Source organism: Diabrotica undecimpunctata, chromosome 9 (genome assembly GCF_040954645.1).
Source record: "Diabrotica undecimpunctata isolate CICGRU chromosome 9, icDiaUnde3, whole genome shotgun sequence".
Taxonomy (NCBI): domain Eukaryota; kingdom Metazoa; phylum Arthropoda; class Insecta; order Coleoptera; family Chrysomelidae; genus Diabrotica; species Diabrotica undecimpunctata.
Genome location: NC_092811.1, coordinates 93649863 through 93926483, shown reverse-complemented (window position 1 = coordinate 93926483; position 276621 = coordinate 93649863). Strand labels below are relative to the sequence as shown.

Genomic DNA, 276621 nt, shown 5'->3' with positions numbered 1-276621 from the left:
ACGTTTCAATTTCCACTTCGGAAATCGTTCTCTTTCATTTTTTTTTAAATTTGAAAGAAACAGACAGTAAAAAGATAAAAAGCAAAAAAGCAGCTGTCATCTTACGTGATGAAAAAAATGTGTAGCAGCAATAGAACTTAGCAGGCTCTGGTTACCAATACTAATAGAAGAAGTCAGCTATGAGAATATGTCAACATTATTGCATTAATAGACACATCGTCTGCAATTAGCTATATAAACTCAAAAAAATCCGAATTTTATGTCAATCTGAGGGTACAAAATCATCTTCAGACTTTCAACCCAAAACATATCTATTTGCCAGTAAAATCGATGCTAAGTAAGTCAACTGTCAAATTGGTTGACACAAAGTGCCATTTTATCAACATCTATAGCTTAACCTAATTTTTTTAAATTTATATGTAATATTTAATTTATAATATTTTTGAAAACGATTTCCAGATTGGCAATCTAAATGTTAAAAACAGGTATTGTAAAATGTAATTTGAAAACATATTACAATTAATGTGACATGGTTTCTCGTCAAATTCAATTCAATTTCTAAAAAATATTTCGTAAACATTTTTAAAACACACACTCCATTTTTATGTGAGTAGTAGTCACGTCCAATTTTTGGTCGATATAAATTGATAAACATTCTGATTTTAAAGTCTTTACTCTAATTTAGGTTTTTAGTTCTTTTGTTGACAGCGCTCTGGGGATGGAATGTTTGTGTTATCTTCCTCTGACTGGTTCTATATTGATTCCAAAAATAACCAATGTTAAGTTATCATTGTGTATCGATAAATATTATTATTATTATATTTATTATTTTTAATTTATAAACATTGACCAGAAAACGGGGAAGGAGAAACGTTATTGAAATGTTTATCAACTGTATCTGACAAAAAATCCATAATTTGTTCTATTGCACTCTTGTCTACATCCGATGGCAGGGGAGATTCTGGAAAAAGAAAATGAAATTAGTTAAATGTAAAGATTTTTTGACACGTATAATGTTGTAACTTAAATAACTAAACGAAGTAATTTATGGCAAGTAGTAGATACGATAAAAAACAATATGAACCACCAACGTAAAACGTCTTATCATATACATACGACATAATTTTTATTTATTTTCTGGTGTAAAATGTTTTATTTAACACAAACGATAATTTTTTAATACCACAAACAACGTAAAGTAAAGTAAATATAACTTACGATATTTTTCGTCGGTAAAGATAATAGTATATTACTTTATGAGGCGGAGAAGCATGACTTTTCTTGACGCGCCCGATATTACGCGCCGAACGAAGTGAGGCGCGTAATAGAGGGCAAGTCAAGAAAAGTCGCTTCTTTGCCGAATAAAGTATACTATTTTTTCTTCAAACGTAGCAAATTTCAACCATAAATAGTACAATTCATACGCTATTTTTACTCGAAATTAACAACTATCAAAGTCGTCTAGATGTTAGAAATTAAAATAATTAAGTCGTCGGTGGGATTTGCGTCTCCCTGGTTACAGTTGTTTGACAGTTGTTTGCAATTATTAAAGACAGCTTATTGTTGTTGCAACCGCAAGCGCAAATTTAGTGCGAAAATGGAAAACCTAAACGAAATTGAGTCCGCGGCAATGATGCAGTAGCACGTTTGGGGCCCTCGAAGTCCGAAATAAAGTATCGGTTAGCGTACAAGCACTTCCAAGAGTGGTGCGATACAAGAGGAGTACGGCAAGTTACCGAAGGCGTTTTACTGGCATATTTTAATATACTGGAAAATGAAAATAAATGGAAATCTTCTACAATGTGGTCACCATACTCTATGATAAAATCCGAGTTAGTTATTAGAAAAAATGTGGATATAAGCAAATTTTTAAAGTTACGTGCCTTTCTGAAAAAAACAAGCGAAGGATATACTGCACAGAAATATACTGCACAGAAGTCTAAAGTTTTCACTAAAGACGAGTTTGATAAATTTTTGTTTGAAGCGCCAGATAAGTTGTATTTAGGATTAAAGGTAAAAAAAATTATATTGCAAACCATGTAGTATACTCTACTAAATGATAAAAATATTTCAGATTGTTTTGTTAATTGCGGTTACCGGAGCCTGTCGATGCGACGAAATGGTAAAAATGAAGACTGTGGACATTGAGGATAAAGAAAATGTAATAATTATCAAAATCCCAGACAGTAAAACACGACAAATTAGATCTTTTACGATAATTGGTCAAAACTACATTAAACTGTATAAAAAGTATGCATCACTGCGGCCTGAAAATTTCACAGAAAACCGATTTTTTATCAAGTACCAAAATGGAAAGTGTTACCGAAGCGTCATGGGAATACATTCGATCAGCGCAGTAGCCCAAAAAGTAGCTAGTTATTTAAATTTAAACGATGCAAGCGCATACACGGGTCACTTTTTACGACGAACTTCAGCAACACTTTTAATTGATGGAGGCGAAAATCTAGAATGCCTCAAACGACATGGGGTCTGGAAATCGAGCACGGTTGCCGAAGGATATATAGAGGATTCAATAAGAAATAAGAACGATAATGCTAAAAAAATTTTAAACCCTCATGATTCGCCAACATCGGGAATGATTGCTGAAAGTTGTTCTCGACCATCAGTATCATCAACAATTACCAATGCGTATCAAGAGTCGGGAACATTTTTGCACGGTTTCAATTTTGAAAATGCCTCATTAACTAATTGTACTTTTATTATTACTATAAATAAAAATGATGTCTAATTGTTGTTAATGACATTTGTATTGTTGCTTTGTGACATGTTTCATATTGTTGCCATGACAACATTTTTCCCTCCGCCGTAAAGAAATGGGAAAAAAAACTGCTGCCGGCGGAGACATCAAACTTTGACAGGATCAAGTAAGATAAGTAATTTCATCATTATTTGACATTTGAAGAAAATAGTATGTTACTTTATGAGGCGGAGAAGCATGACTTTTCATGACGCGCCCGATATTACGCGCCGAACGAAGTGATATAACTTACGATATTTTTCGTCGGTAAAGATAATAGTATATTACTTTGTGAGGCGGAGAAGCATGACTTTTCTTGACGCGCCCGATATTACGTGCCGAACGAAGTGAGGCGCGTAATAGAGGGCAAGTCAAGAAAAGTCGCTTCTTTGCCGAATAAAGTATACTATTTTTTCTTCAAACGTAGCAATTTTCAACCATAAATAGTACAATTTATACGCTATTTTTACTCGAAATTAACTGTTACAACTATCAAAGTCGTCTAGATGTTAGAAATTAAAATAATTAAGTCGTCGGTGGGATTTGCGTCTCCCTGGTTACAGTTGTTTGACAGTTGATTGCAATTATTAAAGACAGCTTATTGTTGTTGCAACCGCAAGCCCAAATTTAGTGCGAAAATGGAAAACCTAAACAAAATTGAGTCCGCGGCTAATGATGCAGTAGCACGTTTGGGGCCCTCCAAGTCCGGAATAAAGTATCGGTTAGCGTACAAGCACTTCCAAGAGTGGTGCGATACAAGAGGAGTACGGCAAGTTACCGAAGACGTTTTACTGGCATATTTTAATATAATCGAAAATGAAAATAAATGGAAATCTTCTACAATGTGGTCACGATACTCTATGATAAAATCCGAGTTAGTTATTAGAAAAAATGTGGATATAAGCAAATGTTTAAAGTTACGTGCTTTTCTGAAAAAAACAAGCGAAGGATATACTGCAAAGAAGTCTAAAGTTTTCACTAAAGACGAGTTTGATAAATTTTTGTTTGAAGCGCCAGATAAGTTGCATTTAGGATTAAAGGTAAAAAAAAATATATTGCAAAGCATGTAGTATACTCTACTAAATTATACAAATATTTCAGATTGTTTTGTTAATTGGGGTTACCGGCGCCTGTCGATGCGACGAAATGGTAAAAATGAAGACTGTGGACATTGAGGATAAAGAAAATGTAATAATTATCAAAATCCCAGACAGTAAAACACGACAAATTAGATCTTTTACGATAATTGGTCAAAACTACATTAAACTGTATAAAAAGTATGCATCACTGCGGCCTGAAAATTTCACAGAAAACCAATTTTTTATCAAGTACCAAAATGGAAAGTGTTACCGAAGCGTCATGGGAATACATTCGATCAGCGCAGTAGCCCAAAAAGTAGCTAGTTGTTTAAATTTAAACGATGCAAGCGCATACACGGGTCACTCTTTACGACGAACTTCAGCAACACTTTTAATTGATGGAGGCGGAAATCTAGAATGCCTCAAACGACATGGGGGCTGGAAATCAAGCACGGTTGCCGAAGGATATATAGAGGATTCAATAAGAAATAAGAACGATAATGCTCAAAAAATTTTAAACCCTCATGATTCGCCAACATCGGGAATGATTGCTGAAAGTTGTTGTCGACCATCAGTATCATCAACAATTACCAATGCGTATCAAGAGTCGGGAACATTTTTGCACGGTTTCAATTTTGAAAATGCCTCATTAACTAATTGTACTTTTAATATTACTATAAAAAAATGATGTTTAATTGTTGTTAATGACATTTGTATTGTTGCTTTGTGACATGTTTCATATTGTTGTCATGACAACATTTTTCCCTCCGCCGTAAAGAAATGGGAAAAAAACTGCTGCCGGCGGAGACATCAAACTTTGACAGGATCAAGTAAGATAAGTAATTTCATCATTATTTGACATTTGAAGAAAATAGTATGTTACTTTATGAGGCGGAGAAGCATGACTTTTCATGACGCGCCCGATATTACGCGCCGAACAAAGTGATATAACTTACGATATTTTTCGTCGGTAAAGATAATAGTATATTACTTTGTGAGGCGGAGAAGCATGACTTTTCTTGATGCGCCCGATATTACGTGCCGAACGAAGTGAGGCGCGTAATAGAGGGCAAGTCAAGAAAAGTCGCTTCTTTGCCGAATAAAGTATACTATTTTTTCTTCAAACGTAGCAATTTTCAACCATAAATATTCATACGCTATTTTTACTCGATATTAACTGTTACAACTATCAAAGTCGTCTAGATGTTAGAAATTAAAATAATTAAGTCGTCGGTGGGATTTGCGTCTCCCTGGTTACAGTTGTTTGACAGTTGATTGCAATTATTAAAGACAGCTTATTGTTGTTGCAACCGCAAGCCCAAATTTAGTACGAAAATGGAAAACCTAAACAAAATTGAGTCCGCGGTTAATGATGCAGTAGCACGTTTGGGGCCCTCCAAGTCCGGAATAAAGTATCGGTTAGCGTACAAGCACTTCCAAGAGTGGTGCGATACAAGAGGAGTACGGCAAGTTACCGAAGACGTTTTACTGGCATATTTTAATATAATCGAAAATGAAAATAAATGGAAATCTTCTACAATGTGGTCACGATACTCTATGATAAAAGCCGAGTTAGTTATTAGAAAAAATGTGGATATAAGCAAATTTTTAAAGTTACGTGCCTTTCTGAAAAAAACAAGCGAAGGATATACTGCAAAGAAGTCTAAAGTTTTCACTAAAGACGAGTTTGATAAATTTTTGTTTGAAGCGCCAGGTAAGTTGTATTTAGGATTAAAGGTAAAAAAAATTATATTGCAAAGCATGTAGTATACTCTACTAAATTATAAAAATATTTCAGATTGTTTTGTTAATTGGGGTTACCGGCGCCTGTCGATGCGACGAAATGGTAAAAATGAAGACTGTGGACATTGAGGATAAAGAAAATGTAATAATTATCAAAATCCCAGACAGTAAAACACGACAAATTAGATCTTTTACGATAATTGGTCAAAACTACATTCAACTGTATAAAAAGTATGCATCACTGCGACCTGAAAATTTCACAGAAAACCAATTTTTTATCAAGTACCAAAATGGAAAGTGTTACCGAAGCGTCATGGGAATACATTCGATTAGCGCAGTAGCCCAAAAAGTAGGTAGTTATTTAAATTTAAACGATGCAAGCGCATACACGGGTCACTCTTTAAGACAAACTTCAGCAACACTTTTAATTGATGAAGGCGGAAATCTAGAATGCCTCAAACGATATGGGGGCTGGAAATCAAGCACGGTTGCCGAAGTATATATAGAGGATTCAATAAGAAGTAAGAACGATAATGCTCAAAAAATTTTAAACCCTCATGATTCGCCAACATCGGGAATGATTGCTGAAAGTTGTTCTCGACCATCAGTATCATCAACAATTACCAATGCGTATCAAGAGTCGGTAACATTTTTGCACGGTTTCAATTTTGAAAATGCCTCATTAACTAATTGTACTTTTAATATTACTATAAATAAAAATTATGTTTAATTGTTGTTAATGACATTTGTATTGTTGCTTTGTGACATGTTTCATATTGTTGCCATGACAACATTTTTCCCTCCGCCGTAAAGAAATGGGAAAAACAAACTGCTGCCGGCGGAGACATCAAACTTTGACAGGATCAAGTTAGATAAGTAATGTCATCATTATTTGACTTTTGAAGAAAAAAATTATTACGTTTATATTAAAATACTCATTTTACTACAAAATATCAATATCAACATACGATTGTATACTTGGACAAAAGTAAACATATGACATTTTACGTTTTAATTTTGGAGGCCTTTCATTAGAAAGATTGAAATTTTAATTATTACAGACGTTAGTTTACATCATCGAGCAAAAAGACAAAAGAGGGAATCTAATTGTTATGAAAAGGCGACCAAAAAAGTGGCCTCTGATGGCGGACATATCCGGAAATGCGAATGCGCCAAATTTAAATTTTCCGACACTTATTAACAGTAGCTATAAAATAGTTTTCAGAATGTGTCTTAGACGAGAAAATTTTAATTAAATATTAACGATAACAGTCTAAAATGTGAAACAATTGTTAAAAAACTTCAATATAAATAAGATTTCATGTGACAGTTGGGACACATAATAACATAACCCAACTAAATTTGATTTCTTAAACAAGGAAAGACTCCTTTCCTTGTTTAATTTGGCCTCTCAAGATGGCATTTCCTGTCTAACAATATTTTTGCCCCCACTACCTTTACATTCCCTCTTTTGTCTTTTTGCTCGATGGTTTACATACATAGAAGTAAGAAAATGAAAAAAAGGGAAAAACCCAAATTTGTTGGTTACGACACTATACGTAGGAGGTATCGATTTAAAGAAAAAAATCATGCTAGATGCTTAGACAAAATTTATGTTAAAATTTTATTTTCTCATGAGATATTCTATAACATAAAATTAAATTTGACGTAATACACTGATTAGTTTTTTTGAAGGGTATTGTATTATATTACTGACATAATATTTAGTTTACCCCAGGATGTATTTTGTTCAAGGGAGATTCATGAACCATAAATATTTTTTTTATTAAAAAGAAACGTTGGCGCATCTACCAACAGGTTATTAGCGGCGTTACTCAGTAAACAAAACTTTAAATCTGATACAAAATATTAATTGACCTGATGGGGACGTTCACTGGCCAAAAGTAAATACGAGTGCGTGATCTTAGTGTATCCTATACGTAGGCGCGTTAGAACTGTTTGAATAAACCGTGTACTGGCACTAGTTTTCCACTGTCGTGTATATGGTTTAGCGATCTTAATTTAGATTACAATAGAAACCATTCGCGCTGCCACTGACCAATCACTTTTTGTTTAAAAAACGTTTTGAGATCTTTACATACACTCCCATGCACTTATTCAGATTCGGCACTTGTAGCTGCAATCACGAGCAGTACTGTCTGCCTCTTCAGTGCCGATAATTCCTATATGCGATGGGATCCAGATAAATTTAGGAGTAATGTGGTTCTCTTGGGCGATTTGTAATGTCAGTTTTTATTAGTTGCTCCAATGGCTGTTTAGCATACAGATGCTGTATTGCAAGAAGAGAGCTGAGCAAGTTGGTTACAAACAGAGGTTTTAAAATTCTTGAGAGGTTTGCATGTTTTAGGGCACAGTACAAAGCAAACAGTTCAGCGGTGAAAATACTTGAGCTGGGCGGTAGTTTAAATTTAACCGTTATGTCAATACCCAAGTACCTGATACGGGAGTCTGTACCCGTGCTACCCAGGTACCCGGCATTGTTTGGGTAAACCTCGCTTGTACATTCCGAAAATAACAGACAATTGGGATTTTTCTTTGTTTGCTATCAGTGTTTATTTAACTGTGCTTACAAGTTGTTAATATTTTTGTGACTATATGCGTGTTTTATGTTGTAATTACTTGTAATAATGGCAAGAAGAGAAGTGAGTGCTAGCGAATTTAGAAGGTAAGTTATTACTGTTTATTTTTACAATGTTTTATACATAGATCATTTAATTTTAGAATGATGTATGAAAAGCAACAGAAGTACTTGCAACAATTTATAGACGATATAGATGAGGAAGTAGACAAAAATATCGAAAACCAGGAATCAGATAAGGATTATGTTTCTCAAAGCAAACCGGATGGAGATGAAGCTTCTGACGTAGAGGACGTTTTTACTGATATCAATAATAAGATTGAAATCGATACCGACGGCGACGATAGTAGTGATGAAGAATTTGACGATTTTCAAGAAAGTTCTTCCCAAAGTGATGTTCTGGTTGCAAAAGATAAAACGATTTGGCAACGAAAACCGTTTACTGCAAGTCGAACACTGAAACGTAACCTTTTGCGTGAAAAAACGGGCCCAGTACGTTCTACTAAAACTCTTTCGACTAGAGATACATTCAAATGTATTTTCAGTGACGTAATGTGTGACATAATTATACGCGAAACCAATCGAAAAGCTAATAGCGTTTGTGAAAAGTATAATGTTGAAAACCCCGACAAACCTCGAAATGTTTGGAAGTCACTCACAACAGAAGAATTTGATGCATACTTAGGTATTCTTATTACAGCAGGAGTACGGCATTCAAATTCAGAGCACTCGAAAGATTTATGGAAAACAGACTCCCATCCTTTGTACCGAGCAAGTATGGGCATAAATCGCTTTTGGAGCATCAGCCGATTCTTACGGTTTGACAATGACAAAACACGTGCAGAACGTTTGCAAAATGATAAAGCTGCAGCTATTACATATATATTCCATCTTCTCAATAATAATTTACGTCGTAACTATGTACCGTCGGATTCTCTTACTGTGGATGAACAGTTATTTCCTTTTAGAGGTAGGACACGTTTTACGCAATATATGCCAGCAAAACCGGCCAAGTATGGCATCAAGGTTTGGTGGGTTTGTGACGCCAATAATTTGTATCCACTAACTGGACAAATTTATACTGGAAAAAATTCGACTGGACGTGAAACTAATCAAGGTGAACGCGTAGTAAAAGATTTGTGTTACCGATACAAAAATTCTGGACGAAACATAACAATGGATAATTTTTTCACAACTCTTCCACTAGCCCGTCTCCTGTTGTCTTGGAATTTATCATTAGTTGGTACTTTGAAAAGAAATAAAACATATATTCCACAAGAAATGCTGCCTTCGCCAGAGCGTGAGCCTGAGTCGTCATTACACGGATTCAGTGCAGATCGTGTTACTATTTGTTCATATGTACCAAAAAAGAAAAAAAGCGTTATCTTGCTGTCAACAATGCATGACAACGATAATGTAAGTGGACCAAAAAATAAACCTGAAATAATTCAGTTCTATAATACAACTAAAGGAGGCGTAGACAACATGGACAAAATGGTTTCTCATTATTCCACTAAACGCAGAACTTTGCGTTGGCCAGTAGCCTTCTTTTACAATATCCTAGACGTAGCTTGCCTAGCAACCTATATAATTTATACAGAGAATAATCCACAGAGTTCTACTGAGACCAGTAAGCGTAGAATTTTTCTACAAGACTTAGGGAAACAACTAGTGATGCCTGCAATTTCTGCTAGATCTAAAGTACCAAATGTATACCGAAATTTTTCATCAAGGTCAGGAATTGAGTGTATGTTAGGAAAAACTCTACCTACAGATTCAAGTAATACTGCAGAGTCATTACCACTTCGAGATTCCACTGGACGCCTCAAAATTGTTGGAAACTGCTACATTTGTATGTCTTTAGCGAAAAAGCGGCTAAGAAAGACACGAAAATCATGTAATGTTTGTAATCGTCCACTATGTAACGAACACTCAGTAAAAGTAAGTGTGGACAATGTGTTTAAAATGTAACTTTTATTTACGTTTCCATATCACTTTTATTATAAAAAAAAACTTCATAATTTACTAAACATTAGTGTTACCCGGCTGCCACGGGTGTGGACGTAATGGTGTAAAAACTTTGACAGGTAATTTTAATATATTATATGCATTTTTTTCTTTGGTTTTTATTATAAATCTCTTCGTTCTAAATAATTTTAGGAATAACTAGAAGCTCGAATAAAAATATTTATACTATCGTCAATGATTCAGATAAAACAATTACCAAGGATACCCAGGTACCTGGGTATAGACACAAAGGTTAAAAGTAGACATTGGAGTGACATTTGCACAACCAATGCCATCATTAGATTTAGAGGCATCTGTAAAGATATTTGTGCAATAAGGTAGTCTCGTTCAAGAATCTCATTTAGTTTGTTTTTGATTAGTATGTTCTTATTTTTGGAGAACTCTATTAGAAAGGTGGTGCAATTTGGGATGCCTATTAACCATGGAGTCGGATGTTAGATGTTACAGTGAAGTACATCTGGGATTGTTGTGTCAAAATTATTCAGAATTGATCTTACTCGTGTGTAATAAGGTTTTCCAGTACGAGGTTTATTAAAGAGAGTCAAGATTATTTTTAGAAAAAGTATTTTCGAAAAGTGGATGATCCTTATTAGCAGCTACAGAAGAAGCGTGTGAAAGTGTTAAAAGTGCCCGCCTATAATGCAATGATGGTTCTCCAGTTTCGGAAGATAAGCTTTCTATGGGTGAAGTGTGAAAAGCTCCGAGAACGATCCGAAGTGCAGTATTGTGGATTGTATCTAACAGTTTTAGGGTACTCTTGGTTGCAGAGGCATAAACAATTGAACCGAAATCGAGTTTGGATCTAATTAGTGTTTTATACAGAAGGAGTAGTGTAGAGAAGTCGGAACTTTAGAAACGAGTTGATACGGTTTTAAGCAAATTGAGTCTTTTGTTGCATGTTAGCTCCAAGTAGTATTGTATGTGCTTTTTCCAGGAAAGTTTTTGATCCAGCCACATACTAAGGAATTTCACGGAGTTTTGGATGGGAATGATGCTGTTGTGAAGATAAAGGACTGGTGTATTGGATCATTTTTTCGTAAACACCATACCAGTTGTCTTTGTAACGGAGAATTCGAAGCCTGTAATAGCTGTCCATTTATCTAGTTGGGTTAAAATGTCTATACTATTCTGCACATAGATTCTTTTTGTGCTCCTTTAATGTACACCACTAAATCGGCGCCCTTAGGGCGAGCTTTGAGAGGTTTATGTAATTTGTTTATTATGTTGTTTATGGCAAATAGGAATAGGGTAGGACTAAGTACTGAGCCTTGCGAGGTACCGTTTTCTGCAGTATAAAAATCAGTTGGAAAGAAAAGTTTTTAACAAATTTTCGATATAGGCTAAGCAGTGTCCTCTAATATTAGATGCGTACAATGTTTTAATGATGTTGAATCTCCAACACGTATTAAAGGCTTTCTTTATATCGAAGAAAATAGCTATGCACATTTGATTCATTGCTAACGCTTCTTGGACATCACTTTGTAAGTTTACGATATTGTCAATTGCTGACCGGTTACGTCTGAAGCCGTTTTGCTGGTAAGAAGAAATTTTTCCAGTGTCCACATAAGCCGGGCATTGACTATTTTCTCCATTAATTTAGCCATGGCACATGTTAGAAAGATGGGTCTGTATGATTCTGGATCAAGTCGAGGCTTTCTGGATTTTAAAAACAGCAAAATTGTGGCTTTTGCCCATATAGACAGATATTGTCGTTGTTGCCAAATTTGATTGAAAATTTTCAGTAGATGTGGTTTTGCTAAGATTGATTAATGCTTTAGAAATACAACAGGAATATTGTCGGGTCCTGGACTTAAGTTTTTCATATCTTGTAAGGAGTTATTTAGTTCTATAATAGTAAGAGGTTGAGATAGGGGGTTTTCGTGGGATTCTTCTAGAGACAAGATGGTGCGTTTTTTTTAAGCTTATAAGCTTAAGGTGAAAACAAGAGTTTTAGCAATGTCTTGTGAAGAAGAGACTGTGGTGTTGTTTATTTTAAGAATGTTAATTGATGAAAAATACTTTAAACCGGAAATTTTGTTCACCCTTTTTCAAACTTCGCTCATTGGAGTACAACTGTACTAAGACGTATTTTGACTATGAGGATTTTTTTGGAATTTTTTATTGACTTAGGTCAATTGCCGATAATTCTAATGATGCTGAGTTGAACCTCGTAGGGGTTCCATCATTAAGAAAATTTAAACTAACGTTATGTATTAGGTTTTCTATTATTCTTCCCATCTTATTTGTGTTAGAAGATCCCCATATTATATTGTGTCCATTCAAGTCACCGACGACTATACGTGGTGTTGGAATTTGGTGTATAAGGTGCGGTATATCCGCATAATTTACCTGTGAGTTGGGAGGAATGCAGATATTACATAGATAAAATGACATTAAGGAATCAATTTTGATGACTATAGCTTCTAAATTGCTTACTACGAGAAATAAATTTGCATCGAAAGATTTTCTTTACTAATATCATAACACTACCACTAGCATGGTATCCTGTCTTTACGGAAGCATATGTATTGTTTAGGACTGTATTTCTGTTGGGGTTTTAAATGGGTCTCTTGTAGACAGACTATGTCTGGACAGTTTTCTGCAATGATAATATGTAGCATAGCCAAGCGATGGAAGAATCCATCGATATTCCATTGTATGATCGAGTTGAATGTAAGAAATAAAAAATTTAAATAAAAAATAAAAACTAAACGATGGCTGCTAATAAATGCTGGTTTGTGATACATCACTTTCTAATTCAGAGCCCACCTCTCCAAGATAAGCAAATATTTTTTAAGTTAGTCTTGATTTTATGGACCTTTCTTTTAAATAGGGGCGGATTTGTCTTAACATGTTAGAGACCTATCAAATCAGAAGTGAAATCCTTGATCGAAATTATGGGATTAGATAAGCCGGCAGTGTTGTCTAGTGGGAGGGCTAATTGTTCACTGTTCAGTGGAAATGTTGGTTCGTGATTATTGATAAAGATTTTGGCTGGTTGTATCATGGATGAAAAGGTTAAATCCGAATGCATTTCTACAAGTTTAGTTTTCTTTGGCTTTTTTCGAGTTCCTGTGGATTTTGGTGCTACAATTGGGCTTTCTTGAGGTGCAGTGTCAGTTTCTGGAGAGATGACTTCATTTATAGAGCGTTTTGAATGCGTTTCTTTATTTTCCTTTTTTTTTTGTGTATTTACATTGGGTAATTCTGACTCGATGTGTTGTAGAAGGGTGCTTTAGTGTGATAATGGAGATAGATTAATTAGGCGGCGACATTGAAGGTTGGCTAGTTTCACGGGCAAAGGAACAGAATTGTGTAGAAAGTGTTTCTGTTACAGTTTGTGCAGTCAAATCAGCTACAGTTGTAATATTAGAAGTTGTAGAACTTAGTGCAGTTTGTTGTATTTCATATTTATATTTGTAGATTCGGTGCAGGCTGCTGCAACGTGTCCTGGTTTTTTACATGTAAAGCAGACGTTCCTATCTTGTGAAAAGAATACTGTGTAGTTTGTCTTTTTGAATGTTATTGTTATGGTGCTTGAGATGATTAAATTATGAGGGCTAACATATACTTGCCGTCTAACGCTTAGGATATGGCTATAATCGGGAAGATTTGCACCGATTTTTAGGAATATTATGGGACAAATAAGATTTAGACCGATTTTTTCAAGAATATTATATGGAATAGTTGGGCATACGTTTGACATACCAATTCTTTCAGCAGGTGTTATAAGCCATCTAGCTCTTAAAACTTCTTCTCGGATAGTGATTTGACCATGGTTATCTAAGAACTCTATACTCATCTAGGATATTTTTGTTGGCAAGGTACGTCTAGATTCGGTTGTTGGAAAGGCGGGAGGCGAAAATGATATTTTTCGGTTGAATTATATTACCAAGAGGAATTAGGTAGTCTTGAAGCGGAGTATTTTTAATTGCACTAAACACTAGTGCTTGTTCTTTGGAAGGAAATTTAAATTGATTGGTCACTGCTGAGTAGCTTTTTGGTACATTTATTTTATATTGAGATAGTTTGAAATCAAGTTGTTGTGCATTACTTATATCCATACTTGCTTCGGTAAAATTATTTTAAAATAACAGGTGTTATCCGCAAGAGTGAGTGCGGCCTGTCCCCTGATGGTAACCCAACCAGTTTTTATCAATTTAAACCTCGATTGAAAATTTCTTGGTTCAGTTCCATTTTGTTAGCAGAAGCAAACAGATCAGACGCATATTAATTACACTGGTGTAGGACTTATTAATCCGGTTCCATTACAATGGAATTAAAATCAAAAGTTTATCGTAAAGTTTTGAGTGGTCAATCTCATGAAATTATAGCAAATGTGATATATTTTATGAAACGAGAAGCGGAGGCTAAACATTCCATAATAGAACTAACGAAAATTCAAGAACGTGTTTCGCGCGCAACTGGTGTTAGTGTTGGATCTGTAAAGCAAATTTCAAAGGAAATGAGATTAGTTGACGATGGTGAAAGTGATTCGTTCCATACACCCAATATTAAAAGTAAAAAAAGTGCGACCAAAACTAAGTTGGATAATATGTGAAATAAGTTTTCACGTCCACGAAAAAAAGTTCCTACATTGAGAGGCATACACAGGAAATTTGTCAATGAAATTCATTACACAGGATCGTACGAAAAGTATTACATAAAATTAGTTTCCGTTGGCGAAAAACTCAGACAAAGGAAACATTGCGTAGAAAGTAATAATTATATAATAGAAAGTAAGAATACGGACTACGGAATAGAGCAAAAAAAGAATCGTTAAACAATTTATTTTTTCTTCAAACGTCAAATAATGATGACATTACTTATCTAACTTAATCCTGTCAAAGTTTGATGTCTCCGCCGGCAGCAGTTTTTTCCCATTTCTTTACGGCGGAGGGAAAAATGTTGTCATGGCAACAATATGAAACATGTCACAAAGCAACAATACAAATGTCATTAACAACAATTAAACATCATTTTTATTTATAGTAATATTAAAAGAACAAATAGTTAATAAGGCATTTTCAGAATTGAAACCGTGCAAAAATGTTCCCGACTCTTGATACGCATTGGTAATTGTTGATGATACTTACTAATGGTCGAGAACAACTTTCAGCAATCATTCCCGATTCCCGGCGGCTTGCGAACAACAATAAGCTGTCTTTATAATAATTGCAAACAACTGTCAAACAACTGTAACCAGGGAGACGCAAATCCCACCGACGACTTAATTATTTTAATTTCTAACATCTAGACGACTTTGATAGTTGTCACAGTTAATTTCGAGTAAAAATAGCGTATGAATTGTACTATTTATGGTTGAAAATTGCTACGTTTGAAGAAAAAATTTTATGCTCTATTTTATACTCTATTATCGGGCGCGTCAAGAAAAGTCATGCTTCTCCATCTCATAAAGTAATATACTATTATTTTTATATTTCAATATGATCTATACAATGCTAAAATGATCATATTAAGAAAAAATGATGGTCGACTTTTTTAATTAAAAATGAACTAGTTATGTTATTAATAAAATTCTGGTTTTGGAAGATAAACTTGATTATAAAATTAAATGACCATTTATATATTATAAATCTTTAAAGTTTGTGACTATTCTAACAGCCACTTTACTACTTTTCAAATTTCGAAGTTTTGTTTTGTTAAGGCCATACCTTGAATTCCCAAATTGCCTATTATATTTCTACTTATTTCTTGTTCTCTTCAAAACTATTTTTTATACTTTTTCAATTTACAATGAAATTTTTAACGATTGTCACTTTTCTAACAGGCAGTTTACTTTCGCTTGTTTTGTTAAGGACATACCTAAAATTACTTAGCTATGTATTTCCTTGCAATTTTGTGCAATATCTGTATGTGAACTTTTTTATTGCTTTTAGTTTTCAAACATGTTAAATTATGTTTATATATATATATATATATATATATATATATATATATATATGTATATTTATGTTTTATACTACTTATGACTTGCTACAAACGTGTATTATATATGTATAACGTAATGAAATAAAATAAATCTAAATCTATTCTACTGTAGAAGCAAACAAAATTTGAAATGATTTTAATAATAATTTGATTTCTAAATATCAATTTTTTACAATATATTTCATCTTTCAAAACAATAAAAATCGATAATTTTCATCACATAATATTACGTGGAATAATTGTTCCCAATTATTTAAATTTCAATACCTATTGAGTTCAATTGACCCTCCCCCAGTCGTAGTTTCATAATAAAATAATTTTAAAATCCGAACGCATTTGCTATCTTCTTTACTCCGAATGCGTTCTCTGTTTATTTTTCGCATCGCTAGAGTTTAAACTGAAAGACAGAGCTAACTTTGACGAACTTGTACATAATATTATTGGTATATACAAAAAAATGTTTGTTATTTGGAATAATTAAGTGAGAAATAATATCTCGTTGGTCACTTACTGCCTTTTTTTATTGATATGCACAACATTCACAAAATAGATCAGACTTTTACTTGCACTTTTTGTCTAAATTACGATCATAACTAAAACACAGGTTAACTTGTGCTCAGTCAGGACCGGTATTTCCATCCATAAATATTCTTTAATTTGTTTCTGAATATTGATTACTTATTCAAATACCTGGAGGTATTCACAGGGTGATAAACAAATATCTGGCGCCCATAAAAAATATTTATGGGTTAGTGGACAATTTTTTTAACCTCTGAAGGGAAAAAGCAATTTCCCTAAGATAATACTCCCCCTTTAGATTATAGGTTCTTAGTAAAGTTCAATAATATTAACCGGAGTGTTGTTTTAGTAGAGCTTTGATTTTTATCCCAACAATTAGAGTTAAAGTATTTTTTAAAATAAAAAATAATTAGTCGTGGTTTAATTTTATCTAAATATAATATTTTTTAAAAATCATGAATGTGTTGCTTGTGTGAGTCCATTTCAAAAGGTAAAAGAAATAATAAATTAGACTTACTCACAATCAATTTAATTTAACTAATCAGACGACCGGTTTTGCCTTCTACAATATGCAAAGCATCTTCAGGTCACGATACAAAGTTAAATAAATGCTGAAAATAATAAACCCATATTAGGGTGTCTAATAAAGATAAAATAAAGATAGATGATATAAATTATATAAATTACAGTAATTATGCCAATATTACATGTCTGTGGTTTTTCAAAATGAATAAGATGTTTAAGCAGACAAGGTAAGACCCACAAATTGGTAAAATAGTCTATTAAACTGTAATGAATTAATAAATAAACAAATAAATAAAACATTACTTACATGCCGGTACTCTATTAATTGATGGTTGAAAGACCATGTTTCAAACTATCTTGTATTGTTGATTGGAGAACTCAAGTCAACTATTGTAATTGTTTAACAGTAAACAGGGAAGTTCTTGAGGAGACAGATTTTATCCAATGAAGTAGAGATAGGTGAAATGTAAGTGTTTGTTTGATGAAAGTAATGTTCTATACCATTAAGTTCTTTAAAGTTATTTATATTTATTCTGGAGATATATTTATGAAATGTGTGTTATTTATTGAGATTTTCATTTTTGTTTTGGGAGGTGACAGTTGTAAGACAATGAATAAGAATAGATGTACAAATTGTGTGGGTGTGCAATTAGATTAGCTTGTAATTATCAAATTTCTTTGATAGAGTTATCTTGTAATATGTGGCAAATGGATGTAAAGTTCACTATATAAAGTTAAAAATTAAAATTGAGACACTTTAAAACACAGAAAACACACAAAAAACACTTAAAAAACGGGGGGACGAAACAGACATTAAATTTAAAAAAGGGGGAGGATTTGGAAGAACTACATCTCTTACTTTGAGACAATGAGTTTTTTATGTTATATATATATATATATATATATATATATATATATATATATATATATATATATCAGATTTTAGAGGTAAACTTGACAAATGTAGGTTAAAGTGTGACAGTTCTTCTTCTATTTTAAATGCTGTAAGTTAAGCTGTAAGTTATCTAGTTTTATGAAATAAGCTGATATTAATAAATGTATAAAAATGTTTTAATTTTAATTTTAGATATCAAAGTTATTTGATGTGTTAATATTGGCATACTTTAACAAACTTTAAATAATTAAATTTCAATGTAACAATATAAATAATTGTAGTTGTAATACATCTTCTATGATAACTAACTCAGCTTAGTCAAAGTTACAGAACAAACTTAAGTGATTATTTGGTAATTAAATTAAATATAAATATGTACATTTGTAATCAAAATGTATAACAAAATTATAAACTTTCTTTGAAATAATTGTTGGTGTGAGTTTCTGTCATGGTGTGTATAAATATTTTCAAATATTTATTCCAGTTGATATGTTAATATGGAATTTAAATAATAAGCAATTAAACTATTGATGATAAAGTAATTGATAAATTAAAGAAAAGCAAATTGACTGAATTATTAAGCATTCAATAGTTAGTTGGTAATTTTAATATCTGACAGTTGGGACCGGAAATTGGTTATACCAACAGGTAAAAGGTTCTCTATTTAAACCGGTGTAAAGTAAAATTATTCTTATTTCAATTTTCTGTACCATGAGCAGAAATATCACCGACATGAATAATGGTGAGTTTGTATAATAATTTCTGTAACACTTTAACAATTTCAAATTTATAGCAGTTTATAGTTAAAATATAATATTTTTATTTGAAAATGTAGATTTGCATGTTATTAGGAATAACAAAGATCTATTTAATTAATACTGCTAGTCTGAACGAATTTACAATGTTATTTTGGGAACAATCCACCACGTGTTGAATTTAAAATCAAATATTTTGTAAAATGAGTGTATTTCGAAACCAGATGGGATGTAATACTAATTTTGGGTTAAATAAGTTGAGGTACCATACCAGTTCAATACTGATGTTTAATATAGTTTTAGGAAAATGTAGTTTCTAGTAATATATTAATGAAATTCTGTGAACAAAAAACTTAGAACCATGGGGGACCATATTTTAAACTTTATGTAGAAAATTTAAATAATCCAAGAGGTATATCAAATGTATCTGAATGTATATGGGATTCTGGAATAAAATATTGCTTGTGGATCAAAAACCACAGCTTTGATCCACAAACAGATATCACAATCCTTCATACTTGTAATAAAGGCTCCTTACTAAATAACCTGGAACATTTAGAAATATTAAAATCCCTAAAAAATCACACATCAGATACATTAAATGCACAGTTAGAACTAGAATACACACCGGTATACTCAGTATTGATATAAAATTTAACCCTTAACCACTGACATGCGGTATGCCATACCGAGCCGAAAATATATTTTGTTGTAAAACGTGTTTTATAAAAGATTCTTAGAACACCATCTGTGTACCTTCAAGTGGGGTTTAATTGTACCTGCTCTCAACTGCTGCAGTTTTAGTACACATTTAGTCTTTGAGCTACGTTGACATAAAGTTTTTTTGCGGTATCAAGTACCGCATGTCAGTATTTACGTTTCTATAGTTAAAAGCAGTGTAGTGTATTCTTTTGCTGTTAATTAACCGCAAAACTGTAAAGCTTTCAGATGATGATTTTGAGGCTGTTTTATCTCAATGGGCTGACGAAGTACCTAGTGATTTAGAATATTTTAGTGATAGTGATGTTGACAATGCAAGCGAAGAAGTATGTATTGAAAGTTCACACGACACCGGAAGTGAGCAGTCGGAAAGTTCTGAAGACGAATATCATTTAAATGATAATGGTAAGTCATATTTTTATGGCAAAAATCGTTTTAAGTGGTCTACTACAGTACCCTCGAAAAATGTAAGAACTCCGTTACACAACCTTGTAACAAAAGTACCAGCTGTGCGGTCCAGAGATGTAAGAAACGAAACTTCATCATTTTTTTAAACTTTTCTTATTTCTGAGGACATAATACAAGAAATACGTAAATGGGCAAATAATAAATTACGTGCACTTCGTGAAAACTATAAAAGAATGAATAGACCAGAACTAAATGAAATTGATGAAATAGAACTAAAAGCCTTTTTGGGATTGCTTTTATACTCATCAGCTTTCAAATCCAATGACGAAGATATAAATTCTATATTTGCTACAGATGGCACTGGTAGAGATATATTCAGATGTGTTATGTCAAAAGAAAGATTTGCAATATTTCTCAAATGTTTACGTTTTGATTACCCTCTGGATAGAGAAGAAAGAAAAAAGATAGATCCAACAGCAGCCATTAGTAACATGTTTAATATATTCATATTAAATTGTCAAAAACTGTATTCCGTAGGCACATGTGTTTGTATTGATGAAATGTTGGTTGGCTTTAGGGGAAGGTGTAGGTTTAAAATGTTTATGCCTAATAAGCCTGTGAAATATGGCATTAAAATAATGTGCCTGGCTGATGCACGAACAAGTTACTTATACAATGCCTATATATATGGAGGCAAGGACACTGACGGAACTGGGTTATCTGAGGAAGAAAAGAAGGTGAATAAACCAACTCAATCTGTTCTTCGGCTTGCTAAACCTATTTATGGAAATAATCGTAATATCACAGCTGATAATTGGTTTAGTTCTATAGAATTAGTAAAGCAGTTAGAAGTAAAGAAGTTAACGTATGTGGGAACCCTCAAGAAAAATAAACGGGAAATCCCTCCGGAATTCCAGCCACACCGATGTGGGCAAGTAAATTCAGCTGCTTACTTATTTACGAAAAGTTTATCCCTAATTTCCCATGTGCCAAAAAAAAATCGAGGGCTGTTTTAGTTATTTCTTCAATGCTCCATTCAATAGGCACGGATCAGATTACTGGAAAATCAGAAATTGTAGCTCATTAGAATCGTACGAAAGGAGGTGTCGATACTTTAGATGCCAAGTGTGCCAAATATTCTGTAAAACGTCGTTCTCGCCGATGGCCACTTACTATTTTTTACCGCATCATTGATATAGATACTGTTAATTCGCATGTTGTGTACCAATCACTACAAGAAGATAATATGGAAAGGCTAAACTACACAAAGAAGTTGGCAAAACAATTAGTTTTACCTCATCTACAAAGAAGATTCGAAAATCCCAGAATCCCGAGAGAATTATTATGTGGTATTGAACGAATACTAGGACAAAAACGCCAAAAAGAAGCAGATTTTGAAGAGAGGCTTGAGAAAACGAAGACGTGTTACTTATGCCCAAGTGCATTAAAGCGAAAGACTTTTTATGTGTGCTTTTTATGTGGAAAACCAGTGTGCTTACAGTGTACAAAGAAAAATTACGGACCTTGCGCGCAAAATGACTAGTTATTTTATTGTAATTTTTGGTTATTGTCAGAATTTTGTATTTTAGTTTCTCATTAAATTTAAATCATTAGTCTGTTTCTTTTAACATTATTTTACCATTTGTTAGTCACAAGTAATCAATTTTTCTTGTAATTTAGTTTATAAACGATTTTGTAGTAACGTCCACCATTTTTTTAAATATTGTTCATGCATTCATAATATTCTTGAAAAAGTAAAGTTTATTTTACTTGTAGGAGTATATTATGCTACAGCAATGTGAAGAATTATTCCGTAGTTGATATAAAAAAACAAATACAGTGATATAAGATAAATTCATATTAAAAACAAAGGAGAATAGGCAACGGTATGACATACCGCATATCAGAGTCTACGTCCTGAAACATCCACGTCAGTAGTTAAGGGTTAATATAAATAATATTACCTGATCCCACGCCATTTCTGGTTTCCACACCAAAGCCCATATACTTATAGTATTGATTCCCCAAAATCAACTTTCATGTGAGGTTTCCATATAGTATCCATTATCTTCATGCAATTTGGAATTAACTTCAATATCATGGTCAAACAATATTTTATTTGTTTATTTATTTATTTATTACAGTTTAATAGACTATTTTACCAATTTGTGGGTCTTACCTTGTCTGCTTAAACATCTCATTCATTTTGAAAAACCACAGACATGTAATATTGGCATAATTACTGTAATTTATATAATTTATATCATCTATCTTTATTTTATCTTTATTAGACAACACCCTAATATGGGTTTATTATTTTCAGCATTTATTTAACTTTGTATCGTGACCTGAAGATGCTTTGCATATTGTAGAAAGCGAAACCGGTCGTCTGATTAGTTTAATAATATTTTTTGTAAACTTTGTTAACTTATTTAGCGGAGTCATAGACTGTAATTTAGTGTCATATTGTAAGCAGTCCTGGATGATAAAGCTACTACACATTTATTTTATTAATACAAAAATCGTTCTAGGAGGATCCCGTCGATAAAGTAATAGAAGATTAATAGTTATCTGGTAGACCGTTACGCCACTGCATAATAGCATTGTTCAATTGGCCAGAGTTTAATATTCGCAGTTCCAAAACCATAATGCCAAATTGTTTGTAAATTTCACATATTGCTTTAATTTAATTCTGTACTTACACAGGAATGAAACATAGTAATAAGAAAAAATATGTCGATACAGAAATATCTATGTAAACGATAAAACGATAGTAATTCGTTGGCTACCTAATTGGCAATCGGATATAAATATTTTGATTTTATAATGTTAATATAATTTACATTGTTAAACCGTATAAAGAGAGCATAATAAAGTTCTTTCACAGAACCTACAGAACAGATATATAATCCGCAGCTCCAAAAGGAGTCAGGTGAATACACTCAAAATTGTCGACACTGAAAGAACTTTTCAGAGTAAACTTCCGAGTAAAGTTTAAACCAAAACTGATACCAGCAAAAACAATGCAGAAGATTGGAATGATAACCATGGAAAGAATGGTTGTTCCAGATTACAACTTGCGTTGCCACACATTTGCCACCCAAGTGGCAAAAAAGTTGTAAACCAGGACAAAATCAAATAAGCAATAACAGCAAATAATAGCAATAATTTAAGACATGGAAATCATTAGTCTAGATCGGATTTATCCAATATTTCGACAGAATAGGCATGCCTTTCTGTACAAAAATTATGTATAATACTAACAGTACTGTAAATGATATGTAACAGTACTGTAAATGATATGGTGTTGATTGCGAATTCCGACTTGGGATTACAACGACTCATGGACAGGTGCGAGCAATTTGTTATGATAATAAACATTAGAAAAGGAAATGTGATATTAATCCAAAAAAACCAACATATACCTCAACTTTGCACCATACCTAAACAAGCTAATTTAAAAACAGGTCAACAAGTTTAGGTACCTGGAAAAACTGCTATGTGATTCTCGAATAAAACTTAAAATTTGACTTTGTTTATCAAAATGCTACGTCTGGCTAACTCTTTTCCCTGCAGTTAGGACGTGAACCCTTAAAATATCTACCTTAAATAAATTAGAGACCTTTAAAATGTAGATCTACAGGAGAATCCTCAAGTAGATACTATTTGATTGGAAATAAGCCACAATTAAAATGAAATAAAAAAAGTTTATTGACTTTTCAATTTCTTCTTCGGAATTCGTTCTCAAAATACAAACATTATTAAATTTATTAAAACAGACAAAAGTTTGCAATTGTAGTAGCCAACCCCCATCAAGGATAGGACACTTTAAGAAGAAAAAGTACTGGGGATACATACCAAAGGCATGGAGGCTCACAAGAGTGGCTTTTATATCAAAACCTAGTAAAACCATATAGGAAAAAGCTAAGATTCTGAGACCTTTACATCTGAATAAGTTTTTTCTATATTCAAGAAAATTTATTCAAGAAAAATAAACTTAATCAAGAAAAATAAATGGATGACAGACGACATCTTAAAATTAATATAACAACGTCGACTGATAAAATCTAACGAAACAGAATATAGACACCTACAAAGAAGAATAAAAAAAGAGATCAAATTAGATAAAGAAAAATGGATGCGAGAAAGGTGTGACGAAATGGGGGATGTAATATCTAAACACGACTTATTTAATATGCGCAAAAAACTAAGAGAAATGAGTAACATATTTAAAAAACGAGTTCCCTCTGTACTCGTTGACAATAATTACAAAATTATTGTAAATGAGCACGAAATAAGAAAAGTATGGCAGCTGTATATATCAGAGTTGTTTATAGATGACAGGAATAATATTGCCGAATTCTACCAAAACTGCACTGACGGCCCAGAAATTATGAAATGTGAGGTAGAACACGCTATAAATAATGCTAAAAGTAGAAAAGCTTGTGGTTAAGATGATACACCAACTGAGTTGCTGAAACTAATAGAGGATGATAACATAAAAGTAGTAGTAAGACTTTTTAATTCAATATATACCACCAGAATGATTCCCACAGATTGGCTCAAATCCATCTTTGTCGCCATACCTACAAAACACAATCCAAGAAAATGCTCAGAATATCGAATAATTAGCCTAATGAGCCACACGCTTAAAATTTTCCTAAAAATACTTCACAACAGAATTAGACGCAAATGCGAAGAAGATCTCGAAGATACCCAATTTGGTTTTAGAAATGGTATGGGAACCAGGGAGGCACTTTTTGCGCTTAACATCCTATTACAAAAATGCCGTGACCAAAGAACATATGTATTTGCATGTTTCGTGGACTTCGAAAAGGCATTCGATAAATGCGTGGAGTCAGACAAGGTTGCATTTTTGTCGCCAACATTGTTATATGTTTACTCGGACCAGTTATTTAAAAAGGCACTTGAGAGACAACTGTATGGAATAAAAATCAACGGGGAAATACTTAATGTGATTAGATATGCAGGCGATACAGTAATTCTGTCAGATAATATTAAAGGTCTCCAAATTCTGCTCGATCATATTCACGAGGTAGGAGAGGAAATGGGCATTAAAATTAACTCAAACAAAACCAAATTTTTAGTGTTTTAGTCGTGACCCACATCTCGATGCAAAGCTTCATTTAAACGGAGTCCAAGTTGAGAAAGTTCACAAAATGACATATTTGGGAACTGTGATAACGGACCAACTAGATCCCGATATAGAAATAAAACGTAGAAAAGCAATAACTAAAACTACTTTTATTAAAATAAAGTCATTTCTTTGCAATAATTATCTCAGTTTAGAACTAAGACAAAGAATGGTTAAGTGCTATGTTTGGTTCGTACTTTTGTATAGTGCAGAACTGTGGACGCTAAAAGTATCGATCATGAACAAAATTGAAGCATTGGAAATGTGGGTTCATAGACGAATGCTATAGATACCTTGGACAGCAAGGAAAACTAATAAAGAAGTACTAAGGAGCGTCAAAAAAGATAGAGAACTGCTAAAGACTGTTGAACATCGAAAAATATCTTATCTGGGACATATAGTAACGGAAAGTCGATATAAAATATTACAACTGATCCTTAAAGGAAAAATAGAGGGCCGTAGAGGTGTAAGAAGAAAACAAGTTTCTTGGTTAAAAAACATTCGTGAATGGACACAGATATCAAACGCAGGACAATTATTCCATATTGCAGAAGATCGAGCAGCCTTCGCAATGGTGATCGCCACGTCGGATAAGTCTGACATGGCATGCAAAGATGAAGATAAATCTGATGTACCTAATTCGTACTGAAAAGTAAACTAAAAAATCTGAAGAAAAACTGCTCGATAGGCATATTAGAGATGATGTATTGGTTGAAAGTCCGATACATCAAAGACATTAAGCGTATCGATTAGGACTCTCTATCGTAATGACACTAAACTTTATCTCATCTAGAGACTGCAGTGCATTTTGGAAAGCTAAGACGTAATTTATATCTTGATATAGAGGGAGCATTCGGCAACACACCCTACAAAGTAATAACAAAGGCGATTTGTCTGAAAGGGATAGGTGAAACAAGTTGCAGATGGATAGACTGCGTGCTGAGGAGTCCATATGAGAAGAAGTTTCCATAGGCGGTCCACAGATAGAGTTTTATCTCTTAACAGGTTCTAACTTTAGTTACAGAATGAACTTTAAAAGTAGGACTTATTACAAGCTCTTAGAAGTCCAAACTCATGGACTCCTTCAAAGAACGAGAAATTTGGAGGAATTTGGTCCTCTAAACTGAAATCGTTCACATCTAAATGTGATGAGCGAACTGAATTATCTTGGGATAATATTACACTAGAGGCTTGCTTAAAATCAGCAGATAGAACAAATAACCAGAAAGCTGTATCTACGGTACTAAAGTTGGGAGCGCATAAAAATCTTAGTTTAGTGGTGGTATCGAGGTACTGAAAGCTTAAGAAATTTTAAAAATTAAGCAGTTAATTATTCTTAACCCATTAACCCGTTAATCCATTATTCTTTTACTTTAAAAATTTTACTTATACATAATTAGAGTCCGGATTCCTAAGCATAATACTTATGGTAAATAATTAAAGCAGGAATATTTTATTTTTAAATATATGAACGAAATCTGCAAAAAGAAGGACACCAATTTTTTGCGTTTTTTAAAACCTGTATGTTTTATTTTTTAATTTTTGTGCTTTTTTTTAAATAAATTCTTATTATTTTTGAATTTGATATAATTTTTACATGATTATATAATTCAAAACATATTTCATAAAAGCCTGTAAAGATATTAATTATATCGACATGCTTGCTAATCTTTCTTTGTCAATATTTTTCCTCATATCTATGTATAGTTTATTTCACGAAAAATGGTTGAGTGCTTAATGATTGCAATAAAGCCCGACAACTAGTCAACATTAGTTGAGCAGGTAAATATTCAGGTAAAATTGAAGCTACTGTGGAGTGTCGTTATCTTGTTTGTATAATAAATTCCTGGTAATATAAAAACGATTAAAAAATCGTATAAAATTATAAAAACAATTAGAATACATTTTATTTCATAAAGTTGTAAACATTTTAACAGTGAGTTTCACTATCAATGGTTGATCTTTTAATGACCACAATAAATTTGTTGATCGTTAAGTATTTCCTGGAATAATTATACAGGTTCCCTCTATTCTGTATAATTTGTAAAAGTATATAAAACTGATGATAAATTTTTAAATATACATTTTGTTTCATTTAGTTGAACGTGTTACAAGTGTTACCAGTGTTATACCTATTTATACCTATAAAACAGCATTATGTGGCGTCCTTGGAAAAACATTGATGGTGCTTCTTCCAGTGTTCCACCAAAGAAAAAGCATTTATTTGCTGACGTTAGAGAAATTGTAAAAACAATATATAGTTCTTTACTTACAAGAGGACTTACTGCTAATACTGCTGCCAGTAAAATATCTGATTTAACGAAAATACCTCTAACCACAGGAAAAAGAATTACATTAAATCCCATTAAGTCAAGAGGGAAGCGTAAGGATGCCGGTTCTACCAAATGTATTGACGAAAGTGATAAGGACTTAATAAGACGAAAAATGTACACAATGTACGAAGAGCAACGGATACCTACATTAGATGCTTTAAAACAACGGCTTACTAATGATGATACACAAATAAACTGTGGCCGCATTAGTCTTTGAAGGATTTTGTCTAAAATGGGCTTCAGATATCGTACAATTGACAAAAGGCAAGTACTTATGGAGTCCCATCGTTTACAAAAGTGGCGTACTGAATATATAACTTCCATAAGAAAGTAACGTACAGAAGATCGACCAATAATTTATCTGGAAGAGACATAGTTTGACACTCATGAAACACCATCCAAAGGATGGTCCGATTTTTCCAACAGGTATCAAACAAAAGCTCCATCAAACAAAGGGAAAAGAATAACAATTTTATATGCAGGATCAGAAAAGGGTTGGGTCCCAAATGCCTTATGGCTTTCTGCAAAGAACATTAAGGACTCCTGCGTGGACTACCATGAGGATACAACGGTAGAGCTTTTTGAGCAATGGTTTAAGAATTGTCTTACACCTAATCTTCCTCAAAATAGTGTGATAGTAATGGACAATGCAAGTTACCACAGTCGTCAATTACATAAGTCTCCAAGTGCAAATAATACGAAAATTGAAATTCAAAACTATCTGTTAGAAAACGATATATATTTTGAAGAAAGTTATTTAAAAAATGAACTGTTAGAAGTGTTAAAATCATTTTCTATTAAAAAACTATATGTTTGTGACGCATTGGCCGAGGACATGGGACATACAGTGTTACGGCTTCCGCTCTACTATTGTTCGTTTAGTCCCATAGAGCATATTGTGGCACCAACTAAAGTCAAATGTTAGGTCACAAAATGTTTCTCCGACTTTAAGTGGTAGTGTAGTCGAATTAATAAGGAAATTTGTTGATGATATCTCCCTAGAAAGTTGGAAAAATTCAGTACGCCATGTAATGAACGCAGAAAATTCATATGTTACTTTAAATCACATAATTAAACCAATTGTTATTAATCTTGAAGAGGATAGCGACAGCGAAACAGAATTAGATATTTAGGAATTCATAAATATATTTTGGTTATTTTGGGTATTTTTTTTTGTATTAACTTGTATATATTTTTTTTCAATTCATCAATTTTTTTACATTATGTATTCGTTTGTATGTATATACTGTAAATAGAACTATTATTACTGTACATTTTTAACGATATCCGATTAGGAACATCAAAAACTTTTAAACACGCCAGTTTTTTGCTGACAGTCCTAAGCCTGTAAAAAGTGTGAAGGAAAGTACCTTTCTGAATGTAGATCCATATACTACAATTATTCACGTAGAACAAAAAAACTACTTTGTTCATGTTAAAAATTGTTCAATTATCAAGTATATTTACTTGAACAACCTGAAAATACTATATGAAATAATTTAATAAATTTTTATAATCGTGTATTACACAGCTACCAATGAAATATATTAAATAACAAACTTTCTGAAGTGCGACCCTGTGTACTTTGGTAGTTTATTGAGAGACTCTTGTATACACAATAGAATCAACTCAGGTAACCATTAAGCACTCAACCATTTTTCGTGAAACAAACTTTACCTATATATTTCCGAGACTTCCCCGTATGCGTTATTTTGTTTATAGGTAAAACCCCGTTGAGACTGTATATGACTTAATATTCATAATTTTTTTAGGTTTTTTCAATTTTAAGATATATTATTTTTATTATTTTTTCAATAAAGAACAAAATTTGGTATTGTTCTAATCGAAAATGTCGAACTCTCGCACTTACTCTCCATCTTAAACAATCTGGTCCCAATTCAGTCAATCTCAACTATAAAGAGGAGAATTACGAGCGATTCGGACCGCCAATAAAACAAAAAATATTTCTCGCAATAGTATAGAAAAAGAGGCCAATCCAAAAGATATTAAAAGCCGACCATCGATTTAACAATAACCGTTAGCAATTTGGCTGTAGGGCAACTGAAAAAGGACTCCATCTATTATTTTTAGTGTTGGAACATTGCGACCGGAGACGTACATAAGTAAAATTGTTGGGTTACTTTATATTTTTTTTAATTTTATTACAAAGACTACAAGTAGAAGATAACAAGTATTCTAACTTTATAAAAAAATATTGGAGAGTTTTTACGACAAGTAATTTGCAATAAACTCTATTCGTCCATCTCTCAATCTAGCAAAAGTAGTAATCTCAACCTGGAGAGACTTGCATACCTGTATGGATATTAAGTAATGCGCGACAATGTGAGGCGCAATATACATCGTGGTGCTGTACTTGCAGGAAGTAGTGGTCGCGCTCTGGACCTGTCACAGTTCGGCGACTTGGCGACCGAGTTGCTATGTTTATTTTTAGTAGCATTTTGTTGTTGATATGTTTGTTTTCTTAAAGGGAAGTACATAAAGAGAAAAAAGACGTCGACGACCTGAAATTGACTAAAGGGTATTCTTCTGACCATCTAAACGTCTTAGTATCTTTGCATAGAGCTACGTGATTATCTAGACTTTTTGTTGTTTTTTTAATGTTTGCTTACATTTGTTGCTTAGGATTTCTATTCTGCTTCCTTCTTCTTCTTAAAATGCCATACACCAAAGTGCGTAGGCGACTATCTCATTACTAGAATTCTGTTCTTGGCGGCTTGACACAGCTCACCTGTATTGTGTATTCCTGTCCATTCTTTAATATTCCTTAACCAGGATAATTGTTTGCGGCCGGCTCCTCTCCTACCTTCGATCTTCCCTTGTAGCATTAACTGTGGTATTTCATATTTTGTTCCTCTCAATATGTGCCCAAGGTAACCAATCTTGCGTTTTTTAATTAATTTAAAAAGTTGTCTGTCCACGCCGGCTCTCTTAAGGACGTCATCGTTTCGTACTCTATCCACCCAAGGTATGCGCATCATTCTTCTCAATGACCACATTTCAAATGCTTCAAGTTTGTTGATACATGTTTTTTTCAAAGTCCACGTTTCCATGCCATAAAGCAAGATGAACCATATGGAGCACTTAACCATTCTGTAGCGTATTTCGAAATTTAGGTTTTGATTACATAGGAGCGGTCTGAATTTCACAAAAGCTTGTCTTGCCATTTGTATTTGGGTTTTTATCTCTTGTTGTGGATCCGATTGGTCATTGATTGTGGTGCCAAGGAATTTAAAAGTTTTCACGCGTTTTATGCGATCGTCACCTATGCATATTATCGGGTTTTCTGGAGGGTTTCTGCTAATGACCATATATTTCGTTTTCAAAATGTTGATTTTGAGGCCATATTTTTTACCTTATTCCATCTGCCTGCTTTCATTCTGCTTCCATCTATAAAAAATATCATAACCCAATATCTCTTGCAGAAAATGGTTTGAAGGATCTTCTAGTTTAACAAATTTTATTCTGGCTTATTTTCCAAAATCTTCAGTACTCTAACTTGCTACATGTTTCTGAACAGGAAGCGCTCAGCTTTGTGTCTGGGTACATTCTAAGGTAAGGTATTTTAAGCATCTGTTATGTGCTATCTTTAAATTTCTGATGGGCAAATACGAAATCTTACTTTCATTAACTTTGATGCGCTATTTCTTTAGCCACTGCTGGATATCATTTAGCATTTTCTAGAGTTGATGTGAAGCGATAATTGGATTGGAGTGTGTGAGAATGGTGGTATCATCAGCATATGTGGCTATGGTGAAGTTAACTGTTGTTGGTAAGTCGGCAGTGTGTAAAAGGTACAGGATGAGTTTAAGGAAACTGCTCTAAGGAACTCCAGCCTGAACTTGATGAACGCTAGAGTATTCTTCATACTGAGTCACAAAGGATTGTCGGTTTTGTAGTTAGTGTTGGAGAATTAGGAAATAATTAACAGGTAAAAGTTTTCTAAATTTATAGGAGATGCTAGTAGGTATTCCAAACCTTATCATCATCATCTTGGTGCTACAGCCCTTAGAGGGCCTCGACCTTCTCAACCTTTCTACGCTATTCTGTTCTGTGCCTTGCTTGCATTTTCCAGTTGCCGACTCCGATTTTCTCGGTATCTTGTATTACCCCGTCCATCCACCTCAGCTTTGGTCTACCCCGTCTTCTCATTCCCACGGGTTGAGCTGATAGAATCTTTTTTATCATGTTCGATTTAGGGGCCCGGGCTACACTGCAGGCGGTTTCGCTTAATTATTAGTGTAATATCTTTACCACCAAACGTATGCTTGTAGATATTCTGCAGTTCAAAGTTATATACACACCTCCATATTCCGTTCTTACAGATGGCTCCGAATATCTTGCGTAGCACCTTTCTTTCAAAAATCGATAGAGCGGATTCATCTGTTTTAGTTAGCGTTCATGCCTCTGATCCATATATGAGAACGAGGACTTTGAGTGTTCTATACAGCCTTATTGTTCTTATTATTCGTCTTATCAAGTGCCTGGAAAATATCTAAAAATTCCGCAGAACCATACAGTGTGTCTTCAATGTCTTGAATTATCTTTTAAGCTACTCGATGTATTTTTTCGATGGTTGCGGTCTGAACCCGAATTGATGATTTGGATTATCTGGAAATTTTTCAATAAGGGTTCTAATTTTAGGAGCAAAATATTTTTAGTAGTTTTTCTGGAACTGACAGTAGACGGATTTTTACGGTGCAAAAAAAATATGGCGCTTCATAAGAGGTCAAAGAACGGAGGTACAGGAACTAATATAAACAAAACACATAGAAAACGATACGTGGATTAACTACTTAAAAAATCTCTATGCAGAGGAAGAACAATTGACGCTTGAACCGGAAATATCAGAAATTACCACAAATAAAGTATTTAATATGAATGTACAGGAAGTTCGTAAAATACTTGAAAACCTGAAGAACAGAAAAGCAGTATATAAAGACGGGATATCAAACGAATTACTAAAATCTTGTGGAGCAGTAATGACAGAACAATTAACAATATTAATTAATAAAATAAAACACAATAAAATACCGAAAGAATGGAGAACTAGCGAACTAATTCTACTATTCAAAAAAAAAGATAAAAAACAGCCAGAAAATTACAGGGATATAAACTTATTAAATACTACCCTAAAACTTACAGCTAGAATTTTACAAGTACTAGTAAATTAGAGGATAAGTTTAGCAGATGAACAACAGGGTTTTCGTAGTGGAAGATCGTGTACAGATGCAATATTGGTTATAAAGCATATTACTTAAAAATCACTATAATAAACCAGCATTTCTGTGTCTGATTGACATACAGAAATTGTTTGACAGAGTAAAAGCCAAAAATGCAATCCATCTTCTACATAATGGAGAAGGCTCCCTAACTATTCTAAAAACTATCAAAATCATCTACCAAAACAACTAAATTAAAGTCAGAATGAATGGACAACTTACAGAACCTATAGGAATAGCCAGAGGAATAAGACAAGGGGACTCATTGAGCCCCATGCTCTCCAATTTAATTATGGATGAAATCATCAAAAGTGTAAACAAAGGAAGAGGATACAGAATAGGAAACAAAGAAATAAAAATACTCTGTTACGCAGACGACGCAATATTGATAGCCCAATATGAAGATAGTCTGCAAAGACTGGTCTACAGATTTAACATAAGAGGAAAAGAATTTAATATGACCATCTCATCTCTAAACTGTAGAGAAAACTAAAACAACAGTAGTCAGCAAAAAACCAACCAGATGTAAATATAAATCGATGGCATCAGTATTATACAAGTAATGAAAATCTAATTTCTGGGAATTACACTGTCCAGCTATGGGGACTGGGGAATAGACAGACAGGATGCCTTATAACACTATATGGTGAAATAGATACATTAACACTGAGATGAAGTCAAGAATTTATAAAGCCAGTCTAAGACCAATAATGACATACGCCTCAGAAACAATACCCGACACAGCCACAACACAAAGGCTACTGGAGACTATAGAGATGAGAGTACAGGGAAGATTTACAGAAAATACGTACAAGAAAGCAAATATAACGTACAGTGTATAAATAAATTAACACAAAGTAGAAAAAAGAATGGCAAGACAAGCTTTTGTGAAATTCAGACCGCTCCTATGTAATCAAAACCTAAATTTCGAAATACGCTACAGAATGGTCAAGTGCTACATATGGTCCATCTTGCTTTATGGCATAGAAACGTGGACTTTGAAAAAGACATCTATCAACAAACTTGAAGCATTTGAAATGTGGTCATTGAGAAGAATGATGCGGATAGAGTTCGAAACGATGACATCCTTAAGAGAGCCGGCGTGGAAAGAGAACTCTTTGAATTAATTAAAAAACGCAAGATTGGTTACCTTGGGCACATATTGAGAGGAGCAAAATATGAAATACCACAGTTAATCCTACAAGGGAAGATCGAAGGTAGGAGAGGAGCCGGCCGCAAACAATTATCCTGGTTAAGAAATATTAAAGAATGGACAGGAATACACAATACAGGCGAGCTGTGTCACGCCGCCAAGAACAGAATTCTAGTAATGAGATAGTCGCCTACGCACTTTGGTGTATGGCATGTTAAGAAGAAGAAGAAAACAGAATGGAATAACCACATAAGCAAAATGAAGGAGACCCGTTTCGTCAAAATAGCAAAAGATAAGTCACCAATCGGCAAAAACAAGTAGCTGAAGACCGCGCAAAAGACGAAGTGACAAACTTTCATAGAGGTCTTAACCCGCCAATGAACAAGCAGAATTGCTTATGAAGAGAAATAAAAATAAGAAGAAGTGGAAAATTTCGAACTTGGATTTGAGGTTCGAATCGGTTTGTAAATGCCCCTTTTTTCGCTTCTTGTCGATCGACGATGATAGGTATAATAAAAGTTGAAGTTGTGAAGTATAAGTGTTGATTTATTGACAGCTACTGATAATTACACAATATGATGTTCGTTAGGTAACTACTTATGATTAACTGTATTTGTCCAGGTTTTATAATATCTATGAAGTGTCCATGATTGTAATGAAGATTTAATATTTTTTCGTATGTGTTCGAATATTCTTTTGCATATTCCATTGCACGATTATAAGTCGTTTCCACTTTAAGTCGTATGTTCTCTTTCTCTAATGTGTCAGCTCTATATGAGACATCGCTTAGCCCCGTAGACATTTCCTTAGTTCTGTTTATCAGTGCTTCTCGGAACCAATTTAGATGTCCGTTTATTCTTTCTTCTGTAGAGTCAATCATTTCAAATGCTACAAGGTTCCTTCCACAAGGAGTAGATATAAGAAGGCAGCCAATAATAGATACGGTCGTACAAAATGAAGAAGGAGACGTCGTCGTTATTGGCTATTTCCTAATAATTGACAACACTAGATACAACCTACAGAGAGTCACAGCTCTTCCATTGTCGGTGAGAGGTGGTGTTGTGCGCTCGTTGTTGGTCCCAAGGAATCTACTTGCAGTAGATTACAATAACTTACATTATTTTGAAGTGACATATGAATATAAAGGAATGTGTATAGAATTAAACAAAGGAGAGGTGGCATGTTCACCAATGGGAATCATTAATATGGATACTCAGCCAAACTGTATCTTAAATGAATTATATGATAGAACTACCAATACCACTTGCAATATAATAGAATACACGATAAAGGAAGCCAGTTGGTTGAAAATGAGTACACTGAACCTGTGGTTAGTCATTCCACCATACGCTATAAATTTAGCTATAATGTGCGATGGTTCCCGATCTGAACATATAATCGATCAAACGAGTTTTATAAAACTGTCCCCAAAATGCGTTGCTCAGACTCGAAACATAACGTTTCCAATCCAGTAACGGATTGGAAACAGCAATTGGAAGCTATTTAAAGACTCCCATCAGTCCCATTGAAGAGCTTATGCAGAGGCCAATCATAAGGCAGAACAACATTCCCAGACATAATATAGATATTCGGGGAGATGAGTTGCCAAATATTGTACTTGAGGCAGAGCAGTTTGACCAAGATATATCCGAACACACGTGAAAAACCATTGCTAACCATCAGTGGATTCCTCATTTAACCACGGGACTAGTCACTTCATTCATTGTTATGTTGATTGTCATTACATGGAAGGTAGTCAAATATTTTCGAAACTCCAAGAGAGCCAGAAAACAAAGGCATCAAGGTTCTTGCATCCAACCTCATCCAGCGCCTCGAAGACATACTTTATCACAACCAAATTTAAGTAGTACTTTAAAGAAAGCCCCTCCTAGATCAGTTTCACTTAATGAGCTTAGATTTGAATTAGATAGTTTAGCTGAAACATAAATTCTAAATAATCAAATTATAGGTAGCACTGCTCGGGTGAGATAATAATTCAAAACCGAGTGAATTAGTGTTATGATTATTGTTATATTATTATTTTATATTTTATATGTTTTAAATATTTCTATTGGTCGTCTGTTTGTTTTTTATATAGTGGCCAATATGTTAATCACAAATTAACCCCTTAATGTGTAATCTCACATTATTCTTAACTTCTTAATCTATTATAGTTTCACCGTGTATAAGTGACGTTTTAAAAACCATATCGTATAATATTTTAATAAATAGTTCATTTACCTATAACTAAATAAATTGCCGAATAATATATTTCCTAATTGAACTTCCTAAGTGTCGCAATTAAGGCGTAGATTAAATTGTAGTGTAAGCAAAGTTTGTTGGTATGGTATGATAGGAAGCATTAACCTCGGTGCTTAGGTATGAAATATTTGTGAGATTATAAATTGGGACTTTGAGTTCATTTGAGTACAGTCAATCATAAGTAGTTACCTAACGAACATCATATTGTGTAATTACCAGTAGCTGTAAATAAATCAACACTTTTACTCCACAACTTCAACTTTTATTATACCTATCATCGTCGATCGACAAGAAGCGCACAAAGGGGCATTTACAAACCGATTCGATTTACAAACCGATTCGAACCTCAAATCCAAGTTCGAAACTTTCCAAGAAAATATCAGACTAATTGGTCAATAGGAGGTGTCAATATTTCGAGTTTTCCCAGGCTTGGAGATAAGATATCATTTATTGTGCGCGTTGGCTCAAAACGTAAACAATGATAAATTCACTTTCCATGTTGAAGAAACAAGGGCAAATAAACAGAAATTATTTTTTTCGCATAATTGAAGGTTCTTATCAATAGGATTCAGTGGAATATCTAAATACCAGCCGACTTTTGCAATTAATACATCCGGATTATGATTATTTTTTCAAACTAGCAAATCTTAGCGGTTGGCAGGCATTTTATGGTCTTTACCAGCCACTGAGTAAAAGTAGGCCAGTGATCAGTTTACAAATCTCCCCAGGGCTTTTCTCCATTTCATTCTCATCTGACCTCTACAAGGCCTCATTTTCAAATCCCTGGCTTTATTGCGGTGATATTAAATACTATTTACGGGTGAATTTATACTAATTGGTGATGAGTACGTGTACGCGTAAAATCTGTCGGTTTGATCATATCTCTCGTAAATTTTAATGATATATTTGAATTTGTCGTAATTTTTCGTATTGCAGTTTTATCTGCACTAATCGAGCTTTTTTAACGTGTTTTGTTTTAAATTACTTATAAAAAGTTAAATGCTCTTTTAATTAAAAAAATTTATAACTACTTTGCATCTAAAATTGGTCAATTAAGCAAGTCATTATAATTGTTGGTTTGTGCTTAACGAGATATTTAAGAAAAATGATAAAATTTACTTTGTGGTGTAATGATCAGGTGTTTTACTTGTATTGATAAATATAATATTTTGTTTTGCCCCTTCAATACGCCATTGGACAGGAGAGTAGGAAAACGGGAGAGAACAGAAAACTCGTGTAGATTGTAGCAGATTTATTGAAATTAGCTGGCCAGCTGACGGCACGGTGATAATGGCCCGTAACAGGCTAGGGAGGGGGTATTTCATTAAAACTTTACTAACCTAAGCTCCAAAAACATGAGCCGATAAACGGCCAGCGGATTATTTTATTACGTGTTTTATGGCTTTTTTCTTTTATATAAGTCCCTAAGTGATTTTTTTTATATAAATATCATGGGCTGGCTGTAAAAATGTATGTTATTAAAATTTATGTATATTTTAACCAGTATCCACTAACAATCTATTTAAATTGTTTAAGAATATTTCGTCCGTTCGGATGAAAACTGTACAATCTCAAAATTTACAAACTTTTCAGGAGAGCATTTTTAAGATTTATCGCTAAATAAAATTTTCCACAAAAAACATTAGCAGGTTTTTGTTTTAGTTTGTATTAGTTGTATCTTTTCTATGTCGAAAAAACATGAAAATATTTGAACCATATAAATAGTAACAATAAAAATTTTTTTTTTAAAATAAGATGTTTTGAATTTTGCTACTTTTTCAGAGAAAAAAATTATTAATTTTCATTATTATATAGATGTTTAAAAAGTACTATTATGATAAAATAGGGTTTGTAGAATGAAAAATTAGGATTATAAGCAAATTGTTATTCTCAAAAATATTATAACAAAGAGTAATATGGCACAAACGTAAGAATTTACAACGTACAAAAAAAATTTAACTTTACAATGAAACTTAGTCTTAGAAATGAGTGTACCGAAGGCAAAACTCTTTATTTAACAAAATAACATTTACTATTAAATACAAACAATTAATTAAAATAAAAACAAATTAAAAGGAACGGGAAAGTTTTTCATAGAATCCAAGAAAATAACCAGGAATGGTTTTCTTTTGCAGTAAACCCAATAAACCAATTTTCCTCTTCTGTGAAATTTTAATAGGTACGTGGTATATTGATTTAAATAAATAGTTTTCTCTTAGAGCTTTTGAATTACCAGATGCACCATTTACCATTTTCAAATGTTCTTGACTGTCTGAAGTCTTATAAAAAAAACTGCAACGATTAGCTTTTGTAACTTGTAAAATTTTTATATCATTCATTTTAACAGTTTCATTTTCCGTGTTTTTAGAAAAGTTACGCCCTAGATCATTAGCAAGAGTCTTAAAATCTTTAAATTGATCGTATGTAAATTCATTGACTTTGTAAGGATTACCGGATTTCTTGGCTGTTCTTATTAAAGAAACGTATTGGTCCAGATTTAAGGGCTTTTTTGATGTTTCTCTCAATTACGGAATGAGTAGAATCATTTTTATTTTGCGTATGCCCTTTAACGAGAAATTTGTGAGTAATTAAATTAAGGGTAGGAATTACTGCCACAGCCTGAATGTACATATTTATTAAAAACTTGTTTTTTTGCTGACCTGTGCAGTTATCACTATAAAAAATGATGTCTATATCTTCATTTGCACTTGCATATAACTCATGGATATGCTTAAATCGCATGTGGCTATCTCGTTAGCTCCTCTGTTGCCTTGCCCCTCATGCCAGAAAAATACTCAACATCTTTTGTTTTTAAATCGAAGATGGTAAAAGTGTAAGCATTTAATTTCAAGACGTAATAAGAAGTTGAAATTTCGCCTTTTGGGCATGGCAATGATGCTTTAAGATCATAAACAGCAATAATTAGCGACGATCTACATTGAGCTTCGTTTTTGTCTTTTTCTAACCATGATAATTCTTTATTATTTATGTGGTCTTCGTATACCTTTCTCATTCCTTCTTTTTCATTTCCAACAGCATTACTGTAGGCAGTAAAATCTTTACACGCGTCTTTCTTTGGAATGAAAAAACTAATATTAAATTCCGTGTTAAAGATTTTATGAAACATAACATAGTTAATATACTTTTCTTTTTTGTCAGTACACATTTTAACATAATCCCTATAAATATCACTAAGATTTCTACCTCGTGAGATGTATTCTCTGTTAGAATTAGCTCGAATATAATGGCTCTCGACACGAGGAATCGATTGAATAAACTTTCTAGCAATATTTTTTAATGACTCGTCAACAGAGTGATGATATTCATGTTTACCTCTCCTATCTTCGAGTAAAGACATCGGATTATTCATATCAAATACCTTATTTTGCACTGTTCGTATTATTGAGAGAGATACATCAAGAGTATTTAGGAAAAATTTTTGACATACGCGAACTTTTTGGTTATTGCAATCTTTAAAATTTCAAATTGTTTTTTCTTGGTCTGTTGCTAGATTTGTATACATATTTTGGCTTTATTTCCTGGATGCTATAACCAATGAAGGTACGCTTATGCAATGCATCAGGTAAAGCATAGTATGCATCAAAAATTTGTGTCCGTTGCTCTTCCGTAAATTTAGTTGTGCATTTTTGTCTACATTTATCTCCACAAGTAGGCTTAACAGATTTAGAATTCACGACTTTAGTTTTTGTAGCATAATTTTTATCTGAATGTTGCAACCGTTTTAAGACATTTGTTTTCCATGTATTTGGGTTAGCTTTGCGTTTATGTGTCTTTTTGGGTGGTGAATTTGTTTGCGTTGTTTAAGACTGCAACGGTAGTGATTGCTCTTTTGCAATAGGCTGCGAATCCCAATGGTTTGAAGCTTTTTCTGTCGTTGGATTAAAATCTGGATCTGCTACACTACCTATTATCTGAGTCATAATCTGTTGAAGAATTAGTTGAGTCAGAATCACTATAGGTTGACGATGAATCTAAAAAATAAAAATATTTATTAACGAATATCGGCATTAACGGAAAACATAACAGAAAACTAACGTTAAATGATACGTCGAAAAGAATATAATATCATAATTAAACACAGTCCGATGTAAAGTTTGTGATTAAAACAATACAATTACGAATTTAAATCACTTTTTTGTTCAACTTTATCTAAAACAGTATACAATTACGGAAATATAGTATTACACTGATAATGATTGCATCATATACCAGTAAATTTTTTCAAACTATACAAAACTATACAATTTCAAAATTACATGATTTTAAAGAGAAGAATGTTTGAAAATATTATGAGCAAAGGTAAATAAATTCGAAATTATACAATTTTAATGAAAAACAAAGCTTACCTTCAAGTTGATATTTTGGTTTTGTATACTCTTTAAGCGAAACAGCGTGCGCACTTCCTCGATTCGTGAACATAACTAAAGATTGTACCGTTTTAGGGAGAAAGAGATGCACGATCCTTCCAATTTAAAACTAACCAATGCGCTCCCTAGCGGATATTTCTTGAATTACGATTGATTATCACTGTTCCAGAGAAAATATTGATGATACTGAGCGTTTCTATATACTTAACTCAATTTCGTAAAAATTTGGAGATTGTATACTTTTCATGCGAAGAGACGATTTGTTTTTATCTACTGGTTACGAAATGGTATTTTGAAAAAGTACTTAGCATTTTTAAAGAAATGGCAAATTTACAGCACGGGTCGGGCTTTCACCGGTGACAACATTGTATACACTTAAATTGATACAATACGTTATACATAAAAAGATACAATATGACTTTATGCGAATATTAAAAGTCAAAATACACTGCGCGTCACGAAAAAGAGGCCACCTAGAATTTTGTAAGAATTTTTAATAACTTTAAATTTATACAATTTATTCTATTGTATCTAAATTCCCACAATGCAAAAACAATTTTAGCGTCTTTTAGGCACCACAAACGGTACCGACAGATCAATTAAGGGAAACAAGTTTGCAGAATTGATATCAGTTTTACGACTTCGGATAATGCACGTGTTGTTTGTACCTTATTTTTCTTGGAATATGGCTATTCTGTTTTTCAAAAACCTTTCACTAGTGACCAGTTGTTCGAAGAGATTTGTTAGATCTGTTTAAATTGTTACTTTGATTAAAAATGGAATGAGTCAAAGAGAAGTGGCCAGACAGCTTGGAGTCAGTCATTAAATGGTCAAAAAAATTTACCAACGATTCGTAGAGACTGGATCTCACAAACGACAAGCAGGATCAGAGCCGAGAAGAATCACGACGGCCAGAGAAGACCGTTCTTTACAACGCACTTTTTTGCAAAATCGGTTCTTTACGGCTAGATCAATCCAAAATCATTTTCAAAATGCTCTCGGTTGAACTTCTGCCATGAGAAGAAGATTGAGGAAATTTGGTCTAAGGGCTCGCTGTCCAGCAACAGGACTTTTGTTAACAGCAGCACATCGACAACGCCGACTACAGTGGCCTCTTTTTCGTGACGCGCAGTGTATGTCTGAATATTTTAATTAAAAATTTGACACTTCTCGATTTCAAAGTATTTGTTTTTAATTTAAATACATTTAAAGCTACCCTGCGCAGTGTGTACATTCTGCTACAACCTTATCTATAATGATAATCAAGTCGGATTTAGACTAAAGCTACAATCTATTTCTATAGCCTCTATCTATTTCTATTTTCAATGAAATATCGGTCAATATTGTTCGCATTGGTATTATACGATTAGCATGTGCGGAAGCTTGAACAAATAATTTAGTTTCGTAGGTTTTTTTTTATTAACAAAATCGTATCAGCCAAGTTGGCTATTGGCAAAAATTTGTATTACATTTATAATGTTAGTTTAGATAGCATTAAAAACGTTAATTGAGGTTAAGAAACTTATGTTTGAAATATTGCATTGTAGACCTAAAATATCGCTAAGTTTGTTTGGTATATTGTACATCATGCTATGGCGTTAATGCTGGACAATTTTTCATCACAGTTGTCCCATCTTGGTTCTTGTTTGCTGGAGAACACGTACCTATTAGTTAATCACGTATGACCCAGTTGGAGTCGCGTTAATATTACCTGGTCTCTCCGACTTGTTTGTAATGTGGGCCACGGTTTTATCGATTTTTTAACATCGCGAAGCTTGGCCGATGACACTTTCCACATTTCTTCCCACATATATCTCACTTTAAATTTAACCGCCGCTTTCACGTCCGCACTCGTAAATGTTTTAGTACACTCCGCACTATCACTACTTGCAGCTTCTTTTGCAGCATTGTCTGCCTCTTCATTTCCTGGAATTCAAATATGGGATGGTATCCAGAATAATATAATATTTTTTCCATTCAATTGAGCGGTTTGGATTTCTTCTTTTATCTTGATGACCAAATGATTAGTTGGGTAGACAAATTGTATTGACTGTACGGAACTTAGAGAGTCTGTGAGTATAATATAATTGGTATTATTGGATGAGTTGACAGCAAGGGTGGCCTGGTATAGAGCATATAGTTCAGCAGAGTAAATGGAGTACTCTGAAGGGAGTTTATATTTATTTGTCGATGTTGGGGTTATGATTGCAGCACCAGTACCTTCATTTGATTTAGATGCGTCTGTGTATATATGTGTATCATCCTTGTAGTTGTGAAATATATCGATGAAGGCGGATTTGATTAACTGTTGGTTTGTTGAATGTTTGTCGAAAGAAATAAGGCGGGTTAGGCACTGAGGGTTCTTTATTTGCCATGGAGGAATTGAGGACGATTGAGAGAAAAAGAATTCTGGAAACATGTAGTTTAATTGATTTAAATAGCTTCTAATCTTTGCATAGAAAGGTTTGGCAGTTCTTGGCTTATTTATGAAGAGATTTGGGAACTTTTCTGTAAAACAATTGTGAATAGTAGGGTTTTTTGGGTAAGACTTGATTTCTACGCCGTATGCTACACTTGATTTGGCGATCTGCACCCCATTCTTTATTGGCCTGAGTTTTTAGAAGATTTAATCGCTTGTGACAAGATAAGATCAATGACCAAGTTTTAGAAGGCACAGTGGTAAAAATTTGAATTCGGTTTCGCCAGGTAGAAATCGTTTGGTTTCTCTTTTTGTTTTTAGATGGCGTAGTTACGTCCGTATATAGCTATTTTGATTACTATTGTCTAGGACGGGAAAGATTTTTGTTTTGGATCAGAATAGTGGCTATACCGCTCTGAGGAGGCCTAAAGAGGTCGAAATACGTATAAGCGGCTTGTCGCTGCCCTGTTTCAAAACAAAAATCTAATACCTTCATTAGGTTTTATAACTTTACTCCGTTTGGAGTACCAGAAACTGAATTCACTACGAATTTTGACCATGATGAACGGCATGTGGAACGCAATTTTAGATTTCTTTGCCGAGTAATTTATCAATCTGTTTGCTTTGCAAGTTTTAGAAGGCACAGTGGTAAAAATTTGAATTCGGTTTCGGCAGGTAGAAATCGTTTGATTTCTCTTTTTGTTTTTAGATGGCGTAGTTACGTCCGTATATAGTTATTTTGATAACCATTGTCTAGGACGGGAAAGATTTTTGTTTTGGTTCAGAGCAGTGGCTATACCGCTCTGAGGAGACCTAAAGAGGTCGAAATACATATAAGCGGCTTGTCGATGCCCTGTATCGAAACAAAAATCTAATACCTTCATTATGTTTTGGTAAAATTATTTGTTTTAAAGTCAATAGCATACAAAATTTCAATTCACAAAGAATGATGTTTAAATTGTTTTTATTTATTTATGTTTTTTTTTAGTAGTTGGTGTTACTAACCCTAGGCCTTATGCAAGCTCCAATTGGCGTAGGCATGCTCCTAAACAGATTGTCAAAATTCTATTGTGGTTAGTTGTTTCCTTTCTTTATCAGCTTGTACTAGCTCTACAGTGTTTTGAAAATTGTGCCGGCCTGCGAGGTCTAATTGTTTTTGCAGCATATTCCACAAATGCTCTATGGAGTTGAGGTCAGGTGAGAAAGCAGGCCTCTACAGAGTAGTGATATCGTCTGCTTCAAGAAAATCTGTAGTGACTCTGCTGATATGTGGAGGGGCAATATTATGCATGAAAATTATTTTTTTTTCCATTGCACTTTTTCAGAGTCTAACTGCAGGTTCTAGAACCAAATTAACATTCTTGCGAGCTATTAAAGCTGGCTAAATCTAAATTAAAGGAGTTTTTTCGTCGACCATGTTGCTTTCTTAGAACGTAATAGTTCCTTCTTTATGTCTGTGAACAGATATGGCTGTTTCCGTTCTTACTTGTCCGCCTTGCCCTCTAAGTACTCGAATTCATCGGTTATATGATTTTACACAAATCCTGGTTTCGTCTGAAAATAGCACATTTTGCCAATTTCCATTGTTCCAGTTTTGGTATTGAAGACACCAATTAAGGCGAACAATCTTGTGCTGCCTGGTAAATTCGGGAACCCATAGCTGTCCACTGCTCTATAGTCTTTCAGCACGAAGTCTCCTTCTTAATGTTTCAACTGACAAACTTACAACTGTACCTTCTAAAAGCTGCTTGTGGAGTTACGGGTAAGAAAGTGTTGGGTCTCTTTTAGTTACTTGTACTTGTCCCTCTGAGATATTCCTTGCTCCACAGTACCAACAATCTTTCCCCTTTGCATATACGTTACCTTACATAAGGCACATTTTCGTTTCTGAAAGCGAAAGTTAGTATATTTATTTTCGTTCAATTCACAACTAAATAAATAATCTATACAGTACTGGACTGTGTTATCTGATTGTTTTATTGTTTTGTTTATTTTTAATAAAAACCTTTATTCTTCGCAACAATAAGTTTTTCAAAAGAAATAAATATTGGTTTGAAAAACATGGTGATTCCATTTTGGAATCACTATGTTTTGTTATGTGTAATATACTTTATCACTCTCAGAACCGTACTCTCATAAAGCGTCCTTGTTCTTTGTACGACAGTGTATAACCAATATCTAGTTACAACAAACTACAGTTGTGCCTTACCGCTGTCGCATCCCCAGAAGGCGGGAAATTTACGTTAATTTAGATGCTAAGTAAATCTTGTTCTATTTTTAATTATACCTTCCCGAAAATTATACTCGCAGACTTTGTATATGTGCACACCACAACGCCATCGTATAAATAACGTGGCTTAATACAATTAGCATCATAAATTTTCAGCAAAACAACCACATGTATGAGAATGGCCTCATACCCCAAGGAGACAGAGCAACAGGAGCGAAGAAATTACTACAGGGGTGTATTTATACAATAGTGAGACTGGAGTCATTAAAAAAAATTTCGCCAATTGGAAAATGTTTGCCTGTAATATCAACAACATTTTTCATAATATATTCTGAAATGCGCTTTCTCTTACTGATAACGAACAAAAGTTTTATTAACTTCTCGTTAATGTAATTATGTAGAAATTTAGATTTTTATCTTGTTCTTACTATAGTGCTAATGCACAAATGTAGTCATAGTCTACCGTATTTTTTTCATAGTGGTCATAGCTTTTAATTGTAGTATAGCTTATGTGTTTATAGTAACTAGCGCATAGAAAATAATAAAATTTTGTACCCTGTGCTTTGCATATGTTTATTATTCTTTATTGTATTGGAACATCTAGAAGTATAGCAACACATTTTAATTGTTGAACAAAAGAGAAAATAAAAACACTTTTTGTGGTGTGCCACTTAACCATACACAAAATCGTACACAAATAGTAAAATGGTAGTAAAAGTTTCCGATATAGGCCGCCAGACGGCAGAGGCATCGCCGCGCTCGATGTCTATAACATAAAATGTTTTTCATACAGTTTTCGGGTCAGATTTTTCCAAAACATCAAATTACATTTTCTTTTTGCCTTTCTTTATTTAGGCTAACCGCTACTGTTTTTTTCTTCAGCGTTTCTTCTTAATCTACATTAGTGTCATATTTACAATTCTTTCTGAAATGTGTTATAATTTTTCTCAAATAACTATTTTGTGTGATTTAGTCGCCTTAAGGTTTAGCATACTTTGTCAGATGCTCTTTAAAGTCCCTTTTAATATTATTATCGTTTGAGAAATTTTTCCCAGATACTTATATTTCGTTTTGATTTTCAATCTTCTTATAATGGTAGTTTAAATGGTCCAGTAGTGTGTTCGTACAGTTCAGTTATAAGCAAAATTAGGTGTTGTTGTACACCTAATTCTTTTAGTATCAGTCATAAGTGTATCCATTTGACTCTGTGGAACGCGTTACGATAATCTATAAAACAAATCCATAGTGGGATATTGAATTCCCTAGACTTTTATACTTTTTTTGGACTTTTATAATAATAGTTTTACAGGCCTTTGATATTGAAAATGGAGTTAGACAAGGGGATGCCTTATCAGCAACACTTTTTAATCTAACTTTAGAAGCTGTTGTTAGAAAACTGGATATAAACGGCTGTATTAATACAAGATCTATGCAAATATGCGCATATGCGGATGATGTTGCCATAATAAGCCGCAACAAAAGGGTATTAAGCGAAAAAGTTATAGAACTGAAACGAGAAGCTGCTACATTTGGTCTATATATAAATGAAAGCAAAACAAAATATATGGAGTGCACAAAATCGAATGAACATGAGAATCTGAAGGTACACAACCATACCTACAAATATGCCTCCACTTTTCCCTACCTAGGCTCAATAATAAATGACAACAACAACATCAGTCAAGAAATACAAGCACGGATTCTTAGTGGTAATAAGTGCTTTTATGCATACAAAGACTTAATGAAAAGTAAGTTACTGAATCGTGAGTCTAAGCTGAGAATCTACAAAACAGTAATTAGACCAGTGGTCACATATGGATGTGAAACATGGACCCTCTCAACCACTGATGAGAATCAACTGAGAATATTTGAGCGCAAAATACTAAGGAAGATATTTGGACCAACCCAATGCAGCGATAGTTCGTGGAGAATTAAAATGAACCACGAGCTGGATGAACTAATGCAGAGCGCAGATATTGTCAGATTTGTAAAGTCACAAAGACTAAACTGGCTTGATCATCTAGAAAGAATGCCAGATAATCGAGCTGTAAAAGTAGTCCAGAGATGGAAGCCCCAAGAAAACAGAACAAGAGGAAGGCCCCGTAAAAGATGGATAGACGACGTAGAGAGGGATCTTAAAACCATGAACATCAGGCAGTGGCGAAGGAAAGTATTCGACAGGGCAGAATGGAAGAACATTGTTAAGCAGGCCAAGACTCACAAAGGGTTGTAGCGCCATTAGAAGAAAAAGAAGATAGTTTTAAAATTAAATGTTTAGTGAAAATCTCTACGCGAATTTAATGCATTAAATATTTTAATTAAAAATCGTCATATCTATTGAAATTAGACAGTAAGAGAGTATGTTATTAAAGATTGATTTATAAATTATTGTAGTTTAAATTCAACTACGCTATGAAAGAAATATTGCATGTCATAAACTGCAGTAATCCAAAAATTACAAAGATCTCCCTGTTGTTTGAGTTTTCTTTAATTAATAGAAAGAGAGAAAAAACAAAAGGAAATTTCGATGCCGAATCTATGAAAGAATGAGTAGCAACTATCCTAGATGGTGAATCGATAAGAAATTCTGCTAAAAGATTTGAATTAAAATATCAAACTGTTGGTATGTACGTTAAGAAATTGAGGAATAACCCAGATGGCGAACATGATATGAAATTAAGAAACGATACGAGAAAGGTTTTTATGGACAAACAGAAAGACGACCTTAAGGCATATTTAATTAAGTGTTCAAAAATATTTTATGGTCTTAACAATCTAGACTCGAAAACTAGCACATGAAATGGCCAAAATGAACAATATTGACTGTCCTAAAAACTGGAAAACTCCAAGAATGGCAGGAAAGGACTGGCTATACGGTGTTATGAAACGCAATTGCAAACATATTGCAAACGTGCAATTTCCTTTAACAAACATAATGTGAATGCTTTTTTTAATAATTATGAAAAATTAATCAAAAGATACCCAAAACTCTGTGACTTCTCCAGTATTTGGAATATGGATGAAACAAAAACTAAAACTAACCAAGAACCTCCTCGTGTGATTTCACAAATGGCCAAAAACAAGTAGCAGCTGCTGTAAGTGGTGAGAGAGGAACTCTGATTACTACAGTTTTGTTTATAAATGCAGCTGGAAATACAATACCTCCTGCTCTAGTATTTCCGAGAGTGCACTTCAAGAGCCATATGATAAATGAAGCACCAAACGGAACCTTGGATTAGGCTTATCAGTCAGGTTGGATGACCATTTCCAATTTCGTTCATGTGATGCAGCACTTTATAAAATGTTCAGGTTCCTGTAAAAAGAAAAGAATGCTTCTAATTTGCGACAATCATGAAAGCCACTTGTCAACTCAGGCAATATTGGCTCATGGCGTCTTAGAATGTATTTTTAGAATTAGTTTTAGTATGTATTTTGTCCATTATTTTATATTTTATATGTGTTATTAATGTTGAGTGTCAATGCTTTTACAAGTAATCGCAACGACTATAGATAAATTCACATTCAGATGGCAGCGTTCCAGAGATAGGCCTGTACTTTCTATATGCCAGAAATAACTACATTGTTGTCAGTTTTTAATCGTACCTACAATCGTACGTTATGGGCCGGCTCCTATAAAAGAATTATAATTTCGGAAATATTTATGAATGTGAAACGGAAAAATACTACATTTTTTTAATTATATAATTTTTCTGTTGGTATTTTAAAAATTATATTTCGGAAATCTGGTCTTTTCGGAATTATATCTTCTGTTCAAAATTGTTTACAATTCGTGGAAATGAAATAATTATTTGGATAATCCGTTTTTGATCGTAATGTCCTTTTAAAGACACACTTTCTCTACCTGCATTTACAGTTACAGACATTAAAAAATAATTTAGAATTAAAAAAATATACCTATTTATAAATTCAAAATTATTGTCTAATGCCAGCAATTATAAATTCAGGTAAATACTTGAGAGTCATTAAAAGAATTTTCAGTTGATATCAGACGTTTGTTTCGTGTCAGTGTCAAAATGGCCGCGAGTGTAATAAAATTCAAAAACGGTAATTTGTTAAATAGTGAATGCAAAAAAATAGTGTTAAATGTTTTTAACTATTTATCAAACAGTAATAATGATAAAAGTGTATCAACAATAGTGCGGGAAGTTTCTGCTATGACTGGAGTCTCTGAGCGAACGATATTCCGATATAGAAGTGAAAGTAAAAATGGTCCACTCGTAACTCCTATAAGAAAAAAAAAAGAACCGGTTATTTGAATAGTCGTGAGAATAGATATGATGAAGCAACTCGGTCTAGAATAAGACAAGTAGTGCACGGTTTTTTTATGGACAATATTCCTCCAACCCTTGACGTAGTACTAGAAAAAATTAAGCAAATGGAGCATCTTCCGAATTTTTCCAAGAGTACGTTGAGAAGACTATTGCACGACATGGGTTTTATATATGACAAACAAGGTAGAAATTCAATATTAATAGAAAAACAAGAAATAGTCGCTTGGAGGCGTCACTATCTCCGGGAAATAAAGAAACTGAGGAACGAAGGAGCCAATATCATTTATATGGACGAATCATGGGTTTATACTGGAATAACCAATGGGCAAGTATGGCAAGATACAACAATAAAAAATAGTTACAGGCTTTCGTAAATGGACTTACCACAGGTTTAAAAACTCCGACCGGAAAATAATAAACTGTGTTGTTTGTATATATATATATATATATATATATATATATATATATATATATATATATATATATATATATATATATATATATATATATATATATATAGTAAACTCTTAAATATTGGGGAAATCTGCAAGAAAGACTCTAATGAGTATCAATTGTTTCGCCGAACGTTTTCGCCAAAGAGAATTAATTTGGCTTCTTCAGGGCTGAAAGAGAATAAATTATAATTAGCTACCATATATTATCTATTAAAACATTATTGATCTTACCGTAACTTAGAATTGTAGAGTTAGAATATTAAAAAACTTTGCTAGTAACATAGTGGTGTTTTTTTGTTACTATGTGCAAAAAAAAAATTTTTTTAAGGTTTGAAATGTATGGTAGCTTTGAACTTAACACGCAAAGGTTTACCTAAAGTTAATCGAAAAACCCAATGTAACTACATTTAAAAGGAGGTAATTCTTTGAATTGTAGGCAATAACTAAATTTTTGATTTTTAGAAAGTTTAAAAGTGAGGTTCTGTTTTAGCCAGAACGCAAGCGCTGACAAATTCAGTAGTTCTTATGAATCTTTATGTCGTTAAGGTTCATTGGTAAAGAAACGAATGAAATTAAATCTCAGTATAGGGAAATATTATTTTGATTGTCTTTATTTAATTATATTCTATTGTTCATGTATTATTATATCTTATTGAGATGTATCTAAGAAAAGCAAGGGAATGTTATCTTTTTTAGTTAATGAAAATTAATTATAAAGGTAGGTTAGTTGTTAATGGATATATCAGTCAAGTTAGTTATCTGTGATGTTGTATTGTTCTTAGTATCTGATTTAAGTAAGAAGTGGTATATATCGCTTAGATTCTTAATGTCACTCTTAACATTAATGGAGAAATCGTTAAGGAAAATATAAGACATTTCGATGAACTCTCTTTTAGATTTATTGTTCTCACGGTGGAGAATTGTAGTGTTCGTATAGTCCATGAGATGACCAGTGGAATGGACATGTTTGGCTAATGCACAACGGTCAGGATGAAGTCGAGAATCACTTTTGTGTAGTGTAATACGTGATTTCAATAATTGAGATGTTTGACCGATGTAGGAATTCTATATATATATATATATATATATATATATATATATATATATATATATATACATTTCAAAGGTATCATATATGTTAAAAAGGGATAATTCCCAGGAGTTGGCTGTATACCGCATAATTAAAAAACTTAAACATCGAAGTAAAAAACTTCTGTTGTGATTGGTATATTCCATTCATTGCTATATAAATCTACGTATTAAAACATAAGTGTTTCACTTCGATATTCATATTTCATTTCACAATATATACATAATTCTTTGAAAAGCTTTATTCTCAGCCTTGGATTTCTGACCTGAGCTGAAGCGATAATCAGAAATTTGCACATCAATTAGGAACGTTTTACCTTTCTATTAGATATACAATATCATATTGCTTTAATCGTTTTAACATAAACAGTAAAATAAATAATCAACACATTCAGAACAATTTAGCCATTTTCATGTGATAAAGGACGATGTAAACTCCAATTCAATAGATTCAAATAAATTTCATCCATTAAAATGGTTGCTTTATGAACGCATATAAAGCAAACCCTATTATCATAAACAAATAAGGCTTTGTTTATTATTTGAGCATTAGAGAAATGCCATTAAAGTTTACAGCACCATACAGAGCTATTTTCTAGTATCCATTAATGATGCTGAAATTGCTATTACCGAATGATTCGTTTTGTATTTTGCATTATGCTGGGATTACTTAAACGGGGATGCAGGAAAAAGGAAAACAATGCTTTGAATTAAACGGATATGCCGTTGTATCTAATCGCAATAAAATAAGACGCCACATCAAACTGAATTTGCAAACTGTTGGTCTTGACGATATATATTATTCGTAGATAATTAGATAGGGAAATACTTAAAATAAACACATTATTCATTGGTGTGGAAGACAGGTACCTACATAGTTTAAAAAATGTTTAAAATTTTATATTTTTATATTGTAACTTGTGTCAACTATTGGCACGGTCTTTGGTTCATTATTCTAAGACATTTTTTTCTTTTTTGAAATTCGTAGTAAACTTTCCAAATATGAAAAAATAATTTTCTTGTAGGTAATAGGTAAAAACTTATTCTAATTGTTTATAAGCAAAAAATCGACGTGTTTTGCAAAATAATTTTGCAATATTTAAAATCTTCTTTTTAATTTTTTTAATAATAGTTGTAGAATAAAACTTTTTCTCTCATAAGCTATCCGTAAAATTAGTGTAACTTTATAATTTTCTGAATTATATTGTTGCAAGAAATTTTAATTTGGGCAAATCAAATGAAATAAGTTTTAAACGATTTGACTTATCGCTTTCAAATTATAATTATGTTTTAAGCATCACAATAACCAACATTCTGTGTAATACTAAGGTTTTCTGTTCATATTCAAAAACCTTATTAATATTTATAAAACACCGAAATTGCTGACTTATTTTACTATTTTCTAAGCATCAAAATAAAGATAACAACATTTAAAAAACGCCATTTCTTATCACTTATAAGACTATTTCCTTTAAAGTCTATAGCGGGATAAGATGGTCAAAATTGCACCATGCTTGATTTAGTTTTGGGTCTAGCCATTCGAAAGGACATAATTAAAAACTTACTCAGTTAAATTTTCAACTTCCTAAAAGCCTCTGGGGGTTCGCTATGGGAAAAAACGTATTTAAAAAAAATAATTTTTTTTAGACGCTGGATTACTGCAAAAAATTTAAAAAAATTCATAAAAGCGTATTTTAATAATGCAAAACTGCCTGATTTTTTCAGATTTTTAGCTTGAAAATTGAGCCCAGGAAAAATATTTGAAATTTTCAGTAATATTTTAGGTTATGTTGGAAATTTTTGGCCAACTTTAAAACAATGTTTTTTATGGGTTTTTTTCCCGGTCTTTATGAATGATATAGGTATTATTATCATTTTCAACGTGGAAAATGCCTAAAAATCGAAAAAACTGCCTTTTTTGGCATTTTTCTGAAGTTTTTGACTCATAACCTCAAAAACATACACATAAATTATTGATAATTCATATTTTTATATGTATTCTTATCTTTATAATCGAAATAAGCTATTAAAACTATTATTTTTTTCCTACAGCATGCTCTAAAACCGAAAAACCCCGTTTTTTCGGCGTTGTTTTTAACCTTTTGCTATATAACCTCTAAATTCAGTGTCTAAATGAATGATAATTTACACTTTCACATGCATCTTTCCCTCTTCAATCATAATCAGCTATTCAAAGCATTAGTTGTATCTCACAACATTCTCAAAAACCAAAAAACCCCATTTTCTCCATGTTTTTACTACATAACCTCAAAAGACCATATTTTTGATATCTTTTAAATAATTATTACAGCTGATCGTACGCAGGAAAACAAAATATTTTTTTTAGAGGTAAATAAAATTCATATATTTACTAATTAACAATCTATATTTACAATATTCTATTTAATCTAGATACATTGAATGACAGAATAATTACATTTTATTAATCTTCCTCACTATCCTCGCCGATTACCGGATCAATCTCCGTTTCGCCAAATATTTCTGAAAGAAATTTAGCTGGTCTAATAATGTCCGATTTGTACCTAGCATTGCTTAAATAATATATAATAGCAGCAACATGTGAGCAGGATCCAACAGTTCTCAATCCATTAGCACAATCACACGAGTAAAATTGCATTGTAGCCAATAGATTTTGGCTTATACTCAATGTAACATTTATAAATTTTTTTTGATATATCTGGATTTTATCAAAACCTTGATAATATTTGGTTTCATTCGGATGCATTCTTAATTAATTTCGTTTCTATCGTTCAATAACTTAACAATAACAATAACGTAGCTAGGTACCATACAGCTTGACCTAACTGGTACGGACCCGAAAAGAATATTTTGAGATCTCTCTCGGTCATCTCTGGAAAATCAAGAATTTCTCGCAATGTGGTTGTCTCGCTTGGTTGTCGTCGTACTTCGTCTAGACCACCTTGCTGTTTCAGCTTCTTTAGCCAATGTGTTATCCACTTTACTCTAATTCAACATTCTCTGTATTATTAATTTTTTTAATTCTTCATCTTCTTCTTCATCGCTCTTCTTCTTCTTCTTCTTAGCCTTCTGTCATCTATGTTTGGATATAGGCCTCTCCCAACTAATTCCATCGGTCTCTATCCTGAGCAACATATTTCCAATTTGTTCCGGATATTCTTTTAATGTCATCAACCCATTTCATCTGTGGTCTTTCTCTGGGTCGTTTACTTTCGTAAGGTCTCCTTTTTCATCGCTATATAATCTTTTTCCATAACGGTTATTAACAAAACATGCAATTCTGCAATATGCTCCAGCTTTTGGTAACAATTTATTATCCAATTGTTGATGGAGCAGCTTATATTTTTTTCCAAGAATGCCGTGGGCAGCTTCTACTGCCCATCTTAGTTTCGTAACATAACGAGATTCATTAGCTTTAGCTGTGGATAAACTTGGTCTTTTTCCTTTTAATGCAGGCATCAGAACCTTGAAGCCAAGATCTTCTAAATAGGATACGGCGTCTCTAAATCCCCTATATACAATACAAACATCACCTTTTTTCATAAGTGACCTTGTTCCATTTGGATCTTCCAGAACCTATATGAATTATCATTAATTTATGTGTATGTTGTTGAGGTTATGAGTTAAAAACTTCAGAAAAATGCCAAAAAAGCAGTTTTTTCGATTTTTAGGCATTTTCCACGTTGAAAATGATAAAAATACTTATGCCATTCGAAAGAACGGGAAAAAACCCATAAAAAAACATTGTTTTAAAGTTGGCCTAAAATTTCCGACATAACCTAAAATATAACTGAAAATTTCAAATCTTTTTCCTGGGCTCAATTTTCAAGCTAAAAATCTGAAAAAAATCAGGCAGTTTTGTATTATTAAAATACACTTTCACGAATTTTTTCAAATTTTCTGCAGTGATACAGCGTCTAAAAAAAATTATTTTTTTTAAATACCTTTTCGCCCATAGCGAACCTCCAGAGGTACTTAGGAACTTGAAAATTTAACTGAGTGAGTTTTTAATTATGTCCTTTCGAATGGCCAGACCCAAAACTGAATCGAGCATGGTGCATTTTTGACTATCTTATCCCGCTATAGCTTTTGTTTCAAATGCTTCAATTTTTGCTGATAGATGAAAACAGTGAAAATTTTTCTTGTTAATAACAAATTATGTTCAACAAATCGACTCTAGGAAACATGTAAGTTCTTGTTACAGAGGTCTATACTACTCAAAACAACTGTCGTTTGCCTGACCGGTTCAGTGTCACAAACAGGGTACTTTGTATGCTTATTTCAGGATTTTTGTTTCAGCACTCGGAAACAGTTTGTTCATTCTACATATCTAACTGTTAATTTTGAAGTTTTAATCTAAATATTTTTCCCTGTCAATGTCATGTTTGAAAGTTTGTCATAGTTTTTAAAATTTCTGTTCAAAATACCACACACACTTCATCATTTTCCAGCATATAACAAAATTCCGTCAGTTTTTATATTGCACTAAATAGAATCTATTACTTGAGCACATTTGGTAACAATACAATTATTAAATTATAACATTTACACATTTTAATAGTATAATACTGTAAAAATAAAGCTCCTAAACGGAACTAATCAAACGGCATATTTTTGATATTAAAACTACTCCATGTGTAACAGACCTCCAAAAACTTGCCCAAGTCCAAATCTTATAGAAAACCGTCTAAACGAATATATGGATCAAAATCGAAAACTGGAGAATCAAATGAAAAGCCTTCGTGTTATAATTCGGAATATGTATCAAGATCTTACTGAACTACAGGAAGAAAGGGATGAATTAGATGTGTACAAAAAATCGTCGTGCCCACCGACCCCTTGTTCAGGTATGGTTTTTTGTAGTTATATAATATGGTTTCTAGTTGCGAGCAGATCTTAAAAAGATGTTAAATCTTATTGTTGTATTGAACCAATTCAGATTGTTGACTACCAGATTGAGCTATGGGCTATGTATATTTTACAATTGTGGACAGTATCTTATAGCATAATCTATTTTTTTTTAACCCTTGAGTGGGGCTGCCTACAGAGAAGCACGAGTCGACATACCGTATCTAGAAACCTTTAATAAAACGCGAATTGTAAATTATGTTTTTTATCTTTAGAAAAGAATCTTAAGATACTTAACTTTTATGGTTAGAAGAACTAAAAATATAATTTTAAGATAGAGATACAATTAATTACTTTATTGTATCACAAATTAAGGCGCCGGGTCCAAAAGACTTGTTTGTTTGATAATTCTTCATTGGGTATAGGATGTGGTTCATCGCTTGCGCTACTAATATTAGAACCGGCTGTAAGCAAAAGCTGGATGTTTAATGTTTTAACCTTGTTTAGGCTTTGACACCTCTTCAAGGGTGATTTTTGTGTTTAAGAAACATCAGTTTGTGTGTGTTGTCATTCTACCGAGGCTACGTGGTGGCTACAAAGTAGTATTGTCAGAAGGACTTCCTACCTTTGGGTGCCGGTTGGCCAAGCCCTCTACTAAGTACAAGTTCCATTGGAAAACGGTCCTTTTTAGATTGTTGATCTTTTTGTTTTGTTCGGTTTAAACGCGTGGAGGATAGCTGTCTTCACCTAGGATCAGGTATCGTGGTGCAATGAGATTGGGAAACCACAGAAAACCAATCTCCCCCTGTCCTTGTGATTTTGAATACGACTCTTAAGGAGTGTACGGGGTGCTCACTGTTTAGTGTTTGGTGTGTGTGGGTTTGTGTAGTTATTGGTTGTGTGTTGTTAGTTTGTTTCTTTTTTGGTGTTTGTATGTTTATTGGTTTGTGAGCTTGCGTAAAGGTAAAGTGGATATGTGGGTAAATAATAAGTGTATGTATAACTGAAGAATGTGTGTGTCGTGTTTTTGTGTTTATGTGAGAAGTTAAGTGAAGGTTTGATTTATGTAATTGTTATAGCAGGAGGTTGATATGGCATACCCATATAGTGCATTGGACATTTCTTTTAAGTAGCGAAATAGGTCACTCCTCTTTTTAGGGAAGACATTGAAGAAGATCATGGATGTGAAGTGTATTAGGAATTTCATGTATTTTAGTATTTTAGTCGAACCGGAACGGAATTGATTGATCTTGGAATCTCGTCCTTCTTCGATCTTAATACTGTCGACAGTGCATTAGCCAATTTAGTTTCAGAGTTTGTGAAAATTCTAACAAAAGAAGTGGGTTGATTTGTAGAGCGGAAAATTATACAAACTATTTTGTATGAATGGGAATTTGTTTTCGGATAAATTATTGTCGATGTGTTTTTGAGACAGTTTTTTTTTTGTCGACCTAGGCAATGACTAAATGAAAGCTTTGGTAATGATTTGGAACGGGTTGCAGATTAGTTGGGCTTTTAGATTTAAAACCTGAATTTATGGATATTTTGCTATCTCCAGTGATTTCTCAAAGTTTTGCCGTAAGATCTTTGAGGTCCAGAAGTTCGTACGGAGGCTGCCGTTTGGGTTGAGAAGACTTTTATTGAGTCTAAATATATGGGATTAGATTGTTATCTTTAATAAGTCGATATAATGTTCTTTGCTGAGAGATGTCTGGGGGGATGTCCTCGATTCTGTAATTTTTGATAGTTTGTGGTGGTTGTTGTGTGCTTTGTGTTGTAAATTGTGTGTTGTTTTTTAGTGGTTGTATAGGTGTTGTTTGTTGTAGTGTAGTGAGTATATGGGTAAGTGTATGGATGATAGTGTTGGTTAAGTGTACATATATTGGTAAGAGTGTAGGTAGGGGAGTTTGGGGTGGAGGATTATGGTGAGGAGCGGATGTTTTCGATGTGGACGGGATAGGAGTGTGTTGTTTTGTGTGCGTGTTTCTTTGTGTTTTCTTTGGTGAGGTGAGTATTTTTGGCGTTGTATTGTTTTTATCTGTGTAGTCTGTTATGGTTACGTAACTGTGACCTGTGATGGCTTGCAGATCCTCTTTGCATTCTCTTACGTTGGGAATATTACTTATTGTGTATAGGATGGCTTGATTTTCGGATAGTTTAAGTTCTAGATTAAAGGGGATGTCTTCGAGGAGGTTGTGGTTTTTGAGGATGCGGTAAAATTTTCTTGGACTGGAAAATATTTGTTTGATTATTGTGATGTAGTATTTTTGTGTGTTTTGAAGTAATATGTATAGGTGTAGTGTGTGTTGGTGTGTGTTATGTATCTTGAGTGTGTGGTGAGCATATTTTGTGTATTATGTTTTTGATTCGTGTGGGGGTACGTGGTGATTTTGCTTTTTGTGCATGTACGTTTTGAATGATTAGTGTAATGTGTATGCTGGCCACCTCAGGATTTTGGAGACAGAGCTCTGTCAAAGCCTGCCCCCATTCCTGTTCTGTCCGTGATGCGTGTTCACCTATAGCAATTGACACTTGTGATGTGTGTGATGTTGTGGGTTGTGTTTCTTTTTTTGTGTATGTGTTTAGTGGCTTTGGTGATTCTTTTTGTTTCGTGCCCTTGATCGTGTTCGTGGCATGTTTGTGTGGTGTGTGTGTGTGTGTGTGAGTTTAATTAGTGCGTGTCTGAAATGTGTAGAATAAAGAGTGTATGAATTTGTGTTGATTTGTGTAAATTGTAAATGTATGATTTGGGGTTGGAATGTATGTGTGTGTTTGTATGCATATGCGTGTTGACTTTACCTGTGTTTAATGTGCATTTGCGTGTTTCGGTTGAGTCCTGCGTCAAGGAGCTCCTAGCACAGCACCTAGTGTCGATATTCCCTTGTTACCTATATTTTTTAATAAACTGGTTCTAGGAATTATCGATCAGCTAGTGCCATACTCTTTCGATTTTGATACGTTAATTGCAGGTTTTGGTGCCTTACATTATACCTCCACACATGAAATTCCGCATCTAAACTCTGATTCTGGTGGTCCACACGTCCAGATTTGCAATCCGTTGATACACGTACAAATTCGTTGTTACGTCTTGACGTTGCCATTAAGTTCAAAGCATACTTGTTTAGCAAAAAATTACATAGAGGCATGCATCATTAACAAAATACGTTTATTTTGAAAACGGTGTACTTTTTTGATTTAAAACAAGCATACCTTTTTTGTGAAGAATTGAGTGTTATTTAATGTTTTTTTCCCAGAATGTTTATACAGGGCGGACACAAAAATGATGACCACATTAATAAACCACTGTTAAAGTATGTGACGCCACCTAGTGTCAATGGTAAAACTAATATCGTTTTTATATTAAGCATACTAAATAATAGCAAGATACCAAATTTCACTTAAATCGGTTGAATATTTTTTAATATATCCCTAAAAAAATAATAAAAAAATATTAATGAATCATCCTGTAAAACGAAAAATAGCAACATTTTGCCTAAGCAATTTGAGCTCAAACGCTTTATTTTGATGTCAGATATCACCCATTAGCTAGTGTCTAATTAATTATGGGACACCCTGTATTGCTTTTGTTAAATATTGTTTAATTAAATAAAAATGGAAGAAGCCAGTACTAGCAGGAAGGATATAAATGTGAAAAGTTCATGCAAACAGTTACAAATTATAGTTAAAAAATAGTGTCTACTGTATAAGAGTATTTAAGGAAAACATTATCCCGGGCGGAGGCAATAAGTCGTTCTGAATGTATGACAGAAGTATCGTCATTCACTGTTTACAGGATTGTCCCTCAAAATTAACGCTCGGGTGAAGTTCAGGTCCCACAGATACATCTAAGAGGTCGAAAACCAATTGAATTTAATAAACATACTAATTTAGAAATTAGACGTACAGTTTATTCTTTTTCTTTTAATACAGAAATTCTCACTCTGGACAAAATCTTTTCTGTAATAAAACTAATGAGATAATTCTCCAAATGAGTCGTAAAACTTTGCGTAAGCAGTTACATAAATTGGAATTTACTTTTATTAAACAGAACAAGAATTCAACGTTGATGGAGAAACTTGAAATCATTACAAGACGTTGTAACTATTTGCCTAAAATGTCAGAGTTCCGTGAACAAAATACAAAAATTTATTATTTAGACGAAACTTGGATCAATGCTGGACATACTATTAAAAATGTGGGGAATGACACTACTGTAACAAATAGTCGGCAAGCTTTTGGCGAAGGTCAATCTCAAGGATTCTGACGACCGACAGGTAAAGGATAGCGGCTTATAGTGGAAGTGGCAGCGGCTTTCTACAAGACGGTGGTTGTTTATGAAAAAACCGGTGATTACCATAAGGACATCAATGCAGATCGTTTCGAACAGTTGTTTTAATATGTTCTGCACCATGCTGCAGATAACTGCGTCATCGTTATGGACTATGCATTATAAGATAGTTGCTGGAGTGAACAAATTTCCACTTCAAACAGCTGAAAGGCTGAAATATAAAAATGGCTCCGGGAAAAAAATTTTTCGTCCTATGAGAACGTAGTTAGGGTAAAGTTGTTAGTAAAAGGGCAACAAGAGAACGGGCCCATTCCCCATGTTAAATCCCATAAGAAATAGCTAAGGTTCATTCTGGTCATTTTTGGATCATTTCGTTGTGGAGGCGCGACGGCTTGTCCGATCGTGACGTGTGAGGTATCGATGAAAAGCGGAGGGGTGACAAATACGTAGACACAGAAAAAAATAGCGGATTATTGCCAAAAGGACACTAAGCTTGTAACGTCTAAACGGCTCAACTATGTTAGGACAAAATGCGTGAAATGAATATGTTAGGACAAAAAAACAAACGCAAAGATAATGCCGAAACGGCACCATATCGTTTCTTTGTTGTTATTACTCAGATTACTACATGTAACACGTTAAATGAAAGAGGAGGGGATATCCAATATGTTAACACAAAAAACAGACGGAAAGACATTGCCAAAATGGCACTATATTGTATCTCCGTTGCTGTTGGTTTGATTTTGACGTATAGGACATCAAATAAAAGAGGATAGGATATCGAATATGACAACAATAAAATCAAACATGGCAACATTTTCAAAACGGCACTATATTGTATCTTTGTTGTTATTGATTCAATTACTACGTATAAAGCGGTAAATGAAAGAGGATGGGCTACTGAATATGTTATCACAAACAAAAAACGCAAAGACATCGCCAAAACGTCTTATGTACGTCTGAAATACGTCTGATATACGTCTACTATACGTCTGCTATACGTCTGATGTACGTCTGATATACGTCTGATGTACGTCTGATATACGTCTGATATACGTCTGCTATAATACATCTGATATGCGTCTGCTATACGTCTGATTTGAGTTAGAACGCGTCTGCTATATGTCTGATTTGAGTTAGAACGCGTCTGCTATATGTCTGATATGCATTAGATAGCGTCAGGTATACGTCTGCTATATGTTAGATCGTTAGATATCTGTTAGCTCATGTTTAAGCGTTAAAACCACGTTTTAAGTATATTAATATAGCCTGGTTGTCGTTTCAGCAACGTCTTTGTATCTGTTTTTATCTTGATGTATTCACTATCCTCTCATCCTTCGTTTGACACCTCATACGTTGCAATCGGATCAATATCAACGAAAATACGATATAGTGCCGTTTTGGCATTGTCCTTGCGTTTGTTTTTTGTCTTTACATACTCGTTACCACCTCACCTTTTTATCCATACCTTGCACATTCTTGGACGTTAAGCCGTTTATACGTTACAAGATTTTTTGGCAATGCGGCCATCTTTATTTTTATGTTAACATATTTCCTCTCCCCTTTCATATGTCACCTCGAACGTCACGATCGGACCAATAACAACGGAGAAACGATGTAATACCATTTTGGCGATGCTGTCTTTGCGTTTGTTTTTTGTGATAACATATTTATTGTCCCATCCTATTTTATTTACCACTTTATACGTAGTAATTAAACCAATAACAACGAAGATACGATATAGTGCCGTTTTGGCAATGTTGCTAAGTTTGAATTTATTGTTGTCATATTCGATATCCCATCCCTCTTTTATTTGAAGTTTCATACGTCAAAATCGGACCAATAGCAACGGAGGTACAATATAGTGTCGTTTTGGCAATATCTTTCCGTCTTTTTTTGTGTTAACGTATTGGATATACCCTCCTCTTTCATTTAACGTGTACTACATTACATGTAGTAATCTGACTAATAATAACAGAGAAACGATATAGTGCTGTTTTGGCATTATCTTTGCGTTTGTTTTTTGTCCATATTCACTACCACCTCCCCTTTCCATTGATACCTTGCAAGTTGATGAAAGTTGAGCCGCTTAGAGGTTACAAGCTTAGTGTCTATTTGGCAATAGGCCGCCATGTTTGTATTTTCTGAGTCTACGTATTCGTTACCCCCCTCCCCTTTCCATCGATTCCTCACACATCACGATCGGACGAGCCGTCGCGCCTTCACAACGAAATGAGCCAAAAATGACCAGAAGAATGGACTTAGCGAATTCTTATGGTATTTAACATGAAGAATGGGCCCGTTCTCTTGTTGCCCTTTTACTGTTGATGTATTAAATCAAACAACATCGCCCTAACCATATCGATTATGTAGTGGATGGAATGGCCTGTATTGTGGTGTTACTGTTTTAAGACTTCCACCATGTCACTGCGAGTTGAACCCGATTGAGCTAATCTGGACACAAACAAAGTGTTATCTGGCATGTCATAATGCAACTTTTAAAATTGAAGATGTGAATCGTCTGCTAAATACTGCTATTGATCAGGTTACGCCATTAGCATGGCCGAGTGCTATTTCCCATGTACGGAAGGTCAAAAAACTAATGTGAAACTTGTGTTTTTCTTAAGTATAAATATTTTGATCTCATTATTCCTTTTTGGCCCCAAGTCACAGAAATAATGTGCTATGCTGCTCAAATTTCTATAGGAGTATATTTATAATGTTTCTGTGTAGGGAACTAGAGGAAACCTTTCGAATTTTAATTGTTATCAATATTTTTTAACATAAAACAATGTTTTTTTCCTGAGCTTTATTTAATAAATACTGCCTCTGGCTTTTATTTTATTATAACTTTCAATCGTATAGACCGTAATAAAAAAAATACTGTTGCTTTTGTTTTAGGAAACTGTCCTATATATGACAAACAACCACCATCTTGTGATAAGTATGAAGTCCCCACTTGCAAAGTAATTATTAAAGATCTGTTCAAAAAGTATTCAAAGCTCCAGAGTAAATTTAAAATTAAAGAAACTGAAGTAATGAAACTGAAATGTGAGAATGAACGACTTAGGGAACAAATGGAAAAAAATAGAAAATGCTTCTATTAAGTTTTGGTAAGATGGCAACCTGTACTTATGATCCATTTAAATTTAGATATATTTAAAGATATATTTCAAAGAAATATCAAGAAGGTCATGCAATTTTATGTCGATAACTTGAAATAAGGTAATTCACATACATCAAATATATCAGTGTATTAAAACTTTTCAAAATAGAATTGTATTCCATAAGAGAGGATCACTTTAAAATTTGATTGAACTCTTCAGTTTTATATATTTATACAGATTATTATATAAAAATTAAAATTTAAAAAATATTATGACGTTTTTCTGTGGGTTCAGGAATTAAATGAAGTAAACCAAGTTTAGTCCTTTCAGTACCGCTTTTTTTCAGCAAACGAAAACATATTTTTTGACTAAAATGTACTTAAAACAGTTCATATAACACATTTTGGACATTAAAAAATGTATATATATATATATATATATATATATATATATATATATATATATATATATATATATATATATATATATATATATATATATATATATATATATAATTTATCATGGGTTCATTTGTTCCCAAAAGTACTTAAAAAATCTAAAAAACTAGAGCATATGAATCATAAAAAAAATTTCTTTCCTTTTGAAGGCACAAATGGACATTGCACTTGTGACATTTTCATCTTGTTTTTTTTTGTACAGCCAGGGTTCTTCCATCTTAAAGGTAGAGGTAGCTGTAAATGCTCTGGAAAATGTCCAATATTATCAAATTGCACCTCAGTAAGAGGTCTGTTTTCAATGTTTTGGCTTTATGCAGCTACTACTAGACTAGACGTATCGCTTGAAGGTCTTCCCCGTTTTTTTTTATTGTGTCCCCTCTTTAATGACAGAGTAGAGGTTACACAAAGAACGGTACTAGGCTAGGGCTTCAATGTGGTAGAGGTCTCTTGGTCGAGGCTCTTATTACAGCTCAAATACAAAGAATCAGTCAGAGAAGTACTGAAGATAAAGGGAAGAGAAGTTAGAAGATAAAGAGAAGGAAAATAATTGAGCACCACCCTATTTCTAGATGAACGGGAAACCTACGATATATAAAATAAGATAGCGAGAAAGGTAAGGTACAGTTAAGATAATCACGCGAAAATAAACTAAACCGTGAGAGAAAAGTTATTATGATTGTGCGGTACACACTTAATATTTCGACATATATGCCCTGTTTATATGATAAATCAAATAGTAATATAAATCAATAACAATATCTGAAAGAGATAAACCATGCACAAAAAAAATAATTTATATACATAATAAAACATAACAGGCAAATAGTTTATCAACAAAGTTATATTGAGGTATTATTAAAGTAAATGCACTATAACAATTTTTACTGAACAGTTAAATGGCACAAGATAAGTTATTGCACAAAACACGAAATATTTAGGCGGTAAGTGTGTTCTTTTTTAGAATCACTTTGCCGAGTACACTGGCATTACAACCACTAGACATATTTTATTATATACGCGTAGAAATAATATTTAAAGATTTCTATTAATGTGAACTTAAAGAAATACACAATATGTTTCATTTAATTTGTATACATGCATTATAAAGCGTTTTTATGAAGAACATTTGTTCGGAACACACTGTAACTATAATCGAACGAAGTTGATATTTTGGCATAAATTGGTAACACTTATTTGACAGTTGCGGTGTTGACACTTTTCATTTTACATTTTACATAAAATAAAATAATAAATATCTATGTATTCCATTTTACATCTTTATACGACGCATACAAGCGGCTCAAATTGTTTTTAACAAGATTATTTTTTAACTCTTGTTTTGTTTCTATTTATTTACATTAAATATTAATTTATTTTGTTGTATAATCCACTTTTGCAAAAATTATGTGACCTATTTGTAGTAAAATGGATTCACGATTTTTTTATACTTTGGCAACTATGTCAACTTCGATCTCTGTCAATGATAAAGACGTGCAACGGTACGTAAATTAGATGGACTGTATTATATATCAAAGTTCAAGCTAGCAGAATTTAAAAAAAAAAACTTTTTGCCTATGGCAGATTTTTTCACCCATTTTTCACTAATTTATTACCAACCCAATAATTTTTCACCTCCAAACCTACCCCTAATGGGAGCGAGTCCGCTAGCTTAATATTCAAGCTAGCAGAATTTAAAAAAAGTATATTTATGATATACCACAGTGTTCTGCTAGGTTTTTACTAATTTATTACAACCCTAATAATTATTCATCCCTCATGTTAGTTTAAACCAATGTCCAATCTGACATTATATATTTAAAAAGGTCACTATGTTATCAGCCACTTTATATATTTTTATTATATCTATAAGCCATTCATGCGGCAGTGAATCAAGCGCTTTCTTGTAGTCGATGAAAGCAGTAAAGAGATTCTTTTTTTTTCTATATTCTTGGTTAGAAATGACATAGTCGATGATAAGTTGTTCTTTGCAGCTCATGGAACCCTTAGCGCATCCTTTCTGTTGAGGCTCTATGATATTGTTTAGAGCACAGTGTTGGTTGATACGCCAGGCTACACAGAATGTGACCAATTTATACAGTTGGAAGACAGGTAATGGGGGGATACTTGGTTGGAACTTGGTTGTTATTTTGATCCTTTATTATTAAATAAGTTCTTCCCTGGGTTAGGAAAGATGGTATTTCCTGCGGATTAGAAATAGTGTGATTAATTAATGCTGATAAGTACTTATGAATACTCCAAAACTTAATGCCGTCTGGTCCACGAGATTTCCAGTTATGAAGCTCTTTGATAATATTTGAAATTTCTTTAGTAGTGAAGGATTCGTAGGAGGCAGTAACGTAGTGTTGGCAGTTGTGCGCTGTATCTTTGCTCCATCCAGCATTGTTGTTAAGAGCAGCTGGTGTGGAAAGTTGATTTGCCCAAAACTCATGAATTTCTTCTTGGCTTGGGTACAATTTACTGACACTTTCTGCAGTAGAATTGAGTTTTCGAGTGAACGCCTTCTCGGAATTCTCATAAAGCGTATTGTCGGATTTAATTTGATACTAATTTTGTATCTCCTTAGTCGGCCTGAGTAAACTGAAAGTTTTTCTTTTAATGTATTCAGGTACTGTTATGCTATGTTGTTTTCTGGATCATATTGTGAGTGTCTTGCGGTGGTTAGCATTATTGATCTACTTATACAATATATTATTTTCTTGATCTATTATTATTATCCCAGATTTAGCCATACGGCTCTCACTCCCTCTAAGGGGAAAATTTACTCATCCCAGATACCTACGGTATCAGAAGGACTGAGCTCTGGTGGGACTTTTTCCGTGTTATCGAGCCCTAGGTGACTTGGTACGCCCAAGTATCTCCCAAAAATTTTCGTACACATCTGGACGTTGAGAGAAGTACAGCTTTCTGAATGGTCTTGTAGAGATGTTCATTCAGACCTAGCTTTCTTATGTTTTCTAGGAGGTTCTTCGGAATGACTCCAGTAGTAGAGAGAATAACAGGTATTATCTGGGTACTTTCCATTCTCCACTGTCTTCGTATTTGAATTTCCAGATCCCTGTATTTGGGGATCTTTTCGTTTTGTTTAACACGAAGATTATTCTTGGTTGGTATCGCCACATCAATTAGTGTTGTTTGTCTCTTTAGTTTATTAACTAGTATGAGATCTGGTCTATTATGTGCCACTGTTTGGTCTGTGAGCACAGTGCGGTCCCAGTATAGCTTGTAGTTATCATTCTCAAGTATACTTTCAGGAACGTATTGATAATATGGGAGATGGTTTGTTTGGAGAAGTCCCAGTTTGCTGGCTATGTATTGATGAAGAATCTTTCCTAATAAGTCGTGCCGTTCCTTATATTCAGTTGCAGCAAATGTCTGGCAACCCCCGGTAATGTGTTGGATGGTTTCTTGAGCTTGACATTCATATCGGCATTTGTCATTTTGGACCTGAGGGTCTTTGACGATATACTTCAGGTAATTTTTGGTTGGTATAACCTGATCCTGAATGGCGAGTAATGAACCCTCTGTTTTAGGGAACAACTTTCCTGATGTCAGCCAATAGTTCGACGATTTATTGTCGACGTGGTCTTGACTGACCTTATTAGGATGTCGCCCGTGAAGGTTTACCCATCCAGGTGCGCATTTTTTCGTTCTTAGTAAGATGGTTTATGCGCATTTCTGGTTCCCTCAGTTGGATCGGCGTTGTATCATCTACTGCACAAATCGCGCGATGTAGAGTAGATGTCTCAGCCTGCAACTGAAAATAAGTTCTTAAATCAGTAATGTGTTTTTCTTGTTGCTTACTTATATCCATAAGTCCTCGTCCTCCTAAATACCGCGGTAATGTCGTTCTTTCTACTGCACTTCGAGGATGGTGTTTTTATGCCTTTGTGAGGTGTGTTCGTACTTTTCGCTAAAGATTTTCTATATCCGTTTTTGTCCACTTAACAATACCAAATGAGTAGCTATGCGCTGAACATGCATAGGTTTTTAGTGCCGTAAACAAATTTTTACTATTAAGGTGTGAACGAAGCAGCTGTTTTACCCTTCGTATAAACTCAGTAGTTATCTCAGTTTTCATTTGCTTATGGTCAATCTTCCGCGCTTGCTTTATTCCGAGGTATTTATACATATCATTTTCACCCATGGCCTCGATGTTCTCGCCGTTTTGCATATCGAATACACCGGGCTGAACCTTTCCTTTAATTATATTTAAGACACGGCCGTTATCAAGGTCGAAGTGCATACTAGTGTCATTAGAGAAATTTTCCACTGTTTTCAGCATCTGATCCAGGTGGCATCGAGTAGAAGTCAATAGTTTTAAATCATCCATATACAATAGATGATTAAGCTTTGCCACAACAGTAGTGTTATTTTTGATGCTAAAACCTGTGTCAGTTGAGTTCAGTAGCTGGGATAGGGGGTTCATCGTTAGACAAAACCACAGTGGGCTCAACGAGTCTCCTTGAAATAGGCCCCGGTTGATTGCAATATTTTCAGTTTCGATATTGTTTTCACCAGGTATTTGGAGGTGAATTTTTGTCTTCCAATCTGACATTATATGTTTTAAAAAGGTCACTATGTTATCATCGACTTTATATATTTTTAATATATCTACAAGCCATTTATGCGGTACTGAATGAAATGCTTTCTTGTAGTCGATGAAAGCAGTAAAGAGATTCCTTTTTTTGCTATATGCTTGGCTAGAAATGACAGAGTCGATGATAAGTTGTTCTTTGCAGACCATGGAACCCTTGATCCTCTTGAACCTCTTGATCTATTATTATTATTATTATTATAACAATAATATATTTTTTCTTACAATCAGTAGAATATCAGATCAATCAACTCTCTATACAAAAGATATGTTCTTATATCGCTAGAATAGTATAGTAGAACATCATGATACTGTGTTGTAGAGAAATGTGTGATTATTGCTCCTGATATGGACGTCCTACAATACCATTTTTCATTACTTTGTTTTTAGTTACGTCCAAATACAAAAAATAGATAATATTATTCTAATCCCGACTGTATAATAAAGAATTATAAACTTCGGAAATTCAACTTCTTATTTGCAACACTATAGAATACCTACTGGAAAAATGAAAAAAATGTACAAAACTGTTACCTACTACTTAACCGTATTAGAAAAAAATGTTGTTGGTTTTTTATATGAATTGGTATACAGGCAAGTTTATTTATTTGATTGTACATTTCGATATGTACATTTGGTAATAAAATACGAATAAAAAAAATAACTTTCTTATAACTCAAGACCAATCGATTTTCTATCAAGTTTCTAAAAATAAGACCCTCACCTTTAATTTTAAAACCATGTTTATTAGTAGCAATCACATTAAACTCGTAGCAGAAGAATTTTCCACTTAAAAAGTCCTATTAACTACTGGTGGTCCTCTTAATTTAATTCTCAAGTTAATTCTTTTCTAATTTCCTCACCCATTTCAACTATTTACTTACATTTCAACTGGAATGCCCAAAAGTCATGTCGAGACATCTCTATTATCTTAATTACAGGTAGTTTTCTGTGACATATGTAAATTAAATGATAGGTGGAGGGTATATATAAGTGCTGATTTTAGTTAAGTAGTTAATGGGAACGTTGGGGAGAAGTGGAGTAAAAATGTGATGAAATAAAGACATTGAGGCACCATAATACAATATATTTGTAACTATGTGTTACAGAGTGTGTGACAATTATTATACAAATTTCTTTAAGAATTACCTAAACGTTTCAAAAATGTTTTGAAAATGAAAATAATTGATTAAAAATGTACTGATTTTGAAAATGACTTATGATATAAACTATTTTATTCTGAAACAGTTTTGGAAATTAAACTTAATGTGTAATTAACCACCGATTAGTACTAGAGATATTTATATACAGTAGAAGACGACAAAAAGATAATAACCAGACAGATGAGGATATAATAATGTATGATCGCCATATAGTAATGTTGTATATTCTTAGGAGATTGCTTCCATCAAGAGTTCTATATAGTGGAACTCTAGGGGTAGTTTACCCCCTGTATGTGGATGATTAACTCCATTTTCCAGCTATTTAACTCACTTTCGTTGGTTTATATAATCATATTTTACTAATATAATTTGTACACCTTATTTAATAAGCTTTTGATTACATTGCAAATTTCACTAGGTCAGCGCGTGTTCCAGTTACACCGATATTTTCAATGTCATAAACAAACAATCGCGTTTAGCAATAATACTTTAATGTTATTAAAAGGATTTCAAATTTTTAAACTGAATTGGGTTAATTAGATCTGATGCTTAATTAAATCCCGGTACAAGGAGTTGCAAAAGATAGCATATATGAGACATAATATAGAACTTTTTCAACAATATAGTATTCGAACACTATATCAGAATAGACTACAGCAATGTTTTTCAACCTTTCACCATGTGCGACCCAATTTTCCATACTTATTTTCACCGCACCCACTCTCGTTCAATAACAATATACATATGCAGTAATAATGTACCTTAAGTATTTTAACGCTAAACTTAAAGTAAAACTTTAGTTAAGAAATTACCGAGAATAAGTAAATTTATAAATATGTAGCAACACCGATCCGGAAACGACCTCTCTCTCTTCGCGAGAAGTTCCAGTTATTTCGAACATTTTCGACCGTTTGCATCTCCTTAGTTCTGACCAGTCTTAGTCGAGTTAGGCCTTGTGTACCTGTTAAATTTATTGTTAATGTGTATGTTGTAGTTTACGTGTTAATTGCAGTTCACGGTATTGCAATATCCGAAGGAGTAAATATAAATTTATACAAAATCGTGGATAAATTGGGCGTAAGCGATTACTGGGCGTATGCGAGCATTCGAAGCATCAACATGTGCACTGGCGAGAGTGGTTCCAAAAATAAAATCAAGAAAATATTCTTAAGAAGTGCGCTTAAATATTGAGTTTATTTTTATTAAAACAAATGAAGAAGAAAGGCCTCTGTGTATCATTTACGCTTTATAGGGAGTACATTAACAAACCCCGAGAATTCTTCGAGTTAAAATTAAAATCACATGAAAAGCAAAAATCATTTAAAAAAAAACTTAACTGTGAATGGAAAAGCTTTACTTGCCTCATAAAGTTTAATATTAAACAGGCAGATATAAAAAGCCTCACACTAGTGGTGAGGAGCTTATTTTGCCAGCTGCATTTGAAATTGTAAAAACAATGTTTGGAGTCAATTTCACCAAATAATTGGAGTCTATACCTATATCAAATGATGCTGTTGCCCGTTAAATCAGTGATATAGCTGAAGATGTACATTATCAGCTACTCGGAAAGTTGCGCGACAAGCTGTTTTCAATTCAGCTTGATGAGGCAACAGATATCAATTAAGATGCTCATTTTTAGTTATACTACTTTTCTGCAAACCAATAGAACTGAAACCAATATTTCCCGCAATATTTCGCTAAAATAGAGTGGAAGAATTGCGTCGGAATCTTCACCTATGGTGCTCGTGCAATGTCTGGAAAATTTCAAAGTCTTTCGCTTGTGAAAAAAAAAGTTTTCAATGTGTATGTCTACACTGTATGATCCATAGAGAAACTCTGGCTTCCAAAAAAATGTCTCCTGTCCTGAATATTGTTCTAACTACGATTTTATGAAAAAAAACAAATTATTCTATTCAATTATTTTTAAAAATATTATTGGTTTCTGCAATGCTTTGGAAATAAATAGTCCCAGATAAACTAGGTTTTCTTGCTAGGGGGCTGGCTTTTGTCAAAAAAGGTCGATTTTATACCCACATGCTGAAACTTATTTTAATGGATATTATTATGATGCCAATATGCTATGCTGAAGAGTTTACCAAAAATTTTCCATGACAACCTATTTATGTATAAAAATTTTTTAACAAAAAATTATAAAAAATTGCGTTTTTTACTTAAAAACCCCTTTTTTTAATAATTTGATAGTTATTTTAAAACCAAAGTTATTCTTATGATTTTTATCCCTAAAACAGCCCTTTTCTTTTTCCCACACAAATATTTTCGGAGCGGTCTGTTCGGTCCGGTGAACACGTTGAAAGAATTAATTCAAACAAATCTTCCACTATTGAATGAACAACAGAAGTATGTATTTGATATACCTATGAAAGTAACAAAGAATAAAATGGGAGGGATTTACTTAGATGCACCTGGTGGTAGAGGAAAAACTTTTTTGATTTCATTGATATTAGCAACAATTCGCTCACAAAATAAAATTGCACTTGCACTCGCTTCGTCGGGAATCGCAGCAACTTTGCTTGAAGGTGGTGGAACAGCCCATTCAGCACTAAAATTGCCATTAAACATGCAAAGCAACGAAACTCCAACCTGCAATATTTCGAAGAACTCTGCAATGGCAAAGTTTTTGTAGCAATGTGAATTGATTGTTTGGGATGAATGCACGATGGCACATAAAAAATCTTTGAAGGCTTTTGATAGAACCTTACAAGATCTACGTAGCAATCGTAACCCATTTGGTGGCGCAATGATTTTATTAGCAGGAGATTTTCGTCAAACATTGCCAGTGATTCCACGATCAACGCCAGCTGATGAACTCAATGCATGTTTAAAGTCCTCCAATTTGTAGGAACATGTCAAGGTATTACACTTAAGCAAGAATATGCGTGTCGAGTTGCAAAGTGACCAATCTAGAGACATATTTTTGAAACAACTCATTGACATTGGTAATGGCAAATTTTCACACTTTGACTGGTTGCATTAACTTTTCTCAAAGTTTTTGTCGACCAAAAGATAAACTTATTTAAAAGGTGTTTCCAGATGTTGCTTAAAATTACAGAAACCATGATTGGTTTAGCAAACAGGCTATATTGGCTGCACAAAACATAGATGTAAATTAATTAAATTTCAAAATTTAAGAACAAATTACAGGCGAATTGAGGATATATAAATCAGTTGATTCGGCTACTAACCAAGATGATGTCGTCAACTATCCGCCTGAATTTTTAAACTCGCTGGATTTACCAGGACTGCCATCTCACAATCTTCAATTAAAGGTTGCATCGGTAGTTATAATGTTTAGAAATATCAACCAACCGCGTCTTTGCAACGGCACACGGTTAGCGATAAAAAAATTATTGAACAACGTGATAGAAGCAACTATACTGAAAGGAAAGTATAAAGGAGAAGACGTTTTGATACTACGTATCCCAATGATTCCGACTGATGTACCATTTGAATTTAAACGACTACAGTTTCCAGTGCATCTTGCTTTTGCTATGACCATAAATAAGTCCCAGGGGCAATCATTAGGTGTTTGTGGTATTATTCTAGAAAATTCATGTTTCTCACATGGTCAATTGTATGTTGCCTGTTCCCGTATTGGAAAACCATCAGATTTGTTTGTATATTCACCAGGTAATCAAACAAAACATATTGTATATCATAAAGCACTACAATAAAAATAAAACAGATTTTTGTTAATAATTATGATTCACTTGATTTACAATAAAGCGATGACTGAAAATACTTATATCCGTTTTAGTTCATTATTCTTTATTACATCGGTTATTAAACCTATGTTAATAATTAGACTTCGGCAAATATGCAAATAAAAATGTAGAAAATATGCGCATAAATATGCACGTGTTTACCCGAAAATATGCAAATATTTTACAAAATATGCATACAAATAAATAAAAAAATCGTAAAATAGTAACAATTTTATTTAAAAAAAAAAGTGTACATAACTAAATATTTCCTACTATTCATTAAGATTTACATTTATTTTAAGTAACTACATCATTTGTAAGTATGAATAAACTTATTTAGAATTATGGTAACAATAAATGACCAAGTGGTGTTCAAAATTTTCTAACAAAAACTTGTGGCTTCTGTCTGAGTACATATATTTATATATGAAAAAACTTCGTTCAACATCAACTGATGTAACGGGAGCATTTTTCAAACTAACCAAAACATTTGGTTCTAAATTAATTGTTTCCGAAATATTTCCAGCTAGAACACTGACTACTTCAGAAAGAATATGGTAACCTTTATTTTTTTCCATAGTAGCTTCAAATTTTTTTAAAATATCTCTTCCAATATTACCTCTAGCGTTCCGACAACATGACGCAAATTCTTTTATTAATGCTGTACTTTCGAACAATGACAGTTTTGGTGATTCTGAGTAATTGTTTTTTGAACAAAACTAAAATTTGATTTTATAAATGAAAGTTCTTGTTGAAGCAAGTTACTCTGAAAAGTTTGTTTAGAATCCAAAAGAGATTGGGAACTTTCATCTGTTAACGTATCAATTATGTTCTTTATTTTAACAAAATGATCTGCATAAAAATTAGCTGCTTCTAACCATGTTCCCCATCGCGTTAAAATAGGTTGTGGTGGAAGAGGAATGTTAGGTAGCATTTCTTTATAAAGTTGAATTCTTATAGGAGATTTAAGAAATACTTTTTTGACATTGGATATCATGGTATTTACAAGAGGAAACTTTTTTCGTATTTCCTCTGCAACTCTGTTTAATCCATGCGCTACACAAGTAACATGTATTAAATCTGGGAAAAATATTTTTAAATTTTGTCCTGCTTTCACCATATAAGGAGCAGCATCCGATAAAATAAGCAGTAATTTATTAGAAGGAATAGTTGTCGGAAGAAAAAAAGTTGCTAATGTTTCTTGTATAAAACGCGAAATTGTTAAAGCATTTGTTTTCTCAAGTTGCTGGCATGAAATAAGATGAGATTTTGGTAAGGTATCTTCTTTAAGAACACCAATCAATAAATGAGCAATATACTTTCCTGAGGAATCAGTGGTTTCGTCTACAGATGTGTAAAAATAATTATCTGCAATTTCTTCCTTAATATTAATTAACACCGACGAGTATAGCCCGTTCACATTTCTTCTTAGAGACCGATCACTTGGAACATTAAGTTTGCAATATTTTTTTAGAAACGAACTAAAATTTACATTTTCTAATTTTGAAAGCGGTATGTTTGCAGACACTAATGCGCGACACAAGTCTTCATTAAAAGTTTCTTGCTCATCTAATTTTTTTGAAGTAGATTGGAAACATTTAGCCATTGAAGTTTGATGTTTTCCTCCTATTTTTCCTTTTTTTGCAATGTGTGAAGCAGTTCTCACATGTTGGTCTATCTGAAATTTCTTCTCACATGCTATCTATAAATAAAAATAAAAACCTTTATTTTAACCCAACCTTTAAAATATAAAAATATACAAGGTGTTTTTGGTTAATCAAATAACTGGTTTGAAAAAAAAAACACTCGCTAAGTGTTTTAAATGCAGTATTAATCCACAAATTAGTTTTTGTGACTAACCATTAGTACATCATATAACTTATTTTAAAATTCAACAAAAGTTTTTTTTTTGTTAATTCAATTACAATAAACATAATTGTGTTTTAGAATAGCTGACTTCATAAAAAAAAGTAAAGGTGAAAAATTTTTCTAAATACACACCATTGTATTGTACCATGGACAATTTTTTCTCACTAAAGGAAGCTATTTTTCATTTAAAAACAACCTACGAGTACTAAATTTCAAGTAAATACGTTTATTGGTTTTAAAGTTATTGTTGTTATTAACTAAAAGAATTTAATTTTTTTTTAATTTTAACACCCTGTATCTCGAAAAGTAAATAAGTTTGACCCCTCATTAACTATATCGTTTTGTTCAATTTTTCGAGAAGTATCTACAGTCAAACGTTGTAAGTGTCATTTGGAAACACCCTGTATGTATGAAATATTAGATATTTAATAGAAAATATTAGATACTTACAATTTTGCCACAGACTGAACAGTAGATTTTTCCCATATCCATAGACAGCTCTTTATAAGGTTTAATCCAAGTTGAAGCACTGGTTGTTTTAGGCATTATAAAATCACAATCTTCCTTTTTGTTACGCACAACGAGTGTTTACGCTTTGAATATCAAAACAAAAATGATTTACAAATCTGAGCATCAAATTAGAAATGTTTAGGTACCTAATTCAATAAACTGGGAGATTTTGGAAAATCCCTAAATTAGGAACAAAACTATTAGCCGTTTACCTGCTGTTAAGATACAATAAATTGTAGATAGATTTGGGGATTAGATCATAAAATGCAAATGAGCGAACCCTTAGCGATTATCCAATAACTGAATGCCTCAGTGACCGAGACTTTCTAAAAATGTTGAGGGCTACTTAAATTGATCTTCTTTGAAATTGTAAATGTTTTGTACCTGTAGAGATTACGTACTTAGATCATTTCTTGATTAAAATGACTACAAAATTTTATACAAGAATTGAAATAAATTGGTATGTTTAAAAATTTTCAAATACAGTATAAAAATCTGAACTTTTATGCAAATATGCCAAAATATGAAATATTTGCATAAAATATGCACAATATGCAAAATATGCAATATGCATATTTGCCGAAGTCTATTAATAATAATAATATATAATTAATTATCTCTATGTGTTGTCATTGAAGCACCCACTCTGTAAATATTTGTCACCTTTAGGTTGCCACTATCCCTTTAGATTATTTTTCAATCAGGTTTGAACCTTAAGTTCACCTCTTAGTTTGAAGCCCTCTGGCAGACATCTCAGTCGGGGTTTTTAGTTGGTCCAAAAGGGTGGCCAAAGTTCGTGGAAGCGAAGATACTTAGGTCACCCGAGCTGACCCTCACACACTGTCCTATCATCATGGTGACGGTTCTATTCACGAGAATTAAAGAAATAAGCTGCCACATTCCAAATCTTTTTGAAAGAACGAAGTCTGTCGGGTCCGCTAGTTAATCATAATTGTTTATTTTTTTAAATAAAAATTACTTCAAATATTTCTAAAAAAATTAGAAACTGACAAAAAAATTGTTTAAACAACTTAGATGGTTTATTTAACAATTTAATTATTCAAATAATACATTTTCGTAATGTTCTCAAAAGTACATACAACTTTAAAAAAGAAACGTCGAAATCCATGAACAAAAACCAGCGATACAGTTAAGAGCTCCTTTCACCTCCAATAATCTCACGGCTTTCAAAGTCGATTTTGAGGAATACATATTTGAGCTTTGTGAACGATTTCATTAAAATGTGATCTTTTTTGAATTTCGTACATTCATACTTTAAAGCGCATTCTTTCAGATGACCTTAAAAAGATCTTTTAATTGTTATAAACAAAGCTGATATCGATTTAAAAAAAAGGCACTAACTTTGCCTCAAAGTGCCTTACGTTAATATTTATTTCTTTTAAATAAATAAAGAAATGCATTTTTTCTAAATATGAAATGATATTTTTTGCAAGTAATGGTTAAAATGTTATAAAAATTGTTTTATGAACAAAAAATTAACATGTTTTTGCCAAATTATTCTGCAATATTTAAAACTATTTTTCCTAATTTTTTAAAAATAATAATTATAGAATAAATCTTCTTCTTTCAGAAGCTACCCGTCTAATTACTATAACTACATAATTTTCTGACTTATATTGTTGCAAAAAAAAATTTATTTGGGATAAACAAATTAATAAAACTATTGGACCGATCGACTTGAAATTTTGATCATATTTTAAGCACCCACAAGATCCATTATTGTATGTAATTTATTGGTTATAAGTGTAACTAATTAAGTCCAAAGAATCGACTGCAGGAAACATATAGGTTCTTGTTATAGAGGTCCATTCTATTCAAAACAACGTTTCACTCACAACGTCGTTTGCATGGCCAGACGGGTGTCACGAAAAAAAAAAAAAAAGCTTATTTACCTGTGCTATAAGGACTGGTTATTTATTTGAATTCTGGCCATTTGTTTAAAACAAGACTTTTTATCTGTTGCACAGAAGCGTTACCATACATTGTACGATTTATGGACGAGTTGGAACCGATCTGATAACAAACTAAGATGATAGTATGATATAACTTAGTATGATATAAAAGTTTGTATGCACCATCATCATTAGTGGCGTTACAGCTCTTTATGAGCCAAAGCCTTCTTCAGAACAATCCTCCATTCGCCCCTGTCTCTGGCAACTCTTCTCCATGCTCTAATTCCGATCTTCGACTTCAAATCATTTTCTAGGTTGTCTTGGTACCTAAGTCTCGGTCTTCCTCTTCTTCGTTGTCCGATCGGCCCTCTTCGGTCAAAAACTTTTCTGACTATGGCATCTTCCTCTCGTCTGATTACATGACCTATCCATCTGAGGCGTGCTACCTTAATGAATTTTACAACGTCAGGTTCTCCAAATCTTCTATACAACTCAAAATTGTAACACCTGTGCCACAGACCTTATTTTTTTATGCCTCCATATATTCGTCTTAGTATTTTTCGCTCAAAACGTTTGAGCAATTCTTGGTCATTCTGTGTTAGTGTCCAAGTTTCTGAACCATATGTTAGCACTGGTCTTATTAGTGTTTTATATACAGTCAGTTTAATTTTCCTAGGCATTTTTGAGGCCATTTGTCTTCTTAAGCCATAGTAACACTTATTGGCGAGCACTATTCTTCTTTTGATTTCTTCACTGACGTTGTTATCTTTGGTTAGCAGCGACCCTAGGTATATGAGGGTGTCAACACCTTCCAGTTCTAGGTCATCAATTATTATTCGTGTAGGTGTCGGGTTGCTTGACCTCGTGCAACACATATATTTGGTCTTTTGAACATTTATATTTAGTCCCATTCTGTGTGCAGATGTTCTTAACCCATTAGCGCCTACAGTCACCATATGGACCCAGCTGTAAAGGTATTGTTTAACACAATAAAATTATAATAAAACAGGTAACCAACATTACATTTACCGCATGTATACTTTACTTAGACTTGTCTGAACCTGCGTTGATGAATACTCATCAGTGTTTTATTAGATTTCACAAGCTAAGCAAGTTAGAAAATCTTGTTAGAGTAAAAAGTGTTTGATAATGAACTTCCGATTTATGTAAGTAAATTTTCAGTACCTTTTTTGGGAATACTAGGATCAAATCAATTTTACTTATTGTAAAAGATCTTAAAATATAACGTAGTGAGCATATTTTTGTATCAAAATTACAAGGGGTAATTAAAAATTCATGTAAATATTGCTGTACCCATATGGACCCACTAGGCGGTAATGTAGTCAAAACATATCTTTTTATAATTTTAGTGGAATTACACTACAGGAAGCTTTAGATATCGCATATGAAGAAGATAATGTAACAGACATTTTTATTGAGCCGCCTGAATCAAATTTCCTTACGGATGAGGATTCAGGTGACAAAGACGAAGGTGGTGACCCGGATAACTTGAACCTCTTCAACTTCGTGCAGGTGCAGAAGTTGTATTTGCAGACTCTGAACGTCTAGGAGGTGTACAATCAGACCTAGAAGCAAGCTATGATAAGAATTTGCAGAACGTAAATAGTTCTTATTAAATAAAAACTAATACAAATCCCCGAATGGTAATTGATCTACCAGAACCTACAACTTATATTGACGGAGACCTTCATTATACGCTGCGCAACTTTCCAAAAGGGGATTACAGTAAATATTCAGAGATGAGTTGTGTGCAACTGTTTGAACTATTTATTACTGATGACTTGCTAGAAATGATAGTGTCTGAAAAAACAAAATATGCTCTACTGATAAATCAATCGAACCCTAACGTGACACTTCCTGAATTGAAAGTATTTATGGCAATTCTCTTAGTAAGCGGATATAAAAGGCTAAAAGACCTAAAAGAGGCTACTGGGAGAGAAGCACTGACATGCAAAATATTCTGGTGTCTGATGCCATGAGACGTGACAGGTTTTTACAAATTTGTCGTTTACTTCATTTTGCAGACAATAATAAGATAGATAAAAATGTCAAAATTTACAGACTAAGATCACTTACAGATATGTTAAAAAATCGTTTATAGAGCATTTTGTCCCAGAAGAAAATATAGCTTATGATGAATCGATGATACGCTACTTTGGGCATCATGGATGCAAACAGTTTATGAGAGGAAAGCCTGTAAGGTTTGGCTATAAGGTGTGGTGTATGAATACACCTAGCGGATATTTGATAAACTTTGAAGTATATGAGAAAAAAATCCTAGATCTAATGAAGAATATCAAAAATATTTCGGAAAAGCTGCAGCTCCCTTGGTACATATGATCGAAGAATTGGGTGACAAAGGATCTCTGAGATACGAGTTTTTTGTTGATAATTTATTTACCAGTACAAACTTGTTAAGTACTCTAAAAGCTAATGGGTACGAGGTTACAGGTACTGTGAGGGATAATAGAATTCCTAGAAATTGTCCACTTGTTTCCAAAAAGACGATGGAAAAGAGGGCAAGAGGGGAATATTGTTCAACATTGAATAACGAGACTGGTATTCAATATGTTCGCTGGAGGGACAACAAAGTTGTAACAGCTGCAATCTCATGTTTTGGTGTTCAGCCGGTCAAAAATGTGGAAAGATCTTCCAAAAAGGATAGCAAGACAATACAAGTACCTAGGCCATATCTTCTTTCGCAGTATAATAACAGCATGGGAGGAACTGATCTCAGGGACAGTAATATATATTGGTAAGAAATAAAGACCAATACTTATGTAAATGAAAATATATGGGTAATTTTTTTTTTCAGTTACCGAGCCCGCATACATTCCAAAAAATGGTACTGGCCAATATTTACGTGCCTTATAGACGCAGCTCTTCAAAATGCTTGGACGATATGTAGGAAATCCGGGAAGAATATTAGTCTCTTAGAGTTTAGAAGAAGTATTTGTCAGGTAAAAGTATTTTTATACAAAACTTAGAAAATGTTTACGATTCGTTCAATTTTTAGACCTACTTAACGACATATAAAGTCCCCGCTAAAAGAACTGGAAAAATAGGTAGAGCAGCAGGAAGTGATATTCGAGTGTCTGACTGCGTCAGGTTTGACTGCAAGGATCATTGGATAATCTCTGTACCTGAGGGCAAAAGAAAGAGGTGCGCCATGCCAGTTTGCAGTTCAAAAGGGCGTACAATGTGTGAAAAATGCAACGTTGGGCTTTGCATTTCATGTTTTAAACCATTTCATACAAATGGGACAAATTAATGAATTGTTTTAATATTTGATCTTGCCAAACGCCTAGTGGTCCCGTATGGAACCACCTTTTTTTCCAAAAAAAAAAGAATTTTTTTATTTTGGGCTTAATTTAACAAAAATAAATTGTTTTTACGTAGTTTTAAATAAAATTATTGCATATAAAAAGAATTTTCTTTTCTCGGCGCTAATGGGTTAACGACTGAAATGCTTCAGTCAGAGATTCTGTGGACCTACCCATGATGTCTATGTCATCTGCGTATCCGACAATTTGTACTGATTTGTTAAAGATAGTACCATTCGTAGTAATCTGCGACTCTCGAATTATTTTTTCTAATGCCAGGTTAAATAAGAGACACGATAGTCCATCACCCTGTCTTAGTCCATTTTTGCAATGGAAGGGTCTTGAGAGATCGTTTTGGATTTTTCCATGCTCTCTGCACCTGTGAGTGTAAGTTCAGTTAACCGGACAAGATCAAACGGGATGCGAAATTCTACCATAGCAAGTAGAAGTTTATTTCTATTAACGGAGTCGTATGCGGCTTTGAAGTCAACAAATATGTGGTGGGTGTCGACGCCGAACTCTAGAGTTTTTTCAAGGATCTGCCTCGCTGTAAATATCTGGTCCGTTGTTGATTTATTAGGACGAAAACCGCACTGCTATCCTCCCACTATTTGTTCGGCGTAGGGGAGGAGTCTTTTGTACAATACGTTGGACAACACTTTATATGCCATATTGAGTAGAGTGATGCCTCTATAATTATCACACACCATTGTGTCTCCCTTTTTGTGTATAGGACACAGTACACCTAACTTCCAGTCTGTGGGTGTTTCTTTCTGTTACCAGATTGCAGTTATCAGTTTATGCATGTGTTTCATGAGGGGGTCGCCTCCATTTTTGAAAAGTTCGACAGGGAGATTATCCGAACCGGGAGCTTTATTATTTTTCAATGTTATGATATAAAAGTTTGTATGCACAGTGAGCATAAATAACATATGTTTATATCCTCGGGCGAGTTACAAACGAGGCTAGATGCCCTCATGTTTGTAAGATGGTCGCCCTCAGGCATAAGCAACTACTTAATGCCCTCGGTACATAAATAACTACTATTCAAGCATCTCTTTTTGTTTACCTGAATGTATATTTGAGTAACACTTTAACTTTAAAAATTGTAGTTTAAAAACGGCTTCCAGTCAGGAAGTGGATACGTTGAATTAATAATTGAGAAGCAACTTTGGAATGCATGCTTCACGTATTTGCACTTTCGCAGTGTACAATCAATTATTTTAATTTGAGTTACCAAAATGCTAGCTCAGCCAAAAATTAATTTAGTAAATATCCTCCCGTTAATTAAAAAATCTTTTCCGAGATTTTTCACTAGTACGCGATTTACTCAAATATTTATACAGTAACCGAACAATAATTAACTTTTTTATAAAAAGTTTCGGAAGTCTAAAAGTTAGTGACGAAGATTGATTAAGTGCGCATAGAATTTTTTACAGTCCTCGTCTAACCTGGCCAATGTCAGCACTCTTTCCGGACACCCAAGTCGTTTAATAAATTAGATACTTCATTAATCCTTCGCTTGATTGCTATGTCATCCACAATTCGTTGGTATAATTCAGTCGTTAATTTTCGACTCTGTGAAAGGAGTAGTTGGTTTTTTGAAGTAGGGGTGAGAGAAGGATGCGCTTGGTTTTTGTGTATCTATTCTTAACTGAACCGTGCAGCTAAAAATCGAAAAATGATATTATTCAAATTGAAAATCCACAACTAAAAATTGGTCGTCTAAGATAGTTCAGCTACATAGAGAGCTAACGAATGGGAAATGCAAAATTCATAAATTAAGAAATAAGCAAAATGAAATAATATCACGTAGAGACTAGTTAATACAGGTTGTCGAAGAATTTTACGAGAAAGTATATGGAAGTAGACGAGAAGATTAAACAGGAATACAAATAGACTTTTCAAAGAAGATCATGAATCAAGGTTCCAAACTAATGACAGAGATAAAGGTAGATGAGATTCGATAAGTATTAAGAAAAATGAAAAATAACAAAGTCCCAGGAGAGAATGGAATTGAAGGGTGCAATGCATAAACCGGTCAAGTCAAATAAAGCAAAATGTTCAGGAGAAGTAAAAAACATTTTGAGCGAAAACTATGAAATCCTGATAAATTTTGTATTTTCTAACATTTGAAGATCATCTTGTTAACACTTTTTTTTTAAATAATAAGTTGTAAGTTAAAAACAAAAAAGTTATGGGTGAAAAATAATTGGACTTGACTGGTTTATGCAAAGTATTCATCTTTTTTTGCGGGAAAAAATAAAACAAAATAGAATTTCATATTCAAAAAATTATTTTCTAGCAATTTATTAAATGAAATACCTAAACAAGAACATAGTTTCAACTAAATGTTAGTGCAGAGTTGATATATTTTTCTTTACTCACTGTCACTGAATTCTGATACCGAAGTTTCTTTATTGTCTGGTGAGACGTTCCGATGGTAATTTCGGATTGCTTCATAAAACCATTGATCACACCGTGGCACATAATTTGTTACCAAAGACATAATATGCTCTAATTTGTTCTTTTTCAGCTTTCTCATTTCAGTGTACAACTTATGGTCATGGTTTGATAAGGTCAGCGGCTGCAAGTTCTTCTTATCTCTTATTTCAAAAGAATTGAATACAGTAAAGTTGACGTTTTCGCTACATTTAAACGTCATTTCACTATCTAATTTTTCATATCGCATGACACGATATTTTGAGATGTTAAATTGGTTGTTTTTCCGTGATGGATTTTTCACAAAAAATTGTTGAAAATGGGTCTTAAAGTTCAGAAACATATCTTGAGTCACATTAATAACTTGAAACTTTTTGTTACTATTTTCAATAATTTTTGAGTATTCTTGGGGTAAATATATCTTGTCATGTTTCCGTTTTTGTCTTTCTATTGCTCCAAAGCTTCTGTCACAGGGAAGGAAACTATCTCCGGGTTCAGGGTATCTATGCACTATCAGTCTAAGCTTCTCAGTAGTTACCAAAATGGTATAAAAAAACTGTACCAGTGCAAAATTTTTGTTTTGGGACGAACAGTTATCAGAAAATATGTAAATAGTGGTTACGTCTTGATTAATATGATTATTTAAAAAATGATGTAGTATACTAGCTACATCGTTTTGTCCTTTTGCAGCTATTGTCTCATCATAAACATAAAAATAACTTTTTCCAGTACTTCCCACATGAATACAAAAATTGTATACCCAAAGTTGAATTTTGTAGAAAACTTCATTACTCGAGGACACGAAGTCTCACGTTTTGCTAAAAATCGAATGTTAAAACTTCTACTTGTAAATCATTCTTAGCTAAATCTGTTTTTTCTTTCATGTCTTGATAAAAAGTTTCAGCTTTTGTAATATGTACTCTTTTCTCTGTTTCCAATGCTCTTTTTTGGTCGGCATTAATTTGATTTTGTAGCTTATCACACTTCTGACAAGTATCTGACTTTGGTTTACCGAAGGATATTTTAAAGTTTTCTGTAAAAATTTTTCTATAATATTCATACTTTACAATCGGTTTCATATTTTCATTTTGTAGAAGTAATTGTTCAGGTTCGTATTGTTCTAAGTACATGTGATGCATTATTGCAATATTTAAAAGAGGCGAGAGGTAATAGTGCTGCAAGTTATCTTTCAAACTGTAATGCGATTTGTATCTTGGGTAACTAAGTATATGCTGACGTATCTTATCATCAGTGCCGACGGGTAGTTTATTAGATCTTATTACGTGTTTTCCTATGCCATCCACAGGAAGAGTTCCATGTACCATATGTAAGTAATTTTGTAAACGTTCAAGTCTTGCTTTCGAAATTCCATGTAATGAAAGAAATGCCTTTTTGCAAATTTGCCGTGTCGCCCCATCGTAGCGAACCTGGAACAATAAAACATTTTAAATACTTGGTAAAAGCTTAAGCTCAAACAATTTATATTTTATATTTCAACCGGTAATATTACCTTGTAAGTAAATGATGATTTTTTTTTCTTTCCTTGGCCAGAACGTGGTCTTACTCATTTAACTTCTAATTTGTCAATATTTCCATATAAATAAGCATCTTGGAGATCTTTTGTTCCAATTGCACAAAAATCGCGAAATATTTTGGTACAGTTTTCATGCCCAATTTCTTCAAAACACTTTAGCTTACAGTTGCAGTTAGTACCAATATGTTTTCCGGGTTTACATACACCAGCAATGGTCAAATAGGGCTCACCCTCAACTCGTTTATTTTTTCGTATGTTTCTTTTCCATGCTGCTGTACGTAAAAGTCGATTTTTTCCTTTTTGTGTCGTATTTATTAGACATCTGACGTATTAGGGATGGCTTCAGGTTCTTTGTTTTCTCCATCAGTGCTAAAGGAATCATTGGATGCAGTATAGTTTGTAAAGGAACTAAATTTTGTGGTTATGTTTATTTTTAATTGGCACATAATCTTCGTCACTGGATGTATGGGTGCCTTCAAAAGGATCACTGACACTTTCTGTATCAGAAGACATTATTTTTAACTTTAAAATTATTAATAAACACTGTGAATTACTCAAAATAACAACACCTTGATGCCAACAACAATAACACAATTAATGATAACCTATTTGACTGAGGACTAAGAGCACTGTGCATTAACCGGTCAAGTCCTGGACTCCACCGGTTCATACAAAGTATCAAAATGCAGGCAACACATTATACGCTCTAGTATTGATATATTAAATCTTATCGAGCTGCTTTATGCACTGGAAGATGTAGAATTTTATACTGTGCATGAATAAATGCTTAACTCATTTTGCCCAAAAAGTGGACTTGCCCGGTTTATGCATTGGACCCTTCAATTTTAATAGAAGCTATCGTAAATGGAGGAGATATGCTATTAAATAAATTAAGGAAACGGTTTTATCTATGTTTGCAGCAAAGAGAGGTGTCTAAAGAATGGAACAATGCTATAACCATCCTTTTGTATAAACAAAAAAAATAATAAAGATATAAAGGAGATATAAAAAAGAACGGACCTACAAAATTATAGAGCTATTAGCATGTTTAACCACATATGTAAGCTCTTCACTAGGTTATTGAAACCAAGATTGGTAAAAAAAATAGATTTCTATTAAGCGAAAGTACAGGCAGGATTCCATTTAAATTATGGTACCAATGATCACCTCCATACAGTTAACGTATTCATTAAAAAATCTATAAAATACAGCAAACCTCTTGTCCTTACTTTTATAGATTTTCATAAAGCGTTCAACACTATCGAAATAAACAGCCTTATACAGATCACGACATTGTTTTATTGACCATACAACACAATGGCAGTCGCTGTGACGTGTTACACGTTTCCACCTCTACATTTGTTTCATACAGGTACGAATTGTCGTAATTATCACATTGACATTAAAAATTTCAAACGAAGTTCTAAAAGAATAAACAAATAATTAATAAAATGCCTATTACGTTGTATACCGTCCAAGAAAAAGTTCAACTTGTAACATGGTACTTTCAGGGTCATTCGATACGCGAAGTAATTGATTTATTTATTGTTGTCTTCGAAAATAGACTCCCACCAAGTATTACAACATTTAAAAATACCATTAAATATTTTTAAACTTCGGGATGTGTAAATAGTTGTAAAAAGTGTCACGAAGGTAATGAACCACGTGTTAGACCTGTCGATGAGGAGTGTCAAAACACGGATATTGATATTTGTGCTTATGTGGAAGCTAGTAAATCCTGCAATAGTGTACAAATTGCTAGGGAAGTTAACGTAAATGCTCGAACTGTCCAGCGAGTTCTCAAAAGGAATGGGTATCACTGTTTTAAGATTCAACCAACACAAGAACTGTTTCCGGAAGATAACTTTAGGCGAATGGAGTTTTTTGAAATTATATTAGATAAACAGAATGAAAATGTACACTTTTTAAAAAATATTTTATTTTCTGACAAATCTTTATTTTTATCACATAAAAAACACAATCCATCCGTTGCAAGGTATTATTCTCGGAAAAAATAGGCACCTCAGTGTTGCAGTGCGAACGCAGCATCCGCAAAAGTTAAATGTTTGGACTGATATGTTAGATCAGTAGATATTGTTGGTCCATTTTTTATTGATGGAAACCTAAACGGGCCCAAATATTTACAACTTTTACAGAATGAGATCATTCCGGCAGTTCGACGCCTTCCCGTTAATTTTCTTCTTTTTCTTCTTCCTACTTTATAAATTACATTTTGCCTGTTTTACTTCGGTTTTTAGCCTTAATTGACGTTGTCTGACCATCTTTTCCCTGGTGGTCCCAATGATCCTCTTCCATTTGGCGATTTGTCTCTTGCTATTCGTACTATTCTACTTTTTGTCATTCTTTCGATGTGTTGATTCCATTCCACTTTTCTTCTTTGGTCCACGCGTTTATTTCCTCTATACCACATCTCGCTCGTATTTCCTCACTTCTTACTCTCTCTCTTAGAGTTTGGTTTGTTATTTTTCGTAAGACTTTCATTTCTGTTGTTTCCAGTAGTTTTTGTGTTTTAGCCGTATCTGGTCTTGTTTCCGCTGTGTACGTCATTATCGGTCTTATTGTTGATTTATATATCCTGGTTTTCGTTTCCGTTGTGAGGTATTTGTTTCTCCAGATTGTGTTGTTAAGACATCCTGCTGCTCTGATTGCCATGTTCACTTGTTTTTGTACTTCTTCTTCCACTTTTTCGTAGCTTGACACTTTTATTTCCAAGTATTCAGTTTCCATCACGTGTTCTATTATTTTGTTATTTACGACTAGTTTACATCGTCTTGGTTCCGCTGATATCACTATTGCTTTAGTTTTCTCTGTTGAGATCTCCATGTTGTATATGAGCGCCGTATCTTCGAATTCTTTAATTAATCTTTGTAGGTCATCTTCATTTTCGGCTGTTATTATGGCGTCGTCGGCGTAGCATATTATCCTTATTTCCTTTTCTCTCATTCTATATCCTCTTCTTTTTTTAACTTTCTTTATGATTTCATCCATTATCAGATTAAATATTAATGGGCTCAGCGAATCTGCTTGTCTAATGCCAGTTTCATATTTGATAGGTTGCGATACTTTTCCTTTACATCTTACCATAGCTATGTTATCTTTATATATATTCTCAATTGTTTTTTACTAAATCCAGTGATATTCCCCTTTCATATAATAAATGTATCGCGTCCCGAATTCTCACTCTATCAAACGCTTTCTTCAAATCTATCAGAGCCTTTAATTTTCAGAAGGTTTATTTCCAACAGGATGGGTGTTCGGTTCACAACTCTAGAGAAACTATTGACTTCCTTAATCAAACGTTTCCTAATCGACTGATAAGTACACGTGGTACAATTATGATTTATTTTTTTGGGGTTTACTCAAGGAAAACATTTATAGGCATCAGTTTAAAAGGGTCACAAACCTAGTCGAATTAAGGGCCAAAATACTTCATTTCTCTGCAAGCATTACACCAGCCCTACTCCAAAATATGAGGAGAAATCTGTTTGACAGATTTGGTTACTGTTTAGCACAAGGACGTGGAATATTTAAGCCCTTTAATTCATTAATCTGCTGTCCTAATTTTTATTTTTTATTAGGTACATTTTACGAAGTTTGTAGGTTCTTAATTAGGTAGTTTTTTTATGTTTAAGTTTGGAAGAATTATATTATTTTTTTTATTTAAAAGTACAAAAGATTCTTATTCTGATTTTTTTCTTCTTTATTGTCTTATTGTTATAAGCTTTGTCTATAAAATTTGTACAATTTTCAGTGACAATAAAGCATATTACTTATTTACTTACTTATTTATTTGTATTTCTATTAAGCTTAAAAAATAACTAAAAAATTAGTTTTAGAGCATTGTAATAAATATACTACTAGAGATGGGATTGCAATAAATCTTAATTCCAATGGTCAACAAAACAATGTCGTTATCTGTAGAAGCAATAATTGACAGGAGCAACTTATTTAAAATATTTACAAAAATGCCACTATAACTGTTAAGATTCACGATAAAACCCGACCAATAAAAATAAAACGTGGGATAAGACAAGGAGATACATTTTCACCGAAATTATTCATAACGGCATTAGACTATGTCTTTAAGATGGTCAATCGGGCCCACAGAGGAGTAACAATAAACGGCTAAAAGCTTGTCCTTATCACAGATAATTTGGAAAAAGCCAGAGATATGTTAAATGAATTCGATTTTGGGGGCCTTAGAATGAACTTGACCAATATTAAGGTTATGTCAAATATGGTCCCCAATAACCATTTAACTAATCAAGACAAATTGGTGGAACTGGTCGAGAAATATAAATATTTGGGTCATGAAATAAGAATCAGCAGGGATAACCAAACGTGCGAAATCCAAAGACGAATTACTTTAGCGTGGGCAGCATTTGGAAAAATGCGAGACACACTTAGGGCCAACATACTACTTAGCTTCAAAAGAAAAGCATTTTACCAATGCGTATTACCGGTCATCACCTATGGGGCGGAAACAATTTGGGCTTACGATATCACAGATGTATCACCAAAAATTGGCAACAAAGAGCAAAAAATCGAATAGAATGGAGAAGTTTAAGGGAGGCCTATGTCCAGCAGTAGACGTGATAAACGAAGGCTGGATAATGATGATGAAGATAATTCAATTATATAAAGATTTCTATTGGTTAATTATTTCATGTAATAAAGTACACCAGTGTAAGTGGAACCCCTAAAATTAAAAATTAAAGTTTAAACATGCATGGAAAATAAAATTATGTATGTAAGTTCAAGTGATTAGAATATGCAACAGTGCTAAGTATTGTTTAAATTTATATAGGTACAGCATATTATATGCTTGACTTAAAAGAAAGTAATTTGAAAAATTGAATAAAGTAATTTTATTATTTCTTAAACCTTAAAAAGTTTACATGTTGTATAGCGGTAAAAACTCTCGTCACGTAAATGGACTCTTCCAATTGTTTACGTGGCTAGTATTTCGTAAAATTAAGAAATCCAAAGTTTAACCCATTAACGCCGAGAAAAAAAATTTTTGAATTTACGATTTTTTTTTGAACTTTCATAAAGAAAGGTGTAAAATTAACCTACGTTTGGAAAAAAATAAATTTTTATTTCAAAATATACAAAAACATGCTGTCACCATATGGCGTAGGCGTTCCAGGGTATACACAAAATATTATCTGAATTAAGTGTTTGTGTGAAATTTCATAAAACATTCTAAACATAATTCAACATCGCACTTGATACACATTGTACGCCCTTTGCTTATACAATTGAACCTGGCACATCTTCTTCTTTTTCCTTCTGGCACTACTACTACGTAATGGTTTAGTCCATCAAATCTGACATCGTCTCCAACACGGCTGTTACTTCCAGCAGCTTTAAGCATTCGACCTGGACCTTTAGCTGTCGTTTTGTAATTTGCCAAATATGTCTAAAAATCACAGTAACATGTAAGACTACGTAAATATGTAGTAAATTATAACATTACCTGAGCAATACTTCGCCTAAACTCCAACTGGCTGATATATCTGCCACTTTTGCGGTAGAGAATCCAAGCATTTTGTATAGATACATCGATAAGATATGTGAATATCGACCAGTACCATTTTTTTTGATCTTACACCAATACGATAACTGAAACAATGTATGTTATTATATTATTATAATCAATATACTTTACATACCAAGATACATTTGCATCCATCAGATCGGTGCCTCCCATGTTTTTATTGTATTTGGAAATTACATCCGGACGTGGTATAGGTACGTTTCTTTTATCTTTCCTTGAAAATCTCTCTACAGATTTCACTGGAGTAACCGTTAAAAAAGTACTGGCCACTGTTACCACATTATTGTCCATCCACCTCACATAAAGAATACCATCGTTCGTTTCAAGAGTTGAAGTGTAGGTGCCTCGAGCTTCTTTGGCCATAATCTTTTTAGGCGGTATAGGAACTTCTTTTTGAATTCGGTCATCCCTAATTGTTCCAGTTGCTCAATACCCATTTGCTTTCAAAGTACAAAGGAGGTTAGCACCAGTGAATAAGTTGTCTATAAAGAAGTTATAGTGGAGATCTTTTTTGGCTCCTAAATTTTCAATCATGTGTATAAGTGGAGCAGCAGGTTTTCCGAATATAGCATCATAACCTTGTTCTTTATTATACTTTTTCCTTAATAAATTTTGAAATTTATCAGGTATCCACTATTGGTGTTGAAACACCATACTTTATACCCGAATCTTATAGGTTTTCCGCGTATAAACTATTTACATCCATGTCTTCCATAGTATTTTATCATGGACTCGTCATACGAAAGGTTTTGTCCGGGTATAAAATGCTCAAAAAACTTTTGTTTTAAGTGATCGACTATGTCAAACATCGGCAAATTTGTAAAAATCGGTCGCGTCTCATAGATTCTGCAACTAGAACGTTTTTCTTGTCTTTCCAGTTTTCCCAATAGCTTCGTTTTGTTGGCAATACATTGTAACCACTTACAACTAGAATAGCGGTGAAAACTTTTATCTCTTCTACAGACAAATTTAAATCCGGTAGATTTTTGAGTGAATAATTTCTTGTTTCCTTTATTATCTCTTGAATAAGTTCTTTTGTAAAAAACTCAAATAATTGAACTGAACTCAATCTTTGATATGACGAGTAATTCGGTGTTGGAAAGGGATAATTAGGATAAACAAGATCCGCCTCAATGAATTCCCTTTTCTCTGATTTAGTTACAATCGTCAGTCCTGAATTTGCTTTAGCGTCACTTTGTACCACAGTAGGTAATTGCTCATTTGCTAAATCTTAAGATGTGTCCTCCACTCTCGTACCATTTGAAAATACAACTTCAGCTGGAGCTAACAGTTGACGACTTCTCAAATTTTCAACAGTTCCACCCTCATCTTCATCCCCTGAATCCTCATCGGTCAGATCCTGACAGTCAGGTGGCTGGCTGTATGTATTGTGACGATTAGGGTTTATAGAAAATAATTAATAAGTTATATACTACATAATATTAGATATAAAAAAGTATTTGATTATTTTAAATAAGTTATATACTAGAGAATTTTATAAAAATATATTTATGTGAGGGCATTTTAAGAAATTAGCATATAATAATTATAAAAAGTTGTATTTTAATATTGTAAATATATATAAGTGAGCCATGTGCTTAGGCAACCAAAAATACTCTCGGAGATTGACAGATATTTATACTCTGACGTGACGTTTAAGAGTATTTACGAATATAAAGTGGGTTATAATAATATATTGTTTGAAATGTGTATTTTATTAAATTAGAATGTTAAGTTACTAATTTAATTATATATTCTGATCTGAAAAGCCTAAATGTAAACAAAATTATTAATAGAAAAGAATGGAATACTCTGGATCTCCGGAGATGGCCATGTTTGCGAAATGGTTTGTTCCAGAAAATTCAGACAAGTAGTTAATAGAACAAAATAGAACATGATATATTACGAGATGGTTCTGGAATATCCGAAAGATATAAATACCCGTGATTTGGATTCAAGATGGCAGTTTTTATTCAGAAGAGGCAGTTTTTAGCAGTTTTATCATGAAAGTTAGTTAGAAGATAGATACATTTACTTAGTGAAGTCAATTGTTCGGCAGTTTTTGAGTTTTTAGTTAGAAGTCAAGCAGTTTATTATGAAAGTTAGTAGAAGATAGACACAATTAATTAGTGAAGTCAATTGTTCACAGTTTTAGTAAATCAGTCAAGCAGTTTTATAAGAAATATGAAAGTTAGTTGGAGATAGTCCAATTGTTTAATATAGTGAGTTAAATGAAGATTAAAAATTATGCATATAATTTAATGCACATTTATAATTATACACAAATAATTATTGAAGATTAAAAAAAGTATATTGGAAGAAATTAAATTATATTATGGTTGGAGATTAGTATAAATCAACTTATAATAATTGGATATTGGTATATTGAAAAGAAGAATAAATATAAATGGTGTTTGCTGGTTTGGTTGGTGGTATATAAATGCTGGTGAAGAAAAATATATCTTAAATTGGTAGAAGCTGATAATTAAAAAAAGAAATTTCACAAAAACAAGGATAACCGAAGTACAAAGACTTTCAGTGGTGATTAGAATATATATAGTGGAAAACAGTTCATTTAGGCATTCAGTGAAAGAAAGGTATAAAATTTTGTTAATATAATTTAGTTAGTGTCATAACAATTTCAATTTTGAAGATAGTTTTGTTTAAATTTTAGATTGTCTATAGAATTTAATTAGTTTTATAAGAGTATCAATTTAAAGATAGTTTATTTAAAATTTACATTGGCTAGGTTAGATATATATGTGTGTTTCATAATAGTTATAATAAAGATAATTTAAAAAAGTACTTACAAGCTAATTCTTTGAGAACCGCGATAAAAACCCTATATTATTAAAAATACTCATTGCTCATCATTCAAAACAAAAAACACATCATAACAGTATATATCAGTGACTTCGTTATCAGATTCGTAGGCGATATCTAACGCTTTTTGAAGAGTTATTCCTCTGAAACTAAAATTATAGTATAAAACTATAGGCTAATACATATTGTCCGTAGTACGCCTACTGGTCCCATATATTATGGTGCCAGTGACGTTTACGACAAAATTATGAAAAACTAGAACCATATATTTAGAAAATCAACAAACAGTATTGCGAAAATACGTTTTTTAAATAAGATCGATTGCCTAGATATACAATAAAATAAATAAGATCGACATAATTTAACTTACCGTAACGGGATGTCCATATTTTCGTCGTCGAAAATAATCTGTCCAATAAAAAATAGCACAACCTCTCACTGGCGAGTACAACAAGCAACTGATCTTGTCAGGCGCATCCGATGAGCATTTCGAACGATTAGTTCTCAGTCAGTGGTGTTCAAATTAAATTTGTCAGTTAGTGCACGCACATAAATAAAGGGCGGTTTTGTGTCCCCATATGGGACCCGTAGGCGTTAATGGGTGTATGAAAATTCAACTTAAAATGTTTTACTAACATAAACTCTTTTTATCAGACTTAAATGCAATATTTTTGTACTGATAATTGTAAAACTCCGACATTATATTTATATGAAATTAAATAGAATTAATAATAGAAATAAATAAAATAGAATAAAAATTAAAACCCGATTTTATAATGCCAATTCGAACACTATGTTCACTTTAGACTAAAGTACACTTTAGTGTCACAATCAGTTTCATAATACCTACAGCTCTCTTCATTATTAAATATAAACGTAGTTATTTAAATTAGTAGCTTGGTAATAATTGTGTTTCTAACAATTTTGCTTTAGAGTCCGGCGGCGATATCGAATAAGCATAGACGCTTTTTGATCGATCCTGACAAATTGTGAAATTTATATAGTAGGTAATGACAATCTTAAAATTCTTACTCTGCACCATCATACAACGTTATAATGTTAGTTTATTGTGAATCGAAGAAATAAAATCTGTGAGTACATATTTTATTGCGGAACAGGTCGGTATTCAGGATAATCAAATGGTAATTAAAAATGGAATTTGATGTTACGGAGAATAACGATGACCCAATCTACTTCACAACCACCTTTATCTTACTCAGCTGCAGCCAGCAAACAACTAGAATCAATATATCCCGTCAAACTACAAGCAATAGTTTTCAATTCTCGCAATAATGTCAAATTAGAAGAATACTTGTTAGTAATAGGTACCGTTCGCGTCATAAAAAACTGGTACAACTCTTATAATCGAAAATCGTATTTTTTAAGTTGTGTAAATTGAGCTTTTCACATGTGTCATTCTAATTTCGAAGGCAACGTTGCCAGTTCAACGAAAATATTATATCAAACCAGCTAAAAGCAGGGCTGTGCGACAGGTCGCAAGTTTTTAGTATATTAAAATCTAAAACAATATCGAGCGTTCTCGATTAGTCAGTCACATTTATATTTAAACATTTATTTAAACATACATCTCAAAAAATTCTATTAATTTTGAAATTTTCCATTATCTCAGTACCCATACATTGATTCGTGTTTAATTATAATTTGTGAAAATATTTCATTTTGACAAACTTGTCAAATGTGACTGATGGCAAGCAATATTTTTTATGTTTAATCGTTCGGATATGTTCGAGAAGTTTTCAGTTCTGTTATAAGAGGATTTTTTAAGACAGACGATGATATCTTACTCCTCTTAATTTTATTCTCATTATCATTTATACACCGTAAATCATTTAATTTTGAAAAAAATATACATGTCAATGGGTAGGTAAATGTTTTTTGTTTACATTTTATACATAATAATGTAAAAAAGTAATAGTCTCTTTATAGATAAAAACGGATTACAATTAGGGTGTAGATTCAACCTCCATAAGGAACATTACAGTGAGATATTGGATTGTAATATAATACTGTCACGTTTTGAAAAGCATTTTTCTATGTAGGATAAAGTATAATGTTAGTTTTTCACATTTATCGTTTATGTAATAAATAATAAATTAATTTAAGTAGTTTGCCTGTTACTAAACTTATTGACATAACATACAGTCAACAGTTTGTGTTCGGTAAGTAATTAAGTAAAGTATAAAATTACAGTAGATGCATTCCAATGTTTCCTGTGCCAATACCCTACGTTTAAATATCGTTCAACATTTTGGACATTAACTTAATCCTCTCTCCGGTTTTTAAATTTATTAGATACGGTTTTTTGTTGTTAATAATAAAAATAATACCTATCTAAATACTTTATACATTTTTGAACGTTATTTTTTACGTTTTAAGTTTTATTTAAATTTACTGAAATTTCGTTATCTGTGATGGCAACAACGAATTAATTCACGAACCATTGTGTCCAGTCTGAACACAGGTTTACATTGGGAAAAAAAAGTGTACCAGTTTTATATGACGGGAAGTGTACTCTAGTTAGTCCAAATCATAATTATTTTTTATAAATTATTACTAAACTTAGGCAAATACGCAAATAAAAAAGTATGAAATATGCGCATAAATATGCAGTATTTTATGCAAAAATATGCAGAATTTTATGCAAAATATACAATTACAATTTACAATATTTTTTTATTTACAAAAACACTTACAATAGAATAAATACATAACATATACATATATAAATATTATTTTAAATTGTGGTAACAATAGCCCTTTCGCTCATGGCGTACTACATATAGTACACCGACTAGAAGTGCACTTTTGTAATGCTAAATGAACGATTTATGCTGCTTGGTTTCATCTATAGCTTACTAGCAGATTGATCCATTTAGTAAAATGGTAGCCAATAACGATGTCTGTAGTTCTAAAAGTTTTAGTACCAGTTGACAACCTCGTGTCCTGAGAAACGGTTGCTTTCTTTATTTTCTAATTTTAGGATGACATATTTTGCAGTAAAAAACGATTGAAAGGTCAAATGAATGTCAAAGTCAGAATACATATTATAGTTAGAACTCTTTCAACAATACTCAATATTAATTAATATTAAAGTATTTTTCACAGTTTCATTTAGTAAAACTAGTTAAAAACTAAGTAGTGTGTGAACTTCGGCAGTAAAAAGGTAGTAAACTTATTGGAGAAAATCTTTATAGTGCTACCTTCAAGTCAACCGAGTAAACGTTACGTGAGTACCAAAAATCACTTCATAGTATTTATATTAATATTAGTATAACCTATAACGTTCCGAAGAAATAGAAACAAATCCAGTTTTGAATCAAAATCCACACCGGTTTTCGAACCGGTGATAGGGCCGACTTATAATTAATCAACCATGACTTCGAATAAAACTATGAATACTACTCACACTTTATCTCACGTCTCATATTCCAGTGTTTTCAACACATTTAAAGATTCAACAAAAGAACAAGCTATAACTTTCCAGTATTGAAGGAACTAAAGTTAATGACTATATCATCGCCGTTGGTTCACTGGTTGGTCCACGTAACGTATCCTTCGCTTCCAGAATTGCCAACAATAGAATATGTCTATATCTATCATCTAAAAATGCAGTCGATTCACCACTACATTCCCACAAATATGTTAATATAAAAGAAACTCAAGTAGGAATAAGAAGACTTATCTCTCCAGCTCAAAGACTAGTCATATCAAATGATTGTCCTACTGTTCCAAACTCGTTAAATGAACAAGAACTACATCAGATGGGTATAAACTCCGTCTCAAAAATGACTTTTCTAAGAGTAGGTATGCCTGAAAGCGAATAAAATCATGTCTTGAGTTTTAGAAGGCAAATATTTATTACACCTTTAGACAATATATCTATTCCTGATTCTTTCATTATCTCTTATGATAATACCAATTATCGTTTATACCTTTCTATAGAAGGATTTAACTGTACAAAATGCAAGACTATTGGTCATCAGGAAGCTGAATGCGCTAACCAAGCAAACCCCACTACTTCTAATGTACACTCAGACCCTTCTCAAAACATATTACCTACAGTAAATACATCTAATAACCAAACAGAACTACAAAGTTCTGACAAAGCTAATTCATTAACTGCTAGTGCACACCCAGAAACTTTTCAAAACACATTAATTACAATAAAATCCTCTAATAACCAAACAGAACAAATTATGGAAACTGACAATAACCTGACAGGATCCATAAGTAATAGAAGTGAAACATCTTCCTTAAAAACTCCAACATCATCAACCTCAAACAACATCAGAAATCCTACGCCAGTAGAAATAACACCAAATCCAATTAATACAAACGTCCCTAATCAACTAAAAAGGTTCATCTCATCTTCTCCAGACACTAACGAAAATACCCCACAGACCGTTTCACAGATATTTACTTCTCCTGTAGTAAGCAAACCAAAAAAAAGTCAAAAAAGTCAACCAGAAATTCCCGCGAAGAACTTTTACTTTCACTAGAGTCAATTAAAGACAAAATAGAAAACAGATCACCACCGTTTATCCTAAATTAGAATGAAATATGTGACTTTCTAGAAAATACAATATATGCCAAACACCCTGAAATAATTTCAAAAGGTTACTCGAATGAAACTACCGAGCTAATTGAGATCCTTAATTCTAAAGCCCAATAATATCTCTCCCACAAAAGAAAAAGATCTTATGTCTTCAAGAAACTTATTTTAAACAAGTTAATATAAATCTTCGAATTATCAATGTTTTCCAAAAAACAGAGTAGCACAACAGGCCAGTGGCGGAGTAGCTATCTTCACCACTATCCTAATTATTTGCAAATCTTTACCAATGCCTCGAAAACTCCAAATGGTCACGCTGCTGCCTACTACTGTAAATAAAATTCTTATAGCATATCGATACCAACCAACTGCAGTATACTAACAGGTGAGGCTACAGCTATTTTGGAAGCCCTAATCTTCTTCGAAAGGAGTAGAACGACGAAGTGCATTATCGTAACAGACTTATTAAATGCATTACTGGAACTGAAACAAATATATACCAACAACCCTATTATACAGAGTATAAAAAACGAACTGGAAAAATTTCGATCATTAGAAAAGGAAGCGGCTTTTATTTGGGTACCTTCACATACAGGTATTTACGGAAATGAAAAAGTAGACCAACTGGCTAACAAAAGTCGAATGAACTCAAAACATCCTGCAAAATTGAAGACATATCCGTACACCGATCTAAAAAACCTGGTTAAAATCCACTGTATTAATACTTGGCAAAATTATTAGGAAAAATTAGGTACTAAATTAAATGTAATTTGCCCAAAAATAACTGATGTCCTGGAGACTCCTTTAAACAGAAGAAACCAAGTCATTATTAATCGTTTAAGCATTGGCCATACTGCATTAACATACAAAATACCTGTAATTAACATACAAATACAAAAGAACCACTACCTATCTGCTCCAGCTGCTCTAACCCACTGACTGTGAAACACATCCTGCTTGATTGTCCTCAATTCAAGGAAAAAAGAAGATCCCACGGATTCACAGATGATGATATCAAGACAGTTCTCACCAAAAAAATTTCGACAGTGTTAAGCTATTTAAAAGACATCAAGTTATTCAATTTTATTTAATGTAATATTTCATGTATTTGTTATATCCACTAATAACCCTGCGCGGTTGATGTGGTTATGTGTTTAAATAAAAAAAAAACGATTGAAAGGTAAGTTTTAATTTTTTGTTACTTTGTAATAAGTTTATACTTTGTTTTATTCACTTAAATCTTAATTATTAAATAGTACATCTTTTTTTATCGTAAACAAAACGTATTTTTTAATTACTACGGATAGTACATGGTGACATGAGAGATATTTAAGTTAACTAGGAGTATTACCACTACTAGTATAATTTAATTCAAAGAAAAACCTCAGCTACTTACTTTTTTAATTTTTTTGCAGATATAAACTTTTAAAAATATAACAAAAATAAGCCATTGAGTGAAAAAGAACTGTACAATTGATTTGGCTGAGTACGATTTAAAAATTAAAGGACACTGCCTTGCATTTATAAAAAACTTCTTATATAAAAGGTATACGTAAGTTAGAGTAAATGGTAACTTGTCGTCAAAAGTGGAATTAGAAAATGGAATTCCTCAGGGATCCTACGTTATTTATAATTGCCATAAATGATGTTCTACGAAATTTAAAACTTCCACTTAAAGGCCGCTTATATGCTGACGATCTCATAATATTTGGTCAAAGCAAAAACTTAAACAACCTCTCACAATTTGTACAGAATTTCTTATTAGATACTGAAAAAATGGTCACAGGAAACTGGATTTATCTTTTCAATAACTAAAACTAAATATGTAGTATTTCCTAAAAACAAAATCAGTACACCAATCTCATTATATCTCTACAACCAATCACGACAACAAAAAGATTCGCTAAAATTGCTAGGAGTTACTTTTGACAGAAGGTTGAATTGGAAAGGACATATCAATAATCTAACATGTTAATGTTACAGAAGATTAAATTTACTAAAAATTCTAGCACACAACAATTGGGCTTCAGACAGAAGTACATTGTTAATTATATACAGAACTATTATACGATCACAGCTAGACTACGTGGCTATAGCTTACGACTCAGCATCGAAATCAGTACTTAAAAAGCTCCACACTATTCACAACACAGCACTCAGAATATGTCTGTTAAGGAGTTAACTGTTAAGTTAAAAGTTAAGGAGAATGCAAAAAATCCTGTATATAGAAATACTTTTACTGATAATTTTCCATACCTAAAGGCAAATCACCGTTCTGTTAAACCTTTCTATAAAAGAATAAAAGACCATTTGCATATGTTTGATATTGTTATACCTGAATGTTTTCCATACACATATGAGCATAATCCACCTTGGATTCAAAACATACCATCATATAACTTTAAATTTACATCATTTGACAAAAACTCCACTAATCATGATTTAATAAATTTCCATTTTAAAAAAATCCTTAGTCGTTATAAAAATCATACCCAGATATATACTGATGGTTTAAAATCATCCGAAGGTGTGGGAGCGTCTGTAGTAACTCCAGAGAAGTTTCAAACTATCTAATGTTAGTACTATATACAGCTGAACTGTATGCTCTCTATCGCGCCATAGAACTAATTAATCTGACAACAAACAAAAGAATTGAAGGTACATCATCAACTAGCAAGGCGTAGATTCAGTGAGTGTGTCCAAAACGAGATTGCTGTTGATTCCGATTTTCATTAGCGAATTCTGTTTACCGATGAAGCTAACTTTTGGTTAAATGGCTACGTCAACAAACAAAACTGCCCTAGTTTGAGTTATAAGATGAAGATAATCCTCAAATTTCTTGAAGGATGGAATCCTAAAAAAAACACCCTTTACTTTAAAATCTTTTTATGTGAAAGTATGCCAGACCAGGTCTGATCGAATCACCAGCAGAAAGTGCTATAATTATAATATGTGTGCATTAAATAGTCCTTATTACACCACTTAGTGCACCAAATTATTTGTTCAAAGTATGTTCAAAAAGCGGTATACATAATATAATTCAAAATTCTTTTTTTGTATTATCTCCTTTTTATCTATATTTATATACAAACAACTTCTGCAAAATACTGCACTTCTGCTGACCTCTTTAGAGCAGCGGTATCGAAAGTGCGAATTACCATGATGGTTGCCAAGCTTCTTAGAGGAGATGGCACATGAAGAAGAGAATATACAGACAAGATGATGAGGTTCTCAGAGTTCAACAAAATCTTGAACAGCTATCTACTCAATCCGACAGCTGCTTTTCTATGGACTGCCCAAGTTGCTCACCACATTTTTTTATATATATTTTTTTGATAGTTGACACTACAAGACTATTTTGATACTTGACAGATACTTTACTAATGCATTATAAATTCTCTCATTTCCATTAGCTAAGAGACTAACTATATTAAATGGGGCCTGTATATTAAGATCTTGTAATTGCTGAATAAAGCGATCTGTTTTATTCTCATATTTTTGGCAATCGAAAAAAATATGATGTAAATGACGGTCACTCTCAATGCTACGTCGACAGTGGGGGATCAGCTGACAGTCGCCTGCGCAATATCATACCTGTTATTCTTTGTACCATGGTGCAATCCTAACAGTCAAATTTTCTATTTCAGAACAGTCAGTTTAAGAAATTTTCGCTACTGTGAAATTGTGTTCGGCTCATTTTGTTTTTATATTTTAATTTGGTAATTAACATTTTATTTTTAAATATGGCAAGTTATAGTACTAAAAGAAAGGCTTTGCCTATTATAGATAAAGTGCGCGTTATAATAGCATTCGAAAGTGGTCGAAAAATTGCTGATGTATGTCGGCAATTCGGACTTGTTAAATCGACTGTCGGCTCAATCCTAAAAAACAAGAACAAAATTTTAAATGCCGCTGATTAGGAGAGAGTAAATGTTAAAAATATTAAGAGGTGCATTCGTTGTGATGTAGAGTCAGCTCTACTCAAATGGTATTTAAGCAATAACGCAGTTTTGATAATCCTGTGTCCGGGCTACATTTAAAAGAGAAAGCTACAGAGCTTTCTCTGTAGCTAACGGCTGGCTAGATCGGTTTAAAGCTCGGCACTTAATTTTCTAATCCAGACAAAATGTCTGGACGAGAACGTGAGAGGTGATTGGTTACAAAACATATGGCCAAAACTAAGGCAACCATACAAGGATGAAGATATCTTCAATAACGATGAAACTGGTGTCTTTTAAAAATTAACGCTAGACAAAATTTTAAATTTCTCTGTGTATTTTTAAGACTTAGAGTCACGGCTTTTGTTTGTGCAAACATGACAGGTACAGAGAAAAGAAAGCTTTTGGTTATTGGAAAAAGTTTACATCCTGGATGTTTCAAAACCTTAAAAACACTGCCTGTAAACTACACAACCAACAAAAAAAGCGTGGATGACTTCTGTTATTTTTGAAGAAGAATTGAGAAACTGGAACAAGGAACTCTCTTGCAAAAAAGAAAAAATCTTCTCTTAGTTGACAACTGTGCAGCCCATCGTAAGCTTAATTTGACCAACATCAACCCAGTTTTCCAACCAGCTAACTGCACGAGTATCTTGTAGCCTATGGACCAAGGAGTCATAAGAAGTTTAAAGTACAATTATCGGAAACAGCTTTTGAAAAGGATAATTTTTTGTATGAACAATGGGGAACCCGTGTGCATTACCATCCTTGATGCAGTTCAGTTTTTAGAAAATGCGTAGAGTGCGGTTACGTCAGTGACAATTTGTAAGTGCTTTCGTCAAGCTAAATTGACTGTAGTTTCTCCTAATGTTCAGGATGTTGACGAGGATGACGAAATGCCTTTGTCAGAGTGGATACAAAAATTTAATGTAAACCAAAGAGAGTTTGGGACTGATCTTGACTTCTACATTTTAGTAGACGATCAGGTAGAAACATTTTAAGTTTTAAGTGATAAAAAAATGTAAAACAAATGCAAAATGTGAAAATGGATGTTAATGCCGTATCCAGGTTTTACCAGTTCAGGGAGGCATCCGCAACTATCAAAGAAGCAGCTCAGATAATTATGGACACTACAGATAAATTTTATTTTTTGAAAAGGGTTGTGCAGAAGAAAACAACTGACTTTTTTTAGCAATAAAGAACTTTTTCATAAAGAATGTAAGTTTCATATACATGGTATGCTTTTTCTTAATTTTTTTATCCTAAACTCAGCTGTAATAATAAAAATGCTGTAATAAAATTTTGCCCCGTTAAAATTTCATTTTTTTTTTACTTTTTTTTATAACTTCACTCTGATATAGCGTCATTTTTTTACTGGGCCCTTCAATGACGCTATAACCAACCAAGTTCCACTGTATACCAATAATGTTAAATTTAATTTATTGGAAGTACAAAATTTTTTATAGTTTATTGACTATGTTTTGACTTAGTGTTTTGCGCTTTATTGCACATGTCTACATTGTAGATATACGACTGTTAACCTCAACGGTACAGTCTCCTGACATATACAATTGTGGTGATATAGTTTAATTAACATAAACACAGAAGAACGCCTATTACTCCTTTACCATCAGCTATACGAAGGCAACAAAAAGCAATAGGTACACAACATGCCAGATGATGCCCCTAAACAAAACAGATGCATAAAAGATGGCTACTCCATGAGAACAACAATATTTTGCAAAAAATGTTCAATTATCTTATGTTTTACAACTGCAAGTCGTTGTTTTAGTGATTTTCAAGAAAATGCATGAATTTTATATTTTTATTATTTCAAACATTTATAGAATGTACATTTTTTGGTTATAAGAATGAATCTTGTTTTTGTTATCTCAAAAATAAAAGACATATTAACTTCTTTAATTTTCTTTCTTTTTTTTTACCTTTACTAATCTCGTAATATAGGCAACCAGAGTCCTATGAGAAGGACATTAGTTTTGATTTAAAAGATTAACAACCTACATATGTCCTTTATGTAGGACATTATTAAAATCAATATTTTAGAATTGAGATTTTTTTAAACATTTTTTCAGATACTTTTTAAACTTTCTTAAGCAAGTCAGAAAGCTAAAACTATTAAATTTAGAAAAAAACATTACTAGAGGCAGGAGGTTAATGCAACAATTAGCCAATAAATGTAAATAGAACAATAAATCCTTCTTAAATTTATAAAAAGAGTTACTAATCAGAATAACTTCTTTTTCAAATTAATTAAAGTCCCCATTTATAAAACAATTTCACTAAAACTTTCTTTTTCCCAAATCTTTGGCCTCAAATTAGTGTCCCACTTTTCAGTAGACACTCGTCCCTGGCATTCATAAAGTACGATATTTTGGAGGTTATGTTTACGCTCTTCCGTATCGGCTGGTATCCGTGCGATGCGTCCTGACGTGGTTATCCTAGGAAAGTCGGGTTGGAAATCACGATACTGTTGTCCGGCCCGTTTCTACTGGGTCTTGTTGCATCCTGGAAAACTAGGCTACCGAATGCGCAGATGCAATCACAAGACCCGCATACTTTTGTTGATATCATATTTGGCAGGTGGAATATTATATTATTTCATTTTCGACAAACCTGAAATAATATTCGGTTGAAAAATTGTTTAAGAAGTTTTCTCCAATCCAATTTTTATGGATTTATTGGCTGAAATTTTATATAAAATATTTTAACAGTTAAGCAAAATTCTATTTATTAACAGAAAATAATTTCTATTCTAAAATAAGAGTTTAACTAATAAACTACGAGTTAATTAGAATCAGAAAACAAAATGTTAGAATAAATAAATTGAATTTAAGTCAATAAGAAACCAGAATAGTAGCGATATAATTCTGGATGTAGAGTTGGACTTATGGATAATAAAAATAGACATGGTCAGTTTTATAAAAAATAGAATAAAAAAGGGAACAAAATAAGAACGAATTTAAAATTTTCGTAGATAAAGAGTTGTATAAGAAGCTGAGTGTAAATATATTACTAAATTAGTACTTGGTTTGATAGTATACAAAAAAGGATAAAAATAAAAGATTAATCGCCACAATTTTATATGTCAGGAGACCGTACCGTTGAGGTTAACATTCGTATATCCATAATGTATACATTTGCAATAAAGCGCAAAGCATAAAGTCAAAACATAGTCTATAAAAAATGTTGTACCTCCAATAAAACGAATTTAACATTATTGAAATAGGTAAAAAGAAATAAAATAAGACTTACTCATAATCAATTTAACTATACCACCAACGACCGGTTTCGCATACTACAATTTGCTATGCATCTTCAGGTCCAACGGTATCTGGTAAATTAAATGCTGAAATTACAAAAAACCCACAATTAGGGTGTTGTCTTATAAAGAAAACAATTACAGCAATTATGCCAATATCATATGTCTGTGATTATTAATATGAATAAAAATTGATTAAAGCAGACAAAGTAAAACCAACAAAATGACATGAGATAATATAATGAATTGAAATAAAATAGTGAATAACTAAAAATACTATTTAGATGCCGGTACAAGAATTATTAATTCGTGATTTGGAAAACATAGTTCAAACTAATCTGGATTGCTGGTGATGGGTGATCATCGGTTTTATTGTAACTGTTTGACAATTAGAGAGGAAGTTCTTGAGAGGAGAGATATTATTAAATGAAATATGATGTACGTATTGTGTAATTGTTTGTCAAAAAAAGAAAGTGATGTTTTATATTATTTAAAAGTTATTTACATTTATTCAATAGGTATATTTTAGAAATGTGTGTTAATTTATTGAATTATTTATTAAAAGGATAGCTATATGACAATGAATGAAGGTAGATGTATAATTTGTGGGTGTGCAATAACTCCAACTTGTAATTATCATCAAAATGTGATAAATTGATTAGGTCTCTGTTTTGGCAGAAAATTGTGACGTCAAATATATTAAAATAAAACAAATAAAGACAATCAAAGACATTTAGGGACAAATAGAACACAATCAAAAAGACAAAACAGACAATAATTTAAAAAGGGAACACTTAATGGTACTACATCACTTGTTAAGAGAGCAACTGGCAAAAAAGTTAGTTTTTTGTTGTCTACTAGATTTTTAAGAGGTAAATTTGACAAGCTATTGTAAAAAGAAATAAAATAAGACTTACTCACAATCAATTTAATTATACCACCAACGACTGGTTTCGCATACTACAATTTGCTATGCATCTTCAGGTCTAACGGTACCTGGTAAATTAAATGCTGCAATTACAAAAAAACCCACAATTAGGGTGTTGTCTTACAAGAAAGCAATTATGCCAATAATTGTGGATGCCTCCCTGAACTGGTAAAACCTGGATACGGTATTAGCAGCTCTCATTGCTTCTTGGATTGTAGGACAATTAACGCCGTCTTTATGTTTTACTTTATTATCTTTATTAACATCCATTTTCACATTTTGCATTTGTTTTACATTTTTTTTGTCACTTTAAACGTGAAATGTTTCTACCTAATCGTCTACTGAAATGTAGAAGTCAAGATTAGATTTCTATAATGGCACTTTAAACTTCTTAAGACTCCTTGGTCCATAGACTACAAGGCACTCGTACAGTTGGCTGGTAAGAAAACTAGGTTGATATTGGTCAAATTAAGCTTAGAATGGGCTGCACAGTTGTCAACTACGAGATCAATTTTTTTTTTTTTTAAGACAGCTCCTTGTCCTTTTTCTCAATTCTTCTTCAAAAATAACCACGCTTTTTTGTTGGTTTTGTAGTTTACAGGCAGTGTTTTTATGGTTTTAAAACATCCAGGATGCAAACTTTTTCCAATAACCAAAAGCTTTCTTTTCTCTGTACCTGTCATGTTTGCACAAACAAAAGCCGTGACTCTGTATCTTAAAAAGATACAGAAAAATTAAAAGTTAATTTATAAACGACACCAGTTTCATCGCAATTGAGATTATCCTTATCCTTGTATGATTGCCGTAGTTATGGTCATGTGTTTTGTAACCCATCACCTCTCACGTTCTCGTCCAGACATTTTGTCTCTCCAACAATTTTCGCGAAGGAAATTAAGTGCCGAGCTTTAAATCGATCTAGCCAGCCGTTAGCTACAGAGAAAGCTCTGTAGCCGTTAATTCATGTGAAATCTTAAGCAAACAGTTTTCCGAACTCTCTAGCTTTTCCCTTTAAAAGTAGCCCCAACACAGGATTATCAAAACTGCAACCATTGCCTAAACCATTTGAGTAGAGCTGAATCTACATCACCACGAATGCATCTCCTAATCTTTTTAACATTTTTTTCTCTCCTTATTAAAGGCTTTTAAAAGTTTGTTCTTCTTTTTTAGGATTGGGCCGACAGTCGAATTAACAAGCCCAAATTGTCGACATACATCAACAACGTATCGACCACTTTCTAATGCTCTCATAAGAAGCACTTTATCTTTAATAGGCAAAGCCTTCCTTTTAGTACTATAACTTGCCGTATTAAAAAAATAAAAAGTTTATTACCAAATTAAAATATTTCAGTTCGGCTAATGGATTAAGTCCACAGTCAAAAGAAACCAACAGCACACACACAAATTAAAATATAAAAACAAAATGAGCCGAACACAATTTCACAGTAGCGAAAATTTAAACTAACTGTTCTGAAACAGAAAATTTGACTGTTAGGGTTGCACCATGGTACAAAGAATAAAAGGTATGATATTGCGCAGGCCACTATCAGCTGATCCCCTACTGTCGACGTAGCATTGAGAGTGACCGTCATTGTTTATAATGGGAATTTTATCAATGTTTTAACTTTTGGCGTCTTTGGCAAGCTTGTAGAAGATTTTATAGTGTTTTTGTGAGAGTTAAGTTGATTTGTAGACATTTTAGTGAGAAAGAATTATTATTAAGAATTTTTTCAACTCTTTTTGTGAGTTTTTTGAGTGATAGTGGCTTTGTAGGTATATCTATTTTATATGGACAACATTTTGGTGTTTTAGAAGATGTAAATAAGGCTTTATAAGTAATAAATTTACCAGAGAGAGACTATAGGGCGGTAGTTTTTAAGATCTGTGAGATCTTCTATATTGTGAATGACTACCATAATGCTGTTCCGTGTTGGGATTTTGGCAGTTTCTAAATATCTAAAAAGGATGATTGTGGGAGCGTAAATTAATTTTTTTCTCCTACTTTTATACTTTCAAACAAAATGTCTGTTTCTGAAGGTCTTATTGTTGTTTATTTTTTTATAATATGCAAATTAAAAATGTTAAAATATATTGTAATGTAAATCATATAATACATATTAGAATTTCAGCAGTATATTGTCCAATAAAATATAATTTGAAACAAAAAGATTATTTAGAACTAATACGAAGCCTTTGCGAAAAATTTATCTTCTTCTTCTTCTTGTGCCACTCCTATCGGAGATTGGAGATCATCATGGCTATCCTGACTTTGTTTACAGCTGACCTAAAGAGTTCATTAGTGGTACAGCCAAACCACTCTCTTAAATTACGCAGCCATGACATTATTCTACGGCCTGGATTCCGCTTTCCTTCTATTTTTCCTTGCAATATATTTTGTAGTAATGCGTATTTATGTCCTCTCCTCACGTGATCCAAATATTCGAGTTTTCTTCGTTAGATCGTTGACAACATTTCTGGATCTTTTCCTATCCTTCGCATTACTTCAAAATTTGTAACTCTTTTATCCCAACTTATCTTCAGTATTTGACGGTAGCACCACATCTCGAAACTTCCAATATTTTTTATATTGTTCTGCTTGAGAGTCCAGGCCTCTACACCATATAATAGCGTGTTAAATAGGTAGCCCCTTAGCATTCTTAATCGGAGAGGGATGCTTATATGTCTGTTGCAGAAGAATATCCTCATCTTTATGAAAGTGGCCCTGGCAATTTCGATACGTCTTTATATTTCATTGTTTTGGTCTCCAGTTTCGATTATTGAAGTACCCAAGTATTTGTAACTTGATACACTTTTTCAATTTGAATGCCGTTTATACTAATATGTGTTGGTTGTGTCATGTTCTTACTGAAGACCATAATATACTTAGTTTTTTTGATGAATTTATCTTAAGCGGATATTTTAATGCGAAACACACCTACTCTGGGTTTAGGCTGGTCATTCCAAGGGGCGTGTGCTATATTCTGCAGCTAGAGAGCTAGAGAGCGTAACTTTTAATTGACTGGTAAGCTAACGTATTGGCCTACAGATGCGAATAAGATACCAGACCTATTAGATATCTATATTGCTAGAAAAATCCTACAAAATTATATTAAAATAGAGGAGGGACTAGGCATAGTATTAGATCAATTAGTATTAATAAAAGTAAGCGATAAAATAATTTATTATATAAAAAGATAACCCAACATTGTCTAACCAGACCACGGATTTTATACGCTTCGTACAGGATTAAGAAAACAGAATGGAACTGGACGTCAGCTGGAATACAATTACAGAGATTGATTAAAAAGCAAAGAAGTTAAACATTCATATACAACAGGCAACGTAGGTGAAAACTGAGTCAATCAAAATAAGGACAGAAGGTAATAATTACATAACATTTGATCAGATAAAAGGCATATATCGAGCACAGTTTAATTAAATCTTGCCCAAGTACTTTCGATCCCTAGATCATCTTCAGGGGCATCTGAAATAAGCCAAGAAACGTTTTTTTATAACCAAAGAAATTGATTAACTTCGATAAAAACTCGAAGTTTATGGTTGAAAAAAGGTTTTTTATGTGATTAACGTTTATAGACTTACTTCGTCAATTGTGGCCTATCCGGCAAGAACAAGATGTCATAAACATATAAATGTACATAACACTACACTACAAATGGACAAACAAACACTTTAAATTAATTTAAGAAAGGCTACATTACTTGAAGAAGCCGGAGACAGAATGGCTCCTGATCTAACGGAAATGTTGGGGTGACATGTGACAAATGACAACTTGGATGAGCAGTCACAATCATAGATATGTGATCTGCACCTTTTACAATTCTATGAAACTAAGTATTGACCAAAAGTCCAACTGACACTACTATAGGAGGTCACTGATGAAATATAAAATTATATAGAATATTTTTTAAGTAGATTGAATAATCCAGATCTCACACTCAAACATGTCTGTAATAATTAAGGTGTTAGTTTGAGAGCAACTGAAATAGACGAAAAGTAAGAATGCAAGAAGCGGATTAAACAATATATTGGACAGTGGGTGGTTGACTACAATAAAATGGTCTACCAAGCACTATCTGTAATGTAGAAAGGAAGAGATCTGACTATGTAATTAAAATACTAATAATTGAAAATCAAAATGGAAAACAAAGTATATAAATGGGGTGTAATCCAAGTAGTTCAGTTGAACCCACAGTCAATGGTATAACTATAAAATTACTATGGATGTGCTCAGTGCAGGAAGTCTAAACAGTCGAGCTGGGTCCCCTACGAGGTGAAGTTGTAATAAAGTTTTTAAAAATAGGTTTAAATTTAGTACAATTTAAATTAATTTGAGTATTAAGACAGTGAGAGTTTTCATTTGTTTCCCTTGTAATTTCCAAATCTTCCAATAAATCCAACTCCATATAGTTTTTCTTTCTACTAATGTCATGTAAGATAGATGAACCAGTGTTGATGTTAAAATTGTGTTTACTGGATAATAAGTGTTGACCAAAACTTGAAGAGTTTGGTCTTTTCAAATGTTCTGAAACTCTAGTGGATAACTTTCTAATGGTTCTACCTACATAAGAGGCATCACAATCATCACATTTTAATTTGTAAATACCACTTTTGTCAAGTGTGTTCATCCTATCTTTGGTGTTGATTAAGAAGGAACCTAAGGTGTTGTGTGACTTGAAGGAAATTTTGATGTTATCGATTGTAGAAGTAAAAAGTTTAGATATTTTATTGGAAATGCTGCTAATGTAGGTGAAGGAGAAATATCTGGTGTTATTTGAAGCAGTAGGTTGAAGAAAACATTGTGACGAATATGCAAGCTTTTCTGCAATTTTTAGTTTAGCTCTATTTAGAAGCTTATAGATAATGTTAGGATCATAACCATTATTAAAAGCAATTAGTTTAAGAGTATTAAGTTCTGAATTAAAATTATCATTAGAAAGTGGAAATTTGAGTAACCTATGAATGTAACTGTTGAAAGCAGCCATTTTATGTTGGGTTGGATGATTAGATGTATCATGTATAACATGATCTGTTTGGGTAGGTTTTCTGTAAATATTGTACTCTAAAGAATCTTTATTACGGGAAATAGTCATATCCAAGAAGTTCAACTTTTTATCAGATTCTGGTTCCAGAGTAAAAGAGATGTTGGGATGGAGGTTATTAAGATCATCCAGAATCTGTAAAGCATCATCTTGGGTTCCCTGTATGAGAGCTATACAATCATCAACATACCTTGACCAAAAAACTATTTTGTTGTTGTTGTTAACAAACTTCTGTTCTAAGCTGTCTAAGAAAATGTCAGCCAGAAAAGGTGATAGTGGAGATCCCATTGCTAAACCTGTTGGTTGTTTATATATTTTTTGATTGAATTGAAAGAAGTCCTGATCCAGACAGAATTTAAGTATAGTTAAGATAGAATCTTTGTCTTTTGCCGATATGTTGCAATTGTCTAGAAGATTGTGTACTAAAGGTAATGTTTCATCTCTTGGTACAGAAGTAAACAGATTGAAAACATCAAAAGAAACTAAATAAAAACCCTCTTCTATCCTAATGTTATTTAACCGTTCTATTAGATCTAAAGAATTTTTGATGGAGAACTTAGGTTTAAAATTAGTGATAGACTGAATTGTGTTGTAAATAAACTCTGATAAAATAGAAACTGGAGTGTTACAAAAACTTACTACAGGCCTTATGGGACAATTGTGTTTATGGATTTTAGGAAGTCCATATAACCTAGGTGTTATAGGATTATATACAATTAACTTTCTGTTGTTATATTTAGTAATAGTGTCATTAAACAATTTGACCATTGCTTTTGTTTTATTAATAAAGGTGTTAAGTGGATTTTTATCCAAAACTACAAAACTGTTATCTGAAAGAAAAGATTCTACTTTCTCTATGTATTGAGTTTGTTCTAAGATTACAACACAATTACCCTTATCAGCCTTGCTGAGTACAAGAGAATCTCTATCAATTTTTTGTTTAATTGATTTTAGCAAATCCTTTTGTTTTTTAAAATTATGGGGATTTCTATGAAAATTGCGTTTGTACTTACATTGTTGTTGTTGAAGTAAGCTAATGCAAGAGTTTCTCAAATATTGTTTAGTATCAGCATTGTTAGTCATACCTTCTATTAGAGTGTCCAGCTCTACTGCAAATCCTCCCAGCACTGAGTCACTTAACCTAAAATTCTGACAAGAAAACTTAAGGCCTAATCCTAAAAAATACAGTTCATCCTCTGAAAAGTTAGTGTTACTTAGATTTAAGACTCTAGGATAAAATTGGTGATCTGAAAACTTATGCATAAGTGTTGAGGTGCTTCTCTGTTGTTTTTGCAAAATCAAACGGTTTAATTTGTTGGTAAGATTTCTCTTCTTGGTGGATTGTAAGCGGGAGACCTCATCTTCTATGTTGTTAAAGGAGTCGTTGACTAGAAACCAAGGATATTGTTGCAAAATTTGATCATAAGTAATTTTAAGATTGACGTTAATATGGTGAAGTTTGGTATAGTGCTTCTTAAGTTCTCTTTTCAGGATCTTTTTCTCCAAAATCTGTTTTTCTTTATCGGGTACATTTTTTGATGTTTTGACCTTAGCAAAAGTAGGAGTGACTTGATGTTAAATGCACTGTCTAACGAACCAAATGTTCAAGAATATGATCATTCTCTTGCAGGATAGTCTTCTATAAGTATCAACCAAGACTGCCATAGTCAATAAATAAATATAAGGTTGAATGCTCGAATAAATGAACTTTGATTAGATAAAAGGCATATATCGAGCACAGTTTAATTAAATCTTGCCCAAGTACTTTTGATCCCTAGATCATCTTCAGAAGCATCTGAAATAAGCCAAGAAATGTTTTTTTATAACCAAAGAAATTGATTAACTTCGATAAAAACTCAAAGTTTATGGTTGAAAAAAGGTTTTTTATGTGATTAACGTTTATAGACTTACTTTGTCAATTGTGGCCTATCCGGCAAGAACAAGATGTCATAAACATATAAATGTACATTACACTACACTACAAATGGACAAAAAAACACTTTAAATTAATTTAAGAAAGGCTACATTACTTGAAGAAGCCGGAGACAGAATGGCTCCTGATCTAACGGAAATGTTGGGGTGACATGTGACAAATGACAACTTGGATGAGCAGTCACAATCATAGATATGTGATCTGCACCTTTTACAATTCTATGAAACTAAGTATTGACCAAAAGTCGAACTGACACTACTATAGGAGGTCACTGATGAAATATAAAATTGTATAGAATATTTTTTAAGTAGATTGAATAATCCTGATCTCACACTCAAACAAGTCTGTAATAATTAAGGTGTTAGTTTGAGAGCAACTGAAATAGACGAAAAGTAAGAATGCAAGAAGCGGACTAAACAATATATTGGACAGTGGGTGGTTGACTACAATAAAATGGTCTACCAAGCACTATCTGTAATGTAGAAAGGAAGAGATCTGACTATGTAATTAAAATACTAATAATTGAAAATCAAAATGGAAAACAAAGTATATAAATGGGGTGTAATCCAAGTAGTTCAGTTGAACCCACAGTCAATGGTATAACTATAAAATTACTATGGATGTGCTCATTGTTTTCCATTTTGATTTTCAATTATTAGTATTTTAATTACATAGTCAGATCTCTTCCTTTCTACATTACAGATAGTGCTTGGTAGACCATTTTATTGTAGTCAACCACCCACTGTCCAATATATTGTTTAGTCCGCTTCTTGCATTCTTACTTTTCGTCTATTTCAGTTGCTCTCAAACTAACACCTTAATTATTACAGACATGTTTGAGTGTGACATCTGGATTATTCAATCTACTTAAAAAATATTCTATACAATTTTATATTTCATCAGTGACCTCCTATAGTAGTGTCAGTTCGACTTTTGGTCAATACTTAGTTTCATAGAATTGTAAAAGGTGCAGATCACATATCTATGATTGTGACTGCTCATCCAAGTTGTCATTTGTCACATGTCACCCCAACATTTCCGTTAGATCAGGAGCCATTCTGTCTCCGGCTTCTTCAAGTAATGTAGCCTTTCTTAAATTAATTTAAAGTGTTTGTTTGTCCATTTGTAGTGTAGTGTTATGTACATTTATATGTTTATGACATCTTGTTCTTGCCGGATAGGCCACAATTGACGAAGTAAGTCTATAAACGTTAATCACATAAAAAACCTTTTTTCAACCATAAACTTCGAGTTTTTATCGAAGTTAATCAATTTCTTTGGTTATAAAAAAACGTTTCTTGGCTTATTTCAGATGCCCCTAAAGATGATCTAGGGATCGAAAGTACTTGGGCAAGATTTAATTAAACTGTGCTCGATATATGCCTTTTATCTGATCAAAGTTCATTTATTCGAGCATTCAACCTTATATTTAATTACATAACAGTTATAATTGTCCAATGCAGCCAAATATCTGGGCATGAATCTAGATATCAGACTCAAATCGAAATATCAAAAAGAAAAAAATGGAATTGAGCATTAAGTTTTCAGAATAAAGTACCGAGGGACATTGTAAATGCTCTCTGATACATAAGAAGTAGCAGCTGATACGGAGGTCTAGTTATCGATATCGTCGCAGATATGATTAAATTATTTGCAAAGAAGAATTAAAACATACTTAATTCAACTATACAACTCCTGGATCAGCATGGAATAGTGAGAAGACCCAAAAGAACTAAACCTTTCCAGTTAGTGTGAAACCTTTTAAGTTCGTGTAAATAGTTTATATCATAAGTTGTGAGCGTGTTAAGCGTTATGTTTAAGCCGGAATACCATTATGTAAAACTCAACAACAAACATTATTTTTAAGATTGTTAATAGAGAAAATTTGCTCGTTAGCCTAATTTTTTGTTGCTAGTTGTAAATAACCAGGGAACTTCTCAGGTGTTTTTTAAATGAAAATAAAAGTTATCGTGATTTTTAACAGTTTTTGATAAATATTAAATGTTAAATAATATATTTATAATAACAATTTTGATTAAAAAAATATGTTTCATAGAGTTCTTTTTTATTTTCATTTTGTAAGAAGATTAGGAAATTGCAAAGAGATACCAATGTGCGTGTGGTTTGAAAAAAATATGTTTCATAGAGTTCTTTTTTATTTTCATTTTGTAAGAAGATTACGAAATTGCAAAGAGATACCATGTTACGATACTTAATAGCAAGTATTGACTCTCTATTAGTCTGATATTTGGGAAGCTCCCAGGAGATGCTGAAATGGCGTTCCTCTGCTACTAAAGTTTTATACTATTATGGCTTTGTATCTGGAGTGTACAGCCACAAGGTGAAAATTATCTTAACTTCTCTAAACAAGATATAAACTTATAAACACAAGTTTATTTAGTTTCTAAAATTAAGGCTTTAATAACTATTGCTAATTTTACCAAAAATAATATTAAACCCGATATTATTTATAGCGGTTTATAATTTAAATTTTTTTTGTATATCCTCATTTAATAAAATTTTCATTGTTTCTTGCTGCTATAACTTTGCCTTCTCCTGCACATATAAACCTTTCTAAAATGTTCAGAACTTACTGTCATTTTTTGTATTCTCCGAGTAAAAGCCTAAGTGATTTCCAAGACGTTATATTATCGTATTTTTCTATTTTTGTTATATTCTGAATTTCAGTCTCATATTACTTTTTGATGAAAATCTCGTAATACTTGTCATTTACTGCATCACCTTTTTTGAATAATATAATTTATATAAAAATTGAAGTCGTGTCAAAATTCAAAAACAACTTTGTCAAGAACTTAATTGCGGTGAACTGCTGAAGAATCCTTTTTAATTTTTTTCTTGGTGTAACTACCAATATAAGCTTTTCTCTAGTTCTATTCTGCCAATGGTATTGCCATCAAGTGCCTTAATCTATCGACTAATGAGCACATTGATGCGCCTCGCCCCACCATGAACATATGTGATCAACTGGCTTGAAAACTCGCAATTTATTATATATAAATATTTGTGCAATTTTAAGCCAAAAGGACAGTTCTTTCTTGAGTCTTCTAGAGTTCCTTACACTCTATGGCCCTTTTTTCGGGGCTCTGTCCTAGTCTGCTACCTATATACTCTGCGGCTGGTTCTACTTTACTACAAATGGTGTTACTATTTCGTTATGTTAAGTTAGCAGTCTTTATCAAGCCTGTATTTGTGCATCTACAAATACTCATTCTAGTTTTACTAAAATATGGATAAAGGCGAGGTATACTTCGCTTATTTATATACGAAGTACCTTGCAGAGCGTATGGGGCGAAAAGACGATATTAGAAGTCTTTCTCCCCCGAGACGACATTGCGCCCAACGTGGGGCACCAACCCTATGAGGCTGATCTACGGAAGACTGTGGATCGCCTTCAGTTATTTTGTCCGTTGAGGTGGATGATCTCCAGACCCTTCGTGATTTTATCTAAAACAAATACGAAACAGAACGAACGAACAAATGAACAAATAGCGAAAGGCTGGAAAAACGTGCGAGATCAGTTCGTCGCAGATTATCTTTATGAGGGTATCTCCAGGTCGAGGTGCCAAGGGTTGACGACGTGAAACCAGCATGTTGTCTGGAAGAGACGCTCCTTGCTTTTCGCTGCCTCTACTCACAATGTAATTTATAAGAGTTTGAATTTTGGAATATTATATTCGGAAACCGTCTTATGTAAATGTATAGAATGGAGTTGCAGCAAATGTCCTTCACGCACGCTAGAAAGAGAAATGTACTTATACGATAATAATAACTTTATGTGGGAAAACAGAATGTTAATGAAATGAAAGTTAAATAAGGAAGGCTTACATGTAAAACCTGGTATGTCCGATTAACTATATTTTTCAGGAGGCGATAAAATGTATTTAATTTCAGAAAAACGGCGCTTTTATAAACATGAGTTTTTTTTTGTAGACACTTTAATAGCATATTTATTAATACAAAAAAGAACAACAAATGTTATCTCGTAAATTATTTTTACTATAAGATATACAAGTTTTAACAATCAAGCATACAAGTGTTTATTTTTTGTAATATTATTAAAGTAATTTTTTGTAAACTTTACTAATTTATTGAATTAAATACTTACAAATATTCAAAATAAAAATTTTTCCTCGCAAAAAAACTAAAATTCTTACACATAGGGATAAAATCACAACATAAAATAAAAAAAAATCAAAAGGACTAGATTTAAAATTATGAAAAATCAATATTTTAAAGAATCATAGAATCGGTGGATATCTTTGGGAATTCTTTAAGTCTTGCAAATGCTGGTACTTATGGGTTTTAATCTGTTATGGGCATTGGTACAGCTGTTTGGCTTTTCAAACGTATTAGTTTTACTCACTCTTTTTCTCAACAGAACCCGGTTTTCATCAAAGAAGAATTAATAAAAGACTTCTTTATCCGGAGTGTGCTTTTATGCTGACAGGTCTGTAGCAGTGAATTCTGCTGCTTTCGTATCTGGTATTATTGAGGTACATAAGACGAACTTTGAGAAATCCATAAAAAAAGAATGGTCCAGGTAAACTACTTCATAAGGTTTTGGGTTCCTTCTGGCTCTATTTATTATTTTTATGTAATCAGTTGGAACATAGATTTCTCGATTTTTGATTATTTTTTCTATTTGAGCATGCATGGAGTCACACTCCATTTGTGTATGCCCATGTACTAAGTATTTTTGTACAATAGTTATATTTTTCTTTGCATCCAGGAGTAAAAAACTGTTTGTTAAATTTCAACTGCGGTTTAGGTAGAAACAATCGACACTCCAAATTATTACATTTCATTAGGAAGCGGTTTCAAATGATTTTCGATGTGGTGAGTGATTATAGAAACAAACTCATTGGAAGTGACTCCTCCTTCTTCCTCGTGCCAAACATAGAACACTATAATTTTTCTTGTTGGTATACACCATATATGTAGTTATGTACAACTAGCTTTGATTTATAATATAAAGCAGAAGCTTTTATTGATGGTGCTTACAAAATAGCTTGCTTGTCTACTGTAAGTACATGATCTGTACTCTGCTCGTCTTTAGTTTTTTCATTTCTTGTCAATTTCTTTTTTATTAAATGATTTTCGTATATTTCTAAGGGTGAATTGCCTATTTTGTAACTCTTGCATAAATTGCACTGGTCTTTCCTAGGAATGTAGAACGACAATTTGAACGAGATTCAAATTCTTCGTGAAATCTTTTAATGCCAACAAAGTATTTCTCCAGTTCTTTGCATTTTTAATTGTATGGGTCAAAAACTTGCATCTTGGTTTAAAAAAGTGGTCCAGATAAAGCTTTGTGGTATCCCTCCTAAAATAGTGTCTTTCTACTTTTGACAAGGTTTCAAAGAACTCTTTCAGGGTCAGAACTTTATTATCATTCTTCTGTGATTTTCTTCGTTTTGTCTCTATTTTAGAATTAATAACTTCATCCGTAATATTGACATGTCCCGACTCTTTAAAACAATTAAAAATTACCCAATCAGTAATACAGTAAGTAATTAAGAACAAAGTCTTACAAACTCGCATTCGTTGACCGTTTTGTTTTAAATGATAACATACAGACGAATTTCATCTAGAAACATCATTATTTTGGTTTTTTTAATCTTTTGTATCAGCAGAGTCCACCATGTCTTTGATATGTATTCGTCTTTCTCGTCAGTCCATATTTTTCCAAAAAATATTGAACAGTTCTAGTCTCACAACTTCCATATTCTTCGCCTTTTGTCTTTTTTCTTTATTTACGGATCTATTCCATTTAGAAATATATGGTTTCTTACTCCGTTTACCACAAAGAGATTTAGTTTCGTTATTTTTAATATCTAAAATAACTTGCAAAGTTTCTTTCTAATATTGTGTACGAACAGTTGTGTCCGAGGACAAGTCTTTCGAATTCTTATCGGAAGCATTTTCCCGCCGGGGCAAAACTTCTGGTAAGCCATTCTTACCGATCAATACTGGACCATCACGAGGAACTGAAATTGACTTCTTTGTGATCTTATAAGTAACCGCTTCCGGTATATTTTTACCCACAAATACAGGCCATTACCAGGAACTAAAATTTATTCTTGCGAGGTCTCACTAACTACGGTTTTCGGTGTATTATCTTTAACTACTAATAGGAGCCAATCACGAGAAACTCCTCAGTATCGAGTGACAAACAAAAAAACGAGTAGGCAGACTGAGACCTCAGTGCCGTTTGACGGTCCTTGTATTTATACAGAACACGATACTGGTACGTCACCAGTAAGGGGAGTAGGCAGATTGAGACCCAGAACTGGAACGGAACTGTATCTATTTTGAAAGTGGCCCCAAAATGGGTGCCCAAACGTCGAGTATTAAATTCTCTACGTGGTTCTTCCCGAGGACTTAGTGATTTTCAAATAGGTACAAGAAATAAAAATAAGACTTAAACGAACGGTTTCGCATACTAAAATTTGCTTAAGTCTTAAGGTACATAGTAAATTAATGATGTCACTAAATATGACTTGGTCATTTCCGATGTAAGATAAAATTAACCAATATGATTTGGACATAAAATGTCTGTAGTGTAGAGATTTATTAGTTACATACAATAGAATTAAATAACATCAATATCGCTGTCTGAATCTGGCACTGTTGGTTCTGGAACTCTATCAAGCGCGTTAATATTCACTATTTTTCAGATATTCATTATTCAGATATTCAGGCGAAATTATGTTACTTGCTATGAGCTTGAGCAAACTGTTCCGTAATTGGTAACAACGACTTATACAATGGTTGTAGATCTATCGCGGTTGCTGTCTGTCTTCCTCTTCCAGCTACCCGAAGAACATGAAACTCAGTTTCTGAAGATCTGAGTTTAAATAAAATACATCCTGGATTGGCATTTTCATACCTCATGTATTTCATTTTCAACCATTCAACCAACTTGCTAGAGCTTTTAAGTCAATGAAATCAGAACATCTTAATTCGTGAACGTTATAAGGACCAGAACTTTTATTTTTATTTCGTTTGGAACGTGAAAGTAGGAAAACGTTTATTGTGTGTAAAGATGCATATATTTTTCTTTGCTCTTTCAATTGCAAAATGCATTGAGTCTACCTTCATGTATGTGTGACCTTTCTCCAAAAAATTATGTTGGATAACATCAAAATGCATTTGCTGTAAACTATACAGAATGAGAGAAGAAATAAATTGATTTCGGTTCTATCCACTGCAGCTGTCAGAAAAAACACTAATTTCTTTTACAGTAGTTGGAATACTTTCAGTAGTTGGAATCCAGAAGAGTAAAGCAGTTCCTATTTCACAACTTCCCCTTTGACCATTTAATTCTGTCCAAGAAAAGCAATAAGCATTAATGGGTTTCGCAGCTTCATAAATAGTTAAATTGTAGGTACATAACTTTCTTGTATAATAGATTTGAGAAACGTCCGACGTTGAAATATTTAAAATGCTTTGTAGATCAAAAGTTGCACTTATAAAATTGGTATCTGCATTTACTCTTACCCTCTCATTGCACTTGAGTTGATTTGCTTCGTCACGTCGTGCAATTAATTTAAGTAATTTCTGAAACATATTGTTTATCATTTTCTTTGCATTTGTTGACGTATAAGTCATACATCTTGGAAATTGATAAGCTAGATATTGACGCTTTGACGATTTCCTGCAATAATAGGAGTACATTGCAGGAAAGCCGGCAATATGTTCTCTTAGTATTACAATCATGTCTGCAGGTGTTCTGTTTGATGAAACATGATGACCTCTGGTATCTGAAGTAGCAAACAATCCATATTCATTTGCTCCCTTCAAAGCTGTATCCACAGGATCGTAGCTAATGCAAAGAGTTTTAAGAAAGAATACCTTGCAAACTTTGAATTTTTTTCTCATTTTTCTGGAAATGATATTTCCTAGACGTTCCCTTCTTAGTGCCTGTTCCAGTACGGACCCTTCGATATTTTGGTTAAGTCAACATAACACAAGATAAAATGAAGTCCTTTTGCCTTTGATACTTTTTTTTTCGTCTTTATAGAGGGGGTTCTGGAATCTTCAAAAGACATCTCAGTCCAGGACGCCGCCTGACTAACTTTAGTGCAGGATTTGTTCTTCGTACTCCCGGCGATAGTTCCAGAGGTACTTTAAAATTCCCCTTTCGTCGCCGAGTCTACGCCTAACGCCTACCTGCTAAACCAGACCCTCCTATATCATCCAGCGATCCGGAAGCGGAATGGCCGCTGTAAGGCCGGCTAGAAAAGGAGCATATTAACTTGGGAAAGGATAATTTTGTAACTTGGCTGCACCGTACTGAAGACGACCAATAGTCAGAAATACGTATATACGGTTGCCTTCCATCTTATACACATGTTTTTATATTTTTTTCCTTTGTTGCGAGCTATGCCGATATCTTTTACCTTTATTTTACTATTAACTCGCATTAACCTTTTTTTGTTGTTTGAAACGTTCTAAACGTTCGGCATTCCTTTCCTCAGGTAGCTTAGCTTCCTCCGTGGATGCCTTCTAAAAAAAGTGCACCGTCTTTTATCCCATTTCCTGTAACCTTGGTGAGGTCAAAAGTGGGCGTGGCCGATAATTCACCAATCAGAAAGTAGGATAACTTCAGAACCAATCAGAAGGCCGCACGAGTGGGATGCGCAGATCGGAGCACCTAATTGGTCAGTTTAAAGTTGATGACACGAGGTTCAAAATCATGGTTTTATTGATGGTTTTGTCTTATCACGATAACATAAATACGAATATGTTTGTAAAATGGTTGAAACAAAAAACTGCTTCCAAGTTTACGTGAACCATCTATTATAGTTTGGATAATGTCCTATGCCATTTATAAATTTTAAACAAGCAACCAACAAATTCCTGGACAGTACATAAAGTAAAAGAATGGTTAACGAATGAAAATATTTAATTTTCTCAGCAATCTTCCACGCTGGAATTACTTCACTTACCCAAAAGGAATAAAAATCAAAACTATTTTTAGTAGACGATATTACACACAGTTTTTGGATATAACTAACCATTGTAAATTAAATTCCATTGTCATTGTCATTTTATATCTTTCCAGATAATAATCTACTTTTTTTGAAAAACTGTGACATCTAAATGCTATGCACAACTTGTATAAAATTGTTTATATAATTGAGTAATATACAACTCACTACGATTGTTTTATAAATTCAGAATATAATTGATAATAAATATATTTTATGACACCCAATCTGCACCCAGTCCTTCGAAACATTACTAAAATAAATGCAAAAGTGAATTATATTATATTGTGTATATTGTCTCTTCTAAATAGTTGCTACTTTTGCTATAATTATATAATACATTCTCTATTTAACAGTTAAATAAACTGCGAAAATAGACTCAGCTGAAGAAAAATCGAGAGTATCACGTAATCCTGTCATTAACAGTAATATCTAATAGGCGTGTGGAAGGTTTTCCGGATACATTAGGCTGGCGAGGTGTGTGGCAAAGGAAATTAATTGTTTTCTTGACTGTATCAGCAGGTTCTGATGAATTCACCAAATTTCCGTTGACGATTTATTTACAAGCACATTTCGACAAACGGGCGAAGGTGAAAAGATTTAATTGATATTTCGAATGTAATTAATCACATAACAAAAATTACGTGCACAGTTTGTTGATTAAATAAATGATTAAATGAACGAATTTAATTCGATTAGAAATCAAATTCTAGCGATATATTTTATCGGTACAATATATTGTCTGAAGCAGTTTGTCTATAACATCGTGATGAGTTTTACGTATAGTTTGTAAATATCTTCTTATTTCTTCTTTATATTCGGTACCTTGTTGATTGGTGCGTTGTTGCCACCTATGGAACATTGTCACTATACCTCTTGTGCGGTCCAGTGATACTTCTTCTACCACTTGTGCGATTTTGTCGCTTGCTACTTTAACAATTCTTTTCTTCTCCATTCAACTGACGTGTTTGTTCCTTTATTTTTTCTGTATAGTATCTGTTTGCTGAAGTCTGTATTTTGGCTGTGTTTGGTCTTGTTTCTGGTGCATATACCATTATTAGTCTTATACTGGCCGTATAGGCTCATTATTTCATCGCACAGTTAATGTGTCGGTTATGCCATATAGTGTTATTAAGACATCTTGCTAATTTATTAGCTCTTTATACTTTATCTTTTACATCTTGTTCAACGTTTACGTAGCTGGAAAGTATATTGCCTAAACTATAGATCATATTAAATATTCCCAACATAAACAAATTATTGAGGCCTGGCACCAACATGTTTTGACGGTATTAGCCTTTTTATTCGCCAAGAGACTATTAAATATGATTTATTGCTTTGCGCAAGAATAATTGTCATTTTACAGGTCCAAACTGCTCAGTCTCATTATATTTAAATTGTAGCATGTTGGTTTATATTGTAAATATAAGTTAATATATTTTTTGTTTTATTCGTTATAAATATATACCGTTATACCTAATTATTGTTTCAGTTATTTACTGGTCATGTTATGTTTAGATACTTACGAATCCTGATTCATAATGATATTAACTCATGATTTTAACCGGATCTTACTTTTTTTTAGAACAAAATGGAGAATTCGAAGAAGCGTAAAGTTGAAAGAAGTAACGATCCTGAGGTTTGGTTGAAATGGTTCGAGAAGTTGAGTGATAACGGTAATGGACCACGTGACTGAAAGTGAACATAGTACGGCTTCCGAAAAACAAGCAGATGAAACAGATGAAGTGATACTAGTGGAAGTAAAAGTGAAGGAATTGACAATCAATCGGAAGAGTATTACATGGGAAAAGTTGGAACAAAATGGAGGAAAAGAGGTTATATAAAAAACGAACGAACTCGTGCACATACCATATTAAAATGCTATTTGCCAGGGACAAAAGATATTGCTCGAGAAAAAAAGACTGAAATTGACATCTGGAGTACCTTTTTCGATGAGATAGTAAAGAACACAAGTTTCTTGCAATCATATTTATATAGATAGAATCCGTTACAATTTTCAATGAGATCGAAATGCACACCATACAGATTCAAAGGAAATTCGAGTATTTATTGGTTTATTGTTAAAATGGTCTAAAATCTTCCTACTTATCTATGAGTGAATCCTGATTTCGCTTGTTGATACAATGATTACGGTTTGATAGTGTTATTTATAGAGATAAGCAAAAAGCCATTGACAAATTGGCACCAATAAGAGATGGGCTGGAATTACTTTTGAATAATTTTCAAGCTTACTTTTCACAAAGTTAGTACCTCACAGTCAATGAACAACTTTCAGCATTTAGCGGTAGAGTCAGCCTTAAACAGTACATACCAAGAATGCCGGCTAAATACGGCCTGAAAGTATTTGCTTTAACTGACGCTAAGACAGCTTACACGTTGAATTTGAAAGCCTATGTAGGTAGGCAACCAGAAGGTCCTTACTAAGTAAGCAACTCGGAAGAATACGTTCTAATGCGTTTAGTTGAACCAAGATCTGAATCTAATCGAAATATAACAGGCGATAACTGGTTCACAAGTATTCCTTTGGCGAAAAGTTTTTTTTACAGAAAAAAAAATAAAAAAGGAACGATGAGAAAAATTAAATGGGAAGTACCGAAGGAATTTCTTTCAATACAAAATAGAGTGGAGCACTCCTCCGTATTCGGCTTTCATGAACGCAGCGTTTTGGTGTCCTATTGTTCCAAAAAGAACAAGGCCGTACTAGTTGTATCCATATTTCATTCCACCGTTGTTATAAATGAGTCTTTTGGAGATAAAAATTAACCTGAGGTCGTGACTTTTTATAATATGACCAAAGTTGACGTCGGCCTGATTGGTCAGCTTTGTCAACACAATAATGTAAACATTTGTTAACAATGTACTGTTTTACAATATGGTAAACATTTCCACAATAAATGCTCTTTGCATTTACAAAATATCACCATCATATGTGTACGATTCTTGCAAAAACCTAAGTTGGAAGTTGATAAAACTTCAATTAGAACGAAGGTCACAAAATCCAAATTTCAAGGCAGCTACAACACCGTGCAAAACTGCTGCTTGGTATTGAAGTAGATGAGCAGCCAGCCGAAGCTAGAACCAGATTCCGAGGAAGACGTTATGTATGTGAAAGGGTTCGAAATAAAACCACCAGAAAATTCTGTTCCAAATGTATAAAATGGGTTTGTGATGACCATTTGAAAGAAATCTTATAGTTTCGTATCTTAACTATATCGTTTACTTAAAAATAAAGTTTTGTTCAAAGCACGTGGTGTTCGTGTGTATTAAGGTATAAAAAGGTATAAAAAATGCTTATTAAAAGCTTAAAATTTTTATTTTTATGTAAAATAAAAATTTTAAGCTTTTAATAAGCATTTTTTATACCTTAATACACACGAACACCACGTGCTTTGTATTCAACAGGTATACTAGCCACTCCTGGATATCTCCACTTCATGGCTTGTTCCAGTTTCACTTTTTAAAGTTTTGTTGTAACAATATTTTGGTTCTATCTTGATAAATACACTGTACTGAGTATATTTCCATAGAAAATAAACTAAAAGTCCAAAAAAAGTGCCAAAAAAAAATGGGTGACATTTGTCCCCCACGCCACTAAATATGTCATTCTTAAGCACGCCACTAACGGAGGGTTATAGACCCATTTTTTTTTAACTTGCATTACTAAAACTTTTGAAAGAGTAATCAAATTAAGACTAAAACATTTTATAGAACATTTTCTTCACATTTATGGCATCAAAAGGCGCTTATGATGCCATAAATGTGAACATTCTCCAAGAAAGCATAATTAATTTGAAATTAACGTTAAAGTATAGGCCAACATTGTTTTTCTATTTGTGAATGGAAAAGTTTATATACGAGATCATAAACGTGCATTATATGGTCCTCGCATTATCAATATTGGTCTACCACAGGGCTCTGTTGTAAGTCTTGTAGAGTAGAGTGGAGTAGAGTATTTATTTAACTACATAACATACAAAAATTGTTTGTAGCAAGTCAAAAAAAACATACATAGTATTAAAAAAAGGAATATAAAACGTAACTTAAATAATACAAACAAGAACACATATCAAACAGACAAATCTTTATGGCAAAGTTACGGTAAGCAGTTCAGTGGATGTTCTGCAATGAGTCATATATTCTTCTGAGCAGTAAAAACAATGTTTTAGAAGATATTTTTTTATAACTTTATCGAAACTATTACAGCTTAGCTCTTTTATACTTTTTGGTAAAATATTGTAATAGTTATAATTAAGACTATTTTTTTCTGAAAGACTTAATCTACATCGATTTGTTCGTAGGTAGTGACAGTTTCGCGTATTGTGAATATGGACATCAGACTGCTTAATCAAATGGGCACATTTTCTGTGAATTTCAGTTAAAACTTGAAATATCAACAGAGTATGTAGCGGCATAATTTTGAATCTGATAAAGAAAGTTCAGCAGTGTTCTAGATAAGTAACCCCTGCTAAAATCCTGACAGCTTTCTTTTGTATTCTAAAAATTTGAAGTGCATTTGTTGAATTGCCGCATATTATTACACCATAGTTTAGGTGAGAGTAGAATAAAGAAAAATATGTCATTTTTAATGTTACAAAGTTAACAACACTTGCTAGTTGGTCAATAACAAATAATGAACTTAATAGCTGTTTCTTAAGGTGTGAGATATGAGCAGACCAGTTGAGTCGATTGTCTATGGTTATTCCCAATAGTTTAACAGTCTCTTTGTTAACTAGATCATTGTATGAATTACTTGCAAATATAATAAATTTTGCGTTTTATCAGAGTTAAGTTTTAGTTTGTTTGCAGCAAACCATGAGCTACCTAGATTTAGTAGAAACCTTCTTCATGAGACATTTTTAAATCATCATAATTTTTTCCTGATATAACATATGTCGTATCATCTGCGCATTGTATAGTTTTGTACGGAGATATGAATTTAGGCAGATCGTTGACATAAATAATAAACAAAAGAAGTCCTAGGACGCTGAAGATCAGAGTGGCTTTCGTACTGGTCGTTCATGTATAGACAATGTGTTCTGCCTAAAACAAACAATAGAAAAGCGTTTGGAACATAATATGGAGACACACATGGTTTTTATTGATCTTCAAAAAGCGTATGACAGTGTCCCATACGCCAAGCTATGGCAGGTGCTAGAAGACAAGAATATTCCACCGATTTACATTAATGCTGTAAGAGAGTTGTACGATGATATGACGAGTGTAATAAAGATTGGACAAAAAGTGACAAAAAAGATAAAAGTGACCAAAGGACTTCGCCAAGGCTGCTGCATTGCACCTACACTCTTTAAGATTTATTTGGAGGGGGTTTTGGATATTTAGAAAAGAAAATGTGAACCTATGGGTGTTAAAATTGGAGACCATACACTATACAGCTTGCATTTTGCTGATGACCAAGTAATACTTGCAGAAGATCAAGATGATATCCACTACACGTTACGAAAAATAGATGAAGAATATACTGATGAAGTAGGGCTTATTAATTAATTCATCAAAAACAGAGTACGTAGTAGTGGGAGGTGAAGGAAAGCACTTAGAACAAGGAAGCAAACAATTTCAAAATACTGATAGCAATAAATATCTCGGTGTAAACATTACAAACAATGGTCGGAATACAAAAGAAAGAGCTACTAGAATTGGTCAAGGAAATTCAGCAATACGTCAACTGAATAGTATACTTTGGAACAACCACATCACCCGAAACACTAAAATTAGGATATACAAAAGTATCATAGAAAGCATTGCTACATATGGTTCAGAGCTTTGGGTAATAAATAAAAAGGACGCATCCAAAATAAAAGCAATGGAAATGAATTATTAGAGAAGATGTTGCCAACTCACTAGAAGAGATAGAGTAAGGAATACTGAAATCAGAGAGCGTATGGGCATAGACATTGACGTCTTGGAAACTATAGAATGCAAAAGGCTGAAATGGTATGGCCATGTAGAAAGGATGAATGATCAACGATGGCCAAAGAGAATGTTACAGTGGATCCCCACTAACCGCAGGAAAAAGGGAAGACCAAGAAGATCGTGGAGACAAGAAGTAAAAGGTGCAATGGAAGATAGGGGTCTACAAGTAAATGACTGGAACGATCACAAGCGTTGGAAGCTAGGTTGCGAGAAACGGCGGCAGCTGGAATAAACTCGTTATATATATATATATATATATATATATATATATATATATATATATATATATATATATATATATAGAAGTCCTAAGACCGAACCTTGTGGGACTCCATGTTTTACGGATAGAAAATCGGAGAGATGACCTTTAGACACTACCGCCTGGTGTCTGCCACATAGATAAGAAGATATAAGCTTAAGAGGGATACCTCTGATTCCATAGTAATTTAATTTGTGGAGCAAAATGTCGTGTGAAACGCAATCAAAAGCATTCGACAAGTCGCAAGGAGAATTTTCTATGCGATTGCCGGGTTCAAGCCCCTTAATCACCTCTCTCACAACATTAAATACCGCGTTCGTAGTAGAACGAGCGCTTCTTAATCCATATTGTGAGTTTCTAAAGTAACTATTTGACTCAAAATAGGAATAAAATTGTTTGATAACCTTTTCAATTACTTTCCCAAAAGTAGAAACAATGCTTATGGGTCTGTAATTGTCAGTTTTTGAGGAATCACCTTTTTTGTAGATTGGTAGTACTTTTGAGTATTTTAGTACTTCTGGAAATACTCCAGTTGATAGACTTAAATTAATAAGATGACTGAAAGGTGTTAAAACTATTTGGTAAGTTTCTTTTCAAATTTTGATCTTAATTTCGTGAACGTCCCTTCAATTAGAATTACTAAGAGACTTTATTATTTGAGAGACCTCTTCTTCCAGAAAGGGCCGAAAAAAAAAGACTTGCTCGGAGAAGAATAATTTCTGTAATTGACGAGGACATCGACGTTAATAGTGGGAAGAGATGTAATTATATTTTCTGCAATTGTAGTAAAAAATTGATTCATTTCGTCTGGAGGTAGATCAGGTTGTAACGAACTGGATCTTGTGTAGTTTCTTTCGAAATTTACTATTTTCCAGCAGTCTCTAGGTTTATTATTGGAATTAGTAATAAAATTACAGTAAGCTGACTTTTTATCAATTTTTAATTGCCGATTATATTCAACTTTTTGTTGTTTATATACTTTGAACAAATCGGGATCCTTAGGTCCTGTTCTTTTTAATATCTATACGGCGAACTTGCATGCATTGTTTGATGACACTGTTAATGTTATTTAACACCCTGATATTTGTTTTTATTTAACCGATAAGTTACGTGAAAGAAGTCCAAAATTTCTCGTTTAGGAAATCTGATTTTATGAGGAAATATGCCAAATTTATGATTATCTGTAGAAATTTAAAAAATACGTTTTTATATTTTTTACCGTTAAACATGAATTTCAATCAAGTAATGACCAATTTCACAATAGTAATTCTTTATTAAGTACTAAAAGTTGCAATAATATCTTCCACTACTTGCAGCCCAATTTATCTCGTTAGTGAATCGATAATAGACAAAACCTCTCCCTTCTCTATGCCACTGAAGTGACTAATGACCCAGCCGGTAAATTACATACAAGAGAGGTAACTCTTGTGTAGTATCGGCTAATTATGTACAACCGAATTGTTGATTACTTCCAGCAAGAACAAATATCAACAAGAGAGAAGGATATAGGTAAGTCTCGTAGAGGACAGAGAGCGAGTTAGGGAGCAGCAAGTGCTGTCACTGGCAGGCACTGACGAAAGTGAAATTAACATGTTACATAGAGACTCCCGTGTAAAACTCGTATTGGATTATATTGATTTTAGTGTTTTTAGTTGCAGACAGAAATAAATATTTACAAATAATTAAACGCGACTCTAACGTATACATATGTTTCGCAGTAATTTTGAGTAAAAATCAGGATTTTATTTCACGGAAGTGTTTGTTAAGTATATTTTGTACCTATAATAAACCGTAATATTTTATAGACAGTCATAATATCATATCGTACCTTTAATAAAACAAATCAAAATTAATGTTCCGTCGGGCGCGGTGTATCAAATTGATCGCGCGGCTATTTACGCCTCTTATTGTAAATAACAACTACTTATTTTATTAATATGCATTTAATACCTGTCATCCATGTACGTAAGTAGATAAAAAACTTAAAAATACATTCGAATACAAATTATTGCCGTAAAAGTTAACTGACTTTTATTTCTGTATTATACTCTTCCCTTATTTATGTAATTTTGTGGTATTTCTGACTGCAAATATTGCAAAAGCTGTCAATGTGAGTCAGACAAATGGGTTTCTTACATTTTTTGCAGTTATACTTAGTCAAATATATCTTTGTCCAATGCATGTATGACATCTTTTACGTTTTCCGACATGTTCATTTTCTGTTTTCTGTTCTCCTTGTTCTAATGGCGCTAATTTTTTAAGACGTTGTTGCAGGCCGATATGATTTCCTGATATTTCTGAACTTCGTCGAACCATATGAGGTAAAACTAATGCATGTGACAAATGTTTGACAAGTTTTTTTCGTCGAATAACATTTTGATCATTGCCAAAATATATTACCTAAGCATTGATTCCACTAATATTGAGCACAGAAAAAAATATCACCATGTGCCTTCTAGCTACGTTGTATGATACACACAATTTATCTGTTTTGTCAACTCCGCCTTTGGTACAATTGTAAAATTTGATAATAGATGGCTTCTTTTTATTTCCTGTTTCAAGATCAAAAGAGGAATCTTCATGTAGACTTAAAGCCAAAATATCACATTTTCTTTCTCTGGGAACGTAAGAAACCAAAGTGCACCCATTTTTGATGGCAAACAAGCTACCATTATTAGCTTTCGTCTTATTTGGAAGGAATTTGGGTGTAATTTCGACTTTTTTGTAACGTGCCAACGTAATAAAGGTTTTTACCCCGTAACTTATCTTTCAATGGATTACTGATGAACAAGTTATCAGCAGTAAAATTTCGTCCTGTCTGATAAATAGGTTGGCACAGTCGCAGAACAACATCCGACAATAAATTCCTTAATCGAAGTGGTCCTCTAGATTGCAGCCAATGTATTGCACATAGTCCACGAAAGACTTTCTCATCAATAGACACGTTGTGTCATAAACTATAGGATTTCTGTGAATTGTTCACTAACATTGTAAAAATGTCACGAATCGCTGCAATTTTGTGGGTTTTTTTTTCTTTTATTTCTGGTAGTGCGATCATCAAATCGCATACAACGCAAAATGACCTGAAATCTTTTGATGTTTATGACTAGAAATTTTTCAATACCATCGCCGTCGGATCCTCATAGGTCTTCCACACTTCCTACTTCTGTGAACACCAGCAAAGTATAAGAGACCTACAAATGATTTCGGTTTAACAATGTCTTGGCTTCTCTATCGCGTTTGAAGAGCGATGTAACACTTTTAGTATATTGACTGGTCTGTTGTACAATTATACGCAATATTTCGTTATCCATAATGCATGTCCAACATTTCAAAGGAGTTTTTGTCATTCTTGCATCACCTATTGCACCTGGTTTTTTTGCGAATAAAATTATGTTGTTTTGAACAAACTCTTTGTGATGGAGTATTTTTGTTTCATTTTGTTCCTTTAAAGAGCTGATTTCCTTTACTTTTCTCTCTCCAAAAAAAGTTGTTATCATATCCGTTAGATCCACCGTAATCATTATTGTCACTAGCTTTTTGCTTGGTATCCGAATCGCTCTCACGGATTCGACTTCATATTCTGCATTTGTATCATCTTCATCATTAAAATCGTCCTGTAAATCACCTTCGTCGTCGTCAAACATCAATTTTTGTAGTTCTTCAACATCTTCCAAGTTATATTTTTTACTACAACTTATAATGATAAGCGTATTTCCAACCTAAAACAAATTATAAATTTGTTAGCTTACAAAAAACTCTCCAACCAGGCGCAGTGAATCAGTTTGATGTTTATGAGGTAAGTGTAAGTATAATTATGTAATTTTGAATAAAAAAGGAATGGTAGTAGTAATATACAGAAATAAATAACCAAACTAATAAATGTCACAAATTTACAAAATATATTTTGTTACACTAATGGGCGCGGTATATCAAAATGAACAATATTCAAATTTTTTCGTTCTAGCAATGAATATTTACTAATGACCGATCACGTTCTCTAGATTATTGAGAAGTAGAAAGCTACTGATAACGACAGTTTCCGACTGTTTACGAGACACATATACCGGCACAAAACATTTTTGTTGTATCAATTTAAACAGACGCGCCCTATGGATGGTTAAATAAATTAGGAAACCAAAACAACCAGATCAATTGTAAAAGTTGGAGTTAATACTGTAGTTAGTAAACCACTCATCATTATCATCAATTTGTACATATCTACCGCTGGACATAGGTCTTCCTTAGGTTTTGCATCCAGTTACTACTAAGATGCTTCAAGTCGTTAGTCCACCTGATTTGTGGGCGTCCTCTGCTCCGTAGTGCTTCTTGTCTTTGCCACTACTCGACAATAGACAATACGTTTGGCCCATGGCTTGTCTGATAATCTGGTTCAATGTCCTGCTTAATTCCATATTAAAGACGTGATTTTTTCGATAACGTCTCTTGTTTTTTTTACGATGTATTTCTTCGTTTGGGATTCGGTCTCCCAGAGAGACACCTAACATCTGACGTTCCATAGGCCTTACTAAAATTTTGTTTACTACGTTTTTTGTAAGTGTTATATGTTTATTTGCTAATTGAGTACAGGTAGCACATACTAGTCAAAGATTTTTCTTCTGAGACATATAGGTTGTTCTGATTGAAATTTGTATCTGACTCATGTTAACCTCAATTTCTAGTTGTAGATGTTAGAGGACCAACAGGATGAACATTATCTGGTTGTGTATCATGTTGTTTTCTACACAGTTGATGATTGCTTGTAAGTAGTGGGGTTTCTATCTCATTAGTTTTGTTCGATAACATATTAACTTCTCGTTAATCAGTGATAACTACTTATGGCGATTCCAGATCAGGCAAATCATCTTTATTAGCAATAGCGTCACTGTCATCATTTGAGGTGTTTTTACTGGAGAAGCAGCGTTTCTCTTTAGCTGCCTTGACTTAACTCTGTCGGACAGAAACAGCATCTGGTCAAAGAACGTCCATAAAGAGGAAACTTCCTTCGGCGCTACATCTTCCAAATTACAGACTTTTTAATATCCTTTTCTAAATAAATTGCACAGTCCTTTAAACTTTTTCTTACCTTCGTTTACTAAAACACAAAACCACAGTTTTGTTTAATATTGCAAATAACAGAAACAACGTATTTTAGAATAAATCATGTAATTTGTATATTCCTAATTATTTCTGTTGCTACAGGTACTTGGCCACAGGTGCTTCATTCAAAACATTAGGGTATTCGTCGAATGTCAGATGTAACCGTTGCGTTGGAAGAATAGTTAAAGAAAAATGCATTGCTATTTGGCACCACTTGAAGACTCTACATAATATGCCATTTCCTACTCCAGATGAACAGCTGGAGCTAATAATAGAAGGTTTTTGGTGTAAACGGAAATTTTCTAGTTGTGTTGGGTGCATTGATGAAAAAAATATAGGAATACAAAACCCAGACCACTCATGCAAAATGTTCAGAAATTACAAACATTTCTTTTAGACTGTACTAAAAGGTGTTGTGGGACTGTATTATAAGTTTATTACCATTGATACAAAAGGGTACGGTAAGGAAAGTGACGGTGTCGTTTTTCCATAACTCCCGTCTTAATAGAAGGCTTAAAAGAAATGAGTTGGGTAATAAACGGTTTATTGTCTGGATCGAATATTAAAGGTCCACGCGTTCTTTTGGGGGATGAAAACCTATCCATTAAAAACTTACTTGATGCGACCTTTTCCGCAATACAACTTTGACCTTTACAGATAATTTTCAATAGACGTCTTTTACAAGCTTGGCAAGTTATTAAGTGCGCGTTTGATATTATTTTCGCCAAGTGGAGAGTGCTTCAAAAAGGAATTAAGGTTGAACCATCTTTGTCGATGATATCGTTATTTGTATAGTCAAGTGCAGTTAGTTAGAAAGGGATTTTAAATTTGGGAAGAGATAGCTTTCGGCGGGTAGTCTTCAAAATCCGGCCATTTTTTTTAATTGAGAGGTGAATTTGGGCTCAAAATTCTATTTGGCAGTTTTTTTAGTTAATTGCCGATTGTTTGTACTGTGCCCTATCTGAGAGATTTGTAAGACGGCATTTCCAACCATTTGAGAGGTTCACATGGTTTAAAGAAGAAATTGAGTGACGAAGAGTCAAAGGGCAGCACAGGTTCGGGGCCAAAATCGGTCATTTTCCCATGTAAATCTCCATAAGAAAATCTAAGGTCCATTCTGGTCATTTTTGACGCTTTTTGTGGTGGAGAAGCGACGGCTCGTCCGATCGTGACGTGTGAGGTGTAGTCGGAAAGGGGGGGGGGTTTGTTATTCTGTTGGCGCTGATTTTTGGACGTGTCCTTACGAAAGTAGCTGTGATGTCCTTCGTTATTCTGTTTTTAACGCACAAAATTTATTACGATTCTTTCATGTTTTACTCTGACTAATTTCGTTATTTCGACAGATTTTCTTAAGCGATTGTTCTGTCCCATATTGCGTCTGCTATGCGTCTGCTATACGTTTGGTATAAGTTAGATTGCGTCTGCTGTACGTTTTCTATACGTCTGATCTACGTATGATATGCGTCTGCTATACGTCTGATAAGAGTTAAAACGCGTCTGCTATATGTCTCATATGCGTTAGATAGCGTCAGCTATGCATCTGCTATATGTTAGATCGCGTTAGATATCTGTTAGCTGATGTTTAAGCATTGAAACTACGTTTTAAGTATATTAATATAGCGTGGTTGTCGTTTTGACGATGTCTTTGCGTTTGTTTTTTGTGATAACATATTCATTAACACATCCTTTTTCATTTACCGCTTTATACGTAGTAATTGAACCAATAACAACGAATATACGATATAGTGTCCTTTTGTCAATGTTGCCATGTTTAATTTTATTATTGTCATATTCGACATCCCAACCTCTCTCATTTGACGTCTCATACATTAAAATCGGACCAATAACAACGGGGATACAATATAGTGCCGTTTTGGCAATGTTTTGTCGTCTGTTTTTTGTGTTAACGTATTGGATATCTCCTCTTTTATCGATACCTTGCACGTTGTTGTACGTTGAGCGGTTAAGACGTTACAAGCCTAGTGTCCTTTTAGCAATACGCCGCCATGTTTTTTTTTGTGTCTACGTATTTTTTGGCCCTACACTTTCCTTGCACGTTGTTGTACGTTGAGCTGTTTAGACGTTACAAGCTTAGTGTCCTTTTGGAAATACGCCGCCATGTTTTTTTCTGTGTTTACTTATTTGTTGGCTCCTCTCCTTTCCATCGATATCTTGCACGTTGTTGTACAATAAGCCGTTTAAACGTTACAAGCTTGGTGTCCTTTTGGAAATACGTCGCCATCTTTGTTTTTTGTCTCTTCGTGTTTGTTGGCCCCTCCCCTTTCGTTTGATGCTTTGTACGTAGTAATCTGACTAATAACAACAGAGAAACGATATAGTGCCGTTTTGGCATTTACTTTGCGTTTGTTTTTTGTCCTAACATATTCATTACCAACTCCCCTTTCCATCGATACCTTGCACATTGTTAAACGTTAAGCCGTTTAGACGTTACAAGCTTTTGGCAATACGCCGCCATGTTTTTTTTATGTACGTATTTGTTGGCCCCTCCACTTTCCGACGATACCTCACACGTCACGATCCACCACAAAAAGCGTCAAAAATGACCAGAATAGACCTTAAATTTTCTTATGGAGATTTACATGGGAAAATGACCGATTTTGGTCCCGAACCGGTGCTGCCCTTTTACTGCGGAGTTTTGAAGATTGCAGTTTGTTGTCATCCAGGATAATCCGAATCTCGAATCAGTGTCCAACTTCCAAAGAATTGTCTATTTTGTGTTCTTGTGTGTGCTTGTTTATTTGAATGCTTGTTTATTGTTTGTGATTTTAAAAATGCCACTCATTCCAACTGATGCTGCTAGGGCAGTGGCTTTAGTTGATGCTGGTTACAGTCAACGTCATATCGCTATTATACTCGATGTACCCAGAACTACGGTACAAGATGCCATCAGACGACGATTTCGGTAGAAAGGATCGTACAACCGCAGGCCAGGTGAAGGCCGAAAACTATGCACTTCAGTTCGAGATGACCGCTTCATTGTCACTAAAGTATTGGAAATCGCTTTTGCACCGCTCCTGAACCTCGTAGGTATCTTCTTGACGTGAGAAACGTTAGTATCAGTATACAAACGATTAGAAGAAGACTGTCAGAAATAAACTTAAAGGCTTTTCCAGTGTCCAGCTCGCGCACTACAACTGCTCCCACAACACCGTAGGGCTAGACTTTATTTTGCGCGAGAATATGCTATTACCGAGAAGGGTCATTAATGATTTAGGGAGGTATTTCTTACGAAGCGCGTACTGATCTTGTTGTGTTCGGTAGAGGCAGTGTGAATGTCCAAGTATACGCGCAGAAGTTCTCCACGTATCATGCCTTTTGCACCATTCATTGGTGGCAACTTCAGACTAATGCATGACAATGCACGTTGCCATACAGCAAGATCTACCCGTGAGTACCTTAATGAGGTCGGGATTCAAGTTCTACTATGGCCAGCACACAATCTCGATCTTAACCCAATTGAGCATATCTGGAACAACCTCAAAAGATGGGTAAGAGCAAGAGTACCAGCCCCTGCATCCTTTGAAGAACTGAAGACAGCTGCGGTAGAGGAGTGTCACAATATCCCCCAATCTGATATCCAGGATATCATAAATGGATTGCCAAATGGGCTCCAAGAAGTCCTTAGGGGTAGAGGCGGCAACACCCATTTTTTTCAATTAGACTTTGATTTCCAAAATATTGTTAATTTGAATTATTTTCGAAGATTTTATTCATTGGATTTTTAATGTAACAGATGACTTTTTTTTTTAAAGGTTATTTTTTTTCTTCCGCGGAGATAAAAATTGATAAAAAACATGTCTAGTTGTTAAAGCACCTAACTTTTGTATTATCCAACATAAGCAAATCAATCAAAAAACAAAATATTGAAAAAGCATGATGCTATAGTTACGATTTAATTTCAGTATTCTACAAATGCTAGAATATTCCACAGGGTGATGCAAACTTTAAGAAAAAAACACAGTTTTATTCGTACACCCGGTATACAATGAAAATTTACCTGTTTAGCAACAATATTATTATAAAGATATTTTCAAGGAATAAGGCTATAACATATTTAATAAATCACTTAAATCGGATAACAGGCTTAGGAGATATAATAAATCAAAAATTACTCATTTTTAAGGTGGCCGGTTAATTTTGGCCCAGTGTGTATTAACCTCAATGTAAGCTCCGTTGAGAAATTTAGATAATTTTTAATTCTTATAATAATTTAAATTCCTATTAGGTATCGCCAAACGTCTGGAGCTTGATGTAAATCGTTACAAATAGCGATTTTTAAAATTTATTTTAACTGTCGCTCAACCTATAAGGTTTAGAGTAGAATTGTTTCCTTTAAAAAGATTTTCGCCCTTTAATAATTTTTAGGAAAGAAAAGCCTTTCTTTCTATCCAGCACGAGGATTTTTTTAAACGGTGTCCAAATTCAAATAGTATAGAAACCGTCTTGTGTGTGTTGCCCAGGAAATCTATGTAGTATTTTCTTGATTTCTTTCTCTGTAGTTAGCCCTCCCAGTGCCTCCTTTATTCACTTACTTACGACTTAGCTCTCCAATCAAATCAAGAGTGACCGTTTGCAAAGGTTTCGTTTTGTTTGCTTACCCTATCTCCAGCGCAGTTATTGCTGTCCCCACTTTTACCCCCCTATAAGTGATACCCAACGTTTTAGGCAAATTATATCGTTTCATAATATTATGGGTTTTGAACTGCCTTGTGTTTGCCATCAAATCTGCAAATTGTTTGTAGTCTAGGCTTTATGGCTTTCTTGAAGTCTATAGTTTATGATTATATATATATATATATATATATATATATATATATATATATATATATTCGGTTTTTTATAACATCTTACGACGTTGTCCGACTCCCAAACGCCACTGTATTCTGTCTTGAGTTAGGTCTTCGTCCAGATTTCGAGCGCTAATTGCTTTCCTAACTCCCAGGTTTTAGCTCTGTGGTGGTCTTCCTCGTTTCCTCTTCTCTGGGGGTTGCTACATCATCGTTTTTTTAGGCAATCTTTCGTCCCCCATTCGGCTCACATGCCCATACCATATGAGCTGTTTTCTCTCAATATCCTCAACTATAGTGCCCTCTATACCCATTTGTTGTTTTATCACTTCATTCCGTATTCTGTCGGCTCTTGATATTCTCATCGATCTTCTGATGGCATCCATTTTCGTGGCTTGGACCTTTTTCTTATATTTTTCGGTTATTCTCCATGTCTCAGCTCCATAAAGTAGGCTAGTTTTAACCATTGCCTCATAGATGTTCCATTTTCTTTTCTTTGATATTTCTTTACTCCATAGAATTCCGTTCAAACATGCTATAGCTCTTCGTGCTTGTACAATTCGATGTTCTATTTCTCGTTCGTCTTTTCCACTACGATCGAAGATGACGCCCAGGTATTTATATTCGTTGCATGGATTTATTTTTTGATTGTCATCGATATCGAGTTGTTCTGCTTCAGCTCCAATTGAGAGGTATTTTGTCTTTTCTAAATTGATATTTAATCCCCATTTCTGGTATTCTTCAATTAGTTTTCTAAGCATGTATTCCATGTCATTTTTGTCATTTGAGATTACCACCTGATCATCTGCAAACTGTAAAGTATATATGTAATCCTGATCGTTCAATTGTATACCCATTCCTTTGACTTTGCTTTTCCATTGTTTCAGAGCTGCAGAGATATAAATCTTAAATAGAGTCGGAGAGATACAACATCCTTGTCTGAGACCCTTAGTAACTGCAAATTTTTCAGCTAAGAGGTTTCCAAATTTCATTTGGGAGTTTGAACCATAATATAGATCTTTGAGAGCACTAACCAATGTTTGATGTATGTTTGATGTGCCCAGGACTTCCCATAGTTTATTTAGCGGGACTGTGTCATATGCCTTCTCAAGATCTACAAAAGTCATATGTTACTCTCTATTTGTCACAATTTTCTTTTCTATAATTTGTTTAAGACAGAAGATGTTATCTGTACATGAACGACCTGCTCTAAATCCTCCTTGTTCTTCGTCTTCAGACGATTGATAATCTTCCTCTATCAGGTCCCGTAGTATTCGACCGTATAGTTGACTCATTGAACTTGTGACAGATATCCCTCTATAGTTTTTACAATTTCTCCTGTCACCTTTTTTATATATTGGGGTCATATATGCTGTTTTCCATTCATCTGGTGTTGGATGTCCATTAATATATTCGTTAAATATCACCGTGATCATTCTGTGTAATTTCTCTGAGCCATTCTTTATTAATTCCGTAGTTACTCCCTCTGGTCTACTTGCTTTCCCATTCTTCATCCCTGCTATAGCTTTTTGAACTATGTTGATATCTATGGTAATATGCTCTCCCAGAATCTCGATTCTTGATGAATTCATATCTTCTTTAAATTCGTCTCTGTTCTCATTTAATAGATGTTTGTAATAATGTGTCCAATCCTCGGGATTTATAGGATTTAGAATCACTTTCTCATTAGTCGGCTTCTTAACAGAGTTTATAAACTTCCACGCCTCAGTGCATTGTCGTCCTCCAATATAAGATTCTATCTCTCTGCACCTTCTATCCCATATCTCATTTTTGGAGGTCATAATTATCTTTCTAGTTTTCTTCTTCATTTCATTGTATCGGTCTTTGTCTGCGTCATCTTTTGTATTCAACCACTTATGGTATAATCTTTTCTTATCTGTTACCGCATTTTAGACGTCTTCATTCCACCAAAGCTTGTTACTAATTTTATTTTGTTTGATTCCTAAGACCTCCTGTGCTGTTTGATGAATACTTGATATTATGTTCTCATATATGCATTTGGTATTTGTTAGTGTTTCGTCAAGTTTGGAGTCCATTCGAGTCTTATATAGTGACTAAAATAGTTTATGATTAAATAAGACTAAAAAGACTAATAACCCATAAGAGATGTTTTAGAGTAAAATTGTTTATTTTACAAATATCGATAATACGAATTTGATTTTTTATGTTTTACGCAGAACTATAAAAAATTATTGTACTTATGTAACATCTAAATTATGTGTAATATTTTTAGTAACGGAATGGTATCCATTTATTCATAATACCTAATAGTACCCGTTTATGCACTTGTTGCATAATTTACTATTCGTAGCGTTTTAACTTTGTTGCGAAGTTTATTTTTCAATTACATATTTGCCCTTTATATACTCGCTCGATTGAACTACCGTCCGATATTATTAAGCTTTATATAACAATATTTTGGTTCGATGTAATTAAATGATAGTGATTTTGCTAATGCATCTATACTAAACAAGCTATAAAATATCAAATCGGGTTTAGAACGCTAGGTGAAACACCCATTAAGAATTTTAATTAACATAAAACAGTCGATATGACATATCTCATTAATACTATTTACCTTTTATGACACATAATTTATTATATATCATTACATAGATAACAGCAGCCAAATAAAATAAATCCTGTGGTCTAATCCAGTATAATTAGAAATATTAATAATTACAAATTTTAATATACAAAACTTTGGACAAAAATTATGCAACACTGTAGTATATTTGCAAAATAAGCTGAAGTAAATTCTCAGAAAAAATACACTCGCGATCATAAAATCCGGGTCACCTTGAAAATCACCGATATTTTATTTTTAACGAGCTTTATCGTAAATAATAATAACACAAATACAAACTAATGCATGTTTCTGAGAATTGTTGCGGTTTCCTTTGTAACAAAGAATTCCAATAGTGTCGATTTCACGGTAAAGTGCACACTTCCCAAAATGAAAGCTACCTGTAACTCCGCTTGTTTTAAATGTCTCGTTTGTACTTCGACTTTCTGTTCAAATGCAACGGACAAACGTTTATTTTTTAACAAAAATGCCTTTGACTGTTTGAAACGGTACAAATTGTTGCACTTGTGGAAGAAGGTCACACTCAACGGCAAGTCGCAAGAACTGTTGGCGCAAGTCTTTCTACGGTTCAACGAGTGCTTCAACACTTTTAGGAGGAAAGTTTGCTAACTAGGCGACCTGGCTTTGGACGAAGAGGAACGATCAAGGCACTAGGTGACCGTTTCCTTGTGTTTCAGGCTTTACGAAACCGGACCTCAACTACGGTTATGCATCAAAATCGTTTAGAGGAAGTACGAAATCGCAATTTTAGTGTTGCAACAGTCAGAAGAAGACTTCGTTCTTCTTGACTATCTTCTCGGGCAATGGCTAGAGGACCGCCACTTCGCCGGGTGCCTCGAGTTGCACGACTAGCTTTTGCTCGACAATATGCGCATTGGGGAATTAACGATTGTAGCAAAGTGTTATTCTCAGATGAATCCCGTTTATGCGTAACTGGATCCGATGGACGTGTAAGAGTTTGGAGGAGAACCGTTGAACGATTTTCACAAGCTTGCATTGCTCCAAGAATGCCATTTGGTGGAGGCTCGGTCATGGCTTGGGGAGGTATATCTTCCGACTTCCACACAGAATTACCCTTAATCGAAAATGGGTCCCTAACTGCACGAAGGTACATAACGGAGATTCCGGAAGAACATGTTATGCCCAACATGGCAGGGCTTGGAGAAAACGCCGTTTTTATGCAGGACAACGTGCGACCGCACGTTGCCAGGATCAGTATGTAATACTTGGACGAAGTTGGAATTACGAGGGTACCCTGGCCAGCTAGGTCTCCGGACCTGAATCCCATCGAACATTTTTGGGACGATTTGAAAAAAACGTATTCAAACCCATACGCCCCCTCCTAACAACGCACAAGAGCTTAAGGATCTGTTAGTAAGAGAGTGGAATAACACACCACAACATGTAATCCGGAGAAAAATTGAGAGTATGTCCCGTCGTCTGCAAGAGGTTATTAGAGCAAGGGGAGGCAATACACGATATTGGTCATTGAAATTTCACTGATTTTTTACCACGTTCTGTATTTTCCATTTTTTTTTCGTATGTCTGTTTTATCAACAATTTGATTTGTTTTGTGTTTTTTTTTTCAATAAAGCAATAAAAGACCATTTTTTTTCCTTCAAAATAAACATTGATGACAAATAAATAATACATTAGCAAAAAAAAGGTAATTACTGCACCAGAGGCAAAAATATTTAAGAAACTTGAAATTTTCAAGATGACCCGGATTTGATGATCGCGAGTGTACTAAATTGTTAAGCATATTTTAGTATGTTTGCTTTTCGTACAACGTCAATATTTTATCTTATTTTACGTTGGGTTTGACTATTTTGATAGAAATTTTTCCACGTCACATGGACTATCATAAAATTTAAATACCTGCTATTGTTAGAACAGTAGGCTAGGGATTATTCAGCTGGTCATAGACGTACTTTAAGGGAATTACATTATTTATTTCGGTTTATTAGATATTTAAACCATTTTCTAAGCATATTATATTTATATAAATCTGTTTATTTTAGTAACCTTATTTGTGGTTATTTTTGTCGTTATGATAATGATCCATTAAATAACAAAAAATAAAGAAACTCTTAAAATAAATAGGTATTTGGTTAATGGTCTTTTGATAGTTTAGATAGAAAAAGTCGATTAGCGAAAGATGGTTTACGATAAAATTAAACGCTATCTTAAATAGTATAAATTTCGATTTTGTTTGGAAAACCAATGATTATTAAAATGTTTAATTGCCTTTAAATAGTCATTCATTGATATCAGCATATTTTTGTTCAGTCGATTATAAAGGAGTGAAGAGATCTTACACAGTTGTTTTTTGCAAGAGTGAATAGTAAGTTTAATTATTTATCACTCACAAAAAGAGTGTTATCCTCAATGTCTACAATTGAAGACATGAGTTGATAAAGGTGCTATGTCCATTTTTTTAAAAAATGACTTATTTGTATATTTGGTTACCTAAAGTCGTAATACAACCCCTGAATAACTCAGGATTCTTAAATTGTTAATAATAAGGATTATTTTAATCGATAAAGTACTATGTCCTATGACTAAGTACCCTTTTTTTATTAGATAAAGGTGCTATGTCCGTATTTAAGGACATAGCACCTTTATCCACAAGATAGTGGGAAAGTTTTATTTACATGGTAGGGTAGGTGCCATGTGACATTTTAAGGTTATGTTTGTTGTTTATCACATCTTTCAACATGGGTTCGAGAAGTAAAAGAATGTTAGAATTAGTAAAAAACAAGAAAATATGAGTTTCAATTAAAGGTAAGTCCGAATAGAGAATTTTTTTGTAGATAGAAACTGTATTTTGTAATTCTCTAGAGGTCAATACCAATGCGGTGATTTTGGAGCAGCCAAGCACTAGTGGACTTCAAAAGAAGGTCAACTCTAAAGCAGGTAAGCATATTAAAACATTGTTTACTACCTTTATTAATTAATCATCTCTTTTTAATAACAATTTACCCCCTCTGCAATTCAATTTTTTATTTAAAAAAATATAGATATAATATACATTACTTGAGTTATTATTACATACATACCTACCTATGTACATAAATTAAATTTTTAGACTATATGGATAATTGTACTGATGAAAGTGTTACATCAGGCAGCGAATATTCCCCTTCCAGTGAAGAAGATTCAGAAGAGGATTCTGATAACTCAAATATTTCTTATTCGACGAGTCTCATAAACAAATATCCGGATGTTGATAGAGTCAAACGTAAAATTTTCTGATAACCAAGAAATTAAAAAGGTAAAGCTAAAAAAAGTTAAGATTAAGAAATAAAAATAGAAATTAGAAATAAGTATAAATTTAATAAATAACTAAGATATTTTTAAGGTTCCGACAAACAGCAGGGAAACCCCGGATAGGATTGACGAAGTGCAGGAGGAAATATCTCGGGAAATACGTATGGAAGACCATAACCAGCAATTCCATGTTACTGCCGATGAAATAAGTAGAAGAGAAATTGTTAAACCAGTTTTAAAAATAACTAAAAGAAGAGTCCGGAAACCTGATAATTGGAAACGAAATAAAGCTGCAAGGTTAAGACAACAAGGTAAAGAATATATTTCTCAAAAGACTGGTAAAGTGATGGAAGAAGAAACAATTAAAAGAGATTTACTGTGTAAAGAAAAATGTAGACTAAACTATACTGAGAAGTTTAGTATTGCAAGCAGAGAAGAAATTCTAAGAAAATTTTATAAGCTAGATACAAATTTCAAAAATATTTTAATTTTTAAAAGTATTAAGATGCAGGAAGTTAATCGTCACCGCCCTCGTAAAAATATAAAAACGAAAGCTTACAGCTTTAAATATTTTATTACGTGTGATAAAGAAAATACACTAGTGTGTAAAGATGATTTCTGCTCTTTATATCAAATTGGACTAAAAAAAGTCTTTAAAGCTCAAAATGACTTAAAATCTGGCCAGGTAATGCCCTCACCACATAAGCGAGGGCATCACAAAAATCAAAAAAAAAAATATCCGATGAAGTAATAAACTGCATTGAAAATCATATCAAGCAGTTTCCTTCAGAAGAATCACATTATTCTAGGACTAAAAACCCACATAAAAAATACCTTTCCCCTTTACTAAATATTAACCGACTTCATCAACTGTATATAGAGAATTGTCAGACAAAAAAGCTCGAAACTAAATATTTCGTAAAGGCCTCTTTTTACTGACATATTTGAAACAAGGTTTAACTTATCTTTTGGTGTACCAAAAAGTGATACTTGCAGTTTATGCGATGCTGGAGAGAATTCTTTAGAGCACTCGAATAATTTTCAACTTGCTTTTGCGCAGCAGAAAGTTGACCGCGAAGCAGTAAAAATTTCCAAAGAAAAATGTTACATAACAATGGATCTTCAACAAACGATGCCTTTGCCAAAGCTATCAACGTCAAAATCTTTTTACTTAAGACAAATGTGGCCATACAACTTTGGAGTCCACTGTTTAACCAGTTCTGGTCATAAGTCCTATTTTTTTACATGGACTGAGGATATTGCCAATACCGGAAGTATTGAAATAGCAAGTTGTTTGCTACGATTTTGTCTGCTTCTTAAAGAAGAAAATCCCCAAATTGATCATTTAATAATTTGGTCAGATCAATGTGGGGGACAAAACAAAAACTTCTCCATTATTAACCTTTTTCAATACCTAATATTAAATAAAATATTTAAGATCATTGACCATAAATTTCCCGAAGTTGGTCACAGTTACCTTGACTCTGACAGAGACTTTGGAAGAATAGAAAAGGTTCTTAGAAAACATCATAATATTTATATACCAGACCAATATCGGGAAGTTATTAGATCTGCGAGTACCAAACAAAGTGTATGCCTTAACATGGAACATTTTTTTATTGCTTTGAAACTCTACCTGCAAAACTTCATTTAAACAAAAAACTCACTAATAGTGTTGACCAAAAAATAAATTTTCGAGATAAAGTGAAGTGGCTAAGAGTAAGTTCTTTTGAAAAATACTTTTACAAAACTAGTTTAGATCCGTTTACCCCATTTATGGAAGTTGACTTACAAAAAAAAAGAACTGATAGTACAAAGTAATCAAGTTGTTTTACGAAAGTTACCTAAATGCGGTGGTTTGACTTCTGAAAAAATTTCAAATCTACAAGATAAACTTACGTTAATTCCAGCAGTATAAATGGTATTATGATATTGTTTTAGAAGAATGTTTGAAAAACCCTAAGAAAAAACGTAATTCATGTTAAATTTAAATGTTTCTGTGTCTTTGTTTATAAATTTTTAATGTATCTGACTTTGCTTTTGTTAATCTGCAAATATAATTTTATTTCCAGATTATTTAATAGTTTTTTTTATTATTTTTTTAAAATTTAAATACAACATAGGTGACATAACACCTTTCTCTACTCAAGTTTATATCAACATCTGCATAAAATGTTGGTTGATTAAGGTGCTATGTCCATTAAAATTAAAATTACTAAAAAAGTTTAAATTCTAGAAAAACAAAAAATATTATATAAAAAAGTACAAAACGATTCTAATCTAATAAGATATTAGTAATTCTTATAAAATTTATTAAAAAAAATATATAAGTGAAAACGCGTTTCCTTCAATTACTCAATATCTAAAAAAGTGGACATGGCACCTTTATCATCTCATGTCTTTATTATTATTTTTAGCAACACATTATTAAGCAACACAATTCTTCCAATACTGTTGATAGTATAGTTGAAATTTCATCTACAGTATTCAAAATCAACTGTATATAACATTTTAAAAGAGGAAAAATCAGCTGGTAGAACCCCACCCAAACCGAAAACAGGAAGACCAAAATTGTCGAAAGTGAATGTAGATGAATTTTTCAAAAATGCAATTCGTAGAATGGTCCACTTATTTTTTTTTTAACAAACAAATACCAACTTTAGATAAAGTTTTACACGCCGTTACAGATGATCCCGATTTACCGACAATAAGTAGAGACAAACTTTGGAAAGTTTTGCATGAGTTAAACTTTAAGTATGAAAAATTTAGCAGACAGTCAATGCTTATCGATTCCGAAGAAATTGTGTGATGGAGACGAGGCTACCTTAGAAAAATAAAAAAAAATGAGGACAGGAAATAAGAATATTTATTATTTAGACGAAACGTTATTTAATGAAGGGCGTACTGTAGGTAGAGCTTGGAAAGACAAAACTATAAAGACATGTCGACAAGCATTTCTGGAAGGATATTCAACTGGTTTCAAGGAACCAACAGGTAAAGGTCGACGATTAATTGTTACCCATATAGGTAGTATGAATGGATTTCTTAAGGAGGGTTTACTTTTGTTTGAGTCAAAAGACCTGTGATATTCACGAAGAGATGAACGGAGACGTGTTAGAAGATTAGTATTCTGAGAATTTACTCCAGATTATTTTTCAAATATACCATAACATTTTTATGGAGGTAGAACTTTCACTTCAACCAAAACGACGGTTGATAATGCCAAAAAAGATTTATTCGAGAAAAAAATAAAGAAGAAGCGTCCACTAACAGTATCTTCAGATGTAGACTCAGACGAGGATAATGCTTGCTGTCTAGTTTGCATGGAGCCACATTCCAATAGTCACCCTGGAGAACAGTGGATCGAATGCATTGAATGCAACTTTTCAGCACACTTCAAATGCACTCATGGCAATATTGGGCCATATAGATGTCAAAACTGCGTTTGTGATGAATACTAACAGTATTTCTAAATAAACAATTTGTTACACATTTATGTCACATTTCACACATTTCCTTTGATACTTTTTGTCCTTTTCACAGGGACATACTCCTCATCTGGATGCTGTTCGTTGTTTCTTGTTGGGAGGCCCTTGAGTGTCCTCTCCGCTCTTCTTTTTAGTTTCGCTTTTATGTCTGATGATATTCTTTAATTGGTACTTTGTTTTTCAACAAATGATTTAACTAGTATTGCTATTAGCCAAATTGGCTATTAGCGAAACAATAGTAGCGAACAATAATTTGTATTACATTTATATGATAGATCTCAAATCTGTAAACACGCCGCTGTCCCAGTTTAAAACAGAAATAACTCAAAATTATATTGAAATGAGTTATTTCCGTAAAATTTATGTGAGGATGATAATCGACCTATTTTAAAAGAGAAACAAATCATACATTCATATCCATTTCTTAAAAAGTGTCTATTTCCTTTTTAATTTGAAAATCTTTTTTAACAATGTCGGTTCAAAACAAAAATTACGTAGTTGTTGCTGTTTTGAACTGAATAGGTCACGCGCTGTCTGACATCTGTTAGGAAATAAGTTAAATTATTTCAGTTTTGAACCAACCTTGGTCACGTTTCTTTTAGGTTATGTCAGTTTGGAAGTAATTGTACCCTTTATGTTTTTAACTATTTAAAACAATATTAGTGCCGTTATTTTGTGTATTTTCGTAAGTTTTACAAGTATTACAATGTTGCCTATAAGTAGAGGTAAAAGAATGGAATTATTGGCAGTTGGCGAACCAAATAATAGTGATGAAAATGAGCCATTAAACTAAATAGTGGATGAAATAACTTTTCAGAAAGAGGTAAGCCGGTTAGCTGTAGTAAACTAGTAGCATTATGTTTATTGATAATAGGTACATAAAAAAGTTTTTCAAATTGTTTTAGGGTACTACTAAAAAGCTTAATACGGATAATATAGTAGTAGAAATCAACATTGATGGGAATGTTGGATATAATGACCAAACTAATAACAGCAGTGGCTATCCATCCGTTCTCCTTGCAATACCTGAATTTCGATCGAGAGAAATTTTTATACACAATCAAGTAAGGAATTTGTCCTAAAAAGCATTAAACAATATATTTATTATTACATTAAAATATTTTAGGTACAAAATTGCAATATTATTAAAGAGATAAATGGTAGTGCTACTGTGGAATTAGATGGTAATGAAAATGCGCTTGATTTGTTGATAAACACTCAGGAACCAGCTGAAATCTTTGAAAAAAATGTTGATGAAGACTGTGCTGACAAAAACTAAGAGAAACTAAGAGTTTATCAACTTGCTACCCGGTAAGCAAAACAAAAATTAATTTAATATTTTAGTATAATTTAACTTTTTTATTTTTAATTAAAATTTTAATTTAAAAAATATTTATCTTAAAAATTCTTACAAAAAAAGATCTAGAAATCCAGAAAATTGTGAGAAGAACGTCTTAAAGAAAAAAATAAATCTAGGAAAAAGTTTCACAATAAAAAAGGTAAAATAATTTCAGCAAGAAGTGTTCAATCAGCTTGTGGGCTCAAATGCATATTCAAATGCAGTGAAAAATTAATAACGAAATACGTCAAGAAATACACAACAGTTTTTGGAAAATGGGCAATAATAATGACCAAAGAGAGTTTATTTTAAGGCACATGTCTGAGTTAAAAACAAAATACCAAAAAAAGCTGCCTCAACAAAAAAGGTCATACAATTTCGTTTATACATTTTCTATCAATGGAAATGAAATTGTAATTTGTAAGATATTTTTTATAGGTACACTAAACGTCAGTTCGAAAATGATTTGTACCGTTACGAAAAAAAAATCTCAGGATGGATTTCTGGAAAAGGATAAAAGATATTACTTTTTACAGTGATAATTGCAGTGGGCAATATAAAAATAAATTTATTATTATAATGTACATGTACTGTGTGCAGTCTATGAAAAAAAACCGAATCCATTACACACAAATTTTTAATAGCTGGGCATACCCAAACGAAGGGGACAATATGCATTCATTAATAGAAAGGGAGAAAAAAAGAAAGCTTAAGGCCAGCCCGATGTATGTGCCTGCTCAATGGAGTACTATAATAAAAATAGCCAAAAAGACCGGCCATCCTTATAAAAATTAAAGACATGATGACTGAGGAATTTCTGGACCTAAAAAAACTGACTTTCTCTTTGGGAAACAATTATAACATAAACGAGCAACTGGAAAAAGTTCTGTGGACTGACATTAAAATTGTTATGGTCAAAAAAATAACCCTTATATTCTTTATTACAAGACATCTTATTCTGATGCTGAATACAAATCAGTCAATATAAAATTTAAATCTCCAAGAAATAAATCAGTACCTAGTTTATTTCAACTTTATACCGGACCTATTCTTATTCCATCTAACCTTAAGAACGGATTACTAGAACTTTGTAAGTTCAAAGCTATTGCTAAGGTACACTGGAATTTCTACAGAAATTTGTTGGAGCAAGAAAATAAAAAAAAAGCACAAAAAAAATATTCCAGCAAATAATGATAGTGATTGTGACCATTGTGAAGAAAGTGAAACATAACTAATATTTAATTTTAATTATGTTTAAAATTGGTGTTCCGTCCCATTATAATTTACTTCATGTTGTTTGTCGACTTTACTTTATTATTTTAGATTGATATCGGTAATTCTTAAAGTTTGGGTAAATTAGCTTCCAGAAATCTATTAAAAGATTAAAATTTTTTCAGTTTTACATATTTCTGGGATGAGTGGGATGAGATTCCCGATGAGTGGAATTTATCATACATGTCCTCCATTTTCAAAAAAGGTGACAAAAGGTCACCAAATAACTACAGAGGGATCAGTGTAATGCCTTCAATAGCAAGAATCTTTTCATCAGTTATAAAAGAAAAACTAGAACAACACATGGACCATTATAGCGAAGAACAAGCCGGATTCCGAAAAGCCAGATCATGTTTAGATAATATATTCATTATGAGACACGTGATTGAAAAGAACAAAGAAAAAAACAATGAAACACATATGACCTTTATCGACTTAGAGAAAGCATACGATAGCGTGCCCAGGAAACAACTATGGGAAGTAATGAGAAGAATGCGCGTTAGAGAGAAATGGGTGAATATAACACAAAGACTGTATAAAGAAACACAAGTGCAAATAAAGTTAGGTAATGAAATAACAAAAACAATCACCGCAACAAAAGGTCTCAAACAGGGATGTGGTCTCTCACCTACACTTTTTAACATATATACACACTCAAAAATGTTTTGCATAATGTAATATTTTCAAAATTATCTACTAAATCTGTTGAAATCTATTTTTTTTAACAAAATACTTTATTATATATATATAAAATTGTATGTTTTGAAAAAAAAAACAATAAACAAAATTTAAAGGATTAACAATTTATTATTATCATTTATAATATGTATTAAAAATATATTTTTTAAAATTTGTACAGATATAGGAACTAATACTTAATATGCCGTATTTCCACCTCTTGCATCAATGAAAGACTGAATGCGATATCCCATGCTTCTTATAAGTGTATTAATGTAATTTTGGTCCATGGTGACCGATTCTTCAATCGCTGCTATTCTAAGGTCTTGTAGTGTCCTTGGGGGTGGCTGCCGGGACTGAATTTTTCTTTTGAGCATATCCCATCCGTTCTCAATGGGATTGATGTCAGGTGAGCAAGGTGGCCATTGTAATATGGCGATATCTTCTGTCTCTTAAAAATCTGTCACATGTCTCGTACGATGGGGAGGCACATTGTCGTCCATAAAAATAAATTCTGGACCAACAGCTCCTCGCCGCAAGCGTACAACAGGCCTAAGAATGGTATCAATATAAATTTCTCCATTCATGTTACCAACAATAGGAATTAAAGGAGTTTTATTATTTAGCATGATGTCGCCCCAAAACATTATGGAGCCACCTTGATATGGGACTCTTTGGACAGCTTGGTTAAGTCTATCCTGTCGATTTGGGTTCCTGCAAATCCTAATTCGGTGATTATCTGACAAAATTCTAATTTTGGCTTCATCAGAAAATAACAAGTTTTCCCATCTGTTGTCATGCCATTGTAAATGTTCATTGGCTCATTCCAGTTAGGTCCTTTTCTGCTCTAACGTAAGCTTTGATACAAAGCTTTGGTCTTCTTGTAAATAAATTCGCCGAATGTAACCTGTTTCTAATAGTTTGATCGCAAATTACAATATTATAAGCTTGCTGGAGCTCTCTTCTGATAGCTGGGGCAGTCATAGAGGAATTTCTTCAGGCAGTTAACGTTAAAAAGCGTTCTTGGACATTGGTAGTAATTCTGGGTCTTCCGCTTTTTGGACGATCGCTAACAGAATTCGTCTCTCGATATTTTTTTCCAATCCGAGACACATCACTCTAATTAACTCCAACCCGGACAGCAGCGTCGACTTGTGTGTGGCCTTCCTCAATCAAAGTAACGATTCTAGCTCTGTTGAACTCAGATATCACTTATATATTCATATCTATATTGTTCACTACAAAGTGAATAAAACGCAAACCAATTTTTACAAATATCAGTTTTTTAAAACTGATGAACGACAATATGAATACTAAGAATATTTGCGACGATTAAGAAACAAAAAACAAGCAATAAAATACATTATTTTAGTAGACAAAAAAAATCAGTGCAAAAAATTTCAAATGAGAAACGTTCACTGGCGTTACAGATAATATGCAAAACATTTTTGAGTGTGTGTAGATCAGGCTTTGAAAAGATGGTATAGAAAGTGCGGTACAATGGGCATACCAGTACAAGAGAATATATTACATTCACTACTTTTCGCAGATGATCAAGTCATTTTTGCACAAGACAGGGAGGATATGGAATATATGATAAGGAAATTAAAGGAAGAATATGAACTTTGGGGACTCAAGATAAATATGTGCAAGACCGAATACTTATGTATTGGACCCGAGGTTGCAGATTTGAACTTAAGTTTAGAAGAAGAGACTATTAAGAGTTGTAAGGCTTTTAAGTATTTAAGGTCAATGATTAGCCGAGATGGTACTTGTATGAAAGATATAGAAATGAAAATAGCACGGGGAAAACAAGCCACAAGAGCACTTCATGGAGTGATATGGAACAACACTCTAACCAAAGAAAACAAAAAGAGGATCTTTCAAAGCATAGTGCATAGTAACAATACGAAATAAAATAAGAACAGTTGAACTGGACTTTATGAGAAGATGTCTACAAATCACAAGAGCGGATAGAATAAGAACGGAGGAAATATGGAACAGAATGGAAGTAAAATGCTCAATTACAAAAAAATTGGAAAACAGAGCCCTGCAGTGGTACGGGCATATATAAAGAATGCCAGAGCATAGGTGGCCGAAAAGAATATTAAACTGGGACCCGCCGGAAAGAAGACGGAGAGGAAGACCTGCTGCAAGATGGAAAACATACGTCGGAAATGCTATGATAGATAGAGACCTCAGAGAAGGTGACTGGGAGAATAGAGTGCTGTGAAGGACGAAAACGGCGAACTCATAATGAGAAAAGCCGAAGAAGAAGAAGAAGAAGAAGATATTTCTGGGAAAAATTTGTAGATAATAATCCCTGTCTTTAGAAATTAGGTAGTTTTAACATTTACAGTTAGTCGAATCAAGCGGTTCATTGTTTTCGTGTCCGCTATCTATTTTTGTATTTCTGAGAAGGACAATTGGTGCCGTTCCAAGATAAAATTTTATAGTTTTTAGAAACGCCCTCCCCTCCACTAGGTGCTTCTGTTAGACGTTTTGTAATGTATTTTTAGGAGTATCATTCAAAACTCAGTTCTGTACACACGTTTAGCTTAGTCAATAAAAGTTCTATCAAAATTTGTCGTCGTATATTATTTTAAATTGATGAAATAGTATTTTATAGCAAATATATATCACAGTAAACTAATCGTGAGCGAAAAATTGGAATAAAATGTTAAATTTATGCTATTTTTTATTTCCGTGGTTAGAAACAACGTCAATTTTTTTCCATTTTTTTTATTTTAAAACAGAATTAACATGAAATGTAAAAGATTTGTTTTGTTGTTCTTTTAGGAAATAAAAAACACACTTATAATGTAATCATCTACTACAACTACATTAGAATTACAAAAAATACTGGTCTTCAAATAAATGTTTATCTCAATAAAACGTGGTTGTAGCTGTGCAATTTTAATTATTGGTCATTTTTTCAAAAGTAGTTATTTTAAGATGTTTCCGTTTTAAACTTGGGTAACGACGCATGGGAAAATGAACATAGAGTTCAATGGAACGATTCAAGTATATTGCTAAAAGAAACAGATGGTAAAAAGAGGAAAATCAAAGAAACCGCTCTAATTATGCTAAATGGGACCAAATGTGTCGCAAATTTCTCGGCAGAATGTAGTACGATCTGGTTACTCATATTAAAAGAGGAAGCTAGTAAAAGAAAAATATCACTATTATTAACTCGGTAACATATCAAGGATACATTATTTATGTATTTAAATAACATACGTATAAAATCAGAATTTGGTGTTTATTGAGAGTCAACTAAATTTAAGACCAAATACTTACCATGTCGGGATAGTATTATGAGGTTTACGTCCTGTTTTTTGTTCTCATGATTTAGGGGAGAGTGTTCCACAGTAGATCATTTTTTTTCAAATGACATTTTTTTTTAGAAAAATTTGATTTTTGTATAATTTGTTTGTAATATCGCAAATATTATACATTACTTGTCATCATAGCAGCGATTGGTTTGAATTACCTAATAATATTACCTATCTTTTATTATTTTTTATTGCCATGTCATTTGTTTCAGTGTGCCCCAAATATGGGGCACACTGAAACTATCGGAGGGGTACAATGAAAAACTTTCTAAACAAAAATATGTGTAATGTAAAATATGTAGTGTCATACAAGTTTTACTTACTAGGACCTAAATGAACTTATTAATAGATATATTTTACCGAACGTCATGATTGTTAAAATTTATTTTAAAACTCATGTAGGCATTTTGTCTTGACGTGAGCCAGAAAGAATTGGTTGAGGTAAAAGCATTTTAATATCTCCTAACCGAACAACTGAAATATCTGGATTTGTAGGAGAAAAGAATTTGCCAGTTACTTTTACGCTTTTCCTCATAAAGGAAATTTCAAATTCATCTTTTTCCAAAATGTTCAATATTTTCCCAACAAAGTAAATAAAGTTCTTGGTCGTAAACTGTACCAAAACGAAGTTATTTTTAGTTGGAGATCTAGTTATTTCCTCAGTAAGATCTGGAATTGGATCTTCCGGTATCCAATCGCTTTCACTTGATGATTCCTGCCATTCTTGTTCTTCGTCATCATCATCATCTGTAATTTTTCTTGTCACCTTTTTAACATCTGTTTGGTTTACTTTTTTTCTACTCAATTCCCTTTTAGCTAGTTCGTGCTTTTTAGGAGTGTCAGTCGCAATAATTGTTTTTTCTTGCCTTCTAGATTTCTGAATGTTTATTTTTTGTGCCTTTGGAAATCCTCGAAAGATTTGTGGAGAAACAAAAGAAGATTTATTATTGGTTTTATTTTCTGCTGGCGTTTCATCAGTTCCCTCGATGCCTTGCTGTTTTTCTGTTTCTTGCTCAGGCTGTTGAATAACTGTTGGTTCAGAATGATTTTCTGGTCTGTCTGTTACAGCCGACATGAGGAAATCGTCATCTGAAAATATTTCTGGATCATAAGGGAAGATGCCAGTTTTCTTAAATCCTGAACTGATGTTCGTAGGTGTCATTGATCTTTCATGCGCAACTTTAACAAAACTTCCGACATTAACAATATTTAATGGAATACCAGGGTGATTAAGAAGCCAACCTTGCATGGCATTGTTATAATGCGCCTAGAACGATGAAAATACTGCTACATCTACGGGCTGCATTTTGTTTGAGCAGTGTGGAAGTAGTGTCAATATTGTGACCCTATTCGACTTTGCAAGATCCAAGGTTTCCATTGACAGATGGCTCTCGTGATTATCCACGATGAGAAGGCTGGGGTTGTTACAAGAACTAGAAGAATATTTTATAAAATGTTTCATTACTTGCGGAAATAATTCCCTGTTCATCCATCCAGAAGAAGCAGCCAATCCCAACGTACCAGCTGGAGCATCTTCTATCATCATTTCCTTGAAATTAACTCTGGGAAATACCATGGCCGGAGGTAAAGCATAACCACCAACACAAATGATACTGCAGGTCGTTACAAGAACCCCTCTATCCCCACTAGTACATTGAGAGACCTGTTCATACCTTTTTTGGCAAGAATTTTAGGAGGAGCATGAACTGTGGTGTTTCCAGTTTCGTCTAAATTAAAGACTCTACTGCCATCACTAAAACGAGACTTACGCTTAAGAACTGTTTCAAGATTTTTGAAAAAAGTTGAAACATTGTGCCTGTTAAACGCAGTAGAACGGGATAAACTACAAGCTTCTGGTTTTTTTCGACAACTTAATTCTGGATGCCTTTTCCTGAAGCCAAAATACTACTCTCAACCTGCCATTTTTTGTTCTTTCCAATTATTAGGGATTTCCTTATTGTTTTTTATTGCTGACTCAAATGCAAGCTTGCGGCATTCCAGTGGAGTAAGTCCATAGCACATCTTTGCAGAGGTCAAAATATAGTCAACTAAGGTTTTTTCTTCATCATGTGTAAAAATTAACCTCACATCATATTTGGGACGAAAAACAGTGTCTGAATCGGGGTTCGCTTTAACTTTGCGTACATACCTAAAATAAAAGAAAAACTATTTTTAGAAATGAAAAATAGTGCATCATACAACAGAAAAAGTTACTTAAATGCATCTGATTTCTTATCTAAACAAAGTAACATAGGCAACACCTTGTAATTCGGCTGCTCGTCTTATAGGCAGATTTTCTTGAACAACGAGACGCACAGCTGCTTTCATCTGCTCTTGACTGAAAGTGCCAATGTTTGTTTTACGTTTACGGTTACGAGCCATCTTAAAATTGGATGACAACTAAAAAATAAATAATTAAAACATTGTTGCATGTGTCATGGGGTACAGTGAAACATGTTTCACTGTGCCCCACATGGACTTGTTTCAATCTGGACCATTAAGCACTTTTCACAACAATTAACTTAACAAACTAACCTAAAACATTCAAAATGCCGCAAATTTCAGAAATCATCAATCAATTATGTACCTTACCCCGCAACGTTCTTAGCAAATATTAAATTAAATAATTGGAGACTTACCGGGTTGAAAATATATCACTTAAAATTTACTTGGAACCAGAAAAACAATATTTTTTTCGTCGCAACAGAACGGCGGATTTACACACACTGAGGTGAAAGTGGGTACACATATGCGAGCCGAACTGTTCGCGAACTGCTCGTGAGCTGTTTGCGAATAGTTCGTTGAAAATATGTTTATGTTCGACTATCCAATACCCTAAGTATCTAATAACAAACCGAGAATTAATTTACTTCGTTATTCTAAATATTTCGGTATTTTGTTTACATTATCTGTTATTAATTTCTGTCGTTACTTTTTAATAAGCCGCGCTCGTTCAGCAATTTTGTTTAACCGAATGATCTCATCGCACACTTAGCAGAAACAATTTATAGTCTCGAACACCGTAGAAATTTAACAGCCAACATTCTTTGTGTTCGTCCCAAAAACCGACAGGCCGTGGTTCCTGACGAGCAACGAACGAACAGCTCGCAAGCGGTTCGTCCCGTCGTACAAATGGACGAATATAGCGTTCACAAACGGTTCGCGAACAGTTCTGCTCGCCAATGTGTACGCGGCTTTAAGATAACAAGTAGAGAACGGCCGGAACTTCTCTAAAGCGAAGGTTGCGTTGAATTGGCGCGGTATTTGAATTTTAAAATCTCTTTGTTTCAGTGTGGAACATGTTTCGCTGTGGAACACCCTCCCCTACTATGGAATCCTTAACAGGACAATTTTCCTGTCATCATGGCATATCTTCGTCAGACCCGAGCTTATGCAAAATTAATCAGAGTTATTTTATTAATTTCTGATCTGAATAACTTCCAAATATGTTATCGACACAATTTTTACCGAGTTTTTTTCTTAAATATAAAAAAAATATGTACACGTATATGACCGTTAGGTTCAAATAACACTATATTAATATGCGTACATTTTACTTGTCATTGTATTAGAGTTAATTAAAAGAAACATTTTTTGCTAAATAGTGTTTATTATATAGGTATATTTATATAGATGTATATATATTATAAAGAAACTTTGGACACATTACCAGACGAATGGAAGTCATGGAGAGGTTGGTGGTTGAAGGCAAGGTGGATAGTAAAAGAACCCGAGGAAGATCGCCACTCCGATGGTCAGACTAAATAAAGTGCGCCCTCGGTAACTCTTTGTCTGAGGCAGCACACCGCGCCCAGGAGAGAAGAATGGATAGCAAACATGCGTCAAATACCATAAAGTCACCACATCCTTACGAAGGATAAAGGACAGAGGAAGAGGAGTGTTTATTCTAGAAAAAGTAATACAAAAAAGATTCTACAGCGTCTAAATATTAAAAAAAAAGGTAGATTTATTTCGAATGAAATTTTAGAAAACGTTTTCAAATATGGCATTAAAACATAATGTACACATCTGTGAACAATTTTTTTTGATGACTGATAACTTTGCAGAAAGTAAAATTTAAATAATACTGTACAATCTACCTTGTAAATTAATCCTTAGAAAACGATACAACCAGATTTATTTTTTTCGATGACTACTCTACAAGAAATTTAAGATTTACCTCGTGAAGTATCCATTTTCTAAACGTCCTCAAAACACAATCTTTGCAGTTCAAATAATTGCCAGGTACTGATATCAATTTAAAGTATTTCTTACATAAACAAGTAGACATGTGCTTCAAGGAACGATATGTGGCGCCAAATTCAAATTAAGAAACGTGCAATGAAAAATATGAATTTTGATTAATTTGTACACATATGTGTACGCATGTTCCGACCAGGATATGCTTGTCTTTTAAAAGACGAGTCACATGCTATGGCTTCTCTAACAGTCATTCTCAAGTTAAAGTTGATTTCATGTAATCGAATGAATTATCTTACAATAAAGTCATCCCAGGAACACAACTCAGAATATTACCAATATCATTTTTAAGGCGTCAACTTTAAAATGTATAATATATGTCTAAATTGTCAATATAAATGAGACAGATAATTATAAATTATTAAAAGAATTTTCCACCGAGTAACAAAAAATATTGTTTAATTTATTAATATTTGTATTTTGAGAACGATTTCCGAATTGGAAATTTAAACGTCAATAAACTTATTTTAAACTTCAATTTTAGCCTATTCCCACTCAAATAGTAATTATCTTAAGATGCTACAAGAAAAAAGCTTCTGAACAGTATCAATCTAGATTAAAAAAAAACACATCAAAATTATCCCTATATCCTTAGCTTAATCATTTGTTCTAAATTACTTTTAATAAACAAGTAATACTACTTTAAATACAAAATTTAGATTTTACATTTTTATAAAATTTCTATTTTAAAAACCAATTTTAAATTTACTTACGTACAAGGTTACGTTTAATATTTTTTCTAGTAACAATTTTTTCGGTTTAACAATTTTTAGCTTTTTATACCTTGTTCGTTCAATTTCTTTTTTTCGCCAAATATTTTCTCATGGCCAATTAATAATTTTGCCAAGTTCTCTAATAATTGATAAAATCATTTCCTCTCGCCCACCAAAGGAAAACCAGAAAAATCATCATTAATTACGAATGTCTCAACTGCACTATAGAGAAGGGTAACGGAAAATCGAAAAGGGCATCGAAAACTTTTCTTGGTTTTCAACTACTTTAACAGGGGTGGTATAGCCACAATTCTAACTGTTCTGAAACAGCCATATACTTTTTTATAGAAACTAGGTAAAAATAATTTAAAAATCTGTATTTTATTGCAAGAACAATACCTGAAAAAAATTGTTACACATAAAAATATAAAATTTTCTAACATTTTTCATAAAATTCAACTACACAATACCTGTACATCTAATCAACTCAACAACTTTTTCTCCTGATACCAAATATCATCAACATAAGGAAGCCTTATTATCACCTACGTTTAAATTTAACTCTACTTCCCTCAAATGGGAGAAAAACAACTTAAAATAATCTGCTATGCAGAAGACGGAATACTACTCTCTCAAAGTGAAGATGATTTACAATGTATGCTGCACCAATTTAATACAACCAGGTAATCTAACATGTTAATTTTCACAAAAAAAAAAAAGATAAAATGCATGGTTATAACAGCAAATTTACGAAGATGTAAATTTGAGCTGGAAGGTCAAATAACAGAACGAGTGATTGATTTTTAATATCTAGGCATCACAGTCATGGTCTAGCTACGAAAAGCTCAAAACAGATGTAGAGATCAAGTGAATAGAGCAAACAGCGTCGCATGTTGCCTGAATGAAACAATATGGAGAACTAAAAATATCGGGAAAGAAATGAAAGGCAGAATTTACAAAACAGTCATCAGACCAATAATGACACACAAAACATATTTGCAATGAAGATGTGAGGGATATAATTGATTCTGGAAATCACAACATCATCGAGGTCTTAAATTGTCCCTGTCGTACTCAATCCGTGGAAACAACTATTAAGTTAGTAACTGAAGCATCAGCTGCTGTTTGTGGACCAGAATCGAGGGATGAATGATGAAAGGATGATAAATTTTTAAAATTTTATTTTTTTTTGTTATTTCCAAAAATTTAAATTTAATATGGAACCTGAAGATAGGGTCCAATACAAATAAGATTTCCTCCAGTTTTATTATACATCAAAACACAACTTTTTCGCACTAGCCCCATAAAAAATAATTTTTTTTATTGTTACATTGCATGTTTGCAATCTACTCTACACACAGAGTAATAAGTAAATAGTCTGTAAGTAAATTAACGTGAGTTAGGTACTATCCAGTGACGGTTCTCTAAGTAATATTGCGGTAGGTCTTCTGGCCATACCCTCTTCAATCTTCTTTCGGCAAGTGGTTGGATGAATAAGTTATTTATCAGTTCGTTGTTGTGATCAGTGGAGTTAGGTACCGTACAGTGACGGTTCTCTAAGTAATATTGTGGTAGGTCTTCTGGCCATACCCTCTTCAGTCTTCTTTCGGCAAGTGGTTGGGTGAATGAGTTATTTATCAGTTCGTTGTTGTGATCAGTGGTGCGATTTTTATATTTTCTTTATTTTGTCCTTAAGTAATGGGTCCTTTTGTTAAATAGCCAGTTCGTATTATTTAGTTTAAGATCTAGTTGTTTTCGTTTAGTTTTAATGTGCGTTGTCCATGTAAGTTTTTCGTTCAGGTGCAATTCCAAGTATTTGACAACTGGTTTTATAGAAATGGGAGTATTATTAATATAAATTTGTGGACATGTGGATTTTCTTGTTGTAAAAGTAATTTGTACTGATGTGCTAGTATTAACACTGATCTTCCATTGCTTAAGCCAATTTTGTAATTGATCTAAATGATTTTATATTTTTTGTGATGCTACACTAGGGTGGATATCAACTGCCAAGATTCCCGTGTCATCGCCAAATGTAGCTAAGAAGGTATCATTACTGATTGGAACGTCTGCTGTAAATATCAGATACAGAAATGGGCCCAAAACGCTATCCTGAGGTACGCCAGATTTTATGATGTGGTAATTTGAGTAGCTGTCTTCAATTTTGACTTGGAAGTAACGGTCAGTAAGATATGATTTTAGTATTAAAGTAAATGCCTGTTGTATATCTAGAAACACTCCAGCGCAAAAGTTTTTCTCTTCAAGAGTTGTTTTAATTATATTTACTATTCTGTGGCATTGTTGGATGGTTGAGTAGTCACGTCTAAATCCGAATTGGTGTTGTGGTATTATTTCGTTTATGGGAACAACTTGCTCGATTTTACGTAATAGCAGCCTTTCTAATACTTTTAATTTTAATTATTGGAGTAGGCTTATAGGGCGATATGAATTTGCTTGCGTTGCGGGCTTACCAGGTTTCCTTTTTTGTAGCTTTCCATATAAAGTGGTCTTCATGTGAAAGGTTTGAAATATAAAACTGAAAAGAGTCGTTTTTTGACTATGACTTATCCTGTTAAGGTACGTTTTATTTAGTGGATTTCCCGTTTGTTGCCATATGCGTCGTGCTTTTCTTTTTTCTGCTACCAGTTTTCTTATATGAAGGGGGATATTATGGTTTTCTTGCACTTCTTTAACCTTCTTTGGCGCTGTGCTGTTGCTTCCTATCCAGATGTTTGTAAAACTGTTGCTAAATAGTCTACTGCTTTCTCTACATCTTCGTTTTCTTTTATCTTAATGTCTTGTCTAATTTTTGTATTTACAGAATTTTGGAAAACATCCCAGTTTGTTTCTTTACTTGTGAGTTTGGGTGGTGGTATTCTCCATATTATGTGTGTACTTAAAGTTATTATTATTGTACTGTGATCTGATGTTGAGTCGAAGTTTGACTCTATTGCACTAGAGATGTCAGATATACCTTTTGTTACAGCAAAATTTATCAAATCTGGAATTTTGTTGACATCCGTTGGCCAGTATGTGGGTTCTCCCGTAGATAAGTATCTTAAGTTATTTTGTTGGATGATATTCATTATTGCTTGACCTTCAGGCGTGATTAATCTGAAACCAAATGTGGCGTGTTTAACATTCCAGTCTCCTGCTATTATGAATTTGGATCCAAGAGTTTGTATGAAATCATGATACGTGGGCTATAGACTGATGATACACTGAGGGATGTGTTTGTTTCTATTTTAATGATTGTTGCTTGAATTTTTTCCGCAATGTAAGGTTGGACTATATAGTGTTTACTTTTTGATTTAATAATAATGGCAGAACCTGCATGTGCTCCTCCGTCTGGATGGTTTGGATAATACAGCATAGTAAGATATCTTCAATAACCGTTCTTTGTATGGCATGGCTTTCAGATATTAATAAAATGTCTATATTATACATTTTTAAAAACAGTGATATCTCTAATATATGGTTTGAAATGCCATTAGCATTCCACGATGCAATTCGTAGTGACTTGAAAGGTATTTTGTTATTTTGTTAATGATTGTAGTTAACATGGTTAAAATCATGCTATTTTGGTTTGAGAGTTGAGAGAACATATTTTTGAATTCGTTTAGGAAATTTGATAGTTTATCTGCTAATTCATTGTTGTTATTTTTGTTATCTGCATTTATGTTTCCAATGATAGCATCTCTATAACTGATTCTGTTGAAATTATGAGCATGATGTTGGGTAGGTATATTTACATTGGAATTGTTGACAGGATTTTGAGTGGTGATTTGTTTTGATTTGTCATAGTATCTGGCATTTAGTAGTTCGCGATAAACAGAACATCCTCTGTATTTGGAAGGATGGTCTCCATTACAGTTAGTGCAAGTTGCTGGCGTGTTTTTTGGTTTCTTGCAGTCCTTTGTGTTGTGTGATCCAGAGCATTTTACGCTATTATATGGTCTTGTACAGTACGTTTTAGTGTATTTTTCTTTTATTAATGTATATTTCTGTTAATGTAGTGTATACTCCTTTTATTTCTCGGTTGTTCAACCCTTACTTTACAATGTTGTATATACTGTAGGTCAAATATTTCTTTGTTGTTCGTTTAAGGCTCAAGGTCCACAAAGAATAATGGTAATAGTTCACGGCTCAATCTGTGTCTGACATTTGTAACGTTCTTTACCTTGTGATCCTTTTTCTGGATTTCCGCTTTTATTTCATCTATCGGAAAAGAGTGATGTAGATCTCGAATAACTGCTCTGTATGCTCTGTCTTCCTTAGGTTGGTATGTATGGTGGACGATATTTTCCTCTCGTACATGATGTATTAGTTTTCTGTAGGATTCAGGTGTCTTTGGTAAAATTTTTATTGTGTAAAATAATGACTATAGTCATTCACGCCATATGTAAAAATTGGAGTGGGTTTTCAGATTGGTGGATTTTTATTCGTATCATTTACGGAGTTTTCCTATGAAAGTGGCTAAAACCTATTTGAGAGTGTAATTGGAGCTTCTTCTTCTCTTGAATCTTGACGTTTAAGCCATTTTCTTTATGATTTTATTGTTTGCCATGAGTGTTTATTATTTTGAGAGTCTTCATGGTCTTCATCTGATATCGAATGATATTCATTATGTGTTTCTGGGTTGTTTTTTGAGTTTAAGTTAGCTTGAGAGGTTGATGTAGAATGAGAAAAGTTGGTTTGCTGGGCAACTACTGGCTGTACCTGGTATTGTTGTTGATAATTTTATTATCAAAAGGTATCATTTGGTTGACTGTTGGTTGAGTTAAGCACAACAGTGGATCTTGAGTATTTATTTGACTTACTTGGTAATACAGATGGATTAGATTTGTAGGCTCGTTCTGCATTACAGTTGAAAACTGCACTGTGGGGTACTGAAAATTATTTGATCCTGGTCTGTTTCCTGTTGGAAACATTTTCTCTTTACTTCTCACTTTTATTTTACATTGACTGGATAAATAATAGTTATTTATTGTACAAGACGATAAAATTATACTTTATCTTTGAGAGCGTTTTTTAGCGTCGAGACGTCAGTCGAGACGCTAATTATGCTCGAGAAGATAATGCGATTTTATCGTCGTGTGCAATACAACATTTTTTTCTATAGCAAGACGTCAATTTCAGGTGAAAAATAGAATGAATTACTCTGTCGTTATAAAGAATAATTTGAACCGATCTATTTTACACACCTGCATGTTTTATTAATATATTCTACAAGTACAAGTTGTGATGCTCCAAAAATAGATATTTCTAATAATGTTAATTATAAAATTTCAGTTGTTTTTAATCCTTAATGTGTTTGAATTTGTAAATTTTATTGAATAAATAAAAGTTAAAACATTTTATCTACTCTTGCTGTTAAAGTGTACCTTTATCTAGCCTTGCAGTTAAAGTGATACTTTATCTACTCAAAACAGTTGTTATAGCAACACTTTAACATTAGCTATGGAAAAAAAAATTATTTATTTACCAATACTTAATTTAAATATACTAAATTTCGAGAAGATTAATAATTAGTTAGCACAATTACAATTATCTTCAGAAAACCGCCAAAAATTAATATTTTTCGGGGAGAATCCCAAAATTCACATTAAGTTTGACAGTTATTTTGACAATTAAGTATAAAAAAAAATAATGACTTCGAATTTTTCGTTCCACCCTAATACCAAATTCTTTTTAATTAGAATAACTATTTTGGGAATGTCTTTTAGATAGTAATGTATAATGTATTTCCTCCGCGTTGTCTATCTTAGTCTTGATAATATTGTAAACATCTATAAGTACATCCCTGCATCCATTCCAACTTTTCGGACCCAATTCGAGGCTTGTCTACGTCATAATCGTATTTTTGGTGGAAATCGAGAAAATAAATTGAAAGAAATTTATATTGGAACTCGTGCCTGTGAAAGGAACTTGGGTCATTTAATTGTTACGATTATCCGTTAAAACTTTACGGGCGAACCTTTAAATTTTGTTCCGTTTTGTGCAGCGAAACTGCTTGAAAAGTATTGAGAGCGAAATGGCAGATTTAGAATGGTCCCGGGTGATTTTTCCTTTTTTTATTAGCAGGCTATATTTTTCTCTTTAAATTGTTTTGCCTTTAAATAAATTATTTTTAATGCTGCTTCTTATATATTCTTATTCATGTTCGTAATCACTCACTAAATTACATGTTCGTAATTAAAAAAAAATTAAAATAATATAACAAAATATTTTTCCACGAGGCTTGAATGATTAAAGAAAGAAGTAGATTGTATGAAAGGCATACGTTTAATATTCTGCATCTCAGAGTTACCAAATATTCCTAACTATCATAGATAAATTTTTTTTTTATTTACAAATTCGCATCAACCCGAAGGTTATTAGCGAGAATCGGGTTTACAATATTTAATCTATTATATATTAACAAAAATAATAGCTTTTAAGTAGTTTAACATATTTGTGAATGAACAATTTGCACCAAGTGCTTTCTCTAAGTTTATTGAGATACCATAATTGATTCTTGCTGTGGAGAAAACTGAACAGTCTACAACAACATGTTTCACCGAGAGTTTAACGTTACACTGCTCACATTTTGGTTCGGATTCTTTAGTAATTAAGAACTTGTGCGTGGCACTGGTATGACCTAATCTAAGACGAGTTATTGTCACTTGATCCCTTCTTTTAGTGGGGAAACATCTTCATGGTTTAATGTCCGGTTTAATATTCCTAAGATTGGACACTGAAAATTCCCACCGGTTTTGCCACTCACTTAGGATCCGCGATTTGATAACACTTGAAACATCACTAGCTATCACGTATTTCACAGTAATAGAGTCAGCTGAATTTACGGCTCCACGCGCACACTTATCTGCTTCTTCATTACCTCTAATGCCATTATGTGATGGGATCCAAATAAAGATTACCTCCTTATTACAATTTTCTATCTCTATCAGATTTTGTTTTATTTTTTCAAGAATATGATTCTCTGGGTATATTCTTCCTATAGATTGTAGTGAGTTTAGTGAATCAGTCAAAATTATATATTTCTGATTTGGTAAGGATATAACTTGCAATGTTTTGGTTAGGCCTTATTTGGTTGTGACACAAGTAGTTTCTTAAGTTTATATTTTGATTTTGTTTAAAATTGGTCTCTTGTAAACATACAAAATCTGGATTTTGTTCTGAAAGAATGATCTGTAGCATAGGTAAATTATTGTAATAGCCGTTGATATTCCACTGCATTAATTTATTGAACTCTATTTTTTTAAATAAATTTATTTAATGATTGGTTTGTGAGCAATCACTGTCTGTATCGGATACTAGGTCGTGTGGGATTTGCATCTGTAAGTGTTTTAAAAGAATTTTTCTTAATTTGGTATTTCCTGTTTTTGTAGATCTGTCTTGAGTATAGGGATATATTTCGCTTAACATATCGATGAGAGCTGTAAAGTTGTTTGCATAATTTTCAACGGTAGTCAGTGGATCGGGTGTTTGCCAGGTAAGCAACTTTATGCCGAAGTCGAGATGAAACTTACAAATAATGCGAGAATTAGCGCCACTGAAGACAACACACCTAAATATGTGTCATACAAATGTACATAATTCTTGGTTAAAATGTGGTGATTTTCAAAATTGTTGGATACTTTTCCAAAACTGATTTTTTCTGAATAGAAAAATTTAATTCCTGTTGAATTTTTCAAGTTATTTGATAATATTTTGATTCTTAGTGGATACGAGCCAACACCATAAAAGCGATATTACTGAGATTCTAAATTAGACCTTTTGTTAAAAAAGCAATGAGGCGTAATTGATTCGAACAAATTATGAAATTTATACATCAGGCAGACAATACTTGCATAAAACCAAATGATAAAGCATGGTAAATGTGGCGTGATAAATCATGCCACAAAACAAGTTTACAAAGAACTTCGTGCCAGAAAAAGAAATATGTTATGACGAATCTATGGTTAGATATTATGGGAAACATTCTTGTAAACGAGAAAGACGGTTATCTAATTAATTTTGATATATATTAGGGAAAGAACCTTTCCCTAATAAAGAAGTCACATACCTTAAAAACCCTGCTAAAAATCATCCATAATAGAATACACGCTAAGCTGGAGATGGATATTAGTGATTCCTAGTTTGGATTTCGGAATGGAATGGGCACAAGAGAGGCACTATTTTCTTTAACGTGCTGACATAAAGATGTTTGGATGTTAATTGAGATCTTTATGTATGCTTTATAGACTACAACAAGACATTCGATAAGGTAAAACATGACCGACTTATAGAAGTACTCAAAAACAAGAATCTGGATGTGAGGGATATCAAATTGATATTTAATTTAGACTACAACCAACGTTCAAATGTAAAAATTGAAAAAGAGGTGTCAGAAGAAGTGGAGATAAGGAGAGGGGTCAGGAAAGGTTGCATACTGTCGCCGTTATTGTTTAATGCTTATTCTAAAGAAATCTTACAAGAAGCTTTGGAACACGAGAGAGTCGGCATAAAAGTGAATAGAAGTTTAATTACCAACATTAGGTATGCCGACGATACAGTCATAATAGCCGACAACTTCAAAGACAAGAATATTGAACAAAATATTAAGATATAGTGGAGAATACGGCTCTCTCTTAACATCAAAAAAACCAAATTCATGAAAATTAGCAAGCACAACAATACAAACGAAATATTAATGGTAGGCGGCCAGCAGATTAAGAAAGTAAAAAGATATACCTACTTGGGAACGATAATCACAGAAAATAACGATTATACTGCAAAAATAAGAGTCAGAATTGAAAATGCACGTGCCAACCTCGTGAAAATGAAAAAGATTTTATGCAGCAAAGATCTGACATTGGCCCTCAGAATAAGGCTAATCAAATGCTATGTACACAGTCTACTTTACTATGGAACTGAATCATGGACATTAAACCGAAATAAAACAAATCGACTTTTCGACGCGTTGTAAATGTGGACATTTAGAAGATTGTTAAGGATTCCATGGGTAGATAGAGTCACGAATACAGAAGTGTTCAGGAGAATAGGCAGAGAGAGGGAAATGGCAAATACAATAAAAAAACGGTAATTGTAATAACTCGGACATGTAATGAGATGCGAAAGATACAACATCTTGAGAATCATAATTTAAGAAAAAGTGGAGGGTAGGAGAAGCGTAGGAAGAAGACGCGTTTCCTGGTTGAAGAACCTGAGAGAGTGGTTTGGTTGCAGCTTAAGACAATTGTTCAGAGCAGCTGCCTTGAAGGTCAGAATAGCCATGATGATTGCCAACCTACCTCGCGGAGATGGCACTTAAAAAAGAAGGAGGGAAAGAACCTAAAATCCAGTGAAAGAGACGAAAAATTATATAGAAGAGCTACTGCTCCACTGCTGAACATGTTGCGTGAGTTACCCAAAAAAAAAAGGAATTTATCGTATAAATTCTTTGTAGATAACTTGTTTACCACGGTCGAATATGCGAGAAAATGGTATATGGTGCACGGGTACCATTAGCGAAAATCGTTTACTCAAACGCGAACCCTCAAAAAGCAGGTATATCAGGGTGATTGTAGTGGCGTTACTGAATGCAACAATGGCGTAATTTTTGAACGTTGGTCCGACAATAATATTTTTACTGCTGCGTCTACCTCTGATGGCGTCCAACCAATGACACTTGTAAAAAGATTTTCCCAACAAGAGAAGAAAATTATTTAAGTGCCTCGTCTGTCATCATCATCATCATCATTTTGGCTTTACAACCCTGTGTGGGTCCTAGCCTCCCCAAGAATTTTTCTCCAGTCGTCCCTATCCATCGCCTTCCTCCGCCAAGCACGTATTTCCATATTTCTCATATCTTGGTCTATGTTATCTAGGAATCTTGTTCTGGGTCTTCCTCTTCTTCTTTGACCAATAGGTCTATCAAGGAGCGTTTTTCTAGCTGGGTCGGTTTGCTCCATCCGCATTACATGGCATACCCACCTCAGACGTCCTATCTTTATGTGTTTTACGATATCTGGTTCCTGGTATGTCCTATAGAGTTCGAAGTTGTATCGTCTTCTCCAGACACCATTTTCATTTACCGCTCCATAGATGCGCCTTAGTATTTTTCTTTCGAAACATCCTAACATGTTTTCATTGCTTTTTGTTAAAGTCCAGGTTTCTGAACCATATGTTAGGACTGGGCGTATTATTGTTTTGTAGAGTTTTACTTTTGTATTTCTTGATATAACTGTAGATTTAAAAAGGAGATTAAGCCCAAAATAGCATCTATTACCCGTGCAAATTCTGCGGTTTATCTCTGCGGTAGTGTCATTTTCAGTATTGACGAGCGTTCCCAGGTATAAAAATTCGTTAACTGCTTCGATGACGTCATTTTCTATAACAAGTGGCCGTAGTGTTTGTGGTTGCGTACCTATTTTCATGTATTTTGTTTTGTTGGTGTTTATTATTAAACCCATTTTTGTAGCCGCTTCCTTTAATGCTACGTACGCCTCTCGTGCTGCGTTTTCCGTTCTCCCAACAATATTGATATCATCAGCATATGCTAAGATTTGCACAGATTTGTTATATATTGAACCGGTAGTTGTGATTTGTGACGTACGTATTACTTTTTCCAGAGCTAGATTAAATAGTATACAGGAGAGTGGGTCTCCCTGACGTAGCCCGTTATTTGTTTTAAAAGGTTCAGAGAGTTCCCCCTGGATTCGTACTTTGCATTAAACTTTTTCAAGGGTTAGTTTGGTTAAACTTACCAACTGATTTGGTATTCCTAGGTCTATCATTACTTAAAACAATTCTCTTCTATTTACAGAGTCGTAGGCTGCCTTGTAGTTTATAAATATGTGGTGCATGTCTACACCGTATTCCAGTGTTTTCTCTAGAATTTGTCTTAGGGTTGAAATCTGATGAATTGTTGATTTACCACCTCTGAAACCAGCCTGGTATTGTCCTATTATTCGCTCTGCATATGGTGCCATACGATGGCATAGTATATTGGAGAATATTTTATACGCTGCATTTAGGAGCGTAATTCCTCGATAGTTAGAGCATTCAAAGATATCACCCTTTTTGTGTATGGTGCAAAGTATTCCAATATTCCAATCATTGGGAAGGGACTTCTGTATCCATATGTCTTTTATAAGCTGCTGTAGGGCTATTATGATATCGTGGCCACCTTCTTTATATAATTCCGCTGGGAGATTATCTATTCCGGGTGATTTGTTTCTGGCTAGTTTGTTTACAGCCTCATCTGTCTCTCATAGGAAATTCTAATTTACCGAGAGGATGGACGGACTTGATGGATCATATAGATATAGGGAGGTACAGGATTGGTATTAGATCAAAAACATTGTGGTGGTTATTATTTATATGGTTACTAGACGCATTATGGGAAAACGCTTGGTATATTTATAAGACGACCGGCAATTCAGTAAAACAAATCGATGTTTATAGAGATATAGCCACGTCATAATATCTTATGAAGTATGGTACAGAAGCTCAAGGTGCAGGTCGACCGAAATCCTCAATTTCAAGCAGCTTCGGTAGTCACACCAGCGGCAGCGATACCGTTAGATTTGGCAGACAAGATCACATCTTGATATACATTCCTGCGAAAGAAATAATCTGCGAAGACTTTTTACATACATTGTCCGAAACCTTTTTAGTACACTTGTTCCTACACAAATCTAAATTTTTTGACTTTCTAGCTTCTACTGCTTTTCCTTTGCTTGTTTTGTATTCCATGTCTTAATTCCTCAAAATCTTTTTTTCTTCTCTTACTCTCCTGCTCTCGCTTTTAATCCTCTCTTTCTTATAGTTCCAGCCTTTGTAAGAGGAACTTGTGTGCAGGTATAGCTGTAATACAAGTACTGAATGCCTCAACATAGTAGTGAGTTTTCTTTTTCATAAGTACCTTGATTAATTTCATTTACAAAGTTATCCGTGTATTGAGCTTCTAATGGTAAAACAGTTGGTTCTGTCCATCGACTTTCTTTTTTATGTACAGCTTCGTATTCATCACCTGATGACTCATAAATAAGTAGATCTTCGACTGGACTGTAGTTGGCATCTCTGTCTGAGGCGTCTAAATTAATCAGATCTATTAGATAAGGTGACATATTTGGAGCAGGACTTGAACCTGAAAACATTTTTTATCATCTTATATCGAAAAGAACACTTTCTGTTAAACATCAAAAGGGAAAAAGTACCATTATCTCCTCTTCAAATGGTAACGGAAGGGAATATTTAACAGATTATAGTAAAAATAAAATTTTTGAAATTATCTCTTTGAATGAGTAAAATTGGTTTTGCTTTGAAAACAATATACAATTGTAATAACACTTTCTGTTATAAAACAACGGGAGAAAATGTACCATTATCTCCTGTTGTAATGGAAGGGAATATTCAATAGATCATAATTTATAATAAAAGTAAAATTTCAGAAATTATCTCTTTAAATAAAGAAAATTGTTTTGCTATTATTTGGAAACAATATACAATTTTTCAAACTTTTAACGACAAAAAATAATGTTTTATTATGGAGTAAAGTTGCATTCCCCCTCTTTACTATTTCCATCAGAAAACAAGTGTTAAGCAATACCTCTTAATTATAGCTCACTACAATACGTCAATGTTCAGGAAAATAGTCGTATTATAAACGATCTATTAAAAAAATAACAGAGAGAGCTGTATTATTTTTTTTTATGTAAAAGTGAAACGGAATCATGTAATGTTTTTGTAATTAAAAGTTAAATATATCATTGGTAATACGGCCCAAAGTCTTCAACAATATTAAAAATTTAAATAAAACTAACCACGGTTTGGACTTGCTTCTGACTTAAGTTCATCGTTTTTAAACATGTCCAGTATACGCTATGCTCTCGATGACATGGTTAAACTTTTAACTAAATTTCTTCAAATAAACCAACAAAATAATCACAGAAGGAAATTACAACTGAAATCTTCAAATCGGTATGTTGTTCATACAAGTACAAACATGTTTAAAATGACCCAGTTAATATAGGCTACTGATTAGTAAAATAGACCAATCAGCTGTTTAACAGCGCGCGGCATACAGTGAGTCAACGTAATAACTTAAAGTACACAGTAGTGTTTTATGGCATGGTTAAGTCGCATGATAGTGGGATTGAGTCTTCCTATTTCTTAAATAAAGTTTAGTGTAAAGAGTGATGTCTAAGTTTAGGACTTAGCACACTTTACACAATTATTATTGATTCTAACGTGTAGTTAGTGCATTGGCTAATTTCGAGCTTTTTTGGACTTAACTCACTTTACGCACAGAACACAAAATTTTCATACTGGCCGTATGTTTTCTAATTATTGAATATGCATTCCCTTGTCTGAAATACATCTGCTCACACCAAATGAGCACGAGTGGCCCTCAATGGGATCTTCAGCATAATGGTAGTATGTATAAAACAAACATCAGCTTTGCAGAAATGTAGTAGAATATGTAGATAATATGAAGACAATTAAACCAATCACAGATGAGTAAAAGTCTCTAATAAAGCTAGAGCACTTTATATTTTATTTTATTTTTTGTTTTTTGGTAATTAATATTAGCTACATTATCAGCGTTTGCTTGTAAAGTTATAAGCCCCTCTATTAACAAAACATATTTGATTTTAACTCTATTTAGTCTTTTTCTTGTATGTTTCTTTATTCACTTAATTTATTTATGCTTTTTTCTAACTCTAAGTTTTTCCGAAAAACAACAACCCTACAACAAAAAACCGAGTAAATGTATCGTATCTCACTACACACCCGACGGAGTATTTAAACTTTCAGAAACTCCCTTCTGTCTGGCCTAAGTGGCTCTAACGAGAAATGAGAAAATAGTAGAGAGTAGGTAGGATTCCATTAGGCTCGATAATCTTATGCGCTTCAACCCAAAAAATACATTCCTCACATTAGGGCCATTCTAACCTAAGCCGGCTTTAGGTGCCCTCACACCAAATAAAGGATCCGGGAGAGGCCCACCTGTTAGTCTGGGAGTGAGATTAACTTGTTTATATGGTCCCGAGTTTTTTGCTTCTCGATGGGGCCTCTATGTACTTAAATAATAAGTACAAAAGTGGAGTTTTTTTGCGCTTACAGTCAAGTAAAAACATATAAACATATAAAACTATAAATTTTAGTTTTTTTAGTGAATATTCAAGATAGAAGTTAAAATACATACACTAGAACGAGAAAGTGTAGACAATGAATATTTTATGCTTATTTTGACAAATAGGGGAGATAAGAGTGGTACACATTGACCCATAATGCACCATAAAACACTGTTATGTATTAACTAAATCAAATTTGCCGCCAAATTGTCAATAGAACTGCAATGCTGCGTTTGTTTTGATATACGAAGTATATCAAAACAAACACATTACAACAGACACATTGTACAACGTGTTTTATTGTTCTTTGTGCCTGTGTTTTAAAAACTGAAGCTTTTATAAAAGGTATGTTACCTATAAATGAATAGTTTTAGTTTTCGTATATGTCGTTATAATACTTGTGATAAATGCTTTTTAACCTATAATTATCGTTGTCAATTATTGCCGGGTTTTACGTTTACATGTAGCAGTACATATTGAAAGATATAGTGGTGGTAAACAATGACACACGTTTCATTGTGTACCATACTAAATCATTCAATACCAATGGCATTATATTGCAGCTGTACCATGGTAAGGACGAAGAAAGAAACATCCAGAGCCAAATTTACAAGTCAACAAATGGCCGCAGCAGTTACAGAGGTTAAAAAAATGGAACGGCATTTCGCGTCGCAACAGATATGTTTGGTATATAAGATAAGAACTGTAGCAAAATGGCTTTTGGATTAAAGTCAGAGAATTGGCATATGAAAATGCTGCTAAAAACAATATCACTATGCTAAAATCTCGAAAGGCCAACAACTGTGCAAGCAAAAATTGGTTAAGGGCGTTTGTAAAAAGAAATTCATCATTAAGCTTCAGAAGGCCAGAAGAATGTTTACTGTCAAGGCTTACTTCATTTACGAAACCAAATGTTGACCGATTTTTCTTAAATTTAGACAAAACTGCTACTACGACTGTCCAATGACAACATAAAGGTGTGGTAACGAAAGGTGCTAAATAGCTAAATAGCCAGTGCACAAGTGCTAAAGGAGGATTACTCGCTACCAGTTGTGCCATAATTCGAGCAAACGGAACATTTCTACCTCCGGTTATTGTTTTTTCTCGTAAAAAGTTTAATACGATTATGCTAAATGGTGCTTAGCCACGAACAGTAGGACTAACTAATCCAAGTACCGCCGAATACCGCCGAACTGTTTACGCAAGTATTAGATCATTTTTTTAAAACATACTGGTGTTAGAAAAGAAAATCGTATTTATTAATATATGACAATCACGAATCCCATGTCACGAATTGTTTCATGACTTCTTAACCACCCCGGCGTTCCTATGACACTGTACCAAATAGCAGAATGTGCTGGTATTGCCCAGTCAAAATCAATGACACCTGAAAATATTATGAATGGCTTTAAATCTACAGGTTTCTATCCTTTTAATAAACATAGTTTTAGTGAAACTGATTTTCTATTATCGTCGGTTACTGACAGACAGATTAATGATTTTGAAAACTATGACGAACAAAAGCTATGATTGTACCAAGAGATTCTACCAATCACCAAGAAAATGCATATATGTTACCTTTATCTTTAGTTAATATAGCTTCTACTTCATCTAATATAACCCAAGAATCTGAACTGAGCTCAACTCTTGAAATATCTTCGACATCAAAAAGTCCTTTTATTGCCCCATTCGACATACGGGGTTTTCCTAAGGCCGCATCCAGAAAAAATTCAAATCGTAGACGGAAATCAAGGAAAACTGTCATTTTAACAAGTCATCAGAAATGAAATGCCCTTCTTATAAAACGGAAAGTAAGAAAACTTTCACAATAGAAGCAGCCAATAAAGTGAAACAAAATATTTGTAAAGCTTTAAGCACAAAAGGCTGTAAAAAGGACGTCCCAGAAAAACAACCAAGACAGATGAAAGTGATTCAGAAACGGATTCTGGAAGTTTAGAGTTAGCAGACTCTTCAGATGATGAATTAAGTTTTCCTATGATGCAGGAGCAAAAGAATGACTTAGAATCTTATGCAATTGTTCAAAATACTGAAATTTTAAAAAACTCTTTTGTGTTAGTGAAATGTGAAGCGAATATCCAATATGTAGCCAAAGTTTTGGAAATTGTGAACTTTCATGAATTTAAAATTTCATATTTGAAAAGAAGTACGAAAGTTTCTAATTTATTTTACTTTCCAGATGTTCCTGATATTCATCTGAGTTTGAAATTTGATTTTGTTATCTTAATGCTAGCACCTATATATACAGAAAACAAACGACTATCTTGCTATTATAGATTTGATTTGGAGTTTAACAATTTTTTTGTACGGTAACTAATAAATATTTTTTGTCATTTTGTCAATCATTGTTTTTAACAGGATTCATTTTATACTACATTATGTTACAAACTGGACCACCGGCGGTACACACTAAAACAAACTCAGTATTGCATATTTATGAAAATTTTTAAGTTGCTATTTTTACTTTACTCATAATAACTATCAAATTTTATAAACAAATGTATACAGATAACCAAACTCTAACTTAAGATTTTTTCGAAGATTGCATTCCGATCTTAGAATATATTTCCTAAAAAAATGTGTCATTGTGTACCAGTCTTCTCTATTCTTTTTCTTCTTCTATGGCACTACAGCCTAAATTGAGTCTTGGCGTCATTTATTTTTTGCCTCCATGCTTGCTTGTCTGTGGCTGATCCTCCATACACGGACTCCTAAAAGGGCTTGTGCGTCGCTATTTACTGTGTCTTCCCAGCGCTTTCTTGGATTTCCAACCGGTCTCTTTCCCTGCATTCTAGCATTCAGTGCCCTTTTTGGTGACCTATCCTCTCCCATTCTTATCACATGTTTGGTCCATTGTAATCTTTGTATTCTAATGAAGTCTGACAGTGGTGCTTCCTTATAAAGTTGATAAAGCTCGTTGTTGTATCGACTTCTGAAGATTCCGTTTTCCCCTTACAGGTCCTAGTATTCTCCTCAGTATTTTCCTTTCGAATGTGTCGAGTTTGCCTTTGGATGTTTTTTTCAGGACCCATGCTTCACTGCCATAGCATGCTATTGGTCGAATTAAGGTTTCATAGGTTGTCATCTTTGTATTTCGGTGGACATTTTTTGATCGAAATATATGAAAGAATGCAAAATAAGTTCTGTTTGCCTGTGTTATTCTCTTCCGTATTTTTTCATCTTCTTATCCGTCGGCATATATTTCTACTCCCAGGTATGTAAATTTTCCAACCGTTTCAATGTCATCTTCATGTATAATGTTTTGTGGAACTATATTTTTTCTCGTTTGTATCATTTATTTGGTTTTTTTTCTGTGTTAATTTCCAAACATAGCTTTTTGCTTGCGTTTTTAACTCTGCGTATGTTTCGTGTGCTCCTGTTGATGTTCTACTCATAATAATAATATCATCGGCATAAGCGGCCAGTTAAACCGTTTGGTTGGTTTGTAGGTTTCCTCGTCCAATTTGCATTTGCCTAACCGCATACACCAGTGCCAGGTTAAACAGATGGTTTTCTATTCGTACACATTCCTAAGTTTTTTCTGTTGCGGCTTTACGGCTGAGTCTAATTAGCTTATGTGGTATTGCCGATTCAGCCAATATATTGTAGAGTTTGTTCCTTTTGACTGAGTCGTATGCCTGTTTGAAGTCTACAAACGCATTGTGAACATCAATGTCATGTTCCCATGATTTACTCAAGATCTGAAGATAGTCTCTGCTAGTCGTTGGAGCCGAATTTATATGCTGTACTTAGTAGAGAAATTCTACGGTAGTTTTTGAACGAGTTTGTCTCCTTTTTTATAGATCGGACATACTATACTTTTCTTCCAGTCGTCGGCTATTTTCTTTTCTTGCAATATGTCTTTGATTAGCGCATGAATGTGATTTGCTAGGTGGTCGCCACCTACCTTATACAATTCTGCTGGGATTTCGTCAACTCCCAGGGTTTAATTGTTTTTCTGGGCCTTAATAGCTTCGAGAACTTCCTCTATGGTTGGAGCTTCTACTTCATTTTCTACTTCATTCTCTTCTACGTAGTTTGTACCCATTTTATCTTCCGTGTCTACTTGTGTACCAAGTAGGGTCTGAAAATAATGCTTCCAGGTTTCTGTGACTTCTGTTGGTCACTGATTATTTGCCCATTTTCATCTTAACATAGACTTGTTTGAGGTTTGTACCCACTTTTTATCTTTTCTAGGTATTCGTAAGCCCGTCTAATTTAATTGTTTTTGAAATTTTCTTCCATGTTTTCTATTTGTCCATTTTCATAGCCTCTTTTTTATTTCTCCACCAGTCTCCCCTATACGACTACAAAATAGACATGTAGTGAAAGGCGTTCTATGACTGTTTTCTTGTAGAATGTTTAAGTTAAATATTGTTTTTATATAAGATTATACCACAACTAAATTTAACTTTCCTAATACCAAGTCAATTTTAGTAGATCTATTACCAGGTGGGGTAAATTTATTGTCGTCCCAATGTTTTTTTTTATTTAAAATATTCTTAAACTTTTATAAAAGCTGTAATATTTTAAGATATTACAATTTTTTTGAAGATATTTTTAGCAACAACTATTATTAGAAATAATTTAAACATAAAAAATATAATTTTATTCAAACATTATTAAATCAAAAAGTCCTATCACTAAATTACGTTGCCAGAATTTCAGCAAACAACAGCAACATAACTTACTAACAATACTCTGCGCAAGAAATATATCGTCCGATGTTTACAGAAACATTGCAATAAAAAAACTACCATTTCCTGAGCGAATAAAACGTATTTGTCTTAATTTATAACAGTCCAGTCTTACTATGCCTATTTATGTAAATTTTCCTCCTTGGATGATCAAACCTCCAAAAATAGACACATCTCTAAAAGAACTCCAGAAACATTCCACACATCCTTTCCTTATACAGCAAGCTTATAAAAATGTAATATCCAAATACCAAACAACCCATCAAATCTTCACTGATTCTTCCAAATGTGATGAAGGACATGCTGCAGCCTACGTCTACGAAAACGTCAAGTCTACCATACGAATCCCAACAAATTGTTGTATATATACAGGAAAACTTACGTCAATTCACCAGGCCATAAAAAAATGTGGTTATATCAATGAAAGCAAATTTGTTATCATCACCGATTCAATGAGCGCATTACTTGGAATAAAACAGCTTTATACAACTCACGCCATACTTCTCAAGATCAAAGAAGAGTTATCTTATCTACAGACTTAACAAAAAGATATTTCCTTTATCTGGGCACCTTTCAATATGAGAATAAGTGGTAATGAGGAAGTGGACTCTCTGGCAAGCAATGCAACAACCGACCAAAGTATTACTATCATAAATCAAATGCCTTGGACCGATCACAAAGTAAATATCAAAGCCCACATGTACAGAGCGTGGCAAACTACTTGAGATCACACTGCCAAAAAACTGAAAGAATATCTAAGTCAAGTAGGAACCAAACTAACAGGACTACCAAGTAACAGAAAAGACCAAGTTATCATCAACTGACTCCGAATAGGACATATTTTCCTCACCCACAAGTATAACTTCAACCAGGACGTGTGATGTGACCCATGACCATGACGTGACAACTTCAGTTGTCAGTGAAACATATAATTGTCGAGTGTCCAGTGTACCAGAAGGAAAGAATCGCGTGTGCCCTTAGTGACAATTTAAAAAGTGTATATATATTTAGTGATTCTACATTATTCACTGCCTTCCCCCGCTTAACCGTTTCCATCTCTCTCTGTTGTCCCATTCTCCATCGTTTAGGCCTCTCTTACTCATGGCGTCCTCTACTTCGTTCCTCCAGGATTTTCGGGGTAGTCCTCTTTTCCTCCTTCCTATGGCGCTCCATTCGGTTATTCTCTTTATCCATATGCTGTCGCTAGTTCTTCTTATATGTCCATACCACTTTAGTCTTTTTTGTTATATATTTGTTAGTATGTCTGTTTCTATTGAAGTTCTTTGCTTTATTTCGTCATTAGTTCTCCTATCCATTCTTGTTAATCTGCAGCATCTGCATATGTCATAATACTTTGCACTAATCTTTTATAAATCTGTGTTTTTGTCTTCATATTTAGGTGTCTATCCCATCATACTGAGTTAAGTTGTCGGATTGCTGTTCTTGTTTGTCCTAATCTTTGTGTAATTTCTTCATCTGTTGTTGCCTTTTTCGTGATTATAAACCCCAAGTATTTGAATTTGTATGTCTTCTTCACTTGTAGGTAGGTACTCTGTTTTCGCGAGGTTAGCATCTATGCCAGCCTTGGTATATTCTTCTTGTAGTTTCTTTATCATGTAGCTGAGGTCTTATTGGTCTTGTACAATCAATACTTAATCGTCTGTAAAGCTTAACGTAGGTATTCGTTCCGTATCGGTACTCCCATGCTTTCGCATTTTCTTTTCTATGTAGTCAAGGATTTCTCTAAGTATATTTTGAATAGGGTTGCAGATGTGGAACAACCCTGCACGAGCCCTTTTGTTGTGGTGAAGTGTAAGTTAAAAAGTGTACTAACGTCAAACTTACAGTCTTTATTAAGTTATCTTAAAATGACTAAACTATATACCAGATTGTAAAAAATATTTTTTTTATGTAACAATATGTATCTTAGTGTTTGTGTATGTCCCCCCGCTAATAACCCCTAGTGGTTCATGCGGGTATATTTGTTAAAATAAAATAATCTGTTAAATGAATAAGTTGGGAAATTTTAAATTTTAATTTATTATTCTTTATAAAGTGGGTGATCGACGAGCGAGCCATAATACCGCGGTTTTAAGAACGACGGTTTTACTCGCCGCTCGTTAGTGCTGATCGACTAGCGAGCAAAACAGTCATTGTCAACCGTCCACAGATAACATGTCGTGTTCAACTGAAAGTGAAGTTTTATGTTCCCTCGCTGTAGCATACTATGAAATTACAAAAAAAAGCGGAGACATCCTAGACGTTGGGTATTTAAAAGTTTAACATATGCGTTAAGTCGAGTTGTTTTGTTTTTTTATTCTGGCGATGTACATTTCCATAAACAAATACATTCTCGTAAACAATATATAAATTCTAATTAAAAGTCGTGAGAGTACTCATATCCATGATTAAAAACTGATCTTTTCACTTCAACGGTCGCTGAAAACTGCCGGTTTTGCTCACCAGTAGTGATACACGCGCAGTTTTAAATGACGAGCCAAGTAAAAAATAAAACAAACTGACGAGCCGCGAGCCAGGCTCGTAGGTATATAAAACCGCGGTATTGTAATGATACACTGACGAGCTTTACCGACGAGCCACAAAACCGCAGTTTTACTCGCCTGTCGATCATGGCCTTTACAGTATCAAATATCAACATGTTGGGTTTGAAATGTGGTACACCCTAAAAATTATATTAAACATTGTGATAAAACTATTGTATTTGTGGAAAGACTTTAAAAATGTTTGAATCTAAAATGTTTCTTTTATTATGCATTACCATTTTCGGTTGTGCTATCAGAATATAAAGAATAGTATACTTTATATCCTTTAAAACTAATGTAGGTTTCATTAATTTGTAAAGTGTGTTTTAGAAATGAGACAAACATGAATTTTTTCAATGTCTGGGACTATCTGCAATTCTTGTTAAGTTACAGTGGTCCAATTGCATTCCTTTTCATTATCCTCACATGTTATTTGGGGCAAATAAATACATGAATGGCATTTAAGGTATATTATAAAAAAAGCTACTCTAGCTTAACCCATTAGCGCCGAGAAAAGAATATTCTTTTTAGATGCAATAATTTTATTTAAAACTACGTAAAAACAACTTATTTAAATTATAAATATTATTATAAATTTAAGCCGAAATAAATAAAATTCTTTTTTTCTTTAGAAAAAAAAAGTGGTCCCATACGGGACCACTAGGCGTTTGGCAAGATCAAATATTGAAACAATTCATTAATTTGTCCCATTTGTATGAAATGGTTTAAAACATAAAATGCAAAGCCCAACGTTGCATTTTTCACACATTGTACGCCCTTTCGAACTGCAAACTGGCATGGCGCACCTCTTTCTTTTGCCCTCAGGTAGAGAGATAATCCAATGATCCTTGCAGTCAAACCTGACACAGTCAGACATTCGAAAATCACTTCCTGCTGGTCTACCTATTTTTCCAGTCCTTTTAGAGGGGACTTTATATGTCGTTAAATAGGTCTAAAAATTAAATGAATCGTAAACATTTTCTGTTTTTTTATCAAAATACTTTTACCTGGCAAATACTTTTTCTAAACTCTAAGAGACTAATATTCTTCCCGGATTTCCTACATATTCCAAATACAGTCCAAGCATTTTGAAGAGATGCGTCTATGCGGTACGTAAATATTGGCCAGTACCATTTTTTGGAACGTACGCCGGCTCGGTAACTAAATAAAAATTACCCATATATTTTCACTTATATAAATATTGCTCTTCATTTCTTACCAAGATCTACTACTGTCCATGAGATCAGTTCCTCCCATGCTGTTATTATACTGCGAAGGAAGATATGGCCTAGGTACTTGTATTGTCTTACTATGCTTTTTGGAATATCTTTCCACATTTTTGACTGGCTGAACACCATGATATGTGCTTGCAGCTGTTACAACTTTGTTGTCCCTCCAGCGAACATATTGACTACCAGTCTTCTTATTCAATGTTGAACAATATTCCCCTCGTGCCCTCTTTTCCATCGTCTTTTTGGAAACAAGTGGACAATTTCTAGGAATTCTATTATCCCTCACAGTACCTGTAACCTCGTACCCATTAGCTTTTAGAGTACTTTACAAGTTTGTACTGGTAAACAAATTATCAACGGAAAACTTGTATCTCAGAGATCCTTTGTCACCCAATTCTTCGATCATCTGTACCATGGGAGCTGCAACTTTTCCGAAATATTTTTGATATTCTTCATTAGATCTAGGATTTTTTCCCTGATATACTTCAAAGTTTATCAAATATCCGCTAGGTGTATTCATACACCACACCTTATAGCCAAACCTTACAGGCTTACCTCTGATAAACGGTTTGCATCCATGATGCCCAAAGTAGCGTATCATCGATTCATTATAAGCTATATTTTTTTCTGGAACAAAATGCACTATGAACGATTTTTTTAACATATCTGTAAGTGATCTTAGTTTGTACATTTTGTCATTTTTATCTATATTATTATTGTCTCCAAAATGAAGTAAACGACAAATTTGTAAAAACCTGTCACGTCTCATGGCATCACACACCAGAATATTTTGCATGTCAGGGCTTCTCTCCCAGTAGCTTCTTTTAGATGGTAGCTTATTATATCCGCTTACTAAGAGAATTGCCATAAATACTTTTAATTCAGGAAGTATCACGTTAGGGTTCGATTGATTTAGTAATAGAGCATATTTTGTTGTTTCAGACACTATCATTTCTAGAAACTCATCAGTAATAAATAATTCAAACAAAGTTGCACACAACACATCTCTGAATATTTACTGTAATCCCCTTTTGAAATGTTGCGCTGCGTATAATGAAGGTCTCCGTCAATATAGGTTTTGGCAGATCAATTACCATTCGAGGATTTGTATTAGTTTTTATTTCATAAGAACTATTTACGTTCTGCAAATCCTTATCATAGCTTGCTTCTAGGTCTGATTGTACACATCCTAGACGTTAAGAATCTGCAAATACAACTTCCGCACCTGCACGAAGTTGACGGGGATTCAAGTTATCCGGGTCACCACTTTCGTCTTCGTCACCTGAATCCTCATCCGTAAGGAAATTTGATTCAGACGGCTTGATAAAAACGTCTGTTAGATCATCCATCTTCTTTATACGCGATATCTAAAGCTTCCTGTAGTGTAATTCCACTGAAATTATAAAAAGAAAGGTTTGGCTACATAACCGCCTAGTGGGTCCATATGGGTACAGCAATATTTACATGAATTTTTAACTGCCCCTTGTAATTTTGATACAAAAATATGCACTCTGCGTTATATTTTAAGATCTTTTAGAATAAGTAAAATTGATTTGATCCTAGTATTCCCAAAGAAAGGTACTGAAAATTTACTTAAATATCGGATATAAATCGGATGTCCATTATCAAACACTTTTTACTATAACACGATTTTCTAACTTCCTTAGCTTGTGAAGTCTAACAAAACACTGATGAGTATTCATCAACGCAGGTTCAGAAAAGTCTAAATAAAGTATACATGCGGTAAATGTAATGTTGGTTGCCTGTTTATTAGAATTTTATTGTGTTAAACAATACCTTTACAGCTGGGTCCATATGGTGACTGTAGGCGCTAATGGGTTAATTAGGAGCCAAGATATAGTTTTTTGTAACTTCGTAACAATTTTTTTTATTTATAAACATTTAAGTATTAAAACTGTTATCTCTTTTAACTTTTCTAGTTCTCACTTTTAAACTTATTAACTTTTTCGGTTCCTGCCGGTTTTGAGTTTTAATACTACTAAACGTCCTAAAGCAGTTTAAAAAATTTCAAAGAATTCTTTTTTGTAAACTTAATTGCAAAAATATAAACTTCAAAAACGTATTATTACAAATAAACTTTGGAATAAAAATGATGTCAAAATGAGGTCAAAGTAGAAATTGCCTTACTCATAAACGGTATTATGAACTTAGCTTTGCATTCTTCTTTTCAGTATTCCCATTCTCTATTTAATTATACAATACCTTCAGACTTTTATTTGCATATCAAAAATTCCAATAAAGTTCAACAAATCTTAGTGCAAATTCTTCTCATTTTGAAAGCACTTCAATCAAAATTACCTCGAACATTGTACTAAAACTTCAGCGGGTAGCATCATTCTATGAATTCCAGAAATAATGGCTACCGACGGAGACAAATCGTGAACCATATAATGGATGTTAATAAATTACGTGGAAATCTCATAAAGGCAATTATTAAATAGATGAAATGCCGCAACCGGACGTGCAGCGGAGGGACGGTCGACACCACCCGCACCCCCATTCCAGCTCGAAAGCAACGGCGTCATTTACAAACTGAAAAGGTATTTGAACCGATTGCAATTGGATCTAGTAGTCGTTGAGCCAGGGTGTAGTATTTATTTATTGAACGGTAAAACCCTTTATTCATAAAAAATTTTTACAATTAATACCTTGTATAAAAAATACTCAATTTAAAAACAGTTTAAATACACAAATACAAATTTATCAACTAAGAAAAAGATCTAAATGCCTCATAAGTACCTTAGCTGAACACCCCAAATCATGTAAAATGTAAGATTTATTTTCACTTCTGCTAAGTCTAGCCAAAGGCAATTGTAACCATAGTAACCATAAAATTGTATATGAAACAACGATTTATCTCTTATGCGTCAATTTCCGAACTTAAGACCAAGCAATTCCAAAATAACAATCCATAAGAGTATTCTAAATCTTATTAAGGAATATGTGATCAGTCTTGATCCTAATACCCGGATTACACGAAGCTAGTTTTTCGAGCTAGGATGACAAGTTAGCGTTTTTAAACTACAGAAAGTCAGTGTCTTAAGCTAGGATAGTTTAATAGCATGGAGTTCTATTTTGTTAGGCTACTTGCGTCCCCCTCTACTGGTCTTATTTTCCTGGCTTGTCTACCACCCTCGTATGGCCGGCAAAGCTAGTGTCCACAGTTTATAATATCCACGATATGAACCTGTTGATATGCATGTTCTTTAATATTTAGATCTAAATAAATTGGCAATATCAATACCGCTCTCTGCGCCATTACCATTAAAAAACAATTAATTAGAAATACCATGACTTTTTCGTAATTAATTAACATGACTCCAAGAGCTCCTAGTGTTCAATATAATCGAGTCAATCAAAAAAATATAAGAATCATGCCTTTGTCAAATTTTTACATATAGTTTGTAGTTTATGAAATCAAAGATAACCATTATCACACAATGTATGTTAGAAGTTAGCGTGAGCAACTTTCTTTGCTACAATAAATTTTCTCAGATCCGACAAAATATAGCAATGGAATTTAGGGAGTCTATATAATTTTTTTATGGGTAGAAACATGTGAATAACATTATGTTGATAAGCCAATAGTAGTATTCGGCAATAAATACAGCTGGATCTGAAGAAGGACAAGATACACTAAGAATAGCTCTTCAACAGCAGTGTATTGATCTATATATTTATCATCTCTGAAATTTAGAGAAATGTGAACTGTACCAAATATCACTGAAACATTATTAAAAAAAGTTAGCACAAACATATGTTTCACATAAATAATTACTTATTTTTAGTTGTATTGCTCTCATGCTATTCTCGGCGAGAATCAGAACTCTACCATCATGACTTTCATTAAAGGAACGGTCAAATCTAAATATAATATAGTTTTCCAAGCAAATTTCTGCGTCCACAAAGCATTCTCATAACCAAGTTTTTACCAGATCTATTATGCCGTAAGTGCACTATAGAGATATATAGAAGTATTTGGTTTTAGTTTATTCACTGGGATTAAACTATTGTTGGTAATCTACTAAAACACTTCACAGTTGGTATATCCACACTATTGTTTCTTCTGGTGTTTAGCTGGGGTGTAATGGGCTAGCGATGAACAACATATAGCCTCTCCTATTTAAATGTCTACCTCACCTGCTCGTATGATGATCAAGATCAAGGTTATCTGGTGCATCCTGCTAGATAACCAACGAGGCTCTGACGTTCAAGTGTTTGCCGGGATAAGCAATTCACCATTTACTGGCCAACGGCTTCGGGTGGATGAGCTAGTAAGCGAAAGGACACTCTGTTGTCCTGAGTTGGTGAAATTGGCCTCGAAGGCGAAAGAACCAAGAAAGTGGTCAACGGCATTAAAATGCAGGGGAGATAATCCATCTCTCAATCACAGGGCTTCCTAGGTCCTAACCCAGAGAAACCCCTGTGACAGAACTGGAAAAGTGTCTCTAAAAACTTTAGAGTTGATTATCAAACTTTGTACCTGGAATGTTAAGACAATGTATGAGGCTGGAAAACTTCATAATACCATTCAAGAAATTACTAAACTTCGAATAGGTATAATGGGCGTAAGCGAAATGATGTGGCAAATAGTGGTGCTTGTATTGTTTACAACCATATTGTATACCACTTGGGAAATGATGACGGTCAACATATATATGGGGTTGGAGTAATTGTATCTCTTCAATTACGTCAACATGTTAAAAATGTTATACCTGTTTCTGAAAGATTAATAATAATCCAGGTGAATACTACTCCGGTCAAATTAAATGTTTACAAGTGTATACCTCAACCAGCGATAAACCAGAAGAAAGGTAAAGAAATTTCATGAGTTGTTGATTAATTCACTTAAACAAATTAAAATAAAAGATATAACTATTATTATGGGTGACTTGAATGCGAAAATTGGTCAAGGGAAAAGCGGTGAAATAATAAGTGATTTTGATCTAGAACGAACGTCAATGATAATTGGGACCATTCCCCAGAAGTAAAATTTAGGATAGAGAAATCAAGATCTCAATTTGTGGCTGTATTGTCAAATCCCGAAGATGTCCTATACCGACGAAGTTACTAACCAGGACGTTTTATAAGAAGTGCAAAAGAAAAAGACTGTGTTAACCACAATAAAAATAGCCAAAATCGAATACCTCGGTCACGTCATGAGAAAAAGCGAAATATATGGGTTGCTGCAATTAGTTCTTCAATGAAAAGTAAAAGTAAAGCGAGGAGAGTGTGGTTCAACATAACAACCACAAATCTTTTCAGATCAGCAGTTTGCAAGATAGATGGCCGCCAACATCCGAAACGGATCGGCACTACCAGAAGAAAAAGTGTTAAGTTCATTAAGGACTTTATTAAACTGATCTTGTTATAATTTTGTTTTATCGCAACTAATCTGAATACTACCGGTAAGTCTATTTTTGAATTTGATAGCATTTTTTACAATAGCAGGACTATTAGTAATAACTTTAATAGGTATATTGAGAATTTGAGAAATATTTTTGTGTTGTTATTTTGTAGTGTTTTTGTTAACCCATTTTCAGCCATGTTCCAAATCTGGAACAATTGTTAGTTTCGCTACTGGTTACAAGATGTCACTGTTGGTCTTAAATCTGATAGACTATTAGTGTTCGGTAGTGTCAAAACAACACGTGCGTACTGAATTTATTCACTGGTTTCATATAAGTGGCTTTTGTTTTGTGATTCATATCGAAATTTCAAGGAAGGTGAAGAAGTAATATTATATGCCTATACAGTATATCTGTATCGTTCATATGGTTAACCTCAAATTGAATATACCGAGTAACCTCTAGTTTTTGTATGTTCTAAAAATGGAACTTGGCTGTATATGTTACTAATTAAAGTTTTTCTTTTTAGTTTGGAATTATGGATGTGAAAACATTTTATTAAAAGAAAACGAGTTGTTCAGCTGATACTCTGAACAATCTAATCAATGATCTAAATGAGAAGCAGTTTGATTCTGCAAACATATACATTTATCCTCCAGCGGAAGATTCTGATGCAAATTCTGAATCATCGGATGATGTGAATTTCAATAATTTTTCTGATAAGTTTTTATCAAAGACGCTGAAGATATGTTCTCGACGAGCGATGATGAACTTCCAATAAATGGGGGCCAATCTAATAAAAGAGCGAATAAATCCAATAGACAAAACGACTGGAAAAGAGTTGTCCCTAGATAATCATCAAGAAAATATCTCACTTTCAAATCGAAATAATATTCACTGTGAAAGTGCAATCGATTTCTTTACACTTTTTTGATGTGATAATTTCTTTGAATACATAAAAGACGAGACTGTAAAGTATGCCCGACACAAAAATGCAAACACATCATTTGAGGTTAAGATTGAAGAACTCAAAGTATTCTTTGCAATCGTACTGGTTTCTGGTTATTCTCAAAGGCCTCGAAAAGATATGTACTGGAGTTTGGATTTGGATCTCAGAAACGAAGCAATCGCCAACGCAATTACGAGAAATAGGTTTAGAGAAATTTTTCAAAATTTACATTTTTCAGATAACACTAATCTCCAAAAAAATGATAAGTTTGCTAAAATAAGACCACTTATAGAACATTTCAACAGTTCATTTATAAAATATGTGACGGTTGGTGAAATCATATCAGTACCTGTTGATGAATTCATGGTGCCGTACTACAGCCACCATAACTGTTAACAGCGTATTCAAGGGAAACCTATTAGATATGGGTTTAAATTTTGGTCTCAAAATGTATCAAATGGTTATCTTGTGGATACCGAACCTTATCAAGGGAAAGGAATCTTACTAGGAGAAACTAGCTTGGGGCTAGGTGGATCGGTAGTTACAACTTTTGCCGAGATTGTGAAGCATAATTTTCCAAAAAAAAAATTAACTTTTTTATTGACAATTTTTTACTGGATTTCCACTGTTAAAGGCCATGAGTGAATTGGAATATGGTTGCACGGGCACCATTGGACATAATCGAATTGGGAAATGCGCGTTGAATAAAAACTCAATGAAAAAAATCAGTTAGAGGATCCGTTGATTCCGTTGGAATTATCCAGTGGAAGGATAATGCCATCGTTCACGTGGCTTCAAATTGTTATGGCGTTCAACCTACAAAATTGGTACGTCGTTATTCTGCAGCAGAAAAAAATACATAATGGTAGACGTTCCCTACGCAATTCAGCAATATAATATTCATACGGGAGGTACTGATTTAATGGATAGAAATATCGCTAACACTGCGTAACAATAAATGGTGGTGGCAAATTTTGGTTCACCTTTTATCTCCTTTAATCTCTAGCGCATGGATTTCATATAGAATTCAACACCACAATAACATTTAATCTAACGCTTATGAATTCGTTAAAAGTATGCATCCATTGGATTTATTAAGGTTTACAAGAAACATTTTGGCAACATATCTTCTACTTAACCCTCGACAACCAAAACCTGATAAAACAAAATTAGGAACATTATTTCAAAAAATTCCAGGATCTGTTTTACAAAATATGTCGGTTCTGTATTACCCGATTTCCTTAAAACAAAACAGATGCAAAATTTGTAAAACAAACACAACTTTTGAATGCGATACTTGTAAAATTAATGTACATCCTATTAATTGTTTCAAATCTTTTCATGAAAAAAATTAGTAGATCCTCTCAAAATGTTATCATTTTTTTATTAATAAATGTTTAAGTTTAAATTGCCGTTGTTGATTTTTTATTACCTACTTATGGCCATGTTCCAAAATTGGAACAAAAAAATTTTTAGACACAGGGCTATTGTGAAAAGATTTAGAATTTTTTAAATATTTTTCTATAAGTTCAGAACATAAAATTGACCTCTAGAAGCTATATAATTTAAAAAAATGAAGTTTGACAGTGAATGGGTTAAAAACAATAAAATATATTTATTCTAAACATGTATGTACCTTCTGTATAATAAGTTATCGAAACCGACATTAACCCTGCGTTGGTCGCATGGTTAAATGAACCACCATTAGTCGCAGGTGAGCGTGAAGCTCACTTGTCATGTATATGACTTATTTTGACTTTTTATGAGTCAAAAAACAAAAGGCATAAATATAATGATTTATTTATCAAAGCTAAAAAAAGGCAATATTTTTAACAAAATACAAAAAGGAATAAAACATAAAATATAAAGTTTGGTACATCTACATAAATAAGCATAATTCTGAAACTGCAACTAGAATAATAAAAAAATACTCAGATTCAGGAACTTCGTCGCGTTCACACTCTGTGTAAATGGTGATTGTATGTTCTTTACAAATTGCTTTGAAACACTGTTTGTGCTGCGCATTTTGATGCTGTTTTTCGATTTTTTTTCTTGGGGCAATAGGAGCATGTTGGCCTTGCACCTGCTTGATTTTCCTCAGGAACATCTCGTTTCTGTGTCAAAGGAAGATTCAGATATTTTTTAATTTGCAAAGTTAGCAGAAATGGCAAGTTTTGTGCCGCTCTTTTTTGCATATGTGCGGTAATGAGTTGTCTGGCTAAAATTTTCAGATACTCACGTCTTGGTTGGCAGGAATCTAATACATTTGTCCTGAATATATTGTTTCTATTTATTCCAGCGATGTTTAGCATAGTAAAAAAAACAGTCAATGGCCACCTACATGTGATTCTTGCCACTGAATAAAGACTCTTCAGTTGGTCTACTGAATCTACTCTCGATTTTGTTTGATTGTAAAAAGCAACTACTGCTGGTTTGCAAGTTTCACCACTTTCCTCGCCAATTTTGCCATATTCATGGAAGGTTGACAAAAGCAGGACATTCTTACTTTTTTTTGGACGTACGAAACTAATAAACATAAACATAAACCAAAAGCAAATAAACTGCTACAAATTAACCTTTCATTAGTTGCAACAAATATTTTAGGAATTTCACGTTTGTTTTTTCTAATTGTCCCAATTAAAGTTTTTTTTTCTTTTTTAATTCTTTGGCCAAAGGAACTGACGTGAACCAGTTATCATAGGTTAAATTTCGTCCTGAATTCATAATGGGTTCACACAATCCTTTCACCACACTTGCTGGACTGTTGTCAATACAAAATGGACCACCAGGCTGCTTTCCTGCGTAAATCTTCATTTTCACAGTATAAAATACACGACTCTCAGCCAAGTCAAATATTTTTATCCCGTATTTGTTTGGTTTACTCCGGATATATTGCCTAAAGCTGCACCTTCCACGGAAACCTTCCAGTATTTCATCAATAGTACAGTTCTCACCAGGCGTGTAGCAGGCTTGGCATCTTTTTATAAATTTCTCAAATATATTTCTTATTGGAGCTAGCTTATCAATTAATTTGCGTTCAGCTCTTGTGTGAATATTATCAAAACGTAGTACTCAAGGCAACAAATAGAAACGTTTCAGGGGCATTAGCATCTTGAATAACTCTGGTTCTGTAGAATCGTTGCTCCATAGGTCATTTAGGTTGGTGTGTCGGGATTTCAAAACTCCTGCCATGTACAACAATCCAAACACTGCTTTTATTTCGTCACAGTCAGTATCTAAAATATCTCGTTTGCGTGTATAGTTGCCTCTCATTTTCTCTAGGTACAAATTTGTGCACGTCACAATTTCTTCAATGATATCATCTGTTATGAGAAGGTTCCAACTTTTATATGGAGTTTTAGCATCCTGTGACGCATGTTTCACTCAGGTAGTTTGCTAATAATATTGTGCTGTCGAATACGGCTAGTTTTTCGCTCACGGTGAACTTTCCAAATGGTTTTTTTTGTCTCTGCCGATATATTTGGGACTATCTTTAGACCAAAACGTTGAAATAGTATTTGTCGTATCATCGGCCGAAAACTCTGAGTCTATCTCATGCTTAGAACTAACTTCTACTGAATCTATGTCGCTTTCTTCATCGTCCAAATTTTGCTCTTGCGTCTGTTCAAGTAACAAATCCTCTTGCTCCAATTCTTCATATGTTTTTAACAGTCTGGCCTCTTCTTTAGTATCCATTATACAATAATATTTTAATGTTATATGATTTAAAACACAAAGTCAATAAAAAATTCAAGAAAAATTGCTCTGTAGCTTTCCAAAATCGTCACGTCGTTAGTCGCGGGTGAGCTAATCGCACATTTCTCGACATCTGCGTTTAATCAATACTTGGAATGGATTGACGGTAGCTCGATCACAATTCTGCATAAAACATTCTATACACAATAGCAGTAGGAAGGATCACATGAGCGCAGTTGCCAATGTGAGTAAAATTGTGAAAAATGTTAAGAAAAAAGTAAAATGGTGAGCGTTGCGCTCACCATGCGACCAACGCAGGGTTAATGTATTTGAATATAAATTCTCTTTTTGTTGCTATATAAATGTACAAGGCACTCCAATTTAAAATTTTGTCAGTGATATAATTACTTAAAGTTGACTTACCCTGTACATTTTCTTGTAACATAAGCAAAATTTTAATTAAAGGACACGTCTGATATTTGATTTTACAAATAATGTGTTGGTGTGTTATTGAATTATCTCATATTTTGTCATACTCTATATAAAATTTTTAAAATACTTTATATTGTTTATCAAAGTCATCAAATAATTTTAATAATTATGTTTTCAAGACAATACTTTTTTATAATGTTTCTATTTAATACTAAGCTTTTATTACTCTGGCTCAAAGACTATCACGATTTCAGTTTTGTAAACCAAAGCCAGGTATGACTGTATCTATATAGGACCGAGCTACTAGATAATAAGCTGACCATTGCAGAGACCAAACACAGCATTCTACATACCTAACACCACAAATCACTGTCTGATGAAAAGGTCTGCACCGCGATGCTAGAAATCGTTTATTTGGTAGCGTATACAAATGCATTCTGAGGTGTATGATGTATATCCCTCTCTATATTATTGATAATATCTCGTGTGGTTGGTAGTATCACTCCACGCGTATTTAGATGCTTTGCGGAAACTTTGGTTACTAATTATTGGGAGTATAAAACTATTTATATTCGAAATATTTTTAAAAAAGAATTAAAACAATTTATTTAGCAAAGTCTAATTTCACACCTTGTTCTGTATTCCCCACTCAAGATTCAGTACAAGAGGATTAATAAAAGACCAAAGGTATAATTGGAATGTACTAACCAGGAATTGTGGTATTTTTGGCAGGGAAACGAGCCAAGTTATTTAACTTTTAATTGAGAAATATATATTGCGAAAACAAACTCCGGTAACAGATTTTACTTTGTTTTAACAGCAAAGTTTAAGGAACGTGAGCTTTATTTTAGTTTGAAAACAATATTATCTTAAAGCAAAAGGTGTTCTCCAATAAGAAAATCAGTAATCTGGTAAATAAAATTGAATCAGAATAATTTTATAATCAGGGCCAGTAAACATTAGCCAAACAACAGTTTAGCATTTTTATAGATTTTTAAAAATATAGTGTTAAAGATTATATTTATTACATTATAGCATTCGTACAGAATAACTACGAAATATTCGCTTAACTAGATTAGTAGAATTAACCAAAAATTAAATTTTGAACGTGAATGACAGTTCGCAAGTGCGGTTGCGGTCTTTAGTTTTTAGGTTTTAACGTTCTTAAATAATTGATGCGTAATATTTCTTATGCTATGTTAGTAAATAAGAGGTATAGAAACAGCTGACATCTGTCAAAACATACCCGGGAGCAGACATAAATTCTGATCATGTACACTTCCCGTCATATAAAACTGGTACACTTTTTTTTCCCAATGTAAACCTGGGTTCAGACTGGATACAGTGGTTCGTGAATTAATTCGCTGTTGCCATCACAGATAACGGAATTGCACTAAATCTAATTAAAAAAAATAAAGTTATTATTAGATAGGTATTATTTTTATCATTAACAATAAAAAACCGTATTTAATAAATTTAATAACCAGAGATAGGGTTCAGCTAATATCCAAAATATTTGAAGGATCTTTAAACCTAGATTATTGGCACAGGAAACATTGGAACGCATCTACTGTATCTAATTTTTTACTTCAATTACCTAGCGAACACGAACTGTATTTTGTATCAATAAGTTTAGTCACAGGCCAACTACCAAAATTAATTTATTATTTATTATATGAACGATAACATTAACAAAAACTAACATTATACTTTATCCTACGTAGATTATAAAGTGACAGATCCAATACCTCACTGTAATGTTTTATTATAATAATTTAAAGTTATGTCTAGATTGATTTTATCTATCACTATATTTGAATTTAAATATTTTCATAAATTATAATAAAACACAAATCAAGGTATGAGTACTTAATTGAGATAATGAAAAATTACAAAATTAATATGAGAATTTTTTAGGGTGTACTCTAATACTCAAAACTGGCGGTCTGTCACACAGCCCTGCTTTTAGCTGATTTCATATAATATTTTCGTTGAACTGGCAACAGTGCCCTAGAAATTAGAATGACACATGTGACAAGATCAACTTACACAACTTGAAAAACATGATTTTCGGTAATAAGAGTTGTACCAGTTTTTTATGACGCGAACGGTACACTTCCTGTCATATAAAACTGGTACACTTTTTTCCCAATGTAAAGCTGTGTTCATACTAGACACAACGGTTCGTGAATTAATTCGTTGTTGCCATCGCAGTTAATAGAATTGCACTAAATCTAAATTAAAAAATAACGTTCAAAAATGTATAAAATTTTAAGGTAGGTATGATTTTTATCATTAACAATCAAAAACCGTATCTAATAGATTAAATAACCAGAGGTAGGGTTGAGTTAGTATCCAAAATGGTTGAAGGATCTAAACCTAGGATATTGGCACAGGGAACAATGGAATGCATCTACTGTAATTTTATACTTCAATTAACTACCAAACACGAACTGCATTTTGTGTCAATAAGTTTTTGAAAAGTACCAAGATTAATTTATTATTTATTACAAGAACGATAAAAAATGTGAAAAACTAACATTATACTTTCTCCTACGTATTATAAATTATAAATATTCGGGGCGATAAAACGCTTTTCAAAACGTGACAGTTACAATCTAATATCTCACTGTAATGTTTTAATATAATAATTTAAAGTTATGTCTAGATTGATTATCTTCTTCTTCGTTTGTTTTTGGGCTTCGATTATATAATCATTTACCCAGTACATGTAAGGTTATGCTCGTCTTGCTCTAGGCAATGCACAACCAACGATAAATTTTGATTATCTATCATTATTTTTAAATTGAAATGTTTTCATAAATTGTTATAAAATACAAATCAATGTATGGGTACTTAATTGAGATGATGGAAAATTACAAAATTAATATGAGAATGTTTAGGATGCATGTTTAAACAAATTTAATGTGACTGATTGATCGAGAATGCTCGATAATATTTTAGTTTTTAGTATATTCAAAACTGGCGATCTGTCACACAGCCCTGCTTTTAGTTGGTTTCATATAATACTTTTGTTGAACTGGCAACGGTGCCCTAGAAATTAGAATGACACATGTGACAAGATCAACGTACACAACTTAAAAAAACACAATTTTTGGTTATAAGAGTTGTACCAGTTTTTTATGACGCGAACGGTACCAGTTGTAGATAACTTCACAGTCAGAATGAAGAATGTTACAAGTAAGTCGATGAAGGAGTATGAGCATCATACAAGAAACAGTGAGAGAAATAAAAGAACAACATCTGAAGAAAGATACAGAGAAACGGAAATCGTGGATAACCGATGAAGTACTTGAACTTGTTGATCAGAAAAAATAAAACAAAGATAATCTCCAAGAATATAAGAGAATACATGTCATCGTCAGAAGAAAGATTAGAGAAGCCAAAGAATAAAAAAACAGAACAATGTCAAGAAATAGAGGAGTATCATCAGGAGTCTAGATATGATAACTTCAATGCCCATCGAAAGGTTAAGGAAATAGCTGGAAAGTTTTAAAAACGCAACAGCGAAAAAATAACAGATAATAAAGGCAATCTTGCTATAACCAAAGAAGATAAGAAGAAAGTATGGGAAGGATACCTGGAGAAACCTTTCTCAGGATTGTCCAAAAAACCAGGAGCAGAAGTTTATGAAAACTATAGGGATCATAAGCCTAATGAGCTATCTGCGAAGCTGTTTTTAAAAGTCAACCACAAAGAAATTTACCGGAAATGCGAGGAACAAATTCGCCCAATCAGTTCGGATTTGTGAACGCCGTTGGTACGAGGGAAGCTTTATTTAGCATGCAGGTATTGTTTCAGAAATCTAGAGATGTTATCTGTCATGTTTTTGCATGATTAGAGCGGTGCTCTGAATAGATAAAGAATATACAGATCAAGTCAAAATCTTAAGGGGAGTGAGACAGGGGTGCATAATTTCACCACTGATATTCAATCTGTACTCAAAGCACATTTTTAAAGATGCTCTAAAAGATATTGAGGAAGGCATCTCAATAAATGGAGTCAAGCTCAATAGTCTGCGGTACACAGATGATACAATAGTGTTTCCCAATACCATAGAAGGGCTGCAAAACTTAATGAACAAAATAACAAAAACTGGTAGAACATATCGACCGGATATAAACACCAGCGAAACCAAGCTAATGATCATCAGCAAGAAAAACATAACTGGAGCAAATCTGTATGTGAACCAAAGGAGAATTGAACGTTTCTCACAGTACAACTACTTGAGAACTATAATTAATGAGTCGTGAGACAATACCTAAGAGATTAAATGTCGCATCGGAAAGGCAAAAAGTGCATTCTTAACTATGAACCCTCTGTTGAAGTGCCATGACCTCACTCTAGAAACAAAAATTAAGCTCCTTAAATATTACGTGTGGTCAGTTCTTCTGTACGGAGTAGAAACGTGGACATTAAAATTAAAGGCGAAAACTCAAATCAAAACTTCCATGGACAGACAAAGTCACCAATGAAGAAGTACTACGGAGGATGAACACAACTGCGAATTTAGTCAACATCGTGAAGGGCCGTAAGCTACAGTACTTGAGACATATAATGGGAAATCAAAGCAGATATAAGCTACTCCAATGCATTTTGCAAGATAAAATTGAAGGGAAAAGGGCCCCAGGACGAAGAAGAATATCCTGGCTTGCTAACCTGAGAGCATAGTATATAAAGACCTCTACACAGCTATTCCGAATAGCAACCAACAAAGTCATCATAGCCAGAATGATCGCCAACGTTCGGAACTGACAGGCACCGTTCAGAAGAAGAAAAATTTCTTGTTCTTCTCGTAGCACTACAACCCGAGGTGGGTCTTGACTGACTGCACAACTCGATTCTGTCTTAAACGGTCGTCCATGATAGTTAAGTCAGTGTGTAGCTCCGTTGTTCTTAACTCTGACTCCCATATTCATGGTCCCACATTAGAGGTGGTCCTAAGGACCTTATCTTTGTTGAGACTTCCTTTTAGACTAACTTGGGCACGTGGTTATTATAGAGCCTATGGACATGACCAGCCCATCTTAGAGGTTGTGATTTAATTTCTTGGACAACGTTGCTAGCCCTATATATTTGTTTGACCTCGGAATTTGTGTTTATTCGGTATTGGTTCGTTTTCTGATCGTGATAGGATCTGAAAATCGTTCTCAGGATTTTTCTCACAAAACATCTGAGTTTTCTTATTGCTTTTGTCATCGTCCACGTCTCACATTCGTACATTAGCACCACTAAGGTAATAAGCGAGATAGGTTGGATGAATTGGTGTTATTTGGTAAGATTTGGTTAGGTTTTATTAGGTTATATTTCGTTATTATAGACAATCCGATAATGCCAAGTTCCAGTAAGGTCATGCCGTATCAAATGCTTTGGTTATATCTATGAACACTGCAATAGTTTCCTATTTGTTCGCAAAAGATTCCAGTATTTCAGACTTTAAATCAATGAGGTTATCAGTTGTAGTTTATTTTTGTCAAAATCCACTTTGCTCGTTTACCAGGAGGTAATTTTCTTTTAACATTCATAGCAAACTTTTGTTAGAGAGTGTCAAATAACTGTCAAAGTGTGGTAACACATTTTAAAGTTTCTCCACATTTTAAAGTTTAATTCGAGATTCCAACCCTGCGTTTAGTTGATAAAGTGCCGATTAAAATCTGCTCTTACTAAAACTAACTTTTCAGTGGTTTATAATCAAGAAACGTAAAATATTGTTAGCTAAATAGAGTATTTAAACAACAAAGTTTCTTCACACAAAAAATTAACTGTGAGTACATTACCAATTTAATACAAATTCAATATTATTAAATATTATACATAACCCATAATTCAATACAACACATCAATTAATCCAGTCTCTGGTTTTTTGGCAACTTCCACAAGTCGAACTAATTAGCCGATACAAGACCGGCTCTAGAAAAATTTTATCAAATGAAGAAAACAAAAATTAAAAATGGATAATTCTGAAAATATTAGTATACCTGCTACATCATCAACATCGACATACTCCAATGCAGTAAGCAACTTCAATTTTCCTTCAAAAGAACAAGCCATTATTCTGTCAGCTATCCAAGGTATTAAAATACATGAATACATAGTAGCCATAGGGTCTCTACTCACACCAAAAAATGTTATCTTTGCATCACGAATAGCTAACAACAGAGTTTGTATTTACTTGAACAATACTAGCATAGTAGATACCTTACTAAACAACCATAAAACAGTACTCATCCAAGGCAATGAGATAGAAATTCGAAGACTTATTACGCCAGCAAGGAGACTAGTAATATTAAACATCTGCCCCAGCATTCCGAACAGTATTTTAGAAGAAGAACTGAAACAACTAGAAATAACTGCAGTATCCAAATTAACGTTTTTAAAAGTTGGCATGCCCGAGTCTGAGTATAGTCATGTCTTAAGCTTTAGGCGGCAAATATTTGTCTCTCCGATAATCACCAAACCAATTCCAAATACAATCTTAATAACCTATGACAACACTCCTTACAGAATCTTCCTATCCCTAGATGGTTTAAATTGCTCTAGATGTAATACTACTGGCCACAAAGAAGAAAACTGCACATCAACATCAACTGGTACAGAAACACTTAAAGATCCTTATACCTCAGAACTCAAACTCATGGAAATAAATCAGAATAATTCAGCAACAAATATTTCAGATGATACAACCAACTGTTTCAACCCTATTTCTGCAGATATCCCAACGACAAATGATTCGCTTATAGTACACAGCATACCTTCAACTAAAGCTAACAGCAATAATAGTAAAACAACCAATCAAGCAAAAAGGCAAATTTCAACCTCTCCTGAAATCTCAGAAACTAAAAACCTAAAAACTCCAAAAAAATCCGCACACAAAAAAAAGAAAAAGGCTTTAGATGTCGAAGCCACATTAAAACCAATTGAAAACATTTTAATGACAGCATCTCCTTCATATACGCTAAATTTCTCTGAATTATGCGACTTCGTTATAAACGCAATAGGATCAAAATTTCCTGAAGTCACAGCTAAAAACTATACAGAAGATTTTGACGGCTTATACACCTTATTAAAAATGGTTCACTCAAAATTAAATGATAGACGCATGAAAAATAATATCACAAGAATTATAAAGAAAATAAATCCAACAAATGAATCTTCCCTCACTGAAGAAAGCGACTACGATTTATCTTAATAGTCCAATTATATTCATTCTTCAATGGAACTTGAATGGCTATTATAGCCACATTGAAAACATTAAAATGCTAATCAATGAACTGTCACCACTAATAATATGTCTTCAAGAAACTCGTCTTTCCAACAATCAAGCAAAACTAAAAAATTATATGCCCTATACAAAAAATCGAGCAGTACAGCAAATATCCAGTGGTGGAGTCGGAATTTTTGTACATTCAACCATCCAATCCCAAGAAATTCCGTTAAATACAAATCTGGAAGCAGTAGCAGTTTCGGTAATACATCATTTTAAAATCAACATATGCAACGTATATTTACCACATCCTGACGAAACTACTCTATTAGAACTTCAAAATGTAATTAAACAAATTCCATCGCCAAAATTAATTTTGGGTGACACAAACTGTCACAACATCGCATGGGGATCACAAAGAACAGATAAAAATGGACGAATATTATTAGAAGCAATTAATAACATAAAACTAGTTTTATTAAACACAGGAGCACCTACTAGATTCAATGCACATAATGGCACTTTTTCCTCCATAGACTTATCTATCAGTGATTCAACTTTAGCTCCATTTTTACAGTGGAATACATTGGACCACCTATACGACAGTGATCATTTTCCGATAATAATTACTCATGACAAAGATGAAAAAACCTGTACAACACCATATGAAACTTGGAAATTAAAGTCAGCCGATTGGGAAAAATACTCGAACTTAGTAAGCATACGTATACCAAATCTCGTTATATCAGATAATATAGACACTACTCTATCATCTTTCAATGGTATAATTTTAGACGCAGCCAGAGATTCTATAGGAAAAACCAAAAATATCACAAAAGCTTCTCTTCCTTGGTGGAACACTGAAATCGCATCCGCTTTAAAGCAAACAAAACATGCTTTTAATATATACAAAAAGTTTAACACACCTAATAACTTAAACAATTTTAGATCTTTAAGGGCCAGATCTAGATTTTTAATAAAACAAGCAAAAAAAGAGAGCTGGACCAATTACGTGTCGTCAATTGACTCGTCTACGCCCATAAGGGATATATGGCAAAAAATAAGGAAAATAAAAGGTTCAAAAACATTTAACCATATTGACACAATCACTACAAATGATCTAACAACTTCAGACAAACACGAAATCTCAGAAATTTTAGTAGAACACTATCAGTTGTATTCAAGCAATCAGCAGTACCACCCAAATTTCTTAGAACACAAAGAAAGAACAGAAGCATCAAAAATTAATATAGAAGATACTGCTGATCCACTAAACACTTCCATAACACTTGATGAATTAAATGAAAGTCTTAATAACCTCAAAAATACCTCACCTGGACCTGATGACATACCACCAATTTTCATAGAAAAACTACCTATAAGCGCGAAGGTTACTTTAGTAGAGATCTACAACAAAATTTATTCGACCCATAAATTTCCATCTCTCTGGCGCGAAGCAATTATAATACCATTTTTAAAAGACAATAAACCAAAAAACTTATCTTCTTCGTATCGACCAATATCTCTTACCTGTAGCATCTGTAAAATAATGGAAAAAATTCTAAGCAAAAGATTAAAATAGTACTTAGAAAAGAAAAATCTCCTTACATCCATCCAAAGTGGGTATCGATCAGAACGGTCTACAATAGATAACATTATAGCATTAGAATCTGAAATACACGAAGCTTTTATACATAAACAAAAATTAATAGCAATTTTCTTTGACATCACAAAAGCATTTGACACCACGTGGACATATTACATCTTAAAAACAATGAAGAGTTGGAAAATAGATGGTAAATTCCTAGCCTTCGCCAAAAACTTCCTGGAGAACAGAAGTATAAAAGTTAAAACAAACGGTGTCATGTCAACTAAGAAATCACTGGAAAATGGTATCCCTCAAGGATCTGTATTAGGCCCCCTGCTATTCTTAATAGCAATCAACAACGTATCTAACCATTTTATGCTTCCAGTAAAAGCAAACCTTTACGCCGATGATCTTGTAATATATATGAGAAGTAAAAACCTAAAATCAGCTGCATCAATATTACAAAATACACCAAATAAATTAGAAGGGTGGTCTTTAGATATAGGCTTGAGATTTTCAACCGAAAAAACTAAAGTAATAATATTTGACAAAAGAAAAACACAACACCACTTAAATTTAAAACTTAACGGAAATACTCTTATAACAATCAACGAAATCAAATTTTTGGGAATGACATTCGACTCTCAACTAAAATGGACATCGCACATAAATGAACTAATTAAATCATGCCAACAGAGAATAAATCTTCTAAAAGTTCTTTCCAATCACAAATGGGGCGCAGACACAACTATTCTTCTGCGATTATATCAAGCTCTAATTAGAAGCAAACTAGATTATGGATGTATATGCTACGAAACTGCTACTAAAACTCAAATGAACAAACTGGACATCATCCAATCCACAGCATTACGCATAGTTTTCGGAGCTTTCAGAACCACGCCAATTAGCAGCCTTCAAGTCCTAGCAGGAGAACCGCCATTAACTCTCAGAAGACAATATTTTTCAATGTGTTGTGCTACTAAATATCTCAGTGCAAAGGAAAACCCGTTTATAACAAGCCTAATAAGGAGCAACCCTCCAAATCTGTACTCAAATTATTGCCCTAGAAACTTACCTTTCAATGAACGAATAAATCGATTTGAATTCGATATACATCAATTGAGAACCACTTCTACAAACAGATGCCAGTCTCCTCCCTGGAAAGTTCAAATACCAAAAGTAGATTTTACCTTACTTAACTATCCCAAACATTCACACAATCCTTCTGAAATACAACAACAATTCCGGTCTACCATCTCCAGATACCCTGATTTCAAACTAATTTTTACTGATGCCTCTAAAAGCAGTAATGGTATAGCTGCTGCAGCTATTTTTGAAGACAACACCTCTGTCACCCGTCTAGCCAAGGAGTGTAGCATATATACTGGAGAACTGCAGGCAATCTTCAACGCACTGAACCAATGTACCAGGATTGATACAAACTTTCTTATTATATCAGATTCTCTAAGTGCCTTAAATGGTGTCAAGCAGATGTATCCTACTCATGCCAATTTAGCATTAATAAAAAACATGCTATACAATGCCCAAACATGTGGTAAAAACATAACATTTTTATGGGTACCATCCCATGTTGGGATAAAGGGTAATGAAGCAGCTGATAAAGCAGCAACAGAAACTATCAATAACATGACAATTCCTATTATGCAAAACATACCAATTTCAGGCCAAAAAACATTAATAAAAACTTACATGAACAAAATCTGGCAAGTAAAATGGAACCAAACAGAAGCAAAATTAAAAAGTATCAAACCAGATGTTACTTCTGCTTTACTACCGCTCCCAGCTAAAAGACATGACCAAGTAGTTATTAACAGACTGCGGCTAGGTCATACAAAATTTACACATGGATACATCATCTCCAAGGACCCTCAGCCGATTTGCCACATCTGTCAAATACCATTTTCAGTGCAACATATAATGATAGACTGTCCAGTGTACTCAACAGCAAGATCGACAGCAAAACTAAAACACAATTTGAAAGAAACTCTAAAAGAAGACATCGGCAATACAATAAATTTTATCAAAAATTGTAAACTGTATAACAAACTGTAACATAACATAAAATGTTTGTATTTTACAAAACTGTTATGTAAATTTTAATAATATACTAAATGTAACTTTTCTAAAATAAAGATATACCACCCGCTAATAACCCTAGGGGTTGATGCGGTAAAAAAAAAAAAAAAAAAAACTTTTGTTATCTATTTTTTCCATGACTGTGCACAGTTCGAATTCGTTAGTCAAGGTGGGTGGACGTACTCGAGTTTTGTGAATTAGCTGGTGTTTGAACTTTTGTCAAATATAAGTATAATTAGTTGTTGGTTTTGATATTTGTATTAACGGAGAGCATAGTTGAGTTATTTAAGGCGTAATGATGTTAGAAAAAACGGGCGGCGATAAGCCGCCTGATGAAAAAAACACGTTTAATAAAAGTAATAGTGACAATAACAGGTATGTTCAACTAATAGATTTTAATAACAGTTATAGACCAGGTGATAATGAACCATTTTATGTGTTTGTTGAACACAAAAATAAAAATTTAGGGAGTTTTTCCATTTAAAATAGGGCACTTTCTTCTTAGAGATGAAACGTTAACAATAGATGAATTAGATATAAAACCGGTAAGAGGTAATAGGGTAACGGTTATTTTTAATACCTTAGAAATAGATAGTAGCTTAGTTAACCACTATGTAATATTAAAAAACGATTTAATAGCATTTATACCAAAATTCTATACCCACAAAAAAGGAGTTGTCAGGATGGTAGATACTTTCTTTTCTGAAGTATATTTCTTAACGGCTATCAAATCAAACAAACAGGTATCAAGTGTTTATCGTATGAAAATGAAAATTGTAGACTTTGATGGAAACGTAGTTTTGGTAAACAGACAAATGATTTTTAGGAAATGAAATTCTAAAATGTATGCAAATAAATTTATGCAATTTTAATGTTGAACCTTGCATATAACCCGTTGTACAGTGTTTCAAATATCTAAGATATGGCCACTCAGCTAGACAATGTAAATCAAAAAATAAGAGATGTCAAAAGTGTACAGATACAAGTCATACAAAAGAGGATTGTAAAGAAAATAATTTGTGTATTTATTGTAATAATAACGACCGCCCCCCCAATTACACGTATTTGTCCTGTATATGCAATGCAAAATTGGATAAACCAAATTATGTCAGTTCAAACACATTTATTTTAAAGAAGCTGAAAATATATATAATAATCCATCATATGCGAAAGTGGCTACGAATAACCGATTCTCTATTTTAAACAACGATAACAATTTGGATCACTTGGAACAAAGAGCCTTTGTTCCAAGTGATCCAAATGATGCTATGGAAACATATAGTGAATCAGATTCAAGTAAAAAACTATTTTCCTAATTAAACTTTAAAAATGGCTATTAAACAAACAATTAAAAACCAATTAGTAATTTTGCAGTGGAATAGTAGATCAATAACATCTAATAAAAATAATTTGTTAAATTACCTTAATAAAAACCATGTTAATAATATGATACTTTCCGAAACTTGGCTTAAGTCTAATGGTAATTGTAATATAAAGGTATATAATTTCATTAAAAGATGCCGTGATGACGGATATAGCGGAGTTAGTATATTTATCTTATAAACAATTAACTATCAAGAAAGTGTGAGAATCCAAAATTTTTTAAGGGTCATTGAAGTATGTGCAGTATTTATTCCAGATATGAATATTTTTTCGTATTAATAATTAATATATTAACCTTCAGACATAGCAGCCACAAAAAAATTGGTTAAATTTATTGGTACAGTTTGATATCTCTCGTAGACAATCAAAAAAATTTCATTTTTATTCTACTTCAGATACTATGTCTAAAGCTTTTACCTATTCAGAGTTAATTTTGGCATTAAAACAAGCCAGAAGCACGGCTTCCGGTTTGGATGGTTTCACATATACAATTTTACACAATTTTCCAGTTTCAGCCAAACAAATAATTTTAAAAATTTTTAATAACTGGTGGGTAAAACAAGGTTATGCTGATAATTTAAAAAATATTGTTATATGTTTAATAAAAAAAAACATCTTAAGATCCAAAATTACCATCATCATATCGAACTATATCGTTAATGTCTTGTCTGACCAAGACTTTTGAACGCATAATTAAGTTTCGCCTAGAATATTTTATTGAAAGCAATTCTCTTCTACCCACTACACAGTATGGATTTCGGAGAGGTCGTAGCACTATAGATGAATTAACCCATATGGTTACAGATGCACAAATATGCTTATCTGATAACAAATACATGTTATGCCTATTTGTTGAACTAAAAGGTGCATATGATGTGGTTGATTTAAGTATTTTAAAAACAAAATTGTGTAGAATGGGTATCAGCAAACAGGTATCAAATAACTTAATAAATTTGTTTCTAAATAGAAAAATTTATAGTGGTGACCACAAAAATGTACTCCACAGACCAAGAACAGTATATAACGGTATGCCGCAGGGATCAATATTGAGTCCACGTTTATTGAATGCTAGAGCTGCATAGTTTGATGGATGACACTATAAAAGTTATTCAGTACGCGGATAATATTTGTTTCTATACTATCCATAGTTCATATGAACGATGTATTACAGATTATTACAGATTTAGAATATATTTTTTGCTGCATGCGTGATAGGTTATAAACTACGGGTTTTAGTTTTTCACAGCAAAAGACAGCGGTTATGTGTCTTACTAGGCACATATACTGATTTGTATACCATAGATGATTTTACTATACCCATAGTGAAAGAATATAAATATCTTGACATCTAGATTGATAATAAACTCCTATGTACTAGCCACATAAAACACGTAAAGCAAAAATGTGAGAAAGGGCTCAACATTCTGTGTGTAGTTTCGAATTATAAATGGGGTGCAGATGTTACAATATCCCTTACTTTTTATAAGTCATACATCCGCTCAATATTGGATTATGGATGTACTATTTATGCCTTAACTAGCAAATCAAACTTATTAATCTTATACAGAATTCAATATAAGGCAATTAAAATAAGTCTAGGAATTATAATGTCGTTACCTAATTGTGCAGTTCTCGTTGAAGCACAAGAACCGCCTTTGTGCCTTCGAAGAGAGTATTTAGCTAATAAACAGCTAATAAAGTATAGGACGTTAAATATATTTATGGTCAAAAAAATATCATATATAGCAGTCCAGAATCTTACAAACAAATATTGGGGAATTAAAACGTCTCCCCCGCTTGCTGATGCTTTTATTGACACTGAAAGACATAAAGAACTAATACACAGTCAAAAAAAATATCCTGTTTACGAAATTAATTTTGTACCCTTATTATTTAAACCAACCATTATAATTCCAAACTATCCAGATAATATATTTCTATCAAAATTAATTTTCAAATATATACTCTGTAATTTAGAAGAGAATAATATCATCATCTATACGGATGGATCAAAAAAAGATTTAAAACAGGCTGTGCATTTTTAGTTTCTAATATTAACCATGTTGAGCAATATCAAGACCCACGTTATTTATCGATTTTTGGTGCAGAAGCTATAGCTATTAGGAAAGCTTTAGATTGGTGCAAGATAAATTTACCTTTATCTGTGGTAATTGTAACAGACTCTCTCTCAGTTTTGCACGCCATTAAAAGCCCTCCTTTTAATCATTATAACAACAATATTCTTCTATCCATAAAAATAGTATATTGTATATAAACTGCAGGAGTTTGGTGTGCGAGTTACATTAGCCTGGGTTAGAGGTCATTCAGGGATAACTGGAAATGAAGCAGTTGATCTCGCAGCTAAAAAAGCACTTGACTTAGAATTGAGAGTAAACAAGTGCAACTCATCAGATCTTATTAATTTATATAAGGCTGATGTTAGACTTAGATGGGAAGCTCAGTACAGTAAATTTTCAACTATATCAGAGAACCTCTATTTTAAACTTCAACCGGTTTTACCAAACAACATTCCTCATATCAATTCGTGGGATTATAATAGATATGTCATCAATTATATCACGTTTAAAACTTAATCATGGTCGCTTTTCAGCACATTTATTTAGGATTGGTCTCTTAGATTCTTCGTGTTGTCTTCGCTGTCCAGAAAAACATTTAGCCGATATAAATCACATTTTCTTAGAGTGTCAAAAATATACTGCAAGTACAGATATGCTGTACCAAGAATTAAAAATGTTTGTAAGTTCACCAACTAATATCCCTACTTTATTAGCACAACAAGAGAAAGAAATATACAACATATTAATCAAGTTTGTTTTAGAAGCAAAAATAGATATTTAGCTCATGTATGGTTAAATCTTCAACTTGGGAGGTTTTAGCATATTTAAAAAACGCCGCGCTTGCCAAGCGGGTTGGCGAGTGATTCTATACAATCCCTAAAATTAGGGGATTGCCACTTCCGTCATCCACGCCTTACCGAAGGTATTCTTCTCCGCCGTGTCTGCCGTTGTGGACTTCATCCGTGAATCTGGATAAGGGACCCTAAGGAAACCCCTGAAATCTGCGAAGGGCATGGATTGATTCATTTTCCCTGATAGGACTATCCAGAGGAGTTCCTACCCGCTACCTAATATATATGTATTTACAAACAGTATGTAATTAGAATCCAAATCTCTGTTTTACCCAATTTGTTAATACCTCCTGCCCGTGACCTAGTCTAGTTTGTCTTAATAAAAATGTATTGATGGGTTCCTAGACAAGAAACGAGTGGCCATGTTTTTTATCCTTATCCAATCCTTAATAATAACAAAAAAAATACAAATATTTTGTGGCAAATAGACATGTTCTAATGCCATCCACTATCTCTCTACACACACACATGACTTTGCACATTACATTGGTGTTCATTCAGTTCGTGCATTGTTAGGTTTGAGAATAGCTATAATTATTGAGTTGCTCAAGGAAGTAAGCAAGACATAAAGGTCTGTGATTCCTTAATAATTTTGTTTTTCCTATATGTATTTCTGCCGCGTATATAATAATATTAGTAAACATGTTTAGAGTTTCATTTATATCAGTGTTTTTAAAAGTTTTTTTCTTTCTTGATGTGGGTAAAAATGTTCTAAACACCATACCATTGCTCAGCGTGTGTTGGATTCAGGGCAGAGGAAAACATCTGAGCCCATGTCCCCCTGTGTAGAGGAGATCCTGCAAACTGATGCCTTACTGTTGCCCTGCCTACCAACTAAAAACCACCCATTCTTCGTCAAGACACCCCCGTACGTGTTCAGTTAGCGAACGAAACTTAGAGGTGCCTTGCGCTGCCTGAATTGATAATGAAGATTTGTTGCCGGTTCTTAGCTAGGAGCGGTAAGCAACCAGAAGAAAATGTATGTAAAATAGTGACATGGCCTTGCCGATGGTATTACCTAAGAGCGGTAAGGAACCAGGAGGAGAGTATATGGAATGTATAGGTATACAAGGTAACAATAAGGTATAGAAATACTAGGTATTAGGTAATACTAGGTAACAATAAGTAAGTATAATAAATAAGTTTATTACATACATAATATGTACATACATACATACGTACATACACATACACACCTACGTACACTTCCCGTCATATAAAACTGGTACACTTTTTTTTCCCAATGTAAACCTGGGTTCAGACTGGATACAGTGGTTCGTGAATTAATTCGCTGTTGCCATCACAGATAACGGAATTGCACTAAATCTAATTAAAAAAAATAAAGTTATTATTAGATAGGTATTATTTTTATTATTAACAACAAAAAACCGTATTTAATAAATTTAATAACCAGACATAGGGTTCAGCTAATATCCAAAATATTTGAAGGATCTTTAAACCTAGATTATTGGCACAGGGAACATTAGAATGCATTTACTGTCCCTAATTTTTTACTTCAATTACCTACCGAACACGAACTGTATTTTGTATCAATAAGTTTAGTCACAGGCCAACTACCAAGATTAATTTATTATTTATTATATGAACGATAACATTAACAAAAACTAACATTATACTTTATCCTACGTAGATTATAAAGTGACAGATCCAATACCTCACTGTAATGTTTTATTATAATAATTTAAAGTTATGTCTAGATTGATTTTATCTATCACTATATTTGAATTGAAATATTTTCATAAATTATAATAACACACAAATCAAGGTATGAGTACTTAATTGAGATAATGAAAAATTACAAAATTAATATGAGAATTTTTTGGGATGCATATTTAAACAAATTTAATGTGACTGATCGAGAATGCTCGATGTTTTAGTTTTTAGAATACTCAAAACTGGCGGTCTGTCACACAGCCCTGCTTTTAGCTTATTTCATATAATATTTTCGTTGAACTGGCAACAGTGCCCTAGAAATTAGAATGACACTTGTGACAAGATCAACTTACACAACTTGAAAAACATGATTTTCGGTAATAAGAGTTGTACCAGTTTTTTATGACGCGAACGGTACACACAAATACACATATACACATATCTACATATTCATACATAATATACAATGATAACCAGTTTTAAATGAAGGTGGATTGCCCCAGATCACTCTCATCCTGTCTCAGTTTCTTTCTCTATCATGGACTTTCTCTTCATAATTTTTGTTATTTGGTCTATAAGAAATTTAGTTCTCTTTGCTTTCCATAGCGACACGTATCAAGTTGTCAGAGGATAATATCTCTCCTAGCTTTGTTCGCATTTTATGTTGTTCCGACGCAAACACCTTGCACCTGAAGATACAATTGTCCGCATCGTCTTCTACGCTATATATGACACAATTGTCATCGCTGGTTTTTCGTATACGATACGTGTAAGACCTGAAAGATCCATGTCCGGTCAGGAACAGCATAAAATAAAAATTTACTCGTTTGAACTTACGTTTGTACCACTCTATCACATTGTATAGATTACAGCTAATACTCTATCACGAGTATTAGCTGTTTGATCCATTGTGCCTTGTCTTTCTGTGCCTTCCATTCTGCTTGCCATTCTGTTAGTAATTGTTCTCTAATGTTCTCTAATAACAGAAAAATAATAGAAAAATAAAAATTAGGCAAAAGTCAGGAAGCAAATCAATAAATGTGAGGTGCGGAATATTTCAAAACAAAATAGTTGGACCAATGTTTTATGATTATAAATTAACTGGGGAATCATATTTGGACAGTCATTACAGAAGTGCAGGAGTTATTAAATCAAAATTATACACAAAATCAATTAAATAGTATGATATGGCAACAAGATGGAGCACCGCCATATAATGACGTAGCCGTTTAAGAAAATTTAAATAATCAATTTAATGTGTGGATCGGCAATAAGGGTACCATATGGCCTCCAAATAGTCCCGACTTAAAACCATGTGATAGTTTTTTATGGGGGTTTTTAATAGAAAAAGTGTATTTTGATTCAAATACAAATATTAACACTATCACGGCTAAAGTTCGCGCGGAAATTGAAAATTTAAATGGTCTTAATACCACAATATATGACGCATTAGAAAATTTGAGACGTAGATATCACTTGTGCATTGATAACAATGGAGGCCACTTTGAGCATCTATTGTAATCTTAAATGTAGTATTGTATCTTAAATGTAGAATTGTAAGTCATTAATTTTGTTGACTTTCTAAATATATTTTTTTCTTATCTTAGTATATTATAGTATATATACGAAGATATAACGCGAGCTAAAGACCTAGAAAAAACACATTATGTTATCATCACCGGAGATTTTAATGCAAAAATAGGGCGGCGAATACCAAGCGACTCAGACTACATAGGAAACTTCGGTCTAGGCAACAGAAACACCAGAGGAGAGACATTAGCAAAAACCGAAACAATGTTTTGCCTGAACACGTTCTATAAAAAATAAATACAAAGAAAGTGGACATGGCGTAGCCCGAACGGCCAGCTTAAGAATGAAATAGATTTTATCCTTTCCAGTGATAGATCAATATGTAAAAACATCGAGGTGCTGAACAAATTTAATACTGGCAGTGACCATAGACTAGTTCGTGCCGATATACATATTAACGTAAAGAGAGAAAGACGAAAACTATTAACAACAAACCCTTTACCGACAGCAGACATCCTAGCCAGTAATAAAGAGAAATATTCAGAGGAATTAACACGGAAACTAGTAGCAAATACCTTTGAGCACAAGAATATAGATGAACTAGCTGAGAAAATAACTAAAGACATACAAACAGTCACTAAGAAACTTTGTTGCAAAATAAGAAAACAAAAAGAAGCTAAACTAAAACCCGAGACTCTAGAACAGATAGAGATAAGAAGAAGAACGAACAGAGATAACCCGGACTATAAAGCGCTCAACAAAAGCGTTAAGAAAAATATTCGAAAAGACCTCAGAGCTTATAGAACAAACCAGATTCTTGAAACCATAGAGAACAATAAGAACATGAAAGTACTAAAAACATGTAAATCCGCTGGCAGGAATAAAATCATAAAGATAAAAGACGACCGTGGAACATTGTGCTCGCATAAGGAAGAGATCGTTAGAGAAATCCGAAAATTTTACGAGAAGCTGTATACTTCTACTATTCCGAACCCCGGTATACCAACAAAACATATCTTAAATGTGGGCTCAGAGGATCTCCCTAAAATAATAACATCAGAAATTAGAGCCGCCCTAAAACAAACGAAAAATGGGAAAACACCAGGAGAAGATAAAATTACTTCAGAGATGCTAAAAATGGGAGGCACTGCATTAGAAGAGGCAATGAGAGCATTACTGAATAAATGCCTATTGGAAGGACAAATACCAAAAGCATGGAAAAATGCGGAAGTCATTCTACTCCATAAAAAAGGAGACGCCGCAAATATAGAAAACTACCGACCAATAAGCTTGTTGTCACACCTTTACAAACTACTAACCCGAATAATAACAAATAGATTGACAGCTAAGCTAGATGCATACCAACCGGTGGAGCAAGCAGGCTTTCGTAAGGGTTTTAGCACTATCGATCACTTGCAAACAATCCGGACAGTTATTGAAAAAACAATAGAGTACAACATACCACTACATCTGGCATTTGTCGATTATCACAAAGCATTCGACAGTATCGAGAAATGGGCTTTCTTAACAGCATTGTACGACGCCAGAGTAGATTCAAGATATGCTGCCCTCCTTAAGAATATATACGATGATGCTACTTTTCACGTAAAAATAGATGATGATCTGGAAACTGTGAAAATAGACCTTGGCAAAGGCGTGAGACAGGGTGACACCATCTCACCCAAGTTATTTACTTTGGCATTAGAAAATGTCTTCAAAAAACTAAATTGGGTTGAAAAGGGATTAAAAATAGATGGAGTATATCTTAACCATTCGCGTTTCGCAGACGACATAGTACTAATAAGCACAGATATCCATGAACTAAAATCAATGCTACAAGATTTAAATCACAAATCGAATCAAATAGGATTAAAAATGAATCTCGACAAAACAAAGTTATTAAGCAACAGCCTAGAAAACATCACGATAGATAACATCAATGTAGAAAAGGTAGAACAATATATATATATATATATATATATATATATATATATATATATATATATATATATATATATATATATCTAGAACATGCAATTAAAAACGAAAAGGAAAATCAAACCCTAGAAATTAAAAGAAGGACACAATTATCATGGGCTGCTTTTGGGAAGTTGAGCTTCATTTTAAAAGACAGAAAAATCCCAATACACTTAAAACGAAAAACCTATGACACTTGTATACTACCAGTTGCAACTTATGGATTGGAAACTATGGCAATAACAAGAAAAATGGCAGAACAATTAAGAGTAACTCAACGGGCCATGGAGAGGGCCATGTTAAATATAAGCCTCAGAGACAAAATTCCTAACACCGAAATACGTCGAAGAACTAAAGTAACCGACATCATGGAAAAAATACCGACATTGAGATGGCAATGGGTAGCACATGTAGCAAGACAAGACACCAACAGATGGTCTCATAAAGTGACATTCTGGAGACCTCGAGAAACAAAAAGAAGCGTGGGAAGACCCAAAAAGAGATGGATAGACGATATAACAGCTGTAGCTGGAAAGCAATGGATGAGAATTGCAAAAGATAGGGAAGCGTGGAAACAATTGGAGGAGGCCTATGTCCAACAATGGATGAATGAAGGCTGAAGAAGAAGAAGAAGAAGAAGTATATTATAGTAGTACCATACACCATTATAGAACAAAACGAATGCTACACTATGTTATATATTTGTAATTAGGAAATGCAGGGCTACCCAAAACTATAAAACTATAAAAAAACACTCCCTGTATACAAAATTTGGTCTGTTGCTACACTGTTGGTCGCTACAGATAAAATAATACAACTTTTATTTGAAACTTTTTTTTGTATTCCCGAAATTAAGGAAAATAAGGGGGGGTCAAAATATAATGAGAAACCCTGTATTTTATTTCGTTAAATGTAAACAAGTAAAATCTAAATCCAAGGAAATTTTTAGTCATATCCTACTCTAAAATTTTTACACGTTAAGTATTAAAGGATTATGGCAACCGAAATATAATTTAAAGTGGAACAGGTACGGTAGAACTACATTTAAGTTATGGAAATTTGACAATGGTATTTGTAAGATAAATATTCTGATCACATATATTACAAAAACATAAAACTTTTTAATGCTAATGTCTAGTTTGTCGTATTTACACAGGTAATTCCATATTTCAAAACTAAAAAACTTTTTCAAATATATTTTACATCTCATTCATATTATTATTCTGAAAAATGTAAAATATCTCAAACTTTAGTAATAAAGAGAAATAAAAAATTAATAGTTATATTAAACGCGACACGAAAAGTTTAAGACGGTATTATTCTTAGGGATTTTCCGCAAAATACCTTAAACTTCCATTGTCGAAAGTTCTGGGATATCAGTTGAGCTTACTTTTAATTCCAAAAGAATATAATTTGACAAGAAATTGTTTTATATTCATCGCAAATCGGATTATGAGCCTTGTTCGAGAAAAGACCGAAAACACAATCCGGACAAGTCGGGGGATTAAATTCAAAATATATTCCATTAAGGTTTCGCGGTAAAGGGTTGAATATTTGAAGAACGGACGGGAACGTAAGAAAAACCGAAAAACAAAACTTTAACTTTGAATCATTTTTATGCGGCACACAGATCGGCTGATTAACATTTTTAATGAACTTCAACTAAATCTTTTAAGTGGTTTAGGAAGTTTGAGGGGATTTAGTTTTCGTGCTGTGATAACTTAATAGATATTATAAAATATAAAAATTTTTTTGTCGAATTTTGACTCATATTTTCAATTTTCAAGATATATTGCTCAAATATAAATATTAAGTTAGTTAAGTTTAGTTTGTCATATTTCCTTTAATATTAATTTGAGCTGTCTTCAGTAATCTTTGTGTTTTACCACAATCTATGAAAATATTTAATAAATTCATTATTAACAATTATACTATTATTTGATATTTTATTCATAGGAAAATATTATTACCGTAAGTATTAAACTAGAAATTGTAAAGTGTTATGATCTGATCAGAATAATTAAGATTTTTTTTCACAACAAACACAATTTACAGAAAAAAATGTAATTACAAGTAAATTTAGGCATGTAAATTTTACATGCACATATATAGAAATATATATATTATATATATATATATACAGACACACACACACACACACACACACACACACACACACACACACATACACAACACACACACACACACACACATATATATATATATATATATATATATATATAGATCTAGCGGTTAATGTGGGCCCCGTACTAAAACGGTATTATACTAACTCCAGGAGAATATACACCGTGTATATTATTATCTGGGTAGCGCTTTATGTAGACTCCGACCAACACGTAGGATTAAATGAACTCCGTAATAGGGTAAAACACTTTTGGAATCCGTATGTATTCTTCCCCGTACACAACTAAACTCCTCCGATGTTGCCAATAATTTGATTAGTCGTAGATTTTTAAATTTTACAGCAGGTACGTTTTGGAACTTGAAATTTATTTAAATATCAATCAATTTAGTCATCCCGAAATTTCACAAATACTTGGTTAATGTAGTTAAATATTTTATGGTGGTAATTTATATTACTTGCTTTAATTATTTTTAAACTTAAGTTAGTGTCTGTTATAAGCTTGGAAAAGGCAATTTTTATGTATTAGTATTTTTTTAATGCATTGACACTGAAAAATTTATTACATAAATGTACGTTCCGATGTTTCGATTGCTACGTTTTATGATGTACAATATTTGTTTCATAAAGTAGTAAAATTTAAATTATAATAATTTGTAAATCAATCTTAAAATTATAATTTTTTACTGTCTAATTTCAATTTTTAAATGTAGGGAATTCAATATCTCACTATAATACTTTAGTATGTAACTTGTAACAGATACTAAAATAATAAGTAGGCATAACACCTAATTTCGCTTTTAACTATAAATGTATCGTATAACGTAACGTAGCAATCAGTAGTGAGTCGTTACTCAGATAAAATATTTCGGTGACTTTATGTTAATTTGATTATAGCCAACATATCTATTACAATTATTACATATAATATGTTTGGTTGTTTTAAAAAATACTTTGTCGCTTGTAAATTTTGTATCTTTCGTGGCATTTCGTATCAGGCATACGAGTATTTTATTTTTAATTTAGAAGTAAATGTATATATAATATTCTTTTTTCTGTCACTTATTTTAAATATGGTTCACTTATATTCTTCTTGCTTATTTATTTTTATTCGTTATACTTATAACGTACGTAATAACGTACCCGTTGTTGCAAAAAGCAACAACGGGTACGAAAGATATCAGGTATCAGGGGTGGTATTTGTCAATCTAAATGCCGCCTACGACACATTAAATTAGAGGACATTTCTCGAAAAACTGTATGACAAACTGTAAACATCGTTTTATCCGCGTATATCTACAGAACAGAAGATTTTTCGTATCATTCAATGGTAATATGGAGAACGCAGACAAACGGTCTCGCTTGGGGTAGCGTAATGGCACCTACACTGTATTACATTTACACAAATGATCAACAGATACCAGTAGATACTAGGATTTTCATGTAGAGCATACATTGCACAACCAAAAACTTTTGTTGCTGGAGTGGAAAAAAATCTAATAGATGCCTTAAATATAATAAAAATGAACTACGATTTAATTTTAAGCCAAACCCCGAAAATCTTAGGAACGCTCCTTCAATTTTCCCAACACAGGCGCTTTCACAAAACTGAACATCCAATAGTGTGATGAAATCCTTGAACTCTGAATTTCCTATAAATACCTTGTAGATAGTTTATATCGCACGTTGTCAATCACAGAATCTTGTTTAAAACTAAAAGGCAAACTAAGGACCAGAAATAGTATGCTCCGCAAGCTTGTCAGCTAAAAATGGGGCGCACATCCTTTCACCCTTAAAACGTAAATGCTTGCACTTTTCTTCTTGCTTAGCTGTCTTTTTCCTTTTATTCCGATATACTCTGTACGAGTACTAGAAACCAATTCGTTAAGGATTTTTGCTTAGTTGAGGAGATATGTTGTGGAATGCAATGTTTAGATTTCTCATGTCTCTAATAACAGTTTTATCAACGTCTGTTTTTCCTTGCAATTCTTAGAAGGCACAGATTAAAGCAAAATACTGAATTTGGTTTCAAAAATTAGTTTACGTTTTTTAACCAAGTTTAACATCTTGGCGTCTATGCATGTGTCCGATCTACCTTAAGCGATTTATTTTCCTAAACAATATATTTATAAGAGCTTTCTTTATTTAGTATGTGTTCTTATTCTATACGGATTTGTAGCAATATGATAATGAGGTTAAAAAAGTTTTCTTATTATTTTTCTTTCAAATATTCGGAGTTCTTCCTTATTTGTTTTAGTCATTGTCCATGATTCGCATTCATGTATTAAAATAGGTCTTAAGTGAATTATGCTCTGTACTGAATTGCTTTCTTCTGTTGATTCGCTTGTATTTGGTTTTTATTTTGTTGATTTTAAGTAAAACATTTTTCGTGCTCTCTTCACTTTGTTGAAGATGTCGTTTGCGGAGAGAGTTTCTTATAAGATCAACATCATTAGCAGATGCTTTGTACCTTGAGCCATTAATGAATTGCATTTTAAATAGACGTTATTTCTATTTTAGTAAGCTGTTTATTAAATTTTTCAATATTTGAATCGAGAATCTGTATTTTATTCAACTGTTTTATAACACAGAGTTTCTTGGCGCCTATCGCCGTATCATTATTTTTCTTCCTATGCCGTCCCCATTAACGGAGGTTGGCGACCACATTTCTAAAAGTATCTCTGTCTTTTGCAAAGTGGAATAATTCGTCTAAATTTAAATCCGTCCCATTTAAATAGTTGTTATGATAATGGAGTTAAATAAAAATTTCTGAATATTTTCCTTTCAAATATTCGGAGTGCTTCCTTATTTGTTTTAGTCATTCTCCATGACTCACATCCATGTATTAAAATAGGTCTGAAGTTTGAATTATGCTCTGTATTTCTTTAGTGGCATTATTATTAACCGTGATTAGTGATCTAAGATATTTAAAGTGTTCCATACTTTCGAAATTGTAGTTGTTGACTTTAATGTTTTTTCTGAATTTATTGAATTGGTTGATTGGTTTTCTGTTGATTCGCTTGTATTTGGTTTTCATTTCGTTGATTTTAAGTCAAACATTTTTTGTGCTCTCTTCACTTTATTGAAGTTTGTGGACCGAAGAGTTTCTCATTAGAGTTATGAGTTCTATATCATTAGCATATGCTAGGAGTGCTTTGTCCCTTGGGCCGTTAATGGATTACATCTTAAATAGGCGTTATTTCTATTTTAGTAAGCTGTTCATTAATTTTTTGATTATTGGAATCGAGAATCTGTATTTTATTCGACTGTTTTATAACACAGAGTTTCTTGGAACATATTTTCATCTTTGGTTTCCAGTATCATTATTACAAGGATTTTGCTGGATATGGAGTATGTACATGATGTTTTCATAACCAACGTTCAAACATTTTTCTTACTGTAAATTTATGATTATTTTACTAGGAAATATAGTGTCGTTTAATAATAATAAAGTTCAAGCAACAATTCCTATATGCATTAACTCGGTAATGATAATTCTGCTCCCCGATACCAGGTAGCAGTCCCGAAAACATTAAAACTGCTACACTCATGCTTCTCATTATCCAACAATTAGCCAGTCCAGAACTATAAGCCTTATTATGGCACTGATATTGCTGTTGCTCCTCATAAGTGAATAGAATATGCAAGGAAGGTTTTGACAATTTAAGAGGTCGTCGGTCCATCGCTTTGGGGGCCTTCCTCGGCTTCGCTTGTCAGCCCGTGATCTCCACTCAAGCAATTTTTTTGTCCAACTGTTGTCTTTCATTCTTGCAACATGTCCTGCCCATCTCCATTTTTTTTTGTAATATGTTCGATAATGTCTTCCACTCCGGTTCGTCTACGAACTGCCCCGTTTCTTATTCTATTGCTTAAGTTTATTCCAAGCATTGATCTCTCCATCTTTCGTTGTGTCCTTCTCAATTTTTCGGCAGATGTTTTTGTGAGAGTTAAGGTTTCTGCTCCGTATGTGAGGACTGGTAGAACGCACTGGTTAAAAGCTTTTCTTTTTAAATGGATCGGTATATTTGTTTTAAATACGTCTCTCATTTTTCCTAATGCAGCCCAACCCAGACTTATTCTTCTGAGTAGCTCGCATGTTTGGTTATCTCGCGTTAACCTTATTTCGTGACCCAAATACACATATTTTTCCACAAGTTCTATGGGCGACTTTTCGATTTCTATTAGCTCATTGGGGACGAGATTGGTCATCATTTTTGTTTTTCCATAGTTTATTTTTAAACCGACTTTCTGGGTTACTTGCTGTAGTTGTTGTAGCATAACTCTGGCTTCTCCTAAGTTGTCTGTTATGAGAACAATATCATCGGCATATCTGAGATGATTGAATATCTTTCCATCGATTCTAATACCCTTTGATTCAAACTCTAGCCTTTTAAATGCGTACTCCATAACTGTTATAAATAGTTTTGGCGACAAGGTATCTCCCTGCCGCATCCCTCTGCCAATTTTTATCTTCTCAGTGCAATGGAGGTTAACGGTTGTTGTCGCATTTTCGTATATATTTCGAATAATATTTGCATACCTGTGATCTATTCTGCATTCTGATAGTGCTTTTAAGATAGCAACTGTTTCGACTGTGTCAAATGCTTTGTGGAAGTTGACAAAGATAAGAGCAAGGGGTCTGTTATATTCGATAGACTTTTCAACTAGAGTTTTAAGGCATTGCAAATGGTCGTTTGTTCCGTGTCCCGCTCGAAATCCTGCCTGTTCTTCTGATTGATAGAAATCGAGTTTTGCTTCTAATCTGTTTGTCAGTATTCGAGTAAAGAGCTTGTATAGGTAGTTAAGCAAACTAATTGGCCTATAGTTTTCGAGATCTGATTTATCCCCTTTTTTGTGGAGGAGGATTGTAACCGAATTTTTCCATTTACTTGGAATGTTTTCACTATGCAGACATAGATTAAAACGTGTTTGGATTCGGGACATCAAAAGTGGACCTCCTAGTTTAATTGTCTCAATGACTACAGCATCTTCCCCCGGAGCTCTATTATTTTTCATATTTTTGAGGGCATGTTGAACCTTACCTCAGCGACTCCAACAATGTCCCAATTGATTTTATCAAGTTCAGATTCCATTTCTATGAATTTTTCTTCTGATAGCAGGGTTCTTGCATTGAAAGTTGCAATTTTTAGAGATATATATCTGTTAGATGGTTTTCTAAAATATGTCAGAATTTTGCCCCCCCAGAATCCGTGGGAGTGACTGATAGTCTGACTGATAGTCTAACTGATGGTCTAATAGTCACTAATGAGAAAATCAAATAAATGTTCTTTAACATACAAAAGAGAGGATCGAGAGTAGGGCATAACGGAACAATAAAGCCATATAATTTTGAAAGATTGCAGAGTCTTAGATGCCGTAGGTAATGTTGTTACATAAAAAATAAAAGGGAATATTTAGGTAGCTAACTGATGTTTATGTATATATAACCCTCTTTTAAATCCAGAAGTCTAATTCGAATCTCTAAAATCAGGATATATAAAATAGTGATCAAACCAGTGCTAATGTGTGGATACGTGACGAGAACGTATTAATTAGACCAGGATTGCTAGAAAAGCCATCAGAGGTATTTTCCGACTTACAGAGGTCCGAGTACTAAACAATACCGAACAGAGCTAATTCCAAGGTCAAACACACATATATAAAGATAGCAACGTCGTACAAGAAACTAAATCTCAGTGCTAAAGTTGCGCTGGCTTTATCCAAAGACTCTATAATAACTGCATTGCCAAGTTAAATTGGGAGGATGCCCCAAGAGAAAAAATGCCTTTAAGACTTCCACAAATGAAGGAGGAGGTAACATATGGTCAGATTTAGGAATAATGAGACTATCTACCGACCCATTATATTTATCAACACCTGCTATCCTACCTACAATCAATACTTATCTGTTGTGGAATATCAAATCAATTACATGTAATCAAACGAACTAGGCTTAAAAAAATTATCGAAGGAAAGGCACTTCAGAAATATTGACATATATTTTAAAAACGTCATTTACCTGGCTGTATTTTCAATAGGAAAGAGAAGACAAAAAGAAGAAAAGGCAATAGAATCTTGTTCCGTTCTGACTATACGATGACGATGATCTTTATATAACATATAGGGAGAAAGAGAGAATAATGTTTATGTTTAATTTAGAAGTCGCTGGTTTTCTCCCTTTTGAATTGGGTATGTATATGTATTACCATAGAAAATAAAAGCAAGAGAACTATAATTTATAAAACGAAAAGATTACGAAATGAAAAGATTATATAAATCCCTTATATTTACACAGACTGTTTTACAAAAGGTGAAAGTATGAGCATAAAAGGACAGCTGTTTTACAAACTTAATATTATTAGACGCATTTAAGATCAATTTCACTCAAAATATGATATGCTAAAATATGATCCGACAGGAAAAAGGCAATGACTTTTACAGCTGATTGCCACATAAATATATCAATGTAACCCAAGTATGATGATTTTTGCCACAGCAAATTTAAAGTGTTCCATACTTCCGAAATTGTAGTTGTTGACTTAAATGTTTTTTTCTAAATTTATTAAATTGGTCTCTTCTGTTGATTCGCTTGTATTCGGTTTTCATTTCGTTGATTTTAAGTGAAACATTTTTCGTGCACTTTGTTTAAGATGTTTGCGGACCGGAGAGAGTTTCTTATGAGATCCATATCATTAGCATATGCCAGGAGTGCTTTGTACCTTGGCCCGTTAATGGATTACATCTTAAATAGGCGTTATTTCTATTTTACTAAGCTGTTTATTGATTTTTTGACTATTTGAATCAAGAATCTGTAGTTTATTCGACTGTTGAATAAAACAGACTTTCTTGGTGCATATTTTTATCTCTGGATTTTTGTTTGCCGTCTTCTTATTACAACGATTTTGCTGGATATCGACATAGGGAACCTGGTGGTATGTACATGATGTTTCCATAAGCAACGTTCGAAAATTTGTCTTACTGTAAAGTCATGATGATTTTACTAGAAAATATAGTGTTGTTTAATAATAATAAAGTTCAAGCAACAATTACTATATGCATTAACTTGGTACTCATATCTCTGCTCTCTGCTAACAGATGGCAGTCCCGAAAACATTAAAACTCCCCCCCATGAGTGAATAGAATATGCAAGGAAGGTTTTGGCAATTTAATAGGATTTTGTGTGTTAGAATATTATTTTTCCGAGAAAGTGAAGAGTATCAATTTGCTATCCGGATTTAATCCATAAATTATTAGAATGCTATAAAATAATGATATTAGCATAAAAAAAAAACGGTCTAATAGTCAGTAATAAAGCATATAAATGTTCTTTAACATACAAAAGAGATGACGTAGAGTAGGGCATAACGTAACAATAGACCCATATAATTTTAAAGGATTGCAACATTTTAGATATCGTAGATAACTTTGTAACATAAGAAATAAAAGGGAATATTCAGGTAGCTAACTGATGTATATATAACTCTTATAATACTTTTAAACTCAGAGGTCTAATACGACTTTCTTAAATCAGGATATATAAAACAGTGATTAAACCAGTGCTAATGTGTGGATATGTGGCCAGAACGCTAACAAAACAATGTACGTAAAACTCAGGTATTAATTAGATCAGGATTGCTAGAAAAGCCATCAGAAGTATTTTCCGACTTACAAAGGTCCGCGTACTAACCAATACCGAACGGAACTAATGCCAAGGCCAAACACATATATAAAGAAAACAACGTCGTGTAAGAAGCTAAATCTCAATGCTAAAGTTGCGCTGGCTATATCCAAAGGCTCTATAATAACTACATTGCCAAGTTAAATTGGGAGGATGCCCCAAGAGAAAAAATGCCTTTAGGACTTCCACAAATGAAGGGGGAAGTTAACATGAGGTCAGATTTAGGAATAATGAGACTATCTACCGACCCATCATATTTATCAACACATGCCTGTTCAACTACCTGGTATCCTACCTATAGTCAATACTCATCTGTTGGGGACTATCAAATCAATTACATGTAATCAAACAAACCAGGCTTAAAAAAAGTTATCTCAGGAAAGGCACTTTTAAAACGTTATTTACGTGACTTATTAAAATTTAAATTTTTAATGAAAAGTAAAAGATTAGCCCTTTGTTATGGGGTTCAGAGAAGAACCTTCACGATGTTAATTTTTTGAGATATGATTGGATGTTTTGCATCTACCTTAAGCAATTTATTTTCCTAAACAATATCGTTATAAGAGCTTTCTTTATTCAGTATGTGTTCTTCTTCTATACGGATTTGTAGCTATATGATAATGAGGTTAAAACAATTTTCCTATTATTTTCCTTTCAAATATTCGTAGTTCTTCCTTATCCGTTTTAGTCATTGTTCATGATTAGCATCTATATATTAAAATAGGTAAAAAGTTTAAATTATGATCTGTATTTCTTTAGTGGCATTATTATTAACCGTGATTATTTATCTAAGATATTTAAAGTGTTCCATATTTACGAAATTGTAGTTGTTAACTTTAATATTTTATCAAGATCTATTAAATTGGTCTCTTCTGTTGATTCGCTTGTATTTCTTCTTAGCTTGACGAATTCTTTTTTTTTTTTCATTCTGTGAACTACTAGTGGGTTCTTTTTACGGAATTTTTTCATCACGTTTAGGTAATCATCAACGGTATATAAACGTTGTTGAAATTTTAGGGCATTTTCAAAATCTCCCAAATCACTACCATTGGGTAAAAGCTATGACTAGGAAAGTAATAGCGTAATGTAATTTTTTCAATGGTAGGATGAGTTTCCAAAATCATTTTCAGAATCAAAACTATTTTAATGCTGCGGTTTTGGCCGCCACAAGAGTCTGACCACAAAATTACATGTTTTGCAGAAGTAACATTTTCTTCAATGTGTTTCTTAAGACAAATGCCTACGTCCTGGGCTCCCCGACCAGCTTCACCTTCTATCCAAATATAACAATGACCTTTTTTATCCTTGGCGCTATGGATACCAAGGTTGTAAATACATAATTGACGCTTATAATATACAATATTTATTAGAATTCTCGAAAGGGGAAGAGTTTTTCTTTAAATCAAAACAAAAGGTTTCCACTTCTGGTTGATCGTTGCTTATCTTCATGTCTAGCTTTCTTTCTTCTAAGTGCACATTTTTTCTTTTTTTAACGCTTAATTGTTCGTTATCTGCGCAATTTTTAATTTCTAATTCGAAACAATCACATCTACTACAAGTATCTTTTTTCAACTTTTTTCTTTGAAGATTAAATCGTGTTAAAAACATTTTTTTGTAAAACGAAAATTTAACAAGGTCATTGTCTGCTTCTTTAATATACAATTCATACATTTTACATAATGTTATGTCTTTTGTTAAGTATTCTCTTTCTGTGTTAGCTCTTCTGTAATGTGACTATTATAGAAAAATTTAAGCAATAACTGAAACTACTTCTTAACCTAAACGCCTCAACAAGTTGCCAACGGCACCATTGTTAACCACGTTTATGTACATATGTTGCCAAATATTCGATTTACAATCATTAAAACGCTCGCAAGAGGCGCTTGGTCCAAAACTAATAGACAAAAATTAGTCGCTTGCTCTAGTTATGCAAAATTCAAAATCCAAAATAAAAAGAAAGGTACTTAATCTTTTTAAATATATCTGGTTATCCGTTACTAACAGGTTAATGGGATTTATTACGTAGATAGTTTATGCTTTTTTCTATCTTCTTCCTTAAGTTCCATCTTCTATCGAAGGTTGGAAATCATCATGGCTATACGGACTCTGTTGACTGCCGCTCTATAAAGTTCTGCACTACTACATTCAAACCATTCCCTTAAGTTTTTAAGCCAGAATATTCTTCGTCTTCCCACATTTCGCTTTCCTCGGATTTTGCCTTGCATAATAAGTTGTAATAATGCGTATTTTTGCCCTCTCATCACATGTCCTAAGTACTCAAGTTTTCGTCTTTTGATAGTTAATAATATTTCCGCCCCATTTCCTATCATTCTAGTTACTTCCACGTTTAACATTCTTTGAATCCATGATATTCATAGGATTCTTCTGTAACACCAAAATTCAAAGGCGGCCAACTTATTCAGATGGACTTGTTTTAGTGTTCACGCTTCCAAGCCATAAAGAAAAGTAGAGAACACGTAACATCGAAGCATTCTCAGGCTCTAACTTTATATCCCGAAAACAAAGAAACTTTTTAAGTTTAAAAAATAATGCACGTGCTATTTCAATGCGTGTCCTAATTTCTTTTGTTTGGTCTACATCTGATGTTATCCTGTTGTTCCTCTTTTCCACCAGAAAGCGCCATAATCCACAATTTAAGGAAATGGGGCTGGGTCTAGTGATGCATAACGCCGTTCATATAGCAATTTGTTGTCACATGTTTATAGTTTTTCAAAAAATGAACTCCGATTTAAAGATTAAAACGTAAAACAAAATATAAAAACCTACTGAACCTTATTCAGAAAATTTCAGAAAAGAATAACTTTTGTGAAAGATTGTGGGACACAGTCATATTTTAAGATAAAAACTTCAATTCAGAGAGTGGACATTCTTAATAAATGTATAATCTAATATGGAAGCATATTTATGTTTTACAGACTTAGAAAGCACTGAGCACACAAGTATTAATTTTTTTATGTACTAGGTCGTAAAATAAGTATACTCAAAACAAATAAATATTATCTACCAAGTATTCTACTCCACTTTATTATCAATGCATCAGATATATTATAAAGATTTCGTCGTAGTTGTAAATTAATAGGAGATAAAACCAAATGTAGAGCATATAGTGAAATCTGAATATCTTAGAATAACTATATCGAGCGGGAACATTATTGATGAGCAAAAGGGAGACCCATCGCTGAGAAAGTGACAAAGCAATTGGCAAAAGCAAAGGGTACTTTGTACTAAAGTACCCATACTCTAAAGCATAAGCAGGTCTTTTCGTACTCTTTTAGTAAGTGATAGATTCGACCGTTACTTGATAGAAATTCATTTTATCTAACAATTAAACAGGTATGCGTTTACACGTCATATTTTGTAACTGAATAAGTTGAGGAGGGGATAACTGTTTGTCTCAAGTTGGTCATTCAGAATTATGTCTGTATTTTTTAATTTGCTAATTTCCATAGATTCTAATATTTATGGAATCTACAGATAGCTTAAGGCCTTTATTATAAATACACTTTTTTAGTAATAAAAATATATAAATAGAACCTAGAATACGCCTGTAAAAGTATGTAACCTTTGATCTCTGGGATAAACCCATCTCCTGAACAATGGTGCCGATATATGTAGGTAAAATTTTCTACACCTATTTTAACCTGTTTATTTCCTCATTATCAATATATTTGAGTTGTAACCGATACCACAAACTCATTTACTTATAGAGACTATATATTGACTATAGTTATTACTATACAAATCTGACTCGAAATATCGTCTTAAAATAACAGTAACAGAAAAGTGAAAGATTAGTCATTTTTTATTAAGTTTAAAGTAGAAGCGTTCACGAAAATTGAAGTACTAATAAGACCACCGCAATCGGGCGTACCCTGGGTAATGTTCAATTCACACTTAAATCACCCGTTCAATATGTTTTTTGTCAAATCGGTCCTTTAGACACAGTTTTATACTCCAAAGAGTATATCTAGAGATAAAGACACTCCACTTTACATATGCGCTTAACAAAATGCAGGAAGCACATAGATGGCCAATCCTATGGCATTTGGTATTAAGCTAATCGCTGAAAATTACATATTAAATGCAGGCAAACAAGCAAAGAAAAACTTATAATGAGAGAAAACAAAACCAGTCAGCTGAGAGAACCTTTCAACGATGTTGAGCTTGGATCCGCTATCCACGTATATAATGAACAATATACGGCTCCTGGCTGAGGATCTGAGCACAAAACTAACTATAAAATTTGAACTAAAAATACAACAATGGCTAATATCCAAAGTCTTTAGACAAGCAAAGCAAAGACAAAGTTGTTGCCTTGCTTAAACCTGGCAAAAACTCCAACGACCACAAAAGCTATCGGCCAATATATCTATTTATTTTGTCAGCTATACAGAATACTTCTGTACATGATCCTTAATATAAACCGATAATAGAAGAAAAACTCAAATTAAAAGACAAAAGTGGCTATATATGACAGGTTAGATCCTATATGTCACAAATACTAAATCTTGCCCAACACAGCGAAAAGAAGTACGAAAAATATCAGGTATGAGGAGTGGTATTTGTTAATCTAAATGCCGCTTATAAATAGTTATTTAAATAACTTATAAAATATTTAGTTATAAATTAGTCAGCCAAATTCAGGGAATATTAAGACTCACATCCATACATAAGCTCTACAATATCGTAGCTATCAATCCACCTAATATCCGAAGATAAGTAGCTAGAGAGCAAAAAAAAACAAAGTCCAGATTCGTGACATCCACTTCACGAATACCAGCCCATTTCATGACTAGAATCAAGGAAAAACTGGCTATATCAACACATCTGCAAGATATACAAACAAAAATAAGCTGCTCCTCGCCATCTGATCCCTCGAACGGAACTTCCTTATGGTAGTTATCTTCCTTAAATCTGCCAGGAGGACTCTTGCCTGCAAACACCGGTTAACTTGTGTGCATGTGGGGTGGTACAAGACTTATCACACTTTCTTAGTTAACTTTACCGTTCAAATCGCTCTTTTTGAAGGGACAAGGTTTATTTATGTGAACTGAACACGTAAAGTACAGTCAGTAAGCTATTACTTATAAAGATCATTGCAAATTTGACACTAACTCCACTTATATTGAATACATATTACCCTTAAATACGGGATAAAACATTCAGAAATATGTAATATTGGTGAAGTGGTATAATTCATGTTAGAAAAATTAATCATTCTTCCCTTTTTTGTGCACTACTACCCATTTTAACAAAAAAATATCTACTCGTATTTTAGCACTTAAATATTTATTTTGAGATAACCTTCTATCCAGAATTAAAAAATAGAATAATAAGAAATAGAATCCAGAAAAATATAAAATAATAAAATAGAAGAAATAAAATAATAAAAAAGCTGTATATAAGATATCATGAAACAATGGATGAAATAAAAGAAGTTCTTATTAACCGGATTCTTAAATAAAACGTATAAAGACATACTCACGTTAACAAAATACATTAGAAAATTTTCGCATATGAAAAAACACATCCAACTTGGTAATGAAATCCTTTTGTATCTATAAATCTATTTTTAGAAAAGCACGTACCTACCAAAAACAGGTATTTGGTAGTACACATATCTGTTACATACTGTAATGCGTATGAATGATAACAAAAGTAAGGAGTCTATATGAACCGTTTAGAATATACGCTGGAAATAAACGCTTAATCCCATAGTTGCCAAACTATCAGAGCTTACTTAAACCGATATACGTATGGTTCCAATATACACGGAACAAGATCTGAACGACCCCTATAATATATACACGTGAACTAAGCGATATACATTCATGATACAGGGGTACTTAGGGGCTCCACAAAATTTTTAAAAATTGTGAAACTATACATGTTGACGAATCGACAGAGCCAATATTATGGAATGGTCAAGTGAGCTCCGTATATCGGTGGCCACTTGACCACGGAGCTCACTTGAACCTGAATTTTAACATGGGCGGAGTCCACTTTATGCCGTAGATATATATATATATATATATATATATATATATATATATATATATATATATATATATATATATATATATATATATATATATCGTCGTCGTCAGAGCCAAACCTCCTATGTATACTTTTTGGCGAAATCCATTTTTTGTGTTATTCCCATTTCTCTCGTCGACTTTTATCGTAAAACAAAACCTCGTAATAAAATTATCGTAGAATGTTTGTATAACAACGAATAACCAGACCTTATACAGATCGAAAGAATTTGATGACAATCCAAACCTCGTATGTTTGGCAGTTCCGCGCCATATCAGTAGATACAAGGTACGGTTTGTCAGATTTCTCATTTGGTGCGCGAATGAGGGACTTGTCAGTAAAAAGTTAGGTTACATTGGTTATTATTTGTGTTACTTGTTTATGTGTGTGTGTTTGGTACCGTTTATTTCCTTATAAAGTGTGAATTATATTAATATTAAGATAAGAGATTTTTAGTAAATAACTTGATAAGATGTATCGTGGTAAGTTCATGCTAGATCTGTGTACAAAGAAAAATGATTTGGATAATTGTTCTCGTTACTCAGCAGGTACAGTTTTGAATTTTATGATATTGACAATTATGTTAATGTCTGTTAAGCAGCTATTTGAGTATCAAAATAAATTATATTGTTAGAAACGACTAATGTACCTTTCAATGTACAACCTGTTTCGAATAGGAACCAAACAGTTGAAACTCTTCAGATTTTAGTGAATCAAAGTAAACATGATGTTTATGAAAATAAATTAACAAACAATTATGAAGGTACGTAAGTAATTGGGAAAAGATCGGTTATTGTAAGAAATAAATCCAATTGGCGTCAGAAATATAATTCTAATGTCTCATTTTATTTTAGGAATCATAGTTTCTAGTAATAACTGAATTTTCGAATTTAAACAAAAAAACGCCCTTGATTTTGAAGAAAATATTACATTACTTGATGAGAGAGAAGTGCAAATTGATGAAGAAGGTTATATGTCAAACCCTGATATTGAAGATGCAGATATTATTTTTATAGAAATAATTCAGGGAAATGATATAGAAGGAATTACTGTCGTTCAAACTAATAGTTGGGATGAAAAAGGAGGTATTGTAATACAGAAAATTGAGAACATTAATACAGAAGCTGTCACCGTACAAAATAATGCTGGTGCTCTGGAAGGAGCTAGTATAATCCAAGAAAATCAAAATACCCAAACCGAAGATCCGAACTCCGATGATAAGAAGAAGTTATTCCAGATGATAGGAGAGAAGATTTGGATATTTTTTTGTTTATGTAATATTATCTTTGCCGTAGCTCAAGTAGTCCAAACTTGGAAACATGGAAACAAATGAAAGCAATGAGACAAAGAGAGAAAGGTAAAGCGTACACCGACAGGAAAGTTGTAAATAAAAAAAATGTGCTGCTGAAAAGTCCCCGAGAAAATTAGGACCGGCTTGTGAATGTTTCGTTTGGCTAAATAAGTGCAAAGAATTTACAGAAAATTGTCGTAGAGAAATTTTTGGGAGAGACATCAATCTCCCACTCGATCTCAATCCAAAGACTCAGACCCTTATCATACGAAAGCTTTTTCTTCCTTACAAAGGTGTCACTGACAAAATCGACAAAATTCTTAAACCAAGAGGAATAAAAACAATATTTACCCCTCAACAAAAACTTTCATCTCGTGTCCGATCAATCAAAGACAATGTTCCGAATGAACAGCACGGAGTTTATGAAATTCCTGGTGCAGACTGTCCCCGATCGTATATAGGCCAAACAAATCGTAGAATTCAAAATAGGATTTATGAACATTCCATTTCTGTTCGCAATTTCGATTCCATTTCAGCTCTCGGTCAACACCATCTTTATACAGGTCACAAAATTGTTTTTGAAAACTCTAGAACCATAGCCTCCATCCGCTTATATAAACCAAGAATTATCCGAGAAGCCATAGAAATAGAAAAAAGACCAAATTGCCTTAACAAAAGAGATGACCCATACGGTTACCTTACACATGGAGGCCTCTCATAAAGAAAATATCGCCCCCTAAATCCTCGAATCAAAATCCCACTGTCGGAAATGTTCGCGCCAACTCTTGCGCCAACCCCCACCCTAACCCCCACTTAGGCCACGTCATTATCGACGGTATAAATGAACCGTCCCCTGGTCCCAGCCGTAGTAGTTCAGTGACTAGTGAGTGTAGTAGTGTCTGGGGGCTTGGGAGACTGAGACCTCGGAAGCCCTGAAGAAGACATCAGAGAGGATGTCGAAAGATCGGCCCAATGGATATCGACGCGTTTCAACCCGAAAGACTGGTGAGTTTAATATTAATTTTTATAATAGTATTAATCTTAGCTCTAGGTTTAATTGTACTAACCGCGGAAATCTTTCCTAACATTATTACTTTCGAACTTATTATGCAAGGCAAAATCCGAGGAAAGCGAAATGCGGGAAGACGAAGAATATCCTGGCTTAAAAATTTAAGGGAATGATTTAAATGCAGTAGTGCAGAACTTTTTAGAGCGGCAGTCAACAGAGTCCGCATAACCATGATGATTTCCAACCTTCGATAGAAGGTGGAACTTAAAGAAGAAGATGTTGCTTTTTTTAGAATTATATTGCACTGCCTCATCATGTTGTGGGCGAGCAATATATCTCACAAATACAAAACAGCCCTCTATGACTTGACCTTAAGTTAATAAGGTACAAATAACTTTATATAGTTAATTAAAAATACCAATGTCAGACTTCGATCGAGGTGGTCGTATTTTGCTACACTCCGACAAATTAAAATTTAATTGATTTTAAATGTGTTTTTAAAAAACCAAAGAAATAATTTATTGTGATTGTGTTTTTAAACATTCAAGTAAGTGATAACGATCAATTTGCTGTTTATTATCAATCCAATAATTATAATTCATATCTAAAACTAGCACAAAGTTATTCATGCCTAATAAATCGATTTGCGCTAATTGTTCAAAGCTAACTTCTACCTCCAATAGAAAACTCCAGTGTGATGGCTGCAAAAAACCAATACACATTGCTTGTAAGGATCTGTCGGTCGATGATCGAGTTACGAGGCAAAAAGTACCTGAGATATGTATACTTTGCAATGCATGTAGTTCAAACATTGGGAATATTACTGAAATCAAGAGTCTACTAGTCGAGTTTAAAGCGGACATTAAGAAGAAAATTGAAGACTTTGATATTAAATTACCTGAATTCAGCAATAAATTAAATTAACTTGATTCTATTACAACAGAATTTACCGACAGCATTGTCAATGAAGCCGCTGACCGCATATCTCGTTCTAAAAATTTTTAGAAGCGTCCCTGAATCTACAGAAGACGCACAAAATAAAAAAAATAAGGATAAGAATAAAAAACATTTAGCCCTAGAAGTCATTGAATGTTAAGAAAATCCTGTTACATTTTATAGTCGGTAAACCAAATCAAAATAAACGTTATTCCGGCATGATAAAAAAGATAATGAGTTTTGAACACCACACTCGAAAACTTCTTCGTAACAAAAATAAACTTTTGGATAACAAATCTACTGAAACTTATTGTGTGATTGATGACAAGACTAGGGATGGCGGTTTTTGACAAAACACCGGTTTGCGGTTATACCGGTTTTTTTTGCTTACGGTTTAACCTGAGGGTTATAACCGGCCAAAAAAATCGGTTTTTCCAAAAACCGGTTTTCGGTTTTTTTAATCCAATAGGTTACAAGTTTGCACTTTCAGTTTGCTTCTGTATTTATAAAATAAAATAAAATTTGAATTATGGTTTTGTTTGGAATAATTACTTGAGAATAATAATTATGATTGGGATCCAAAACAATACCTAACCTAATCCTAATTACCGTAAAAACCTAATAACCGGTTTTTACTTTAAAAATAAAAAACCGGTTATAACCGGGACAAAAAAAAACCGATAAAACCGGTTATTGCGAAGTAAAAAAACCGGTTTTCGGTTAAAACCGGCAGGTTTTTCCCATCCCTAGACAAGACACCTATGCAGCAACTTCGTTTAAAGGAACTTCGTACTGAGCTTGAAACTCGTAAAAATAATGGAGAAAATGAACTTACGATTAAATATGTGAATGGCTGTTCAAAGATAATAAAATTTTGTTCATAATTCTTCTGCACCAAAATTTACGGATTGGCTTCTTATGTACATGAATCTAAACTCTCTTATGTCGGCATATCGGCAACTAGTGCTAACATCTTTAAAAATAAACTTGATAGCGCTTTATTTTATTTATAGGATTGTTATTTTCGGACCGCATTATTTATTTATTGTTTCATAATTTTTGTATGATATACTTAATTGTTTAACTTTATTTAACCTTTTAACTGGTATTAGTTTTCTAAGGATATTTTTTATTTTTGTTTTTTGCTTTTTTTTAGAATACCTGGGCCATATAATGCGCAATAAGCAACGATACAACCTGCTTCGGACCATACTTTAAGGTAAAGTGCGTGGGAAAAGAGGTCCAGGACGAAGAAGAATATCCTAGCTGCATAACCTGCGAAAATGGTTTAACTAAACCACTACCGGACTTTTCAGGGCAGCAGTCAACAAAGTCAGAATAACCATGTTAGTGTCCAACATCAGTAACGGATAGGCACCATAAGGAGAAGAAGAAGAAAGTACTGAACAATGAGAGTTGATTATGAAGTCTTACAGATAAAAAAATTAAATTATTTAGCCCGCAATAAAATTCTAAAAATCTGAGGAAAGTGAAAAAAAATGTTACAAAATAGTTGAATTAAAAGTGAGAACTACATGAAAAATTAAATGATTATCTTTAATTGCACGTTTATTTCAATTAAAACGCTATATTTAACTGTGAATGTATAATCAAAGATAACATTTTAATTCGAGGCTATTTCTATTTAAAAAAAATGAACAATGTCGTCGCACTCCCATATTTTTGGACGTTTTCATAACATCGTTCATTGTTTGGCGCTGCCATTCTTTAACTCAATTAATCAGTTCATAATACGTAATCTGATCCATTCCGTTTTTTCCATTCGGTCTCTCGCCCATTAACGATGAACTCACCGTTCCAAAATGATTTATTTAAACTATGGTTACTCGGCACAGTGTTGGAGCATGTGAGTTGGTAAAACGAAAAACTCGGTACTGTTTTATCCTATAGATATTTTAGTTTTATTTAGAATTTGTCGTTCTACAGAGATAACTTAATGTGAAAGTAATAATATTAAATATTTTCGTCATTTTCGAAACTTTCATCTCTTTTTCTCTTTTGAAGTAAAATACATACCATACTAATATACAGGCATGTGTTGGAGTAATCATATTTTTTTATTTTGTAGTAATATAATATAAATCTATACATACCTATACATATAGGTGACAGGTAAATACTGTTTCATACCACAAAGCCCACTTCTACAATTTTTGTTACAGAGTCTGAGAAGAGGACTTCAAATTCTTATGTTATATAATTCAAAACTGTGTGTTCAGTTAATTTTTTTTTATTAATGTTATTTCATATAAGATATTTTTCAATAAGTGATTAAACCATTTTTTAGGAAAACGTAAATGACGCAATTTACATATGGGAATTTCAATATTAACAGGTTGACTACCACAAAAAAATGTTTAAAAAAGTCCTTGGTGCCTAGTTGAAAAAAGTGCATCTGGCAACCAACTGGAATACTTCCATTAATATTGCTTCACCAATTTTATTTATTAGTTCAATATTTTGGAAAAATATGTCAGCGGTCAAATACGACCGCCGGGGCGTCCGCTACATACTTATTCGACCGCCCGAACGGTCGTTTGGGCGGTCGTTTTGTTTGTGATGAGACGTGTCGTGTATTATTCCACCGAGTGGTTGCTTTCACTAATATTTCATCAGTTTCATCATTTCCTAACTTTATAATCTTTACCAAGCTGCTGTAAAAAAATATGTAACGATATTTTTAAATGAACTACCTATCTCGTAAATATTTTTACCTAAACTAAAAATATGTGTAAGTAACTATCTATGCCAAAATAATAGTTGTTTTTGGTATTTACCGCCTTTTAAGTGTTTGTCCAATAACTATCATAAACATGTCCAAGACCACGAGTGGCTGAAGTCAGCATTTATAACCATCCCTAAAAAAGAGGCAGCAAAATAGTGATCTGATTATCGACCACTGAGCCTCATGAGTCATACTTTAAAAGTACTGCTGAAAGTAATACATAAGAGAATATACGAAAGGCTAGAGGAGGATATTAACGAGACGCAGTTTGGGTTTCGAAATAGAATGGGTACTCAAGAAGGACTATTTGCCATTAACATATTGATTCAGCGATGTCGGGATGTAAACGTTGATATACACTTGTGCTTTATTGACTAAGAAAAAGCTTTCCATAAAGTAAGACATGAAAAACTAATATCAATACTTATGAACAAGCGCATTGACAGTAAAATTATAAATATAGTGCAAACATTATATTGGAACCAAAGTGCCATAGTCCAAATTGATGGGCAACACTCAGAAGAAATGAAGATCTGTAGAGGAGTTAGACAGGGATGTGCTTTATCGCCACTTTTGTTTAACTTATATTCTGAAGAAGTTTTCCAAAACACGCTTAATAATATCAAAGCGGGAGTTACCGTTAACGGAAAATTAATTAACAACTTGCGATATGCAGACGACACTGTGATCATAGCAACGGGTATAGAAGATCTACAACATCTTATCGAAAGCCTAAGTATGAATAGTGCTGAGATGGGAATTACTAGAAACGCTAAAAAACGAAGTATATGCTAATTACAAAAAGACCACAAAATATACATCACCTATTGACGCTCAATGGTATCGTGATAGAACAAGTAGAAAAATATCAGTACTTAGGAACTTCGATCAATGAAATAAATGATCATACTGCAGAAATAAACAGGCGAGTAGAGATTGCCAGATCAGCATTTATATGAATGAAGCCACTCCTAACGTGCAAAAATCTAAATTTGGAAATCAGACTAGGTACCATTCGCTGTTATATTTTTAATATTATTATATGGAGCTAAGACTTGGACATTAAAAAAATGCAATTTAAAAAGAATCGAGGCTTTCGAACTCTGGTTATACCACAGAGTATTAAAAATAACATGGACTGATAGAATTACAAATAAAGAAATACTGGAGAGGGTTGGTAAAGAAACCGAACTAATCACCACTATACAAACCAGAAAACTGGAATACCTAGGCCACGTGATGAGGGGACCAAAATATGAAATTTTGAGACTCATAATACAAAGAAAGATTCAAGGAAGAAGATCTGTTGGCCGAAGGCAGAACTCATGGTTGAAGAATCTACGTTATTGGTATCAATGCAGATCGATTGATTTATTTAGAGCAGCAAGTTCAAAAATACAAATAGCCATTATGATTGCCAACCTCCGTAGGGAGACGGCACTCTAAGAAGAAGAAGAACAAGCAATTTATACACCATTGCGTATATTCTGTATCGATGTGTCTACTATTCCTTACCAAGGTCTGCTAGTAATGAAGCAGTACATACTGCAAGAAACGCATAAGTATGGGGTTATGCTTTTTAATCGGTGTAGTGACAATGGCTACACATGGAATATAAGGATTTATGCACGCAAGGAGAAAATTAGAGGTAACGGTTCTGTACCAATAAATGTAGCGATAAACCTATCAGAACGCCTTTTGAATTCAGGACGTACACTAGTAGCTGATAACTACTATACAAGCCTTAAATTATCTAACATTTTACTTGATAAGGAAATGCACTATATTGAGAACGCTAAGAGCAAATCATCGTGAAAACACAAAATAATTAATAAATAGAAAATAAAAAAAAGGGAAACATTTGGGTTGGAAATCAAGAGAGGCATCTGCGTTGTGAAGCGGAAGGATAAAAAAGATGTCCTCTTACTATTTTCTAAACACACTACCGAAACTAGGGCAATTTAACGACGAAATGCTGTTTTTTTCATAAATCTCAGTCTGTAATGGAATAAAATCAGGTAAAGTCCTCAATTGACCCGTCAGATCAAATGGCAAATTATAATTCGCCTCTACAAAAATCACTGAAATAGTACAGGAAGCTTGATGTGGAATTTTGGAATTTCATCACTCGTAAATTCTCACATTATTTTCAACCAACTAGCCGATAAAAAGATGAAAATAACTAAATTTAGAGAGCATGTAATAAAGTCGCTCCTAAATTATGAAGACAACGTTGAGCCACAGAATGATTCCGAAAGGGAACAATAACAAATACGAACTACAAGGAGATCAATGCAAATTCATACTTGCAATAAAAAAATATGTGAAATGGTGAAAAAATAATCCCAATAATATGATAAAATGAAAAAATACTGTAAAGATTGGTATAAAGAGAAGATACGGGGAAACATCGGGTCAAAAAAGTAGCAACTTACTTTGACACTTGTGAAGGTCAACCACACCTTTGTTTAGCCTCCTTAGTCTCAGGAAATTTTTTGCTTTTTAATTTCTATATTTCATGTTACATTAGGCATCAAGATAAGAAAGTAAATAATAAAAAATTTATTTTTTTTATGGCAGCCATCTTTAAAATCCAATGTCTTCTATGGGTGACATTGGGTTTCAAGTTAATCAAAAATGTTCAAAAGCAATTTGTGTTTTATGAGTAACATAGCCATGATTTTTTATAAATACATCGGAAATAAATACACACCATTAGTTTTATAATTTATTAAGTAATAAAATATGATAAAAAATAACTGGTAGATTATGCACTGATTTCAGTTCATTCACAACCTTGATGCTGTTTCGGTTTTCTTGGAGACAGAGGAACACCTGACATGTAGAACATAGATTCTGGCTGACTTGACGCACTGGTTATAGTTCATGGTATAGCTTGAAGCAGTTTCTGTTTTTTCGGATGCCGAGGAATACCTGGCACGTAGAACATCTGATTCTGGCTGAGTCTGGCATCTATTCTTCTTGGCTGGGGTTGATATTTCTGGTAAATGCAAAGTGTGCTTTTTATGGAGCAAGTCTGGTGGGTGAGGTTACTTCTGAGGAGGGGACAAGGAACACTCATAATCTGGATCACTATCCTCCGAGCTCTCCTGATGACCATGGGCTAGGAAATATGCATACCCTTCTTTAAAACTGAAGAGGTTCATAATACATTTTCTGTGGGTTCCTAAAAGTCGCTGATCTTGTCGGTATTCGATCCATGATGCTGAAATTGCGAAGTCAAACATATGCATGATAACTCTGACTGTCCATTTCCTAGTTCGCGCAGAAGTCCTGTAATAACTTATCATTAGGTCTAAGAAGTCAATGCCTCCCATATTGGCATTGTTAACCTTAACTATCAGAGGCCTGTTGACTTCAATGACCCTCTTTTGTATTTTAAACCATCTTCTACACTTATCGACAGGTTGTGAGCCCTCTCTTTTTGACATCAAAATTACGGCTATATTATCAAACCATTTTACAACAGACACTTGCCCGTCTGATCTTATACTCTCATCAATCGCCTCCTACCTTCTTTTTTTAAATCAGTATCACTTCTTAGCTTAAAGTTCTTGGGTATTCTTATTTGTTTCAAAGTACCAGTACCTGTAGCTTCTCTTTCTGAATGTAATAAATCTAAAAGATATTCAAAATTAAAATATCTATTCATATAAACTGAAACCGCAGGAGGAAACGTATTCAGAAGATTCAATACAGCCTTACCACCAACATCTAGAAGTTTGAAACGTTCGTCATCAACTATAGAGTTCACCTTTTCCCTGGTAAAAAAAAAGCCAGTGGCAGTTCATCTGCAGTGGCTACGACAAAATTTTTCAACCCACATGAATTGGGCTTTGTTTTGATTACTTGTCTGGCTGGACAATGCCCCCAGAAACAAATTATTTGTTCGTCTATAGCTACTACTTGAGGCTTTGGATTAAGCAAACAACCTGTTTTAACTGACCTGATCAGAGGTTCTACTTTCCAAAACTTGTTGGTGTTCTTTTCTTCATCCATTACGTGACCATTATACACAACCTTTAGATTCTTTCGTATACAAAAATATTTATCCCTTCGCATGAGGTTACTTATACATTCTGCTTTGGTTTTTTGGATCCAATATATCCTAATCCGAAGATGTCCCATAATAGACATCATCAAACTTGCTGAAAAAAACTTTTTTACATCTTCCACACCATCCAAAAGAACTTTCCCAGTTTTTTTCACATACGTTCTGTGTGATTGTTCTAAAATAACTCTGAAAATACTCTCAGGAATATACTTGCTAACATAAGCTTCAGGTAGAAGATTTACAGCATTTATTTCTAAAGGCGTATTATCTGGTGCATGATTCAAAACCTGAGTTTTGTTTTCCAGAAGTATCTTTCACTGCTACTCCCGGCTTGTGTAACTGGAGTGCTGTCTTCGCCAGCAGCGGTATTAGAAGCCGTCCTGTTTAATGTAGTTGAGGTAGTATCCGATATCGTTTCTTCCTCTTCTTCGTCAATTACCCCAATGTCAGTGGTCTCCTGCTGTGGTAGCCATGTTGGATCTGCATCCAAGTCATCATCATCGCTGATGTCCACTTCACTGTTGTCTCCATCAAAACGGTCGTCGACATATTTTTGAATATGCTTAGAATCTATTACGCATATTGCGAATTTAAAAATATTTAGTTTATCATTTTCTACTGTAAACTTGGTTTACAAGAAGTATTTCAGGTTTAGAATAGCATAAAAAAATATTTATCATAAAAATTAATGGGCCTAATAGTTTTTATTAGTATTCACTTTAAAATGAAACCAGGATGTCACAGATTTGAAGAAAAAAATTCTAATTGTATATTTTAATAATCAAATCCAAACGGTAAAAATATATATCTAAAATCCCAATGTCTCCCTCAGACGACATAAACGTTTCCATGGTAACAGCTTGAAAAATGTGGACGGAAGGATAATTATTCTTAACATCTTAAAACCCTTAAAGGACCCACTTCTTCCGAATAGTTTTAGACCAATTGTTTTATCCTCTTGCAAACTAAAATCTTTAGAAATCATTTTAAAAAATAGATTAGATTGATTTTTAGAACATAATCTCGTTTTCAAAAATACTCAGGCAGGTTTCAGAAGAGGAAGAGGAACTGCCAACAATTTAGCCCTCCTTCATACCTTCATTTCAGAAGCCTTGGAATCTTCCCATTCAGTCCTTGCCGTCTTCATTGATATTAAATCAGCATATGATAATGTGACTTTATATAAACTTTACAATAAATTACAAAATTTAAATGTCCCTTGTCCTATAATTAATATTATTTTTAAAATTTTGCATAACAGGCTTTTATATACTAGATCTAATAACGGTGACTTTTTGGGCCCGTCAATAAAATTTTTAGATTCCCCATGTCTCTCTTAACATCTTTATCAACGTCTGTTTTGCTTTGCAATTCTTAGAAGGCACAGATTAAAGCGGAATTCTTGAATTTGGTTTCGAAAATTAGTCTACGATTTTATTATTAGATGTCGCTACATTGCGTCTATACGACGCCATGTTAGAGTTGCTTCCTAAGACAGAGAAGATTTATTTCACGTTCAGAGCATTTGCGAAATCCGTTCTGATGATGCCTATTAGGCTGAAATACGTATAAACGGATGCGCAAGCTCCCTATACGTAAAATTAAATCTTAACTGTCTTTTCCTTTCGATAATTTTTAATTTATGTTATGTTCTTATTTAACTTTTGTATGTCTTGTAGTTTGTAATTAATATTTTTTACATTTTTATATTTTTTATTCAAAATAAAGATATGTCAAAATTTCGATATGAATTCAGTCTACCCTATTTGTGCGACGATTGTATGCCACAGCGGACGAATACGGCAACAATTCCGCTTCTCTACACGACCTCTGGGAAAACAGGAACTGAGCGTATCAAAAGGTCGTATACGACCGCCGTGGCATGAAGTACTTATTAAACTGTCGGTCATATACGACCGCCTGACAGTCAACCTGTTAAACTCTTTGTAACATAAGGCTTCTATTTCGACTATAAATCCGAATTTAAAAATAATTGACCTAAAAGTACAAATTCATACTAAATAAATATATAGTATTTTTGCATTCTACTTTTATGTCTTTCATAATAACTATTGCGATAAACAAATTTCCCAAGTTAAAAAATAATATTGTGTCTAAAATCCTTGTACCTAACTAAGACATACACAAAAAATAAAATTTTGTGATATTAATCAATGATTACTCTAATTACACATGCCAATGATGAAAAAACTTTTTGTTGATAAAATTACCTCTATCTTATGTATTTTAGTGTGCTGAGTCCGAAATTCATATTAAAAATGCTGTATCAAGAGAAAGAAAACACAAAACCATTGACTCCTGAAATGATTGTACATATATTATTATATACTATACTATTAAAGATAAGAATTAGATAAAAGGTATTATTTTAATAATGTATCATTTTAATCTGTTTCGGTATTTTGTCTTTTTCAAATTATTATAATGTCATTAGTGCATATTGTGGGAAACTGTCGGTGATACGTAAAATCTAATTTTAGATTAAATTTTAGCGCCAAAAAATATCCACATAAATTTGTAAGAAAAGTTTTATAAATCTTTTTTTTGTTGGCCTGTATTATTAATTTTTACTGTATAAAACTTATTTAAATTTTTAAATATATTTTAAAAATATTTAAATTTTTGTTTGTACAAAACATTTATACAATATAAAAAACGCCGCTGTAATTTCTGGTAATAGACCAACTGTCCTGCTATGACGTGTGCATATTAATTGAGAAAGACAGAAGCCCGTGCATCATCGTCAGTGGTGCCAACCAGCACACGATCGAATCTAGGGATTCATGGCCCCAGCTTTTCCACAAAGAAGACGTTGATGGATATTTATAACGTTCCAAATGTGAGTTCCAATAGGATGTAGAAGTCGATGACAAAAATGAGTGATGCGAAAGTTGATCTGATTTCAAAAACAATCGAGGTTCGAGTATTGGAAGCGATCGAGCTACATATGAAAGGGTAAAAAAGAACGACACGTCTCAGAGAAGAGGATTTATTGACGGATGTTTATGGAAATGAGTAGAGCCTTTTATTTAAATACAGGGACAAGGTTGAACCCGTATGCAATAAAACATACTTATATTGTTTGTAGGGGTTTATATTAAAATATTTTGCCTAAATACAATGGTAAGCGCAAAAAAGGAGTTTTATTGAAAAGAGATATTAGCTATTGTTCTTTGTTAAATGTAAAACCGACATTATATTTTAAATCTTTATTGTAAAAGGGATTGATTGCTATGAAAATTTATTTCCATTACAATTTATACAACCGAGAATGTTGAAGTTGATGTCATTATTGCCTCACGCAATACAATATAATTATTTTTATTCTAGCACGTGTGTAATCATTTATTTGTGACCAAATAATGTGATGTTTTTAGGAAGTATATTGTAGTTATTATATAGGGTTAGTCAAAAGAGTATACACGTGAAGGGAAAAACTTAAAATTGTTGCTAGCACAATATAGACTTTACGTTTACATTTTAAGAGGTGTAAAACTTTCAATGGGAGAGTTCGGTTCTGACTGAGCCGGAAAATACCATGTTTATAATAGAATAATATTCATTTTGTACAAGTATATCTTACTGTACTATCCGTTGGAAGATAATTCGGATGAAATTTCCCAAAATAGGAGACAGCCGATATCAAGCACAAAATGACTGTACACCCTTAATGCTGTAATTATACCCTTAGTCTTTCGATACATTAGGTTCAATTTAAAATTATATCCATAGTTTAAAGATACTCTACTAAATGATACAAAGTAGGTGTAGCCAGGTACGTATTTCAATTTTGAGTTGTTAACGATTAGTGAATTTTAAGCATAATTTTGTGTACGTATTTAAATTTAATCAGTTAATTGCATTTGTACTTGGATTTCAGAATTACAAATTTCTAGGTACGCAAAGCCAGTGTTTATAAGAGATTAGAAAATTTCTTGAAATTATATTCAGGTAAAAGGATAATGTTTACTTAATATCAAATGATCACTAAATAGGCTTTTGTGGGAAGAAAGTTTATTTAAAAAGAATTTCATTTTTAAAAAAACATACAGAAGTTAAAACACATCACCATTGCATTTAGGTATATAAAAAACATGTAGTTAAAACTTTTACAAGTGTCGTCAAAATTTATACAGTAGCTTAACGTTTTCGATCTAATCAGATTATCTTCAGTGCCTTATGTACTTGAAGCTAACAATGAATTTGTGGCTATGACATCCATATATGGGTTAAAATCTTTCCAAAATTAAATTATATGTTGACTCTAGATCCAACTCCGTTGGTCTATCAAAAAGACAGATTTTTTGACACAATTGCCACGATCCACTGTGTACGAACCTATAAAAGACGGTCCAGTGTTGCGAATAGGAAAGAAAGGATTCTGGTGCCCATCGAGTATTACCGAAGTTTCATTTCATTTCATCAGCTATACGGGAAACAATATATCATATGTATTCAGTGAATAACTTACCAACTTTAAATAAACTTTTGAGTGAATTAAGAATAATCCCTGAGTGTCATAAAACTACTTTTTGGAGGTTTTTAAAATCTAATGGTTTTATAATTATTAATGGATAAAACAGTAAATAAACGGCAGGCAATTATGGAATCCAGCTGTTTAATAAAGCGGAGGTTCCATTATTTAAAGAGTCTAAGGTCTTTTAGGTGTGAAGAGAAGAACTTGTATTACTTGGATGAAACTTGGTTCGACGCTCACGATATAGTTAAAAATTTATTTATCGTATGGCATACAATAAGAACACATATTTAAAAAGCAATATAAAACATTACATGGAGTATTACAAACGAACATCTAATGCATTAATATAGTCTAAAACATTTTCGGTCGCATTCAGGAACTCGTCAAAAACTCAAGGAAACCGCCTTCGGGGGCATTCTTTAACAATGTGACGGACGGTCTGTCGTTGCGCACCACAGTCACACTCCGGAGTAAGGGCTTTTCCCCATTTATGTAAGCTGTCAGCACATCTACCGCTTCTTGTTCTTATTCTGTTTAGCGTTGTCCATGTACTCCGGGTCAGTTCAAAGCCTGGCGGTTTCTGTTTGATACAGGCCATTTGCTGTGCTTCCTGTGGTGAGTCGCGCTCCCATTGTCTTCTCCAAGCGTTGGTGAGGTCGAAGTGTTCCTGATGTAAGGAGGTGGCCCTTAACATGACAGGATATCTGGAGCGCAGTCTGTTCATTTCGATATCACGCCTATCATGGTGGATGGGTAGTTGATGGTTAGACTGGATTTTTCGATATTCTCTGAGAAGGGAGTGACTTCTTCGTAGTTTCGGCGGTGGAATGTGACTCAGGATGGGAAGCCAATAGTTGGGTGTTGGTCTAATTGTACCTGAAATCATTCGCATTGTCTGGTTTAATTGGGTGCCAATAATCTTCGTGTGTTTGCTATTGCGCCATACTGGGGAAGCATATTCAGCTGTCGAGTATACAAGTCCGATAGCAGATGATCTGAGTACGGAGGCTCAGGACCCCCATGCGGTACCACATAGCTTTTGGATTATATTATTTCGCGTTTTCAGTTTTGCTGCCGTTCTTTGTAGGTGTTCTTTAAAACTTAAAGTTCTGTCAAGAGTCACTCCAAGATATTTTGGTGTTGAGTTATGAGTTAGTAGACTGTCTTCAAAGTGAACGGACAGTTTTTTGTTGGCTTGAGCATTATTTAGATGGAAACAGCACACTTCGGTTTTCGTCGCATTAGGCCGTAGCCTCCATTTGCGAAAGTATTCTCCCATAATGGCAAGGTCATCCGTTAGTATTGTTTCTGTAACTGCCATGTTATTATGTCTTGCTGCAATGGCCCAGTCGTCAGCGTAGCCAAATTTCTGCGAATTTGTCCTAGGTAGGTCCGCGATGTATAAATTAAACAGGAAGGGTGCCAAAACAGATCCCTGTGGCAGTCCATTGCTGAGCTTCATTTGGACACTTTTTGAGTTGCCCATTGTGACTTGGAAAGGTCTGTCGGTGAGCATGCTATCAATGAGTCTAGTTATCTTTTGACACGGGATGGCACGGATTAGTTTGCAGATTAGTCCTTGTCTCCAGACGGTGTCGTATGCAGCTGATAGGTCAATGAAAGCAACGGATGTTTTTTGCTTTCTTTGAAAACCTGCTTCAATATGTGTTGTTAGGGATAGGATCTGATCTGTGCAGCTGCGTTTAGGTCTGAACCCTGCTTGCTCAATAGGTATCAATTCAAATATGTTATTACTAATTCTGTTGTAGATTAATCGTTCCAACAGTTTATAGACACAGCTCAGCAGTGCAATCGGTCGGTAGTTTTGAGGCTGATCATTTGCCATTCCCGGTTTCAATATGGCTATAATGGAGGCTGTTTTTAGTGAGTGAGGGATTTCCCCTGATTTTATATATAGTTAAAGATAGTTAAAAAATATTGGATTGATGATAGTAAAAATTGCGGCACCAAATTCCTAATTAAAAGCTAATTTCTTGCAGAAATAAAAATGAAATATTTAACTGAAACCCACTGAATTCAGATTTTAATGATGATCGGTTACGGGGAGAATTGTCAAGAAGTCAAGTTGAAGTAGCAAACTTATTTAATCAGAGGTATCCTCAGTTGCCTAATATTGCAGAAGGTACTGTGTAAAATGTATGCACAATTCAGAGAACTTGGACATGTCAAACCATTAAAAAGAAAACTGAACTTCATTGACGATGAGGTCAAAGTGGATATTTTGTTGTGTCTTTTATTGTGTTGTATCCAGAAAGTGTCGCAGAGAATTTATATGGATAAAAAAAAACTTCATCCATATAAATTGACTTTTGTGCAGAAGCTAACAGAAGACGATCCAGATCGTAGAATGGATTTCTGCGAAAGGATAATGGATAAAATTAACACAAATGAAATAGCTTTTGGCACAACTCTTTTTTCTGATGATTCAACATTTACATTGAACGGAGAGGTAAGCCGACAAAACTGTAGATATGGGTCAGCGGAGAATCCTCATTAGATGTGTGAGACACACTCAATATTCTCAAAAGTTGAATGTTTGAGCAAGTATTATAGAAGATCATATTATTGGTCCTATATTTGTAAATGGTAACTTCACAGTAATACCGCATGAAACTGTCTGGTTCCAGCAGGACGGTGCAACACCCCATTATGCTGTATTGGTGAGAAATTACTTGAATGAAATCTTCTTGAATAAATGGATTGGACGAATGGGTACTATTGAGTGGCCAGCTAGGTCGCCAGATCTTACGCCTTTGGACTTTTTTCTGTGGAGTTATCTCAAGAACAAAGTATATGCAACACAACCAACTAGAATTGAAGACCTCAAAGAAAGGATAACTACAGAAATGCGGAATATTTCACCTCAAACTTTAAACAAAGTTCGGGACGTGTTTTATAGGAGACTGTGTTATTCACATGTAATGTGAATAATGTAATTCAATCAAATACCTTAAGTTTTCTACGAATTAATTATCTTGAAGAAAATTATATTTAAATTTCAAAATTTCCTTCATGTAGGGTCTATTATTCATAATAGACCCTACATGATATAGATCGTTGAGATCAGGTTGTTAAGGAGCTTTTAAAAACATAAGACCAGACCTGCGTGGATCACCCTGTACATTCGAATTTATGTTTCAAAAGCGCACATTTAAATTTAAGTTAAGGTATCTCAAAGTGTTTTATTATTTTCTAAAATAAGGACACAAACAATTTTATTCCATAAGTGGTTTCCACACTCTATAATCAATAACCAGTTTTATATTCTGCATACAAATAATTAATCTTTAAATTTTAAAAATTTATACAAAATTTTAATCAGTTGTGTTTTAAAAAACTATTAACAATTTTAGGCCAAGCTGTGGAGAAAAAAAATTGCAATAATTAGTGAATTTTTGAAACCAGCACAGCGTTAAGGCACGTGTACGTGCTCATGCAATTTGTGCAAATTGGTTTGTGCATATCAATTTGTGCAAATTAAATTGAACGATTACTTCCATTTTCACCGTGAAGTCTCGTGCACAAATTTATCTACACTACAAGTTTAGTTCAGATTGTCATTGAGCAATGATGGACATCGAAGACAAATTTTTATCAGCATTAGGTGTTGTTTTTTTAATTAAAAGGTTAAAAGTGGTAAAAGACAAAAAACCAAGAAGATTGCAGTAGAGTTGGATTGAAAAAAGAGCCACTTACTCTCATATTAACTTAATAAAAGAATTAACAAATTTACCAGACGATTTTCGTAATTACCTGCGCATGGATGAGCCAACTTACCGACATTTCTTAGATTCAGTTACACCTTTAATTCAAAAGACTTGAACGATTATCTGCAACTTTGAGGTTTTTAGCGACGGGAGAACATAATGAATATCTCAAGTTTTCTACGTGTATTTCCAAATCCGCAATCTGTCGTATGATTCCTGAAACGTGTACATTTACAGTGTATTAAGGAAAGCATATTTAAGACTAAGTAAAATGTATACTAACTATTTTAGAACAATGCTTTAATCAGTGGTATTAAAGTTAGGTTAATATTATAAGACTGTTTGCGAGTCACTATCGGCTTTTTAAGGTTGTTGAGTATGTGCTGATTGCGTATGTTGATAATATGATTCTATTTGAGAATGTGATTTTATGCGGTGCTGAGAGGATGGTCCTGTTGGCAAAAGAGATGGCGTGACTTGATGATTACATGATGGGCCTGGTTGTAAAAATTGTTGTATTTGCTGACTGTGTAATGGTTGTGGATATGCGTGTTGCTGTTGTTGTATTTTTAACAAACAGTGGCGATTTAGAGTTCCGAGTAGTGCCCCATATCATTTATTAGTTTTCCTGCGTGAATTGCTTATTCTTGCGGCCCATAACTATATTCTTATCATCTTATAACTTGCATATTCCATATTCTTATAACTTGCAGGCCCATGCTTCTCCAATGAGCGTAAACTTGTCGTCAACATTTAAATGCGTTGTTTTGCTGCTCTAGATAAAGCTTGTAATATTAACTTTAAAAAATTAAAGGCAAATATCGAGCACCGTTTTAATAATCAAATCTTTCCCAAGTACTTTCGCTTTCTACAGCATCAACAGTGGCATTTCGTCAAATTTGGGCTATCCAGCAAGGTCAAAATGTGATAATCATAAAATTAAACATAAATTGTACATAACACTACACTAAAACAAGGACAAACAGTTTAAAATTATTTAAAAATTATGCTAGGCTACATTCTTGTCGGCAAAAGGAGAGAGAGAGCAAGCTTGTTATATTGGCCTAGGTGTAAGTAATTCAGATATAACTGAATGTGGGGTGGCTGGTTGAGACTCGTTCACTTCGGATTGAAGTTCATGTGTCCCAGAATTCTAAAAAAAAACTAGTAAATCATCCGTATTCGCTCCGTGCGTGACTGACGCGACACCTACCGCCTTCATCTGACAGTTTTGGACCTACCAATTTTCAGGTTAAACATATGACACATGTTTGACATTGTTAAATATAGGCGAAATTGACAATTATTAATAATTAACTTTTTAATTATACCTTTTCAGTTTATGTACAAAATAAATGTAGTATTAAAAACTGGGTTTCTCAAAATTCATCATAATGTATCTTTTTAACCCCAAACGGAAAAGAAAAGTTAAAAATCTAGTACTGGCAAATCAAGTTTTTCACGTGAAAGAGCATATAATTAAAAAAAGTAATAGTAAAAGTTATGATATAAAAGCTAAAGTCATCAGGCACTCTGCAGTTAGCTTGAAGCCTTATAAAATATCATTTAAGATAAATTATTTAAATATTTCCTATTTCAATTGCATAAAAATGAGGTTATGTGATATTTCCTTTTTCATATTAATAGCACGGATCCATCTTTTTCTTTTCTCTAATTTATATATAACCTTTGGATACCTATAAAAACTACACTTACTATTTTTGCTATTATTAGCACAATTAAATACGCAACATGTATTTGCACACATTTTTTGATAAAATTAATGCGTAAAAAGATAGTGTCCAATTTTGTCATATTTCGCCGCTACGCACGCTGGCATCGTTTCAAGGTACCCCTACCATGGTCACGCACGGAGCGAATACTACATACAAAAAATATAATTTAATAAAAAATGTAATCAAAAGCTATGCACATTGAATTAATTTATTTTAGAGTTTGTGAAAACTACATATGAATGTATGACAATTGCATTGGACTTTCAAGAAAAAGAAAATTTAATTATAAGAAAACCTTCAGCATAGTTCTAATGGAAATTGCTCGGGTCTGCTTTATTTGCAGGTTTTTGTTAGACGACCCTAGCACTCATTAGCATCCAAAGTGTTTAAAATAGACATATGAGAGTCTTATATAATTTTTATTTTATAATTACTTTGAAAACTGAAGGATAAAGTAAATAAATTGTTTTAGATTTCCTAAAGATTCATCATTGTAAAAAAATGGATTAAAGCGATGTACCGTGAAATTTTTAAACCATCAAATAGTTCTAAAATTTGCTCCAAGCATTTCACGGCGGAATCGTTTATTACTACTAAAACAACAGGCCCTAAAAGTGAAAATGTAAATATAACAACGAGTGAATCTACTACCATAAAGACCCCAGTAGAAATTCTAGAGGAAACTACCTTAGAAAGATTCTTCATTGAAAAAGCGAAGACATTATCTTGGTGACTTTGTTAAACAAAAATCACCTAACAGAGATCAGGAATATAAAGTGGTAGTAAACAAATTATTTCAAAAGAAAAATAAACAAATCAAAATGATACAACAACAAAATAGAAGGCTTGTTAAAAAAGTTAATACCTTAAAATCTTTACTAGAACATCTTAAGGAAATAATATAAAAATCTAATAAAGATAATTTATTTTCATTATTGCAATAAAGGTAAGAACTTCAGTAATAATGTTAATAGACTTAAAAGTAAGTTAACAAATCTATTTTATTTTGTTGTCAATAAATAGATTTATATACATAATTTTTCCCCTAAAATGAAACTTCCATCCACAAGTAAAATTTCTATCCTTTAAATTTATTTTTCATTATCAAACAAGAAGAGGTAGGTACACTTTCAAATTAAATTTATTTCTACAAAATTACTTTAATTCAAAAATATTCATTAATTCTTTTGCTAAATGATTTATCTTCCATATCTTTTACAAAATATTGCAGTTTTATTAAAATTCATCTAAAATTAGGTAATCTGATTAGGGCTTTTCGAAAAATCTAATCTAACGTTAGAGTTGTTGCCATATTGTGACGTCACTTGCGCAGAAGGTTTTTGCTTCAACGATTCGGTAGAAGGCGTGTCTATAAGTTTTAATGGTCTAAGGTATGGGTATGGCTGAATTTTTATTATATTTATCTTTTAATAAAGAAATTAAATCTTCTTGCTTCTTCGTACGTTTTTCTAAATGAAATAATAGTTTAGTTACTGCTGCAAGTTCACTTTTCATTTTACTGAGTTCCTTGTTAGTCTTTATACACTGATCACACACAATAACGTATAGGTTATGTTCGACATTGAATGCTTTAATATCTTTTTGCACTGTTTGTGTTAACCTATTAACGTACTCTGATAACTGAGGATTGGAACCACACAGTAGTTAGTTAAAATTCACTATTATGTCCATTATTTCTTGCTCTTTTAGTTTACTTAGAGTCGCTGTTAAAACTGCGACTTGACTATCGGACGCCATCTGGTGTATGTTCAATATGTTCCTTTTAAGTAAAATCTTTTAACATCGAGCTCATGTCGATTTAGTTTTAACTTTTAATGCATTTAATATGTAAAATAAAGGTTATTACAACCTATTTAAGAGGTTAGTTTTAATTGCTAACTATGTTTGCACTGACGATCTTATTTTTATAAAAAATTTTAATTTTTCATAAAAATAAGTTTTAAATATATATTATTTTAAACTAAAAGTTTTTTACTTCGCTGTATGTTTTATTTTTGTAAAAAATATTTTTTTTATCTATTACTTTTTTTTGTTCTTTTTACTCTAGACTTTTAGTCGTATACAATCTCTTTCTATTCACTTAATTACAAATTGCAGCTACCGGAGCTTTTTTGTTTTTCGGAGCTTTCCTAAAAATACCTTCCGGAATTTTTACTTTTTTCTCGTTGATGAAGTTAGTGCTTTTTACATGAACGACAGTGTTTTCTGGATAATTTTCCCCGAGGAAAATTAAAATTATTTTTAGAGCTTTATTGGAAAAGTTTGTTAAAATTATTAAAGTCTTATGAATTATTAGGTAGATATAACTAAAATCAGGAAACTTTAGTTATTAGAAATGTTCATGGTTTACCATCAGTATTATATCTTATTTCCAAAGGCGTAAATTTCGTGTAAGATATAAAAAAATTATAATAGTAAAAATGTAACACCTACTTTTAATTATTAATAATATTTTCATAACTTTATGTAGGTCTAGTCTTGTTCTATTATTCTCCGCATTTTAATCTGCTCATTGTTTTGTTTTTTTCAGTCGTTAACCTTTCATTTGTTCCGTATATCTAGATTTGGGTCGTTTTTGTTTATTATTTGAGGTTATTATTTCTGCTTAATAATAATTAAATGGTGGGCCGCTACAATGTTGTAAGCGACAGAATTGAGAGTATGCAAGAGATGAAAAAAACATAGTGACAAGTTATTGATGAACATAAGCACTGAGAAAAAAATTAAATTTAATTAACAACAAGATAAAGTTATAGATGTGTAAACAAATTATGCAGGTTTACTCCGAGTAAGCAGAAAAAAATTAGTTCAATATCTTCTTCTTCTTTGTGTGCCGTGCTTGTATTCAAGCGTTGGCTATCGTCATATTGACAAGCTGATGAAATGATTCTCGGTCGGCAGCTAGATGAAACAGTTCCTCGACCGTTCGACCTGTCCATTGTCTAATGTTACGCAGCCAGGACAGTTGTTTTCTTCCGACCCAACCTTTTCCTTCGATTTTGCCCTGAATGATTAACCGGAGTAAGCGATATTTAGCTCATTATATGACCGAAGTATTGGACCTTTCTCATTTTGATGATGTTGATCAATTCTCGCTCTTTGTGCACGGTCTCTAGCACGCATTCAGTAGAAATGTGTGCTGTCCACGGGATTCTGAGCAAGCGACGGTAACACCATAACTCAAACGCTTCTAATTTGTTAAGATTTTTTTATTTTTGTTGTCCAGGTTCCAGACGTAGCACTTCAATACTCTTAGACGTGTGGTCAAGGACAGACTTCTACTGCATAATAGAGAACGCCAGTTAATAAAGTTTTTCCGTGCGAGTTCAATATATACTGGATATATTACAGTGTTGCACCTGATTACTGTGCAAGGTTTTGGCTTATTTAGGCTTTGAAAAAAAAGTATCTGATATTAATAATAAACAATAATCAATTAAAAATGTTTATTAATATGTTTTGTACATACTATGCTAATAAAAGATTGATGACATCGAAATTATTAGACAAAAGAACCAAAATGACTATCTACAGAACACTGAATAGACCCGTAGTAACCTATGGATGTGAAACTTGGGTAATGACGAAAAAAGATGAAGTCCAACTCAGGACATTCGAAAGAAAAATACTGAGGAAAGTATATGGCCTGGTACAAGAGAAAGATGGCACATAGAGAATCAGGAGAAACGACGAGGTTAATGAGTTAAAAATGAAGGTTATGACATTGTAAGATTTGTGAAAAGTCAAAGACTGTCATGGCTGGGACATGTGCAGAGACAAAACGATTCAAAAACAACAAAGAAAATGTTACAATGGAAGCCCATAGGAAGGCGAAAAAAAGGAAGGCCCAGAACGTGATGGTTGGATGACGCGGAAGACGACCTGAAAACAATGAACATAAGACAATGGAGAAGAAAGGCACAAGAGATATCTGAATGGAAGGACATAGCCAGACAGGCAAAGACCCATCCAGGGTTATGATGCCAAAAGAAGAAGAAGAAGAATATGTTTTATATGCTAAGTACACAGTTTAATGCTCCTTAAATTTAAACTTAAAAATAATGTTTCATCTTATTCTAATTTTTCATAAAACTCGGTATTCGGGTTTCATGTACTGGCACATATCCAGTAGATTTTTGCGTTTTTCTTCTTTTATTTTTATAGGCCCGGTATAAGCATTCGGCAACGCATCAATTTGGTAGTTGAATGCTCTGATGGCTTGTGCAACCCATTTTTTATTCACAAGTAAGAATGTTTGCCAAGGTTGCGTGACGTTTTGGGAAGTGCTAGCCATTATTCTCATATGATCATCGCTGTGAAAATTTGAACCAACGGTACTCAGTGATCTTACATTTGGGATCTTTCCATAAGTAGTTGTCACATGCTAATAAATCTTTGAAGTCTTTTGGCTCCACATAGTATACATTAAACGGCTTGCTGGGACGTGAGTTGATAATAACTGCCACCCAGTCGAAGGGTACATTTACCATTGCTCTTCTTTTCTTTTTCTCTATGAGCGAGAAGTCATGGTTGCAAGGTAAGAAGCTGTTCTATATTATACTTGAGTGAAATATCTATTCACAATCAGCAAACGGAACATGGACAGCATTTTCCAGTTATTATTCTGGCCACGCATTGGTCAGACCAGACTATAAGTATTTTTATTTATGTGTTTTATATAACACAGGAAAGCTAAAGCGATATCTGTACAACCACGGTTACCAATATATTTATGCTTCAACATCATAGTGGCATCATTTGAACCTGCATCGTGAATATCATAGTTGTAAGTGGTATACTGACGTTGATAGAACACTGAAGAATGAGTCAATGTTAGACAGTACACTTGCTGAAGATCAGTGAAGAATATGACGAGTTGTGGATTAGCCTTTTCAACATCCAACTTCAGTGCTTTTTATCCAGCCTCAGCACGTGCATTGGGGAGTTCACTGTCAACAAGAACAGCATTTCTTTCTGGACCGTCTGGAATAACCACAAGCTTGATATACATTTTATCACAAAACGTACACTTATCTGAGCGAGGGAGACCAAAGCGCAGATTAAAGTCTGATTGAAATATGTCAGTGTAAGAGCGCCGGGAAACATTGCATTGTTGATACTTTTCACAAAACAGTTTGTACATTTTTTTCAAGTTTAATTTAGCAGAAAGGCAGTATTTTGTAGATGCAGCGCGACTATAGTGGTTTTCTTGATGTGAAAACGACTTTATTTGTTTTCTTATACGTTCTTTGTCGGTTTCGTTGATTTTATTAGGCCTATTTATGTGTTTTCCACGTGGATCACGTTGGCATATCTGTTTTTATCTTCTGCTGAATGTGATGAATTCTTCGAGGTGTTCTTCAAAATGCTTAAGATATATTTTTTTGGCACACTGGTAATTTCTTCAGTCCAATCTGGATGTGATATCGTACAGTACATTGTCGTCTGGAGATGTTTTCTGGAGTCCGTCTACGTTGTGGCTCTTAAAGTTCCATACAACTGACCAGGTGCGTAGTTTGTGCATTCTAATCTAGCCTATGAAATTATGTTTATTATCCATAAAAACCCATGTTAACTACACTTTGAACTATTTATTGTATGCAAATTTTTCTACAAACCACCCAAAATTTAGGACAAATCTTAAAGCAAAGTTAAACATGTCTAACTAGGCCGATTTTAAGAACCGGACCCCGAAGTCTCTCTTCAATTTTTCTCATGCGAAAAACGAATGTTATATTTCTCGCTGTATTAATTCCTATAATTCTCCTTCGCAAGTTTAAAATAATTAGCATACTCCAACCCTCAGTAATAATTGCTACTCCCACTACAACCTCATTCCTTTAGACATACAGACAGTTTTAAAATAGCAAACGAAAAAGACTCTCTCTCTCGGCTGTTGATTACCGCTAGCAACAGACGCACTCTCTCTTGACTGTTGACTGCCGTTAGCAACAGACGCATTCTCCCTTGACTGTTGACTGCCGCTAGCATTAGATGCCCTCTCTCTCTCACCCCTCTCTCTCTCTCTCTCACTGATAGTTACGCGAAAAATACCGCGAATCTTCTTTTGAATCGTATGTTATTGTAGTATTGTACCACGAGTCACGTGTGTAGAAACAGCTATAGATAGCTTACCTCGTACGAAAAACAATCGCGTGTGAATATCGCGAATGGAAGCCTATAAATACCGCGAGTGTGTGTAACAGCAATGTTGGTAAAACTTTTGATAAACTTGATTGGGCTATTATCTATCACCTTTTCCTACCTCTGCTAATTATTTTAAACCAGCCCTATTTAACAGAGTTCTTATACTTTAAACTTATATTAATGATTTCACATATCAGAAGCTTGGAAGCGTAAAGGCAAACTGCAAAAACACGTTTCTGGAAAACTGAGTATAAAGCTTAAAATATGTTCGAACAAAATAGAATAGTAAGGGCGAACAAGTTTTTTTTATTAACAAAACTTAAAAGAGGATAAGTTTTGAAGCTATTTATTTGTGGTATGTTTGATAAAGGTACAGTTTTATGGAATTTAGCCACAATTAGCTGTAACGATAATTACATTTTTTTAAAGGATGAAAATGTTTTTTAATGTAATTACCATTACAACCAATTGTGGCTTAATCCCATAAAACTATATCGTTATTAAAAGGGGATTTTGCAAGATTTGCAAAATTTTTATAAAATAAAAAGAAAAGGGGTTAATAATTTTTATTCTACAAAAATAAACATAGTTTTGTTGACAAAGTATGTGGAAGCTAATAGCAGTAAATTTGCAAATTCACAAATAATACTTCAATTAAACGTTATTTGATTTTCACCGTCTACAATTTTTTCGACTTCAGTTGTACTAATTCCTCCACTAATAGCTTCTTGTAAAGCACGATTGTGAGGCATGGGTGCATAATCAAAAAGATCTTGTAAGTCCTTTTTCTTTTCTTCCGTAAGCTTGAGAGGACCATAGTATTTAATCTGACATTAAAAAAACGTGCTTAATAACATCAAATCGATTTGCATGAATGTGGCAAAGGTTAGACAAAACAAAGTTTATGTTCTTATTTTGCCCGACACAGTTATCACTGAAAATTATAACTTTTCCCACATGCTTATTAACAAAGTTTTTCAAGTAGTGACCAAGGAAACTGGCTATTTCGCACGATACGCGTTTAGCGATGGTTTCATCCCATACATACATTATAGCTGCTCCTGTTTTAAAGTTGTGTATTCCTAAGTTGTAAGTCCACATTTTCCTTTTGTAGTATTGTACGTTGCAGGTAAGTTTAGGGATGGGTAATGCTTGTTGTAAATCAATAAATACAACTTCAATATTTTCATCCTTGTTGCATTCGTACCTTTTCATCATATTCTGAGCAGCTTTCTGCTTTGGTAAATGAACCTTCAGTTCAGTATCTAATTCAGTTATTCTGGAAGAATTCGGGTTGCTAGTCTTTAACAAATCTTCAGAGAAGCACTGGGAGAAGTTTGGGAGGGTATCAAAGTAAACGGAGAGGTAATCAATAATATTAGATATGCTGACGACACAGTTATTATCGCAAATGACTGCAACGAGCTTCAAAGACTCATGCAAAGCATACACACAGCAAGTCAAGAATATGGTTTAGAACTCAATACAAACAAAACTAAATGCATGCTCATCAGCAAAACACAACAACCTCCGATGCAACTGATATTAAACAACCAAAAAATAGAACAAGTGGAGACATACACATACCTTGGAACCACAGTCAACACAAAATGGGATTAGTCAACAGAAATAAGATCACGAATTGAAAAAGCGCGAAACGCGTTCAACAATATGAAAAAGTGGTTCACAAGCAAAATCTCAATGGAACTAAAATTAAGACTGGTCAAGTGTTATGTCTTCCCGGTCTTGTTCTATGGAGCAGAGGCATGGACCACAACGGAAGCCACCCTGAAGAAACTAGAATCCTTTGAGCTGTGGATATATCGCCGTATTCTTCGGATATCCTGGACAGACCACATCACTAACGTGGAAGTAATGCAGAGAATAGGCAAAAGCAAAGAAATAATCTTCACCGTAAAGAAACGGAAGCTTGAGTACTTCGGACATGTCATGAGGCATACTAAGTACCGGCTGCTACAGTTAATAGTCCAAGGAAGAATCAACAGTAGGAGGGGACCGGGAAGAAGACGGCACTCGTGGATGCATAACCTGCGACAATGGTTCGGACTAACATCGACCGAACTGTTCAGAGGTGTCGTAAACAAAGTCAAAATAGCCTTGTTAATAGCCAACGTCCGAAACGGATAGGGCAAAGGAAGAAGAAGAAGAAGAAGTCTTTAACCCATCCAGTTTAACTGTAATTTTAGAGCAGGTATTACAATCATCAACAGAAGGAGGCGGAACACCTATATCAACAGAAGGAGGCGGCACACCTATATTGAATTCGTTGACAAAGATATTTCGATAGTAGGATTCTATCAGAGTCTGTTCTTTAGTGTTTCTTAGCCATTCCATATGAGCTCCATATACTCCAGTAATTGACGAACCCGGTGGCGTATATTTTCGAAAAGGACGTTTAGCCCTGCTATAGTGACTGAAAACGGTAACAAGTGAATCAATGTGATCTCTGACCAACTGCTTTCTATATCCAACCATTTTATTTCCTGGACTAAGTTTCCCTCTGTTATCACCCAGCACAATTCCTGTTGTGGTCTGCTTGTCTAAAACAACGCGAACTCTTTTTTCGCTTATGCCATGAATGCTAATAAAAGCCTGAAGAAAAACACATTTTCTTTCTCCATTTATTGAAACACTATATTCTATGGCCCGAAGCTTCCTACTAGGTCTGTCAGTAATTAAAGACTTTTTACAATCATTTCAACTTATCACTTTTGAAAGGTATTGTTTTTGATTATCGTAGTTGCCAATTTGCCAAAAGTTATTGAAAATCATATTGATATTATTCATGCCCAACTTTTCAAAACACATTTTAAGACACTTACATGGCAGTCCGATTGTGCGCGCAGATACAGTTTTCTTTGTATTTCTTCAAACGTACGCTTCACCTCAGTTTCGTTTGGTTTTGGACTATGTGAATTTTCCAAGTCAGCTTTCTGCCAAAAAATTAAGTTAGATTCTTGTCGTGTTACCTACCAACCACTTGGATAAATTAACTAATTAACTAAAACGTAGTTTGGAATGCGGTCATTGTTTACAGCGATTTAAATAAAATCCTACAAGTTTTATGTTTGTTTTGTCCTGTTAATTGTGTCCTGTTTGTCCCTAATTGTGTTTTAATTTATTATTTTAACATTTGACATCACAATTCTACAAGTCAAAGAAATTGCACACCCAGAAAACAGTACAAGTACTTTCATTCATTGTCATATAACCGTCCTCTTTCTTTATAAAAATTTTCAATAATTTAACACACATTTCAAAATATATCTCTTCAATAAATATAAATAACTTTAATAATTTAAATAATATAAAACATCACATTTTCTTTCAACAAACAATAACATATACCTTACTCCTATATCATCTGTTAACATCCCTTCCCTCAAGAAACTTCCTCCTAAGTTGTTAGACAGTTACAACATTGACCGAAGATCACTCATTATCAATAATAAGGGATAGTTTGAACTATGAATCACCAATCACTATATAATAACTCTCAATTCAACAGATCTTTTCTCTTACCAACTTGTGGGTTGTTACTCTGTCTGCTAATGCAATTTATTCATATTAATTAACACAGACATGTAATATTGGCATAATTACTAAAACGTTTTTTTATCTATAACTTTTTTGATCTATCTTCTTATAAGACAGAACCCTAATATGGGCTTTTTTATAATTCCAGCATTTAATTTACTTTGTACCACTGACCTGATGATGCTTTGCAAATTTTAAAAAGCGAAACCGGTCGTCTTAGGTAGGGTAGTAAAATTAAACTGATTGTAAGTCTAATTTATTTCTTTTTTACCACTCCTAACTTTGTTTATTCCATTGCCTGAGAACTAAAGTGCTCCCATAAGCAGACCTTGAGATGTTTACAAAAATCATTCCTTCGAATAAATAATTGCATGTCGCCGAAAATCTCAACTTTGTATAGGGTCGGACAAAAGTATTCAAATAAAATTAATTCAAGTTAAAAGATTTTCAAATACTCGAACTAAGACCTACATAAGGTTTCGAATCGTTACAATTATCATATGTATATATTTTTAAGTTTAGATAAATATTAATATCATGTTCTAGTTTATTTTAATATAAGCAGGAGTATTGAAATGTCTTTTAATTATTTAAAATATATTTCTGAGCGTTTAAGAACAGAATAACTTCTGCAATGTCGTCCGAAATTTAAGGGTACTTAATAAACACTAAATGTAAATTCTATCGCATCGAAAGAACAAAACAGGGCGCTGCCGCTTTTATTCGTAGAAGGGCTGTTTACAGATTAACGAACTTGCTATAAAGAAAAGTTAATGATTCGAGTTTAAGTGTTCGAGGCCGGAGTGGAAATTTACTAGACAATTCATTGTTTCATTAAATCTTTAAATATATAAAAGGGATTTCTTATAACAAATACAAATTAGGGGAGTAAAGGTTCCATGTTTGGCTTTAGTCCTTTTTTTATGGTTTTGTGAGTTTTTTCTTGGAGTTAAAATTTTAATTATTTTAGTTTTTCAAAATGTTAATTCTATATTTAAATTATGGGAAATAAGATATTAAGATGGGGTTGAAAACGTGTAAAAAATCGAAAACAATAGATAGAACATTATGCAAAAGACGAATTAAAAGCGCGAAAGATGATTTAGATAACGTCCAAGACACTAAAAATATAAATAAACATGAAGTCGGAAGACTTCATATCGATGGCGATTTATACAGGGTGAGTCATAACTATTGGGACATAGACTAAGGACAGGTTATTTGGGCCAAAATATGGCTATTGGGCCAAATATGCCTTAATAAAATGTTGCTGAGAAAAAAGATACAGGGTGTTAAAGTTAATTTTTGTTTTTCGTTTTTTGCTAATAGTTTCCCTGTATATTTATAAATTGCTATCAAAATTGGCACAGAGGCATAATCTTAGACAAGAAATAGTATTTTATTTACAATTCTACTATCAAATACCAAACTAATAAACAAAGTTGCAACTAACGTAAGGTTTCCGTTTTGAAGATAAATCAAAACTAAACACACTTTAACTTAAAAGAACTCACAAAAACTCAAATTAAATGTTCTACATGGTCTCCTCCGATTTCTATGCCTTTTCTAATTCTATTTATAAAGGATTTTCGGACGTTAAAAAAATATTATTCTGTCTCCTTATAAGATTAGCTGCATTTTGAATGTATCTCCAAAGTTCGTCTCGTGTATTAATTTCATTGGCATAAACTAAGGACTTCATATATCCCCAAAAATAAAAATCTAGCGGGTTGTACTCAGGACTTCTTGGTGGCCATTGAAAATCACTGCCTCTGCCAATCCATCGTTGAGTAAATACGTCATTAAGATGATTTCTAACAGCTAATGAAAAATGAGGTGGCGCTCCATCCTGCATAAACCACATTTTTCTTCTTACATCCAGTGACAGATCATCTTAAATATCACTAAAAGTATTTTCCAAAAAGAATAAATAAGAATCTCCATTTAAATTCGGAGGAAGAACATAAGGCCCTAGTAGTTGGTCGCCTATAATGCCACACCAAATATTCAATTTAAACTCATGCTGAAAATGTCTAGCTTTAATAGCATGCGGGTTTTCTTCGTCCCAATAATGACTATTTCGCCAATTAAAAACCCCTCGTCTGGTAAAAGTTGCTTCGTCGGTGAACATAATATTCTTAATAAAGTGTCTGTCATTGCGATGTTTATTCAGAATACGTTGGCAAAACTGTAAACGTCGTGGAAGATCTGTTGGAAGTAAATTTTGAACAGGAGTAAAGTGATACGGATGAAGGTTCTCTTTTTTTAGAATTCTAACAATAGACGACTGACTTACTCCTGTTGCTGCTGATAGATGTCGTGAACTTATTTCAGGATTTTCATCTACTCGAAACAAAAGTTCATCTTCTTGATTAGGTGTGATTTGTTTCGGTCGACCACCCCGATTTTTAGTGTGAAATGACCCAGTTTCACCTAAACTACGATATAATCTTGCAAAAGTTTTGTGATTTGGTTACCTGCTGTTTGCGTATAACATTCCATACCTTCTGGCTGCCGAGCGACCGCAAAAATTTTCTTGTGCGTATACGCAAATCATATCTCGCATTTCTTCATAAGTAAAATGATTGTGACGAGGAATTTCAATCAAAAAAAGTAATAATTACTGTTAAAAAATCCAACATTACACTACATTGTCACATCAAAAATAATTTACTCTGAACAAATGACATTTACCAACAATTATCTGAGAGTAGAAAGCAAACTTTTTATAAATGAAATTTGAAATCCTTTTTTAAGACTCTAAGCAGTTCGACTGCGTTTTTATCGAAAACGGTTGAAATTATCATGTTTAAACAAGAGTATCAATTTTACGTAAAAATTATGTTTACGTCATATTTTCTAATAAAAATTACTAAAAATTTCATTAGAAAAAGTTTACACTCAATTTGATCATTGGGAATGATCTACGTGGCGCCCTCTATGACAAAACGTAAAATTGTAAATAAAATACTATTTCTTGTCTAAGATTATGCCTCTGTGCCAATTTTGATAGCAATTTATAAATATACAGGGAAACTATTAGCAAAAAAACGAAAAACAAAAATTTACTTTAACACCCTTTATCTTTTTTCTCAGCAACATTTTATTAAGGCATATTTGGCCCAATAGCCATATTTTGGTCCAAATAACCTGTCCTTAGTCTATGTCCCAATAGTTATGACTCACCCTGTATAAGTTAAGGAATTTAATCAGTTAACTTCTCATTTCCACATCTGATTGTCATCTGTGTCTGTTTTGAGCATCCTCTTTTTTCAAATTTAAGTCTTCTATTGTCTTTCTGGTACTGCCATTTAGGATAGTCTTGGTATTCCTCTTTTGTGACTTTATACTGGATTATATCTATATTCTTAGCTAGGCTTCTACATTTTCCTCCATCTAATGAAGATTTTCAACCCACTTGTAACCTTTTAGCCGTGTCTGTGGCATTTAATATTTCTCTAATAGCGTCGTTGGTGATTGTGTTCCAGTTTGATATTGTGGTATTTCTTCGAAGGTAGTCTCTCACATTTTAATTTCATTTAGCTTTAGTATTTAAGGTAAACACTTTACTTTGATGTTACAACCAAGTCAAAAAAATGCTTCCCCTATCCCAATTTTTTTACTCCTAGTTTTATGTCGTTTTGTTGTACCATACCACAAAGAGTACAAAAAAGGGTGTATATATCAGGAGTTTGGAAGAGTAAGGGCGAACTCGCAAAGTGGACGTTTCAATAACAGTCTCATTTGTCTCACAAACCTTTAAAGAATGCTTGTGTATATTATAAAAGCATGTTTCGCCCTTTATATTTTTAAAATTGTGTAACAAAAGATATACCAAACCATTCAAGTCAGAAACTGAACTACATAATCGTCTAGAAGAGCAAGGGCGCACCCACAGACTTTCGTTGCATTTTCGTTCAAGGTTCGCCCTTTCTCCTCTGTAACCGTATCAACGCGCCAGTGTTTCTGTAAAGTTGTTGTGTAAAGTGGTATAGGTAATTGATTTTGACAAGAGCTATGACCTTGTAAATAACAGGTAAACTTGTGTACTGCATCGGCATGATTCATAGCTCTTGTCAAAATCCATTACCTCTACATACAGTATTGTGCTAAAATTTTAATGGCACTAAGCCCTTATTTAAGGTTAAAAAAAGTTTATTGACGTTTCAATCTCCACTTCGGAAATCGTTCTCAAAATACAAACATTAATAAATTAAACAAATTTGTTTTTTTTTTAACCTTCCAGCGGTCGGGCGTATGTGGTGAATACACGGGTAATAGATTTATACCTACGCTGCGCTGCAATCGGGTGCTTTTCGCTAGTTCCACTCCATTACTAAAGCAACCTTCCAGTGCACAAATAATCTGTCAAGGAATAGTACGTTGCTGAGAATTTTGTATTTGTATTTCAGATATACGCGCGACTTTTTAGGTAAATTTTTATAACATCTGATTTTTTTTGTTATAGTTACATTATTCTTATTGTAATATGGATAAGATATTACTATTTCATGCATTTTTTGTGTTGACACCTTTCTACGTTGATATAATGTATCTCTCATATACAAGCGACCATTTGTGGCAATTAGTTCCATTTTGTTTATTTAATTTTAGAAATGGCGGATAAGAAGAAGATTTTCAATCTCAAGGATCCCACTGATATAGAAGCTGTTACAAATTTGATGTTTGCTGAGTCGGATGACGATATACGTATGAATGATAGCGATACAGACGAAGAGGAACATGTTTCGGAACGTGATGACGATTCTGAGTCCGAATTGAGTGATGGAAGTAATGCCGAAGACGAAGCTGACAGTTCCAACGAGGCTTATCTAGCTCATCTAAAGAAAAATGGAAAAGTTTTCGACTTATAGATTTGGCAAAAAAATCCAAAGAAAAAAGTAAGCGACTACCTCGCAATATATTACTCTGTCTTCCTGGGGTCATTGGACCAGCTAAGAATCTGACAGACATCGTTGATATGTGGAAGTGCCTCATAACTGATCCTATGATTGAGAGCATCGTGAACTTCACAAATAAGTTTATAAGTTCTGTAAGATCTAATTATTGTCATCCAATAGGGATATAGACAAACTGAAAATAACAGCCCTTTTGGGCTTGCTTTATTTGGCGGGCATTTACCATGGTAATCGAGTTAACCTTGAAGAACTATGGAGAATGGATGATTTCAAAACAGTAATAAGTTGAAGAAGATTTCTATTTTTAATGAAAGCATTACGTTTTGATGACATAGCTATGAGAGTAGAACGTAAAAGAATGAATCGCTTGACACCAATAAGGAATATTTTCGAGGAATTTGTGTCCAATTGCCAAAAATGCTACTCGCTTGGAAATAATATTACAATTGACGAGAAACTAGAGTCATTTCGTGAAAGATGCTCCTTTATTTATTACATCCCAAAAAAAAACAATAAATATGGGATCAAAATTTATGCCATGGTTGACGCTCGCATCTTTTACACTTATAACATGGAAATTTATGCAGGGACTCAACCAGATGGCCCATTCTCCATAAGTAACAAACCGCGATACGTGGTAAAAAGGTTGGCAACACCTATATTTAATACGGGGAGAACACTGACCACTGACAACTGGTTTTCTGATTTTGATTTGATAAAAAATCAAATTCAAAAAAGATTCAAATTTTTGAAAATTTTGAGAAAACTTATTGTCAGCGTGGATAAGCTATCTGTAATGGTATGTTTAAAAACTGTTCAATTTAGTTTTATCATATTAAAGTGAAAACAAGAGAAATTGTTTATAGCAACAAATTCCAGAAATTAACTGAGTTTTTTAATTAAATTAATATGTGGTTGGTATCTATGGTATATGACAGTTGAACGCCGGATATAGGCATGATTGCCGGTAACTGATGTACTATTCAAACGGTGTAAGAGTAAATATTAGTCTTATTTTGAGTTTATAATGTACCAAGACAAGATATAACGTCCACGTCGACATTGGTAGGTCTGTACAATAAATGTCTGCAACACTTTAACAAACTCAAATTTATAGTCACTTCTCTCTTACAGCATTTCTTTTAAGACTGCCTTAAATTTAGGATTGGCTTTCTTAAATAACAAGGACAAACGTGACTCATTTGAGTATAAAGTGAAGTCGTTTTACCCTGTCGTATTTCGGATTAACGCCCGAAAAATAATTTATGACTCTAGTTACAGCCACTCTGTTATGCTTTCGCTTTTCTACCTGCTTTGTGGTACCAAACCTCCTACTGGTCGGCTGTAGTACTTGAGGATAAATCAGCGCTACCAAAACAATTTTTTTATAAATCGTGAAAAAACGCAAATTGACTGCACAAGGTATTAAAATCTTAATCAGAAATATCATTTATGACATGTACAAAGCAAAAGAACATGTTACAAGAAAGACACTTATTCAAAAATAAAGGACAGAGAACTTTGTGATATGGGTTTGACCAGTTTATCAAAACTATTAAAAGCTATGGGTTTTAGATACAAAAAAATGTCCAAAGAAACTATTTAAAAAACAAGAATTCCGAATTTGCCAGACAATTTGTGTTTCTTGACAAAACATGGACTTTTGCGAAAGGAAATAATACCAAATCATCCTGGCAAGATAATTCTACTAAATGCTATTCGAGTACTAGTGCGAGTAATGGCAAAAGATATATTATATTGCATGCAGGAAATACGGAAGATTTTATACCCAATGCTAGTCTTATATTTTCTTCGACAAAAAAAAAACTGATGATTAGCACGGAAATATGGACGCCGATATTTTTGAATATTGGTTTGAGGAAAAATTATTAAAAAATCTGGAAAATCCGTCATTATTAGTCTTAGACAATGCTACGTATCACACCAGAGAGGAGGAAAAGTTTCCCACAAGCAGCTGGAAAAAGAAGACTTAAGAATGTGGCTGTCGGAGAAAAATGTAGAACACGAACATCTAGTTTTAAAAGCTGAATTATTAAATAAGTGCAAAGGACACATTACTGAGAAAAAATTTGTCGTTGACCAAATGTCACTAAAATATGGTCATGAGGTCCTAAGACTACCACCATATCACTGCCAGTACAATCCAATTGAATTGGTGTGGGGCATCACTAAAAACTACTATGATAAACATGCATGTAAGACCACCGACGAAGCCAGCATTTTACAACTCTGGCAAGATGCACGAAACCAAGTCAATAAGGAACAATGGCGGAAATGTATTGAGCATACTGAAAAAAAAAAAATTAGAGTCATATGAAATAGAACAAGTTATTGATCAAGTAAGAGCTTTAATTATTCGTAATGATGAAGATTCAGATGAATCGGATAGCGAGTCAGATAGTGATGATACCTGTCCATAGATTAAGACGTAGATAGAAAAATTAATACAAAAGGATACCAACCACAAAAAAAAACAAAAAAAAATAAAACAAAAAAAAAATAAAACAAAAACCGCATGCAGGAGAGAGCCGGAGGCCGCCGGCACGACGCTCTTGAATGCAAGCACCAAAAAAATTAGATTAGCAAGTAAGGTAGATTAAGGACATGACTGGACGAATGACTGGGTATTAGACGACATATGAAAGGATTCGATGCTTGCTCGCTCTCGACTGCACTTGGTGCAGAAAAGGGAAAGCAAGTATCGGCACACACAACCATCATTAGATCGCCGAACAATTGCTTTGACCGGTAGTGATAAAGCCAAATGGGCTAACCTACCACTTAAATGTAAATACACGGAAATCTCCCATTGCCTGACGGGGGATACCGCGAAATAGTCGAGACCTGGCTCCAAAGACCAGGGGGCGGAGAAAAGCCGGGGCTGGTTGTACCGCAGGAGGCCAACCTACCTCGGTGAGTTTGGGAAGGTGTGTGTGTGAAGTAGGAATAAGTCTTTGTTTTATATAGATATATATTTTTATAGATATATTTATAAAATATATAAAAATAAAAATATAATACAAAATTTTGAACACCCAGTATTAACATTGGCAATTTTTTTATGCTTAAATAAAAATAGAGTTTAGTACACGCTGAAAAAGAATTTTTGCTCTTTCATCATAAATATTAACCACAATATTAATTTTTGAAGTTGCATGTGTAATATGAAAAATTTTTCGAAAACTTTAAATATCTCAAAAACGGCTATTTTTTCGAGAACGATATCCCAATAAAAATCGTACGTAGATTCTAAAAAAAAAATAAGAAAAAGCACAGTTTCTATTTAAAATAAGAAACCTAATGGCGACTTCCGGTACAACCGGAAGTGCTAGAAGAATGCAAATATTTAAAAAATGAAGAATGCCTTGCATAACCCATTATTCCAAGTTTGCAGAAACCAGTGACGACCAGAACTTTGAAAACTTTTAACCAACATGTTGCGTGAATGACCCTGTATATTTCATACTCAATGTTTATCAATTTACATTATGATATTCAGTTATTATAAAACATAATACAAAGTTATTTTATTAAAAAAATCCCTAATGTCGTATTATCAAATTAAGAAAACCGTACATTTTTAATTTGAGAACCGCTGACTACCTGAGGCAAATCTGAACAGACACTTTTATTACTTATGCGACAGGCTAAAACGATCCTACTATAGTAGAGTGTATAAGTTGAGCTGCCATACCTGCAATGCGTGCTACATCGGTAGAACCTTCAGATCCTTCAACATTACATCGAGAGAACATTTTAGATATATAGAACGTCCAACACCAGGTCAATCCTATTTCTCACAACATATTCGACGTACAAACCACATCTTTGATCCACAAACAGATTTCACAATTCTTCATACTTGTAATAAAGGCTTCTTGTTAAATAACATGGACCATTTAGAAATTTTAATATCCTTAAAAAACCCCTCATCAGATACATTAAATGCCCAATTAGAACTGAAATTCACACCAGTCTACTCAGTATTAATATAACTACTTGAATATTTAAATAACATTACCTGATTCTATTCAGCTTCTTTTGTATACTATCAATCTAAATACATATTTGATGGATCCCCTAGTTTCTTGTTTTTATATTGTGTCATATAGTATCCATTATCACCACGTGGTATGCAAAAGTAACTTCAACATTATGTAAAATCCACAATATATATTTCATACCTTTATATATAGTTAACACAAATTAATACATCTAATACACCTTATTAATTAATCCAATCTTCAACGAAAGTTTTCAAATTTGGATCCGACGACATCCTTACATCTACAATACTCTTCTTGATATATTTCCAATAAACTTTCTTTTTTCCTAAAACTAAATTAAATATCAGTATTTGACTGGTATGCCACCTCAACTTATTTGCCTCAAATTTTCTAATATAGTCCACCTGGCTTTTAATACACTACTCAACAATTGAAGTGGATAATTTTAAAATTCCTAAAATTAACATATAAAACTATTTTTAAAATAATTGAATGTACTATACTCTATATGCTATCTTTATTGCCAATATTTTTTGCATGTGGTTTTTTTCTCCCTATTCTTATCGGCCCTTATCTCGTACAAAGAAAGACATGTTGTTCCAAACATGAATATATCATTCGTATAAAAGTGCTTGTATTTGCTTTACCAGTCAATAAGTCAATAAATCTATTTAAAACAAAAAAAATATGCCGCAAAGACGTTTAGAACTAGTGCAGCTCGAGCAATTAGTTCGTTGGATGCAACAAGGCATAACTCAACAAGAGGTTGCTATGAGGCTAAATGTGTCACAAAGTGTAATAAGTCATGCATGGAATCGGTATGAAGCATCTGGATCTGCAACATGCAGGCATGGAGGAGGAAGAGAACGATCTACAACTCGTCGGCAAGACCGTTTTGTAGTTCTGACAGCAAGAAGAAATCCAACATTCACGGCTTCCTGAATTAACAGTATCTTCAGGCATGCGACTGAACAAGCGATTTCCAGTCAAACTGTCAGAAGACGGTTACATGCATCCAATTTAAGGGCTAGATGGTGCGCTACCCATCCACGACTAACTAGGGAGCAGCGTGCATGCAGATATCGCTGGGCGATGAAACACTATCAGTGGAATTTCGAAAATTTGAGGAATTGTCTCTTTACTGACGAGTCCAGATTTCGTTTGTATACGAATGATGGCCGAATACTGGTGTGGAGGGAAAGAGGACAGCGTTACAATGAAAATCTGAGAGTCCCAACCACTCTTTCTGGAGGTGGATCCGTTTGCGTGTGAGGAGGCATATGTTTTGACGGTCGCACGGACTAATTAGTCGTCATAATTAATGAGACAATGACTGCTACACGATATTGAGACAGAGTCATAGTACCAATAGTTGTTCCAATATTTGGTGCAATAGATAAACAATTTGTTCTGATTGATGATAATGCTCGCCCTCACCGTGTGAGAATTGTCAACGAGTGTATACAAGCTCATGGCATTACAAGAATGGAGTGGCCACCGTGTTCACCTGATATAAATTGCATTGAACATGTTTGGGCCAAAATGTCTAGGCAACAAAACAGGCTCCTTCAACCGCCCCAAACCTTAAATCAGTTGGCCAATACATTACGAGCGATTTGGGAACGTATACCGCAGCAGTTCATCAATAATTTAATAAGAGGTCTTCCAAATAGAGTTAGAGCACTAAGGCGACACAGAGGTGGACCCACAGACTATTAATTTTTCTTTTCGGGATATTAGAAATTGAGCAGGAATAGAAATTTTAGGTTGTTAATTTTACAATTTTTGTTTATTTTCTATTTTTTTTTTCTTAAAGAATATCTTTCTTTCGGTTCATCTGTATGAAAATACGAAGTGAAAATAAATCTTTATTTATATCACTACATTTTTCTATTTGACCTTATGAACAAAAAATAAAATACACATTTTCATAATATCCACTTTAATTGTTGAGAAGTGTATATGTACCCATTATATAGAATTTGATTTAAATCAACACGTGGTTTAAAAATTCTAACACAACATTGAAGAATCATTCAGACTAGTATTACTAATTAAATTAATTTATTTTAATCTTAAATCATATACAAATTTCACTTTGTCAAATAGAGATACTAAACTTATAACTAAACTATAACTTATTAAGTGACTATAAATTTGAGTTTGCTAAAGTGTTGCAGAAATTTATTGTACAGATTTAGCAATGTCGACGTGGACGTTATATCTTGTCTTATTGAGGGGCTCGGTAGTAAACAATGGTAAGGGACAAATTTTGATTTTTCCCGAAATGTTATGTAAAAGATGGCAAGGGACATGGCAACGCAGAAAACTTGACTTATTTTATCCTCCGAATAACAGATGGCGCAAGATTAATTTCTTAAAATTTGGTAAGAGACATGCATACGCATAAAAATAATGTTATGTGTCCATGATGGCGGAAGACAAAGCAAGTTGTTCAAATCAAAATGGCTTTTTTGATGTTATAAGTGACATTTCTGAGAGCTACGATGATTATGACTCAGATAAAGATCCTGAATTTCAAATATTTAGTGAAGCTAGCTCGATTAACTTTCTACAAAGAAGGTAATTTATTGATATTTTTAGAATAATTGTTTGCAAGTAAAAAATGGTAAAGGATGTACTTAACATTGTTTACATCCACATTCACTTTGCATAAAAACTTAACATTTTTTACTTGCAAATATGAAAATGAATGAATCGGCAGCCCTATAATACTTAATACGATTTTTATTTATGTTTTAGAAAACTTTTGAAAGAACATGGACTTCAAGAAATTTCTTCTCACACATACCCAGAGTCCAGTACTGAAGAAAAAGGGGAGGAAGAAAAAGAAAATGGAGGAAAATTAAATGAACACAGTAAACAAGAAGAAGAAGATTCTGTTTCAGAAACAAAATCTAGAAAAAGGAAGCGCAATTTTAGTAAGCAATTAAAAACGAAAGAGCTCAGAAATCGCGGAAAAGAATATAAACAATACAGAGGTAAGGGAAATATTGTTTTATCAAAAACACAAGGTCCACCGTGTAGTTGCCCCAATAAATGCTATGAGTTATTTGCATCTTATGAAGAGCTGCAGACAATTTTTGTTAATTTCTGGGGCATGAACAGTTTTGATACACAAAATGCTTACTTACAAGGTTGTATGAGATCTAAAAATGTGACTAGGAAGAAAACTAAAGCACTAATGTCAAAAAGATCTCAAACTATTGAATATAAATTAAAATCACAAGGAAAAGATGTTAAGGTATGCAAAATGGCTTTCCTAAGTATCCATGGCTTACAGAAAAATCGAGGTGGGGTTGAAAATCTAGTAAAACAATTAAAAATTGGATCAAATACTCCAAAATCAGATCTAAGACGTCGACATTCAAACCATCCTAAAAAATATTCCAATTCTGATATAGATTTTCTGAAATCTTTTATCGAAATCTTACCTAAGTACAAAAGCCATTACACCCGTGCTGACAGCTCTAAACAATATATGAGTATGGAATATTCTATTCAGACTTATTATGAGAAATATGTAGGAGAATGCATTTTGCAAAAGAAAACTCCAGTTTCTGCAGATAAATTCAGAAGAATATTTACTGAAGAATATAATATAAGTTTCAAAACTCCAAAAATGGATACATGTCAAGCGTGCGATAAGTTTTCAGTGGCTTTAGAAAATGCTAAGTTACACAATGATGAAACTGGAGTTAAAAAAATTAAAACTGAACAAGAATTACATCATAGAAAAGCTGAAGCAGGTCAACAGGCAGTCAGAGACGCAGTAGAGGAAGCAAACTTAAACCCAGATGTGCATGCAATAAGTTTTGATCTACAGCAAACCCTTCCCACACCAAAGCTTACCACTGGTCCCATGTTCTATAAGAGAAAACTGTACTGCTATAATTTAAGCATACATTCCCTTGGAGATGGTCAGGGTCACTTTTTTATGTGGGATGAATCTACTGCTAAAAGAGGGTCGAACGAAATCGCTAGCTGTCTCAAAATGTACTTTGAGAAAAATAATATTCGTGGCAGAAAACTAATAGCTATTTCAGACAATTGGACTATCATTGGTCTTTGGCTTTGTCTTTTACAAAATGACTATTTTAAAGAAATAGTTCATATATTTCCTCAGGTAGGACATACAATGTTGCCAAGCGACAGAGACTTTTCTGTAGTAGAAAATTATGTCAAGAAAAACTGTGAAATGGTCTATTCGCCCAATCACTGGGAAGACATTTTGAAGAAGTGTCAGAAAAAAAAACCTTTTCCAGTAACTAGGGTCCAGCAAAAGAATATATACGATTTTTCAGTACTGAAAAGCTATTTTAATCAACCGGTAGGTATTTTACAAAGTAGTGTGAAATTATGCCTATCTTCAGAAGTTCCAAAAAATATACAATATTCAGCATCATACAGCGGATTATTTAATTCCATGTCCTTGAATAAAAGAGGAAGACCAACAGCTGCAGAAGAAAAATTTCCTACACTTACTCAAAAATATATTCATCCCCTTAGTATTCATCCAGAAAAACTGAAAGATGTAAAATCATTCTTGGAATGGATTCCAGCTGTTTATCACGAATGGTATATAAATTTAAAATAAACCCCTAGTACGTACCAAATTATGTTAAGTCAACACCACTTAACATGTTACGTTAAACTTTTTCGAATATTTTAGGTAAATAATGTTAAGTTGTAGTACATATTTTTATATTTTTCTCAATAAACACATTGTAAAAAAATACTTGGTATTTCATATTTTGCTACTGATTAACAACATAATTAACTAATTTGAACATGATTCATAGTCTTATATTTTTTTATAAAAAATATAAGAATATTTTTTTCAAAATTCAACACTTCAAATCTCAAATCTTCTGTATTGTCCCTTACCATTTGTTACTGCCGGACCCCTCCATTATAAACTCAAAATAAGATTAAAATTTACTCTTACACCGTTTAAATAGTACATCAGTTACCGGCAATCATGCCTATATCCGGGGTTCAACTGTCATATACCATAGTTACCATACCGACCACATATTAATTAAATTAAAAAACTCAGTTAATCTCTGGAATTTGTCGCTATAAACAATTTTATCTATTTCTCTTGTTTCCACTTTAATATAATAAAACTAAATTGAAAATTTTTTAAACATACCATTACAGATGGCTCATCCACGCCGACAATAAGTTTTCTCGAAGTTTTCAAAAATTTGTATATTTATTGCATATTTGGATTAATATTCTGTTATCAAATACTCATCCAAAGTTTGTTTTGTATTTCTGATTTTAAAACTTTTTAAAATTTTGTTACATAAAAAATTATATCAATTATTTCTATTGTCACATTTAAATTTAAAATTAAATTTAATTCATTTAGTTATTGTTAAGAGTATGCCAATATTATACATATTAGCTTACAATTTTCATTTAATTGTTTAACTACTTTTTCAGTAAAGTCTGTTTGCTTCAAAAACTAGTTAACTTTAGTTACAACACTAAGAAATAGAAGAAGCACTGTCACACTTAAACCTACATTAGCTTGTCAAATTTACCTCTTAAAATACTAGTAGACAACAAAAAACTCAATTTTAGCAGTTCCTCTCCTAAAAAAGTGATGTAGTGCCAATAAGCTCCCCTTTTTAAAAGTTTTATGTCTGTTTTGTCCTTTTAATTGTGTTCTGTTTATCCCTAATTATCCTTAGTTGTTTTTAGTTTTATAATTTTAACATATGACATCACAATTTTCTGCCAAAACAGAAATTAAACCTTATATCAAAAATTTGATAATTAGAAATCAAAGGAATTGCACCCACAAAATAGTACATCTAATTTCATTCATTGTCATGTAACTGTCCTCATACTGTAAAAAATTTCAATAAATTAATACACAATTTCTAAAAGATATCTCTTGAATAAATATAAATAACTTTAATAATTTAAATAATATAAAACATCACTTTCATTTAACAAACAATCACATATACAAAGGAAAAGACAGTCAAGATTTAATTTCACGTACAGGGCGCTTGCGCATCCGATTATACGTATTTCGGCCCAATAGGCCTCATCAGAACGGCTTTTGCAAACGCTCTGAACGTGAAATAAATCTTTTCTGTCTTAGGAAGCAACTCTAACATGGCTTCGTATAGACGCAATGTAGCGACATCTGATAATAAAATCGTAGACTAATTTTCGAAACCAAATTCAAGAATTCCGCTTTAATCTGTGCCTTCTAAGAATTGCAAGGCAAAACAGACGTTGATAAAGATGTTAATAAAGACATGGCGAATCTAAAAATTGCATTCCACAACATTCTTGAATTTGAATCTTGAACAATTCTTGAATTTGGTTTCGAAAATTAGTCTACGATTTTATTATCAGATGTCGCTACATTGCGTCTATACGAAGCCATGTTAGAGTTGCTTCCTAAGACAGAAAAGATTTATTTCTATATAGTCTACGATTTTTAATCACATATATCTTACTCTTATATCATTTGTTAACATCTCTCCCTTCAAGAAACATCCTCGTTAATTGTCAGACAGTTACAACATTAACCGAAGATTACTGAAGATCCATCATCAGCAATTACAGGAGAGTTTGAACTATGCATCACGAATCATTATTTAAAAATTCTTGTATCGAAATGTAAGTAGTATTTTGTTTGTTTCTAATTTATTACAATGCAATAGATTATCTCTTACCAATTTGTGGGTTTTCACTTAGTCTGCTAAATCAATTTTATGCATATTAATAAACACAGACAGGTAATATTGGCATAATTACTATAACCTTTTTGATCTTTATCTTTATAAGACAGCACCCTAATATGGGCTTTTTATAATTTCAGCGTTTAATTTACTTTGTACCGTTTGACCTGAACATGCTTTGCAAAGTTTAGAAAGCGAAACCGGTTGTTTGGTAGTAAAATTAAATTGATTGTGAGTAAGTCTAATTTTATTTCTTTTTACCTATTTGAAATGGACTCACACAAGTAACACATTCATGATTTGTTTCTATTTACTCTGTTTTATGGTATTTAGAAATATTTGAGCTCACGTTTCGGCTTCGTGCTCCGAAATCTATTTAAAAATACTGAATATGTTAAACAATATATATTATATATCATAGGTACAAAAGTAAATTTGTAGTTAATTAACAAATAATATAATAAGTTAAAAAGTCGTAAACATAATGTCTCATATTGACCGATCCCTTTACTGAAATAATTTCCTTGTTCATTTTTGTAAAATCTATCAGTCTCTTGGTAAAATCACTAAAGATATTCTTTTATCCGAAACAGGACGAAAGTAGCTAATAAGTGCTCTAGAAAAAGCACAAACCCTTTATATCTGGCTGATATTCCTGCAAAAACAACAGTCTCCATAGTGTTGTGAGGGCTAGAGATATGAAAAGGAGACCGTGTCGACCTGAAGGGTCTCGAGGGCTCTAGAGGCTTACGGATTTTAAGGATAAGTGGTGAGTGTCAGACCTGTCAACACCTTTTTCGAGAATTTTTTGAAATGCTAAAATAAAATTTATAGTGGATTTACAGTAAATTTGATAAATGTAGCTTGTAAACACAAAACATAATATACGTATAATAGTGGATTTATAATTATAAATTAACTTTGTTTATATACAAAATTATCTTATTTGCTACAGCGATTATTCTGTGCCCATTCTGTCTTCTTATAGATAGTATTATCATATTTTTTATGATCCTAACTTTTTTTGGATATTTTTCATATTTCATCAAATTAAAATAAATAGTAATCAAACAAATATACACTCAGGTGCAAAAAAAACACAACGGAGAATTTTTTGATCAAATTCAAAGTATTTCAATTTTTTTATTTTTAGCCCTATTTTGATGATTTTTTTTTTGTCACACTGTGTATAAATTTTTTAAAAAACGTGGTTTTATTATTATAACGTTGAAACATCCTGTTCTTGCTGATACTTCTTTCAGGCCTGATAGCGATCAACCATCGTTTTATAAAGCTTTATTTAAGGGGAATTTATTAAACTTAACATTGTCAGTTTTATTGGAAACTGAATTGCATTGTGGCACACAAGAATTGTAAGGCATACTGTAAAGTTTTAGTAAAAGTGTCCACACAATTAAAATAACTTATTAAAACTTAAATTACTCACAAAATTGCAAAACAACTAGGAAACGAATACTAAACAATGTGAATAAATGGCAGAATAAAGTAAGGTTATGTTTTAATACCAAACTCTGATGCCAGTGCCACCTACATGCATGTGATCTATTGAAATATGTAAAGTGAACAGACCAAAGCTCACAATTTTTCCGACACACTTTTAAACCTACTTGCTTGTAACAGGTTGACTACACACCTTTAATTAACTATAGGGGAGAGTCCTACAGTACCGTCACCTTAAGGTTTATCAACAAAAAAATCAAAATGCTAAAAGGTACATGTTTAATACTTCCTGTCATGTATGAAAGGACTATTATGCTGTCAATGAAAGTAATAAACAATCATAATGTTTCAAAATAATCACTTTATTAATGAAAATTAAAGATAAGGAAAAATCAAACTTTATAAAATTGGCCTCCAGTACCGGCCAGTAAATATATTACCAATTAAACAATACAGAAATCACAAATATATTGTTTGGATAGCTCTGATATGTTCGCACAAGCCTCATGAACCCAAATATTACAGTTTCCACACTGTATCCAATCCTCTTCATGCGATTCAGTGCACAAAGGACAAACTGTCTCTTCTTCAACCGGTCTGCTAGGAGGAGGTAGGTTTTCATCTTTATTTTTCCTACTTTTCTTACTAACATATCTTCCTGACAACAAGCTTTTACCTTTTTGAACATATTTTCCTGAGACCTTATTTTTTTTGTTAACGTCATTTTCCACAAGTAAATTCTTCCCTCGTTTAAGTGATTCGACGCTTGTTTTGCCTGCTTTTTTCCTTTCCAGCATTTTTTTGTATGGAGAACCAGTTATAATTTCGCTTTTTTCAGCTTTACGACTCCGGGCAGTTGCTCTTCTTTTAGAAGCATCAGGAACCGGTGAGAGTTCTGTAAGTGCAGCTTTAAAATTGTCTGTGGATAGGTCAATTGTAGCTTCTTCTTGAGATTCTAATTGCCGCAAAAAAGCAATTTGTGATTCTCCATTAGCAAGAGTAGTTTGGTTGTCGGAATGCACAGCTTTTGTAATATGGTCTACGAGAGTAGGAGCAGGAGTAGTAGATGTTGGTTCTAGCAGTTGGGAAGATAAAGGCAACGGTTCTGATGTTGAAGGTGTGGCTTCTAGCAGTTGGGAAGATGAAGGCAATGATTCTGACGTTGATTGTTGTTCTGTAATGTTGGTTATGTTAGAACAAATAAAGTCCAAATCATTAAAGACATTTTTATCAAAGGGGTGTATGCCTGTGCAACGAAAGCCACTAACTGCGATTTCCATTCGAGAAACTCGATTAAAAGCTGAAGCAACTAAGCCAGCAATATTTACTGATTCTAATACCGGGATTTAATCTCATCCACAAGTCACATGCA

General features: G+C 33.3%; 1 long non-coding RNA gene across 1 annotated transcript; it reads right to left on the bottom strand.

The window, feature by feature from the left end:
* Window positions 1-48366: 48366 nt before the first annotated feature.
* Window positions 48367-267211, bottom strand: LOC140449799 (uncharacterized). Its single transcript, XR_011951887.1, has 3 exons — window positions 267072-267211; window positions 266745-267009; window positions 48367-48474 (listed from the first exon to the last, which is right to left on the bottom strand). It is a non-coding gene; the product is annotated as an uncharacterized lncRNA (long non-coding RNA).
* Window positions 267212-276621: the final 9410 nt, after the last annotated feature.